The sequence below is a fragment of the Watersipora subatra genome, chromosome 3, assembly GCF_963576615.1.
Source record: "Watersipora subatra chromosome 3, tzWatSuba1.1, whole genome shotgun sequence".
NCBI classification, from domain to species: domain Eukaryota; kingdom Metazoa; phylum Bryozoa; class Gymnolaemata; order Cheilostomatida; family Watersiporidae; genus Watersipora; species Watersipora subatra.
Window position 1 is genome coordinate 35316040 of NC_088710.1, and position 236631 is coordinate 35552670.

General features: G+C 36.8%; 10 protein-coding genes across 14 annotated transcripts; 4 read left to right on the plus strand and 6 right to left on the minus strand.

Moving 5' to 3' along the window:
* Positions 1-5581: 5581 nt before the first annotated feature.
* LOC137390099 (filamin-A-like) lies at positions 5582-77046 on the minus strand. 2 transcript variants are annotated; one of them, XM_068076350.1, is made up of 44 exons: positions 76680-77046; positions 69815-70075; positions 68558-68655; positions 66439-66586; positions 64930-65048; positions 63749-63826; positions 58848-59010; positions 57948-57959; positions 54162-54362; positions 53586-53726; positions 53215-53268; positions 52108-52241; positions 50410-50545; positions 49754-49932; positions 48214-48351; positions 47613-47870; positions 45457-45659; positions 44808-44950; positions 34614-34787; positions 33790-33990; positions 33573-33695; positions 32822-32986; positions 32115-32247; positions 31517-31670; positions 31093-31282; positions 30661-30837; positions 30447-30511; positions 30312-30341; positions 29125-29239; positions 27327-27467; positions 26861-26989; positions 26121-26294; positions 19730-19891; positions 18876-19079; positions 14866-15018; positions 13018-13146; positions 12242-12478; positions 11375-11542; positions 9966-10096; positions 8935-9058; positions 7909-8079; positions 7533-7751; positions 6826-7017; positions 5582-6387 (listed from the first exon to the last, which is right to left on the minus strand). In XM_068076350.1, exons 1-44 carry the CDS (start codon positions 77032-77034, stop codon positions 6194-6196), a joined length of 6876 nt encoding a protein of 2291 aa, XP_067932451.1. In that variant the 5' UTR covers positions 77035-77046; the 3' UTR covers positions 5582-6193. The 2 variants fall into 2 exon arrangements, with proteins under 2 accessions (XP_067932451.1, XP_067932450.1); XM_068076349.1 differs by lacking the exon at positions 26121-26294 and adding an exon at positions 26419-26607.
* On the minus strand, positions 36777-44651 carry LOC137392160 (filamin-B-like). Its single transcript, XM_068078790.1, has one exon. It carries the CDS (start codon positions 44649-44651, stop codon positions 36777-36779), a length of 7875 nt encoding a protein of 2624 aa, XP_067934891.1.
* Positions 77047-103741: 26695 nt separating the features above from the next.
* Positions 103742-122008, plus strand: LOC137392239 (nucleotide sugar transporter SLC35B4-like). 2 transcript variants are annotated; one of them, XR_010978219.1, is made up of 12 exons: positions 103742-103844; positions 107033-107139; positions 107509-107622; positions 109923-110025; positions 111749-111798; positions 112625-112703; positions 113006-113057; positions 116887-116996; positions 119172-119247; positions 120065-120140; positions 120757-121129; positions 121164-122008. XR_010978219.1 is itself a non-coding variant. In XM_068078905.1 (11 exons), the coding sequence occupies exons 2-11, from the start codon at positions 107045-107047 to the stop codon at positions 120992-120994; spliced, it is 993 nt and encodes a 330-aa protein (XP_067935006.1). In that variant the 5' UTR covers positions 103742-103844; positions 107033-107044; the 3' UTR covers positions 120995-122008. The 2 variants fall into 2 exon arrangements, 1 of the variants encoding a protein (XP_067935006.1); XM_068078905.1 differs by having other exon boundaries at positions 120757-122008.
* Positions 122009-122113: 105 nt separating this feature from the next.
* LOC137392238 (intraflagellar transport protein 52 homolog) lies at positions 122114-135405 on the minus strand. The gene is made up of 11 exons (XM_068078904.1): positions 135394-135405; positions 133980-134107; positions 132740-132957; positions 130377-130515; positions 129200-129323; positions 127558-127647; positions 126715-126783; positions 126241-126395; positions 124323-124519; positions 123364-123509; positions 122114-122323 (listed from the first exon to the last, which is right to left on the minus strand). Exons 2-11 carry the CDS (start codon positions 134099-134101, stop codon positions 122300-122302), a joined length of 1284 nt encoding a protein of 427 aa, XP_067935005.1. The 5' UTR covers positions 134102-134107; positions 135394-135405; the 3' UTR covers positions 122114-122299.
* Positions 135406-135661: 256 nt separating this feature from the next.
* On the plus strand, positions 135662-152728 carry LOC137391876 (serine/threonine-protein kinase Sgk2-like). Its single transcript, XM_068078424.1, has 15 exons — positions 135662-135734; positions 137895-137979; positions 139315-139398; positions 139806-139951; positions 142520-142613; positions 143954-144000; positions 144227-144284; positions 144911-145126; positions 145921-146070; positions 148566-148652; positions 149803-149898; positions 150012-150119; positions 150701-150838; positions 151624-151681; positions 151841-152728. Exons 2-15 carry the CDS (start codon positions 137911-137913, stop codon positions 151942-151944), a joined length of 1455 nt encoding a protein of 484 aa, XP_067934525.1. The 5' UTR covers positions 135662-135734; positions 137895-137910; the 3' UTR covers positions 151945-152728.
* Positions 152729-153470: 742 nt separating this feature from the next.
* Positions 153471-155035, plus strand: LOC137391877 (ciliary microtubule-associated protein 2-like). The gene is made up of 2 exons (XM_068078425.1): positions 153471-153581; positions 153860-155035. Exons 1-2 carry the CDS (start codon positions 153471-153473, stop codon positions 155027-155029), a joined length of 1281 nt encoding a protein of 426 aa, XP_067934526.1. The 3' UTR covers positions 155030-155035.
* Positions 155036-155351: 316 nt separating this feature from the next.
* LOC137391597 (uncharacterized) lies at positions 155352-164165 on the minus strand. The gene is made up of 7 exons (XM_068078111.1): positions 164003-164165; positions 163732-163924; positions 160645-160761; positions 159248-159352; positions 157505-157580; positions 156018-156128; positions 155352-155620 (listed from the first exon to the last, which is right to left on the minus strand). The coding sequence occupies exons 1-7, from the start codon at positions 164099-164101 to the stop codon at positions 155539-155541; spliced, it is 783 nt and encodes a 260-aa protein (XP_067934212.1). The 5' UTR covers positions 164102-164165; the 3' UTR covers positions 155352-155538.
* A 946-nt stretch (positions 164166-165111) lies between these two features.
* On the minus strand, positions 165112-170617 carry LOC137389501 (large ribosomal subunit protein uL16-like). The gene is made up of 5 exons (XM_068075517.1): positions 170521-170617; positions 170322-170380; positions 169960-170206; positions 168166-168328; positions 165112-165322 (listed from the first exon to the last, which is right to left on the minus strand). The coding sequence occupies exons 1-5, from the start codon at positions 170541-170543 to the stop codon at positions 165170-165172; spliced, it is 645 nt and encodes a 214-aa protein (XP_067931618.1). The 5' UTR covers positions 170544-170617; the 3' UTR covers positions 165112-165169.
* Positions 170618-171060: 443 nt separating this feature from the next.
* On the plus strand, positions 171061-206141 carry LOC137389679 (sorting nexin-29-like). The gene is made up of 22 exons (XM_068075754.1): positions 171061-171143; positions 174620-174696; positions 174844-174908; positions 175228-175280; positions 178427-178507; positions 181466-181545; positions 184705-184879; positions 187000-187070; positions 187425-187631; positions 188289-188475; positions 188605-188754; positions 193024-193105; positions 193924-193985; positions 194110-194238; positions 195947-196029; positions 197835-197938; positions 199121-199237; positions 199693-199748; positions 200610-200691; positions 201379-201519; positions 202209-202348; positions 205705-206141. The coding sequence occupies exons 2-22, from the start codon at positions 174684-174686 to the stop codon at positions 205808-205810; spliced, it is 2184 nt and encodes a 727-aa protein (XP_067931855.1). The 5' UTR covers positions 171061-171143; positions 174620-174683; the 3' UTR covers positions 205811-206141.
* A 153-nt stretch (positions 206142-206294) lies between these two features.
* Positions 206295-229492, minus strand: LOC137389680 (josephin-2-like). Of its 3 annotated transcripts, none has more exons than XM_068075758.1 (4): positions 229400-229492; positions 209481-209719; positions 208526-208651; positions 206295-206845 (listed from the first exon to the last, which is right to left on the minus strand). In XM_068075758.1, exons 2-4 carry the CDS (start codon positions 209657-209659, stop codon positions 206551-206553), a joined length of 600 nt encoding a protein of 199 aa, XP_067931859.1. In that variant the 5' UTR covers positions 209660-209719; positions 229400-229492; the 3' UTR covers positions 206295-206550. The 3 variants fall into 3 exon arrangements, with proteins under 3 accessions (XP_067931859.1, XP_067931857.1, XP_067931858.1); XM_068075756.1 differs by lacking the exon at positions 229400-229492 and adding an exon at positions 210813-211056; XM_068075757.1 differs by lacking the exon at positions 229400-229492 and having other exon boundaries at positions 209481-209725.
* Between the last annotated feature and the right edge of the window lie 7139 nt (positions 229493-236631).

The following is a 236631-nucleotide window of genomic DNA, read 5'->3' on the forward strand; positions in this document are numbered from 1 at the left end:
GCACACAAACTCTGCATGAAAGCACTGTATGACCTAATTTTGGATGAATCCGCTGAAAGTCTTGAATCCTCTAGTGCCCTTGACTCCCTTACTTTAGACGTTAGTAGAGCTGTTTTCAATCACACTGAATGTAATCAATCTGAACTCACCCACATGATTCATGCATTCCAAGATTTTATACTCACCTCTTCAATAGGCAACTCCACATTTAGATTCTGGGTAGAGTATATTGAAATGGTGACACAGCTGCTAAGTTTTGTCCGAGCCACAAAGGAATCTGATTGGAACATCCATGTCAACTAACTACAACGACTCTTGCCATAGTTTTTTGCATACGACCACTTCAACTATGCAAGATATGGCACACTTTACTATATGGAGATGACGCAGCTGGCAAAGACTCACTCCCTAATTTACCAAGCAATGGCAGATCACCGTGGTTATTCTACCTTTTAATATAGCATCATCGCCCATTCTCCAGCGTTGCCTGTGATATGGCGATAGAACAGACCGTCAATTGTGATTCTAAATTACAGGGAGGTCTCATTGTATTCGCAAAAACCCAATCTGCCTCACAGAGAAGGACCATGGCTCAACCACAAAGGACATCTGTGCACACAAAAATAAAGAAGCTTCTAGAATTGGACTCTACTAGCTCAGACAAGCATGGCTTGTCAAAATCAGCATGGAAAGCTGATGAAGACATAATATGTCTCATCAAATAAATCATATCAGCTCGAATCAACCCATTCAGGCACAAAGGTAAAAACCTAGTCTCTATCATCAGTAGAGTGGAGGCTTCAACTGACATTGCCTATGATTTACAAAATGCGATACAGTAGAGGTGGAACGAGACACGAGACGTCTCGAGTATCGACCTGTCTCGTCTCGTATCGGTCTCGTCTCGAGTTAACTATTGCCAAACTCGAGACAGGAAGTAGAACTAAAGCGCCTGCGCACGGTTGTTAAAACATGGCTTCTTGCGATAGCAACGACTCCATATATTGTAATGGATTGCGGGCAACTGCCTTTAAAGTTATACTCGGTCCGTTACTACCTGTTGCTACTAATTATGTTGGCCACTGAGTCTAATCATGTAGTCCGGACAACGGCCCTGTTATTTTTTAGTTCGGTTCTGTGTCGTTAAAACAGATACCGGGTCGTATCTAATTACTCTTCGGATAATCCAATTTAATAAATAAGACTTTTGCGGGTAAAATGTCTGTATTTTATCGTATCGTGTCTAAACACCAACTGCCCTTCATAAAATTCGGGCCTCTTTTACGTATATACTACCAATCGCGGGTAAAACTTGCCCGGACACGGAGAAACGAACGAAAGGCTGTGTCGACCATAGCCCGTGCTCGGTTAACAATGACGTTTTGTTAGCTCAATGTAAGAATATACATGTATACAGTAATTAATATAATTTCATGAGTACAATTTAAATATAATTCACATACTACAGCTAATACACAAAGCAAACTTTAATGAAACGATAAGAATGAAAGTGTTATCGTGTGTTCTTTTAGCTGCGGTATTTCTTTGTAGAGTGACGGCTATCGGTTTCATTACACATTACATTAAAAAGTAAGAACTATTCAATAGATGGTAAAAATATACATGTACAAAGCAATATGTTTATAATAATTATGATCAATCAAGCTCAAAATTCTTAGAATATATAACTTCGGTATTTTAGAGCTGTTTGTGTCACTTTTGTTTACAAAAACTACATGCATATCACTATTAAAATGTTGTATTTAAATCGTTTACACCAGGTGAAAATTCAATTTAAAAAGAGTTTTATTAATTTTATATATACCAAGTAGCTAGTACTTGTGTAGTAAAATCATCACCAAATGCTCATTATTTTACTGTCTCGTGTTTCGAGTCTCGAATTTTTACAAGACAGTGTCTCGAGTCTCGTCTCGAGCTTAAAAAACCTGTCTCGTTCCACCTCTACAATACAGATCGAAAAAAAGCAGTTTCAAGATTTTGTCACCAAACGGATGAAAACTCAACAAGTAGAATTCAATGCACCAATAAAGGCAAACAAACTGAAAGGTTTTGCTTCGAGCCAAAGTGCTAAGAAAACTTCTAGTAAGAAAATTCTACAGTGTACAGGACAGATCTTTGATTGTCTTCTTGTAATCAGCCAGCAGGGGAACATCGATCTTAGAAAAGTACTTTCTTATTCCCTTGGCAATGTAAGCTGGAGCCTGGCAAATGCAGATGAATTGATGATGAAGACAGCTAAGTTTACCCTTATGACAGCATTGGAGAAAAAGCTAGAGCCACATCCAACATGTTACACAAAATTTGAAAACCTTCCAAAATTTGATACTGTGGTCATTGATGGAATGGCTGAGATTCAAGCTCTGAAGCCCTCAGCAACATTCGGAATGGTTGCTAGTGTTCTATTGAAAAGGCTAGCATCAATCGCTACATCATATGATTCTTCTCGGGTGGATTTTTTCTGTGATAGCTATCCTGAGGCGAGCATCAAATCAACTGAGTGAATGCATCATGGATTGAAAGGTAGTCAAAAGGTGACAATTTTTTGACCAAATCAAGTGGTACCAAAGTGGTCAGACTTCCTGGCAGAGAGTGCTAACAAAGAAGCTTTGGTGGCTTTCTTGAGTAAGGAGAGGAGCAGTGCACAGATCAAACAGGATCTTGATGTATACATAGCATTTGCTTCCAAGTGCAACAAGATCAGTTTTCAAATGGATGGAAAAGCTAGTAATAAAAACAGGGAGTCTAGCATCAGATCATGAGGAAGCTGACACAAGAATGATAGCACATATAAAGTCCATCATAGAAGACGAAGGATCGGACTGTACGGTGATGATAAAGTGTCAAGATACAGATGTGTTTATGATTTGTATATCTTTGGTACATGAGCTTCCATCAGATCAATTGCACTACTTCTGTAGGAAGAAAGAACGAATGCGATACATACACATTGGAAATGTATAAGGTATTCTAACACCGCCCTACTGCCAGGCACTTCTGGGTCTACATGCACTCAGCGGTTGGGATAGTATCAGCGCATTTCATTCAAAGGGAAAGAAATCCTTTCTGAATTTGCTCAAGCAGAACCCTGAGTTCATCAATGTATTAAGCTCTTTGGGCTTGGAGTTTGAGGTAGATGATGATACTCAGCACTCTATAGAAAACTTATATGCAGGCTTTATAATATTGACAACTGAAAAGATCAATGAAGCAAGATATTTGGTTTATTGCTCTCCCCATAGATATAGTAAACCTGGTAGGTTTACTATATCTATGGCTCTCCCTCAAGGTTTTCCCAAGCTAACCTTCCTCCAACCCAAAATGAACTGAGGCTGCATGTAATGAGAGTTGGTTACCAAGCAGCCATATGGCGTAGAGCTGCGCAGCCAACAGTTGATCTTCCCCTACCCACTAATCATGGCTGGACTTTGTCTAATGGCAATCTCAAAACCACATGAATGACACAGAACCCAGCGCCTTCTGATGTGATGAAAGACATGTTTTGTCGAGGTAAGACAGGATGTTCATCCAATAGATGCAAATGCCAGAAGGCTGGACTCAGATGTACAGATATGTGTCAGTGCAAGGACTGTGGAAACAAAACTGGTGCTGAAGAAGAGAATACAGATTCTGATGGGAATGCTGGTGAAGGTAGGTTATGATACATCAAGTATCAGGTTATGTCTTTAAAAGTTTGCAGAACATTTCCACTCATGATACCTTTTCCTGACACCAGACAGAAAAAAAAAGATTCTACATCTCGGTCAAATCTTTAAACAGCTGTGACAGTTTTTGATTCAATTTCCCTTTTTGTAGATGTGTAGGAGATAACACACAGTCATGGTGCTACATCAGACCGACAGACAGACAAATTATGTAATCCATTATAGTATATAATATCATGCATAAGTTCAAATCTATGCAACTTGGAAAGATATAAATATTAAATCTGAAATACACTACAAATTCTGATCTTGATTGATGTGTTGCAACCTCTTTCCTTTCCCCAAATGATAAACTAGCGAAGTTTAAAATTATATCATTAAATTTATGTATTATATTATATAATACATTATAAAAATGCTGGCCAGTTGAGAGAATTGTCAATTACATACTCAGAACAAGCACCAAAATCTGGTCCAAAAACAAACGGAATTGGGTGGTATTCACAATCATATTTAATACATACTTCAAGTTAAGCATATGACTTACCTAATGATATTATTATGTAATATAAATTCAAATCCATGCATTTTTGAAATCTCATAATATGATATTTGAAATCAGCTACAAATTTTGATCTAGTATGATGTATCACAGCCCCGCTCTGTCCTGGTCGAACTTGTAAATTATAAAAATTATATTAATAATTTATTGTATTACGTAATACATCATAATTAGTCTGGTGGCTAGTTTAGAGGTGTAAAAATTAGATATTCAGAATCAGTATAAAATTCTGGTCTAAAACATTGTTTCAGCACATTATCCATCCTAATATAAAGTAAATCACTTTTTTGAGCACTTTATGGTAGGCTGCTTCTTCGCTAACAGTGTTAATAGGTAGAAATATATATATATTAGCTAATCGTGGGTGAAGGGAAATTTATTATTTCTTTGGTCTACAATATATTATAGATGACATGATCATTCAAGCTAGAATCCTACATACTTATACGCTACTGTTATAAGATGAATTTGTGAATTTTCTGTTGTTGAATATAGAGGGAGGATAACTCATAAATGATTTACTTGATTTCTATTAGTGGATTAGTAATTGATTTTTATATTTCCTCAATGAAATGGTTTACTGTATATAATACATCATATACATGTTACATATTTACAAACAACTTAAAATACAAGTCCTTTACCAATAACTGTATTACTACAAACCACTTGGCTTATATGATATACACAATAATTTACATACATGTATAGATATGTACATGCATACATATACAAATATTGGTACACCATTGAAGTTATATGCATGTATATTACTAGCACTCTGGCCATACTGTACGTTGTGAGAGATCATGTGTAATATTTATCTGCAAAATTATTCCGCAGTGCAGCAATAGGTCTAGTGATGCAGTTGGTAGTGAGCCTGGTGCTAGGAAGCATGGCTGAGTTTGAGTCCTGCGCAACATACATTCTTTTTCTTGTTTCTAAGCATGGCTTCGAACAGAAACCTTATTATAGCATTATGCTTTTGTTATAGTAAAAATTAGAGAGCTCTGATGACTCGTTCTGTTGATATGAATAGCATATTGCTATTATAGACAGATTTTTGATGATTTACTGTATAATAGCCCTTTGCAGTTGGAGTTCTGCTGGCTCATTCACTGCTATATGAACAGGCCATGAATGCCAATCTTTGGAATTAAATTTAAAAATCACATTTGTTCTGGATTTACAGCAAGATTAAGGAAGGTTCTATTCAGTTTACCATATAGATAGGTAATTATAAATAGTATTGTACAAACATCGCATCAAGTGATACATGTATTTAAGCTTGTGAGAATGCTCCTCCTGCACGCTGAGCTTCAGGGAACCGGTAATGTAATTTTGAATGGTGTATTATATTATATTATAGTAGTACAAGAAAGCATCTACGAGACAACATTGACGAGCTATATAAAACACTTACAATAAAGGGAAGCTTAAAAATAGAATGAGAGTAGAAGTTATATATTTGTAGACATAGGCAACACAAAGCCATGAGGCATAAAGATCATTTAAACATAAGCTGACAGAAAAAAGTTTTTCTTAATAATATTCTAACCATCTAACTCCCCTCAATATTAGTAGTGTATTGTTAAATGGTGCTGTAATATATTATTATGTTTGTTTCCGAAATAACCCAAACCATGATAATAGCAGTTGATAGGATCTCAAAGTTTTAGAAAGTCCTATAAACCGCATGATGCGAAACAGGAAACGATGCAATAGATTATCAAAGAATTGATATACCGATAGTCTTTCACACACTTAATTACCTGTCCTAACGTCACACTCAGTGATTGAATGTTTCATCGGGAACGCAACATTTCAGGCAAAATCACTTGCCGCTACTTGTCTTCTAACTATTCAAAGTTTTATATTTATAATCACATAGCTCGCACATTTCATATGAAGCTACCCATCTAGATTAATTGTGGGAAGATTTCTGGGTTTAAACAACATCAATGTGGAAAGGACTGCCAGGGATGTGATCGTCTCCCCATTTAACGAGCAAGTGGTACTTTCCTTTCTGTTTGACAGTGTAAGACACATTGTATGTGTTCCTCTGTGCATGCTTGATGAGGATTTCATCAACAGGTGGTGAGTTTGCTGGCCCAATCATACCAACAAACAGCATGTTTACACCTAAAAATAAAGTTATATAATGACAAGGTTATTACAATTAGACAAAAGAAACATCTAGCACAAAGATCACCAAATTATTTAGGTGGGAAAACTACCTAAATCTACTTGAACCACTATATTTTTAGCACACGTACTTCTTAAAATCTTGACTAAGTTTTCAAAACAGCTTAAACTATCCCTTAAAAATGCTCTTTGGAGCCGGACAAAGTTACTAAACTATCAGAGAGTTTGTGCGAGAGCAATCAAATAGCACAGCATACACAGGAGTTCATGAGGGCTAAGGTGGAAAATACTGAGCTAATCTAGGGTAGACTCGAGGTCTACCCTAGATTAGCTGAGTCAAGTCTATAGATCTACCTTGGGTAAAGTGAGATGCACAGCAAGCACACAAATGACGGTCTCGCGGTTGAAAGCAATGAAAATACCTAAGTAACTTACCTGCTGTTGAAGAATCGACTGTAAACTGGGCCTTTTTATTAACGAAAGCTTTAGTAAGTCCAGGACCTTTAGATGTGACCTTTGATCCATCCGAGTTAAATTTGGGCAAGGCATCGACTAGATCTGCTTCTGTCTTCTTATTGGTTTCGATAACGCAGTGAGCAGATTGATTCTCTCCTGGTTGGCCAGCGCCTACAATATGAATAGACTGATGCAACCACCAAACATTTACCATTTACCTAGCATCAGATTTAGGAGTCGCTAATAACGGTGAGAGGATGAAAGGGATTAGTTATTCTAACTAGGAATGCTATGCAGTTTATGCTATGTAGGAAGTGAATAACAGACTGAATCCAAGGCTCCATAGAGTGATCATAAACTAGTACTAGAAGCGCAAGGATCGATAGAGCGATTTAACTAGATCAATGCATAAACTGTAGCAGCAATTTCAGGATTTTAGTAGTAAGTCCTATCATCAGCTACTACTCATGTGATATACCAGTATCTACTTGGTATGCTAAATTCAAACAAAATAGAAAAATATACGCAGGTAATCAGTTAAAGAAAGCATAGCGGGCATTTTAGGAAGTCTTATGAATGCGTTCTGCGGCTCCAGTCGTACCATCTATCTGTGTCTTCCAACTGATATTCTTCTCACGCAATTTCAAAACAATTGTATGCCTTGTGTACTTTTTACACTCCCTCACCTGTGCATTTGACTTTGAAAGGAGAGCCTGCTATATGATGGTTGCCACCATATTTGATAGTGATGAAATAGGTTCCAGGTGCACTCGGATTGTAGGTGAACTCGTATCCATCAGCTATTTCCTTAGCATCTAGCTTAGCCTTGGAGGGGCCATCAATAGTGACAACAAGAGATGAGGATCCGGCACCCACAGTGTGAACTGTGAATTTGTTGTTAGTGCCTGCCAGGTAAACAACATAAATTAGAGAGAAGTATTTTGGACATTGTTGCTACAGATTAGAAATAGTAGCAAACAATAATAATAATAATATCCTCAGGGCTAAAAAGCAAGCGCAACAACACGCTCCTCGACCTGATCAGAAGGTGTTCAGTTTTACCTGTCTCAGCTTTCTTTAGGCCAGGTCCACTAGCGGTCACTACTCCAGGATCTGGTTCTTGCTCGCCGACAATTACCTTAAATGGACTTCCTCTAATATGGTTGCGATCAAGAGTCACGTGAACAAAATGTACTCCATTCTCGCGTGGAATAAAGCGAACAGCATAGCGACCTGTAAACGACAAGGCTCAACAAAATAGATTTATTTAAAAACTTCAAGTTTATGCTGTCATGTTGTTTATGTTACCATCTTTGTTATTAGTAGCATAAACTAAGCAGAATATTTAGGGCTTTGGTAAAAGACTATGTATGTAAGTTCTGTACAACAAGGAAACACTATATATCATGAGCTCTGTACAACAAGAAAACCCATATATCATGAGCTCTGTACAACAAGAAAACCCATATATCATGAGCTCTGTACAACAAGAAAACCCATATATCATGAGCTCTGTACAACAAGAAAACCCATATATCATGAGCTCTGTACAACATAGAAAACCCATATATTATCAGCTTTGTACAAGTAAAACCCATATATTATCAGCTCTGTACAACAAGAAAAACCCATATATCACCAGCTCTGTACAACAGGAAAAAATTTAATATTTGACCTGTAATGACAACGCCTTTGCGACATATCTTCAGGGATTGCAACTAAAATATTTTTCATATGCATTAAATCATTTTAAATACAACACGATTGTATTTATATTTTAAAGTTGAGCGTTGCTACTTTGGTTAGTAATACCAAAATATATTGCAATAAAAACAGAAGTTTGCTTTAAAATAAATTATGAAAAAAATGTGTAAAACATTGTGTATCATTGGAGTCCATTGGCTGCTTCACAGATACTTTTATCTGTTTGTGACAAATACGTCTTTCAATGTGCATAGCCCTTATTAATTGTGAAATGAAACCTCAAGAGCACCATGAGCTGCACCAGGCCAATGCTGTATGTGTATATCTGGAGTTGATAACTCCACTACTACTACCGACAATACTAGCTATTTGAGTGCTACTCACTGTCCGAGTCATCCAGAGATTGACAAAGAGCCTCATCTTCTGCTCCGGATGGAGCTACGACCTTTGCAAAGAGTTCACCCTTGGCACCATTAAACTGGCAGGTAAATGAAGCTGGTTTGCCGATCTACAACACAGCAAGAGAAAAATTGAACGCTCTCTTATGACCATCAGTGATATAACCAGTGAGACAATAGTGATAGTGATAGAGAGGCAATAGAGGTATTAGTAACATATTGCGTGAATCAGGGGAACATTACCGCGAAAGAGTTTGGTGAATTCAAATGAAACACTTCGAATCAAATGGCTGAACAGAAAAAAACAAATTAGGGATTTGCGGCAATAAATTATGTTTGGGGAAAGTAAACAAGAAATGATAAGGCGTAAAGGCCAATAGAGGTATAGCAAGCCACAATAATTAAGGGTATTCAATAATCTAAAATAGATGAACAACTAATAAGGAATCATACTTGTGCGCTCGTGGAAAGCAACTTACATGCAAAGTCTACAATAATGACGAGAACATATGCAAGTTGTGCAGAAAGTTGGTGCAAGTGTAGCAGAAATCATGTTATACAGAGCTAACTGACATCTACAAGCTTGGAAAGTGATTGTTTTGTGTACAAAAACTTAGCTAGAGTGATTCTTATTTTACTAGCAGACTTAACTGCTTAGAATGAAAACTCAATTATACAGCTGCATTTGTATCAGAGTTCTGGTACCCCAAAGTCTTCATGGAAAGCAGTTAGCAAATGGTGGAAGAAAAGATCATGAGTCAAATAAATGTGTAAAATGCTATAGTAATAACATAAATTCTACTGTATTCAAGTAAATTATATTGGATTATGTTAGAATAACTATACTTTTGCTTCATATTATAGCCCAAATAGCATGACAAGGGCTGTAAGCATGAGCAAAGCTACGTAACAGATGAGTCCCAAGGGCATCTGGAACCGCCCGCAATACTAACACATTAACTAGTTGAAAAGTTAGAGAAATGTTTAGAAGGCCTGAAGAGAGACAAGTGAACAAACCTCGAGTCCCCTCTGTCTAAGGGCTTGGACAGTGACCTTCCTGGCATCACCGCTGTGGGGCAGAACAGGTACTCTAAATGGTGAGTCTGGGATATGTTCATCATTGAACTTCACTGACACTACATATTCACCTAAAGCAAACAGAACATCTTCACACCACATTATAGACTATCTCTATCATAGATTCACTCTTGTTCTATATTTGCGCAATATGTACATTTCATTAGAGGTTTTGTTATTGTACACAATATGTGGTAAAAAGTTCAACAAATGATCTGTTTTTGTTTCTATCACGGGTATAATCATAAAACTTTCCCTCTTTGGTTTTATATGAGTAATTTGTAAGTTTGCTGAAAACCAACTTTAAAATTGAGTAGTGATAAAATATGAAGGCCTTTGAAATATTGCAATAGCCTTATAAAATACTTATATGAAATATATGGCAAGATCATAGTATACAGTCAAACTACGACATACTATGTTAAACTTTTCCAATGCGGTATGCCTTCATTTATTAGAAGAATTAGTTTTATAATTATACATCGTATTAAATTCATCCATAGCTCAAAAAGTAAAGATGAAGATGTGGTTCAAATCAATACAAATAAAATTATATAAAAATACCAAAAAAATAAATGTAAAAACTAAATAAAGTAATAAGCAATTAAAAAATTGTTTGTTAATATATCTTCACGCTAAAGAAAAGCAGCCTGAGGTACAGCCTCGGTAATACAGGAAACAGAGGTAGGTAGGGTAGGTAGAAGTTGGGCTATGATAACTTGAGTCGACTAGCTATACATGTATGTTTTGTTTGTAGATTGCCTGTAATTGACAGTTTAACCCTATAACAGCCAGTTTCTTTACTTGGACTAGTTTCAGTCTTGTTTTTTTCAGATCTCTCTTCACTCTTTTCTCATGGTAACTACTGCAAGGTTTTAGAGATCTCTAAAGTATTGGTGTTTGCTCACGTTTCTCTATTAATTGTTGATTAAATTTTAAAAAGAAGCGTAATTGTCTTTCATTTTATATGATATGAAAACTCGCAATGAACTTTTAGGTATCCCTCCTGTAAAAACTAAAAGGGAAGGTATGAAACAACATTCAACATTACCTGAAGACCAGAGAACTGAACTATGCAATGAAGAACTACCTACATATGTATTGATTCACAAAACTCGGAGTTTCAAAACAAATTATCACTTAAATTTTACAGCTCATGTTAAAAAATCCGTTTGTTGAGGTGATTGCACGTTGAGATTTTACTGTATAGCCAATGGCGATGTTTTTCAACAAAATGATTTATTTGTTATTGATCTGCATTGTTACTAGCTAGCATGTATGGTCAATGATTAAAGATTTCTCCACAAAAATTAAAGTCAAGTTATCTTATTTAAAATGAAAAAACTCACCAACATCACTACATTGATATGATACAACGCTGGATCCATCATGTTTGTCTTCAAACTTGATATCTGCCTTGCTAGGTCCCTCAACACTGATGGCCAGGCCTCCTGAGCCTGCCTCTCGAGTGTAGATGTTGAACTCATTGCGCACATCTACCTCTCCTTTCTCCAGCCCTACATACAAATGCGAAAAGTGTGTTAGGTGAGAAATTAGACAGTTCTCCTAACAAGCTCAGTAGGACTGGTCAGGCATGAAGTAAGGATTCAAGACTACTACAATAGATAGGAATTATCAATGTAAACACACTCTTCGGCTGAGAAAGAAGTGAGAGTAAACCTAAACTTATCTGGTAGTTACTAGCAATATGATATTTTATAGCCTTGTAAGCCGTCCCTATAAGTCACTATAACCGCTTAGTGATGACAAGGAAAAAATAGCTTATGAGAATGGCAACTGTGAGCATGTATTATAGGGGGTGCTCCGGGAGCATGTACAGGGAGTGCTCTGTGAGCATGTATAAGGGGTGCTCTGAGAGCATGTATAGGGGGTGCTCCGGGAGCATGTATAGGGGGTGCTCTGAGAGCATGTATAGGGGTGCTCCGGGAGCATGTCTATGAGGTGCTCTGGGAGCATGCGCATTAAAAAACAATTGCATAAAATCATGAAATGAGAAGAAAAAAATCAGAATGTTGCACTAATGCATGCACTAGTTTTGGTAACAACAAACAATTTATTTTTATCAGTGTATTTTAAACATATTGGATTGCACAACAATTTCACACCAACCTGACGATGGCAACTGCCACCATCAGCACAAGTCAGTTTACATAAATCATCAAACTTGAACAGGTCTTTGCAAAAGAAAGACAAACCTGGTCCATTGGCGTGTACTCTGTGTGCACCCCCCTCAGTGATCGGTCCGACAGTGAACTGGAAAGGTGAGCCGGGGATGCTGAGACCCTTGTGTTTCACACTGACAATATGTGCACCCATCTCCTTAGGTACAAACTGTATGGTGTAGTGGTCCTCACTAGAGTCCATCACATCACACAACTCTGTGATTCCAGAGGGAGATGTGACTGAAGCTACCATCTCCATTGGGTCTGAGCCTATAAGACCATACAATAGTACATAGAAAACTCGCAACTTCTGCAACAGCTTTTTTATGTTTCATCAAAACATCTTCGAGTGAATTTAACAAGATGTTGTGTTTACTGATTTTGTTTAAAATATATTTTAATTTCTTTTTACTTTTTCCATTTTTATAACTGCAGGTATGACCAAAGCTAATCTCAAACATGCGAGCAAACTTCAGAAGAAAAAGGTAATGCTCATTGGGTGCTCTTTTCAGGACATTAATAGATGGTCATTATATTCTAGTACTGTAGCTAGTACAGGTAAAACAATACCCTGAACATTGCTCTAAAACCAAAGAAAACACCCCTGAATGATCAATGTTAATTATAATTAATGAAACTTGTTCACACTAATTACTAAAGGCGAATCAACTTGGAGTGAAACTGAACCAGTCCATACACAATAAACTGATGATTACATAGAGGAAAGCAGAAATGCTGTTGTTTGCACGGGACAGGATTAGGATGCAATGAGCTACGTGTATTCCACAAATTCATGAGAATACAAATACCTGGCACTTTGAGGCTGAGCTCGCACATGCTGCCAACATGGGTGATGTCTGCAGCTTTTTGTTGAGTAGTCAGCATGGACTCCTCATTGACTCCTGTCATACCACCAACCTTGCAGTTGAAGGGACTTCCTGCAAAGCACATGAGAGGTGTTGTACTACCATTAATATCCTAACTAATCGACATTAAAAAAACTTATACTGCTGCTCTTGAAACAACATCCAATGATAGAAATATTTGAAAAGTATTCAGTGCCAGTGCGGTGCTCAGTAAGATAAAAATACACAAAATTTATCCATGTAAAAGATATTTATAGACAATACAGACACACCTCAACTTACAATTCCTTCAACATATAAACTTGTTGTCTGTCACAAAACTAGAGCAAATACTTGACCGCACCTGAATGTTCAACATACAACATTTAAAGATTTCTAGTTTAAACTTTACCTAGTCTAAGTTATGTCTTGTAACTTGACAACTTCTGCCTCTCAAGCTCTTGTAAAGCCATTTACAAGAAACCTAGTCAAGTAGCAACCTATTTTTATTACTACTTTATTGCATCTAATTTTGTTTTTTTAGTTTTCATGTGGTTTTACATAATGAATTTTTTTAGTGTTAATGTTTAATTAATAATTATTATTTATTCAGGTGTTACTGAGAGTTTTTAAGGTGCTTATCAAATTACACAAACAACGTATTCGTATAGAGATATTTACTCAGAATGACATCGTTAACACATGAGGAGATATTGGAATGAATTAACTTTAGATGGGGAGGTTTGACTGTGTTGGATTTTGCAACTTGGAAAGTGTTTTCAGCATAAAAAGTTGATATTCATTTCTACCATGACTGCTCCCATAGAGTATAATGATAGACATCAGTGCTAGATACCTATCATAAAGATATTTATTAAAGGGAGTGATAATGCAGTAGTAGTGTAATCCTCTTTTCACCTCAGCTCTCATAGTTAGAAAAATACAAATTTTACCATTCGACTATGTAAGAAGACATGACACCAGATTTGTACAACTACCTAATAAAGACAAATAAGGAATTTTATCTTCATCTTATCATTTTTATTTTATCTTCCAAGTAATCAGGAAATTTTTTTAGCTGTGTATGAACAACATATAGTGCTCCAGATAGGAATGCATTTCAGATTAAATAAGTTTTTGGTCTCCACGTTGAATTTCAGCTCATAATTCAGTGTAATCTGATAGCAATGAATTCCTGTAACAGTTACTTTTAATGTTTTGTTCAAGCGTTTTCAAGTTACGAGTCCGCTGCAGCTAGGTATGAAATATAATAGGTGACTCCATATGGCACACTTGCTATGAAAGCTTATTTATTGAAAGTTATTCCTTGATAACACCAAGTAGTGGTACTTCACGCAAGATTCTACATCCAACATCCCTTCTGAGTCCTTCAAAAAATTCATCTACAAAAATTTCCTTTGTTCCTAATATATAAAAGTAACTCTATTTCCACTGCAACACTTTTGAGCATTGGGTGTTTTTTTCCATTATCGGTAACCATTTTACCTGCTGGTCTGACTTGAAAAGGTAGCTTTTGTCATTATAATTTAAATTTCCTTGATTTTACGCGTTAGTGAGTACTTCTACTTCCTTCGTACTCAGGATGTAAAAGGTCTTTAATAGACTTCACATCATAATGATCTATCTAATTTTACAAACAGGAATAATATCAGCACATTGAGATAAAATAGATCATTAGAGAATTTTGTTTTCTATCTTTGCCGGATGAAAAGACTACTGGTAACTTGAAAATGGTCTAACTCAAAAACACTACATGAAACGAAAGCTCAAATATGACTCATATAAACTCACCTGGAACATGTTCGTCAGCAAATTTGATGCTAATGCAGTAGTTTCCAGGCTGGGTCGGCTTATAGTTAACTGCGGTGGATCCATCAGGCCGGTCTTTGCAGTCTATATCAGCCTTACTAGGGCCTTCTATAGACAAGCTTAGTCCTCCGTAACCTGCAGGTAAAGGGACGACAGTCTGACGCCCGAACATATGACAAACTTGGTCTAGCCATAAGAGAAACATCTTAACTGACTAGTTAACAAAACTGAATTACTTCAAGGCTTTCTGGTTTTTCAGATATTTTTTACTCTTTTCCTCATGGTGACTACTGAATGGCTTCAGAGATCTTTCAAGAATTGATGTTCGCTAATGTTGTTTGAATTTTTTTTAATTATCATCTTTATTAACATTAGTGTCTTCCATTTTGTATGACACGAACACTCACAATGAACCTTTTGGTATCAATTATTTAAAACTAAAAGGCAAGGTATGAAGCACCATTTAATATTATTTGAACACCACAGAACTAAACTATGCAAAGAACTGCCTTACAAAATTTATGCATATCACAAATTTACAAAACTGCCCGACAACGTTATATTTAATCATTTTTATGACTCACATGAGAGTAATTATCATATATTCTACAGTTAGTAGCCTATTTTAGGTCAGTCTTGAACTAGGCCACATCCAATAATTCCATTAGAATAAAACGTATATATATTAACTACAATGCAAAAAGATCCAAACAGAAATAAAATTCGTAACAATTAATTTACTGCAATGCGCATCTCTGATAGCAGACAAAACAGTCTACACACTATTCCTTTATGCCGTCTCTCCACCCCCCTGCCATTAGCAGTAGCAGCTACAGTATAATCCAATTAGCAACCCTTTCATCCCTATAATTGCATCAATATTTATCATTTTATCTTCCTAGAAGATACCAAACAGTAAATACTTCAAACTCAACTCTATCGCTCCTTGAACTATAGTTTCACACATCATACGCCTCAATGATACTCACAACAAAGATTCGACATGCTGTACAATCCGATCTAAAGACGTCAGATTAGCACTGCTTGTTACAAATAACTGAACTACTTCTCTTTATCATACACGAACGAAGAGATAATTTGGCAAAAAGTAATTGGCTCTCATATATTACACCGAGGCCAAAACTTCAGGATTCGTTTCGTTGCAGTAAAGAAGGAAAAGTATCTATTAATTGTATTATTATCACATTATATACAAATTGATGTAATCAAATAGATATAAAATAGCAACAGCCCATCAAAATCTCTTCAAACCAATTAACATTAAGTAGCATCACACAAAATAGGACAATAGAAATACGATAGAAGCAAGACTTACAATATAACTCTGACATGTTGACTGCAAAAACGATTGATAATAAGACAACATGTACAAATGCATCTGATGCTCTCCCAACCACGAATGATCGCATATCGCGAGACGATGGAAGTTGAAGGGAATACAGAGCATGTTTGCAATTGAGTGCAGAACCGTGTGTATAAGAGAGAATGAGTATTTATAAAGCAATCAGGGATTATTTCCATCATATCTGCAAATAGCTGTGCGTATACAAGTCTGGTAGATTCCTGCTCTACTCTAAAAACAACTAGCTAATATGATCTCAAATTCCTAATGCTCAACTGATAGAGAGACACAAAAGTTGATGCTATCCATGAACGAATTGTGCGCACAAGCACAGACGACAGCCAAAAACTTGGAGCATTAAAATATCATGTAGTTGGCAATCGGATAGCTTATGATGAGTTGAATCACGATATTAAATATTGACGACTGACTCTTTTCAACTTTATTCTCAATTAAATTTAAATTTATTAATACCTAATCTTTTGTGCCTTCATCTTCCGTGATCCCTAATTATCAGATGTCGATTGTTCTCAGTGAGATTATTCCATTCTACTGAGAGTTTCGTCAACACATTCTCATCATATACTGTTCCGCGCATATGATGAGAATAATTAACCTAGTCCTCATCAATTTACTTCATACCCAAAAGAGCCTCCTATTCACCGCATTCCTCCTGTGTGACCATTAATTGCTGACACCACACTAGGTATATATATATGCTTGTTATTTTGTGGAGCACAAATTATCCTTGCCAAATCATACTAAAAAACTGTAGTTTACAAAGAATGGCTGACAAAGAAGTTCTGATCTACATTAGAAACATTTCTAACTAATAATGTTGCAGCAATGATAGAGGAGGTTCTTTGAGGCGCAATTTTATATCCAATTAGCTTAACCACTAAATACAGGAGCGCCAGACAGATTCTCATAGCAAAGGTACTGGTCTAATATACAGTAGCTTCAACAGCGCATAGATATCAATTGGTATACTTAGCTGGTACCCTTAGCACTCTAATACAGCAATCATTAGCGCTAACCAATGCTTGTTGCAAATAAGATAGAACACCGACAGCACCTAAAGCTAGAACTGCCTTAAAATAGCCATAGATGAATGAATATGATATTTAAATACTAATAAGCAGATTGTTTTTAAAGTGGTGACCCAGTGAAGAACGTCTCAGCAATAAACAGCGCTGCAGCTAGTCTAATAGAAGATCTGACCTCTTGTCCAGAAAGTAAACGGCAATAAAAAATTGAGCTCTGGTATATGAGTATTTCAGAGTTAAGTACTAGAAAACCCACGTAATACATGCTTCTTATGCCAAAAAGCACTTTAAATTCTGGAAGTCTATAATTGATAGCATATCCAACCAGTGAGTATAGTCGAAAGTCTATAATTGATAGCATACCCAACTGGTGTGCATAGTCGAAAGTCTATAATTGATTGTATACCCAAGCAGGGTAAATAGTCTAAAGTCTATAATTGATAGCATACCCAACCAGTGCGAATAGTCTAACGTTGTAGGTCCTCGAGCAACACATATATGCTTGTCCTTAACGTGTATTCTTTCATAACCAGCTCTGTCAGACATTTTCAAGAGAGATCCTTAGACTACCGTAGGTAAGGCGAGGCAAGAAAGCTATGAACGGTAGACAGCGGGAAGAGGTCGGCAAAAAAAGAAAATGGCCATTTACCGATCCATTGGCATTTATTAACCCGTGAAAGGAAATAACGAGTCTGCTAGAACGATCTTCACGACATTGAATATTACAGAGATGACTAAGGCTCCTTGACAGAATGCGTTATCTCCTCAATTACATTACAGAAATAGCCATTCCTCTGAATATAGGTCAGTCCCACGTCCTGATCATCCATATCTATTCAAAGTCCGTAATTAGCGAGAACAGCATAAATAGAGCTAGCAATGTATTTAGATTACTCTAGTCATTAAATACTTGAGGGAATGTCAGAATATATAGATACGGACTAGTGCTAATCTAGCACACAGATGTGCATATACCGGTATACCGGCTATACTAGGACCTGATAACATGCCAAATATGCTTTGCAACCAACCCTCTGTTGTAAGTTTTCTAACGAACGAACGCAATAATTTTCAATTGTTTCCAAAATTGAATGGGCTACGCAACCCTACAGATGATTCTAGAATGGCATCACATCTGCCAGCTGAAATGTTGAAAACCTGCTGAGCATCAGCTCTACGAATCATTAACTCACTCTATGATATACACACAAGTCTGCCTTCAAACTAAGTCTCCCTTATAAGACACCTCAAGTACACCTTATAAGACACTTCAAGTACACCTTATAAGACATTTCAAGTACACCTTATAAGACACTTCAAGTACACTTTATAAGACACTTCAAGTTCACCTTATAAGACACTTCAAGTATAACTTATATATTGAAGAAAAAGAGTTACCAGAAAGAAATCTTATTTTAATCAGGAGTAGGTAATTCCTAATAGAGTAGTCTATAATCATTTGTCATCCTTGCGCATTAGCAGTAGAGCAGGTAAATAATAAATTGTTGTTAAAGTACAGATCAGTAACGAATTGTTGTTATAGTACAGGTCAATAACAAATTGTATTCTATCCATAAGCCTACCTGCATCCTTGGTATCCACATAGAACTCATTGACTTCATTGGCTACGCCACTGGTCAGGCCATCTCCGTAAACCTTGACCTTGTCAGCGCTGCCCACCTCATTCCGTGTCACATTTATCTTAAATGGAGAGTTTTCGATGTGCTGTCCATCTTTATAAACATTCACCAAGTGTGTACCAGTCTCATGAGGTGTGAATGATATACCTGTAGAGATACAGATAACACTATGTTAAGTCAGCTAGCGGTGTGGTTAAATCTGCAAGATGGAAACAGCAAGAACCCGCATGTCAAGCGATTATGTTAATTGAAAATTTTTGTATCGAATGCTCATGCTTGTGAGAGAAGGAAATGGCGCTCGCAAATGACGCGCTCGCAAATGTCGCACAAGTTATTCCGTTTTAAACATTTTCCACACTTCTGTCGTTCTTATGTCAAGCTGCTAAGCAAGACAAGAGTGCACGGCTATGACCTCTGGCGTGGAATTCCTTATCTTTTTAACAAAGCATCCGCATTAATCTGCAGCATGCAAATGTCCATTAAAACAATTATCACATGGCGACTCAACAGAGCACAACTCCAAATCCGCTTCATCCCACAATGAAAACAGTGTAAACAGTTTATACAATGTATACAATGTAGCTCTGCAAACACTAATGTGCGCATAACAAAACCCGCTTGACATGCGGGTTTTAACTGCGACCATCTTGAGGATGGGACAAACTTGTGAATCAACCGGGTCATGGGAACATAATGATGGGCAGCATACTACAATAATATGATTGCATGAGAAAGCTTAACTAAACTGACTAGCTTTTTATGATTATTTATCTAAAGCAGAGAAACATGAGGGTTACCGAGATGGCCATTGGGCAGTTTTTTGAGGATGCATGGTTCTGATTTGCCAGTTGGTGTTGTGATGTCCGCCTCTAACTCATTAATGTCATACTCCTCGACTGAGAGTGAGAATTCACTCGCTTGTCCCATGGACAGTTGTGCCTTCTCTTTATTTGCTTCCCCTACAGCAGCGTACGCGTATGTCAATTCTGAAATACCTAAATATAGTGTCCTGTAGCTGGAAGGCAACGCAGTAGTAGAACTTATAACATAGGTGTCTAAACCCATTGAAAACATAACGTTCTCACACAGATATCACACTGGCCGAAGGCAGCATTAAGTATGGGAGCCGATGTACCTTTTACATCCTCTAAACCATTATTGAGCTCAAGCATAGCAAATAGACTATTGTAAAATATGAAACATTGAAAAATACTGCTTTTGCAAATTTATATTAGTTTCTGTGAGAAAAAAATGTGCTAGATAAGACAACTCTCTGGTGGCAGCTATGACTGCTGAATAGAAAAACATAAAGGATTCCAACAAGATTCCAGGCCATTAATGATACACACACGCACACACATACACCTCTAGTCACAAGTATGACATTATACAAAGCAGAGTTCAAAAAATCAATTTAAATAGGAAAATAACATTGGCAATTTGTCCTTTTTAACATAGGGGATTGACCAAATATAAATTCATTATTCGGAGCAGAAATTAATCGATATATAAGGCTGATTAAGGAACGTGCTTTGTCAGGCTTCAATTACACGTTTTCTAGTATTTAGCTAATATGCAGAGCTTTTCAACTTTATAAAATATGAAATCGTCTCCTATTATTAAGACATAAATGAGAAGAACAACCGATCCATCGGCACATATTTATCAATAGAAAGAAAAGGTAGAGAATTGATGGCCGAGTATGAAACTCAACCTAAACACACCCTAACTTGAGTTCAGATTGGCCATTGGCGCTATAACAGAAATATAAACAGCTAGAATTAACGTACTCGAGGCTGGTGATGTGTGAAAATAGTAATACTGGCACAAGCTTTTAACTGAGCTTCAGAGTTTTGATAGGCTGATGAATGAGCGGTCAAAATGGATAGTCAAAGTAAACCTAGTGCAGGCCAATCCATGTATAACACAACCCTTCCTTTTGTTCAATAGCGACAAGGCGAGTTAACATTTACAGGGCCATAGATAAGGCTTACAATCAGCCAATTATTTATTCATGGGTCCCTTTCCCTCATTACTCCATAGACTGTCACAACTATGACCGTTTCGACCTAGCTATTGTATTTACCCTTTAAGTTACTGTTCAGTTAACATAACGAAACAACACAGCAGTAGAACTTCTCATAACAGGAAAAACAATATAGAATACTGTATCAACAAGAGTTAGGGACCTACTAACCAGTATCATATGCCTGTATGCCTTTGCACACCTCTGTCTGAGACGTTTAACGCTAATCAACTCAAACTACTACTCAGCTATTATCACTACTAGCCTGTGAAACCTTGTGAAGGAATAAGGCAGCTTTTGTATGTCACTCACAAGAGAGGGCAAAATAAAATTCTCTATCAAAATGTTGTTTATAGCAAATGAGCACTAGCATTTTCATTTTGCTAAGAAATATTTTATACTTATCCCAATTGTTTGAAAATCTTCGACCAGGATGTTGAGAAATTTTAACCAACCATAAAGTGAAGTGCAACATGCAAACTGGTTCTTGTAGGTCAATTAGTTCTATCTTGAAGAGAGAAATGAAACTTACCCACCAGCGCAGACGACTGGCACTGTTCATTGCAGTTATAAAGATAAGGGAGAATAAGCCTATTGAATACGCGGCAATAAAATTACCTCAGTGATATCAAAAGGGATTGTCTCAACAAGGGACCATTTCAATCCAATCACACACTGACTTTTACTAAAGAGGTCACTTAATAGAGGTTACCAAGACCTCGCTAAGAAGTCACTTAATAACACTGCCCATCACATCCTTCTTTACAGACTTAAATGTAACAGCAGAAATTTGAGGTTGTTGAATGAGCATCCTAAAAATTTAGCTCATGTTATTATAAATCAGATAGAACTTAAACCATAACTGTCACGAACAACTTTTATTGTATTTACTAGGTATATCAGACACGCTGATTCCGATTTTGTACCCAAAATAAAGATTAGTCCACTAACCTTCAAAGTCATTTAGGCTTTTTTAAAGCGTTTCAATATCCGTTTCGAAAACAACACAATCGGCATTACAAGCTCCGCCCATAAATATGTGACGAAACCTAGCTTTTTCAGAAACGGAAGTTAGGAAAGTTTAGTCCGATTTAGAATAATAGAGATGGGTGTCTTAAAACCCATTATTATCTAAATCCAGCCTGTAAAATAATTTCAGTTTTTTATGAAAGGGATATAAACTATTCAAAATTGCTCGCAGCTTGTTACATGACGTTTAAATGGGCTGGACGCCGAGAAAAACGAGCTCAAAAAGCGCGGTTTTATCACGAGCTAGCGTTGTTATCGCGCTTTTTAAATATGCAATGCTAAATAGCTCATCTACCTTTCAGAAAAGACTGATATTATTTTTAAAGCTGGATTTAGATATTAATAGATTTTAAAACACCCACATCTATTATTCTAAATCGGTCTAAACATCTCTACGTAATTTATGTTCCTAAAAAGCTAGGTTACGTCAAGTATTTATGGGCGGAGCTTGTTATGCCGATCGTGTTGTTTTCGAGACCGATATTAAAACGCTATAAAAAATCCTTTATTACTCTGAAAGTTAGTGGCCTAATCTTTATTTTGATTACAAAATAGGAATCAGCATGTCTGATTTACCTAGTAAATACGATAAAAGTTGTTCGTGGCAGTTATGGTTTAACGTTCCACTTGTAGGTAGGTTGTTCATGATAGGAAACTTGTTTAATTGGGTATGACTTCTAGAGCAGCTAGCAAGCTCTACCTGATCAAGATTACATTTACTAGCTAGACAAGGTCTAGCCAGATACTTAGGTCAGACGAGTTTGTTTATCGAACAGACAAGTCTTAATGAGCATATTCTTCTGTAAACCGTGAATACAGTTAGCTGGTAAACACTGACAGAGGGCAGATAATAACAAAGGTCACAAAATCAAGGAAGAAATACAATACTGAACACACCAACCTGACAGCAACTAAAGTCTTTCGCACACAAAACTAGCCAATCGCTTACAAACTAACGATGGGATAACACTGCAGTCTGTTGTATAAAACTAACGATGGGATAACACTGCAGTCTGTTGTATAAAAATTCTAGCCTCTCCAAAGTCCACAAGATATCCCGAGAGACTAGAATTTTAATGACAGGTGAAAATGGTGAGAGAAACAAAAGCAAGCGAAAAGCATTAGAATCAACAAGCATCGGTGGCCAGCTTTGGAAGGCTGCTGCCCAATGAGCAATACGGTCGAGAGACATTGTGGCAGCAGTAAAGGTCTTGTAAGAAATACCTACAACTACTGCAGCACTCAGTAAAAGCTCATAAAATCGGCCCACATACCTGCAGAGTTTTCTATAGGTAACAGAAGCAATAGTAGATTTACAAACAATCCACTTTTCAGTGTTGTAAAAATTAATAATACACAGTCCATATATCTAGACATTGCCAATGGCTCCATGAGAAAGCAACTTCTAATATTTTGCAAGTACATGTACATGCATGTGCTAAAACTGCGACAGCAGGATTAAGTTGAACACTGTGCTATTTTACCATTGAAAATTGAATATCTTTTATAGAGCAAGCAGTGATGTTTCACCAATGCGTATACTGTAGCTATATACTGTAGCTATATACTGTAGCTATATACTGTAGTTATATACTGTAGTTATATACTGTAGCTATATACTGTAGTTATATACTGTAGTTATATATTGTAGTTATATACTGTAGCTATATACTGTAGCTATATACTGTAGTTATATACTGTAGCTATATACTGTAGCTATATACTGTAGCTATATATTGTAGTTATATACTGTAGCTATATACTGTAGTTATATACTGTAGCTATATACTGTAGCTATATACTGTAGCTATATATTGTAGTTATATACTGTAGTTATAGACTGTAGTTATATACTGTAGCTATATACTGTAGCTATATACTGTAGTTATATACTGTATTTATATACTGTAGTTATATACTGTAGCTATATATTGTAGCTATATACTGTAGCTATATACTGTAGCTATATACTGTAGCTATATACTGTAGTTATATACTATAGCTATATACTGTAGTTATATACTGTAGTTATATACTGTAGTTATATACTGTAGTTATATACTGTAGCTATATACTGTAGCTATATACTGTAGTTATATACTGTAGTTATATACTGTAGCTATATACTGTAGTTATATACTGTAGTTATATACTGTAGCTACATACTGTAGCTATATACTGTAGCTATATATTGTAGTTATATACTGTAGCTATATATTGTAGTTATATACTGTAGTTATATACTGTAGTTATATACTGTAGCTATATACTGTAGCTATATACTGTAGCTATATATTGTAGTTATATACTGTAGTTATATACTGTAGTTATATACTGTAGTTATATACTGTAGCTATATACTGTAGCTATATACTGTAGCTATATACTGTAGCTATATACTGTAGCTATATACTGTAGCTATATACTGTAGTTATATACTGTATTTATATACTGTAGTTATATACTGTAGCTATATATTTTAGCTATATATTGTAGCTATATACTGTAGCTATATACTGTAGCTATATACTGTAGCTATATACTGTAGCTATATACTGTAGTTATATACTATAGCTATATACTGTAGTTATATACTGTAGCTATATACTGTAGCTATATACTGTAGTTATATACTGTAGCTATATACTGTAGCTATATACTGTAGCTATAAACTGTAGCTATATACTGTAGTTATATACTGTAGTTATATACTATAGCTATATACTGTAGTTATATACTGTAGTTATATACTGTAGTTATATACTGTAGCTATATACTGTAGTTATATACTGTAGCTATATACTGTAGTTATATACTGTAGCTATATACTGTAGTTATATACTGTAGCTATATACTGTAGCTATATACTGTAGTCATAGACTGTAGCTATATACTGTAGTTATATACTGTAGCTATATACTGTAGCTATATACTGTAGTTATTTACTGTAGCTATATACTGTAGCTATATACTGTAGTTATTTACTGTAGCTATATATTGTAGTTATATACTGTAGTTATATACTGTAGTCATAGACTGTAGCTATATACTGTAGTTATATACTGTAGCTATATACTGTAGCTATATACTGTAGTTATTTACTGTAGCTATATACTGTAGCTATATACTGTAGTTATTTACTGTAGCTATATATTGTAGTTATATACTGTAGTTATTTACTGTAGTTATATACTGTAGTTATATACTGTAGCTATATACTGTAGCTATATACTGTAGCTATATACTGTAGCTATATACTGTAGTTATATACTGTAGTTATATACTGTAGCTATATACTGTAGCTATATACTGTAGTTATATACTGTAGTTATATACTGTAGCTATATACTGTAGTTATATACTGTAGTTATATACTGTAGTTATATACTGTAGCTATATACTGTAGCTATATACTGTAGTTATATACTGTAGCTATATATTGTAGTTATATACTGTAGTTATATACTGTAGTTATATACTGTAGTTATATACTGTAGCTATATACTGTAGCTATATACTGTAGCTATATACTGTAGCTATATACTGTAGTTATATACTGTAGTTATATACTATAGCTATATATTGTAGTTATATTCTGTAGTTATATACTGTAGTTATATACTGTAGCTATATACTGTAGCTACATACTGTAGTTATATACTGTAGCTATATACTGTAGCTATATACTGTAGCTATATACTGTAGCTATATACTGTAGTTATATACTGTAGTTATATACTATAGCTATATATTGTAGTTATATTCTGTAGTTATATACTGTAGTTATATACTGTAGCTATATACTGTAGCTACATACTGTAGTTATATACTGTAGCTATATACTGTAGTTATATACTGTAGCTATATACTGTAGTTATATACTGTAGCTATATACTGTAGTTATATACTGTAGTTATATACTGTAGCTATATACTGTAGCTATATACTGTAGTTATATACTGTAGCTATATACTGTAGTTATATACTGTAGTTATATACTGTAGCTATATACTGTAGCTATATACTGTAGTTATATACTGTAGCTCTCTCATCTAACAGACTGAATCAGCAACTAGAGGTTCTCTATCAACACTGTACTCTATGCACATGACTCCCATCTCCCCACCACTTACCGGCAATGTAGGCAGTAAATGGACTGCCCATTATGTGCTCATCGTCAAATTTAACAACAATGTTATATAGACCGGGTTCGGTGGGCAAGTAGGTAACTGTACAAGTGCCATCATCATTGTCTTGGCAAACAATTTCAGCTTTGCTAGGGCCTTCCACAGCTAGCGACAAACCTCCTGCAAGCACAAGACCTTTCCATGCCAACACAATTGCCATGCAAAAAAACATGCCGCACCCTCTTGGCCAAACTAACTCAGCAAGCCCGAGTTGGTAACATTCATTTGACCATGCCTGCCTAACCTGCAGCATTTTGCCCAAAGACTTTGCATATGAATGGTGAACCCCGAATGGGTTGTCCAGAGTGTGTCACGGACAGCTTGTAGGTGCCTGGCACCTCAGGTTTGAAGCTAACATTTAGGGTTTTGTCACCATTGTCACAAATGTTCACTGGAGTTTTCTTTGGGCCTTCCAAGGATACCCCGATCTCGCCTGCACCATAGTATATAACAAGCTGGACTAGTCACCACACTTACCATTAATAACCACTTTGCATTGTAATCTACACAAAATTTATCTCAAAATGTAAACCACTAATGGTCCCTTCTTACATAGAATGATAAAATTCTGTAGAACATTCTAGACAATTTCTGCACAGTTCAAACTGGTAGAAGTGCATCTGCTGCTACATCAGTCTTGGCTTTTAGTTTATAATGATGCACTAGATTACCACAAAAAGTCATACCTGCTCCAGAGTTTTTAGTGTCGATAGTAAATGAGCAAGGCTCAGAAGCTACACCATAACTGAGACCAGGGCCGTATGCCGCCACAACTGGACTGTTAACTTCATCCACATAGAACTGGTATGGGCTTCCTACAAGCAAGTAAATAGGTTTGTCAACTGTGAAATATATGCTAGCACACAATGACCATAGAACTATTAAGCGATATGATTTATCAAGTAAGTTGTGATGCAATGAGTTTAACAGAATTATTAACAAAGGCAAGGGAGGTTGTCATTGCTAGCCCGTATGTACATCGAAAGATTTTCACATGAACAACAATACAAAATAATACTCCAGCCAAAGATGGAGATGAACCTGTTCAAATTGTAGTCATTGTAGATAAAAAAGACAACTCCTAAAGTATATGTTTAACGGGAAGAATCAATAGCAGTTTACTATGCACACTCAGCTAACACCGGTACAAACCTTCCAATGGCTCATCGTTGTAGTAAACGTGTAGGTTGTGGAGCCCGACCTCTGAGGGCTGATAGTTGATTGTGACCGTGCCATCACCATTGTCTTTAATTTTTACAGGACTTCGCTTGCCAGATGGTGACTCCACTTCAGCTGAATGATATACATGTATTTTAGTTAGCACGAATGTATAATTGCGATTTACAAGTGAGTTTATCCTTTTGTAAAAATCTGATTAGGTTTGATTAGTCATGGTGACTACCATTCAGATATCTTACCACTTTGGCGGTGGCAACAACCAATATGTTCAGATTGGTGTAACATTTACATCATAACTACAACCAGAGGTGAACAGCCATTTAAAATCCAAATAACTTCTGCACTGTATGTTAATTAAAACACTTATAAAAATTTAAACACATTCTTAATAAAATTGTACATAAAATTAAAACATTTCTTTTTATAAGCACATGTCACCAGCATTTTGCAAATTAAAAATAAATGTTAATAAATTTAGGAAGTTAAATTCAGACAGCTTTTAGACAAATGCAGACATTGTAACCTTAATATTAATGATGAGATTCGGAGCGGTAATAGCCAGCCTATCAACAATTTCAACAATGATCACATCCTTAAGTTAGTGAAAGTTATACAGTTGTTTTTTGAATTACCTATTTTTATAAAAATACCAAATGGTCAGAATGGTGCCTTTAGATAGAGAGATGCTGAGCAATCTTTATTGGCTACAATTACTAGCGACAGCTCCTTATTGGCTACAATTACTAGCGACAACTTCTTATTGGCTACAATTACTAGCAACAGCTACTTATTGCTTGCAATTAATAGCGACAGCTGCTTATTGGCTACAATTATTAGTGACAGCTCCTTATTGGCTACAATTACTAGCGACAGTTGCTTATTGGCTACAATTACTAGCGACAGCTCCTTATTGGCTACAATTACTGACGACAACTTCTTATTGGCTACAATTACTAGCAACAGCTCCTTATTGACTACAATTACTAGCGACAGCTCCTTATTGGCTACAATTACTAGCGACAGCTGCTTATTGGCTACAATTACTAGCGACAGCTCCTTATTGGTTACAATTACTGACGACAACTCCTTATTGGCTACAATTATTAGCGACAGCTCCTTATTGGCTACAATTACTAGCTACAGCTCTTTATTGGCTACAATTACTAGCGACAGCTTCCTGAGCAACAACCACTGCTAATATAAACAAAATACCTTACACAAATTGTCGTGAAATTTTTTGGCATTTTCACACAGACTGTGGTCCAAACACACTATAAAGTGATGTGTTAGTGTGATGAATAGTTGCATTTGTTACTACCAAAAGACACTTTTGTTTGGTGTTGACTTATGTGATCAAGTCGAAGTAACAGAACGTCTCTCAGAAGCTAACGTTACAAATAGACAATTTTGAGAAACAACAAACAAAAACAAAGAATTTTTTGTCTGTGCAACATTAACTAAAGGGACTCGGAGGCATACGCAAAATGGATTCTACCTTCTTTGTACAACCTTTCCTAGCTTATTTTCCAAACTCACTATTTTTTTTCAAAAACGCCAAAGATAATTTGTGTGAATAAAAATGAGTAACAATACAATAGTAATATAATGATAATATAACGCTAATAAGTTTACATCAGACAACAGTTCACTCTATGAACTGACATATAACAGGTTAGTAACTTGTAAGCAAGGTTAGAAACAAAGTCCAGCAAAATGTGATCTACATTTTAACAAATAACAACATAAATGTAGGACATGCTCAGTAACTCACCAAGAACATATGCAAAGATGGGGCCAACAGGAATAACAAAGTCGACTGGATGGTAGGTGTTTGTCGAAGGAGCAGAACTATAGGAATTAGCCTTTTGAAGAGGTACGATATCAGCCTGCAAAATAAGCGATCAGAACATCAAGAATAGAATATACAAATACATTTATTAAAAATGAGCATACAAATATTGAGGTAACACGTTTAATTAAAGGCACATGTGAGCATAGCATATTTAATGCGCAAGTACTACACAGCATGTTAACATATATTTTTACAAGTAGTATAAGTAACATGTGTAACGTGTGTAACGTCCACATGTGTTACATGCGTGAAGAAATGTGTTCATGTAAGAAGTCTAAGCCACATTCACCTGCTGTATCATTAAATATGATAAATTGGTTAGCAGTGCAGAGTATTAAGTAGAGCTTTTAGCGAGTTAGGAAGGGAAGAGAACAACGAAAGAGGAGACAATACCACATAAGAAGAAAATGTTCGAATTATTTTAAAATTAGACCGAGTTACAAATTATTAGAAGTATGAAAAGAATGAGAGAAGGTATGAGCAGCACTACCACCATCTTCAAAGACTTGCCAAGAAAATGAACAATAGATCTTTGTAGCGTATCATAATACGAGTCGCTTACTACAGAGTCTGTTTGATATTGAAAGAGTTTGTTTGAAGATGCTAGGAGCAACAATGGCCATAATAACATCGATAATTCATGGTGAACCCCCGCCCAATATACAGGGGGTTCTACAGTTATTTTTCAAATTCCGGCAACAAATGTTTATCGCAGCTCTTTTTATTATTTAAAAAATTCTATAGACGCAACCAGTTACTACGGTTACCAGTTACTTTTCAATGTTATATTTTCTACAAATTGTCCGAGCTAAAAATAAACAAGAGATTGCGAGCGCAGTTAATAATCAAGTGTAATACTATGCTCCATCGACATCCAACCCATGACAAGTCACTGCAAGTTCAACAGGACGCTTGTCAAGAAATGAGAATATTTTTAGATAAAAAGCTGCAGCGAAATCTTAAGCTTTTTCCTGACGCTGCATTTCTTGAAGAAAATATTCTAGAACTGCAGTGATAAAAAGACGGAGATCTATTGTCCATATTCATCAGCAACACACACCGAATTTTAAAAAGAGAAAACTGTAGATATGACAGTACTATATTACCTCATCAATCATCATTTCTTCAGGGAATGCCTAGAACATATGCAACATGCCATCGCAAATTGCTCCACAATATGAAATGGGAACAACACCAAGCAGAAGGCTTTGAGCAAAAACCAAGAAAGAACAACTACTTACCTCAACTTCATAGTCACCCTCTGGTATCGGCACTCCACCAAACTTGATACTGATTCCATAGCTGCCTGCATATCAGAGAGAAAAGCATGGCATGAAATTGAGCCGGCATGTCTCTGAGACTGGCAGAACCAGAGCACCTCTCTCTTTTCGCTTACTTTTCCTTGAAAAACCAGCTATCAACAGAACAAAAAGTTAAACGAAAAGGTTACCTTACCTGGAGTGTGCGGTGTGTAGAAAATGCTGACTTTACCATCATTATTATCAACGATGTCAATGTCGGCATCGGTGTCCTTGGGAGTTCTGATTCTGCAGGTAATGTTACCCAAGCCAGCGTCTGCAGTGTTCACTGTTATTACACACTCTTCATCGACGACTACTCTCTTCTTACCTTCTACAACACAACCATCAAGGATAGTCAAACAATGTGAATACAAAACCATGAAGAGCTGGTATGCTTACTGTCTATAGCTGATAAATTCTATGCTCTATGAGGGTTGACTTTGTTTCTGCGAAAGCTGAAAGACTTATAACACCGAAAACATCAACGTTTCCCATTGCTTACCCTGCAACGCACACTAAATCTATAGAATTTTGTTTCAAGCTGAACAAGAGGAATCCACTTATAATAACGAGATTATTAACTAACCTGTTATCTGGCATTTGCTTGCATCCCCTGTAGGTCTGGTATTCACATCAAATGGTGATCCTGGGATAGGTTCTCCTCCGTATTTGACTTTAGCGTTATAAACACCTACATCCTCTGGTGTATAGTGTACCGTGACAGTAGCATCCTTATTGTCAGTAATGGTAGGCTTGAGGTAGCGACCATCGGGTGCCTAACAGACGAACACATACATACACACATGCATCATGGTCACTGGGTGTTTGTTGGTGAAACAATTGTAAAGCTACTAATAAATAAGTTAAAGTAAAAACCTAAAGTTTGCTACAGCAACATCCTAAGTGCAGACCTAAACTAGCTTAGACTACTCATTTCTTAGGGAGTCATGTGCCCCTTGGTATAAACAAAACAAAATATGTTATAAACTTCAAATCACTAAGGCTCACACCTGAATTGCAACATCGAGGTCAGCCAGACCAGCTTTGGATGTGTCAATAGAGAATTCAGTAGGCAGACTGGCAGGAACTCCGTCCTCGATTCCTGGCCCGCTCACTTTCACCTCGGATGCATCTGATGCGGGAAGTACTGTTTGTTCAAATGGACTGCAATGACCAAAAGACAATGTAATTTTTGACCAATCTAAACTTTCATATAAAAACTATTTATTAAATCTGAATCTAAAGCATTGTACATAATTATTTACTATGATGTGCTGTTCTTCCGCCAGCTATCGCTTCAAAATCAGTTTAGGAACAATAGTTATGGAGAGGTTAGAGAAGAGATATTCATAAAAAAGAAGGCAATACACCCATTTCACAGGAAATGCTCAAGTATAAAATTACTGAAACAGCCGAGCCTCCTCACAAATCCGCTGTTTCAGTCTTTCTGAAGGAATCTCTTGCATATGAATTAACAAAAGCTTCCAGAAACAACTTCTGCTATATCACCATGCAAGACTTTGCTGTGAACCATCCAATTAGCATGCCCTCAGTAAAACATGAACTGCAATATGCTACATAAACCATGCAAAGAATGTGGCTACCAACCTGCCAGGAACATGTGCATCATCATACATAACATCAAGTCTGCAGGGAGCACCCTTCTCCTTTGGTACATATGTACATTCAAACACTCCTTCGTCAACTTCGACCAGCTCTATCGGCTCAGGCACTCCACTTCCTAAAACAATAAAAATGAGTGATTGTTGATTTGTAGATGGGATGGCAACTTCCTGTGTTGATAGGTGATACATAGCCAGTGCTCTATGTGCAAGTGCTCATATACTACTGTATTAAGATTTATAGGCTAGCTGACCAGTGCAGTGAGCAGGCTTTCTAACCAGCATAGACAGGCTATGTCGCATGATGATGAATATTTAGAACATACAACATTATAAAACATGAAAATGTCTAGACTTTTACTATAATAAGAGTTGTGACCATCCATCTATCCAAAGAAGCCACGCAAAGAGCATGAAAAAAACTGTGTCACACTTGTGTTGAACTCAGTTATCCAGCTTCGCAGTCAAGCATGCTACCAACTGTGCGACTGGATCACCTTGCTGCACCATGGAATACTTGTGCACATACTGATTACACATGAAGACCTCTTATGGCACAGAGAACCACCAGCGTACTAGTGGATATAAAATAAAACCATTTGCGTATACTTATAGTGGATATGTAAATATCGGTTCGTTGGTTAACGAAGCACTAAAACAAAGCTGACGAGTGAGAATTGATGGAAACCTTACCATCATCCAGAGTAGCCTTGAGGGGAGCTTTACCAGCCTCCTTGCAGTCGATGGTAAATGGAGCTGGCAGGGTAGCTCGCACTCCTTCAGGGTTGAGTCCTGGTCCATACATACGCACCTTAGATGGGTCGATTGCATCCTCTATGGCTGCTTTGAACGGTGAGCCTAAAATGAAGGACTCGTTAAAGACGAACTCACACAAAGTTTTTTGTAGATTTTATCAGAAAGTATTGGAATCTTTCTTGATGTTCAATGTTGTCTGACAGCCAGGATGTTTCAAGATTAAAATTGACAAAACTTGATGGCGGTTAAAACGCTCAGGTTAGGTGAGAGTGCAATTTCGATGTCTATAAATGTATAGAGCCGGACAAAATAGAGACGCATAACGTTGCAACTTGACCGCAAGAGCCGATATCAACTATAGCGATGATAACAACAAACGGCGTCAATTTGCTTTTTTTCTGAGCATTTCTGCCGCAATCAAGTTTTGTCAACTTTAACCTTGAAACATACTGGCAGTCAGATAAATTCAAACATCAAAAATAATCACAAATAATAGAAAAATACAGATACTTTTTGATAAAATTTACTAAAATTTTGTGTAAATACATCTTTAAAGGAGCATACATGCAGCAAGCAACTCATCTATCAATGAAAGTTAAAGACATTTTAGTGGAGTACATAAATGGAAAAAGATATTGGAGGCAAGACCATAGTTTATTCATGTCTAAGGTAGACAAAGTTGACATACCTGGAATATTTTGTCCATCAAACTTGACGGTGATGTCATAATCACCAGGCTTGGTAGGTGTGTAATCCACAGAGCACGTCCCATCGTGGTTATCAACACAGTTTACCTGCGCTTTGCTTGGTCCTGCAAAAATAGTTAGTCATATGGGCTATATCATACTAAAATACAAGTACATTGCACAACTATGAGTTGCAGGAAAGGTGAGCCCAGCGCCTACCTTCTACAGCAAGAGCAAGACCACCTTGTCCAGCACCCTTAGTCTCGATGGTAAATTCTTGTGGTTCATGGGTAACACCTTTCTCCAAACCAGGTCCATAGGCTTTCACTCTGCTGGGGTCATTGCCAGGAACTACCTCAACCTGAAGTGGGGAGCCAGGAATCGGCAGACCTTCGTATGTTATATCGATCTCGTGAGGACCTGCGAACCAGCCCCGAGATATGATCATAAGCATACCACAAAAACCTTTCTATATGAGAATTTCTATTATGTTCTGTAATTCTTCGACAAAGCTAGATCTTGATTAAAAAATGTTTAATTCATATAGAATGACAGTGTAAGAAAGAGTACCTAGTTTATAGCTAGCTGCCTTCAGTGGCACCAAAATGCTTACAGAATGATGTCGGTGAACAGGTGGCATCATATTGTCAGATCGTTTTATACACTGGTTAATGGCGACTTCCACCAAAGTGAAGTACATTTCATTAGTGTGCTTTAATTATTGTTACATTATTATTATATTAATTACTAGTATATATTATTATATTAATTACTATTATATTATTGTACTAATTACTATTATATTAATTACTATATTATTATATTAGTTACTATTATATTAATTACTATATTATTATATTAATTACTATATTATTATATTAATTACTATTATATTATTATAGTAATTACTATTATATTATTATATTAATTACCATTATATTATTATACTAATTACTATTATATTGCCTGCATTGGTTTTGAATTGAGAGCTTTTATTTTTTTAACTAGCCAACTAAGCCTGACAATATGTGTAACAGATTTACCTTCTTGATAAGGAGCATATGCCACACGATAGGTACCATCTCCATTGTTAGTAACTTTCGTATCATTCTTTGCCCCAGATGGGCTAGTGACTACAGCTCTCACTTTGCCCTCACCATCAGGGGTTACAGAGCTAGCATCAATGAGGAAATCCGTGGATGAGTCAATAAATACATCTGAAAAAAAAGCAAATATAATTTTAGTAAAATATAAACCTGCCCTAAAGTAAACAAGTGTAACACAGAGATGCATCTAAACAGAATTAGGTTAGCATAAATAAGTAAAAGTCATTAGTCACCAAAGTTACCCAATCTTGTTAAAAAATGAGCCAAACTTTCTCTTGATTAAATTGCAAATTATGTTAGTTCAAAGAAGACATGACTAAATCTGAATATGAGCTTAGGCTTTCTACTCTAAAATGGGCAATGATAGTATTTTACACAATATTCTAACAGATATACTCTTCTGTAATTCTATAATTCTATCACTCAGCAACGTTTAATGAACAACTCTAGATTTAAACATGCTTTATATGCAGATCATGAGACATGCATCAACATATAAAACAGCACGGCAGAACGCATATAAAATATGAATCAATTCGCTAGTACACGAGACTTGCCAGAATGCCAACCCATTCCTAGATTAACATAAATGACAATATTTCTACAAACATGCAAAATGAGCAGTCACCAATACAATGAGGCGCCAAGTACATATCGTACAAAAATGCTTGATTTCAGGTGAAATAATTTTATATAGTTATATATACAGTGAAACATGGATAACTCGCCCTCGGATATAGCGAACACATGGTTAACTCGAATGGATTTGCTCAGTCCGTTCCCACGCAATGATAAATGGCTCTATATAACTCGAATTCAACACAGTTAATTCGAACTGTTTTTTGCCCAACGGCTACCGAAACGGTTGCTATCGCTTTAGAAAATCACTTTATTTCAAGCCATAGAGGTAAACCTCAACTTTTCGTAATTCATAAGCGTCATTATTACCTCCATCGGCAAAATATTTTGTCAACGACTTTTCTAAAGGTTTGGTGAAATTTGGTTTATACTGCTATACGATGAATAGCACGGGCTAACCGGGTCACGCGCGCAAGGATTTTCGCCACGAACAGACAAAACAAAAACAGCATGTTGTTTTTGTTTTGTATTTGCGTGGCGAAAATCCTTGAGTGCGTGACCCGGCTAGCCCGTGATGAATAGTTTTCCGACGTTGATTCCGTGTTGAATCAACGTCGGAATGTTGAATGTTTAAAACGTCTTAAAAATTGTTGTAATTAAACATATACGTTGTCTTAGCTAAAAAAAACTATTCATCGTTTGACCTAAACACGGAATACGTGTGTACATTCAATAAGTATCCATTCAAAAAGCGTGAGTGATATACAATGTACCGTAAAACCTCGTAAAACTTTTAATTGAACTGCCTCGGAGTGTTGCTCTTAACGAATCCCAGGTAAAGTAAGGTAATCTTTGCATAAACTTCAAGAAAAATCCGCAAAATTGATCGTGGGTAAAACGCTCAAAAGAAAAAGATGTCATTTCTTTTGAGCATTTCAGCAACGATCAAGTTTTGCCAATGTCAATCTAAAAAACGTCCTGGCAATAACATCACCTCAAACAACAAACCAATCTCAAGTGATAGAAAAATCTCTATACTTTTTGATAAAAACGTTTTAAACTTTACATTAGAAGCATTTAATTTGAAACAAGCCATTTGTGCTTTTGATTTATATTATAGTTTGTATATGTACATGTATCTACTAATAAATAAGTAAATACATGGACTTGTGACAGTGCTCTGATAACTTGAACGCTCTGATAATTCGAACACTTTTGCTCAGGCCCTTGGAGTTTGAGTTATCCGAGTTTCACTGTATCTTAATTAACAGCTTTTAATATCATGTGAAATGAATACCATTTTGGTTAACAATATTAACAGCAAATATAGTTTCGATATATCAGCTAAATTCAATAGCTGAATGTCTTGGCAACTTGACAAAGCAAAAAACATGCTATAAAATCGCATTATCAAATGCCATGCAACAACTGATTAGCAAATGAACAACTGATGGCAATATCTACAAGAAAATGAGTTGTAGGCTGAACGAGAAGGACACTAAATACCAATTTCCAAAAGTTTTATATTGTCTGAGCCAAACAAGTGTTAGCGCAGCACAGAGATGAAAAAGACAGCATGCGGAGGCTATTTATCATACCAGCAGGGCTTCTACATGGAAGGTTGATAGTGCTAACGTCCAAGTCTCTTCGAGATATTACATAGGTGATGAATGGTGATCCAGGAATGTGTTCACCATTATATGTGACATCAATTGCGTATCTGCCCATTTCCTTAGGCTCAAATGTTACAAGACATTGATTATCACCAACATCTTTTACCGACAGTTCAGGTTTGGTGGGGCCCTTCACACTAAAGTTTAGATTTCCAGGACCAGATTCTCTCATATCTACAGTGAATTCTTCACGTTCATGAATAACAGCTTTTTGCAAACATTCTCCTGAGATGCGCACCTTAGAAACTTTGTCAAGGACTGGTCCATCTACAGATGTCCTATTTATAACTGTGGCCTCGTGGTGAGCTACCTGACACTCATACTCTAATGGCTGAATATCAACTTTGTCGGTTTCTGTGAATAGAGTTGGAGAAGATGAAGATACTTCAAAAGTAGGACCTTTGTTGAAAGACTGTGATGTCAAATGTATATCCACTGAAGTCGAAGCCGACTGCTTGCTTGCATGCGATTCCTGAATTAAACTCTCAGAAGATATAGCAGCACTAGACTCTTTGTCAGCAAATTTGCCTTCATAGGTAGAATGAGCATCAGAGTTTGAAACATCTGACGCTTCAATAACAAAGTTTCCTTCACTAAATACGCTCGAAAATGGAGCAGCACTAGAATGGTGATCTGTTTCTTTATAAGAATCTTCGACAACAGTGTCGGCAGATATGGTAAAGCAAGATTCAACATCCTTGGTCGTTTTCGGCATGGGCTCAACATGTGGTAAGGGAACATCACTGAAACCATGTACCGATTCTTTCTTCGTAAACTCAATGCCTTCTTCTATGATATCACCATTGTTATTTATAGGCAAGCAAATTTCTACATCTTCAACTATGCCAGAAAGATCGGTGATTTCTATTGGTCTAGGTTGTCCTTGTGTCAAGCGGTTGCCAACACTTGGACTTTGTACAACCTCCTCTATTATTGGAGACTGTGAGCTGTAATCTACCTCCTTAAAGCTGACTTCTGATTGAGACGCTTCAATTTCCGGAGCGCATCGACCATCATCATTTGCTGTTGGAGATTTGACAATTGCAACTAACTCCTCTTCTTGGAAATGATTACCAGCTTTTAGATGCTCTGTTGTTGTTGCACTGGAAATAGCACTCACCGAATCTCTAACAGTGCGTTTGGAGAAGACATCCCCGCTTTGAACAGGTACATCTGATACTGCTGGGCTCAAATCAGATGGGCTCACATTTACCATCAATGGTTCACCAAATACCTGCTTATCCCCAAGAAATATGGTTATGGCATATTTTCCTGGTTTAGAAGGTGTGTATGACACTTCATATTCATTCGGTCCTAGTTGTTTTGTACACAACTCGTCAGAAGCAGGTCCATCAACTTTAAATGCCAATTCATTTCTATCGGCTTTCCTGGTGTTTACAATAAATGTAGACAAATGCCCACACTCTCCAGAACTGATTCCTTTACCAGCAATTACTACTCCAGTGTTTTCACAAATCTTTTGTGGAGGGTCCTTGGCAGAAACTTTCATTTGTAGAGGAGAAATTGATAGTGGCATATCATTGAACATTACATCTAGAATGTATTCCCCAGACACAGTTGGAAGGAAGCTAATTTCATATTTTCCATTGCCTATATCCACAGTTGAAAGTTCTGCTTTCCCTGGTCCATGAACAGCAAAACCCAATTTTCCTGGTCCAGACTCTGTTAAGTCAACTATAGCTTTGGCAGTGGTGTTGCATAGGACTGGTGTGGTACTGCAATCATTGATCTTCACTTTACTGTTAGAGCACTGGATGAAGGAAGTCTTAGTAATAGTGTCCTCGCCGATTTGTAGGATCTCATCTTGCGTATCATAGGGAATAACTTGAACTTCTATAGGACAAACTGACACGGGAACATCATTGTAGAAGACATTCAGTTTATATATTCCAGCTTGTGTCGGGATATAGGAAACTTCACATGTAGTGTTGTCTATGTACTTCGTTTCCACTTCTACCTTAGACGGCCCATCCATCTGAAAAGCAAGCTTTCCTGGGCCAGAAGAAGACATATCAACTAAGAAAGTTTGTGGTCGATTGCACTTTCCTTTCTGCATGTCATTACCGCATAAAGCCACCTTTGTCAAAGGGCACTCTATTCTGCTTGCACTTGAAATTCGCTCAATTTCAGCTGGCTTTCCATCTCTGGATGCAACTTTAGTACAAACTGGACCGTTACAAAGCCTTACATTGTTGTAGAATATATCGAGCACATATTCGCCGCAAACTGTGGGCACATATGAAACTTCACATATGTCTTGCTCAATCTCTTTTGTACAAAGTTCTGCTTTACAAGGTCCCGCTAAATCAAAGCTTAGTTTGCCGGGTTTTGCATTTCTGGTATCTACAAGAAAACTCACACGGGAGTTTTCAACAGCAGGAAGTTTGTCAACTTGGCTCAGCCTGACTCCAGTAACTGGGCAAACTGAATCCAATGCTTCGCTTGGTGCAGTGCTGAAGCTTGATGTTTTCTCAGCCAAAAGAGCTGGTTCCACAAAATGGGCAATGGTATGTCTTTTAGGTGCAACTTGGACTAAAAATGGCGACCCAGGAACATTCACATCGTCGAAAAGCACATCTAGCATGTATTCTCCAGCCTGTGATGGAACATAGGAGACTTCACAAAGTTCCGGGCTGATAGATTTAGCATTTAATGAGGTTTTGCTTGGACCTTTCAAGTCAAAATTTAGTTTTCCAGGTCCAGCCACACTGGTGTCAACTAGAAATTTACAGCATTTTTCCGCTTCTCCATCAGTTAGCCCATCTCCAAACACTCTCACCAATTTGCTATTATGAGGTTTGTCATTCTCCTCTAGACAAACATTCAAGGAGAAAGGAGAGTCAGCCACTGGCTGACCATCATATGTTATCTCAATGTTGTGTAGACCTTGCTCTGTGGGCATATAAGAAACTTCACATGTATTGTTTCCAACATCCTTCGATGTTATTACAGCCTTGGCAGGTCCATGAATATCAAAAGCAAGTTTCCCTGGTTTGACATTTGATGCATCCACAGTAAAACTAGAAAACACTCCAGGCTGTCCACTTTCAATACCTGCACCATATACCTTGACTTTGGATGCAAGCTGTTTCGCTGTTGCTTCGTGGCTATGTTCATGCTCCTTCTTTGGATGTATGTTGGCTTTAAAAGGACTACCTGGAATAGGCTTTTTATTAAAGTGAGCAGATAAGCTATACGAGCCAGCGGTATCTACTGAATAGGAAACTTCACATTTTCCAGGAACAATATTCTTGGTAGTGATGGTTGGTTTACAGGGACCTGCAATGTCAAAACTAAGCTCACCAGGACCCGCTGCAGAAGTGTCCACAATGAATTTGCTGATCTTGCCAACTTCTCCTTGAGCTATGCCATCGCCACTAACAGTGACTTTCTCTGCTGAGTTTGCATCATCTGGTCTATCCTGTTCTTTGGTAGCCTTCGTTATGACTGGTTTGAATGGAGTGCCGGGAACCAGCTTACCAGCATAAGATATATCTATTGAGTAAGTACCCGCTAGTGTAGGAACATAGGTCACTTCACATTTTCCTTCTCCTATGTCTTTGCTAGACACTTTAGGCTTACATGGGCCACTAACCTCAAAGCTTAGTTTACCATGGCCTGCTTCTTTTGTATCAATGACAAATGTGTTTGGCTGATTCAGGGTCCCGTTTGTGATTCCATTACCAGTCACTATAACTTTATCAGTTCGAGCATCAGATGCTGTTGCAATAGGACTAAGACTAACCTTGATGGGAGCATTTCGAATTGGCCTTCCATTGTACTTTAGCTCAATGAGATACACACCCATGACTGTCGGTGTGTATGTCACCTGAAATTTACCTAAACCAAGATCTTTTATGTTGAACTTAGGCTTTCTTAGCCCTTGTATGTCTACGTCGAGTTTACCAGAACCAACAGAAGTAGCATCCACAATGAATGCGTTGGGTGTGTTAATAAAACCATTAGTTATCCCATCACCATACACACTGATATTCTCTAAAATGTTTGAAGAGACAGGCCGCTTGATGGTTGGTCTGAATGGACTACCAGACACTTTTTTACCATCATAGGAAACATCTATGGTGCATGTACCAACTGCTGTAGGCATGTAGGATACCTCCAATTTGTTGAGCTCAACATTCCTGCTTGTCACTTTAGGCTTGCAGGGTCCTCTCACATCAAAGCTAACTTTACCAGAACCTGCATCTTGGGTATCAATCACAAATGTATTTGCCCTATCAATTTCTCCTTCAGCAACTCCATTGCCAGTCACTTTTACTTTTTCAGCAGGATGAATAAGTGTTGTAGCTGAGTCAGTAATGACAGATTTGAATGGAGTTCCTGGAACAGGCTTGCCATTGTACTTCAGTGCAATTTCATACACACCAGTGATGTTTGGTGTGTATGTCACCTCAAAATTACCTGAACCAAGATCTTTTGTTGTGAATCTTGGCTTTTTGGGTCCATTAATAGCAACATCAATTTTCCCAGGGCCAGCAGAGGAAGCATCCACAACAAATGTATTGGGCTTGTTTACAAGACCTTCAGTTATTCCATCACCCTGAATTCGGATGTTGTCGAGGGTATTAATAGAGGTAGGCCGTTTGATAACTGGTTTAAATGGAGCTCCAGGCACCTGTTTGCCAGCAAATGAAACTTCGACTGTATAAGTTCCAATCATCGTAGGTGTATATGATACTTCACATTTGCCCACCCCTATATTTTTGCTTGTTACCCTGGGTTTACTTGGACCTTTTACATCAAAACTGAGTTTACCAGGACCAGCCTCTTGGGTGTCAATAACAAATGTGCTTGGCTTATTGATTTCACCTTCAACTATGCCATTACCACTGATTGTAACCTTTTCTGCTGGAGAAAGAGACCTTGAAGCAGATTCGCTTACAGTAGCTTGGAAAGGGGCCCCCGAAACAGGTTTTTCATTGTACTTGACAACAACATGATACAGGCCGGCAAGAGTTGGTGTGTATGTCACTTCGACTTTACCTGAACCAAGATCTTTTGTAGTGAATCTTGGCTTTTTTGGGCCTTGAATGTCAATGTCAAGTTTTCCAGGGCCAGCAGAGGTAGTGTCCACGACAAACTTGCATGGTTGGTTTACAAAACCATGCGATATTCCATCACCTTGTACTTTGACATTATTAGCAGTGCTAACTATGGCAGGACGTTTAATGACTGGTTTGAATGGTGTGCCTGGCACTTGCACACCTCCAAACGAAACATCCACAGTATAGGTACCGGTTGAGGTAGGTACATAGGAAACTTCACATTTATCGGGTCCAACATTTCTGCTTGTAATTTTAGGCTTGCAAGGACCTTTCACCTCAAAACAAAGTTGTTCAAGACCAGCATCATGAGTGTCAATGGTGAAAGTGTTCGGTTGATTGACTTCTCCTTTTTTTATGCCATCACCTGACACGATCACATTTGCGGCAAGATTGGCAGGTCTAGTATTAGCTTGATCGCATACTGGCTTGAAAGGAGAGCCTACAACAGGCTTTGCATTATATTTTACATCAATGATATATAAGCCTGCTACAGTTGGGGTATATGAAACTTCACATTTTCCAAGCTCCAGTTCTTTGGAAGTTATTTTAGGTTTAACTGGTCCAGTGACATCAAATGACAGCTTTCCCGGACGAGCAGCTGTAGTATCTACTATGAACGTGTTCGGTTTGTTAAGCGTATATTTAGAAATTCCAGATCCATTCACCACAACTTTATCTGAAGCTCTATCAATCTTGCTTTCATGTTTGACTGCCACTCGAAATGGTGATCCAGGAACAGGCTTTTTGTCATATTTGACAGTGATGGTGTGTGAGCCACTCAGAGAAGGAGTATAGGCAACTTCCATCACCTTAGGACCAATACTTCGTGTTTTGATCATAGGTTTGAGTGGACCAGTAACTTCAAAGTCAACCTTCCCATCACCAGCTTCAGTTGTGTCAATTGTGAATATGTTGACCTGATTAAGTATACCCGCTACTAACCCATCCCCGCTAACCTTTACTTTTTCAGCATCTCCAGGTTCTGGTTCATGTGAAATCGTGGCGTGAAAAGGCGAGTCGGGAACTGCGGAACCTTTGTAAATGACATCAATTGTGTAGTCACCTTTTATTGTCGGTATGTATGTTACTTGACACTTTCCAGGTTCAAGATTTGAAGTAGTTACTTTTGGTTTGCTTGGACCACGGATATCAAAGCTAAGTTTTTCTGCACTAGACTCACCTGTGTCAACAACAAAGGTATTTGGTCTGCGCACTGTTCCTTTATGCAAACCTTCGCCATACACTTTTACTTTGGAGTTCACCTGACTAAAATCCTGAATTAATGGCTTGAATGGAGCCTCGTTGATGCGTTTACCATTATAGGTCACATCCACAGTGTAGGCACCAGCCAGCGTTGGTGTGTAACTTACTTTGCACTTTCCTGGCTCGAGATTCATTGTTGAGATTTTGGGTCTACTTGGCCCACGAATGTCAAAATTGAGCTTTCCTGGTCCAGCATCTGTTGTATCAACGATAAAAGATGACACCTTGTTAACCTCTCCAAATACTATTCCATCACCATACACATTCACAGCTTTATGCGGAGCATCAGATGTTGGCCTGTTTTTGATAGTCGGTTTAAAAGGGGCACCAGGTACTAATTCTTTGTTAAAAGTGGCCCCAATTGAATAAACACCTGGTGAACTTGGCGTGTAGGACACTTCACATTTGCCATTGCCCATATCCGTTGGGGTCAATGTTGCTTTTCCTGGTCCATGTATAGCAAAACCAAGTTCTCCAGGCCCTGCAGCACTGGTGTCAACCATAAACTTGCATTCTCTAGAGCAAATGCCAGTCGTAATGCCATCACCATAAACTCTGACTTTGGATGATTGTTTGTCTTTTTGATTTTTTTGCCAGGGTTTTAAGCCTCGCTTGCTCTCATCAACAACTTTTGCTGGTTCAACAGCTTGCTGCTTTGCTTCATCAGTTTTGTTTGCAGTTTGCCATGGTTTTAACTTGGGTTGCTCGGCAGCTTTTTTATCAGGTGAAGATTGCTCGACATTCACTTTACGAGGCTGCTGAACCTCCTCAACTGGCGGTGTGGAAGAGTTTTTTTTAAAGCCTTTCAAATGAGGATTCATCCACTCAGGGACTTCCTCTTTAGGTTTTTCATATCTCCCACGTTTTCCATCATGTTGGTCACCAGGTAATTTCTTGCTTTTTGATTTCTCTGTGTTTTCTCCGGAGCCGGTGACATTATCAGATGGTTTTCTTGACCAGGGTTTTCCTTTCTTTACATCTGGTTGTTTCACCTGATTTGCATTGGCGAATTTGATCTTTGGTGGCCCAGTCGGTTGCGTGGCTGCTGGTGATCCATCTGAGATAGCATTTACTTTGAATGGGCTCCCATTTATTGGTATTCCATTGGCATATACTTCGATGACATATTCTCCAACTTTTCGTGGAGTAAAGGAAACATTTTTTCCATCACTGACCTTGCTGGTCATAGGATTTAGCACTTTACCACCAGGACCAAGAATAACCACACTAGCAAACAGCTTTCTCACCTTAGAACCATCTCTGACCTGAAACCTGGTCAGTTTGTTGATGACTAAGCCTGGGGGTAAAATGAAACAAACAGCTAAATACTCGGTGGTTACGGTGACCAAGAAACGAACAAATAAACAATTCATTTTGAACAAAATTACACCAAATAGCCTCTCTATATTTGGTGACTACAACTGTATACTATGAACAGCAGCTATAATTTATAGTTTTGATGCACAAAATTTTCACAGTGAGTGAAGCATCCTAACATTTTGCCAACTACTTGCATTACTGAAGCTTACCTTTCTCAAGGCCAACCACTTTGACACCACTGACATCAATACTAGGCTCAATTTTAACGGTATAAGGACTTGTGGGAATTTCTTGGTCAGCGAAAAGTACATTAACAGTGTAGGTCCCATAGGTCTCGGGCACATACTCGATCCTACAAGGTACATTAAGAATAAGTATCTAGTACATACACAATCCTACAAGGTACATTAACAATATGTATCTGATACATACACAATCCTACAAGGTACATTAACAATATGTACCAGGTACATCCACAATTTTACAAGGTACATTAAGAATATGTATCTGGTACATACACAATCCTGCAAGGTACATTAACAATATGTCACTGGTACATACACAATTTTACAAGGTACATTAGGAATATGTATCTGGTACATACACAACCCTACAAGGTACATTAACAATATGTATGTGATACATACAGAATCTTACAAGGTACATTAACAATATGTCTCTGGTACATACACAACCCTACAAGAGATATTAACAGTATGCGCCTAGTACATAACACAATTCTACAGTGCACATTAATAGTATAAGTTCTCTAAGTCTCTGGTGTATACCTAAACAATTTTATATACAAACAATACCCAAACAGAGACCTGGAGAGATGCATAAACTGACGATGCCCACCTAAAGAGACCTTCCCCGTTGTCATCAGCATCAACTGGTACATCCATACCCTTGTCATCAGTAAGAGAGATGGCAATGTCTCCAGGCCCTGCCTCAGTGCAATCAACGAAGAAGTGTGTGCCCTCATTGCAGGTCACACCTGGCTCAATGCCAGGCCCGAAGACTTTCACCTTATCAGGCTTAGAAGGTTCTTCTACGTAAACCTGTTCAAAAAATTGTTAGTTCATCACATAACCATGAAATTAAGGAACTAAGAAAGCTCAACTAAAGCAGTTTCATGCCAATGCTTGTACATAGATCGACATAATTCTCGCCAAAAGAGTAGTCTTTGCGATGAAAAAGTCCATTTTTATGTTTGAAATGTTATATTAACACTAGATGAATGCCCGCACCTGTTGCGCAGGTAATAAAAAAGTTTTGGCATGGAAAAATTTATTTTTAATCAACATTTAGTCTTCTAACTTTTAAGTAAAAATATTTGATTATTTCTGTGTGCTGGCTAATGCATAATTCAAATATTCCAAAGCTTGAGGCATAGCTAGAGCAGATTATTGAAAAAAAATTTCTAACTTATTATCCTACACACTCATTCAAAAGATTTAAAACAGTGTATAAATAGTGACAGGTAATGAAGTTGCCATTTGCTAAGTTTCTTGACCCAATGAATTTGAGTAACTTAAGCTAGTAACTTAAGCTAGTAACTTAAGCTATTAACTTAAGCTAATATTTCAATATTTACTATAATAAGAGCCGTGTCAGTCCAAAGCCAGCTAAGAGCGTTAGGAAAAATGATTGCCCCTCACAGAGATCAAACCCGTACATTCAGATGCACAGACGTGAAACTTAGCGCACTGCTCCTAAACCATGCGGCCACCTTGCCACGCTTCAGATTAATTGTTCATATAATCATTACACATCATGATCTTTCACAGCGAACTGGAACTGCCAGCGTGCATATTTTAACTAATCACTATTAACTGAACATACAATAAACACTTCAATTTATATATATATATATATATATATATATATATATATATATATATATGTAGATTAGAACCAGTTACTCACCTAGCCAAACCAAATGATTAAAAAACAAATATGCTCAAAGTTCTGCGATGAGACCATAGATATATAAACTTTATATATCTATGGATGAGACTTACCAGCGGATAAAAATGACAATTATATAGAATGCCAGTAACCAACCTAATCCTTATAATGGTAATAAAAAAGCACAATTTTGCAAAATTAAATTACTGCTGACGCGCTGACATAACCTGCAACAAGCTGGATTTTAATTCCGAAAATGCTAGAAAGTAAATGGAAGCAATGATGAAGTAATAACAGTTGCTACAGCATGTAGTGTCTCAACAACCACATAACCAAAGTACGATTTGCTGACTATAGCCTAATAACTTCATAGATTTTTAGATTAATAAGGTGGTGCGACCAGTGGCGTCTCACAGGCGGTAACAACACTAGCTAATTATCAGCTTAGTTTTAAGTCCTACAAATATATTATACTATGGAAAATGAGAACCAGCAATATTTAGCTTTTATCATTTGTTCATCGTGGGTAACAGTCAAGTATCCTAGCTCGTGTTCATAAGTTGTAGCGTGTGTGTATATTTGTTTATTGTGGGTAACAGTCAAGTATCCTAGCTCGTGTTCATATGCGGTAGCGTGTGTGTATGTTTGTTTATTGTGGGTAACAGTCAAGTATCCTAGCTCGTGTTCACATGTGGTAGCGTGTGTGTATGTTTGTTTATTGTGGGTAACAATCAAGTATCCTAGCTCGTGTTCATATGTGGTAGCGTGTGTGTATGTTTGTTTATTGTGGGTAACAATCAAGTATCCTAGCTCGTGTTCATATGTGGTAGCGTGTGTGTATGTTTGTTTATTGTGGGTAACAATCAAGTATCCTAGCTCGTGTTCATATGTGGTAGCGTGTGTGTATGTTGGTTTATTGTGGGTAATGGTTAAGTAACGGCTACAGTTTAAGATAAAGGAGTGTTATAAACTAGATTCAAACTCGAGCAACATCTGTCTTTATGTATCTGTGCTATACAAAAGCGTCGTTCGAATACCTTGTAATCGATGAATATTATAGTGAGTATACTAAATAAAAAGTAAATACAGGAATGTCGGCTTACCCTAAAAGGACTATTGGGAACATTAACTCCTCCGTAGGTAACAAAGATGGTGTGTTTGATCGGCTCCTTTGGATGGTATGAGCAGTTGTATCTACCATCGCCGTCATTCTTGACTTGCACGTTTATCGGCTTTCCGTTCACATCCTGTCCATAAACCTTGAGTGGTGCATCACCAGCTTTGCTAGTGTCAACAGTAAAAAGGGCAGGCGTACCCTCGACCACTCCATTCTTCTCCAGACCAGGCCCACTGGTTACAACCTGTTTAAGACGACGAACTCTCAAGCATCGACACAATTTCGAATTGATGATCGTGTCCATATATGCAGCAGTCATAGACTTAGTGTGTGACTCATTGTTATGGTTGATACAGCAAACTAGCGAATGAATCACTTACATAGGTCCATCAGCTCACGAACAAACAGTTAGAAACAATGTAGCTATTGTTTCAGACAACCTACACAAAGTCTGCTCTATTGTTTTCACACTTCATATCGATACAAACAAGTATAAAGAATCAAATATATAATCATATATAATCGATAGTCTGCTAGCGTGAAGAGAAGAACTCGTCAACCTCAACAACGTTTCGCAGTTGTCTCACCTCCGTTGGATTAAAATCACTGCCATAGCGTCCATTGGGTAGCATAGAATGCGCCTTTAAAGCAGCATCAGGGCTAATAGGTGATTCGTAAACACCATTAGGTGCCGACTCAGCAGTCATAGCTTGCTCAGGGACAATCTAGATTGCAGAGGGCGGTTCAAATAAAGTAAGACAAGCCACACTACAAGCCTCAGCAACAAAGAGCACGCAGTGAAGAATATGCTGGTATGACAAACAAAAACTTCCTCTAATGTATTTTTACAAGTTGTTAATTTAATGAGGTGTGAAACCAGTGATACAAGCGCACGGGGCCATATCAATCCAATGAAAGATTATTTCAAAGTAAAGAGTTAAGAAGTGGCCAACATGTATAGTAAATTCATGTAAGAGTTATCAGCACTTGGAAAAAAATAACAAGCTTTCGCATGATCAGTGACGCGCCACGAATTTCATAGATTTTCCATAATATCTGACGCCTATAAGAAGCAAGTTGGTTACATTAATAAGCCTGTTTTAGCATACCAAAATGTTGAGAATAAATAGGAGAGTCATAGCTTGTCATACCATCTGATAAGAAGTTTTTTAAAAGACTTCAGGGCTTTCAACCGCAATCAAGTGACTATATGAAATATAGTGCATAACTGTAAAACATGATTTTATTGCAAAATTGGAGAGTTTAAAATACAGCTGCAGCTAGCATTAGGTGAACAATTACAAATTACAAATTAAATTCTAAACATAAAATGGTTTTACTTGTTCAACTTTCAAGGACTCCTTAGTAACAGATTGAAAGCCCCAAGTATTATATAGCGTAGTAAAACACACACTAACAAATGTGTAATAGCGTGAAGCAAATAATATCACTCATGTTGAGAAGCTTCAGTTAGCCATGTTTGCCAGTTCAACACAGGGAACTACCTTCGGCAAATATCTGCTCTCTACTAGAATGTTTCAAATTTGTGCACAACTTTTTGCTTTTACATTTAAATAAATTGATGTAACAAAAACAAAAGTTGACAAAAATAGCATCAGCATTATTATAGAATAGAATCTGTTCAAGTGTTTGCAAAAATAGAGATTAAAAAACATAGGAAATATAACACTACGCCAACATATTCAGTCATGCATACCATTACCATACGAAATTATCACATTCTGTTAACCACATAGACAATTTTACAGAGCAGAGTTTGGGAGAGCATTGAGCCATTATAAATTTAGTACGCCTTCCACAGGATTTCTGATGGTATGTAGAGAGCAGATAATTCCAATGACATGACTAAGTTCAAGCCATAGTGAAGGATTTTTGCTATTGTATGCTGATTCAAGCAGCACTCAAACAATTGTCAATGTGTTTTGAAAGTACAACACGTCATATTGGTGTATTCTGTTCCAAACTAGCATGCAAAACATATTATTATCGGGGTCAAGAAGCAAACAATAAATCAGGCATGGCTATCAAACACACCGACAGGAAGCACTAAACTATAATAGGTCACACCATGAATTCTAGCTTATTCTATGTTATTACAGCACTCACCATGTCACTATCACCCTGGGGTAAGCCTGGAGCAACCATAGCCATGAAAGGAGAATTTGGAATATCTTCATTGTCACAGAGCACGTGGACAGCGTACTCTCCAGGAGCTGTTGGCTGATAAGTAACATCTGCAGAACCATCACCATTGTCACTGCATTGTATCTTGGCTTGTGACGGACCTAAAATATTCAAGTAGAAATAAGTATAACTGCGCAGGTATTTCATTGAAGTCACAATAATCAGAATGGTCGGCGAATGCTCCACAGAAGCAGTGGCGAGAAACAAAATATAACAGTTACTTATCAGATTTTCTCAGTTTCGCAAAAGGCACATCGTTACATTAAAAATTAAGAAAAAGTAAGTAGGTAATCTTTATTTTTAATGCTAGACGTATGTTAGATATATCTACTACTAACATATTGTAAATGCCTGATCCAGCTTGCAAAGTGCAGTAAAGCACGTTGACAAGAGTAGAATTTGCAAAATTTGTGTCATGCCATGCATGATCTCTATCAATGTTCAAAGTATATTTACTATCAGGTAAATCAAATAGTTGGATGAGCGCATAACAAGTTTTCCATATTTGGTGACAACTGCATCACTAGGTACACGCTCGCCATTGTAAACCACCACTCTAAGACCTAACTGTAACATACCTTCAATAGCAAACCCAAGAGCACCTGTTTCCCCGTTGGTCTCGACAATAAAATCGGCAGGTTTGCCGACAATGCCGCCTTCCAGGCCAGGTCCATAAGCACGAATCTTGCTTTCCTTGTGAGGCCCAACCGCTACCTACAGAAAACATAAGATTATATTATAGAAAGACTAAAAACCAACCAAAAGAAAATTCAATTAACATGTTCAGAAACAAATTTAAAAACTAATTACAAGTATCTGTAATGCAATCTGATCGACGATTGGTTAATATCCTCTGGCTGGTGGATTTTACCAATTTTTATGTACACAATATAGTCTTTAGCTGCTAAGCTATTTCCAAAATTCTTATGCATCAGTCGAAAACTTTAAAATTACTCTTGCTGTAAATGGCTTGCTATTGCATAAACAGAATGTTTACTATATTATATTGAAAAAATTATATTAGCAGTAGTCCGACTAAAATATTTTTTTCTATATATGTTTCCAAAGCAGAACGCAATAATATAGTAACACCATGACAATATAATTCATGATTTATTAATAATTTCAACTAGTATAAAACATTCCGATTTATTATAATGTTATGTTTTTATTACAATAGAATACTAATTTAAAAACAAAAATAAATGAAGTTAAATAATAATTTATTATTTGGTTGCTTATAGCAACCATGAAAATAGAATCATTGAAAAGATTCACTTCAACCAAATCGCATCAAATATATGTTTCCAACACACACAAATAGACACTGAAAATGTCACTCATCTCTATTAATACACTGATGATCGTATCATAATAACCTACCTACTACTAACTACTATCATAATAACCTACCTACTACTAACTACTATCATAATAACCTACCTACTACTAACTACTATCATAATAACCTACCTACTATTAACTACTATCATAATAACCTACCTACTACTAACTACTATCATAATAACCTACCTACTACTAACTACTATCATAATAACCTACCTACTACTAACTACTATCATAATAACCATTATAACCTACCTACTACTAACTACTATCATAATAACCTACCTACTACTAACTACTATCATAATAACCTATCTACTACTAACTACTATCATAATAACCTACCTACTACTAACTACTATCATAATAACCTACCTACTACTAACTACTATCACAAAAAAACAAAGGGTTTTCAAGTTTTGTGATGGATCACAACTTTTCCATACGTTGAGAAAAATTCATCTTCACCACCATAAACAAACTCATCAATTATTGTATATCACCTTCTAACTCATGTCAAGACAATCACTAAGTTCAATTAGACTAAAGTTTACAGATTTAAAAAAGCTTCTGATTTATGGGTATATCTCAGCTTATAAATCCTGCTTATCAACAAAACTTGAACCAAGAATAGAAGCTGATGCTTTACTCTATTGCAAAGGATTCAAGTCAATTAATTTTGCTCACATTATCTAAGACGGGTGTACCTATCGACAGCTACCGAGATGGACAACTCCAGATGAATGTACTCATCAGATCACAAAAAAGCGAAATTTGTTTTAAAGTTGAATGTATTTCATTTTAAAAGTTACACACAGCATTTGAGGAGAAAAGAAGGCATTATTTTCCACTAAGTATCACCCAAAGCAGTGTAAATGACAAGTGTGTTAACACTAATTAACTTAAATATAGTTATTAGAAATGCAGACCTTGAATGGGCTCTTAGCGATGTGTCCAGTGCCATACAGCAAATGAACAGTATAATTGCCAGGCTTGGTTGGCTTGTAGGAAGTCTCATATGTGTGCTCATCAATCCTCTTGAAGCGTAGCGGCTCCTCAACACCTGTATCACCATAACACTCGCATACATCTCCACCTGTACACGCTTTTCACTCTCAGCATATTGCCTATGCTGTATACCGTGGCCCATCCATTCCAGACTCACTACTTAACATTTGTTATAAAACCAATTGAATGAAGAATATTTTTCTTGTAGAGGTCACTGGTTTCCTAGTGAAAGTATAAGCTAAGGAAAGCTTTGCGTATAGAAGAGAAGATGCCAATTAGTAAACGATTAGCTTTGTGAGAAGAATCAAATTTCAGATAGAGGTAATAAGATGGTAATTTGGAGATTAAATACCACAAGTAAAATGGAATGTAATATTTGAGAGTGATACATTGGTTGATTTTAAAGTAGACAGAGTGCAGACTCGTAGCACTAATTCAACAATATCACAAGCTTCACTGATTATATTCAAGAAGATATCAAAGCTAAAGCGTGAAAGAAGCAGCCAGCACAGTACCTTCCGGAATCAAATCCTCCCTGGAGCTATCTGAGGAGTCACTACCTACGTACACATACTGTACACGTAATAGACATATAAAACAGGAGAACACAACTACTTATACGCAATGTTTTTCTCTCAAGATGATCTTGCTTTCAAGCAAGCCCAGACTACCTCTGCAAGCGGCTATTGTGTGTCATGTGTAAAATACCATTGTTACCCCGAACAACTATGAGCTGCTAGTATCATTTTTGGGCCACAATTGGCATAAATAACAGAATGAGCCTTGAATAAGCAAAGGAAACCTCATTAGTAACAACCAGATGAATTAACAAGTAGGATGAAAAATAGCATTGAGAAAGGAAATTTACTACAGGGTACATCCGGTTCAGAGACCCCCACAAAGGCACAACAAATGCCTTGAAGGAATTAATCTGCAGTAAAGCTTTAAGATAAGTAAAGATCCCTAAAATCCGGTGAATAATAACCAAAGAGCCCAGCACCAGAATGAGAACCATAACCAAGCAATACCTTTCTCGCTTTCGTCAGAACTGCTCTCTGATGAGCTATCTCTTCTGCCGCTGCCTACGCATGCAAACACTCCAATTACCACGGTTAGCTAATAATAATTGCCTCAAGATATTATTGGCATTAAATGACTCTATTTTGATTACTTCAAAATGCCAAAAGCATATCCAGAAGAATACATTTTGATGAGCTCAAAATGCCAAGAACATTTCCAGAAGAATATAAAACCGTATTCAGAAAGAAGTTGTGTGGTAATTATATAGAACAAGAAAAGCCAGGGTTCATAAAATGATTTACATCTTTGTGATGACCGTCTCATTAGCAGCATCATACCATAAGCTAGGGCAGCAGTAAAACTCCTACAGTCAGCATACCTGTCGGTCCAATCAGCTTGCCACTGACTTCAGCTGAGCCAGCTCCTGCGGTGTGAACCATGATGTCTGCCACATCCTGTATTCTGACTCCCTTCCCTTGCACACCCCTGCCTGTAGCATAGGCCTTCTTTGGCTCCACGGCTGCCAGATAAAAAAACATGGCATATTGAAAGTACTGAGTGTTCTCAGAGTTTTACATGCTCTACATGTCTCACAATATTATTAATGTTGTTTGGGGTAGAGTTGGCACAAATAAATTCTTGCTGAAAAACTCTGTACGGTGTTTCACATAAATACATGTATCTAACGTTACACTGGAACAACCACCAGAATAAGTACAAATAAAAACCACAGCCAGCGCAATCCATTTTTGACTAGTTAAATTTTTTTATATTTAACTCTAACGGTTTGGTAACATTTGCACGAACAAGGTTAAACGCTGTTTAACAAATGGAGATAAACCAACTCGATAGCTAATAGAAGTGGTCAGTGTAGGTTGGCTCACAGCTCCCACATCAGCAAGTATAAGATTATAATGTATTTCAAATAAATAAGTTAACTCGAGCTGGCACTTACGAGCTCCGATGTTGACTGTGTACGGGCTGTACGGAATCTCCTTGCCAGCGAAGTATATGTGGACCGAGTAGCGGCCGACTTCCTTAGCCACATATTCTACATAGTAGGTCGTCTCTGACGATTTGCTAACTCTGGCTTTGCATGTATCCTTATGGCCACGTGAGTCGACTATGATCACCTCAACATTGCCAACCCCTGCACCTAAACACGCAAACATTCAAGAGTCCGAGCTGTACAACCAACCTTACTTGGAGTAGCATAATCCAAAGTTAATAAAGTTAAAAGTTAAACAAGTGATAATCAGGGTTGTTTACAGCGCGCAATGGTGAAAGACATATACGTATGAAACACACCAATATAAGTATTAAACATGTGATAGATGTGAACATGTGATAGATGTGAACATGTGATAGATGTGAACATGTGATAGATGTGAACATGTGATAGATGTGAACATGTGATAGATGTGAACATGTGATAGATGTGAACATGTGATAGATGTGAACATGTGATAGATGTGAACATGTGATAGATGTGAACATGTGATAGATGTGAACATGTGATAGATGTGAACATGTGATAGATGTGAACATGTGAACATGTGATAGATGTGAACATGTGAAGATTTCCAACATTTTAGTTCTTCATTATCTTCTCTTACCTTACTTTGTTTTTTCTTTTTTTACTTTATTATTTTATGGTTCTTAATTTAGCAAAAACCTGTCTAATGTTCTTTTTAAAAATATTCAATAATTTTTAACGTTCATAACAACAAACAAATTGTGTAACTTATAAAACAGTTCAACTTTATCATCACAGCTGTGGCTATATCTATCACTTGTATGCACTCATACTCTATCCCTTGGCTGCTGCCAGTCTGGTAATCTGATAGATCATTAAAAATCTATCAGCATTTGAATTTGAAATTAATGACTTATTACATAATACATAGAATTTTGCTACAGCTCTGTTATAATCGTTAAAGATGGTAGTAAGTCTATTGCAAGTCTATTGTAAGTCTATTGTAGAAAATTGGCAATCAGTTTAGAACAAGTCTAACACAGTTTGATAAAATAAAATTTGCTTCTATGGCATTTAAAATGATGAAAAATAGTTTTTTTTGTCGTTATGGGTATGATGCAGCTTTGTATAGCAGTCATTTCAATGTTTCTGCCAATTACCAAGTGCACTGTTCAATCGGATCAATCATGTATTATCAGCTTCTTATGAATGTAAATAAGTAGATATAGATTAGAAACATGACATGCAGATATATACAGATACACACACTAAGATGCTACAACATGATTTATGGCCTTAACAATGCCTGTAACGTATAAACTAATCAGCCATACTATCCTTAACAACTTTAACACTAAAATACGCCAAACTTTAACATTAAAGTACGCCAAACCTTAACACTAAAGTACGCCAAAGTAAATCCATGTGCAGTCTGTGCGTGAAACTATTTTTACATCTCCATCCTTTTTATTATTATGATCTTTAAAAATCATATGTTCTAAATGAAAAATACCATCACGCTACTCATATTTGACCAAAGATATTATTACAGCAACAATGAAAACACTTCAGCTAGCCAACATGGAATAATAATGCACATATCTGCTCTTGAGACAGAGATAAGAAGAGTAAATATGAGAGAGTGGGAGTTGGAGCTGTGATTACTAGAAGACTGGAACAAGCAATATGATTAACTATAATTAATCATACTTGTGGAGTAAGGTTGGAACACTCAAACTAGTTATAAAAGATATGAGGGAGCATGCTAAGAGTGTGTCAGAGCACGAGAATAGAAGAGGGCTGCTCATTCAGACAAAAGGCCCAAGACTCGATGAGAGCAAAGTTCTAGTAATGTATCAATAATCACGGGTAGCTGGTCATAAAACAAACTTTATCAGGTGTCTGCTAGTAGAGGAATCTGAATAGTTAACAAGCTGACATATTACATAAAGTACATAAGTAGGATACACTGGGTGTTCTTAGTATAGTACTAGTATGATAAGAGGTTAAACACATCATGAAATGCCATTAAGTGGGTCGACAGCTGCATAGAAATCTGCATAGAAATCACTCAGGTCTTCTAATTGATAAAAACCAATAATATTTTGCATTTATTTAGCATTCACTTTTTTTAAATAATAAACTTTTTCATTGAACAAAGAAAATGAGTGCTATGAGGATCTCTATGCATGGAATTGCTAAATACAAATTAATAAAATGTCAATTTTGGTCAATTATTGTTTAAAACCAAAATTGCGTAGAATTAATTAGGAGTAAACAAATGCCCAATTCATTGAGAATTTGAATACAAAACATAGTGTAAATTATTCTCTACTTTTAGCTTAAAATTTTAACTTGTTTCATGTGTAGCATGTATAACTGTATAAATTACTGTGAATCATCAGTAGGCAGCGGTAAAAATACAAAACAGCAATGTATAAACGTATTCACACAAAATGCATGACAAGAGGGGGCAAATCTAAATTTGGTTGCAGCATAAACCAAAATATAGAAAAGCTCTCTTATATATGTTCATTTCTAAACCCTGGCATTACATCTCGTTCAAAGTGTAATCTATTATCTTTTTATGTTATTATCTAATTATAATTAATTTATATTCTACCATATAAAATTAAAATAAATTCCTCGAATAGTGCGAAATAAACCTGTAAGTAATAGCGAGTAAACGCAAACTCAGACACGCCTACATACAACAGCTGAAGTAGCCATAAGCGTCTTAATTTACAAACTTTATATAATTTATAAATATTTATGTTCTACATTTTAATATATGTTAGAGCTACACACCTCCCTCAGCCTTTTCATCACCCGCTCATTACCCGTGATGTGTACACATGCTGTCAATGCATTTTATTGCTTCCTACGCAATATTTCAGATAAGTGTATATAGGTATAAGATTTAATAAATGGGTCATTTCCTAGTACAAACAAAGGTTGTACCTGTACTGTTTCTCGATTGAAGGTTAAGATAAAAGAAATCAAATTTAACTTGAGCTAGCTCAGTCATAACAACAATGGTTTGTAGTTTTTATTCACCCGCATTACTCTTATTATTATAAATTATTTCATATACATATTATTAACGAATAAAATAAAGTTGTCCACCTCAAAATCGTTGTAAAGAAAGTTGTAGATTTGACCTCTATCACACCTTTAATATCTCTAACTATGAACTGATCCAGTGGGGAGGAATTTGATGGCGACTAGCTGTTTGCATCAATTCTACGACAGGTTGTTTATAGCAGCTTATTATTACACTTAAATTATTATATGTATGTTATATATTATTACATGTAGGCCTATATTATATGTATGTTATATATTATTATATGTAGGCCTATATTATATGTATGTTATATATATTATATGTATATTATATGTATGTTATATACATTACTATATGTATGTTATATGTATGCTACATGTATATTATTATATGTATATTATATGTATCTTATATGTATGTTATATGTATGTTATATGTATATGTAGACCTATATTATATGTATATTATCACATGTATATTATTGTTATATTTATAAGAACTCCACACGCAATACGCAAGACAATGGAAATGGTAGAGGCATCAAAAACAGATAGCTTTTGGGGAAGACTTTGCCTCAGAGAGAGTTATAGGGTAAAGTCGTAACCCTCCCATAGACATAACAAGAAAGGGTAAAGTCGTTACCCTCCCATAGACATAACAAGAAAGGGTAAAGCGAATGAATGAGTATAAATGAATACCTTGAATAGCCCCTGTTCAGAAAGGAAAGATAATCATGTACAGAGAATGGCTGAAACGTGTAAGCATGAATGCAAGGTAATTGTTAATATTAGGTATATGCAAACAGATCACTACAGACTCTATGGACTATATAGCAATTGAAGCATAGCTTGCTAATCGATAGTCTCCTTACACAGGTCTCATCTTATCAATGCTAACTAGAATTTCCCTCCAGTACATATCCCACACAGACCTTACCTACTGACCTACAGTATATATCACACACAGACCCTACCTACTTACCTCCAGTACATATCGCGCACAGACCCTACCTGCTTACCTCCAGTACATATCGCGCACAGATCCTACCTGCTGACCTCCAATTAGAGGTCTTGTTAGCAATACAGACCAATAAAAGCAACCTAACCTGATACACAGATCGTACAAGTGTCTACAAGGCTACTTCAGCTAAAATACATTCAGAAAAGGGAGCAAGAGCTCCTAATATGTCCACAATTTTCTCTTGGGGAAGTGCAGTCATGAAATTTAAATTTACCGTTTGATATTGAAGGCGCTGAGAACTATTAGCTGCCTTTGATTAACTACCAAATAAACAATCCACCCATGCTACTTTGCCCCAAAACTCCTTTGGTTAGTCGAAATCGATGCTGAGCTTGTATGATGGACCTGCCAATAGCTGAAGAGTTATAACAAACATTTTCTACCAAAGGCACTCGTAGCTGCCCGAGAAGGAGCATGCACGGATGCGTTCAAAATACCTACATATACTCAGCTACTTGTAATATCGTTGAAGTGAATGTTCTTCAGCCAACTGTCCTCTAAGCACTAGAGTCTAGTTCTCTAATAAATAAATGGTTTAACGCAACCTGTACAAGCAACCTGTACAAGCAGTCAAGTACCTTCCGTGAAGACCTCAAAGTAAGTCTTCTTTCCTGCTTGAACTCCGCCGGCCTGTAGACCTGGGCCTTCCGCAGTCACCTTCTCAGGGTCTCCAGCCGCGCCCTCCACTGTCACCTTGTATGGACTCTTGGGTATCTCTTTACCAGCAAAGCTGATACTGACCTATATAGAAGGTGGTAAATAAATGCCTGCGCCAAGGACAAAATACCACAATAACGCGATGCGGTCTCAAGCATGGCCCTGTCGCGTTGTATATAGATAAAGTGCAAACTAGAAGGCCTCGCAATTTTGAAAATAGCAGACATAAATAATGCTATGAATCCGGTCTTGAAATAGCTTTTATTTAGCTAGTACAGAGTTATGGCGAAACAAACCACAGAACCTACCCGACCACAATGGCTATGGTTGGCTGCACAGTTGAATCACAGCTTAATCATCCACCCCAGATTTGACGCAACGGCATGAGTGATCTGCCAGACCCCTAGCATGTTACATTCTACGCACCGTCATAAAAATGTCTCTCTCGTTAGTTTCTATAAACCATCTCTGCCCTCATGTAGCACTTTTACTTACAGAGCTAGCTAATGCTACTCATCGACAATAGATCTTTTTTATGGATGATAGTTATTATTATTCACAACATTATTATTATTATTAGCAATGAAAGCAGCTAAAAAAACTCCATCTGATATTGCCTTGCTCTAATAGTTGCACCAAGTTTGGCAAATATAAACACGAGTTTATCAGTAATTTTATTAGACCATGGATCCGTCATCAACTGATTGATCCAATACACTAGAACTATAAATATCTAACCCATCAATGCATGAAACGACTACAAATATATTACGCCGGCATTGTATGAAGTTATGATCTTCCATATTTGGAGTTGTTTGTGATGAATCGAAGCATATACGCCTATATATACTTGCTGTTGTTGAATACTGGAAGACTATTTTATTCTCTTATCCAGGCTATCCGCCCACAATACAATGATCAAAATACAACAAATTTAAACAGTTTTGAAAATGTCAAAAGTTTGAGATGACTGTCTAGAGGATAACTACCCTACAGGATGAATTCATTCGCGGAGTTATATTTTGCGAAAATTGTCTTTTCATGCATATTCGCGGATGAATTTATTCGCGGCAGAAAATTGCCACTCTCTGGGAAAAGTTAACTCTATTGCAGCTAGTAATAGATATTCCTACGCATGCGCACACCGCGTGTTTCGGTTTATATTTAGCTTACAACTGCTAAGCGATCATGCTATTCTACGGTAAACAATTTTTGCTGCGTCCAGAGGTTTTCACGAATATTTATCGCTTTGGAGGCCTTTGATAAGCCAACAACTTGTGGTAAGTAATGAGCTTTTTACATGTACTAAATTAGTTGAATTTTACTTTGGCTCTTCGGTAAAACGCAATACTAATTTTTTCCATCCTTACTGCTTCATTATTTGTTTTAGTGTGAGAGAGATTTTTCATCATACACCGATGAACAATGATTGCAAGGGTGGTAGATGTCATTCTTAGAAGATCACCAATCATTCAGGGAGGTCTGGAAATTGAGGTTGAAGTGACCGCAGCTACTTACGAGAAGAATATATCTGTTTTTAAAAAATGAACAAAAACGCCTTTACGAGCACAAATCTTTGGCCAACCGGCAGAACTTTGCAATAGTAAGCCACGAGGAGAGTTCTGGTGATAACTTCCTTATCAGCCATGTAGTAGCGAGAGAATCTCCTTCAACACCTACCCAATACGGTGACAGCGACAAAGCTGCTATTACCAAAATAACTAGTCAGAAAGCATCATTACACGCTAGTATTCACATATCAAGAGTACCAGTTTAATTTTATTGCTAGACAACCGCCATATGGACTAAACTGTTTATATTTATTCCATTCATCGTTTTTAAAATTTTATTTGTATTTGAAACATTTTATTTGTACACTCAAGTTTGTAATAAATTATAATACATCTATACATGAAATAAAATATATAATTTGATCATGTTTGCTACAGCGATATCAAGGAGTTGTCAATGAAGGGGTCTAGGTTGACTGGTTGCCTCTGCCAATATTCCTGCCTTGATGAATATTACTACTTGTCTCTAGTTTTCGTAATCGGAGCCCAGGGCTGATACTCCCCCTCAAAAGGCCCATTAGGTTCGGCCCAAAATCACGTTTTAGGGGGGTTTTCAGACCATGGGGCACTGTCAGTGAATTTGCTACTTTAGGGGGGTTTCCACAACCAAGCCAGTAAAAGGGCCCATGCTCATTAAGGTTTTATTCAGCCAAAGTAATACCAATAAATTGCACCAAAATTCCACAGTCTTCATTTTAATGCAGATTGCATTAAAATTTGCATGCTTGCTGACGGAAAAGGAAGGGAAAAGAGACAGTCGACACTGCATCATCTTAGCAACTCTTTAGCAATATACTCAGAATGAATGATATGATATTTCTTTTATTGGTATTATTATGTTTTCTTTTGTAAATGAAATGATGATCTGATGGTTCGTGTTTGGAATAAGTTTTATTAACCCTTTTGCAGGCATAGCAACATTTTTGTCGTTTTGCGATACGGGTGCTAGTAAACAGAGCGACTATTATGTCACCACACGAACAGTTTTTATAAATTGATTTATGGTTATCTAATTGTCTTTTTTTTGTTTAATTTTTTTACCAATAGTAAACTACAATATATTGGTCTATGTTAGCAACAAAAAATAAGCCGTTTTCAGAAGAAAAACGATCGTTTTTGCAATACTAAACCAACAAAAAATCCGAAATAAAAATGTAATTAAATAAAATTGGGAATTTTGTTTGTAGCTTGTTTCTGCTTTATTAATACATGAATCATATTAGATGTTTAGCGCAGCCTGGAACCTGGGCGCCCTCTAGGGAACTCCCAGTGTTTAGGGGGTGTATTTCAAATTGACCAACCAGGTGATTGGGGGTACATTATCCAAATTCCAATTGACCAACCAGGTGATTGGGGGTACAATATCCAAGTCTGGGCCTATCCAGGTGGGTGTTTCTTTCAGAGTATCAGCCCTGGGAATCGGAGTAGGTTGTTTTATTTTCAATCTGCAGTAACCACAAAAAGAAAAAATAATAACGAGTGTTGAGGAAGTACAAAAACAATAGCTGAAGTATTTGATGAAAGCGATCAGTTTTTAAACAAAAGAATTAACTAATGCAGTTGATTATGGAAAAACGTATCTGCACTGCAAATCAAATACATACCATAATGTCCAGAACAGAATCATGATCCTCCTTGGCTTCGGTATTAGAAATCGATGGAGTTGATTCTAATGTAAAAAGACTAGGAGAGCTTTTTTTCTATGCTGAAGCCATGCCGAATAACTTGTAAAAACTTTGAATAATTTTGTATAAAGTTTGACGCAATGGCAATAAAGCTCGAAGCCTGGCGATGATTTTAATCAAGTTTTGGAACTCGGCTACGTTTAGTACTTCTGCCTCGCGGCTATTTTCGCGATGACGCCATTCGGCTTATCTTGTGACAACCTTGAATAATTTTGTAAATAAATGTGATGCATTGCCAATGGTGTTAGCTCAAAGCTCAGGCAATGATTTTAAAAATGTTTTGGAACCCAATTACGTTTAGTATTTACATTAAAAACTAGGCTAGCGACTAGTTTTCAGTTTTATGCAGTAGTTATTCTCTCTTGTGATTAAAAATAGAACTAATTATTCACTGAATTTAATAATTCGCGGGATTGACTGTTCGCGAAATCGCGAATTTTTATGACCAACGAATATTTTCATCCTGTAGGGTATTTATATTTACAATTAGAACATGTGCTTGCTAATCGTGATAGCTAGAAAATGTGCTTGCTATTCGTGACAACTAGAACATGTGCTTGCTATTCGTGACAACTAGAACGCGTGCTTGCTATTTGTGACAACTAAAACATGTGCTCACTATTTATCACAACTAAACCATGTGCTTGCTATTTGTGACAACTAAAACATGTGCTCGCTATTTGTCACAACTAGAACATGTGCTTGCTATTCGTGACAACTAGAACATATGCTTGCTATTCGTAACAACTAGAACATATGCTTGCTATTCGTGACAACTAGAACATATGCTTGCTATTCGTAACAACTAGAACGCGTGCTTGCTATTTGTGACAACTAAAACATGTACTTGCTATTCGTGACAACTAGAACATGTGTTTGTTATTTGTGACAACTAAAATGCGTGCTTGCTATTCGTGACAACTAGAACGCGTGCTTGCTATTTGTGACAACTAAAACATGTGCTCACTATTTATCACAACTAAGCCATGTGCTTGCTATTTTTGACAACTAAAACATGTACTTGCTATTTATCACAACTAGAGCATGTGCTTGCTATTCGTAACAACTAAAATGCGTGCTTGCTATTCATGACAACTAAACCATGTGCTTGCTATTTGTGACAACTAAAACATGTGCTCACTATTTATCACAACTAGAACATTTCCTTTCTATTCGCGACAACTAGAATATGTGCTTGCTATTCGTGACACCTAGAGCATGTGCTTGCTATTCACAATAGCTGGAACATGTAATTGTTAATTGTGACAAGCTTGCACACTCGGCTTAATCGACAAAATTACAGTGAGCGACGTGACACATCCATCACAAACATCTATTGACAAGAGTTGTCTGCTCAATAACAGATCCAACATTGAATTTGAATACTTTTTGACATAAAACAATGAGAAAGAGAAAAAATCTGATTCTATCGGGTGATACAAAACATGGCGGTCAATGAACGGTTCTAACAAACATTGAATCCAAATTCCTATGCATTAATGCAGGCTGGCGGCCTGTAGCGATCTGCATGCAGTGTAGATGAGGCATACTTAAACAAACACTTACCGTGTACACTCCTTCCATCGAGGGTGTATAACTGCAGGAGTAAGTGAGGTTCCTGTCATTGTTAAAGACAACCTCACACTACAAAAACAGAGAGTACGTTAGGCTAGCAGTAAACATCAGAATGCAGGATTTTGGTCAAGTGACATGTTAGGCCAACAAGAGACAGAAAAGAGATAACTGTTGCGGTGTGTACACAACTTCTCTTATGTGTATATGATGTATGTACAGTAGACACTCTTACAGCGTAAACAATCTGTTCCAAGAACGTTTACATTATAGGGAATTTACGTTATATGAACAATAAAATACATGTAAATTGCCTAACATGTTCCAAGATCTTTTCAAATTCACCCCTTTGGGCATACAAAAGAAAAAAACTAGACTTTAATTTGTTTGCTTTATCGCAACTGTAATATTATTAGTGTTCATCAACAACTTTTCTCCTTTTTTGATCAATTTCATTGTTTTTTTTTTTTAGAATATTATTGCGGTAATTTTGCAATAAGTTGATGGGGGAATGCACACATTCGATTTCCATTTACAACGATTTGTTTATTTTTTCTAGACAGCTAAGTCTATTCTGCACAGTGAAACTAATAAAAAATATTTTACACGTCTAAAATAAAGCAAAACAAAAATATATTTTTACTATAAAAAAGAGCGGTGTCCACTCATTCGTCGTCGATGATACTCCTAACTCATGATATTCAGATTGGTATACTGACACTGTAACGCCTGCACCAATCGATCGCCTTCAAGTATTTAACAATTGCGCTGCTACCTATTCTCCGTTTTGTCAACACATCTGGCAATCTATCGCGACGAACTAAAATGTCATGGAAGTTGGATATACGTACGTTATTTTTTCTCACAAGCGCAGCGAAATATGTTACCATTCAAATCGAGTTTGAGATGTTGCCACTACTTGACATTATATGGAATTTTTCAAGTAGTACGAAGCAAAAACTGCATAAACTTTTTACGTTATCTGAAATTTATGTCACAGGAGGCATACGCTATAGGAGCGTCTACGCCTATAAGTGGGTGGAGAATGGATGGAGAATGGATAAACTGCAAAATAATGCATCAATGCACAGATAAGCAGGTTTATATCATGTCACGCAGAATAAGCAGACGAGATGGGTATTATCAATCATTGATGTCATGCGTGAAACATTTACCTCTTCAGCATGTCCTTCGGCATTTAGTACTGTCACAGTGATCTCACCTCTGCCAGCACTGAATGTCTCGACTGTGAAACGAGCCGGCGTGAGAGCACACACACCCTCTGGTTCAAGCCCTGAGCAATCACAGCAAATAACTCTCCGTCATGCAACATGCAACAAAGAAACCAATGCTGGCACACTGTTGATCAAATAGAGAAAAGAGAAAAAATTACAAGCGACTGTCATGGCTATACCAGAAGGCTTGCCAGAGCTGTTGTTGCGCATGCGCACATTTTCCAGCATTCATTTCAAAAAATTGCATTCTACAACCTAATCCTTAATAACGAGTTTTATGCAGTGCAAAGAAAATATACAAGTCGAGCAAAGATATCACCTTCATATCTCCTTTTGTGAATTTATACTAATCTGTACATGTACGATTTGAACCTCGTTCCATCGCTTTATACTAATCTGCATGAGTACGATTTGAGCCTGCTTTCATGAATTCATATGATTCTGTACATGTACGAATTGTGTGTCATTGCACGAACTTATACTAATCCACATGGGTAACTATAAACTATATGGGAAAAGATCTAAGAGCGTCAAAAACTGTGAAAAACATCCGTATGCTTTAATCTAAAAGATTGCTAAGTCCTGTGATAAAAGCACTTGAGAGTTTAGGTGACAAAACCAGGCGATGATAAGATATCGAGTCCAAATTATGCGTGCAGACCTGCAGATCAGATGGCCAGGGTCCCACAAGCATTGCAGGCCAACAAACCATACCAATCATTCATCTCCATGCTAGAAAATATAGACGACGGGACAAAACACCAACTTTTACTGGTCACTTCACTTACTCTTTCTTGTTTACCATTTGGATTGGTCACGGCAACTGAAGGCTGGCCTTTACCGCCAGCAAACGTGTCAATTGTAAAATTGGCCGGCCTACCCTTGCAGTTGCCAGTTTGCCCGAGCCCTGCATATCAATGAAACCCGAGCGAATCAGTCATGAGCTACACCTAATAGATAAACCAAAGAAAACTAGTCTCTCCATCAGAACATGCATAACACAAGTTTCTAAGTTTACAGCCCACACTAAATGGCTGTACTAGTTTTTATGACATCCATGCCCTGTCATGTTCTATTCAAGTCATACATGCCGATGCTCCAGTTACCCCATTATTATACACAGTTTCATTGTTGTAAGAGCAGCCAAACTTTCCTATTGAGGTCATACAATAGCATACCTCCCCAGGTTATGATTCATGGCTGAAAGTAACTGTCTGCTCTCCTGCTCAACTCACATGCCTCCCACGTCCACATCCCCCACACTAACTAATAGTGCTTATGATGGCAGGCCGAGGTCAGCCATCGACCAATGTTCAGCGTCCATACTAGCCAACGATATTATACTCTAATAAACATGCCAGCGCATTTCGCAACTACATGTACTATAAACAACACTCAATAATCACTGCAGCCATTGAAGTCCGTAATACCTTCTCCGCCCTCAATTACCTGGTCCGTAGGCTCTCACTCTAGCGGCATTTGTTCTTGGCCTTAGTGGTGCTCCGGCCTTGAGCTTGGCATTGGGGAATTGCGATAGATAGGTCATCATGCTGAGCTCATCAATCTTGGGGTTTACCATCTCATCTGGTTTGATAAGCTACAAACAATGTTGCATTTCTAGAATAATTGCAGATAAATCCCAGACTGTGTGAAAACACTTTGAGCTGTATGCTAGGTTTTGAGGATAAATTTGAGGAATGAGCAGCTAGTATTAAGATGCAAGATAATTTGTTTTCTAAAGGCAACCCCCCCCCCCCCCCCCGGTGAAGCTCTACTTTTCTTTTGTACTTCAAGTTTCTTCCCTCTTTGCTATAATCACTATGTTTCCATGGTGCGCAGTACTGCGAAGCAGCCCCCTCCGAAGTCGAGGGGATTGTACGTTTCCATGCTGCGCAGTGGTTTTCAGCAAATACGGCAAATTAGCCAGAGAAGAGAAATTGTATAAATCGAATCGCCTGATGGAGAAATAGAATCGATCACGGATACCGAACGTCGTAAACGGTCTTTTTATGATTCTGTCGTCATTATACTTTTATTTACAATACACATTCACAAGGTTTTACAAACCTCAACACACTTTTCACATAGTTATATATTTTTAATAAGTATTTTTAAGTAATATATTATTTAAACGTTAATTTAGGACTTGCCACCTATTTTTCGAAAAGTGTTGGCATCGATAACAAAGTCCAGGAAAGTAATCACCTCATCATCCTCGTGAATGCAGACCATAATTAAATTTAGGTAAAAGAAGATAGGAAGAATAGTAAAAAAACAAGATTAGCAGGACAACTTTTGTACTAGTTTATGGCCCTCGAAGAATCCGTCTCCACGGCATGAGAGCTATGCGCAGCCACTGCGCAGTCGCTGTTTCCTTGCTGCGAATTTGCACTGGCTTCGCACTGATCAGTGCGCAGTGATTTCAGTGCGAAGACGCCGTTTCCATGATTCGGAGATAGCGCAACTCCGAAGCACTGCGCATCATGGAAACATAGTGAATAAGAGCCGTGTCTGTCCGTCCAAGGCCACTCAGAGAGCTACCAATTGCACTACTCCATGACCTTGATGCACCACAGAATAATTTTAGTATAGTTAAAGCATATATTTATGGCATATGATGATCTCAAACTACTGCTAGAGTAGGAGTATAATAAATGAATACTACAACACTGGCAATAAAATCGAAAGTGGATAAACACACTAAAATTTGTTTTCCATATGAGACTTGTGCGTTTGTAAGTAGAGAGGGGGGGTCTGAGTCATCAAGCGTCAACTGCAGAATCAAACATGGCTTCAAGAGTGTCAAATTTTGATACAGACAAAGGTACAAGCCGCCCACTAGATACCTTTAGCATATGTCATAGGATGACAGTTTTACATCATTTCCTGCTTTCCTGTGAAATAGGTTGGTATGCTTTTGTCTTGGAGAAGGTTATTGACAATCACAAATATGAGATAAGACTGATTTTGGTGAATCATAAAAAGAAGATAAAGGAAATGTGAAACTCAGTTTGTTTTCCAAATAACTTCAGCTCCACTTAAGTAGTAATCCCTACAGCGGATATTCACGTCAGCAACATATAATAAAATCCAACTTGACATAACCTTAGTTTAATCAAAGGTGCATGCAAATAGTCAAAAGAAAAATTCTGACTGTAAATACTTGAAGCAAATGTCAGTCTACGAGTGTAAATAACTGACTAGGTTTTACAACAGTTGGATATATGCCTCGCAATTATTTAGCCTGTGAACTTAAGGTATGTTTGCTACAGAAAGCATCTCCGTGTAAAAAACTCTCATTTATATAGAACCTTCTGATTGTATGGAAAAGTTCATGAGATTACTTTTTCAAAGGAATAACAACTCCAAGGTAGAATATCTCCACAGCAGGGATCTATACTGAACTATGTGGACTAACATAGGACTGCATAAAACTAATTTTCTCAGCTGGCGACAATTCTGACCGGACAGCGAATTGTTCGTGAGAAGGGAATCAACAAAAGGGCTAAGCGAGCCTCACCTGTCGTAACAATAACCAAATATTATAGCAAAGGTTATGGGTACACACCTGTGGCACCTCCAACCACTGTTCAGCAAGGTCCATGGCCTCCGTAGCATTCCTCTTGCCACTTTTAGGATCCCAGTCTTCCCAGTCGGGGCAGAGACCTGCAACCAACCATAACATCAATAAATAGGGTAATGGCCAGGACGATGCAAGAAGGCAACATCAGACATCTCAATTATCACTCCAATCAGCTGGGAAAAGGTGCCAGAATAGTCTGCAACTATCCTACTATGCAGGTGTTTGGCAGGTGATTTCAACACATGGAAGCTCTTATGAAGGAGATAGAACTCATGACCGGGCAAGCTGCACACACCACTTCACCAAGTTTATCGTGAGAGTGAGAAAGTTTCTCAATGGTCATTATACATGATATATTCGATACTACTTCCCTTTTTATGAATTTACAAAATTTGAGTGCCTGCCAGTTAGACAACATACCACTGTACGATGCCTGCCAGTTTGACAACATACCACTGTACGATGCAGTGTAACCAGCATAATGGAGACAACTTACTCCTCCTAACTACTACTCACTCATCTTCAAATCTATGTTTTTTAAAGGTTTGCCAGCGCTGCGCTGCGTGGTTGGCATGCAGTCACTCCATTGAATAAGGAGTATGTGATATGCCCCAGTTGCAGCGGCTACTACCACTCGGCTTGTTTCTATCTTCAGAGATAAACTATTGCTTAGTCGAAATTCAAACAAGGAATTCCGAATGAATGGGGCGAGACTAATTACACAATAGTTGCCATTGTTTGATAGTTTGAACAGCGACTGCTGATTTCAAATACAAGCTTGTTTTCTCTGGAGACAAACTAGTTAGTCGGAGCAAAAACTGACTGACTCTCTCCCTGTTTTTGCTATTAGTGTCTCATCAAAGACCTCTGTTCTTGTGACAAACAGATATATCACATTACACCAACTTAACCCACTCTTTAGAGCCTTTGCATGTAGCTCATCTAATTACTTGTACGGGCCATTGCTTTTCAACATGAGCTCAGTATCTCCGTGTACCTAGGTGCGCAGGCTATGTATCTTACCTATCTCAAAAACGTCAATGAAAAGAGCTCGTCTGTCGGTTTATACAATTACTGGTTTATACAATTACCATACCATGAACAACTGCTACAGATGTATCATCAAACGTGTGCTCAAGCAATACTGATGCAGAACAAGTCTTGTGCGACACTACTTCGTACTGGCACACACATGTTACATCCCTCTTTAGTAGGAATATCTTATTGCTTGATCATGCCTACCTGGTCCAACTGCATCTACCAATGCTCCAATGGCTTTGCCATCATTCCAATCTGTAGTAAAGTTTTTGACAGGTACCTCAGGTAGCCTGTTCTGTACCCAAACGAGCAGACGCTGTTTTGGAGTAGGGCCTTCTTTGGAGCCGGAGCCGGGTACATCCTCCTCTCCCTCCCACATCGGCATCGAAATGGAGTAGTGAAGAATCAGGGTCCATATTAGGCCGAGGATGAGTTTAAGCTTGCTGTCCACAATATCTGTACTGTCTGGAAACATACATACATGCATGGTACACACCCACTTTTCCTATATTACTATGAATATGTCTATTGCGCGTTATTCGATAGTCAGATTTCAACATAATATACATAAACGAGGAGAATTACAGCCCAATATCTACTCAGACAGTACTGTGTGACATTGTTAACATCCATGAGTTACACCACATTAACAATAACAACCCTGTTTGTTATACATATGCGTTTGTGATAGTCGTATCAGGCTCTACACATCATATGATGCGTAGAGGACTGAAGATGGAAAAAGATTAAGCTGTTCACGCCTACTGGCACAAAAAGCAAAATTATTCAGGAAACGTAAGAAGAATGTTTACATTTGTTTGAGGTATTTCGCTGTAGAGTTTCCTGAGAAAATTGAAATTCCAGCTAAAATGCTGACTGACTTATTAACACCGGAAAATTTTAATGGGTCAATCACTAGTAGAATCCATTATGGAACAGCAACGGTAGTTCGTATTACAACAGCTTTTAAAACAACAAGAATAAAATATACAAAATATTGATGAATGATATAGTCACACGGTAACAGAGACAAATAAGAATGTGTAACTGGCAGAAGAAACATTCGCTATCTGCTATTAGTCAATGTCAATATCGGCTGCTAGCAATGACCACTAGTGCAATCTACTCGACACTGCTCAACTTAATGTATGTTTACACATGCGATTTTGGTCATAACTAATACATAACTACAATCACCTAGTATGATGAAGTACCTTTCTCTAGTGTGTGTAACAATAGATACAATGACTATCACAAACATCGAAGGTTTTTTAGCAAATAATATTTAAAAAGTCCGTATAGTGATTGGTCATTAAAACAAGAGTAATAATTAGCAGACATACAAAATTCAATGAATAAATGTAGGAACAATGTAGTTAGAGTAATATTAGACATCTATAACAGGTAAGCGCTACTCGCACCTTTACGCATCACTGCATTATAAATTACCTATAACTAGCACAATAGCGTAAGCTCCTCAAAACTAATTTCACGTATTATTAAATACCTATCTATTAGATATTACACATTACCTAAACTCATCAACGCAGTGAGGTTTGCTATCTAAAGTGCTAGGATCAACCCTGAACCCAGGATGAACCAATTTAGGAGAAGCATCAAGGAACCACGCATTTACTGCTGCTCTTCTCTTTAAAAGTACTTGAAAGCATTTTCTATTTTCACAAACTATTATAAACCAACACAATTTACCTTCAAATATGCAAAAGTAAATATTTATACATGCAAGGTATAGCCTTCGACATAAAAATGACTTCCAGACAATGACGAAGCAAAAGTTTAACCTAACTGATTGCAACTAGAGAGACTCTCTACATAGTCAATTCTCACTAAATCAAGATGATTTAAATAAAATATCTACAGTCTGCGGTATTGAAAAGAAAACACACAAAAATGCTTTCCGGTAGCATATAGCAATATATACTAGCTTATAAAAGATCTGTCTTAAATTACTTTTAAAAGATGCTGCAAACAGTTTCTTTAGGCTGCACAGACTAAGCATAATCTATCCAAAGATAACAAGTTGAACAAGTACAGTAGTCTGTGATAACAAGTAGAAAGAAGAACGAGTAACTTAAATTTTCTGTTGTTTCATCTATTATCTGATACATCTATTATCTGATACATCTATTATCTGATACATCTATTATCTGATACATCTATTATCTGATACATCTATTATCAAGCAAAGTTTGACAACATGAATTTAGTTTAAGCTTCGCTAATTTAATAGATATGAATACGTTTAGATTTCAATACTTAATGTTAGTGACACACAGGCAAGTCTGAGCTAGGCATTAAACCTTTAGTATAATGACATTCAGTAGACTCGAGTATCAATTCTCTTGCAACTATTATACTCATTCAATAATACTTTCAGATGCTATATGTTTATATATAATACATGTATATTATAAAAATTATATATATAATATGTTACCGGACATTTATCCGTTTTAAACAACTCAAGTTATACTTTTACAAACATTGAGGTGATGTTTGTTGGAGGTAGAAGTAAAGTTCTAACAATATGTGATTTGTAGTGCTAACCATATGACGATGAAGTTGGGCAAAAGTAGTAAATTCTATTACCTTGGGGTTGGCTACGTACTCTTTCGATAATTTCATTGAACTAGTCAAAGAAATTTTTATCAAACTTATTATCACTAGAAAGATTTTCTGTTTTTTGACTGAATGAAAACTTATATAATGAAGTCACAATAATTTTTGTTATTTATAACAAGAGCGCAGTAAAATGTCTGACTGCTAAAAATAGTGACTGATAAAATTGTACTAAGTATTTCACAATTAGTGGTAGTACTGCTAACTATGTTAGGAATTCTAACTTGTTTGCTACTGGGAATAAATAGTAGCGTTCACAAATGTATGTTCCACTATTATATTGCGCAACAGCAATATACAAAAAATTCAAAATACTTATGATCAGAGCAAATAACAATCACCTTCACTCCAAAGGGTTAGGACTGAGTTTCCCAACTTGTTGCTGGGAATACGTAAGGGACTTAAAGGACAGCAAAATGGAGCCAACTTTTTACTAAAATCTTTCAGTTATCCAGTCAGTGCAACCATGGCAACAAATCTAAGTCTGAATAAAGGCGCGGTAATTTCTTCAATGTTTCACTTTTATTGAAAGAAAATGTTACGAAGAGTGCATCAGGCCTTCTAAACACAACAGTTATCCATCATCTGAGCAGGCGCAGCAATAACAAAATACATCTACCTCATATCTTCCGCCTCACTGACTATTGCCCTACGTATGCATAGCTCGACTGCTGCTAAGCTATAGTACATTCCACTGCATTGGATGGATCACATGCAAAAGTGAGTGACTGAAGACTGTTTAGTCCAAATTGCTGTCTGTCAGCATTTTATATACCCTATATGCAGCTGGTCTCCAAGCAACCTATTTATCATAAAGTCTAGTGACATAACAGATGGTCAACAACTTTTCTATCTCTATCATTGGCTACTAAGCAAACTAATCTCAACAAATCTGGAGCGGGAATAGGGATGAAAGACCTCTCCAAATTACAATAGCCTTCAGCTGGTGTGCGCATCCCGCCTCCCCATGCCACTGCAGACCGACTGTCAACCACCAACCTCAGCACGGTCACATATACCGCTATATATCGTAGTTTTCAGCTAGCTGTCGTTGGAGACTGGTTGGCCAGGAGTATGTCATTGCTGGTCAGCCATAATTAGTAGCCGCCAGACCAATAATTCTTATCGGTTATGGCTTGTTACGGCAGGGCGGATGGTATCCGTGATACCCTCTACTAGCTCATGAAATAATAATTGATACAGAAAGTAAGCAGTCAATTATGAATAAAAAAATTTAATACATTTTCCCAGAATTGAGTCCAATATTCTATGTTGGACTCAATTCAAAGGTGCAAATGCCTGAGCATCACTCAATCATTACTTCAAACATTCATATTTCCTAGAGCCACTTATTTAAAAAGGTGAATGCTTGCTTTGTATGAAAAAAATCAGTGACCCAAATCCGGGTTGTGAAAGAATAGGTGGAGCGGAGTGTGAACAGTAGTCAATGTTTAAAAGGTCAGCTGTCACTCTCAAATCACAACACGACACAAACAATTCTCTTTCTCGGCCTCAGGAATGTGGCATCTGTCTGAATGAAGGAGGTCGCACATCCATCACATCCATCGTGGCTCCTTGCTAGCAGAGTCAGCCATGAGTCAGTTATTATACAAATGCTAGCAAAAAATGTGAAACCGGCACAACAATAGCTCCATGGGGTAACGATAGCTCCATGGGGTAACGTTTTCCTACATTGACGATAGATACTAAAAATGTACTCGGAGGCCAAGTATGGCTCAAGGTAGTTGTGGAGGGAAAAATATTGAATTGAAGTCTCTCTAGTTGCAGCAATGCTTTAATAAGGAAGAACTTGATTAGCGATGAATTCAGAACTAGTGTTTAATTGTTTAGTCACAACATGCATCTTATATGACTGGTGTGACAGGCTTTTCACATCAAGTTAATACTGAATCAGCACGGGCCTCCAGCACACTCTTGGCTCAACTAACACAATTTGGCAGAAACTTTATGCTGTATACCCATCCAAGTGCTAATAGTGAAGGATTTTTCCGATTGACCGTAAATAACCAGGTTAGAAAATGTAATGTTGGGTCTTGCAAAAGCCATAATTCAACTATTACATATTTGAAAAATAGAATGCATCGCAGAACGGATTTGCAGATCTGACATTGAAATTTGACATTTGTCTGAGCCAGCATTCCAGACAAATTCGCTAATTTAAGGGTTGATACACAACATTTATTTGGGTATCTTTATACTAGGCCCTTCATAAGCCATCAAAATACCCTCTCGTCTTCATTCAGGCGCATGCATACCACAGCTAGCTGAAAAGGCCAATTTAAAATAAATCAAAGCGTTACGTTACCGGATTACATTACACAGCTTCTGGTGACATCGTTATCAATCACTTCACCCACCCACTTCATCAAATAGGTCACTCCAAAATCAACAGGCTGAGTAAGGCCTTGTGCAACAATTTACAAAGCATATAGATAACATCGATAAAGACTGCACATTTTTAAACAACACATCATTACCGGATACTCATATTCTTAAGAACATGTATGTAAAGGATACCATGTTTTAGTTACTTGACTTAAACAGAATCGTTCCGCGGAGCGAGGACTTACATTGTTGCCCGGCATGCAATAAGTATGAATGATTTTTTAAGAGAGACTATTTAAGATATTATATCACACTTATTATTAATATACATGTATCATGAGGTATCAGCATGGCATAGCAAGATTTAATAACGAACAAGTTTTAGCTGACAAGTTAAAATTCTATTTAGATTTGCTTCAAATGGTCAGCAAGAGATGAGGTTCTACATTTAAGTTAGTTAAAAGAAACTATTCATATTTTTTCCATTAATGTAAAAACTTGAAAAACTTTGCTCGTATTGTTGTATGTTGTTTCATAAAGACAATCTCTGGTGTAATACTCTTGCATAGCCTCGGCAAATTACTAGGTTATCCATTTATGCATGCCAAACAGACAGACATTGGCTTTAAAGCGCTGAAGTCTACCAGGTAGGCCTTGTCCCAGAGTTTCTCCACACCTTTTGATTTATTCTCAACTGCGACAAGAGGACTCGTTGCAGCCCAATCTTTACTAGAATAGGAGCTGTGTTCGTCAGTCTGAAGCCACAGTAACAGAAAACAGCCGCCTAACACAGGATTTGAACTCAGACTCACCATTTTGCAGACACTCACGCTAACCGCTATTATACTACTCAGCCACCTGGCTACATCACAGGATAATTATTAGCATACTGATGACTCATGACAATCTCTCATGGTGCATGGGGACTGCCAAGGGTACTAGTGCTAATATGATTTGCTGCTAACTCCTATTCATTGTTTATACATCTAGATTTGATTGATCTGGACTCCTAAATAGAAAAAATCCACATAGCTTTCATACCCGTGTTGAAATCTGCATGGCAGTTTAATAACAGTGTTTTTCATGAAAGATGCTGAAGGTGTGAAAAGTGCTAGATAACACTTTACTAAAGTATCAAAATTTGCAGTCCGTATAGGAATGAGGGAATGAATTGCAATGTAATTGTTAGTAAGCTTAAACTTATGCAGGTGATTGCTCAGTTTATTGTTAAGCCTAATCTCATAAATTAATAGATAATATGATAGATGACTTATCTTGCCTTGTCATGCCATCTAGGCTAACTTCAGCCTATTAACATGTCGCCATCATGTCATATTTATAACACTACTAGCATTCTAGGCTTACGGAAAGTAAATATTTATACTGTTTGCAGAAGCGAAATTATGGGTTAAAAAGATCCGACTGTAGATGCATAGAAAGTAACTGAAAAGTCTCGGTAGAGCGATGAAGATTCTGCATTTTTTAGTTATGCACAAAATCATTTGAATATCTTAGCGGCTAGATCAGGCAAACTGCAATAGAGATAACAATGGAAATAAGTTATTATTTCAGGCTTAGTTTTACGAAGCGACCGATGCAAAGTGTTGCAAAGCGATGAACGCGAGTTTTGCAGACAACATGAATCGTAACTGTTATTCAATGTTTTAATTTTTATTTGGCAAACACATATATGTGGCTAATAGTTGATTTTTTAGTAAAATATTCGTTACAACTATAATTTGTTTTAATCCAGCTATCTTACTTTCCTTCCTTACGATTACTAATAATATTTAGATGAATGAAACTTCAACGAACGGTGACTACAAGTTAAATTACAACCAGCACTGCTACGAGTGTTACTGCACATGTTAATACTATCAAAAACTAAACTCCTGAATGTTTTTTGAAATGCTCTTTTATTTGTGAATAACTGTGCTCTTTGATTTGAAATTATTACTTTGATACTACATAATACCAATGATATACAGCCCCCCATGGGAGGCTGTATATCATTGATAATACTTATCTTTGAATTTCGACCCCTATAATAATAGTTGTTATTAATTAAAATTAAACTACTTACCTATGTTGACGATCTTTATTCCTTCAACTTCTTCCAACAACTTCAACGCGGTAGTTACATTTTCCAGTTTCTGCGATCGAAAGTTCGGTCGTTTGTTTATTCTTTTGAACTTCTTCCCCGACAAAACCTCAATAAGGGCACATAGTCTTAAACCGTCTGAGAGGTCATATTCTAAAGACGCTATACTTTTGTTAGCCTGTTTAAGGTGTTCATTAGTCCATCTGGTGAATGTGTTTTTTTGAATAACTTTCCATTGAGCATCTTCTGCCAGTTCACGCTCCGTAGCCGGCATCTCGTCTTCTTCGCACTCGGCTGAGTAATAATCGCCTTTGACATCGTAGCCGTCGGTATACATGATTTGACCTTTTAGTTGACCTGAAAAAGTAAACTAGCACCCATGACAACATTACGACCAATCGAATATCGTTATATTTTAACGTGTGAAATTGTTTAAATAACTAAGCCGGCAAAACTTAAAGCCTACGCAGTTCCGTATTAATGTACGATACATGTGCGTGAGTACTTTGTTGGTATTTTTGTTTTTGGGTATATCTGTTCTGTGTTTTAGCTTCATATTACTTTTTTTCTGATTAGATGTTGTTTTTTCTCAGAGCATCATTCATTAACAAGGATCTTATACACTTTCAATTAGTAGTTATACATCATTCATCAGCGTGTCACCAAAAATGAAGAAATGTGTATAACATCAATAATTATTGGACAAATTATGTTATTAATTTTGAAATAGATTGATTAACTATGACTTTTTTGTTTTAGTGCTCAGTCTAGTGTATCAATAAAGATGTTATCAAACAGCAATCTATGTATGATTAAACTTCATGTTCGCCTACATGGGCTTAGTTAAATTTGTATGTGCTAGAATGCTTCATTAAGCAAGTAGATAGATTCGCTCAGCCATACATATCTGTTCATAAACTTATAAAACTGGCGACATCATACGAATAGCGGTCTCCTAATCATGTCAAACACTGACCACAATTAACCTCCGCCTCTGAACGGAACATCTTCAGAGAATTTCTTTAGAATGGATTTACCTTTCAAATAGAAGCATGTCATTTGTGTTCCAATAATATTAGGTGAAAGGTTAGTTATAATAGCTAGTATGGAAATCAATACATCTATTTCATATGATTTAGTTTACGTTGTTATTATTCACCGCTGTCTTATCATGACTGAGGTCAAGGATGGCTACTTCCTTTGCTTTACTCATTTGGGTGGATCTGATATCTAGCACAGTCAGTGTTGTGTTTCACCAACCCCAAGAGATAAAATCAGTTAAAGTTTGATTTCAGCTAATCATTGATCTGTTTAAGCTTTTGCCAAAGTGAGATCTTTTTGGACGAGTTTAAAAACTCCATGACAGATTAAACATGGTGCTTATACTTGCACAGCTGCTGACTGCTTATGTTTCCACTAGATGTCACAGGAACACTTGAAACTTTAATAAAACCACTCCATTAAGGCACAAACACACTAGGCGATTTTAGCGCGTGCATCATGAGAAGAGACGGAGATATTGCTGGCATGGGCCTTAACACACTTGGGCTATTTACCAGCAAGGGATAATGCAGGCACACTGGCAAACAGCCAATAAAATTCCTTGTCACCAGTTTCCTCGGAGTTGTTAATAAATTTGAGTAAATATGGCACCTTCTAGACAACGACATAAACGACTCCTGCTTTTGTTATATGGCCTATCTCTCTTTCACAATTTGCACACTACAAGAAGACATAAGAAAAAAAAAGATTCTTATATTTTTAACGATGATATTTAATGACTTATATATAACCTATTTTATAGTAGTTTTCAACTTTTCATACAATAAATGTTTACCATTTTTAAGATGGTCAACCTGCGCAGCGATTAACTCCCAAATGTTTTCAACTGGAAATTTTTGTAATTCGTAATTTGTAAATTTTTGTAAATCTTTGTATTCCTGTGCGTTATGTCGTACAGGACTGGGACGCTTATTAAATTTATGAATAGTTCAGTGTTTATTTTGATGATGGTTCAATCATAGCGAAATAATAAAATGTTGTTGTTGTACATTGGTATTCATTGACACAGAAAAATAGCAGCCAGAGCATTGCATTCTGGGAAAAACAACCAATCGAAATGCACCTCAAATGCAATAAAGTTGTGATTGAGCAAGTCTATTGTTATCGCTCAGCATCAACTCGCTGGGCGAGTTCTAGCGAAGGTTGGCGCCATGCGGCGTGATATCCGCTACATATCGCCTAGTGTGTCTGCACCTTTACAGGCTCTAACTACAGCTAAAACCTTAATAAAACCACTTCATTACAAGTCCTAGCTACAGTTAAAACCTTAATAAAACCACTTCATTACAAGTGCTCGGTACCCTGAGAGTGAAACCCCTAATTGTAATACGCTGATATTATAAGTCACAACTACAGCTGCTGACCCTTTAGTGTTCCATCTCAAGGCAAGAATGCCAGGCATCTGCCGGGTTCAAGGAGCAAGGCAGGTTGCCAATACAGTAGAAATGTGGAACAGAGAAATAGGCGGCTAGTCAAACTTCTCAGTTGTGTTCAGCAATGCAATAAAAGCATTTAGAAGCTTCCGTTTGGCTCAAAAGTTTGTTAAGAAGCCATATAAACCAGCAATAGCCGCAGTATGCATCTTCCTATAGACGATCAGTGTGTAGATATCATTATTCACATTTCGGTTATTCAGATATAAGCTAGAAGTTTTATAAAACATGAATGCTCCATATTAACAATAATATAAATAGCAATTAGTGCGGGATAAAACAACAGTTAAATAGATATTATCCAGATAAGTTGCTTATTATCTGGGCAAAAAGCTAGCTCTATAAAAGTAGGTGATACGAATGTATTTATTTCATGAATATTTATTTATGAATATATTATATTCATTTTATTCATGAGTTTTCTTATAACTTGGCTTGATCTTTATAAAATTATATATATATATATATTATATATATCCCACCGCATATGTTGCAGAATTTAGTAAGTTTCTATACAGCGATAGTGTAGCTACACCTGGGTATGCCAGTGCCCTACGCTGGACTGATAAGTAGATTTTTCCATAGAGCACTATAATAGTAGAGCGATGGTTGTGTGACGCCTTATGTCAAGGCATAGGTCTGCATACGAAGCGACGTAAAAGTAAGACCTATACGCGCATACAAGTGCGACACCATCAGTCACTAAGACCGTTCCCATGGTACAAAGAACGGGGGTGTCGCTTCCAAGCAGCTACACCAAACATGACAGAAGACTTTCCATGATGGCATTGCTGCACCATATGGGGGTGTATCCCTACGCTATTCCTCTATGGAAACTAACTACTTGTGTCACTAGATAACTTCTTTAGGTTTAGGATTCCATCCCTTTACTTGCATGTACATCTTTAGAATTATGGCAATACTCCGAGGGGTCATTACGAAAGGTGTCTACTACAACCCCAGTGAGGCACCTCTGTAGCTCTAGGTGACACACAGAATAATGTCTTTCCACTTCACTGACAATCAGCCATGCAATACAAACATCCTTAGACATTGCTTCCAAAGAAAATTGCTTGGTTAGACTTCCCTCATTACAATAGCGGATAGTCATGGCTGGTTTCATAAAATGAGCAAGGCTTTAAAGACGGTATCTAGGAGGATATAATGGTTGCTTTGAAGGGTGCCGAACTATTCAACAATGATTATCACAGCGAAGAAGGATGTGAAGAGTTGCCTGGTCTCACGGTATTCCAACTAACCAAAGTTTGCAAAATCCGCTTCACATGTGAGCGGTTGCAACAATCAGAATCGGCGCAAAATTTGCATAAGTTTGTACAAAGACCGAAAATCCTTCCCTAAGATGCAAAAAAATGAAGAAAACAGGCAGAAAGACCGCGTATAAGGAAGTCCGGGGGGGTGGGGGGTGGGGGTGGGAAACGTAAATAATATACCGAGTGTGAAAAGTATCATAAATCATTACAATAAAATGTAATTTATTACTTCAACAATTGTGTCCTCCAAGGCTGAAAGTTGAACTAATACACTGATGTGAGCTATCGGCTGTTGTAAACCAATGTCCTAGAAATTGACCTTGCCAAATAATTTTTCGGTTGTATAGATAAGCTGATTTATAAGTCTCTACGTGCCATTTTCCATTTACAGATTAGTTTTAAACTGGATGCCTCTCATTTAGTCACTAGTTGTTATACAATTATCTGCTGTATGAGTCAGACAGATACATAGCTTTAGCTGTTGTCTAGGAAGTAAGATGACTACACAGAGGCGTGCCAAATATTACAATCACTGTGTTATTACTAGCCAATACTTAACATTGCTAAAATTCCTCGCTGCTGACGCTGTGGCAGGGGTAATGTAATACGATAGCAATTTGCATCTTACTTGCCATAATATACCTGTCTGCATATGACCTGTTGGTAATCTGTTGACTCTTGTATTCATATGAGTCATTTGTTTGATTCTTTTCATAGCACCCGTAGGTGGAGTGAGCTTAGCTCTTTCCAACTCAAACAACATTAGCAACCGGCAACCCAATACTGATCAATATTAGAAGGATGACGAGACATTTCATCTCGCTGACTTTGGCAAGTATGCATGAGAAACTGAAGTTTTGAGAGGGTGTATTACACGACATTCTTGAAATATTTGCTAGAAGGTAAAAAACCATAGATATATATACCTATGTATATATATCTATACATATAAACCATAGGTATATATATCTATGTAAAAAACTCATGGTACTCATGGTTTTATAAGAAGCTGATAAGAGAGCAAAGTACGCGTACCTATGTTTTAAGACATATGCACAGAATGGCATCAATAACAAAAGATTATTGTAGTCTTTTTACCTTATTTGGCTATACCTCAAACTTTTATATTTTAGTCAAAGTTGCAGCATGCATTTCAATGCTGTCATAACATGGCAAGAGCGAAATGAGAAACTCGATATTTCAAATATTTGTAACCAAAGTTTTTTATTGGTCTTTACAAACAGACCTCAGGCTACTGGTTAGCTAAATCTTACATTACATTTGTTAGGAAATGCTCTCAGGGGTGGGAGGGGCGGTGTCGGTAAGGGGTATGTCAACTGATGGATTTCTGGTCATGGCTCTAATTGAGACAACCTTACAAGGTTGGAGCCATTATTAAATTTTAAGTAGGCCATGTGAAAGACTGGGCTACATTTATTGGTAATGCGAGGCAATGCAAGTGTATATGCAGTAGGTGCTCTTATAACATAAAGTCTATATAACATATAGCCTATATAACATAAAGTGTGATGTCAGTGTAAGTTCTCAAATTCAATTTGAAAAACGAGTCTCATAGTTACCAATAAAAATATTGTTTTCTTTTTTGTCTCGCTGGGGCGACAAACTGGCGTATAGAGATATGTATCTCTATTATATATATACTAGTACCCTGGCTGTCTAGCACGCTGTGAGAGATCATCAGGTGAACTAATATAGCACAGAGAATAAGTATGTTCACACTTATTCAGAAATACTTGAAGGTTTACTTGCAACAAAATTCACATTACAGTTATTTGGTATCAAAAGGTTCACCACGCCTTACTCTACTGTGTTGTAGGTGCAAAATATGTGGAAATGTGATTATAAGCTCTTAAAAGCTCAAAAACGAACAGTTAATCGCAGCCATCACAAAAACGGCGTAGTTTGAAATCTCTTTATTTGGCTGAAGTACTCCAACAGTTTGGTTATTGTCTTGACACATGACGTTACCATGAGAAATTAAAGGCCAATAAAAGGCTCAATCTAAAACTTCTCGTAGCACTAGTTTATGACAAATACTTCGGGTTTTACCGGAAAGCCCGTATCAAACATAAATGCTCGCAATTTCACAGTATCGTTTCAGCCTGGTCTAATCATCTAGTCGTAATCTGATCATGTGACCCATACTTATTACTTTCTGCCAAATCGGGCGAACAGTTTCTGTAGCATTTTGCGATTATCGCAGGTGACCACCAGGCTTCTCATGTTTATCAGAGGATGATATGTACTCCTTCGAGCTAAGGTTAAAAAATTAAACGATTTTTTACGATAGATTTTGAGATATCTATGCTCAAAGTGACAGCATTACAATGATGATGAAATAGATGCGTGAGGACAATAGACATGGTTTTACTGAATTCGTGAAGTATATTTGTGAAAATATTTCGACGAATGAGGTTGTATGAAAGTGTAAATTACGAAAGTGTAAATACGTCCCATTTGAGCCGTTTTGGAAATGGATTCCAATCTACGACGTTTTCGTGATGGCTTCAATGAACTGTTCGTTTTTGAGCTTTTAAGAGCTTGTAATCACATTTCCACATATTTTGCACCTACAACACAACAGAGTAAGACATGATGAATCTTTTGATATCGAATAACTGTAATGTGAATTTTGTTGCAAGTAAACTTTCAAAGGCGGTCGATTGGTGCAGCAGGTGTTAGTGTGCCGGTCTATCAAAATGAATGTCACGAGTTGGAAACTCAACGAAATCAATCTTTTATCCTAACATCTAGTCCTGACTTCGGAAGGACAGACAAACACAGCTCTTACTATAGTAAATACAGTCATACCTCTACATACGAGAAACTCGAAATACGAGCTATTTCTAGCAATTTCTAGCTAGCTTCTTTCTTGAGATACGAGTAATCTTTGAGATGTGAGCATTCGAGCCGCTTCTCGATGGTCACTACACCAAGTATGCGAGAGGCCGTTTCCAAGAACAGTATTGATCGATCTTTCTCCTCGAATCAGTTTAAAAAAATTTTTTAAAAGATTGGCTAAAAGTTATAGTGAATGCGAGGCGAAAACCGCTAAAAAATACAACAATAAAATTAAAGTAAGATGAGTAAAAAATGTGTTTGTATGTGTTTAATCTAGTTTGTGTGAATAAACTAAGTTTATTGAAGTTAAATTCTAAGTTTTTGTTACGTAAGGTCACAAAAGTTTAGTGTGCCGAACTCGGCTCTCTCAAGTCTTTCTCAGACAGCCGTTATCAACAATGTCTGTGTCGAAAGTAAAAACTTACAGTAGTGTACATTGTGATGTTACATTTTATTGCAGGTCATGGCAACTAAACCAGTATTGTAGGTGCTGAATTACAACAATTAAAAACACGTTCTTCTATCGTAACATCTTGTTTAGATGGTGTTTTCATAGTAGGGTAATGGATTAGTTTGTACTTGGTGATTTTAAACGGGAAATAGCGCCTTGAGATATGAGTAAGTTGACTTACAAGCTCTGTCCTGGAGCGCATTAAGCTCGTATGTCGAGGTATAACTGTATATATTGTTGTTTTGCTTAAGATTCGACATATACAATTTTTGTACTTTCATTTTCCACTAAACCTTCCTGTCAAAAAAATTGATTTAAATAAACATTGAAGACGTGCTCTTTCTTAACTTAATGTAAAATTATTACAATTATGAACCCTAAACAGAGTGAAAAGTGATAAGAAAAAAGAGAAAAGTTGTCGACACAAACCAATAATACCACAGTTTCTATACAGATATTAAATAAAAAGTTGCTTAGTTTTTTTATCGATGAGCTAAAGCGGTGAATTTTGGATGATCTTAGAACAGATTAGGCAGTCTACGTCATGTATTTTACTGCTTGCATAGCGTAACATTCCTATAACGTTAGCATTCTCGGAAAAAGTTATTCACGTTGTATGAGCATCTACAGTACTTTAGCTTTCTCTCTATTCTAATAACATAACATCATTATTTATATAATTCTTTTCAGATAATATGAAACTGGTTTTTCATATGTGGTTATGAACAAAACAGCAAAACTGCATGAGAAAGTAAAAAGGTAGCAGAGCAGCACTTTCTGTTTCTTGTATGGAGCAGCCAGCTTGCCACCAACTTACTTTGATTCGTGTTAGATAGCCGCACATTTCTCAGGGATGACAAAAATGTGACCGATAAAATGTCAAGACATCAGAACATCAATAATAATATGGCTACAGAGCGATATCCCACCAGCAAATATTGACAGAAATTAGATCAACACAATAGAATTGGTAGAATTTAATAGATCAATCCTGTCGAGAGAAAACAATTTAATGTTGATCATGGAAGGAAGTTGGTCTTGGTAAACCGATGTGGTTGTGTAAAAAGTAACCAAGACACACAGAAGAAAGAAGCAAACATACAAGGATGAGTCATCTACACTGTTACAGACCATAACACAGAATATGCGTGACTCCTACAGTTTCTACTTCGATGTACACCAATTCATAGAATCAAACATCATGGACTGGATTAAAAAATATCGACCTCAAAGACTTCATGGACCGATTGAAAATTATCGCAACTTTACATTTTACTAAAATCGATCTTTCAGAAAATCAATCAATTACTGGTCATGGACAGTGACTAACTGTTACAACAGTAATTGCATATCGGCATGAAGGCCTGGCTACACACACCGACAAAAGGCGCCTTTGCGTAGCCCACATAATGGCAATGCATCGGTAACGCATTGTCGATGTGTCATTTCAAAACGAACATGTTCGTTTTGAAACGACACAGTTGATAGAGATAAAGCAAACGTAGTCTGGGCATGGCTCTCTGGGGGGGTGGGGGGGGGAGAAAGAGAGCCTGGGACACATAACGAAAAAAGGTGCGATCTTTTGCAAAACGAGCGTCATATGTTACATATGACGCTCAGACTGATACTAATGGAAGCGTGTCGATAGATTCAGATCTCACGATGTATTAGATGTGGCGCGTTTAAAAGCCTATTGTCACGGTCACGTGACTTGATCTAGTAAAAGGCCCTATGTTTTTGATAGGCTGGCTGCTTACGTAATACCCCATTTGATAACAAAACGATAAGAACCATGGGTTACTATTCTCTTGCGTTTTCATGTTTGCAGTTTCATTTCATATACTGATAAAAAAAATGGGGCGATTCAAAAATCATTTATTAAAGCTAGACATAGTCACTCTGAGACCAGAACAGTCTCAAGCTTTACAACATATTATCGCAGGTTTTGACCAATTTATAGTTCTTCCTACTGGCTTCGGAAAGATTATTTGCTTTCAGATAGCACCGTTTTGCAATGGTATGCTTGAGTTGTTCATAATAACTGTCGCGAGTAATCATAATACTCGCGAGTAAAATAAAACTGAGATTACTTTTTACTAGATAAACTTTTATTTACTAGCGGCGTGCGATTTATTTTTGTTGTTCTATTGCTATTCGTTTGCTATGTTTGTATTGTTATTGTGAAAATTTTTTATTTAATTTTTTATTGTAATTAAATCAAAACATGATTAAACATATGAAATAATATAACACCCCTGATTGATTTATTATGCAACCAACATTTCATACTTACCAACCAGCGTTTGTTTGCTGCCAATTCAGATTAAAAATAATACATAATACTCGCGTAGATCCTAAATAGGACCGTCCCATGATACTCCTTCGGAAATAACAATTGTGATATTAGTGACTGCAGAAGTCGACTTTTAGAGTTGTCTTCCCCGAGTGTTGCTATGTGTCCCAGGCTCTCTTTCTCCCCCCACCCCAAGAGAGCCATGCCCAGGCTAAAGCAAACGTGTCTGTGATTGGCTAAAATAGTTTATTATGGTGATTTCAATTCAATTTTATTCATTTCCAATGTATGCTAGTTGCAAACACCATACATGATTGGCTTTTGAATAAAGATGACAACAGGGCTTCACACAAACAGCTATTCATATATGAACAACGATATTCTCACTTATAACACATACGAAAGCTACAACTATACCTTGAATTGTTTATATAACATTTAAAATCTGTCTTTTTATACTATGGTTTATTTTATGTCACGAGTTTAAAGTATTTTGGTACTTGGTTTGTCTTTCTCATTGATGTGCATAACTTTTCTTTGAGTAAAATATTGCAACGCAAATAGCTGTACAAAGACTGTCGCTATCACAAATCGGTGATGATACAAATCACAACACAAATATCCTGATAACACTGCAATCATTTTGCTGTAAAATCCAGCAGAGATGACATCGCCTTCATTGAATTGACACCAATTCCCATTGGTCAATATATTTTTTACCGTGACGGATCATTTAGTATTGTCGGAATGTGTGCAGCCACAGTGAGTATGTACACTACGCTTTGGCAATGTATCTCACTGGTGTAGGTAGCCAGACCTCAAGCGGTGCACAATTCTGCCAAATCTAATCATTAGCTAATCCACTCATTAGTAATAACACACAGGGTGAGAGCCACTTTTAAATTTTAAAGATATGGCACAAAAGATTTAACAAATGTACACAGTTTTAACGTTCTCAGGCTTGGATATATGTCAAAACCAATTTTAGATTTATCTCCCTTGGTTTACCCTTGGCGTGATATTGTGTTGAAATACTGACAGCTATTTTGTTTGCTGACTACTCATAAGCTTAATGGGCTAGAATGCTTGCCCTGTAAACAGGAGGTCGGAGTTCAATTCGCAAATAAGGCCACCGGTGGTGCCAAAGAAGGCATTCAACCTTGAACTCTAACCCTCCACCTTCCTCCTCAACCCTCCCTCCCCGCAACTAGTCTTTAATTGTTGACATTTCCATGCCACTGGGCTTAGATACATCTAGCCAAGATCGCAGAGCCAAAGTTTGTCCAACAATGCTCTTTAATAAAACATGCATAGTCTCCTCTGGCAGCAAGTAGGCCTATAGCAGATATACTCATTCTTTGAAAAGTTGTCCACCCCATTTTAAAAATTAGAACTTTTAGTTACTTTTACACTCTCAATGCAGCTAAAAATAAAGACTGCATGGGATTTTAGGTAAAATTAGCACTCTGGTAGTCTAGTGTGCTGTGGGAGATCATCAGGAGTGCCAATAAAGCACAAAGAATAACTATCTGCGCAACTATTCTGACAATTGAGGAAGTGATCATTTGGTGCAGGTGTTGAACAGTCTGTCTACCGATCTGACTTGTGAGTTAAAATGTTGTATGATCAAACCTTTTTCCCTCTAGCCATTGCTTCAGATGGATACAGCTTTTATCATTGTAAATACAGTTTAATAAACAAAACAAAAAGTAAAGTAATATTCAACCTAGCTGACTATTAATCTATTGCAACAGCGATATAAAATTATATAATATAATTAGTCTCATCACTAGACTACAGAAATTATGAGCACTTTGTCATTTCACCTAATTCTTTGGAATATTCTTTAAGGAATATATGTCTATGGAGTGGTGGTGTCTATGCATATCCGCAATCTTTACTATAATAAGAGCTGTGTCTGTCTGACTCCATGCTAAGAACGTTAGAAAAAAAGATTGTATCTCCACAGGAATCAAACCAGGATATTCAGATTTCCAGCTAAGGGAGCTGACCACTCGATCACCTTTCCACATCTAAGAAAAATTGTGCAGATAGTCATTACACCTGACGATCTCTCACAGCGCATAGGACTGACAGTGTACTAGTCTATACTATAATTAGGGACTGACAGTGTACTAGTCTATACTATAATTAGGGACTGACAGTATACTAGTCTATACTATAATTAGGGACTGACAGTGTACTAGTCTATACTATAATTAGGGACTGACAGTGTACTAGTCTATACTATAATTAGGGACTGACAGTGTACTAGTCTATACTATAATTAGGGACTGACAGTATACTAGTCTATACTATAATTAGGGACTGACAGTGTACTAGTCTATACTATAATTAGGGACTGACAGTGTACTAGTCTATACTATAATTAGGGACTGACAGTGTACTAGTCTATACTATAATTAGGGACTGACAGTGTACTAGTCTATACTATAATTAAAGCTGTGCAGGCCCATCCAAAGCCACGGTTTTAAGTTGAGAAAAAAGATCTTACTGTACAAGATTTGAACTCCTAACAATGGGTTTCACATCCTAGCATGCTATCACCTGCGTCGATCATTCACCATCAACCTTTTTATTTAGAATAATTGTGTACATACTTATTCTCTGTGCTTTATTGGCACACCTAATGATCTCTCACAGCACACCAGACTGCCATTGCACTAATGGTGATAAACAGAGGCCTTCGTAATCTTCAAATAATAATTCCTCTTTTACTGACAGAGTCTCTATTAGACAATTACAGGTAAAAAGCCTGTAAGTTGACCAGTGAGCCTCATCTCAAGAAACTTTTTGTAAACAGTAAAATGTTTTTCACCCGCATACCACATAAGTATAAATATAACCTAATGAATCTATGTAGTTACTAGTGAGTCTAAGATCATGGGCTCAACTTACTCAAAATTTAGAAGAGATTATTTCTATGCCCCAAATGGGTATTTTATTTAGTAATTATTTCCTTTTGTTTTAAAAGAAGACAACTTCAAGGTTCACACAAACTCGCACCTTTCATCATTATTTTAAGTGGTGATAAAATATGGTTATCTTTGATGCTCTATTTTTTCCCAATAGTTTTCGTTTGTATTTCAAGCCTGATAAAGCTTTCTCTATTAGCAAGTGGTAAAAACCATGGATACTAATCCGCATAAAGAGTTGTCTTCTTCACGGTGGTACAACCTTTTTAAAGTTGTCTTTCCATTACCTTTTTGAAGCATAGATCATAATCGTCAAATTTCACAAAGAATCGATTATCTTGAGTTAATTTCAAAGCTCGCTATGTTTTTAAGTATTGTTTTTTGTGTAAATTACAAGAGAGCAATGGCAACTAAAATATACCTAAAAACTAGAAAATTTTCATACTGTTGTTCATTAACACAATATAATCAAACTGCACGCTATGAAAGTACAATCAAATTACCATTTTTTGTTTACATTTTTTTTCACAAATTTGAATTATCTGTTTTATAAATAAGTTAGTTTGAGTACAATTATATCAAGCAAAATAGTGATAAAACAATTTTCACAAAAAAATTTATGCTACTAAAATAACTTGTGCTAATAAAATGATCTAAACTAATAAAATAATTGATACAAATGAAATATGCAAATAAAATGTACCACCAATTTTTCATCAATTATTTATCATTTAATTTTTGATTAGACACAGACAGTACTCAATATGACAATTGCACGAGTACGTAGGTATAATAACCATTGGTTAAAATACATTTAGGAATTCTATATACGGTATCAGAAATAGCTATTCGAACTGCAATATATTCCAAGACTGCTCACAAACATTTTAGTAATGTAGAAGCTTTAGCTAAGGGTCACTGGTCTGTTTTCAATAGGAGAGAGCATATGCCAGCAGCAACCATAGGCTATTAAGTACATGTTGTGTAAACAGTGCTGCGCGTAGAAATAGCCTCATATCCTAAAGCCTTGCTATTCTCAAGTTGAAGGGCATACTAATCTGTTAACCCCAGTACTTAGCAGTGTAGCACATGAGAGACTAAGGCTACAAAATCTTTTCTCTATAGGCTAATATTCCATTTAAGATCCCAAATTAATTATAATACATTTAGATGGAGCTTTGTGTTAGACTGCAGTTCTACATATTGTTGCGGGTTTGAGGCACCTGTGTATGCTTAATGAAAAACACAACACCAGAAAGACTAATGCTATAAAATGTCTTGTTCATTTGCTCATATTCTTTTTAAGATCTGAAACTAATTTATTGTTATATGTTGGTGCAAAAACAATGGCCTGTTAATCTAAGTATCATTTTGAGTATCACCTGTAATATATGAAAAACTATGGCTACCAAAAGTTCAACTTGCTAATATTTCTTTAAGATATAAAGCTAACATTTTCATGCTAGATGCAAAAGTGGAGGCTTTTAGCTAATCTACAGTTTCAAGTGTTGTTCTGGAGTTTAGGGTATCTGCATGTGACAAAACAGAATAGTCTTGTTTTGTTGGTATTAAAATGATTTTACGCCTAAAGTCTGTAATTCTTTGTCAATAAGTTATTAGCAACATGATGCAATGAAAATTTTTTTATCTTAAATAACAGGAATAAGTATTTATAGAAGATACGCTGACTCTGTTTGAAGCTCCAACGTGTTAACTCTACTAGTAGATGAACTTGCATTAAATTTTAATAAATTTTATAAAAATGAATCAGTATCACTCTATCATGTGCGATTGGTTTTGATGTCTGAAGTGATCTGCCTGCCAGGATGTTTCAAGATTAAAATCGACTGAACTTGATCACGTTTAAAACGCTTAGAAGTAAAATATGCGTAAAATGATGTAACTAGTTGCTGTCGTTGCTATAGTTGATATCAGCTATTGATAAATCATTCGAGTTGCAGCATTACTCATCTTTACTCTGTCAATCTCTTTGCAAATATAGACGTCATAACTAGGCTCCTTCACTATTTCATTAGAGAAATGATGGTGGGCGGTTTTAAATACAATAAGAAAAGATCACAACTAACCAAAGTTCATAGAATTTAGCCATCGCTGGGTTCCTCAAGCTAACAATGAGCTGAGCTTGTTTTACTCGGTTGTTAGTTTGTTCGCGATGTTTATAACCATCAATTTACAATCACTAATTCATGTTGGAGGTTATTTATTTATAAAATTCAAGCAATAATCAGTTTTTTGTTTTGAATTGAAACTATTTAAAATTCATTTTTATAGCAAACTGATATGTTTACAGTAAAAGCTATGACTCTCTAATACTAAACACTGGATATTATTCGGAATTGTTGAGCTCATGAAATATTATAGTATCTACTCGTTAAAGGGTTCTTTATATTACCCGGTCTCAGGTGAATCACATAGTAGAAACAGCTTCTAAAGAGTCAATCTCATTGTTTAATGCATTCCAATACGTAGAAGGGTGCAAGGAACAAGCAATCTTCGAAGCAAGCAAACGCAAGATTTTATTCCGTGTGACGATTGAGTAACATTATATCTGCGGATCAATGAGAGACGAGACTGTTAAGTACTCAAGCATGCGTGACCGTTTGAAATTTAAATGTATTGTTCTGATTGCTGTGACTAACTGATTGGCATGATATCAATTGATGAAAGACAAATTTAAACTTTAGCAAAATGGTCAGGCTGTGGAACAGTAGTGAGCTAGGAGTTGAACTAGGTCATTTAAAAATGATACTAGCTTGATGTTCGACAGCGACACGTGGAATAAATGACAGCGACACGTGCATGCTTGAAGAATGCTTCTAAAAACACTTTTTCTTTCTGAGAAATTTTATATTATTTGAAAAAATATAATTTATTGGCATGAGAAGCTGCCGGAAATATAAATAATATTTTTGCTACTTCTATAAACACTGTTTTTAAAGAAGTTTGCTAAATTCGCAACAAATTATTTTTTAAAAGTTATTGATATAGGTATATAATTCTGTACCCCATAATACTCGCTGTGCTATTAGTGACAGCGCTGTCAGATCTATGTATTCAGAAGTAAGCAGTTTACAACCTCTCAGGTATGTAACCAAGTTTTCATAATTTTTGGTTGTTGATTAATAAGCAAGTATTTATTGAACAAGTTTAGTAATTTTTAAACTTTTGCGTTTGTGAAATGCTACAAGATCTTATACCTTCCAGCAAAAAGTTGTAATAAAACAATACACAGTATTCAGCAGTTACTAATACTTCTCTGTTCTCTTTTGGTTCAAATATTTCCTATTGTTGATATTTGAACATATTACACTTCTTAAATTTCTTTTTATAAAAAGGCTGCATTAGTTTCTTCTAAAGTTAAATAAGATGATCACGCCCGCTTTCTGACAAAAATACACTCAGGAACATATCCTAAATGCAGACACCACAACAGTTGAACATAAGTTTTCCATGATAGCCTAAATTCCCACACTATAGTTGTTCAACATAGCTCGCGCCCTTAATAGCCTAAATTCCAACACTAAAGCTGCTCAACATAGTTTACACATAATAGCCTAAATTCCAACTCTATAACTGCTAAAAATAGCTCGCCTTTTACATCCTAAAATCTGCGACTTAGCCTACATGTAGCTGAATTTAGGCATGAGATGATTTTCCTTCCAGTGAAGAATGCAAGGGTTGAAAGGGCATGCTTGCTTTCACTGGTTGATAGCCTAATTTAGTGTATATTTGTTAGCTCAACGATGCCAAAGAATGATATGACAGTTATGCGCCATATCCACCCAGCTGCCTTGTCAAAACAATGACATAATTGGCTGCCTTATCAGTAAGGTGACACATTTTTCTTCTAACAGAATTCTAACAGAGATTCTAACAGAATCCCTAGCAATAAAGGTGGAATACATTGAACTAAACGTTCCAAGCATCAGCATCTCAACAAGAACGACATAGAGAATACAGTGAAATACCAGTCTTACCAGCTTAAAGTAGTGATGAAACTCGTAGCGGCCTAGATTGAAGTATCTTTCTTCTTGTGACTTGAGGTCAGCGAGCAGCTGCCTCTGACAGCGACAAATTGAGCTATGTTAGGGAGCTGCCTCTTTGTTCACAGCAATTTAGGCTTAAGCGCGGAGCTCTAGACAATCAAGGCAGCACCCTGATCAGTAATTAAGGCTTCATCCAGCGCTGATCTTATCATCCAATTAGAACGCAGCTCTGACAAGTTTCTCATCTGATTAGGCAGCACTAGCCAGCGGATAGGAATGTGTAGAGATATAGCTTGTTGAGCAATTCCTCATTAAAATCAGAACTTGTAAATTATGATGGGGTTCATATGAAATGATCAAATGGATGATTTCTATTGGCTCTCTACACCTTATTCAGATAATAGTCGATGTTATTCGAGAAGTTTTTAGTTCAATTTTAGACAGAAATGAAAAAACCAACTGTTAATGAAGATCAAAGGCTACATTGCTTGACAGCTTGGTGACCAAGTCAATAACATTATACCAAATATTTCGGAGTAATCTATCTTGCACATAGTTATGCTGCAGTACAAGCGCTATATACTACCTAGTAGTGAGGAGTACGAATTCTGTACATTAGTCAATAGCTAGGAGTACAAGCTCTGTACACTAGTCAGTAGTTAGGAGTACAAGCTCCGTACAATAGTCAGTAGTTAGGAGTACAAGCTCTGTACACTAGTCAGTAGTTAGGAGTACAAGCTCTGTACACTAGTCAGTAGTTAGGAGTACAAACTCTGTACACTAGTCAGTAGTTAAGAGTACAAGCTCTGTACACTAGTCAGTAGTTAAGAGTACAAGCTCTGTACACTAGTCAGTAGTTAAGAGTACAAGCTGTGTACACTAGTCAGTAGTTAGGAGTACAAGCTCTGTAAACTAGTCAGTAGTTAGGAGTACAAGCTCTGTACAATAGTCAGTAGTTAGGAGTACAAGCTCTGTACACTAGTCAGTAGTTAGGAGTACAAACTCTGTACACTAGTCAGTAGTTAGGAGTACAAACTCTGTACACTAGTCAGTAGTTAAGAGTACAAACTCTGTACACTAGTCAGTAGTTAAGAGTACAAGCTCTGTACACTAGTCAGTAATTAGGAGTACAAGCTCTGTACAATAGTCAGTAGTTAGGAGTACAAGCTGTGTACACTAGTCAGTAGTTAGGAGTACAAGCTCTGTACAATAGTCAGTAGTTAAGAGTACAAGCTCTGTACACTAGTCAGTAATTAGGAGTACAAGCTCTGTACAATAGTCAGTAGTTAGGAGTACAAGCTGTGTACACTAGTCAGTAGTTAGGAGTACAAACTCTGTACACTAGTCAGTAGTTAAGAGTACAAGCTCTGTACACTAGTCAGTAGTTAGGAGTACAAACTCTGTACACTAGTCAGTAGTTAGGAGTACAAGCTCTGTACACTAGTCAGTAGTTAGGAGTACAAGCTCTGTACAATAGTCAGTAGTTAAGGAAACAAGCTCTGTACCTTGGACAGCCACCAGAGGGGCAAGTAAGTTGTATTGATAAATGCTTGTGCGGTCTGTAAAATGGCATGTCATTCAAACTGAAGTTCAAAATATACTTACTGATGTCTAGCTGAAATATTTTATTCAAATTATATTCTCTGTTGTCTAAACTAAAGTAAAAGAAGCCTCCATTTTTAGAGGATGCATTGTTGGCAACAAACGACGTTCAACTGCCAGTGAATGCACTGCATTTGGGCATGGCATAGGCAGTATATAGGCATCATTTCTCGCTGGTATGCCATGACGAGGTACTATCAGAAATAACTGATATATTCTAGTCACACCCTATTGTTCTATGCTTGTAGCCTTAGAGGTGAAGTATATAAAATTGCTGTCTATGCGAAGAGAATGGAGATGCCCATCTCGAAGTTAACATATTTTTAGTATGTAACTTTTTAATATTTAGTTACAAGAACTCCTTTAAGTGAAGCCTGCCCTGATTAAAGTTTAACAGGGTATTTAAATTATGTATGCTTTGACAAACATTATTAATAGGTCGTGTTTTCTGTCAAACAGCCTGGATGCGCAGAATACTGGAGCTCATGATCTTGTCATGTAATCTATCAGAGAAAGAGAAATGGAAATTAATGACATAGCGAGTGGGCCTGTTGATCAAAGCCTCAACCCTTATGGTTGATAGGGGAGTGCCAACATCACTAATTGAATACCTGGTTTAAAGGCTAGATCTGGCCTAATTAATGTAGAGCTCTAAAATGGCCGTACTTTTATGACTCCTCTAGATGCCATATTAGCTGATATGCTGTGGCTGTGCATGTTAGACACAGCCACTGATGCCAGACCATTGCAATGGTCTACATAGACATCTGGTTTCTTCAATGAAGTCAATGTTCTCTCAAGCAGCGGGTTATAGATCTATTCATAGAATGTGAACATTTACTAAGTTTTAACTTTGACCTTTCCTAGCTGCCTACAGGTCACTGTTCAAGATTAAAGTTTTCATTTATAAAAAACAATTTAATATTTTAACAACAAAGTATTAAATGATTTGGAATGCTAAAATTATAGAGATAAAACAACTGACTGATGTTTATAAAAATGCTACCAAACAAATGGTTGATACTCGGATTCTGTTAAGCTTTGATTTTAATTAGAAAGGTAGACAGGGCTCAGAAAACTAGTTAAACTATTAGTATGTTTAATAGGATATAATGAGACCATAAACTACAGTTTTATTATCTTTTAACAAGCTAGTTAGAGAAAAAAATTCCACATTTTATCTCATATTTGACACATGCCGCCGGAATGCAGAGGCATAAAATGTGCATGTACCATCTATTTCTGTGCATAGTTGTGGTCATATTCGTCTTTTAGACTGAAGCTTTCATGGTTGTGCTAAAATCTAAATAAAGAAAACGCTTTCCGATGTACACATATGAATGCGCTACAGGAAAAAAAAATCTTGCCACTCTTAATATTACTGTTTAAGTATAGCACAGCGACAAACTTGAAAAATATATAATCAGCGCTACATTTTTTTTAGGCCGGAAAAATGTAAAACTGGTCAGGCCTATGCGCGCTGTATTGTAGTCTAGGAGAATGTGTGACAATACAGGCTGTTCAATGTACAACACAGTAGGCTACACAATTTTTGAATAGCTGGACTTTTTCAATGCCTGAACAGACCCTAGTTTAAATTAATCTGAACCAGCAGGGGTTGTCTGTATGAATTTCATTTCAATAATTTTGAAGAAAAGAACAAGGTTGCCTATAAAAAAATTCTGTCTATGCATTTAGCATTTTACCTAGCTTTTATGATGGGTGTTCTGTGATTTTTGATACTAAAAACTTTTGCATAAAAATTCTTTGAGATTCAAACATGAATAAATTGTAATAGCGGTGACAACTCGCTTTGTGGTATCAGTCACCACCTGTCATTGCTTGCCATATTTTGTCGGCAGCTGCTTAATATGCGCCCCAAAGTACTTGCTAGATATACAGCTCAGCCTGTGCAGTAGTTGCAACTAAATACTGCTTCAATCATGATTTAGTATTTGGTTTCGCTGGCATACGCTTTGATAGCTGACAGCTAAAAGATTGTTGTCAGGCTATCCACGAGAACAATTGAGCAAACATACTAGTCATGAAGGCCGTTGCTGGCCTGTTTGAAGGGTACATGCATGTACCCTTCAAACAGGGTACATGCATGTACCTTTCCGACCAAGCTATTCGCATAAATACACGTACATGTATATCTATGTATACATGTACGTATACAATTATGTAAATAACATGTAAATGTATATGTACATGTAGGCCTATGTGTTATTTATATAACTATACACGTACATGTATATGCGCATATACACATACATGTACATATATTTATGTAAATAACTTGAAGCCGAAAATGTCTACACTCAAAGAGTATTACCATAATTATTCGGCTTAATGAATGGAACAAAACCTTTTCATAAAAACAAAATTGATTTTGCGCTGAACCAAAAATTCAGCATTAATAATAAAAAGAATATATATTCAAATTTAAAGAATTCACTTCACATGCCAATCAAAATCTTTATTAGTGGGTAGAGTGTAATACTACGAGTGTCTCTTTGTTGTAGATTTTTAATTGTTTCATATACTTTATTTTGTTAAGTTTCTATTCTTTGTAAATAAGGCGGAACTGATGCTTAAGAAATTCATTTATATCAACATTTTGATGATATTAAATGGTATCAGGAGGAACGCCAAACATCAAAAGTGCTACCGATGCTCAATTTCATATTCAAACCATGAGGCAACTAAATACCCTCTCTGAGCATTTCTTCAGAGATTTGCCAGTTTAGTATAAACTGCAGAGAATATTATTAATACAGACTTATAAACGGTGTTTAAATGCCTTGTTTATTTGACATATGCTGAGCAGGTGTTTGCAGGTGTCTAGAATTTTTATTCGGAGTAAAAGTAACTAAACTGTAACAAGTTTACTCGAAAAATAAATTTTTCTCAGAATTCAATCGAGTAACTCAACTCTTAACCATCAATAAAATACGAAATGGAATGTTTGTCAACTCTGTAGACTCCAATATCTATACTAAAATGTTCGCTGTCACAATACTTAGTGAAAGGTATTGAAGGTAATATTACAACTTTTAGATATATAATAATGCTCAGATATATTCTTATTTTCTTATTCTTGTTGTATATAAAAAGTTGATCATACAATTTTAACTTACTGAATATACTGTGTGTTCAAAGCACAGAGTTGCTCATCTAATCCTGTCACCTCTAACTGCTATATACCTATGATCAGCTCTGATAGACACTGACTGTCACCTGTGTCAGTTGTCAGAGTGCTGAAATGGTATGTGAAGCAATCTCTAATATCTTTACAAGGTGCACTATGACTATATGAGCCGTTTACACTAGCCTTAGATCTGTGTATGTCAGCTTTTGTTTTCATCAGATTACAATCTATTACTATATAGTATTCTGTAGCAGAGGGTATTTTGTAGTCTCTTTTGTAAACAGAGTGGTAGAGGCATATAACCTAAACAGTGTAAGGAAAGGCTTAGCTATATCATTCAACAATCAGATTTGTTTACTCTCAAACCTCTCAAGATGCAATATTAACCCTTACCTGCTAGTCTTAACCTGCGCGTTCCTGTTAGTCTTGACTCACTTTTACCTGCTATTAGCTATCAGAGATCACTGCAAGCTGATTTCCATCAGCTGTTGCGTTTGATTTGAACCTTGTAGCATCAGTGCCTGAAGGCACTCCTAAATTGGCGTGGGTGTTAGTAATGGGAGGATACACTTGAATGATTCTTGCTATTTGCCAAAAAATTTTAAGCTGACAATATTTGCTGGTAATACTAAATATGCCATATTATTATTATAAGGATATTCATTGTATGTGTATGACCTTCATTAATTTCTACATGTTCACTAAAAATTTAGAAAAGTTCACAAAACTTCATTCTATCAAAGTTCAACGTGATTTATGAAACTTAATGTTTCATTTTTCTCTCTTCTCCCTCTCTCTCTCTTTCTCTCCCCACCCTCTCTCTCTCTCTTTCTCCCCCTCTCTCTCTCTTTTTTTCTCTCTTTCTACCTCCTTTCTCTCTCTCTCTCTCTCTCTCTCTCTCTCTCTCTCTCTCTCTCTCTCTCTCTCTCTCTTTCTCCCTCCTTCTCCCTCCTTCTCCCTCCTTCTCCCTCCCTCTCTCCCTCTCTCCCTCTTCCTCCCTCTCCCTCCCTCTCCCTCCCTCTGACTCTCTCTCTCTTTTTCTCCCCACCCTCTCTCTCTCTTTCTCTCCCCACCCTCTCTCTCTCTCTCTTTCTCCCTCCTTTCTCTCTCTCTCTCTCCCTCTCTCCCTCTCTCCTTCTCCCTCCCTCTCCCTCCCTCTCCCTCCCTCTCCCTCCATCTCCCTCCATCTCCCTCCATCTCCCTCCCTCTCTCTCCCTCTCTCTCCCTCTCCCTCCCTCTCTCTCCCCCTCTCTCTCCCTCTCCCTCCCTCTCTCTCCCCCTCTCTCTCCCCCTCTCTCTCTCCCTCTCTCTCCCTCTCTTTCTCCCTCTCTCCCCCTCTCTCTCACCCTCTCTCTCCTCCCTCTCTTGCCCCTCTCTCTCCTCCCTCTCTTGCCCCTCTTTCCTCTCTCCCCCAACTCTTCTCCCACTTTCTCCCTCCTACTTTCTCTCTCTCCTACTCTCTCTATCCCCTCTCTTTTCCCACTTTTTCTTCCCGCTCTTTCCTCCTCTTTCTCTCTCTCTATCTCTCCTCTCTCTTTCTTTTTGCGATTTCTTTTCCATTTGTTTTCACTATTTTGTTGTTTGTTTTGCCTACTTCACTTTTTTATCTTTTCAGCCACATCTGTATGAACATATTCTGCACCGTTACAAGGCCAATATTCTAACTTCAAATTCTATTGATTGATAAGTGCTTAAGGAATGCAAGAAGAGGTAAGTACCGTATATACGTACCAGTCAGTGTTCATGTATGAAACACTACTTTTGTAAGCACTCTATTAATAAAGGATTTTTCTCAACTCAATATTGAGTTGAAAGTTTTTAGTTTTACACACGTATACTTGGTTAATGCAGTATGTGAGTAGCCCATATAATGACTCTTTCATAGATTCACACGTTCAAGAAAGGTTTTAAAAAGGTATTGATGCAACCTGGTACAGTTTTCCTTCAGCTGTTCAGAAACTTATTGCTAATAACAAAATATAATGTAATAAATATCAGCTACTTCTGATCATCCACTTGTCTGCTAAAAAAGAAATCATACAAGCAAACTGATGCCGGTTCACCTGCTGCTTTTTAAACTGCTAGTGATTTTTTTGGTCAGCCAGTGTTGGTGTTCTGTCGTTAGACAAAAGGTTCACGCATTACAGCCTTGAGATTCATTTTTAATACTTGAAGGGAGGCCTACTTTCCTAAACTGAACGGGCTGGAGGAGGATGTTTTTAAATTGAGATCATCACTAGTGATGATATAGATGGTATACATGAGAAGGAACTGAATCCTGAGGCTCACTATGTTTTCTTAACGCGGGTGATGCAGATTTGGAGTTGTGCACACATTTAATTACTGTGTGTGATAATAAGTTTGTTTCAATTAAAAAAAAATTCATTTGTTGTGGATTTATGCAGGCACTTTGTTAAAAAAGATAAGAAATTCTATATGACAGGTCAATTATAGCGCGCACTTCTGGCTAGCTTAGAAGCACACTTTCTTGATACACAATGGAACCTGCTAAATATTTCTCTTTTCGCATGGTTATTCTGACGTTGTTTTGGAGCTAATATCGTGATCAGGAACAACATACTTGGTTAATTAACCTTTTCTTTTGTTGGCTTGTTCATATTTCCATTTCTTTGTTATGTCTACTAATTTTATTCATTTATACTTAAGCTCATTCCATCTTTAAATCGTTTTTCTGTTTGTTTAGTTGGTTCTGAGTAAATGTTTTTGTTAGCGTTCCTTGGGCTCATCTTGTATCTTTATAAAACAATTCTCTACCAGCTCATGTAACCTCTATGTTATTAACTTAATTATAGTTCACATACAACTTTACCATTGCCTGCAGGCATCATGACAACACGCGTATACATTACCTCTATGTTACGTACAATCGCAGCTATTTTGGGATTGCGTTAAACTCTATACGTGTAGAGAAAATGAATAGCAAATATCTTATAGCAACATCTTCTCTAACAAACTATTGTACTAGAGAACAAACAGAAGGAAGCCGAATATTTTACTTGTAGTTGAAAAAAGTATTAGGCAGCTGCTTCTTCTCTAGTTAGTTTTTGACTAGCGCAACCAAATCATTTCCAACTTCTGTTGCTTAGGTAATTTCTTAACCCTATTTTTCATTAATACAACTAAAGATACGGCACAGCTAAACTAAATCAACATGGGAGGCTTGTTACCTTGTAATAAAGCATCAAGCCTTAGCTTACACTAGGCTAACTATTTATGTCTGTGTTTTAGTAGCCGTCTGCTTCTTTTAATTTGAAGGTATTGATCCAGTGTGAGGCCTTCAAAATCAATTACTAGCTAGGATAAGTAGAAATAGAATTCTGTTTGAAGTTAACCTTTTGCCCTCTGTCGATAGGCTCAAACACATGAGAGGGCAACTCTAAAATTGCCAGCATGTATTTACGTAATACAAGACTGCTTTGTGATTGCAGTTCAAATAAAAATTTTAGGCAGCACATACTGCAGATTGTCCTGGACTTGCTGCATGTGGCAACTGGCTATCTCTAGTGCTATCTTTCAATTAGTATTATCAATACTCAAAAGACATTTTCCTTGGGAGTTGAGCTAGGAGCAATATTTAACTTATATAGGGATGACGACCTATAAGTTTCGCTTTTAGGTCATCATGTCAACCTTCTAGCTAAACGCTTTGCATACTATAGAACAAGCAGCTGAAAAAACTTCCAAATCAAGCTTGCCGAGTTTAAAACTGAATATCAGATGTTATTGAAATCAATTAATCTTTTCTGGATGCCGTTTTATAAAAACAGACTTTGCTATGTAAGTTTCTGTCACAGGTGCAAATACAGATTCATTAGTATAACAAGCAAATAGAAGATTTACTAGGAAGACGGCTATTATTTCCTATATAAGCTTAGTACCACGACTTGCTTACCCACTGGCTAAATAGACAATGCTATTATGTTGATCATAGAGGAACTCAGTCTGAAATATAATAAAGCACTTTAGAACTTTATATTAGTAAATACATTATTCTCCTTTTAGTATATAATACGCTGATGCAATACTATGATGCTACTTTCTTATCAATTATAATAAGATAACTCTAAAAGCTACTAATTCTCTGTACAGTAGTATGTATAGGGGTGTCAGGGTGACCTAGTGGTAGCATCTTTAACCGTCAACCATGGGATTGGTGGTTCGAGTCCTGCTTAATGCCAATCTGACACAAAACTTAGCAAGCTTTCAACTCTAAGTTGCTGGGTCTTTTGGATCTAGACCATAACTTGGAGGCCCTGTGTACCACACTGACAATGAGGGCACATTAAAGATCCTTCTCTGTCCTTCACACACCGAGCAAGTTAAATAGTTACCTGGCACTGTCAGACTGAACGTGTGGCACTGGCATCCCTTCAGGTTAATCTAACAGTTCCAGAAGCGGTAAATACTGAGAACCGGGTCACCTCTACTCTACCATACTACTTGACCCAAGAATGCATCGCTAAGATGAAAGTCATTGTCAATTTCGACGGACAGCCATACTACTATTATAGAGTATGGAGACATGTAGAAAGATAGATACATGTAGCTTTTGCAATACATGATATTTTGTTTTTTGTATTTTTTTACGTTTGAAGTTCTTAAAATTGAATTTTCATTGTCTTAATTGTTCCTGTACCGTCATTCGTTTCAGGTTTTTTATTTTCACATCACTTTTATTATGACTTTTAAATGGTTTTGCAGATTTTTAAAAGTTCATGCAAAATTGTTTACATGCGTTTTTAACAATTGACGGTTTAATTGTAAAAAATCATTTCTTACAATTTTTATTACTTTATTGGAAATATTTTATTTTGAACAGAAATGTTTTCCATATTATGCCAGACAAAAATCATAAAATGAGCCCCAGTCAATCAATCAAATCAGATAAACGGGTTGGCATACATCATTTAAAATATCTTTCTCTTTAAGACAGATATTATGTGGAACATTGTTAAAAGAGCTAGCGATAACATTTTCAAAAGAATTATTAGTTGTATGCAATTTGTTCATATCACGTAAGCTGAAATACCTGCATACCTGTAATTGTCATGTAAAAAACAAAAACACAAATTCCTTGCAAGAAATTGTACAAAATGATTTTTGCTTACTATTTCTTTTCAAATCTTTGGTTTTTCTGTTTTTTTTACTACATGTACAATCTCAAGACAAGCAATCACACAAGTCTTCTAGAGAGAGATTTCCTCCATATAACACTGTCTGGCTCACTCATTATCTGACAGAGATCTTATTCAGGTTTGTTATTTTGCATAAAGGTTTATATAAACTGTTTCATTACCAACATGTAAAATATTCTTATAAACTAAATACTTTTTAAATTTCAGTGATTGTCAACCTGTGTTCTTTTCTATAACATTCAATTTTTCACTCTACGACCACAAATATAGCCAAGTAGTTAGCGTTATTGAGCTAGTTGGAGTTCACCTTTTTCTAATCACACTGATATCAATAACAGCAAGTTTCAAACTGTAGAATAAATAGTGGATGTATATTATATTTATTGCGATGTTGCTATGCCTACCAATAATAAACACCTGTCTGAAATTAACCAAGCATTAAAAAATACGGGAAAGACTTATATAAACGCGAAACATTTAAACTGTCATTAGTTTAAGAGAGTATTAGCTCGAGAAAATAACACACAACATAAAATACACTCGTGTACTTGATTTTACTTTTTGAAATGTTATACACTGGCTACACTAGCGCAAAATCTAATATAGGAGTTGTCCCTTCATAGAGAAAAAATTAGGGAGTTGCCCAAGTTTGATTCGCCATTAAATTAAATTGTCGACTTGTATATGATTATCGACCAATTGTACTACCAACGATTAATTCGTTTACATTCCTAACCTACGGGCCAGATTTACTACAGCGTTTACACAGTCGCCGCATCGCAACGGTTTGTACGTAGCCTCATGAGTGTTTCCGTTTTTACGTGGGAGTTGTCACGATGTCAGTTGTTTGAAGCTGTACCAGTTAGATCCTAGCGAGCTAACGCACAACGTGAAAATTGGAGCTTAAAAACAGTGCTAAAAAGGTAAGAATGTTATTGTGGTACAATATGATCCACACAGTGTTATATTTTAAGATATTTATTACCGACAATCTTTACAACTTGATCCTCCGGAGAGACCGTTAGTTAGTTTAAGATATTGAGATGGTGCAGAACAAAGCCATAAGATATATTGCCAACATCAAGAGAAGAGAAAGCATTACTGCTACTCGAAAAAAGCTTAAGATTGAAACACTTGCAGATAGACGTATGAAAATAAGACATACTCTCTTATACCGCATTTTGTCTAATGAAGAAAACCATAATGCTTTGTCAAGCTTATATGATGAACTCATACAAGACCACTCTACTGAAATGGTGACAACTAGGGCTGCGGCAAGGGGAGAGCCTCCTACAATATTCGCCAACAAATCAGTGTACCATAACAGCTTCCTACCCCGAACTGTCTGAGAACTGAAATCAAAGATTGCTTGCTAACCGCTCTCGTAACATGCCGATGCTTCTAACATGCTGCTCTATAACATGTAGTCGTGACATATTAAGACACTACTGATAAATGCTGGCTAATGATTTTAATTTATGAGGCGCACCACTTGTTCCTGCTCTAGTGTGTCCGAAAGAAGAAGAGAAGACCGTCTAGATATTTGGAAGACTAAACCAATACCTTCCAATAGATCCCAAAAACTCATTTTCAGTATATTTTTGTAATTTATAAGGATGTCAACATTTTAGTTAGGTTATTTTAAAATTTTCAAATGAAACATGCATAACTGAAATATTGTTGTCGAAGTCAGTGCTGACTGACCACTTGCAAGTGGGTTCTGCGTTTATGTTGTCTTCGTCTGAATAAGTTTTAGCTTTCGTGCACAAATGGAATTGTTGCAAGCAATGTCACTGGTTGGTCTGTACGGTTCTTTATATTTCCACCATCTATGGTATGAAAAAGCAGAGTACATTGAAGTACAGTTCAATGCAATCAAGTGTATTGCCGAAATGAGCTTACAATAATAAGTACCCCAACAGTTACGTTGTAAATGCAAGAATTCTAAAGATGTATACCCGATGTATATATGCAGAGAGCTGTGCAGAGGCTAAAATCAATGTTATTGCCCTGTCGCTCTTGACGGTGGTGTAGTTCTTTAATTTGTGGTTTGCAGGTTTTTTGGTCTCACTAAGAGTCCTTCCTTTCAAACACTGGATTTTAGGTGCATATATAGTGAGTTGTGTAATCACCGGTGTCCTTTAGCGGGGATATTGCCGAAGCCGAGACCGGGTCGTAGTCTACACACACAAAAAAACAACAAAGATCCACGTAGTTATGAGCAAAAACAAAAGTATCCACCCAAATATCTCACCAATCCGACGAGCAGCACACACAAAAACTAAACCAATCGACTGAGCCACCCATCATGTCAAAATATTCCAAGTTTCAAGTCATGTCTTGCACAACTCACCTTATGGTTTGTCAAAACTTGTCCCAAAGTCCCTATTAATTTGAGACTGTCCGTCCAATATCTGTTTTAGAAATGGTAGCCGCTAGCCTAGCCTAACGTCCTGATTCAACATCTTAGTAACTATCAGGGCATTGCTGAGTGCTCCCGATCTTTTTGAGTCTTTCTTAAGCATGCAAGAACCAATCAAAATCGGGTTAACACTATTGTAAACAAAACTTTAGAAGGACTCAAAAGGATCGGGAGCACTCAGCAATGCCCCGATAGTTACTAAGATGTTGAATCAGGGCGTTAGGCTAGGCTAGCGGCGACCATTTCTAAAACAGATATTGGGCAGTCGCAAATTAATAGGGACTTTGGGACAGGTTTTGACACACCATAAGGTGAGTTGTGCAAGACATGACTTGAAACTTGGAATATTTTGACATGATGGGTGGCTCAGTCGATGGTTAAGTTTTTTGTGTGCTGCTCATCGGATTGGTGAGATCTTTGGGTGGATACTTTTGTTTTTGCTCATAACTACGTGGACCTTTGTTGTTTTTTTGTGTGTGTAGACTACGACCCGGTCTTGGCTTCAGCAATATCCCCGCTAAAGGACACCTGTGTGTGTAATAGTCCATTAGCTTTCCATGAAAGTTGACTTGCTAATTGCTAATCCTAGGATAGCTGAATCAATGATATACAGCCCCCCCCCCCCCACCCCCCCCCCCCCGTGTGGGGGGCTGTGTATTATTGGCTGAATGCATATGGCTATTAAGAAAGCTGGGCTTGGCAAATCTATCACCCATCTATCGCAATATTTTTATGTGTAAAATTGCATACATCTATACGATATTGCAATCGCATTACATTCATTGCATACGATATAGCTTATCGTGTATACTTTTTGTGATCCTCCAACAAATATTTGCCTGTGAGAAAGAATCATTTGTTTGGTAAATTGAAATCTGAACATTGTTCTTAAATTAAGTTTTGCTTCAATTGGTTGAAGATATGAAGTATGTGAACTCTTGGCTAGCAAACATATGTTTTAGCGATACTGATACATTCTCAGGAAATAATTTGCAAGGTTTTTTACGAATGCTTTTTAAATGAGTTTTCCTGCAGTTTTTGTTGATGTATTTTGCAGTTATTTTTTCATATAGATCCATGCATAATTATATTCAACATCCTTATCTGCTAAATGTTTTTTGCCAGGTAATAGCAAGCTTGCCATTTTAAAAGCTAATGCAAAGGCTTTATTCAAGTTCTCAGTGACTTGTCATAAGCAAAAGTTTACAATAGCAAGTTATTTTAATAATGTTTAAGTTCAATAAAACGACAAATTGTTCAAAATAAAATAGCTTTTTTCTTGGAGCAGCTCACTAACTGCAATTTACCAAAGTTGAGCAAATGTAGATATTAAATAACTTTTAATATCATTGCAGTGCAAACCTTATAATCTTTGTGTTTTTTACGCAAATTGTCAGTGAATGTATTAATGTGTGATTTTCATCAAGCTTTACCGGTAAATGCCTCCTACTTGTTATCAGTATGTTCTTTAAAAGTTGAGGGAATTGTAGGCTTGAACAGATGGGAGGTTGAAGAAAGAGGGTTTTTCCCACTCACATAATGTTGATTCGAAATGAATTTCATTGACAAGTAATGGAACGATTTAAACGCTAGCCGCTGTTTTGTTAAATAGAAGAGATTTACCAAACGATATCAAGTATGATTTTACTAGTTTGGTCATTTTTCATGGTTGTTGTCTCATTATTACAGGTATTAGTAAGGATGGGGTCTTTCGCTCAATGGAGAATTCCATTCTTTATTGCTCTTGCGCTGGCTTCTTGTATCATCAATGTGATGTTTCTAGAGAAATTAATCAAGTGAGTATTTTAGATTCCACATATATCTCTTTGACCTCACATCTTCCTGTGATGTAGTCTTCACTGGTCAAATATCTTTATGCAATATTTTGTTTGCTCAATTTTTTTTTATAGAGAATTTTAGGCATTTTTTACCACAGCTTTGTGACTTGCAGCATAACATTGGTATATTATTGTAAATTAACATGCATGAAAAACTATGAAAACGTCTTAAAACTTTTTATCTTACGGTAGTTGTGATTTTTCCTATTTGCAAGAAACATAATTTTTATTATTTTACAGATTGGTGGATTAATGTTAAAGGATTAAGTGGATTAAGTGGATTAATGTTAAAGGTATGTTGCATCAATGGAATAATTTATTTTACAGATCTGACAAGGAGTGCTCAAATCTTATTACTTTCGCATGTTTTGCCCTCCTCTCAGTAGATGGCTTCCTGTTCACAAGTAAATGCTTCACCAAGAAGCGAGTCATACCGTTAAGGTAGGCATTAGCAGAGTGTCTTTCCGTTTTTTGTATACTCGCAATGCCCAGAATGCTGGTAGTCAGTTCGCTCTGGCTGTTCTTACAATTTATCGATCATTGTACAAATATTTTAATGTTTTCCTCTGCATCACTATTTTCGCTCAACAACTTAGAATTATTGTGGTTACTTACTGATTTCAGACGCTTGTCTTAAAATAATATAAAAAAATGTCTATGATATTGTTCAGACACTGTGTTATGACTAAAATAAAATTTCACAAATAATTATTAGTCTAAAAAAGGATATGCAAGAGAACATAGCGGTAAGTTGTTAGTGTATAAAAACATACAAATGAAAAATTTTACATTTATATTTGCTAATCAGAAATTCCCGAAGTTGCAAAATAATAGCATTTCGCTTCATATTACCAATTAAAAACTACAGCGACAAATTTTAATTACATCAACAGACTTCCCTTCCAGGTGTTTACATGTGTATTGTTAACTTCATAGGATTCCATCTCAGCTTATCTAATGAATGCTCCTTAGGTGCTGTCCAGAATGTCAATGCTGGACAGCACCAATTGGCAGACTAATGGAGGTAGTTTATGCTTTTTTATAGTTAACCAGACGAGAGGTATGTTTTTTAATTAAATAAATGGTTACTTATGTGGGATAAATGTGTTTTGTACATCAGATATTACGAAGAATATTTAAAAGTTGTATCACAATAATACAAAAAATTGCTAAAATGTTTCCTAAGCTTGCTAATAGTACGAGATGATTTCTTCTCTTGTTAATTAATCAAGTCCGATAGCCTGGCATCTACGGTAATAGCTAAACATGAGCCTCCTCGAAGAGGTGGTCACTAGCTACTACCTTGCATGTCGTGCTACCTTTCTTTATTTTAGAAAGGTATCTGTCCTAATTATTGTTGTGTTAAACAAGAGAACTTGCTGAACATGTCAATCTCGTGTAGAGATCTGTTTTACCTCATACTTATGCACTTTTTTGGCATTTAGATATATATATATACATGTATATATAAATATACATGTATATGATATATATATACATGTATATATATATACATGTATATATATACATGTATATATAAATATTCATGTATATGATATATATATATACATGTATATATATATACATGTATATATATACATGTATATATAAATATTCATGTATATGATATATATATACATGTATATATATACATGTATATATATACATGTATATATAAATATTCATGTATATGATATATATATACATGTATATATATACATGTATATATATACATGTATATATAAATATACATGAATATGATATATATATACATGTATATATATATACATGTATATATATACATGTATATATAAATATTCATGTATATGATATATATATATACATGTATATATATATACATGTATATATACATGTATATATAAATATTCATGTATATGATATATATATACATGTATATATATATACATGTATATATATACATGTATATATAAATATTCATGTATATGATATATATATACATGTATATATATATACATGTATATATATACATGTATATATAAATATACATGTATATGATATATATATACATGTATATATATATACATGTATATATATACATGTATATGATATATATATAAACATGTATATGATATATATATATACTTGTGTATGATATGTATATATACATGTATATATATATGATATATATATACATGTATATATATATCATATACATATAGTCACTAGAAATGCTAGAGTCATAAAGAAGGAGAACTCAAGGTGCAGAGTGAATAACATAAAATATAACGAGTACTTAGCTGTTAGTCAGTCACTAGAAATTGCACATCTGAGTTCCAAGGATCTCATTAAAACTATTTTATCTCTAGGCTGGGTCTGAAGAGACAAAAATATACATAAAATGGAAGCTTGATATCTCAGCTTTACATTGTATATTGATATTTTTTCATTTGCAACACTTCAATAGTGTAAGTTCACCTTTGAAGAGTTTTATGCCAAGTCATATGCCAGTATATATGGACTTTTAGCAACCAATCATTAGGCATATATTGCAGCGTCTCATCGTAAGGCTGGTCATTGCATATGTTTGGTCTACGGGTATTGTTAATTTTTAATAGCATGCCAAACATCTTACCACATTACCTAAATAGACACGCTGCGTACAGTACTTGTGTTTGTCTTTGGATCAGCCCACCCATATTAACATATTATGTACAGTACTTGCTCCTGTATATGTTAGAGCTCATCTGTGTCTTTTGCAGGTATAATGCCCTCTTGGTCACTATATTCTTTTTCTCCAATGTTGCTAACAATCTCGTCTTCAGATTCCACGTGCCGATGACTCTACACATGATATTCAAATCAGTAAGTTTACCTCTATTGTTTACCTCTATTGATTCCATAAACACAAGCAAATACGGCAGTCTGGTTGCTAATGCTCCTTGCAGTAACAGAGTGTGTCACGAGTGAGAGGCGAGTGCGTCACGAGCGAGAGGCGAGTGCGTCACGAGCGAGAGGCGAGTGCGTCACGAGCGAGAGGCGAGTGCGTCACGAGCGAGAGGCGAGTGCGTCACGAGCGAGAGGCGAGTGCGTCACGAGCGAGAGGCGAGTGCGTCACGAGCGAGAGGCGAGTGCGTCACGAGCGAGAGGCGAGTGCGTCACGAGCGAGAGGCGAGTGCGTCACGAGCGAGAGGCGAGTGCGTCACGAGCGAGAGGCGAGTGCGTCACGAGCGAGAGGCGAGTGCGTCACGAGCGAGAGGCGAGTGCGTCACGAGCGAGAGGCGAGTGCGTCACGAGCGAGAGGCGAGTGCGTCACGAGCGAGAGGCGAGTGCGTCACGAGCGAGAGGCGAGTGCGTCACGAGCGAGAGGCGAGTGCGTCACGAGCGAGAGGCGAGTGCGTCACGAGCGAGAAGTGGAGGATTTATCTGATAATTGAACAACTCTGCTTTATAAATTCTACTATAGAAGCCCCTGTAGAAATAGGGCGTTGGAGTTCACAAACTAATTTTGTAGCGGTATGTTAACAGTAGTATATAGAGCTGCACATTTAGATTTTATGACATTCATAGTTCTGCCTGGCTTTTCTGATGTGTACATATGTACATGCTGCCCTGATGAGTACCCTTGTACATGCTGCTCTGATGTGTACACTTGTACATGCTGCCCTAATGAGTACACATATACATGCTGCCCGGATGTGTACACATGTACATGCTTTGAAGAATTGTAAGATTCATTGTTAACTGTAAACAAACTTTGTGATATACGTATCTTCAAGTGTGCTTTTAAATTCAGGCATATGTTTAGCTAAGTTTTTAGTTCCAGGATCTCTTGACAAGCATAACTTTGAATAGCATAGGTGAGAATTTTCTTGGTGTAATGATGCATTTATTCATGAAAAGTGTAACACTTGCCAAGGATCTCCGGAAGTCAATTAGGAGATTTGTGGCGTCAAAGCCAGCAATTACTTTTACAGAAGTGAGAATCAGAAGACGTAACACTTGGAAAAAGAATTGTTGGTTTTTAGTGTCTGCTGAAAGACTTGTAAAATAATGCCAAATAATAGTTGCCAAAGAAAAGACAACTATCAAAGTCACTGCGATAGAAAAAAAACGGTAGTAATGATCGCCTTGTATATGCTGCTGCCTTAATCAGTAGCATACTGAACAGCTGCCGGTGCTGTGGTAGCTATCAACACATGGCCAACAAAACATTAAAACCAGTAACAACCCTGAAGACCTTGGAGAGCCACTATTCCATTGCAAAGGGTTTATTCAGTCATCTTTATATAATAGAGGGTGACATCAAACGGTTGCTATGATGCTAAGAGTTGAAGCAGTAAAACTGTTTTTACATCACACTATGACTAATTATGTGTCCGGGAAGTGTGCTAAGATTCTGCAGTTTACTGAGCATTTTACAGTTGTATAAATTGTACGATTTAGTTAAGTATGAGTCTCAAGTCAAGCATGAAAGATGTTTTTTACAATGTGGACAAGTCTTTAGAGTTGCTAATGTATAAAGCACTATCTGAATTAAAATGGTTTATGAATGCTTGTGAATGTCTATATATGACTTTGGTTGTAGGGCTCCTTGTTAACTAGTCTAATTCTGGGAGCGCTTCTCTTGAAAAGAAGGTAAGACTTAACACTGTTAGTGTAAGTGCCATTGCTTGGAGTCGTAATATTTTCAAGTGTAAACCTCTCCATTGGTTTGAATGACTTACATCAAAGCTTAGCAGTTTCACAGTGACGTTGATATTAATCGTTGGATAACTTGTTACTTCAAAACTGTCAAATATTACCTTGTAATTGATATATCCAGATCTACTGATCTAATGGATATATTCACATCAGAGATATACTCACTCATCTCTCACTCATCTATTAGGTTACTGCACTTGTTATTTATATATTAGGTTACTATACTTGTTACTTATCTATTAGGTTACTATACTTGTTACTTATATATTAGGTTACTATACTTGTTACTTATCTATTAGGTTACTATACTTGTTACTTATATATTAGGTTACTATACTTGCTACTTATCTATTAGGTTACTATACTTGCTACTTATCTATTAGGTTACTATACTTGTTACTTATCTATTAGGTTACTATACTTGTTACTAATCTACTAGGTTACTGTACTTGTTACTTATATATTAGGTTACTATACTTGTTACTAATCTACTAGCTTACTGTACTTGTTACTTATCTATTAGGTTACTATACTTGTTACTTATCTACTAGGTTACTGTACTTGTTACTTATCTATTAGGTTACTATACTTGTTACTTATATATTAGGTTGCTGTGCTTACGTTTGCCAGCCCGCAGCCAGTTTTTTTATAGATTGAGTATATATATGAACCTGCTTATTAAAATAATGATATCAAATTTGATTGTCTTTATAAATAAACTCGATAAACAGCGCTATAGTCAATTGACCATTTTTTACAGCTATAGCACGAGCAGGTACATCGCAGTGGCAATGATTACTGTTGGAATAATATTCTGTACGTACGCATCCAGCAAACCAGTAAGTTGTTTTTCCATAATTGTAAGGCATTATTTGAATATTCATATGTACAATATGGTTTGCTCTCTTTTTCTTGATATAAATATTAGTTGATGTTGTGCTTTGTGCCACTTTGTTTCATTGTGCATCTACTTCAGTCTGCTATTGATCGTCTGCATGATGAAGAAACCGTGTAAATAGTTTTGCGAACTAAACTCTTGTATATGAATTTTTTTAGCAGTTTTTATTTAGTTCCATAGTTTATTTTGATACCATGACATAAGTTTGTTATGTTTATATTGATACCCTTATCATCTTCGCAGGAGCAGACAAGCTCGACAGCTGAATCTTTTCATTACGGGGAATTTCTTATAGGTAAGATCTGCGTGTATTTATTAGAGGTTACTCAAGTGTGTATATTTAGAAACTATGAATTGTATACATTGAAACCTCTGCATACTACAGTTAAACCTCTGCCAACTACATTCAAACCTCTGCATACTACACTCAAACCTCTGCATACTACAGTCAAACCTCTGAATACTACAGTCAAACCTCTGCATACTACAGTCAAACCTCTGCATACTACAGTCAAACCTCTGCATACTACAGTCAAACCTCTGCATACTACAGTCAAGCCTCTGCATACTACAGTCAAACCTCTGCATACTACAGTCAAACCTCTGCATACTACAGTCAAACCTCTGCATACTACACTCAAACCTCTGCATACTACACTCAAACCTCTGCATGCTACACTCAAACCTCTGCATGCTACACTCAAACCTCTGCATACTACAGTTAAACATCTGCATACTACAGTTAAACCTCTGCATACTACAGTTAAACCTTTATATACTACAGTTAAACCTTTATATACTAAAGTTAGGCCCCTCCCTACTATTGTCAAACCTTTACATACAAAGTTGATTTGTTTTAGAACCTGTATCATCTTCTTCATTTTTTCTAGCAAATATTTCCCTAAATATACATAATAATTTGTTTGATTAATTCCACAACTAACATGCCTATAATATTTCCATAATAAACACTGCAGGTAATTACACATAGTGTTAGAACAATTGTATTATATAACACTTTATAAATTTAACTTGTCAAAAGCTAGCTTAATAAAGTAATAATACATGTATTTAAAACGATGTTTTTATTGCTACCGTAGAAGCATGCTGATTAAGGTGGAGTCTGAGCGATGCATAGGTTTGCAGGTAAAAGTAGTGATACAGGTACACAGTGTAGTTTACTATAATTTAGACTACATGTAGGTGAAGTTTCAACTAATTTAGCTTACATACCTTTTAATATCCAATGTTTAGAAAAACTTTGAATAACTAATGTTAAATATTATTTTGAGTATAGAATCAAACGTTTGTTCAAAGTTATGACTGTTATATTCTGTGTGGTGTTGTTATTAGTCATTGAATGTGATAAACCTGGTATTTGTACATATCCCTTGTATTTGTACATATCCCTGGTATTTGTACATATCCCTTGTATTTGTACATATTCCTGGTATTTGTACATATCCCTAGTATTTGTACATATCCTAGTATTTGTACATATTTCTGGTATTTGTACATATTCCTGATATTTGTACATATTCCTGGTATTTGTACATATTCCTGGTATTTGTACATATTCCTGGTATTTGTACATATCCCTAGTATTTGTAGATATCCCTTGTATTTGTACATATCCCTAGTATTTGTACATATCGTTAGTATGTGTACATATCCCTTGTATTTGTACATATTCCTGGTATTTGTACGTATTCCTGGTATTTGTACATATTCCTGGTATTTGTACATATTCCTGGTATTTGTACATATTCCTGGTATTTGTACATATTCCTGGTATTTGTACATATTCCTGGTATTTGTACATATTCCTGGTATTTTTACATATCCCTAGTATTTGTAGATATCCCTTGTATTTGTACATATTCCTGGTATTTATACATATTCCTGGTATTTGTACATATCCCTAGTATTTGTAGATATCCCTTGTATTTGCACATATTTCTGGTATTTGTACATATCTCTTGTATTTGCACATATTTCTGGTATTTGTACATATCCCTGGTATTTGTACATATTCCTGGTATTTGTACATATCCCTAATATTTGTAGATATTCCTGGTATTTGTACATATCCCTAGTATTTGTAGATATCCCTAGTATTTGTACATATTCTTAGTATTTGTACATATCCCTGGTATTTGTACATATTCCTGGTATTTGTACATATTCCTGGTATTTGTACATATCCTACGCTGTCAGTTTCACTCCCTTTGTGTCACTTTCCTGATGATGAACACTTAATTCAGTTGAACTTACCGAGCTCAATCTTGACTGGGTAAAAGTTAGATAGTTAATGTCACAAGTTTTATAGTAAAACTATATAGCATATTTTACTGGAATCACAGATTCATTAACTCCAAGCTATAAATACGTCTTTAGTATCTTATCATGGAAAATGGTCAATTTATTCTTCATGGGAAGGTTTTTAGTTGAACACTTACCATAGCGGTTTGTATTACACTTCTTCTGGACACTGAGCAGTTTGACACATAAATTCCCTATATTCATAATATAGACACTGTAAAACCTCTAATTGAATGCCATGGTGCTCAAGAGGTGGCATTCAAATAGAGGTGGCATTCAAATAGAAGTGGCGTTCAAATAAAGGTGGCATTCAAATAGAGGTGGTGTCCACTTAGAGGTGGCGTCCGATTAGAGGTTTTACGGTATGTAAGTTTTAAAGCTCCTTTAATGCATGTGAGTTTTGCACATCAGCAATCATAGCAGAAGTGTTTTGGTTCCGACAGAGTTGTCATGAATTGTTTTTATTGAGCTTTGAATTTAAATGCTCTCTGTTGGTCTTGCCAACTGCATCTCTTGCTTAGCTAGAAATGGCAGACTTGATCAGACGTGCAGCTGTGGTATATTCTTCTGTGATGAATGTATGAATGTGGTAGAGGTGAATATAGAGGGTGTTGAAACCGCTACAGCATCTAATCACTCCTTATTTCTCATCCTTATTACTTACCTGCATGTAAAAGGATATCAATAAAAATGATTCATTGATATCCGTTTGTCATCCTTTTGTCACACAGTGTAACTAAGCTCTGTCGGATATAAATCTTTAAAAATTGAATTTTGTTCCACAAACAAAGCTATTATTTGTTTGCGATTTAACAATGTGTCAGTCATAGCTGAATCGTAATGATATGACATCATACTAATTTAAATGGTTAAATATAAATATTTTAATTGTGTTTACTTAATTTTGTTTCTGCCAATAATAATTGATTGGATGAGATTGGAGGAGACTTCTCTAATGGCTCAGTTGAATAGCAAATGTGTTTTACCACCCAACAAGGCATTTGACTTTGTGTCTCTTGTAAAATATACCAGCTAGTCCGCTATAGCTTTGGATAGTTTCCGTGTTTCAACTTTTTTGCTTGTTTTATAAATCTATGAATGCTCATGTTATGCTTACGGTGATGCCCTTATATAATCTTATATTGATTACTTGAAATGTCAATCAAGTACGGTATAGTAGAAATATACCCAAAATTTGTTACTGTTGTTACTGCTGAAGGTCATTAGAAGGTCACTATTTTACCTTATAGATTCGCATGCTATCTTAAGACTCGCGTGTTGGTTTATCAGTCAGTTTTGTGACTTAGTCTATTGCTGTCACGCTGTAGTGCTATGCTAAGTTGTACAGTCTCGTAACATTCTTTATATTGTCATGTATGTTTACCCGATAAAGGATTAGTGTAGAGGAAGTGTCATATCTCAGATTAGCCATTGCTGTACAGTTCGCTGTCATTTTCAATTATTTCTTAAAGCTTTTAATGATTGTTGTTTCATGCCTAACTAACAGATACGGCTGCGTGTCCGTGGCACTATCAGTCAAATGACTGTCTGGTCTCCTATCAAATGACAATCCAGAATGGGTATCTAACTACAATCAACAATTCGCTTGTCATCACAAGTTCCTGTTTTTATGGCTGTTCATTCTCACAGAATTTTATTTTTGTGGTAACCGTTTTATACATGTCAGATTTCTATAGCTTGGGTATCTCTATGACTATCTCTATCGCTAGCATGGTAATAGACAATACTTTACAAAGATCATCTCAAGCAAGCTTCCATACACATTATTGTGCTACTTGTAGGTTTGGCGTTGCTGACAGGCACGTTAATAAGCGCCTCTTACTTAGGAGTGCTGCAGGAAAGAATCACTGAACAGTTTGGCAGCCATCCAAGGGAGAACCTTTTCTATAATGTAAGACTCTTACTCTGGTACCTTACAATTCCAGCCTTACATGCAGCACAGAAACAACTGTATTATGTGTGCTTCTAATACACACTCTAAATATATTGTAAAATACACATCACAACTAGAAATGCTAGGCTGCAATTTATGTTGAAATTTAAATTTGTAAAGGATGTTTCTATGGCTATCTTAGTAACAATAGTCACAATTGGAGTATCGTTTATTAACAATATTCGTGATTGGAGCATTAATCTGCGCATATGTTGACTTGCTGAATACAAATCTTGGTCCATCTTTTGCTAATGGAATTATGGGTAAGTCTTGCGGTCTTGTGAGTGTTTAAAGCTAATAAAGAACTCGTAGTAATTTTTTTATTTTCCTGCTCAAAAGATGAGGCTGAAATAAATTTGACCTTGACCTTAAAGAGAAGTATAATAACCAACAATTTTCTCATACCCAACATAGAAAAATTTTCTTTTTCGACGTACACTGAGATTCATCACACAATGATATGTATAGATAGACAAATATTAACTTTATCTACACCGGCCGATGCTGTTAAAGCAAATTAGACCACGAGACAAAAATTATATGCTGAGAATATATGGATGCTGATCAAATATTTTATCTACTGTTTATGCACAGCTTATGAATTTTCTATGAGGATTTTTGAAATAGTCAAATGGTATAGTGTATACGGGTATAGCGTATACGGGTATAGCGTATACGGGTATAGCGTATACGGGTATAGCGTGTACGGGTATAGCGTATACGGGTATAGCGTATACGGGTATAGCGTATACGGGTATAGCGTATACGGGTATAGCGTATACGGGTATAGCGTATACGGGTATAGCGTATACGGGTATAGCTTATACGGGTATAGCGTATACGGGTATAGCGTATACGGGTATAGCGTATACGGGTATAGCGTATACGGGTATAGCGTATACGGGTATAGCGTATACGGGTATAGCGTATACGGGTATAGCGTATACGGGTATAGCGTATACGGGTATAGCGTATACGGGTATAGCGTATACGGGTATAGCGTATACGGGTATAGCGTATAACTTGAAGATGTTTACCTAAAACAATAATAAAAAACAAATCACTTATAGGTTTTACTACTTTTAAATTCATCCAAATATTACTATACCAGGTATTAATATACTAAATATTACTATACCAGATATTAAAATACCAAATATTACTATACCGTTACCCATGTACAGAGGTTATAATAAACCCAAGTCTGGCTTTGTAGCTGAGCTCGCTATTTTGGTCAGTATTGAAACTGCTAGTGAACTAGTGTTTAAACTAAATGATGTCATCAAGTACAAAGAATGACTCAACTGTAAAGAGATGCATACTGGAATTCCTGAAACACCTTTTGTTACAGAACTTCTCAACTCCATGATTGTTGAAAAGGATGCCGCATTTTTTTTTTACGAGTTTTTGTTTTACACTGGTCAATTAAAAACATTTATGAAATTCTCTTTTCCAGTTTTCATCGATAAATATAGTATTACCATTGTGTCATCTGTTAAGCATTGTTTATACCATAGATATAATAAACTCATAGTAACATAGACATAATAGGGTTTATTATATCTAGGGTTTACATATACATTATATGAGATTTTTCAACGTGTACAAATAAATACCTAGTACCTAGTGACTAATGCTAAAGTAAAATGAAGAACATAAAATTGACAACAGAAATATATTGGTTGTCTCTACAATGGACCAATTGAATACTAGTCTTCGCTGCAATAGACCAATCAAATGCTTCACTAGAATAAACCAATTAAATGGTATTTACTACGATAGACCAATTTGATACTGATCTGCGATATGATAAACTAATTGAACTTTTGTAGTGGCACACAGGAAGTTAGCAATCTTTTGTTGGGCTCATGTTGTACGTAATAAAGCGCTAAACAAGCTACACTTGATTACAGCATAGTGTTCACCTCCAACTTAATTTACAGATGCATGGAACCTGTAGCTGTTATATTTTTAAATCTTACAAATTTTTTGCTTCAAGTAATTTTGTCTACAAGTCAAATACGACGCATCATGGTACTCGTGGGAATAAACACATGAGCTGTATTCTGTTCGCTAATATAAAACTTTCAATACTGTTCATTCCCAAATCTGAAGGTTTCTGTTGTTTTGTAGCACTTGCTCCCACTGCCATTTTTCCTCCTTCTCTACAAAGATCTTGCCAAGCAGATTGATTCTTTCAACAGATCTGGCAAGTTATACATTTTTCCTCTCTCTGCTTTTCATAAATGTCCTTTGCTTTCTTTTATTTTTATTCTCTACTTGATCTCTTCTCTTTCCCTCTCACATCTATTGTAATTATCTTCTCTTTCCCCCTCACATCTATTGTAATTATCTTCTCTTTCCCTCTCACATCTATTGTAATTATCTTCTCTTTCCCTCTCACATCTATTGCAATTATCTTCTCTCTGTCTTTTTTACCCTCATTCTCTTTTTCATTCCATTTTCTTCTCTTTCAACTGTCTTCTCTCCTAATAAATGGTTTATACATACTTTGATAGCTACCTTCTGTAACTACCAACATTGTTAGTACATACTTTGTTAGCTACCTTCTATAACTACCAACATTGTTAGTACATACTTTGTTAGCTACCTTCTATAACTACCAGCATTGTTAGTACATACTTTGTTCGCTACCTTCTATAACTACCAACATTGTTAGTGCAGACTTTGTTAGCTATCTTCTATAACTACCAACATTAATAGGACCTACTTTAGCTACCCTCTATGACTACCAACTTTGTTAAGACAAACTTTGTTAGCTACCTTCTATAACAACCAACATTGTTAAGACAAACTTTGTTAGCTACCTTCTATAACAACCAGCATTGTTAAAACAAACTTTGCTAGCTACCTTCTATAACAACCAACATTGTTTGGAGAAACTTTTATTAGTTACCTTCTATAACTACCAATATTGTTTGAAGACATACTTAGTTAGTATTCCTCTAAATTAGGGTGTGAATAATGGCTACAATTGAACCATTGAATGTTGTATCTCATTGTAGAGCTCTACGTTATACCGTTCACCGGAGTTGCGATTCCTTATATGTGGGGTCTGCTTATCTGCAACACATTCTTTCAGTATCCTTTTTTAACACTAACCTAATGTCATCACTGAAAAGCTGTGGGCTTCCGATTTATTACTAAAACGCTTTGAGGGTTTAACTTTCTTCTTATACACACAAAATTCTTACCCCAAGCTTTGGAGGTTCATCATATCGTCTAACATTTCTGACTGCTGCCCTTAACTTCTGAAGCAAGGTCATTTTTGCATCTATTTTTAGATCTATGACTCTGAGTATAGCCCTTGTCTGTTCTGTTGTCTTGTAGGTTGTGCTCTCTTGGCCTATTTTAAAATTAGATGTTCAGCTATCATTATCTCTCCAACTTTATATTCAAATGCCTTGCATCTCAACAAATTAGTTTCGACTTTATGTGAGTTCTGGCCAGCATCACTCTATGTGTCAGCTGATAGTACATTGAGATGCCACAATCTTGGATTTTGATTTGATTTAAAATACTGAAGCTTCCAAGCTTCTACAAATAACTAGGCCAACCTTTGGTGTACTTCCCAGTGCAATTATGTGGTCAAAGCAGGTGCTTTATTTACCAGCCACTCTACCGATATTTTATCTCTATTTACGAGCGCGAAACATTCTATTTGAAACTGGTTAATACTTTCCTTAACCTGCTCCAGATATATTTGTATAAACTCAGTCTTTCAGCTGACCTCTACCTGCACCTCTCTAACTGTAACACTTGTCGTGACAATCAGGAAATTTCTCTCACTGCTGATTTCCATTTTTTACTTTGGTAATGAATTCACCTTCCTTCACTGGGTGGGGGCAACTCTTGTCTTTGGAGGTTCAGCTGTGTTTGCTGGACTTCATCGTCTGGTCATCAAAGAAGCACCGTCCAATAAGAAGGATCAGTGAGCAGTGCTCCAGTCTTGAGTGCAACTCTGATTCATTGGATATATAGCAATATCTCAGTAGCTAGTCTTAGCAGATAGTCTTGATTGATTGTTTTGCAATAGGTGTAGCAGCCCAATAGGTGTACCTGCTCGCTAGGTGTAGCCGCCCAATAGGTGTACCTGCTAGTTAGGAACTTACTAGCTAATTATTTATCTGGATCTCTTTTGTAATATGCAGTCTGGTTTATGTGTATTTTATATGCTTCATTTGCCATCTATGTACATACTTTTGTTCTGATTGTGCTCAAAATTGTTTCATTCAGTACTTCAGTTGTTAGTAACTGACTTACCATTGAGTCATCTCACTCTATTTGGAACCTATGAAGATATTTGCTGTTTGTACGTATCAAGTGACCTTAAATTCAGATCAGCAGCGGGAAATATGGATAGAAGCGTGTATATCAATTAAAAGTACGATCGAACAGCGGCTCTGTAAAAAGGATCCAATCGAGTAGCAGTTTTGTCAGAACAATTCAGATAAACTTACTACATTGAATGGTAGCTGCGGTCTCCTGGTTTCCTTCAAATTAAAGGGATTCCATACCATTTTGAGCCTATCATTAGAATTCTGTATCACTTGACAAGGTGGTTCATGTATACACCAAAGAACAACTTATGTTGTTAATACATTTTTAGCAAGGTTTATAGCTTCTGGGTGATACTAATTGATGTTATAGCTACTGATCTACCAAAGCCATAACACTCTTACAAGCAGTAGACTATCGGTTGAACAGACAATCTGTAACTAGTATCTGGTTATTTAGAATAATGATTATATGTGAGTCAGCTTAAGGTTCCCTTATTATACAGCTAGACTTGTAAGTTGTTGATGATGCCAATCACATTGTTCTTTATATCATAAATGATGTTTCTATTTATTAGTTTTGGTATACCATTCAGATATATGAAGAGAACTTGCTTTAAATTATTCTGTGACATGAAACCAGTTTTTTAACAATAAACCTTGGCAATAACATCCATGTGACTTGTCATGTGATAGGGACGGTATAGTTATTTAAAATATGGAGGGTGTCGAAGAATCTAGAGACTAGCGGAGTAGACACCTGCTTGCTGATGTAAAATGTATAAATCTTCAAAATATCTCTAGGATACTTGCAGGCGTTGCAGCATATACCAAGTCATGTATAGCCATTTCAGTTACCAAGACTCCTATTGCATGTTAAAAATGTTGATAGGCAATGCTGTTGATAAGTGTTAGCCATATGACCTTGCATAACTGTCAGGACGAGTTTGTCTGTTCGATGCATCAGTCCATTAAATGATCGTGTTCCTATAAAATACAGAATTCTTTTAAAACTGCAGACAATTGCCTTGAGATTCAGAAAAAGGTGCTTGCAGTTAAGAAAGGAGGTGAGGTAACACATAGCGATGGTAGGAGTGCTGTGTGCTAATGCAATGAAAAGTTTACTTTCATTTACTTTCATAGTTTACTTTCAGGATTGTACAAGACAACAAAAGGATCAGCGGTGATTACCTCAGTATGTTCCAGCTCACTAAAATAGGATACACAATGATGGTTGAGAGGATAACTCCTTACTAACATTACTAACAACAATATAAACTAACAACACAAATATTTAAGCACGCATAAACTCTACCTGCCCTTTCCTTCTCGCTATGTGAAAGGTAAAACAGGGAATCAGTATAGGTACAGTATAGGTACAGTATAGATGGTACAGTAAATAATGTGTAACCCATTTTTTACCATCTTCTGGCAAAATAACTCGGAACACTTTTAAAAAAATGACACGCTCAAAAATCACTAAAAGGCATACATGAATGTTTGAAGGTAGTAGATGTTGAAACCAAAAATCAGATGTGGCCAGAGATATATATATAGGCACAAACTTCATTACTTTCCCAATGGACTGAACAGGAGTGGTTGATTACAAGATGTAGATCACTGTTTCTTTCTCAAGTAAGAATACCAATGGAAGGTCTTTCGGAAGAAGACCTATGTGCAGGCTTGAAATGGTTTTCCCCCAGAAGACCATTTCAACCCTGCACATTGGTTTACTAAACTCATTTCTACTAACGACTTATAGTGAGTTTCAACAGAGAGAAGCCATTCCCAGACTACAATCTATTAGACAGATTGCACATACCTTTTAATAAACTTTCTATTAATAGGTATCAGCTTTCAATATAATTCAACATTCTTGCCCTTCAACGTTGCACAATGCTGCTTGTGCTACACATGACACATAATTTGTTGTTTTCTAATCTCAGCTTGTACTCTTTAACATGCCTTTAATAATGTTAAAATAGATTTCCTTTTATAACGTTATCAACTTGGAACATGAAATGTACCTGATTAAGTTTTTTGAACTCAACAACTTGAGCCATGATGTATTCGAGAATATGCTTGGCATCTCGACTGTCGGCAGCCAGGTTTTTGGTGACCCCGAGGATGTCACCGCACTCTCGGACATAGTATTCCAGATCACTGTCACTGCCTGCAAGTGAAACCATACCAAATTCTTTTAACGGTATGCATAAAGTTACTACATGTATTATCAGACCTCCCTATGGTCTACAGAACTATGATTGTAAAAGCGTGACTATACAAGTATACGTTTCAGGTGATGGCTGTATTCTGTCCAACAAACTATCACAATGACGGCCATTTCCAATGACCATGTTATATTTAATCACAAAAAGGATTATCATAATGGTGGGTTCATTGTTTTTGGTAACTTTTAATAGTTCAAAAAGTGGGTTTGATGACAACGCAATTAATCAATGACATGAATCTAAATGTTGTCCTAATTTTGCTGGTCGTCAACAACCATTCATCTGTTTCATAAAATTCTATTTTCGTCAGTTTTAACCCGTTATGCAGACGCTTTCAACGTTTTCCTTTTGATCTATTTTGCCAAACAGTGTGGTTTGCATTACCTATGCAGGTAGTGTGCTGCGAGCAACACAAATGCAAACAACACAAAAGCATTCTGAATCAACACGAACATGCTGGCGCCAGTCTCATCAATGTATCAGAGGGGATCATTGGTGCTAAATATTAGCCTGTGTACCAACATCCTTGAACCTGCTAAAAAGCTAATAATAAAAATTAATGATTATTTCAGTCCATCAAATAAAATAAACTAGCTATTCCCCTATGATAGAACTTTTTGAACAAGCATGCTGTATTTTGTCACATATTTTTTTATAAAAAAAACTCCCCATTCAATTTCTTTAAATTGATTTGGAAAAATGACTTGTCCAACGGAAATGTTTGCATTTTCTTAGAAATACATAAAATGTCTTACACTTGTTAGTTATTTGCGCGAGGCGCACTTTCTCTGTTGAGAATTGCTCATCTAGATCAAAGAGATCCAATTCTGGTGCAGGTAGCTCTCTGAATTGCGGTGGTATAACAGCCGGTTGGAGGGGTGGCAGAGGCGTCTCAAATTCTGGGGTAATAACTCCCAATGGCTCGTGTGGCGTGTTTAATAAAGTGTATGCTCTGGAAACGTACAGATTTTACACAATTTGAATAACTTCAATACACAAAATATAAAGGTGTGATTACCATCTTCTCGATGCTGATTTTAAATATATCTAAAAATTACCAACATAGGCGTTACAATTGTTATTTAACTTTGCTGTGGCTGTTTTAGAGAATATTTAACATACAATTTAAACAATATGCGGTGAGCTCCATTAATGAGTCAGTTGACAGGCACATTTGCAACTTTAAACTCTTTGGATTGCTCATATTTTGGACAACAAACAGAATAACTGCTAGACCCTTAAAGACTGACATGTTTATTGAGTCTTCCAAAGAAAATTTTAAATTGGAGTTACACTCCCTTATTTGTGTATTATGGAATAGAGTAAAGATAAGAAAAAGGAGGCAACTCTTAGAATGAATCTAGGGCCTTGCGAAGGGTGAGTGATGGCAACCCTATTCTTCATCTCCAAGCATTAGTTAGTCGTTGTACCGAGTAGATGTAATTGTGACCATGATGGTGCTATTATCTTTTTCAACAGTAGCTAATCAAATAGTCAAACATTGACATACCAAGTTAATCTATTTCAACAATGCATTGTATGTCAAAACGTCACACGTTAAAACAATTGTTCTCATATGATTACATTGTACTTTGTTTAATCCATTCCAAAACCCAAAAACAATAATGAATACTTCAAATAATAAAATTAAAGCAAATGCATTATGTATAACTCTGTGAAACCCAACTATAAAAACCTATATTATACGTGAAAACTAAATTATTGAAGTGATAACGAATGAAAACAAGTTCATACTATTAGTTCACCTGAGAGACACACAAAGGCAAATCTAGGCTTTGCAATGCATAGCTTCAGGGGTAGAGTGTGTCATAGATATGCACGGCATAGAGTGACTCTTAGAAATGCATGGCATAAAGTGACTCATAAAAATACATGTCATAGAGTGTGTGTGATCGAAATACATGGTGTAGCTTCGACAACACTAAAATTATTACAAATATATTTGATGTAACATTTGAATCATTTTATCATTTTTAATTAATACCACTCTTTTGCTTTTATTTACACAGCTGAGATGTTATTAGAAAATTCAGACGTGGTACAAGTATGTTGGAAATTGCTTTGTATGTTCAGACAATTACATGCTCTGACTTTGTGTCATAAGTCACTAAATTAGTATATAGAGGTAACTGTACTAATCAGTATATGGAGGCGACTGTACTAATCAGTATATAGAGGTGACTGTACTAATCAGTATATAGAGGTGACTGTACTAATCAGTATATAGAGGTGACTGTACTAATCAGTATATAGAGGTGACTGTACTAATCAGTATATAGAGGTGACTGTACTAATCAGTATATAGAGGTGACTGTACTAATCAGTATATAGAGGTGACTGTACTAATCAGTATATAGAGGTAACTGTACTAATCAGTATATAAAGGTGACTGTACTAATCAGTATATAGCGGTAACTGTACTAATCAGTATATAAAGGTGACTGTACTAATCAGTATATAGAGGTGACTGTACTAATCAGTATATAGAGGTGACTGTACAAATCAGTATATAGGGGTGACTGTACTAATCAGCTGTCCAATCAAAGAGCTGCAACTAATAAATCAGTGATTCACAAACGAGTGAGCTCCATTGATTCATGATTTCATGATTGCAGAACTATACCTAATATGACTAGTGGATAAAAGACTAACTTCAAGGCGGGAGTGACCAATGATGTGTCCAGAGAGAAGAGTTTTGTATCAAACAGTCTAGTGAAATCGCGAGGAATGTCATCACTTTCCTGGAGGCAAGACTTGACAGAGTCTGCAAGCATGGCAACTTCTGGCAGCTCATTGTAGTCGGATATCTATAAAATTAGCTACGAATTAAGAAACCGGTGAATGCTAGGATATTCAGAGTTGTCTGTTCATTGAAATTATTACAAACGACACCTCTAAACATGTCTGGTACTCAATCATTCTAAGCTTATATAAAGTTTTTCATGCTACTAAAGTGGAAAATGATAACTGATAGCTTGCCAGTCGTATAAACCTTAAAGTTGTTTTGGTCTCTCAATCTAATGTCACTGGAAATTTCGCTCGATTAACAGTGAGTTCTTTGTATCCGCTGTGCAATGGAGCTCGGTTAACGAAAATGGCCATAAACAGTTACCCAAACAAACTTACCTCTGGATCATCTGCATCTATAGCATTTAATTTGAGGTCATCCGTAGTTAGAAACTGCATGATAACATCCTGTTAAACATAAAGAATTGCATATTATTGTCATACAATACAAGGTAACACGCTGTTAACCTATTTGAACTCTCCACAATTCAACACACTAAATTTATGTGAATTGAGTTACGGTATGCTGAAGACTTACGTGAAAGATGGAGAAAAATTAATAGAATATGATGTGAGATGTGAGCATGCACTCAACAACAAGCCTTCCTACTGATATGTTCTGAGCTATGATATGAGATGTGAGCATGCACTCAACAACAAGCCTTCCTACTGATATGTTTTGAGCTATGATGTGAGATGCGAGCATGCACTCCACAACAAGCCTTCCTACTGATATGTTCTGAGCTATGATGTGAGATGTGAGCATGCACTCAACAACGAGCCTTCCTACCGATATGTTCTGTGCTATGATGTGAGATGTGAGCATGCACTCAACAACAAGCCTTCCTACCGATATGTTCTGAGCAATGATGTGAGATGTGAGCATGCACTCAACAACAAGACTTCCTACTGATATGTTCTGAGCTATGATGTGAGATGTGAACATGCACTCAACAACAAGCCTTCCTACCGATATGTTCTGAGCTATTATGTGAGATGTGAGCACGCACTCAACAACAAGACTTCTTAGCGATATATTCTGAGCTATGATGTGAGATGTGAGCATGCACTCAACAACAAGCCTTCCTACCGATATGTTCTGAGCTATGATGTGAGATGCGAGCATGCACTTAGTAGGGTGCCAGTAGTGCACATATGCAGCAGGTAAATATAAATACTTACAAATATCTTGCTGTTCTCCTCCTTATCCATGTACTGATCAGAGAACATATGTGCTGAGCCACAGATAGCCATCTTGCCCTTGCTCTTTGGCTGTTAATAAGAAAAATAGAGCTCACAATCAGTCTAGTATACTATATATATATACCAATATATCTCTAATATAAGACGCCGATTATGGTATATATATATATACATATATATATACCATATTTGGCGTCTTATATTAGAGATGAACTGATTCAAAATGTAACAGTCAGTTCAGATACGGATCCGATCTCCCAATTCTTATTGAGAACTAATTTGATTTAGATATTTTGTGTTTACATAAACACACGTTTATTTTATTACAGAAATTCAGCAGAATGGCTAACATGCTATACGGAGGCAACCCATATAGCTAACATGCTATACATAGGTGATCCATATGACTAACATGCTATACATAAGTGACCCATATAGTTAGCATGATATATATATATATATATATAGGTGACCTACATACCTAGTATGCTATATGTAAGTGACCCATATAGCTAGCATGCTATACATAGGTGACTCATATAGCTAACATGCTATACATAGATGACCCATATAGCTAGCATGCTATACATAGGTGAACCATATAGTTAACATGCTATGCATAGATGGCGCTTATAGCTAACAGGCAAAACAAAGGTAGCCCACATAGCTGGCATGCTATACATACATGTATTTGACTCATATAGCTAGCATGTTATACATATGTGACTCGTATAGCTAGTATGCAATACATATGTGACCCACATAGCTAGCATGTTATATGTAGGTGACCCACATAGCTAGGGTGCTATACATAGGTGACCCATATAAGCTAGCATGTTATTCATAGGAGACCAACAGGCTTATAGCACATTTTAATTAGAAAAATATTAGGGCACGGATAACTTCAGCAACACTGTATAGAGATTATGTTGTAAATCCACTATTAATAGGTAAGTGTGAAAAATGAGAGGAAATGTAAATTCTCACAATGATCACTTATAATACGGCTTAACTCTGAGCTGTCTTATGACATAATATTGTTATGTTATTTACGACTGAGGCTCAATGGTCCATGATTTGATAAATCTGGCATACAATAGCCACTGGTTCGAGCATACGTATAAGAGACTATTCTGCTAAACAAAGTTACGCAATAAAACTCTAGAAAGTATGAAGTGATTAGTATAATATTTGACCATTTTTTAAATTAAAAATGTCACATGAGCAGATCACGCTGTAGAAAAAGTTGAACATTTGTTAAGTGCATCAGAAGAACCAGCAACAGTCTCCAAGGTTGACCAGGTTATAAATAAAAAAACAGCCATGTTGAAATTCCTATTAATTATGGACACAATATAAAATCCACGCTTGCATCACTGTGTTTAATAACCTTTTTGCGAAACAAAATATCATCTAATCACATTTTACAGTTCCCTGTTATAGGTTATAGGCAACAAAAAACTAAAAGATGGAAGAGGATACAAGCTGACTACAATCAACAACACTGAGTTAAGAAGGTACTTACACAATCAACACCGAGTTAAGAAGGTACTTACACAATCAACACTGAGTTAAGAAGGTACTTACACAGTCAACAACACTGAATTAAAAAGGTACTTACAGAGGTGTAGAAAGCGCAGACTGGTCTGTTTAAAGGAAATGAGACACTGCCGGACGAGAGAACTGCCGTAGAAGGTTTGGCTACATTGAGTGTGGCACCATATGGGTAAACAAACGACAACGCTCTGTAATTACAAGTGTATAAATCACCATTTGCTGGGCTAAGGATTTCATAACAAGAAGGTGGGTATGAAGGAGCCCATAACTAAAGAGTTTATCTGTTTTTGAGGCGGTAAAATATTAAACAATATCTAATAATTTATACTATAAGTGAGATTTAAACTGGATAAAAAACTAATATACAAAATAATTTTTTCTATAGTTTTTTGCAATGTCAATGATATGGAGAGAATAAATGAGAAACGCACCTAATTGAATCACAACTGTTTTTTATTCTCTCCAAAAAACCTCAAGAAAATCCCAGCGAATACCTCTAATAATTATAGTTGCATAATTTCTGACCACATAGGCTTCTGCTATAAATCACTACAATTCACTTAACAAATGACTAGCTCTTTGAGAAGAACAACATGAAAACTCTTAATCTCAGTCTGACAGGAAAGTGTAACAAAGAATTTGTGGTGCAAGAAAATGAAAAATCTCATGCAAACAGGATGCGAGGGCTTGAGACACAATTATGAGAAAAGAATGACTCACTGGCGTGAGATTTTGAGTCAATGAAAACCTACAAATTTGTGCAACAATAATAGAAACTCCAAGTTACAAGCTTTTAAATCGCCATCATACTTCAGATGTTAAGGCAGCAGATGAAGAAAAGACAGCAGAGAAAATTACAAGTTACTCTGCCCACAGAGATTTTGGCTAACTTGAAACATAAAAAACTTTTAAAAACATTTAATTACTTTTAAACCCCAGCATATTCTCTTTGTTTATTAATTTGTTTGGGTCAAAACAGGCTAATTCAAAAAGAGAATGAGAAAAAACGTCAAAGGACTCGCTAGTATTAAAGATAGTTGAACTGTAATTATGGAAATGCTACTATCAGACATACAAGAGTATAACTAGCACTATATTAACTAAATGTATACATAAGGTATTAGTTAGATCTTGATTAAATGGTACCCCGGACCAGGGTTTAGTGTACCAAATTTAATACACACAGCATAACGAGTACTGCTAGAAGACAATCACTAACTAGGAAGGAAGTGAAAACCTACTGTAGATTATTGCCATCTTCAGAACCAGTAGGAAATGACTTTCCAGCAGCAGACGCCACGGCTCTATTCAAGACACCGTTAGCGACAAGAGCTTCCTTTGGATGGTAATACTTATAGTAGCTAGTGCGAACAACAGCATCTAACAATAGAATGGTGTGCTGTCTTAAATATTATATGAGTAAAAACAGCATAATTACACATCTGAGCATTTTTTGGCTGTGAGTTTCACTCACAGAAACTACAATTGACAAACAAAAGAGAACATTCAAGATCAAGGGTGGCCAAACACTACTGTTGATGATCTATTGTAAAATTATTTGAAAGCCACAGTACCAGCAAGTCAGATGACATAACTAGCATCAATTTACAACCAACAGAATTGTAAAAAAAATCGTTAGGAACAAAAAACAACTAGAGATTAAAGCTAAAAGGAGAAAATAATGCTGAACTTATAGTTTAAAAATTTTAATACAATTTTTACTGTAATAAGAGCCGTGTCCGTTCAACGCCACGCTTAGAGCATTATAAAAAAGATTGCTTTCAATGGGATTTGAACTCACGATCCTAAGCTTTGTGGACTGACCGCAGACCACCTGTTCTGCGGTCAGTCCACCTGTTCCAATTTATCACCTGTTCCAATTGACTGCCTTGCCTCCCTTCGGCGTAATTGTTGAGTTATTCGTTACAGCTGATAAAAGACTACCAGCTGCACTGAATGCAAAATGGCTAATGCGTTGGGGATACCAAATATATCAACGAGTGAGTTGTCCAGTTACCTATTTTTACAAATAAAAAAATATGATCAGTAGACAGAAACTTGCAATGTGCTTTCTCTGAGTATAGGTTTGTAAAATTTTTTTTGCTATAAATAGAGATTCATATAAAAACAATTTTAGCGAGTCTAACAGCATTTGCATACCTTCTCATCGCTAAATATAGTCTCCAAAACAACAGATACCGTAATAAAACTTCATATTCTTTTAGACTATGTAACTCCACATTTGCTCGGTGTATCGGATAAATACATATAGCTAGCATGTTAACACTACTAAGCAATCGACGAGAGGTGGAGTATATACGGGAAATATTGCACACAATTCTTGCAACCCATTCAATATTCACTTGGTTTTTAGTATTAAAATGTCATTATAACCTGGTACTTGGAGAATCAATATCAAATACGACTGGTGGAGCATATCTGGTTAATGAAAACCTCATACCGGCCCACAGTTCGGTAATAGAGTTAATCTGGCCTATAACTGTAATAGAGTTAACCTTGCCTATAATTGTAATAGAGTTAACCTTGCCTATAACTGTAATAGAGTTAACCTTGCCTATAACTGCAATAGAGTTAACCTGGCCTATAACTGAAGGGTCAAATTTTTTAGGTGAATAAAAAGTCAGTAAAAAAAGCTAGCTTAGACAAACTGGAGACTGGAGGAGAGAAGTGTTGTGATATTGTCCATTAAAACAGGTGCAACTTCTTTCAACAGATGGTTCGACACATAATTGTTCATCTTTTATTCCCTCACATTATCGCGTGTTATCTGAGCTGGGAGTAATTGATGAATATGCTTTTTAAACTGTTGAACAAGTTAACCTTTTGTTTGTTGTGTTTGCGTCATACAAACATCACGGAAACCCAGTCTACAGCGGGTTTTTAAACTTTTTTATGAAATAGAAAAAAAAATTATTAAGAAAGACCTACAATAAAACCGAATGAATTTCAGCAATACAATTTGGCAAACTTCAAAGATTCACAGAAAAAAGAATAGCAATTTTTTTCTGTGTATCTTTTTTGAAGAGATACACAGAAAAAAAGATCTAGAGTCTTCACGTACAAAATTGGTTTGTTTCTGTTTAGCTGAGTCCTTTATGTAGTCATATAACCTAAACACAAATTAGAAATCATTAAATTTATTTATATGTTTAGACTAACCTTTTTTGAGAAATTTTTTTAATAATGTTCATAATTAAAACTCTATCTACCAGTCAAGTAGATAATTTATCAGCTTTCTGAAGTTAATATGGAGAACATAGCAGTAAAATCTGTGGAGGAAAGACAACGCATTCCATTACCTCTTCAACCACTATATACACAGTAGATATGCACACTTTTTTTGTAACAAACTAGCTTCATGATGGTAAAACTAAAAAAATTGTAATCTTTGTTATCTCATCTATTTATTTCTCAGCTATATTTTAATTGTTTTTAATATGCATGTTACATAAGTGACACAATGGGAGTTACATTTGTACATATCTATGCCTATGTATAAATATGTATATTACAGGCTGATTGAATATATTTCATGATTAGGAATTGAATGCACTGTTTGATGAAATATTGAAAGAGACCTCACCATTGTTAACCATGACTCCAAATTGCTCTAGTAAATAATTGATGTTTGTGTCGTATTTAGCCTCCCCTCCTTCACCCATCATGACAAGCAGACTACCTCCTCGTTCTAAATATTGTTTGAATGTTTCAAACTCCGCGGCAGTAAACTTTTCCCGTGGTCCACAAATAACATACACTCTGGCCAATGCCAGCTTGTCTAAAGTTATCTCCTCCTTGTTGCTGCAATAAGCAGACATCATAAAAAAGAAGACAAGTCCAACATAATAATACAGTAATCCCGCGCTACGTCGCGGTTCACTCTTCATGGAGTAAAAAATTCTATTCATAAAAAACACAAATTAACGGAAATCAATAAAAAATTAAAAAAGATGAAATTCTCTGATACTCTGGCCCAGTTAGTTTTCTCTGCCAACATTATTAGGCTAGCAGCCATCGCAGTTCGCTATTTTCATATTAAGTTTTGTGAAATGTAAAATTGCAATGAGCTTGTGATATCCTTCATCGTGTATCTTAAACAACCACGACTCACAAAATTGTCTATTGAGCCAAGAAGAAAGAGGAAAATTAGATATTCATGAGATATGAGTTTATTAGTTTCTGTGTCAGTTATTGCAGCGGGCACCAGTCATAATTAAAGATGAATTGCACCAATTGTTTTGTAGATTTTATCAGAAAGTATCAGCGTCTTTCTATCATTTGCAATTGTTGTTTATGTTTGAGGTGACCCAATCGCCAGAATGTTTCAAGATTAAAACCTTAAAACTTGATCATGATTAAAATGCTCAAATGAAAGTGCGATCATGACATCTATAGTTGCAAAGAGACCTACAGAATAGAGACGTGTAACACTTCAACTTAAACGCAATAACTGGTATTAACTATCGCAACGCTAACAACTAGTGACGTCATTTCACACATATCTTGCTTCTGATTGTTTTAACCTCAATGAAGTTTTAACGATTTTAATCTAGAAACATCCAGGCAATTACATCACCTCAAACATAAAAAACAGTCCCAAATGATAGAAAGATGCTTTCCGATTAAATCTACAAAAAAATTGTGTAAATTCATAAAGCATGGGAAGCTCCGCACAGCAGACAAACAGACAGACAAACAAATATTCACCAGATACTGTAGAATAAAAAATAAGAAATAACCTTTGCATCTAAATTCAACTGCCTAAGAAGTAACCTTTGCATGTTACACAATAAGTTTACAAACTTAGAATTGAAATTAATTACCTGACAACCTTCCATGCAGACCTCAATTTTTTGTTCATAGATTTAAGTCCATTACTAATGTTGAATATTTCTCGTTTAGAAGCGTCGAATACGATCAGCTTGCTTGATAACGTCTCATTCATGATTTGCTAAAAGCATTCGAGGTAAGAATGTAAAAACACGTTTGTATGTAAGACCTAAGAATCACCATTTTATCACAAGAATCACAATTTCAGATTGTTTTATAACAAAAGAAAACAGTCAGCAATAGCCATCTGATATAAACTATTGTCATCTCATATTCATGCAATAAGTCGAAACAATAAAAACTGCAACACAAAAAACATGCTAAAGTAGAAAACAGGTAGGCTTTTAGCTTCAGATGGTTCGTTCATGGTAAAACTGCCATGTTTTTAACTAACAAATGCTTTTTTGTTCAATGGTTGCACTTAACTTTTTATTTATTGACACAAATAAAGAGCAAATATAGTTTATCAAACTTTTAATGATTAATCTTTATCCTATTATTTATTTTTAATAATATATAAGCCAGAGCACCTTAGTGATCCTCTTTGAGCCTTTAAATTGGCCTAGTAAATTTGTATTTGACAAAATAAAGATAAATATTAGATTAATCTTAGATTAGTCTTAGATTAATTTTAGAGTCGTGAATAGTTTTGGTGTACTTAAACTGAACTACTTCCTGAAGCAAATTGAATGAAAACTCAATGAATTGCTGTAAGTTTCATCTACAACCACTTTTTAGTCTAGTGAGTTTAATCTTAGTACTCTGATTCGTAGCACGTTGAACTAGCTCATAAAACTCGGTTGTCCTTGTTTGATTAAAACAAAATATATCTTCAAATTGAACAGCTTACTTTTGTATTTGAAACGCAGTCTGCTACACTGATATCAAAAAGCTGCAGAGACCCTTGGTATTCAAGCTATAAAATAATGTGTGCCTAAAAGGTATAACACTTTGAAACAGTAGACCAGCAATTCCGACGAAAAAGTAGGTGCCGCTAACAGATATAGATTAAGCAGTGTTACGTTAAAGCTGTTACAGGAGCATTGAAGCATACTGTAGAATTGACTGTTTTCCGGAAAGTGAATGATAGATGAAGTAGTATACAGCAGTTATGATTAACAAGTGCCAGTCGTAACAACAGCGTGATACTAAAAGTTTTCATATATACACACATGCATAACAGGTCACTAGTAAGTCTCAGGTTCGACACGATTAGATTTTTTGTTCATTGAATTTTCCTTTTTCAGTCATGTTTTATAAAAATAACACCAAAAAAAGCGTAAGATTAATTGAGCACAGGGTATATCGCGGATCAAAACCTATATTACACGTTATTAGTATGAGAGTTCTGTCACCGCTTCTAATAGGGCAACAACTTCACTATATTTTGTTTCGAAGCATTTTCACCTCAGCAACGGGCGCCATAGTGGAATGCTAGTCATGCATCCTGGGATATGTGAACCATAGTTCCACACAAACGTAATAACGGTAACAAAAAACATAACAACTAATGTTAAGATACTAGAACGCAAGCTATAATTAATATATCGAATCATAGAATTATGTTTTACATGATAACCAATCACGTTTAAGGTCTACCAAAGGTTGAGTATAGTGCTGGGCGTGACAAATTTCGAAGAGTTCCGGGACCGATGTTCCCAAGAATTCATTCGGCAATTGTGCTCGCGCCCAGTAAGACTGAACTTCAGGCGCCAGACCATTGTTAATTAAAGTTTGGGAAAACTCTGGTAAGTAGTAATAGGTGTAATATATATTAACACTTGATTGCTGAAATATTTTTTGCGCGTTTTTGTGCTAATTTCGCTGTCTATCCGACCACCATCTGTTTATGCCTCAGCTCTACTTTAACAGATTTCTTCTGAAATACATAAAAAAAACGTGGATGCTTGATCTAACCAACTTTTCAAGCATGAAGTCAATTGCACAGTCATACACAATCGTTGATGCTTTAAAAACTTCTGACGAATGTAAGATAGTTTTTCACCAAGGTTTGTTCCAGTCTCTTTGCAGAAAAATTAAGTAATAACAACTATTTTACTAAGATCAGACATAAGGTTGACTTGTTCAGGAAGCAGAGAGATTTTGGCATAGGAGTGCTTTTGTTTTAATCTGGCAAATGAAGTAAGTTAAAACAAGATCGTATTTAAAAGCTTTTCAACCTAGATCAATTGATTTATCATAACAATCAAAATGCAAAAGTTTGACAACAATAACAAAAACAATGTTTTAATATAGCGCCATGTCTAATGTAAAATGAATGTATTATGAAACTACGTTTAAATAGTGGTCTCACTATCTGCTCCATAGAGCTGGTGGCCTTACAGTCCAGCAAAATTGTTCTTTCAAGTCAAGTTGATTCTTACCATTAAGGTAAATGCTTTAGTATAAAGTTAAATTCAAAATGTTTAGAATATCATTGTTATAAAGGAATTTTTTATAAGTAAAACTATTCTACCTTAATGCCTGGTGTATCATTCCTTGTCAGAACGCTTTTACTTGCTCTTACTAGTCTGTTCATTGCATTCAAGTAAAACAGCTAAAGGGTTCCTACATTCACCTTAAAATGGAATTTGAATCAAAACATGGGGTTAGTTCAGCAGAATGTTGTATAAGAAATTATCTGATGCAAAAAACAGAAATATCTCATCAATTTTGGAAATCAAGTTTTAAACACGTTACTAAAAACCTCAAAAATCAAAAAATCCAATTTGTTCTCTGTTTTTTGTGACCCCAGAGGTGTAACAGCTGCTATACTTGATGCATTCAACATGAATAATAATAGTAATAAGAATGATTAATTCTAGAAAGACTGATTAATAGTAACAGTGATTAATATCTCAATGTACTCGATGTATCTTTGCACAGGTGTGTGTACCATTCTTCGTACCAACATTGACAATGTGTAGATAACGTATTTGGTGTTAGCAAAAAACTTGCACGATTTATTAGCTGTTTCTTAACGTGACTTTGGCTATTAGAGTGAATCCTACTCTCTAGTCCAATGCACAGAATGTATCAATGAAGTGCAAAGAGAACACCATAATTTGTCAGTATTTTCACAATTTTCAATTGTTAGCACATGTGTCAGAAATATACTTTTGTCAGCTTTGAAAATACGTCAATTTATGAATAACATTTTGTTTACACTGAATGTGGTGTCTTATTCTGTAAACACAGAGTGCCTCTATGTGTGGATTTGTAATCAAGTTAGGCTTAATCATTAAGCATAACAAGGAAAGGCAGTCTATTCATAGCTTCAACATCGAACACTGTGGTGTGACAACTGGCAGCGTGATTGGTTAAAATAAACCCTGTTGTATTTGGTAATTTCCTGTTCCATTTATTTACCCTGAAACATCATATGTCGACCTTGAAGCTTGAGATATGCTATGCCTACAGCTAGATAAAGTGAGAGGTACAGGAGACAGTATCTCGCTGCTCTTATTAACAAAAGGAACATAGACCGAATACTACTTTATGGTTCAAATTTAAGTTTGTGAACACGATTGTCTTTGACTAGTTAATTTTTGAGTTACTACTGGACTGATCGCCACTGGGTCTTTTGTTCGCTAAAATAGTTTGTTTAACGATTTAAACTTTTGTTCATTAAATTATACAAGCTCACTATATTCACCAGTGACAAGAGACTACAAATCTCATTGTCTATTGGACAAGCAGGATTGGTCACCTGTGTATGTGTGATTAGGGTTTTGTTTCAGATGGCGCAATCGACACTTCATTCCAATTAGCTGTTAGTCTTGCCTACTTCCTGCTTGCCTCAGCCAGGGTTTATAATCTTGATGGATGTGTTGCGAGTGCTAGCTCGCCAACAACATTTGTAGTAAACAAAGTTGTAGCGTTTGTTCTACTCTAGTATGTCTTGGCAGGATCAGCTGATACAAGATGAGTCATAGCACTGCCGTCGTCAGTATTTCAGACAGCGAAACTTGGGAGAAAAACAAGAAGTTTACGGTAAGTAGAGAGATAGGATTATGAACTGGTAAACATGAGTATTGATTGAGATTAGAAAGTGTGACAGTTAAGTGATATGTGGCAACTCAATGTTGAAATAGCTGAGCTTGTTGTTGTTGTTGATTTTTCATTCATATTTCTGTATAAAGTTTGAATTGGTTGTTTTAGGTCTGGAAAATATCTACATGTAAATGTTTTCCTAATTTTGCTGGTCGTCAGCTGTCATTCATCTGTTTCACCAAATTCTATTTTCGTCAGTTTCAACCCGTTATGTAGACGCTTTCAACGTTTTCCTTTCGATCCATTTTGCCAAACTATGCGGATTGCATTACCTATGCAGGTAGTACGATTGACCCGTGTCTTCACTTGCCAAAAATTTGGATGATTAAAAGTGTCACGCAAAAATTCTTTTGGCAAAACAGTGCTTAGATGCATTGCTGAACTTATCTGTTTACGAAATGCCCTGCTTGTGATGACCTGTTTTATCTTTTAACTATCACAATGAAACAGCTCGTCTGAAACTCTCTTTCACTGTCTATGAATGAGGTGAATCGACTTGTGGTCCATCATTGGCCAGTACATATTTTGATGATATACTACAGGAAATTTCCAAGATATTTGTTGTTATTGTAAGTTTCCCTGATATTGTCCCAAGTTCACGGTTGATTTAGTTGGCCTGTGCCATCCTCTCGTGTTATCAATCAAATGAGTGACCTTATCGTCAACTCCCGTGTTAGCCTGCCTGCTCACATGACCTCATTGATGTGCAAAATACAATTACTTCTGTTCAGCGCTTGAAAACAAACGCAGCTGGAGGTCACTTTCAGTACTATTTTAGTAAGAGTAATCCTTGATAAAGTCATTGTTGAGATCATTAAAACTGTGTCAAGTTCAAACTGTGTCAAGTTCATGCTGTGTCAAGGTGAACCCGTCTCAATATAAAACTGTGTCAAGCAAGTATGTCGTGAGATCGAACGTCTGTTTCGATTTCAAGTGAGATTTTCCTTGAATAAGTCGCTGATAACAAGTGCTGTAGTTACATAACACTCCTTAGGAAGCGCTTCTGAATGTGAGGAGAACATTTTGCTGGCTTATGCTTGATATGCACCAGCTATCTGGGTGACCCGATTAGTAGAATAAGTAAATTTTGAAACACACTTTTGCTCTTTAGGTTATAAGCTAGTTTGGTTGACGCCTTAATGATATATTCTCTTTATGATCGCAATTAAAAGTAGGAGTTTTTTGTTGGATAAAATAAACAGCAAAAAAGCCGATAATATTTTACTGTAATAGAGATTAGACTAATGCGTATTTATGATATATTTTTATTTGTAGGTCTACAAAGTTGTTGTGGTGTGCAAAGGTCGACAGTGGTTTATTTTCCGACGATACAGCGAATTTGAAAACCTGTGCACCAAGGTAACTGATTAGCTGCAGATAGATATGCTTTCTCATTGGTGTCAATTATAACCAATCGGATAGGCTCTCTCATTGATGTCTATGATAACCAATGGGATAGGCTCTTTCATTGGTGTCTGTGATAACCGATGGAATAGGCTTTTTATTGGTGTGTAACCAATGAAATAGGTGTCTATGTGTTTCAATACAGAATTCATCTATCATGTAACAGTAGTTTTAATGAAGTTTTTTAATGGTAGGCCTACAAACATTAGAAATTAAATATTCAATGCAAAATAATCAAAAAAGAAAATAGTTATCATGTATGTCTATGAAATGTGAAGGATTTTAGTTAAAAATGAACGCTGCAGAATTAACAGTTAGGCAAAAAAATGCCAATGCTTCAGTATTCCCTGATCATGTTTCAGCTAAAAAGACAGTTTCCAGATGTTGGGTTTAAACTGCCCGGCAAGAGGTTCTTTCGTAACCTGGACCCTGACTTTGTGCGACAACGACGAGAGGCATTACACGATTTAATACAGAAAATCATCGTCCATCCTGAGATCTCTGCTCTGTAAGTTGTTACTGTTGTTGTTGTCTGCGAGTTGTAGTTACAATTTATCTCGGCGTGTCAAGTTTGATTACGGCTATTAGTAGTCATCTTGCTTCCTCCGTTTCAACTCGGACTACTGTTACCTTGCCACGTCTGTTTTCTTATGGAAATTTGTGTGAAAAAATGATTTCCTGCAATTTTTAGCTCAACAATAATCCAATCGGATGTCTATACTAGTTGATGGACAGTGAAAACTTAGAAAGTGCTATGGCACTGGGGTCTGTTCAATGATTTATGGAGCTAATCCAGTCTTCTATACACCTCACTAGTTTGTTTATGCCCCATTATACGGGTGGATCTGAAGCGTTGGTTTATTGGACACTCAGAACCAGCCAACAGACCGCATCTAAAGCTTAAAATATATTGACAAACCGTCACCTGTGTTATCTGTCATAGTCCCTTCCGCAAAAATTCTTTAAATTCCTGAGATTGCATGGTGCCGGGCTCGTATGAGATAGGAGAAATTTTCGTCAAAGGAATTCACAACATGTTGACAAGAGATTTTGTCGCGATTGCTGTAGCTGTGACAAATACCAGGCTGCTAGTGTTTTCGTTGCCTCCGTCAGTATATCCCATTATTTATCTATTGGTACTTCGTACTTAGCTGAATAACAACTCACGATTTGCATTGACAGCAAACCTCCCTCTCTGTCGTCACTCTCCCCCTTTTAATTGCTTACGTAATTAACACAGCATTCTCTAAAGGCTGGTTCACACTATATCGCCCTATCTCTGTGATCGTTGATGATAACAATGTTCACAGTATCACAAATCCATCCACGTTTAGATCGGCAAATATTCCGTGACACAGTGTTCTCAATGTTCTTTTTAAATGTTCACGAAGAAATATCTTTGTTATCATAGCAACTATCATAAACTAAAATAAATAAATCACCGCCATCCGCGACCGCAAATTACTATCGGCGAAATGATTCACATTGTAAAGGCGGTCGTCGATGCTCGGCAAAATATCGGTAAAGTTTGACAGCTGAAAACTTTCCCGATGTATCCGCGTTGCATCATCAATGCCATCGATTTACGATTCACATAATTGACGATGACCGCTGAAAGGAAAACCCTGACATATAGTATGAACCAGCCTTAAACACCTGATTAAAGGTGATCGTATGCATTATTTTTCCAAGCCTTAGAGATTTGCCAAGACACTCTATTCTTTCCTAGAATATGTCAGTTTTTTTTAGCAAACATTGGTCAAGGTTAATTGCATTTCGGTTTTACCACCGATTGACAGTACTCAACCTTCTGCTATTGTTGTGGTTTACTTTATTCTCAGCCCTCTTATCTGAATCACCATCTCTCCTCCCCAGTCTTCCTTTTCATCTCACTTCAGATTATCTCTCACCATCTTCCTACGTTCCTTTGATAAACCGATAAAACTGATATGAAGGATAATTCATATGATATACGATGAAGGTAATGTGTTTGTTGAGGAACAGAGACAGATCTTACATGGGGTTGAGTGTTATAGTCTCAATAATCTGTAATCGTAGTCAATGATTAGCATTCCTTTTATTATCTTTTGCTTATTCACCTCATCGCTATGCCTCAACTTCTCCCGTTACCGATGTCTTTACCGAGAATTGAGGTTTGACATATAGAGTTGTCATTTTATGTAATGGAATATCGTTACACCAGAATATTCAGGCATTCAAGATTTGGAGTTGTTTATAAATGTGGCGCTCTGGTCTCTGTAAAGTCTCTGTGTTTCTGTCTTCCCTTCTGTACAACTTGAAATGATTGTATGAAACCACACAATTTGACAAGTTTCAGCTGGTCGGCTCATCAAAATCAAACTGATGAACTGCCTTAAGAATTATAAATCTCTATTACTTGAGGTTTTTTAACTAAAACAGTTTGAAATAGGAGTTCTCCTTGTTGATGTTATTTACACTGGCACTCTGGCAGTATGGTACACCGTGAGTGATCGGCAGGTGGAATAATGAACTGCTTAATTATTCTGCATTGTAGCAAGATTGGCACAATTGGTAGAGTGTCAGTCTACCACTCTGAAAAGTGTGGGTTTGAATCCCAATGAAAGCAATCTTTTTTCTAACATTTTAAATGAAGCCACGGAGAGACATGGCTCTTATATTAAAGATTTAAACAATTAGCGATAATCAGTTTTTTACATTAAAAGTAAATTAAATTGAATGCTAGTGAACGGTTTTGGTCAAAGTTGGAACATGCAGTCTGAATGTAAACTAGCTCATGCTTGCTGAGTTGATATCTCTGAAAATTAAACATCGCAGGAAAGATTTCCTTAGGAAGGCTAAAATATTTGTAGCTCGTCGCTCTTTACTGCATGGAGGGGGCGTGACAAAGCTAAGTATTGTAACATTTTGAGGCTTGAACTGTTCTTTTCAAAGACATGACTTCGATCTGATGGTGTCAAAAGTGTTGAGCGTTGTTAAATGCTTGAAATACTTCAGTGTGTTAAAAACCTGTAACGTTCAATAGCTTTAGAGCTTGAGGCATAATTTGAGGTGTTATCACATTTATTTTCACTAGTCCTGATGTTAGACTGTTTCTAAACCTTGACAAGAACCTGCCTATCGAAGATGACCAAGATAGTCCTACAGATGAAAACTCAAACATTCCCCAGGTATGTGATATTGTATTACAAGGTCTGGCTGTTGTACATTCAGTTGGATCCAATCAAACATCAATAACTTTACTAGCCGTGTATTATATGATTGATCGTGTATCAAAAGGTCAACAGCTATCATAACGTCACGGTGCAAAGTCTATAGGTGAGGGTAAGGTAGTGTATGGTACACCGCTGATATAACTCGAGCTGCCGAGAGGATTGTCGAGATAAGGTAGAGCCACCAAAGCCTAGATTACTCGTTGCGTAATCAAAGATAAGTTTCTCAAATTTCTCGTTGTCGACCTCCGCCTCCCTAGTAGTACACAGTTAAGGCTTGGTCACACAAGCTAACAGTTCATTGTTCTACTAAACATCAATGCTAAAAGCAATGCTTCAGTCAACTCCACTGAACAAAAAGTCGTGTCGATGTTTTATATGAAATCCAAGTTTTCAATAAGACTGGCATTGGTTGTGTATTGGCTATATTATGTGCAGGTATCGTTCATCTTCTTTAATGGTTGTTTGCCATGAATAAAAAAAATTTTCTAGATGATTTTAGACAAGCTTAACTCTAATTGGTTCAACACCAACAAACTAGCCAATGAGATTCATTATAAGTGCCCTGCTTTTTAAAATAGTCAAAATGTTGATGAAGAGATAAAACTTATGTTCTGCCTGCCTCACTCTCTCTGGAATAATCAGGAGGTTTTTCTGAGACTATATTATACTAATATGCTGACGATCCCGTGCGGCGTGAGAAATCGTCATGTGTAATAATTATGTGTACAATTATTCATAGATGTGAAAAGGTGGTTGTGAGGGCAGTGGTAGAGAGCTTGGCCGCGAATCTGAATATCCGTGTTCGATCCATGTGTGGGGCAATTTTTTTCCCTAACACGCTTAGCGTGGTTTCGGACAGATGGACAGACACAGCTCATGTTGTAGCAAACATTAAAAATTTAGTATTTGGACATATGGACACGAGTCAAAACATTAAGAATTGTTTCCCCATGCGTTGTAGCTCGTCAGTGAGGCAAGTGAAACATTGTATCATGGTTTAAAACTCTCAACATTCTAGTGCTTCAACAAACTCTTACTGATTGAAGGAACAAAAATGACATCTCATGAAACATAAACACTGATGTACATCTTTGCTGATACCGAAAGCTTACATGTCTTCTGTGTCGTACAATGCTTGATTCAACAAAGCGTCGTCATAGACTGCTATATCAACCATTATTTGAATCTGAAGATCCATGATCTTCGTTGGCGCACCGTCGCATGACTGTTATAGGTCAGCAGTTAGCTTTCCTTGCTGGTTTCCACTCTTTTTATTATCAGCCTTTTATTTTCAGCTGAATGGAGACAACAAAGTAAACCTTGGACCATCAGAACGCACACAGTTAGTATTTATTTCTATTTTGATGTCAAACATAACACATTCTTTTGGTATCTCCCATTTCCTTCCATTTACAGTCACGCTGTCATATGTACATTAGTCTCTGATCATAAATTAATTTTTTGTGTAGGTAGGTTATTAGCGATATATTTGCTAGCGTATGTGGTCATTATTCTCTGTCTGTTTCAATGACATTTATGTAAGGATGAGCTATTTAAATTGCTTGCAGAGTTCGACCAGGAGACTTCGAGTTCCTCAAGGTTATCGGAAAAGGAAGTTTTGGAAAGGTTCGTTTCTGATTTGTCATTAATTTAGGCGTATACGACTAACCACACAGTGTTACACTTTCTACACAGGAGTTTAGCATTTCTCTACTGCTTTTCTAAACAGGTTATGTATAAATTTATTCTGGGTTCTTTACAGTTCACTCAAGTGCTGTGAGTGACAACCCTTGGTTAGTAGTTATGAAAGCTAGCTACTAGCTGTTTATTCTAAGGTCAGTAAGTAAGGATGGTTGTGTGAAATGTTTGTATTTCATTTGGCTACTAAACTACACGCCATTAATAATTTGAAAAATTTTCGAGGAATTTTCCATATGTCGTGAAAACGCATTTGTTCCATGATTGACATATTTGTTTCCTGTTATTTGTCTTAAATAGTAACACAGAGTGCATACTTTTAGTTTCTCAAGCAAAGCGTCTTCCTAAGCTCACGTGTGTAAAATAAGTGAGGGTGTAAGAATTACATAACCAGAAAAATATGTTATGATATAAACAGAGGAATCTGAGCAGGATGTGGCTCTGGAGAGACAATGTAATATTATGAATCATTGCGTGGGACTATTAAGGAACTCACCACCACTAGGCAGTAGTTGAATTCCAGGATTTATTAATGTTTTTCCTGTCCACGGCAGGTGCTACTTGCGAGGCAGAAGGCTGATAGTAAGATATACGCTGTCAAGGTGCTCCAAAAAGCCGCCATTCGCAAGAGGAATGAGGTGAAGCACATAATGGCTGAAAGAAGCGTTCTTCTAAAGAATGTCATTCATCCGTTCCTCGTGGGGCTCCACTATTCTTTTCAGACTGCGGACAAACTATATTTTGTTCTTGACTACGTCAATGGCGGAGAGGTGAGCAAGAGGGTGGGGCCAACGCGTTGAATTAAATGTTGATATTTGCATATGGGTTGTTAGAGATTGAGTTTGACTTGTGGTGAGCAGAAGCATTGCTGTGACACGCTGTGCCAACTGCTGTAAGGTGGTTTATACCGATGAATTATTGTTTCAGGGTATTCCTTTTGCTGCGAATCGCTAATCCTCTAGTCCTAGCTTAGAAATGTCACAGTGATATCTGTCAAACAAGGAATCTGTTGTAGGACTATCCGTCTCACACATGCAATGCCTTGCTATATACTTACAAATTACACCATGGCTTAAAAACAATTTATAGAATGCTGTATAATCCGACAACCAACAACTTTGCTGCCTTAGAAATTGCTTTTTTACTTTGGTGCTGTTCCAGCTTTTGCACTATTTGCAAAAAGTTCGTTATATAAAACCTACTTTGTGAAAACCTTGCAAGTAGCTGTCAAAAGATACACTGGGCGGCAGCACTAAATATCGTTAATGTACAACTGTATATGTATGCACGGGACACATATCGTTCAGCATAGTCGCTGTGGTTATTTCTCTGAAATCCTTTTCTACAATAAAAATTGTATCGAAAGCCAGGAACAGACTATTATAGCCCATCTGTTTTAACAAATGTAGATATCTTCTCTTAAACTCAGGTTTTCATCTTATTTCTTTCTTGTATGTTAGGTTATTCCCTCATGGCTGTGCATGGAATTTTTTGAAAACGACTCCACTACATTGCCTTTTACCGTGTGGATTAGAAGTTTGTAAAATATTTTTTATAATTTTAGCTGTTTTTCCATCTACAAAGAGAAAGAACGTTTACAGAACCCCGCGCTAAGTTTTACGCCGCTGAAATGGTCAGTGCCATAGGCTATCTGCATTCCCTCAACATAATCTACAGAGACCTCAAGCCTGAGAATATACTTTTAGACCATCAGGTGAGGGTGAGATTGTGTAGTTGTCAAGTGAAGCTTAGCTCAAATTTTACTCTTCAAAACTATTCGCACGCACAAATCTGACCATCTAGCGTGAGGCTGGGCAGCGGTAGAGGGTTCAATCGCTTTTTGTGTATCAGGATATGCTTGTATGCGGTCATGTCTTAGACATCATACTGTAAAAGAAGACAATGCGTTTCGGTATGAAAAACGTTTTAAAATGGAGTAGAAACAACTTCGCATGACTGGAACTATTTTAGCTGATCATGCAATACAAGGGGAACATTTCTTGTTATAATTAAACGCAGCAGCCGAGAAATGACATTTCAGACTAGTCCTATGACTTTGTCTCGAATTTGATTTAGTGCTTTTTATTGCTATCTCTAAGTATACTCGTACAGATGACTAACATGCGTGTAATATCTTATCACATTAGAAGCATCACCCCTTTGAGCACCATCTGTGCTGCTGATGAAGATGGATTTTATTAGCTCCAGGTTGCATGACGTTGTCAATGCCATATTCTAATTAGTTTCAACGCCTCATTTCTCATACACTTTAGTTGATGCATTGTGGTTTTACCAGCAAAAAACAGAATTCTCTTGCTTAAGTTAAAGTTCATTAGAGAGTCAGAGACAGGGAGAGAGAGAGGGAGGGAGTGAAGAGAGTGAGAGAGAGAGAAAGAGAAAAGGAAAGGGAAAGAGGGAGGGGAGAGAGAGAGGAGAGAGATGCAAATAACCTGCAAGCAATGTTAACTGTCATGCAGTCTAATAATTTTTTTTGCAATGCGACTTAGTTGGGTGTAATAAGCTTTTTTCTCCTTTAATCTTCTGTTATTGATGCAGCAGCTACTTATCTCTCAGTTTTATTATCCATTCCCGGTCAGTTGATGACGAAATAACGGCGGCAATATTGAATTCTTTACTATTGCGTAAACATCGGTGACATCTTGTCTGGTGACCTTTGGACTCAACATTTGATAAATGCATTTTTTCGGAGTTCTATTTGGAGAGGTTTAACCGCCTCAACATTATGAAAAAAACTAGCAAAGAAACGGCGCTTATCTATATCTACTAGCTTTTAGGTAATGGTGGCATTTGATAATTTGATTTGTTATGCAGTTTTATATTAACATAACAAAATTATGTTATGTTAACATAACAAATATATATAATTTGTATATAACAGATATAGATCTAGATCTATAACAGATATAGATAATTTTGTTATGTTAATATAACATAACAAAATATGTTATGTTATGTTAAACATAACATATTTTGTTATGTTATATTAACATAACAAAATTATCTATATCTACTAGCTTTTAGGTAATGGTGGCATTTGATAATTTGATTTGTTATGCAGTTTTATATTATAGCATTCATATTACCCCCCCCCCCCTTTAATTTCCTAGACTAGTTTTAAATGAATAAGAAATACTATATAAACACGGAGTTCTATTCGTATGACTCATACGTGGCTGTAGTGTGTGTGTAGATAAAAGCATCTAGCGCACTGCTAATTGGTGTATACTTTGTGGTGAATCATGTGGATAGAGAACATATTCATTAATTAGTTCCTACTTCTCAGCTATTAATCCGGATGTTTGTGATTGGCCATACTTCTGAAATTGTCCAAAGGTGATTCATGGACCCATGGTGCAGGAGCATGGGATTAATATGTCAAACGTCACACTTGCAAGCACCTGTCAAACATTGTTTCTTGGTTTTGCATGTTCTTTTAACGTTATAATTTTATGAGAACCGAGGCATATAGGAGCTCGTTAAAGTAGGGTAAAGTGGATACAGGGTGGGTTTTCATTAAATATCGATATAGTGCAACGGGGAAGAGTAAAACGTTCCCCAGATTTTTTATGCAACTAATCTTGGCTGAAAACCACAGTTATGTAAGTCGGCTTTTCTTTGACCATGACTGGCGTATGTGGTTTTCTAGAGGTTTGTTTACAGGCTGTCACAGCTTGAAGTGACACTAATTTTTTCTGCTCTGTTAATTCTGAGCATTCCTTCAACCTTAAGTTAAAACAATCGGCGCAACGCTTAGTACAGGTTTAACTAGGAAAATCGAACAACACACAGCTTTAATCGGGACGTCTTTGGTTTACAAACCTTGCTTTTTGGTAACGGAGTAACAACAGCGCATGTCAATTATCTTTTGTAAGTAGTTTAGTCATTGTATGTTTAAAAAAAGGAAAGTTTTTACCTTTTTACCATTAACTCAGTTAAAATGGCATGTTGTATTTAAATTCAATGAGTATTTCAATAACCTTAATTAAACGTGGAAAAAGAGACAATAGTAGACAAATTCCCCACCACAAATCTTTTTTCACCTATATTAGTGCATTATTTATGACCAAATTCTTCAGCACCAAATTTCTAAGAATGTTGGCACGATTTCAACAACATTTCAACAACAGCGTTACGATATGTGCGAGTTATGTTTGAACGTATTACTCATTAAAATATTTATCGTTCTAGGGCCACGTGAAGTTGACAGATTTTGGGCTATGCAAAGAGGGCATGGAGGCGTATGGCACCACTTCAACCTTTTGTGGTACTCCGGAGGTAAGACAGATATATCGTGTTCATCTGAACATGTGTTGGTCTTCTCATTGGCAACTTTCCAGTTGGTGTTTTTCTAATTCTACCACGCACTTTCACCTTTTACCTCATAAACAATTCAGACGCTGAAAAATTGCTTTCTCTTCTATGTACGTCAATCGAAATACTCTCCAGTCTCTCTTCAAATGTTGTTCATACCTCGAGTGTATATTCCACCATAACAACCAGCTAGTAGGTTTCGTCTCAAGACAGCAAATCCATCACATTGATTAATGTCATTCAAACGACTAGATTAAACTAGATGAAATTGGTTTATTTGAATAATTATTCATATAGCTAATAAATAAGCATATTCAATGGCTTCCCAATGAAACCTTTTACTGAGCATTTTCAAAAGCCACTATACAAATCCAAAACTTTGCTTAAAAAATGCAAAAAATATTTTAAGATGTTATACTGAGATTCGGTTTTGGCTGTTAAAAATATTGATACTGAAGCAAGGGAATAATGTAGATGATATTTCATTTATTTGTGATTAAACCATATAATGAATTGTTTTTATATCAGTTATTGTTACACAAATCATAAAAAAGGTTTTAACAGCAAAGATGAACTTGCACATGATTTTAACACATTCCAACAAAGTTCTTGTTGTGGTATGATAATTTCCACAATATCTTATGTTTGAAGAAAATGAATCTAGTTTGTGAAGTGAGGCTGAGCTACGCATGCGTCGACCAACGCTTAGTAGTTGCTTCTGTCATTTCCTTATGATTGGCTTAATAATTAGCAACGAGCATGTTGTGAAATGACACCTGGAACGCGCTGAAAGAACATACAGTGTACTTTGATTCGAAACAAAGAGTAAAGTTGCTTTAATATAAAGTATATAACTTTTGAAAAATGGAATTATTAAAACATGCCTTAAAAAGTGCTTCAGATTTCAAACAGGTTATAGAAACTGGTATGTAAGAAAAGACTTATTTTGTCATGGCTGTAGACTTGCGGTCAAGCCCAACTCAACCGTAATTCTTTCCATATATGTAAATAGACAATTCAAGAAAAATTATGTGTATATTTAAAGTACAAGTCCTATGTTGTTTTTAAATTTTAGTATAGCAACTTATAAAACATTTGTCTTGATATTTTGTAGTATTTGGCACCAGAAGTACTCAAAAAGCAACCATATGACAGGACAGTAGACTGGTGGTGTCTTGGAGCCGTACTCTACGAAATGCTCTATGGTTTGGTAAGTCTATTTACGAAATAAATTCGTTCAAGTCATTCCATGCTCATTAACACCCAACTTTCTTGAAACATTACTAAACAAGCCTGCACTGAAAAAAATTATTTACATTTTAGCCTCCATTCTACAGTCGAGATACTTCTGAGATGTATGACAATATTTTACATAAACCACTAAAGCTCAGGAACACAGTCTCCAATCAGGGAAGAGACATTCTTGCGGGGGTGAGTTAAGACGAGTGCAAGTAACCAGAATTGTGTAAATGGTTGTACAATGTACAGTTCTTTATTATCTTTGTAACGAGTTGCTAGCCTCTGTGTATGGATGCTGATGGCATGCAAATAGATGAGCTGATATGACTGCAATGTTTGTGATGTGATGATACAGTGATGATGTTATTAACTGTGGTGACGCAATAGCGTATAATATAGTCATACAATAAACTGTATTCCGATGTGTGATTGCCACTTCTTTATTAAAAGATGATTGGGTGAGCATGAGAGGAGAGTTCACACACTAGATAACTTAATATCTACAAAAAAATAATATTATTGCCTCAAGATCCAGTGTTGCGTTTTTTAATTTTATATTTCCTGCCAACTGTTGCAACAATTGTATCGACTCGGGTTCTATCAATCCGTGGATATATCGTTACTGACATTCTTATATATCAATATTTTGTGTGATCAAATTTGTGTGATGGTAGCTCTTTGAAATACAGTTAACCAGCCTGTAACCGGCATCCCTGGAATTTGCACCAACTGCGTGACGTCATGTGAGATTATAGCATTTTATCTCATTACAGCTACTACAAAAGGAAATGGGTAAAAGACTAGGAGTGACAGATGACTGCAGAGATATTAAATGTCATGCATTTTTTGCATCTATAGACTGGGTTGCCCTTGACAGGAAGGAGATCGCGCCTCCATACAACCCTAACACTGTGAGTAACCATCAGGCTATGTTGCTTCCGACTGTCAAAATTGTTGTTCTGTCGGCATGGATACTATCAAATACTATGGTATCAGTTGATAATATTTTGGTTCATGTTGATTCTAGCTATTAGCATAAGTAATAATATTGAAGATCTGCTACTCTCTGCATACCATGGTAGAAACTGACTGCCAGCACTGCTCGCAAGTTATGCGCTATTTCTGTTATTATGGGGAGTGTTTGGTAACATGCTGGCTAGCATCGCTGACTTGACCACCCATCAGGAAGCAAACCTGAATAATATGCAGCTGTTTTTATTATAAAGTCAGTTTGCTATAAACATACCATTCTGTATTGCTATAAAATACCTTCACAAGTTTCACATTTTTATGAATTAAAAATATCGTATGAGCGTTGACAAATCTGCCTTAGAACCTAAAGAACAGCGGCGCTTCTGGTTATGTGGTTCAATCAACCACTTGTGGTTCACCCGTGCTACGTAGTGCCAAATGGCTAGCTCACCCCAACAGCACTTCAAAAAATCTTTCTTATCACATGATATGCTGAGTGGCAGGCCACTAAGTGCTCCTTGTGGCACTGATATATGTGTACAATTAATAATCTGGTGTGGGTGGGAGATGCGGATGACTTGCAGTTTTTATCACTTTTCCAAGCGTTTGGAGATCATTTGGCAAAATAAAAAGTTTTGATAAAGCATATAAATGCATTCATATTATATTGTCAGTCTTTTTTACAGGATTTTGTGGGATTTACATTGGTCATGGTTTATTTTAGAATGATCCAATGGACCTGAAACATTTTGATCCCGAGTTCACTCGAGAGCCAGTACCAGGTAAGCCAGTGAAACGTCATTCAACGCAAGAACTTGTATTTCTTTATCGTTTTCATGCTTCAAATGAGTTTGGAGTGGAAGCAACTCCAAACCCGATGGAAGCATTGGAACACAGTTAACCACTGTATGTATCATCTTATACTCTCATTCTCTCTGTAGAGTCTGTCGGCAGATCTCATAATGGAGAGTTCATGGCGAGTGTGCAAGACTGCGACAATGCATTTGAGGGCTTCTCCTATGTGCCCGCTTCACAGTTTGACTGATGGACTCTCTAGTTGTATTTGTAGCATCGTCAGTCAACAACCAGAAAAAGTTGTTTTAACAGAAGTTGCTGTAGACAGTAATCATCTAGCAATGCATGTCTTCTTTTTCCATAAATTGTTCCCCGCCCGCATATTGTATCTTTCTCAAGCTCTAAGCATGATATTATAAGTTACTCTGCGACGGCAATTAGTAAATTAATGGTAGTTATTTTATTATTTATTCTCGACAGCAGGCAGCACATGTTTAGAAAAGAACTTTTCACTATTAATGTTTTTATATTACATTTCCTTTCCGATCATAACCAAATAATTTTTTTATTTTACTCAAGTCCAAAGATGTGGTTTGATTTGTTCTGATTTTTCTTTTGACGTTGCGGCAAATATTTGTCGCGAATTAAGTTAGATTAGATGCGTGAGCTCGTTGAGCTTCCTGTGCTGGTGCTATCAAACTGTGTATTTTCATATCTCTTAAAAGATGCAGTGGATTCATCCATTACTAGATGGTGCATGCGAATTCTATATAGTGCCAAGTTGTTTTGTACATAGTCTACATATATTATACTATCATAACAACTATACCGTCTTTACATATATTATGCTATGATAACAGTTATACACTAAAAACTTGCCATATTTTTGTATAAGTTGTTGATCATCTATGTGCGCATTTCTATTGTTTTTGAAATGATGTAATCACAAAAATTGTGTGTGCGTATTCTGTTTCTTTATTGGCGATTTGTCAAGTTGTCTACTCTCTAATTTAACAAAAGACAATTCCAATTTATTGAATGTCTTCTGTAACGTCCAGTGCTGTGTAGCCTGTTGACATCAAAGAGCAACATTTACTTGTATGAATGTTTGCAACAAAACAAACAACCTATTGGCTCTCAACAATAGCAATCGTGCTAAAGTCTGAAGCAAAATCGTAAATTCCTAGTTTTTTCAATAAGTAACCTGAAAGTGTTTGACTATCCCACAAGACCAATAAATCTAACTGATGCATACTCAAAACATGATAGAAAATATGCTGACACTATTGCAGGCAATGAGTGTTTTGTGATAACGACTAACATAAAATCTAGAAATTCAGGCTGGAACAAACACAGCGAAATATGTATGTTATAATATTATTAGCTGCTAAATACAACTGCACATTTCCATGTCTGACAGTGAACCTTACGCCGGTAATCAAATGCAGGAAATTGGCAGTTCTTGTGACGCTAACAAGCAGCCATTTCTAGAACAAGTATTTTTTATTGATAATAAAGTAATATTTGTTTTAAACAAGGCTAGCAACAGGCATTAGCCACTGGTCTGCACAAACACTTAATTTCCTTTCAATTTGCTGGCTGGATTATATAATGCAGAGCCTAACGATACAATAGCGGTGATTGTCTGAGGCTATTGATTGTTGCTAGGCGATGCTATTTCATTAGAACAGTGGAAGAGAGCGCAGTCGGTGCGTCTGATAAAATAATGGTAGAGTGCTAACTCACCTTGTCTGCTCCGCAAGCTGTACATTCAACATGGCTCAGCTGGAGAAAAAGTTCAATGGTGCACCTTTTGGCACCCAGACTCCTCGATTCGACATCGCAGGAGTGCATCCAGCAAATAAGATGCCAGCTTCATACACACAAGTAAGTTTCTTTGCAGAGCTTTGTTATTTTTTGTCAGAATTATTGAAAACGTAGTAACTATAGTCTAAGCTGCTGAAGTATTCACCTTGATTACCAGTTGCTACAAAGACATCGTGAAACTATGTTTTACCTCCAACTGAGGTGTAAAGCTGTATCTGGGCTGCAATAAATGCTCTTTTAACAGCGGTACAGAATGTTGTTAAAAAGGATGTTTTACATGTCTTAATCTTTGCACGACTGGAAATAACAGCCAGTTGTATTCTTGACATTTGTTTAAGGTAAATTACTGCCACAAGTCAATGGACAAAATTACGCGGAAGAGAGGACCAGGGCTCTATGATATAGAACAAGGAGGATTCAAGCCTGATGCTGTAGACACCCGCTCTGCAGGACCTGGGTGGGCCAGGGAGTCTGAGATGAAAAGACTCGCCGCTCTACCACATTTATTACATAAGGATCAGTGGGAGGCACGACGACTTTTAGCAAAAAAGCTTGGCCCAGGATCATATAACATAAAGGATTTTAAAGAAGTAAGCGATGAAATACCAAAAAGTAAGATAGGCATCTGTGGATATCTTGGCAAAAGAATGAAATCTGCATTCAAAGAGAAAACACCTGGTCCTGGAACATATGGCGAAGGAGGTGTTCCGCATTCCAGCATTGAAGAAAAGAGCAAAAAATCCACAAGTACAATCGGCATGCTAGATGCTGCTACAAGTGGAAAAAGAGATTTGCCAACAGTAGGCTGCCACCTGGGTCCTGGTAACTATAATTTCAAAAGTTCAGTAGACATTTTGAAGGAGCGTGAAGTCAGCAAACGGGGACCATATGAGCTGTTTAGTATCGATAGAAATAAGCCAATAAAAACTGGCCATTTGGCAAAATTCGGAAGCTCTACTCTAGGACCAGGTGAATACAACTTGAAATCGTTCACCGATGACATCGAAGCCTACAATAACACAAAGAAGGGCAAATTTGGAAAAACAGAGCAACACCCAGAGAAAGCAGAGCGCATTTACTATTCAACTTTGAGTCAAGTTCCAATCCCCGACTCTGCTGATCTACCTGGCCCGACTTCGTATGACCCTAAGATAAGTTATCCAAAACCGCAAAACCACGGGAAGGCAGGATTTTTGTCTGAGGCATTACGAAATGATAAAAGGTCAATGAGGTTTTTTACCGGAAATTTCAACTCCGTTGGAGCAGGTCGATACGAGGTGCAAAAATTCCATGAATCGGAACACCAAAATGGTCATGAAAGCGTTTTCAAATCTAAAGTGGGCCGACTCGCTCAGCATCAAGAATTTGCATTTCGTGAGCGAATAAGAGAGAAAGATGTGATGAAAGATGAGAGGATTCATTTGCTTGAGCCTCATAGACCGCCATACTATTACCCCCACAACCTGACTGACCATTATAGCCAAACCAAGTCTATCACCATGTCATAGGAGCAGCAGACGGCTACAATATTGAAGCATATCACTAGTTTCTGACTTTTACTACAACTTACTTTTTGGCTGACCTAAAATTTATAGACTATAATACTTTTGAAATTTGTCAACTAAAGAACAAGTGCTAGATTGTTGCTCAAGTCTAGGAGTATTGTAAAACTGCTCAAACTATTTTCTGTGTTATTTTATCACACTTTATAATATTTTTAAACTTTCAGAAAATGTATTCTTTGCTAGAAAGCTGAAAGCAAATTATTAATATTTTTATATTTATACATTTGAAAATAAAATATATAAATTATTTGTTAAAAATGATCAATACAAAAACCAGCAGTTCTAACTTCACCTCGAATTCCGGCGTGCAATGACATGAATTTGAATGACGGTGAGCAAATCGTAGAAAAAACTATATGTAAGGTCAACAAGATCTGGTGAGATCGCAAGGTTGAAAGCAGCAGCAGACAACTCCTGTATTCATAATGACTTCAATAAGATGTAGAGGTTCTTTAGTTGGGTTGTTTTATGAGTTTGATTTTATACTGATCCTTATGTGTCTCATGAACCAGCCTCGCCAAGTTCTCTTCCTGCCTGCAAAATAATATAACCGGTAAGCAACTCACTAATACAATACTATGGCTAGAGAAGTATAATCATATTAGCAAGTGATTATAGAACAGTTAAATGATATAAACTATCTGTCACCAAAAGGGTTAATCCCAGTTGATACATTATACTATACTAGATAATTATATATTAAAATATAAACTGCATAATTTATGAGCCGTGAATATTAGTGTACAATTCATAAGTGTATATAAAGAAAACTAACTATATGATCTTAAATGATGGAACTTGTATAAATATACTTGATAACAAAAAGAGTAGTAAACGGGCTATGTGAATGTTAATAGATATTTAAATTACAGTAAAGGTCATAGGTTCAAGGACAGATGACAAGTGTAGAATACTGGGCTGTCAATCTTACCTAATTTCATGATTCCTATAGAATATATGTATTTGAGAGGTAGGCTTCAATATATGCATGGAAACTTTTTCCTTTATATCATCTATTGATTCCTGGCTGTTCACCGTCAGCCTAAAAGCAAATGAATAGGACTGATTAGAGCGATAAAAGGAAAGACCGGTACAGAATAATTATTTATCGGACTGGGTGCTATTCAACTAAACTACCACTAACTAGTATCAGATGACAAAGTCAATAGTCTCCTCAGCGTCAAGTTACTGCAATGACCGATTGAACTCAAGAATAAAGCATGGGCACTAATGTAATGTTAGATTCATAGCCTGAACTTACGGTATATGCCATGCGCACACAACTGTGAACTACCTGACATCACCATCTACAAAGTTCTAATGTTGTGTTTTATATCTTCAGATTGTGCTGCTTGTTAGATAATTTCTAGTATGCTAGTCCCTGTAGTACATGCACCCTGTTGAGACAACTCCCTTTTTGGCGGCTACACACTGCTTTTTCTAGATACCAGAGAGAGGTTTCAACTAGGATATTTTGTATGCAAGGTGCACTCCGGGCCTGTAGAATGAGTTACCACCAGATACTATAGCCTGACTATCCACTCCGCAATTGCTAAATCCTTTCCAGATGCTACTGGCAGACAGTTCAGCGGTCGGTGGGCACATTTGAGCAGATAGCCACCAAATACTGGCCAGACAACGGGTTTAACAACTGCTAAATTGCCACCAGATGTTATGGCTAGACTATCTAGCAATATCAATCTAGCAATTGCACATTTGGCTGAGGTCTCACTTATCTGGTAGCAATATGTTTTACGCATATAATATTTATTACCGCTAAAAACGCTAGTTTCGTAAACAATGATAAAGAAAAAGCACTCAATACATTATATGCAGAGTGAATTATAGATATACATGTACATATATATGTATATCTACACATAGATATACGTATATACCTATACACACATACTTATATATATAAGTATATACATATATATACACGTGTACATATATATGTAGATATATACACACATATACATATATATATATATACATATATGTACTACGGTAAGTTGGTTTTGTATATATAAATATACGAAGCCAACTTTGTGATCAAATATCCATAATAAACACATGACTTTTGTATATGACACAAGTGAAACAGTATAGAAACTTCTTGAGCGTGGGGAGGAAAGTATTTTGAAATAAAAGAGTATAGCGAATTCTGATACCTTTCCTTCTTTGACTTTACGCCAAAAATAACAACTAGTTAGCTAAACATTATATTAGAATCATGGGTGTTCTATAAAAAGCCTTGGTGCTCCTTTTTTCTAAAACTATTATGCCTCTGTTTGAAGTTGCAACCATGCAGAAGTTGGTTTACTTTGCAAGCTCACACTTAATACAACACTGAAACTGAAATGGTCCATACTTAAAAACACAGAAAAAAAGGATAGCGTTTGCTTATAAACTTACAGAATGGGAGCAGCTGAGAGAGCATTATAAGTGACTTCCTCTATTACATCCGTGGAACCGGTTTCACTCGTGTCATCTGCGACAGAAACATTATCTGAAGACATTGATACGTACTTCTATCTACTATAAGTATAAGCATATATGTTAAGTAGGCCTTCTAACAGTTTCAAAGTGAGCTATTGACATATAGCTACTACTAGCACTAAACCCGGCAGCATTGCCCAGAATTTCTTTCGTTTTCAATTGGATAGCCGGCAGCACACAAACTGCTACACTGCATTCACGATAAAAACCTGCGAACATATATATTGAGGGAAATCGTCCTAATTGCATGCGAAGGCACATTTTAGAGGTTTTAATCAAATAAACTGGTGCATTTATATAGAAAACAACAGTTCTAAGAGACCAATTGATACTGGCACTGCTCGGAGTTGTCCTACCTTCTTACATGATATTAGCCATAGGTAACGCATAGAGTTCAGGCAGTCCGTTCTTATAACACTTCTCTCGCTCAACACCGACCTTATTATAGTAAAGATTATTCTACAAAGCTAAGAGGCAGTTGATTACTTGTAAAACTCTGATCACCTCGTAATCTTCCATGAAACCCTCACACTGAATTAAAGTGTTCCATAAAATATTGCTCTATACGGCACTCATGACATGCAGCTGAGTAGATCAACACTTTATGACCTGTACCAATCGACTGCCTTCCGTCTTACAGCCGAATTACCAGTAAGCCCGGACACACTCGAGATTTCTGTTAATTTCAAGCAGATAGACTGCAGGTAAGAGGCCGGTTCTCAAGAACCAGATTGAATTTTTAAGACCAAATCTTTCTAGCGGCCTGGTGGAAGGCCCGAGCAAATGCATGTGGCATTTAGATAAAATTGACCGTAAAATGTGGAAACGCATAACGTTTATGTGGACTGACAAACACCCCATACACCCCCCACCTACACACGCCCCTATAATAATAAAGTGGGATTTATTAGTCACAATGCAGAATGGCTCAAAGGTTGTTGGTCAAAAAATTGTACAGCCCAAAAAGCACCTGGCATATTCAAGAAAACTGGTTAGAAGTTTCCAGAGTGGTAATAACTCATATCCCATGAGAGGTTAATAAACCTCAGAGGGATTCAGCGAAGTCACACTGTAGGGAAATGGGCAACAACAAACAGACACTGAGAAGGCAACTCTCACAGCTTGATTGGTTCAATTGATAATGATGATTAAGAATTATAGAAACCGAAACTAAGAGTAAATTTTTTTAGGCAGTCTAAAAGAAAATATAGACTGCTTAATTTTGCAAGCGCACGGCATGTGCACTGATCGCAATGGTCATCCCTAGGATTAGTTTGAGCAACATCATCTGACTAGCATTAAACTCTCATACCCTACATGCATGTGAATCATTCAAAAATCAAAGAGTGTGCACAGGTTTCATAATTCGTAAGGCCCATTCGTAGGGCATGCTGGAATGTAGGTAGATAGTGCACTGCGTAGGTAGACGGCGCGCTGTGTAGGTAGATAGCGCACTGTGTAGGTAGATAGTGCACTGTGTGGGTAGATAGTGCGCTGTGTAGGGAGATAGTGCACTGTGTAGGTAGATAGTGCACTGTGTAGGTAGATAGTGCACTGTGTAGGTAGATAGTGCACTGTGTAGATAGATGCACTATCATAACTATGTCACAGATACAAGGTAAAAGCTGCAGTATTAATAAAATAAAATGTATGACTCACCAGCCAACAGTGGCTCAAGATCATAATAAACATGATTATTTTCCTTCCGAATCTTAGACAAAGTTGGAGTCATCAGTTCTGAGCCAGAGTACGATGCTGTATGGTCTACATGAGACATATAATGCAATGCTTTAGTAAACACAACAATAGAAAGGTTTATCATTTTCATACAAACTATTCTGATTAAAAAGTACTCAGCACAGAATCAGCCCAAAAGCTAGCTGCAAAACAATGCTATTTGCTTCGATGTGAAGATAGCGGGAGGAACATGGTTGCATGCATGACTATGACGAAAATCACAAAGTTGAAGTGACAATAACAAACATTTTAGAACATGTAGGCTTTAGCTCGGCGAACAAGTCACATATATGTATATGTTATGCTTGTAGGATTAACGACAATGCATAAAATTCAGAGTTATCTTTTTATTTTCTCTCATTCTGACCATGATTGAAAATAGAGCAGACAACTCACTGTTTAATATTTTATCGTAGATCATGAAACAGACGTGAACTAATGTCTTAATAAATATTTTAGTGATTGGTCGATCGAGTGTTTGTTGAAATGATTGTGAATTCATATTACCAAACCATTTTAGAAATGTACTAGTTGAATGTCCAGCTAGTATAAGCTAGTACTGGTACAGCTAGTACAAGCTAGTACTGGTACAGCTAGTACAAGCTAGTACTGGTACAGCTAGTACAAGCTAGTACTAGTACAGCTAGTACAAGTTAGTACTGGTACAGCTAGTACAAGCTAGTACTGGTACAGCTAGTACAAGCTAGTACTGGTACAGCTAGTACAAGCTAGTACTGGTACAGCTAGTACAAGCTAGTACTGGTACAGCTAGTACAAGCTGTGTAGGTAGATAGCGCGCTGTATAAGTAAACAGGGCGCTTTTTTGTCAACATATATATTTTTGTCTACAAAATGATTATTCCAACTTTCAAATAAAGGTGTTTTGTTTATTTCTGTGAGCTGTGTTTATTTCTGTGTAATTCATATTGTACCGCTTGCAGTGCCTACTACAGATCTATACTGATTGCAATAGTCTTGTTGACCTTGTGAGTCAGCATAATGCTGATTCTAGCATAATGCTAGTTGAAAAGTTTAGCATGAAGCCATCAAAGATTGAAAAGTGTATTGAATATGCGCACAATTTATTCCATGGTGCACCCAGTTGGACAGTGTAGTGTATTGGATAAATCCCTGTCTGCAGAATTGGGGGTTTAGGTCCAAATCCAGTGAACAGTGGATTTTTCATTCTTACAACTCTGTTGTTATACTTGGACAGACAGAACAACACAAGACAAATGTTGAGACTTATCATATTTATATATAAATTATTATTATAAATCAATACAAATTATTACACCATCCAAATATGACATGCTCACCTGAAACACTTATTCCTTTTCCAGTGACGTAGTACAGTTTTTTATTCTTTGAAATTAGTGGTCCTTTGTAAACATATTTGAACTTATGTCCCGCCTCTGGTTTGCTGTTGTTGGCTTCTACAGATACCAATGGTGCTAAATTATTAGGTTGTAAAGGGCGAGGAACACTCAGTCAAACAGGGTGTCACAACTCCAAAATACATGTATATATTTCTTGGTGCATGTACTTGCTTCTTGCAAGTACAAAGGTTTCGATCTGACTGTGAGCATGCATAAACATGGAGGCCAAATGATAGCCAGAAGTAACAGAACTGGTGGTCTCTGCGCATGGTCTTCAGGTTTTTGCTATATATGCTTGATTTATATTAAATATTTATGCGCATGATCTTAAACACATTCATCTCACAACTGGTAACCTTGAAGAATTCACTTACTTTAGTCAGTGCGCTCAGGAGACTACCCAAACTTGTTAGTGTACCTGATGAGCCAATGCTCAACCAAAAAATAACCTGCCTTAAGAGACAAAGTATTAAGCTTGTTATAAAGCTAGGTCACTATGTCAGCAGAGGTAACAATATAAGTCAGCGACAGAGGTCAGTAACATACGTAGGTCAGCGCAGGTTGACCGTTACTTTGATTACCTTCAATATTTATGTGCTACTTCGACTTTATATCCCATTTAAAGTTGAAGAATATAGCTGTCGAACCCACTGTTTGAGTCAAATAGGAGAGCAGTAGCTGCTAGCATCACTAATAAGTAGTAGATATCAATTGGCAAGTAGAAACAACCTAGATGAGACTCCTTATCACACTGATGGTAAGGAGTTAACCCTCCAGATGCTATGAGCTATTAGAGAAGTGTGTAGTTGTGTGTGCCTGTGCGGTAATGACAAACAGTACTGAGATCTTTACTATGACTGTTGGGCACCGGCTAGCCTCAATTCTACCATCTCATTTTATAGCCTGTTGTATCCGTAGACTGTCAAAGATATGGATTATAAAAATTCCTATATATATAGGAATTTATATATATAGAAAATATATAAATATGTATTTCATAAATGTATAAAATATACATTTTATATATATACGTATATATAAATTTGTAAAGAATTCAAAATAATACTTATCTCGGTCATGACTACTTATGCGCAGTCATCGAGCTGTAGATCTCAACTGCCTGATGACTGTAGCAAGAAACTGCCAAAAGCTAACCAAGATAAGTATTATTTTTAATTCTTTACTAATTTATACTGCTCCAGTCTATGTTGAGCACCATGGTTTTAGTTCTACTTATGATAAATTTCAATATATATGTATCTATAACAATGGACCAGTTTGAGTTATCAGGTGTAACAAGGCAGATCTGTCACTTCCCAACTTGGAGACTACTAAATATACAGGGGCAGTAGTGTGACGGGGCCATTAGGTCCTTGAATAAATCTAAAATGAGTTAACTCGAACTCATGTATCATGAAACTAGGCAAATAAAGTCCAAAATGTTCAACTTTTGCTTTCAGACTTGATGGATCTGTCAGACAACTAATATACGTATTTAGCTATGTATAGCATTAATCTAGTCATGTATATGAGTGAAGTGCTGAACTATCTCATTCTCAACATACAGCCTATAGCTGAGTCATAAATAAACAAAGCAACCTAGAAGTTTGTACATAGATGTATCATCTTCAACTATATGACACCCTTAGTTTCAAATTTACATTAAATTTGTGATAACAACATTTGAACAACTGAAAAATGAAAAGAGCATATTGTAAGCGTTTTATGACTTAACCTTTCATTCAGCAATTATAACTGACATAACCCAAACCCTAAACTATCTGTAATTTCGTATAAATCTTTCTATTTATAGCTGTGCAAATGCTTCCATAGCTGAGGCTCTGTCTTACACTCTAACAACTTTTAGGATCGTTAAAACTACCATTAAAATTTTTGATATTTTTACACTCACTTAGACTGCTTTTGTTACAATTATCAACATTGCTAAAAATTTGCCATGCTATAATTTTGTGCGTCAGACTCACAAGAATTCTCACAGTTTTACAATATTACACATTTCCCTCTAATGTTTGATTCTTTTAGTAAGTCAGATAGTATAGGCAATTGCTTAATGGTACACTGTAGGGTGTAAGGTACATACTGCTGATAAACCATAAGAGCTACGGCATGCGCGTAGATGATGTAAAACCAGATTTAACATGCGTTTAAAAGTGAATTAAATTTTAATGCAAACAAACAGTTTAATTACAGGGTACAATAAGAGTAAACACTGTACTAAAACTATTCAGCAACTACATTATGGCTGGCACTAAAAGGGGCCTACCATTTCATAATTATCAAAACTTATTATTCAAGTGACATGGAGCTCAACGTTTTAACAGCAATTGGTGTTAAGATATTTACATCTGTATCCTTGCTTAGTAAAATTCCATTCACATAAGCCACAGTGCGTTCAGGTTTGAGATGTGTACGCTATGACCACAGAGTGTGTACTGTTCTCAAATGAAACAAGACCGAGGTGTTTACATGACTCAAAAATGAAGCTATTTATCAATAAAGCTCTGGTATAAGTTAAATCTGATGCAAGCATAGAGTTATTACCAAAGCGAACAGGCCAAAACAAGTTTACATAAGCTAGCATGAGCATAAACGAGTCAAAAATAAGAGACTCTTTAGCACATCTATCATCTATTCGGCCAAATTTATAGACATACTGTAGCTCAGAATTACGTAAGTCACATCGTTTTGTTTACAACTTACAAAAACACTTCTTTCTGTAGATAATACATTTTACATTAATATTTCAGAATTGGTCACCAGCTTTCTATCAAAAGACTAGCAGTTACAGTAAGTATTCCAAAATGTTTTTGGCTAGGTTGCTGCAATACCGACCAAAACTAAACAACACTAAATTGACAAGCACCTCAAGCAAACCGTACAACACAGGTTTGGCCGCACGCAGAAATTACATATTGTGTAACGTTTTGAGATTGCCAAAACATGTTCAAACAAAAACATATTTGTATCAAGCAAAAACATATTTGTATTATACTATTATTGAAGTACCTGTACTGTAATCTGCCATCCTAGCATGAAAAAAGTACCCCTTCTTGTGCTCAAGATCCGTGCCCCCTGTGTGAGGACTTTCATGGAGCGATAAAGGAAAATTATTCTGGCCAGACTGCTGGTTTCCAACATATCTGTAACGTACTGTGCCATCAGGGAGATTCACCAGGGCAGGAGCATCAATCAGATGCGACTAAAATCACATTCCTGTATGTGTAAAAAGAACACGGCTACACGAAGTAGAATTACAGACATGTTACGAAGTATTTACCTTTCCTTCAGATTGAGCTTTTTTAGTTGCATATTGCACTCTAGGATTAAGTGCTACGCCAACTTCAGGTGCTGCGCTAGCTCCAGCACCCATTCTCATAGCAAGACAACTTAAAATAAACCTATGCGAATTTGTCCATTAACAAACGTGTTTATCCATAGCTAGGCTTATCTAAGATGGCTAACAAGCGTTTCCTGTAGTTGTAGCGATAACTCCTGATGAGGATGCTTGTTTGAGCGCAACATCGAAGTTTACACAATCGCGTAAACATCGTTTTATAAAAAAGCGTAACTTCAGTGACGGCGCTCAGAAAATTAACATACACTAGCATTGAACAAAATTTCTTTTTACATTCTTTGAAGCCAGCGCTAAAAAGAAAAATATTAACTTGAGGACTTTTATATCAGTCTGCATTCCATTGATAATTAAAATATAAATTATTATTCAAAAACGGATTTTACCAACGATCTGATATATAAAATTTTAGACTCGACTTATTAATCTAATTGATTTTATTTTCAATTTACTCTTAAGTTCTATTTAAGTTTACCGCAGATACTGGTATCTGAACAAACGTTTTTCATCTTTATTCTACATAAATGTTTGCGCGAAATGCGTTGATCGCCAATGAAGCGACTGGCATGGGTAACATCGCAGCCAAACTGCATAGACGGAAGAGAACAACTCCCCTTCAGTGCAGCGCATCTTGTGACAAGCTGATTTTTGCAGTGCATCGTGCAAAATTTTCTACGCCTAGATCCGGCGATTTGCTATAAGATACACTGGATTTTTGCTCAACTTGCCTCCGGCGGGATGGCTGACAGCAGATAACCCCAATGAAGGGTACAAATTGGTTCATGCTATCTACATTTACCGAACCAGCATTTCAATGATAGTATGTCATTTGACTAAAAAAAACGTCTTACCTTTTAATCTGTGTTATCTTCAACACCACTAATTTGTTGTAATTATTCACTGGTATTGATATTTAACATAAACCGATAACAATTTTAGGCTACTAGAAGACTTGTAACAGGAAAAATATGAATATTGGTGTTATGCAATGACTATTTATCATTTTATGACTTTCATCGATACAAATCATGCTATAAACTTTTCTAAATAGTTTATTGTGTATCTTGCAAGAAAGCAGGATTACAAGCAATGTTATGATCTTTCTCTTTTCCATAAAGAAAGAGGACCGTGCTCCCTCCTGTACTGCACACTGACTCCATCAGGTATGAGCCGACCATTTGCCCTCATCTCCTCAAACTCATCTTTCTCCCATTTGGTGAAACCCCACTTAGTTGAGATGAATATCTAAGTAAAACAACACATTACCATCACTATGAGAAACAAAATGAACCGAAGTTGAGTTTAGGGATGTTACTAAACAGTTGGTTTTCTCAGAAGCAAACAATCATCTTAGTTTCAAGAGATCGCGCAATGACCTCCCTGCATGATCAGAAGCACCAGGAGACTGCATTGAACTTGCATGAATAAAAGAAAACCTTTTACCCATGTTCATTACAAATACAGCCATAACATTAAAACAATGCCCGGATACTATCAGAAACATGCACACCTCGGAGAATGGATCAATCGAATCATCATCGAGAACCAACTTCAAGATTTGCAAAACTATTGTTTCAAGAGAGTCTTGGTAGTAAACACACTAAGTCAATAGCATCGTCTATATGGTTTATTCACAGCACCTATATAAAAAAAGATGTTAAAGTAGAGAACATAGTTGTATCAACATGCCGAGTAATATTCAGCATGCACCATCCAAAGTTTCTGAAACATTGCAAGTTTGTAAAGCAGTAGATAAGTACACATTGCCCTTTAAAAAAATTGATTCTAATGAGAATGAATAATGTTAGTGTTTTATACCTTCCTTTTCGTTTAGTGTTAACAGAAGTAGTGGTCAAAAAGGTAAAAAGTAATAACTTTATCCAAATTAAAGCAACAAGTAATAAAAGCTAAGCGAATATCGTTGGATCAGTTCTTTAAAAATCATGTTGGATCATCTTCAGACAAAACAATCTGTTTATACCATGTTGTAAACATATTTTGTCTTGTATGACCAACGTTCAAGTCACCAAGAATCAAGTTTTCTTGCAACTTATTAAAATTTTCTTACGTAAGTTACTAGATGCAATTCCAGGCAAATGGTGTATGGACTTTGTCCTCTTCTTAAAACTGTTATAGCAAAGTTCTATATTTTTGTAGTTGAATAGAGAAATGATTAATTAGGGACACTTTAAAGTATGTGCAATACACTTTAAAGTTTTAGTTCGTTGTTAGCAAATGGTATTGAAGGATTATCATTATATTACAGATTATGGCTAGACAACCTATGACCATTAAATTGCGGGAGTCTTAATTCGAGTAAAGTTCTTTCCAACCAACATTTGAAATGAGAATACTTAGCAAAATACAGTCTGATTGTAAAAATAAATCCAATCTTTTTTATGATCGATAGGATGAACTAAACTTCCAAGTACAGAATGAGCCGAGATATTTTGGCTATTCTATGTTGTGAAACGCTTTACTTGGTGGACGAAAACTGACAATAGTTCATTATCTGGTTCATTGTTTCCGGTTAAATTTCCTCAAAGGTTGATAAACAACACAAACCTATATTTTTCATGTAAAACTTTGAAATCTGTGATGCTTTTGTTATAAAAATACAATTTACCACATACCATTTTCCCCACGATATTTATTAATTTCCCCAACCATTCGGGATAAATTTAAAGGTGGACTGACTTGCAACAAAATTCACATTACAGTTATTTGGTATCAAAAGATTCACCTTGTCTTACTCTGTTGTAATGTAGGTGCCAAATACGTGGAAATGTGATTACAAGCTATTAAAAGCTCAAAAACGAAAAGCCGCCATAGATTGGAATCTCTATTTATTTGACATAATCATTGCAGTTTGGTTATTGTCTTGTCACGTGATGTCCTCACGTGAATTGAAAGGCCAATAAAAAGCTCAATATAAAGCTTATTGTAGCACTAGTTTATGAGAAACATTTCGGGTTTTACCGAAGACCCCGTATCAAATATAGATGCTCGCTACTTTACAGTTTTGTTTCGACTTGGACTAATCGTCAAGTCGTAATTTGATCATGTGACCCAATACTTCGAAAATAATTTTGCAGCACTTTTCGATTATCACAGGTAACCAACAGGCTCGTCATGATTATCAGACAATGATATGTACTCATTCGAGCTAAGGTTGAAAAGTTTAACGATTTTTTACGGTAGGTTATAAGATCTCAGTGCTAAAAGCGACAGCATTACAATGACGATAAAACAGACGCGTAAGAACAATAGACATGGTTTTATTGAATGCGTGAAGTATATTTGCGAAAATATTCTGACGAATGAGATTGCATGAAAGTGTAAACCGAAACCATCCTGTAACAAGTACGTCCCATTTGAGCCGTTTTGGAAAGCCAATCCAAACTACGGCGGTCTCGTGTGGCTGCGATTAACTGTTCATTTTTTAGCTTTTAAGAACTTGTAATCACATTCCCACATATTTGGCACCTACAACACAACAGAGTAAGACATGGTTAATCTTTTCATATCAAATAACTGTAATGTGAATTTTATTGCAAGTCAACCTTTAATAATTCTCAGGGAAAAATCCAACCCTGACCCAAGTCTATTAATAGTGGACCCATTTACCATAGTTGGGTCGGAACTTGCATGAGAAGTTGATATTGTTTACTACTCTGTACCCAACCATTGTATTTAGCATGGATATCATCTACATTTATGCATTAAGAATCTGCTAACCAATGCTATTCACTCAGAGATGCAATAATTATTCTAGCTTGAAGCTACCTGTTGAGACAGTTCCAAAAATCAGATGTACATCTACATTTTTCCTTGCTATTATAACAGTGGGCTTCACTTTTACAGTACCTAAATGCACAAAGAATTATTAATTTGAGATGTGCTACAATATAAAATGCCGTGTGTTTCTATCTGCTGTGTCAACATGTGTGTAATGCCTAAATTTGAAAAACCAAGGAATTGCTCATTATGTTACACAAAACAAATAATTTGGTTAGCAATCACACACTAGTGCTGATTTATAATGTAATATTTGGTAACTCGATTAGCCATTGAACTACTGTCCTAACCTTTTGTCTTCCAGGAAACTTGAACTTGGACCTACGCAGGGCTTCTACAGCAGCAGCTTGGTGCTGGTCCCTCACTCGAACTGACATTATGGGCTGTCCAATATTAACACGCGCACATGTTCCTAAAGGCTTGCCATAAGCACCCCTCATACCAGTCTGCAATCTGCCAAAAGTGACTAGAAATGAATTTTGCAATACATACAATGACTTGCATTTAATTACTCTTTATTCACAAATACAGAGTAATTAAATAAGATGAACAAATTAGGTTAAAAATGATAATTTAGCTTCTCTGTATGATTGGTGAAGCCAATCATAACAAGCAGCATAGTCACTGTGAATGCAAATACTCCCAAGACGATTTATTAGTCTCTGGTTAAGTAGAATTTTATGGCTACAAATGTAAAATTTCAATGTATTTTAAAAGCTCTCATAAGTACAAAAACATTTCAGATGTCTTAACCATTATTCTTGACCAGCTTACAAGCACAAGTCATGAAGCCATCAAGGTTGTTAGCCTTTCCGTTCTACACAAACTAAAATTGATGTTTGCAATATCGATTTAGAAGTCACATTGACTTGCCATTCCTTAGACCGAGTTGGTGTATTACATGCAACACAAAAACAAAGCTAGACTAAGCAGTAATGCTACAAGGAACTGAAGGTAGCGCCAAGATTATTAAATATGAACCACTCTTGCAAGCAAAACAAATATAGGCGACAGTAGTACTAACAAGTGTGAATGGTATATATGGATATACAAAATTATAAGTTGCTATAATAAACCAAGCGTCTGCCTGGTTTTCTCAGAAGCAAAATATCATCTTGGTTTCAGGAGATCGTACCACGATGTCCCTGCGTGTTCAGAAGCATCAGACAGACGTATTGAACTCACAAGAGTAGAAGAGAACCTTCTACTCCAGTTTATTACAAATACAGCCATGACATTAGAACAATGCCCCAAAGCTCTCTGAATCACACAAACCTCTGAGAATGGATTAAGCGTATCATCATTGAAAACCAGAGCGAGACGAATACTGCAATTCTTCCTTCTTCGCATGATTTTGATCCAAATCGATACATGATTGATCACACTGCATAGTTTACCCGCAATTAAAGCAACTTTTTTCTAGTAAAATGGATCCCGCTATACAATATCAATTATTTCTGGTGTTGCACCGCAAAAATGGCGTATAAAAAGCCACAAATCGTTGGGAGTTTTTGGCTTCGAGACAATCATAGAACATAAAATTTGAATTTAATTTAAAATGAATTTAGCTTACTAAATGCACAATTGAAGCTAAGTTTCAATATGTATTTCACTAGCCTTTAACCATGTCATCATCTGAAATTTTACCACCTATTTGTTTTTTATTTCGTTTGCACTACAACTTGCAACGAACAACGCTGAATTGAGAGAGTGAATATTGTATCTCTTTCAGGCGTTGTGAGAAGGATTTCAGCAAATAGCATCTCTGTTATTCCTAAGTATTTAGGACATCGACTGCCAAATTTGCATTTTGAGATTTATTTTTGTTGATGTATGGTAGGGATAAAAAACATTGTGTTCCGCATTGTAAACCCAGAGGGTGCAGTGTATAACCAGTTTTAATAATTTTCATGGCTTCCATTCAATCTTTAGAAACAGACCTACACCATATCTCAGTTTATATCTATGCAAATCAAGGCCACCAAAAAACCGCGACACAGTAACACCATTAAGTAGGAAGGATTTCTATAGAACTTTTTATCGATTATCAATGTTGAAAAAGCACATTTTAAAAGTAATCTTACCTGTCAGCTCCAGCACACGACAACATCTTGTTAATTCTAAGGACATGAAAAGGGTGAACTCTCACTCTTATATGGAAAGAGTCTTTGCCAATGTTCTTAACGAGATACTTGTTGCAGCAGATACGTCCAGCTTCTAATGCCTCAGAAGAGAGCTGCTCTAACTCATCAGATACCAAATGAATACACAAAGGAAAGTCATCTACTCTTGCCTTCTTACGACCCAAATCATAAATTCGGATCTTTGGATCTACAAACGAAGAGTTACTTAATCGAATAATTTGTTGGATAATTTGTTAACATTATATTATTATAACCAACCATGTCAGAATGGTTAGACCATTTTAAATAGGGAATAAACCTACCTGGTACACCACGGCAGAACCTTGATTTAGGATACGGTTTGTTCTTACAGTAGCGATAACTACAACAGACATGGACAGAGATTTCGAAAAGAAAAATTATCATTTCTACTCAAAAATTTAAAGCAATGGTCATTCACAAATGCAAAACGGTATTCAATCTACTACTTGTCATGCTTGGAGAGCGAATTCGGAGACTTACCATCTTGCTGGTCGACGACCCATCTTTACGACCTACAAACAGCAACACAGAATATCAGAACTTGGGATATATATTTGAAATTCAAAGTTATATGATTATAAAACAGTATTTGACTGATGTCAAATCATCGATGACCAATAAAAATATATACGTTTAGAGATTGCGTCAGATTTATGAAACTGACTAAGTAAGGTAAACTCACCAGTCGGAAAAGAACATTAACGGATATTGTGTGACTAGGCAACAATTTTAATAAATGTAACATTTTAAACTTTTATAAAAATATTACTTGTAACAAAAAATAACAATAAAAAATAACAATAAAAAATAACAATAAAAAAACTATAAAACTTTTAAATACAACTTTTTGTCGCACAACACCGATTTGTCAACGTGATTTGTTTAATCGATCTCTTAGTCCAGCTTCATTCCGAACCTTTTTAAATCGACCCAGTCGTACCTCCTAGAGCGACAAACGCGACTACGGAGCTTTGAGAATGCCAAAACAATTCATCAGGCCATGACCCCCCATCGGACCACCTGACCTGTACATTACCACTCGCGGATACTATTAATGCTCCTTTGCAAAGTTTAAACTATTGCGTTTTCGGATTTTTTTCTTGGTAAGACATAAATAGATCAGTTTTATAATAACCGTTATTTTCCAAATATTGTATCCAATGTTTCTATTGTATACTCGGACACACTGCTAGCGTTAGTACTGGATCAGTGGCAGTAGCACATTGAGTTAGCAGGACGAAAGTCTTTCTGCCTAGCATTATCATAATACAATATGCCAAGCAGAAATGTTTGGAACAATCTGTGGACATAACAAACATATTTCATATATACTAGGCTTTACGTAAAATAAAATTACTGTGCAACAGTGTGTCCTAGTGGGCTGTCGTTACCCGTTTTGCCGCATTATATAACCAGCCACTAGTCTACCATGACAAACTCTTTTAAAATTAAAGTTAAAAGTTATTACTAAACACTTGACATTAAGATGCAAGTTACTTTATCAGATGGTAGAAAAATCTTAGTTATCTCTGGCAAATTGCCAAATCCTATAAAAAACTTGCATTAAATCAGCCCTCATCACCATAGCTATCAAAAACTCAAAAAAAACCAGCAAATCTAAAACCATTCACACAGAACAGCAGCCCCCTTCACTTCTGCACAAGATAGGCTGAGCTTGTTTGTGCTGGTCTGAATAAACGCCAAATATGAATTTAGCTTTTGGAAACCTGACTTAGAATTGTTTATACTGCCATTTATTTGATGCATGTCTCTTACATCCCTAGGTGGTTTAACGTAAAAATATTTACCAGATAATATGATGAAACTCGTTCACAAGGGTAAATCCGCGATTGAATCTGGACAACGATTTTGTAGCAGTAAATGTGATTACTAGATTCACTATTTCAGTAAATAATCTGCAAGTTTCCTACGTCTAATAAGAACAGGGCTATTGAATCAGATTTTAAATAAATTAAAACTGTGCCTTGGTGGCTACTTAAACTTAATTTGTGTCTCAAATTTTCATGAAGTGGTTATTTTGCAGTTTTGTAATGCCATTCTTAGTTGTTCTCTTGATACGAACGTCCTTTGTTTTTTCCCTTTTTTTGAGAAAACTAAGCTACCGTCATACTTCTACACATGAATGCCCCTATGCACACTATGCGAGAAACTCGTGATATGAGCTAACTTTTTAGCCAGTTTTTTCTTTGAGATACGAGTAATTTTTGAGATACAAGCCGGTTCTCGATGGCCACTACATTATATGGCCAAGCGTGCAAATGGACATTTTCGAAAACGGCATCAATAAATCTCTTTTTTTAATCAATTTGAAAATTTCTTTTTGAAATGTTGGCTAAATGTTATAGTACACGCGAGGCAAAAAGCGTCAAACTCGAAACATAATAAAAATTTCAAGCGACAAAATCAAAATAGGTTTAGTAAAAAGTTAAAGCGAAAAGCAGCTTATCCAGAAACAGATAAAATAAGAAGATAAAACTAAAGTAAGTTTTGTAAAAGATAAAAATTTGCTTCAAGTGTGTATTTAGTGAGCTAAATTTATTAAAATTAAATTCAAAGTTTCTATTACGTAGATTCACGAAAGTTTAGTATATCAAACGCGTTGCTCTCAGGTCTCCCTCAGACTGCCGTTATCCGCAATGTCTGTCTCGAAGTTACAAAATCTTAATCAGTAGTGTACATAGTGATGTTACATTTTATTGCAGATTTTAGCAAATAAACATGTATTTGTTACTTCGTTAGCGTGGGTACTGAATTACAACAATTAAAAACCCACCATTAAAATTCTACCGTAATATCTTTTACAAGTAATATTTTCATAGTATGGTAATAGATTAATTTGTACTAATTTATTTTGTATAGGAAATATTGTCTTGAGACGCGAGTAACTTGACTTATATAAGCTCAGTCTCAGAACGCTCGTATGTCGAAGTATGACTGTGTATCGGTCTATATGTCCAAAACATATTTCTCTGTGCTATGATTGTGACTACTCAAGTCTTTTTACTTTCTTTATATACCTCCTTCTATTGTACCAGTAACTCAGAAATTCTTGTTCAACTGGCCCAACAAGTTTTTTCACAGTCGTAAAGGTCTTGTGATACCATTCCCATATTATAAAATGGACACCGCAATTACTTTTCATATTTTTAACTGTATCATTACAAATATGAAAGTATCCTTGAACAATACGCCGAATATTAAAATGTGTCAACATGGCTTCTCTGCCATTTGACATCATTGTTAACTATTTTGGTTTTTTTTTAATTGTTGCATAATTTGCTTTCCTCTTTTCAACTATAATCAAGCAGTTTGATGTAATCAGTTCAGTTACATCAATATGGTGTGTGAGTCAAAAAAACATACCACAAATCTGCTTGGGTTTGATGGAAACTAAGAAGCATTCAAAAATTTTACCACCACAGGGCCAAGTCCTGACATGAGACAGTTCCAAATGATCATCTCATAATGCATTTCACAACCTATTCCAAGTAGGTGTGACTGCACAACCCTACGTTCCGCACAACACATTTCAAGGCTGAAAATATACTTAACGCTACAATAATGCTGAATATCTAGTTCAACTTACTGTTCTGAGCTAGAGACAAACATTGTTACTCTTCTATTTTATTTACTTTTTTTAAGTTTGTGACATCTTTAAATGATGAGCATTCACTATGTTCTAGTTTATTCTGTTTTTTTTTGTTTGTTTGTAAAGCAAGATTAGACAATTGTATGACTATTAGCATGCTTTTCTATTTTACATCTCAAGGGGAGCCATGTGCTTAGCTATTCTAGAATTTGTTTACACTTTGCTCGTGCTAAGTTGCACTGAGCCTAGATCAGTCCGCAAAAAAAAATCTTTTTACTTTATAGATATTTAAGCGGTGCGTTTACTCCCACTTCATTGTGTCATATTTTTAATCATGAGTAGCTGATAACCTGCCAGTTGATGCCATTTTTAAAAAGTCTCAATGTGTTCACGCGGTTTTAAAAAATCAAACTAGCGAAGCCTTCGTTTGTGAAATATTATACCTCACAAGAGTCAGTATGGTAAAAGGTTACCATCTAAGAAATTGAGTTTTTTTTAAAACTTTTGTTTAAAGTCAATAAAGAAAAGCTTGGAAGGCAGCCATCTAATACATCATTTTATCTAAAACTTTTCAGCAAAATGCAAACAGGAATTCAAAACTCTGTTTTAGTTGCCGTAGGGAAAGCTATTGCTCGGAACTGTGCATGCGTCTAAAGCATAGTTCTTGACACCTTTCCCATTCCATTGTAATGACTACCACTTGTTGAAAGGGATGTTTTTATTTTGCAAAAAGTGCAGTATAGTTGGGCTATTTAACTAGACAATAATAAATTTTGTGTGCTTTTATAGAATGCTAATAAGAAACAGCCAGTGATTGAGGAACTGCAGACACCACTAATGTATACATGGAAACATTATTTTGAATGCTAGTAATAAAATAAAAGGGCTTTACACACCACATGGTCCTCTCGTGCAACGTTGAAGTTTGTTCAAATATTTTTAAATACTTCACCACATTGATTATTTTAGCTCCGCTGAGAAGGAACCAATATCTTTGATAGGCACAAACTAATGGAGTAGATAGTCCTAGGAGATGAGTGCTGCAGGTAGGAGTTACAGTGAGAGTATCTACTGACTCTTACATTGTAGTAGTCCAGTTGTTAGGTAACTAGTCCAATCGTGGTTCTAACTAGCTCTCAAGTCATTGGTTCCTTTATTTGGGAACCAATTTTGAAATGCATGTTTTTTTTCAGAAAGCAGCCAGCATGATTCAGAACGGCAGAATCTTTTATCGAGGTTATTAGACGCTACAAAAGAGGTTTGTAACACCATTATTTTTAACTTTTTCGTGGATGAGCTTATCTGCTTTTCACTTACAACTTTTCCAGGTATTTTGAAGTATGCCTACACCAACGTGTCGACTAGTCCAATAATGTACGTATTAGTGCATTGACCTAGCGAGTCTAGTTTGTGATAGAATCATTGCAATTACCCCTCTAGGATACAATATCAGCCTGTCAGATAGGATGCATAGATAGTGGATATTTCATGTGTTGATCTTTGCAATGGGTCTGACAGGGAAGATTCCATAAAGAAGTTGTGGGAAAGAGTTGATGAGTAATCATCATTTGTTTTAGTGTCAACTGAGATTTGGTGGAAAGGGAGAATTGGCCACAGAAAATGACAGCAGGTACTTCTGCTTACGTAATTCGGTTACCTTCTCTCCCAATCACTCTGCTCTCTTTAGTATTTGATGAATTGTTATCTTATCATGGGTTCAAAAGGTATCAGTTGAAATGAGTGTAGTGGCAGTGCTTAATGATACTGAAGCCTGAAGTTCGACTAGCTCTGTTCAGCCCTATTCATATCAGAGATTTCATCCCTTGTCATTCTTTGGATATTCGCTTCTGGAATTGTATAGTTTAAGTCGGGACTATGCTTACGTGAAAACAATCTGCTAACACCATGTTATACACCGGAGCCTTTTAAATAAAATTATTCAATTTTTGTTCATTTAAAGCATGAATCTTCCCGTGACTTGCTTAAATGTATACACATGTTTGGCCACAACTATCAACTAGTCATTTGATGATGAACATGTATGCACAAGCTTCCGCGTTATTTGGATTTTCGAAGCATTGCTCCAATTGATTGCCAATCAGAAATAATATTTTTGCAGAAGTGATTTAGCCGATTCCATTAGCTAATATTCCAACAATCCTATTTTCTCAAAATCTGCTTGTTGTAGTATATACCGTACAGGATGAATTTATTCGCGGAGTTATATTTCGCGAAAATTGTCTTTTCATGCATATTCGCGGATGAATTTATTCGCGGCTAAAAACTGCCACTCTCTAGGAAAAGTTAACTCTATTACGTCTATCAATAGAGTTAACCTTACGCATGCGCGGCTGCGCGCATTGCGCGTACCGTTTTCTATTTAGCTTACAACTACGGGTAGATCGTGCCAAGCTATAAATTCTTTGTTGCGTTCAGAAGTTTTCACGAATATTCACAGATTTGGAGGCCTTTGATGAACCAACAATTTGTGGTAAGTAATGAGTTTTTCACATTTACTAAATTAGTTGAATCTTACTTTGGTTCTTCGGTAAAACGCAATATTCATGTTTTCCATCCCTACCAATTCATTATTTGTTTTAGTGTGAGAGAGATTTTTCATCATACACGGAAGAACAATGATTGCAAGGGTGGTGTATGTCATTTTAGAAGATCACGAATCATTCAGGGAGGTCTGGAAATCCAGATAGAAGTGACCGCAGCTACTTACGAGGAGAATATAGCTGATTTAAAAAAAAAAGCAAAAACGCCTTTACGAGCACAAATCTTTGGCCAGCCGGCAGAACTTTGCAATAGTAAGCTACGAGGAGAGTTCTGATGATAACTTCCTTACCAGCCATGTAGTAGCAAGAAAATCGCCTTTAACATCTACCCAAGACAGTAATAGCCGTAGAGCTGCTATTACCAAAATAACTAGTCAGAGAGCGCCATTACACGCTAGTATTCACTTATCAAGAGTATCAGTTTAATTTTTTTGCCCTAGACAACCACAATATAGACTAAACTGTTTATATTTACTCCATTCATCGTTTGTAAAATTTTATTTGTACACTCAAGTTTGTAATAAATTATAATATATCTATACATGAAATAAAGTATATAATTTAATCATGTTTGCTGCAGCGATATCAAGGAGTTGTTGTCAATGAAGGGGTCTAGGTTGACTGGTTGCTTCTCTGCCAATATTCCTGCCTTGATGAATATCACTACTTGTCTCTAGTTTTCGTAATCGGAGTAGGTTGTTTTGTTCTCAATCTGCAGTAAACACAAAAAAGAAAAAAATCTTAACAAGTGTCAAAGAAGTACAAAAACAATAGCTGAAGTATTTAATGAAAGCGATCAGTTTTTAAACAAAAGAATTAACTAATGCAGGTAATAATGGAAAAACGTATCTGCACAGCACATCAAATACATACCATAATGTCCAGATCAGAATCATGATCGTCCTCGACTTCGGTATTCGAGATTGATGGAGTTGATTTCAATGTATAAAGACTAGGAGAGCTTTTTGCGATGATGAAGCCATGCCGAACTACTTGTAAAAACCTTGAATAATTTTGTAAAGTTTGCTGCAATGGCAATAAAACTCGGAACCCCGGCAATGGTTTTAAAGAAGTTTTGGAACTCGGCTACGTTTAGTACTTCTGCCTAGTGGCTATTTTCGCTATGACGCCATTCTGCCTATCTTATGACAACCTTGAATAATTTTGTAAATAAATGTGATGCATTGGCAATGGTGTTAGCTCAAAGCCTAGGCAATGATTTTAAAAATGTTTTGGAACTCACTTACGTTTAGTAGTTATATTAAAAACTAGCCTAGCGACTAGTTTTCAATTTGATGCAGTAGTTATTCTCCCTTGTGATAAAAAATAGAACTAATTATTCACGGAATTTAATAATTCGCGGAGTTGACTGCTCGCGAAATCGCGAATTTTTATATCCATCGGATATTTTCATCCTGTACGGTATGCACTTTCTGTCTTTAACTCTTAGTCCAAGCCTATGGGAAATTCTAGTTATTATCATTAAGAAAGGTACTGTATATGTACATGGACCACATACATACATAGACCACATATGTACATAGACCACATACGTACATAGACCACATACGTACATAGACCACATTCATACATAGACCACATACGTACATAGACCCCATACGTACATACATGTAGACCTTTGTCTTTGTTCTTTGTCTTCACTCTGTCTGATAGGAAACTCTGGCTTTAGGCAGCTGAACTGTATTTTCGTTACAAAAACTCTCAGTAATGTATCAATAATATAACAAAGTTACGCGCATCAAATATTGTTGCCTCTCATATCATGCTAATAAAAAGACTCCATGATACCCGCCTCAGTTACACCAGATGGAGAAGGTTTAATGGAATCTCTAGCTAACATAATACCACTCCATCACTCATTAGCTAGAACCTACAGTACTCTACTCATACACCAAACACTGTTGCACTCCATATACAGGTACATGCATATAATACATGTATATACTTACACGTATATGCATATAGTTACATATCCGTTATGCTTACAGCTGCCTTGGAGTGGGTACACAAACTAGACAATATTGATTCTTTATGTATTTAGTACATATATATATATTTCAGGATTTGGATATACATCTAACTATACTATAATAGTTATTATTTATATAATTATTTATATAAGTGCTACATAGTAATATGGATGTATATAATTGAAATATATATCAATATATACAGTTTTTTCTACTATATTCAGGGTTGCTGTGCTATGTGCAGCGTTGGAGAATTGCCTAAAGCATGGACTGAAGCCAATTAACCGAGCTTTAGCAGCTCTCAAGTTAGTATCTATTGTTGGTTTCCTAGTTCACTCTCTGGCAGTACTGTACTTGCCTTGCAATTATGTATAGCTATTCATATGAAAGCCCCATCAACTTTCTATTGTGTTTTCTATAAGCTATTATGAGCGTATAATACTGAGCGAGCATAGCTGGAATTTTCATTTGTTAGGCTTTGTGACAGACACAAACATGTCATGAGTCTTTTGAATTTGTTAAACAGAGTACAAGATACATAGTTTAAAGGTTAAAGAAGTTTGGGAAATAAATACACGTTCGAGGAAAAAGATGTTGCGATGAAAAGAAAGAATGAATCCAATGAAAATGTAAAAGTTCGTTATGTAATTAACGATAAAATGCATAGTGTTTAATATAAAACCATATTTTAAATTAGACTAGTTCCACATCTCTCTTGCCTCCACTTCACTCAGCGTCTGCTTCCTGTATCAATGGTGCGGTTCAATTTGCTGTCTTTAACGTAAATGCTAATTGAAAACAAAAATAGTTTTTCATTGATTATCGTTTCATTTATTCATTTTGTTTATAAATAAAATTTAGATTTTTTCATTTAATCTTTTACATAGTATGTACAGCAGTAAATTGACTTTACATAGTATGTACAGCAGTAAATTGACTTTAATGCTACATGTAATTATATGCAGAAGATCTTGATAAGTTGAGCTGCAGAGTGAAATGTTCGTCTGTACCTACATACATCTAATATATTATACAACTCTGATCTTGTAGTGGTAAAAGCGTCACACCGTCGCACTGAAGAACAAATATAGGCGGTAGCTAAAGCTTTTTAAATAGGAAGAATAATAATACTTTATAATAAGAGTTCCGTGACGTCAACAGAATCTCATGTGAGGGAAGAGTAGTAAGAGTAAACTCACTATGGCTTATTTACTGTGCAAAAGGAGGTCCACTACAAGCAATGCCAGGCTTAATTGGCAGTCTTAGAACTTTAGTTTTTTATATAAATGTGCCACAATCTATCTGATTAGAAACTCAAGATGGCATCTCGGCAGGCATTAACCTTCATTGTACTTATCGCATGCCGATGGATTTATCGTCATGAAACAATTTGCGTTAAAAATGGAAGAAATCCTAAACATTGCGGAGCTTAATCCGGTAGAGTTTTACTTAATACTAGGATTAAGCTAGCTAATCACGAATTAAGTTAATAAACTAAGAAAGACAGATTTAAGATTAAAGATGTTCTGGTTAGTTCATCACAACTACGAGTAACAGTTTACGGTCTTCTTTACATATAATGAAATGTTTCATCGAATGAAAGCAAATTGTCGTTAACAAAAATAAATAAAAATATATTAGCCAAAAACAGACATGACAGTGGCGAAATCGGTCAGCTAATTGAACTTATTAGCAGTATTATATGCATTTAGTAACTAGATACTGTAACCGATACAATGTACAAGCTCAGAGGTATGCATTTGAATGGCCTACAGTTTCATCAATAGCTAACTTATGTTTTGTAAAATATAGAACTTTGTTCTATATTTTGTTTGGGAGTGTGATAATCGTGTGATCTTCATTTTGGTTAAGATCACCGCATTTCTGTTAGTCATCTCATACCCTTTGATACTGATAATACTTATGTGTTCTACACATGATTTTGTCCAACAATAAATTGAAGAAAAAACTCGCAATGCCATGAATGTTTTTGAAGATATCTATTCTAGAACTATTACTGCCAGAAAAAAATAGCTTGAGTTAAAACTAATGCTGATTACGCCTTTGCTATTTCACAATAATGATTGGCTGCTGTTACATGATTTGACATCTGTTTTAGATAGAAACATGAATTTTTGTGCCGAATATAAGGCAAAAGTGATCTAAATTTTTTAGTATGTGTCTTTTACAAAAATTGTTGCAACCATTTTAGATTAATAGCTTTTGTACTTTTTACAAAATTTGGCTTACTTTTTGCTGCAAATTATGTTTTAGCAATAGAATTCTGAAAATTATCGCATAATTTTATAACAATGCAGCGTGACACTCGGCAGTTTAACTTAGATGTTCGTGGCGTTGTGTTTTGCTGTGTTCTAAATTACTTTGAATTAGGGTGCGTTTATACCAGTACGATGTATCGGAGTGTTTCCATGCCGACAAAGTCTGTTTGGTGTAAAAAGAATATTCGTACTAAGGAATATTTCTTTTGACAATACTTTGTTATTTTAAAATCAACTGCTTAGTTGGCTGAACAGAAATAACTTTGCTATGTGATATCTACATACACTGAACACAGTTCTACAAATTTATTAGACATCTGCCTTAAATAATAGAGGTAATTTATGCCTTAAATAATAGAGGTAATTTATGCCTTAAATAATAGAGGTAATTTATGTCTTAAATAATAGAGGTAATTTATGTCTTAAATAATAGAGGTAATTTATGCCTTAAATAATAGAGGTAATTTATGCCTTAAATAATAGAGGTAATTTATGCCTTAAATAATAGAGGTAATTTATGTCTTAAATAATAGAGGTAATTTATGCCTTAAATAATAGAGGTAATTTATGCCTTAAATAATAGAGGTAATTTATGTCTTAAATAATAGAGGTAATTTATGCCTTAAATAATAGAGGTAATTTATGCCTTAAATAATAGAGGTGATTTAGGCCTTAAATAATAGAGGTAATTTATGCCTTAAATAATAGATGTAATTTTTGCCTTAAATAATAAAGGTATTTTTTGACATAAATAATAGAGGTAATTTTTTCCTTAAATAATAGAGGTAATTTTTGCCTTAAATAATAGAGGTAATTTATGCCTTAAATAATAGATGTAATTTTTACCTTAAATAATAAAGGTATTTTTTGACATAAATAATAGAGGTAATTTTTTCCTTAAATAATAGAGGTAATTTTTGCCTTAAATAATAGAGGTAATTTCCAACTCACTAGTACTGTTAAAAATTTTATGTTATGTTACAGGCAGGTGTCGGACTTCACAGGTCTCTCTAAATTAAAAGCAGGAATATTTGGAGATACAAGCGAGATAGAATCCGAGCCAGGTTTGTTGTCATATTAACTACTTGTTGAGAGACATAGTTATACATAGTCTACGTATATGTGTTGCGCAGGGACACTGGTATAGCCTGGGTATAGCAATGAGAGTTGCCTGTGTCAGTTTTAAAGATGCTCTTTCACCGGGTGACTGGATGATTGCTAGTAAATGGGGCTGGTTTTGGCTGAACAGATTGTCAGTTAGTTTGGCATTTCACTCGTGTGTCAGTACTAATCACATGTGATCTACTTGGTAGATTCTCAGTAACTGTACCAGGTCTGTTAAAGTCACATAGACAGAACGGGCTGCCTGCATAAGTTCATGTAGCTCTGCTAGCTCATGTAGCATGTTGGAGACTGTTGTAGCTCTTTATAGTATTCTGATGACTGTCGCAGCTCTGTATAGCATTTTGACTACTGTCCCAGCTCTATATATCATTTTGACTACTGTCACAGCTCTATATAACGTTTTGACTACTGTTGCAGCTCTATATAGCGTTTTGACTATTGTCGCAGCTCTATATAGCATTTTGACTACTGTCACAGCTCTGTATAGCATTTTGACTATTGTCCCTGCTCTATATAGCATGTTGACGACTGTCTCAGCTCTATGTATGTAGTATGTTGACGACTGTCCCAGATCTGTATAGCATTTTGACTACTGTCGCAGCTCTATATATAGCATTTTGACGACTGTCGCAGCTCTGTATAGTATTTTGACTATTGTCGCACATCTACATAGCATTTTGACAACTATCGCAGCTCTATATAGCATGTTGACGACTGTCACAGCTCTATGTAGCATTGTGACGACTGTCGCAGCTCTATGTATCATTGTGATGTTGTATATGTTATTAATCCTCACTTTTTATCCATTTTTTACCATCGATAAAGTTAAAATCTGGCATGTGGGTTGTGGAAGTGTTCAGAACTGTAGGTGAAGCAGTTTGGAGTTGTCTACCTATGAGATTATCGTTTCTGGGGAGTGGTCATTGGATATCAGAATATTGTAGCATAGATAACCTGCTTTCGTGGTGAGATTCTTCTTCATTTGCATCAACACTTTGGTTTCCCATTAGATCGAGGTTATCATAGAAAGCTGGTTATACTCTCAAAGCGCTATTCTTTGACAACCTGTATTCATGGCTAGCAATACAAGGTCCGTTATCTGACATTACAGTTGCTGGTATCTCGTGTTTATTAAATAAAGATTTTGCTGAGTTGATTATGGCGATACTCATTATACTGGAGAGTTGGGAGGATCCTATATACATGTATATGGTGTAATAGTCTATTAGGAGAATGTAGTTTTGATTCTTACAGAGGAAGAGACCTGCACGGCAGTGTTGATTATTTAAAAGGCTCATGATGCCCTGGCTGGTGCAGCTTGTAGATTCTGCAGTTTTGAACCATTTCGGGCACTTTTTGCAATATCCCAGCTTTTTCTCTACATTGGTGTATTCCTAAATGGATAACTCATTTTAATTACATTTTAGAATTTCACTTCTTTCGCTGATCATTATAACAATTCGTTGATTGTACAATCATGTATTGTTCATCAATGTGAGTTCAGCTTTTTTTGACAGTTTGCTTTGAGATTTATTTAGGCAGGAAAGAGACATGTCTAGTTCATGCGAGGTGCAATCTTTAATGAGACCCAAGATAAAATGAAATGAGACCTACAATGTAAAATGAAATACCTAGCAGTTTTGTCAAGGTGGTCACACTTTACCCAAATATTTTTGGCCATTTCATTTGACTCACTGATTCAGCCAGTGATGGTGCAAATCTATATTGCGCACAAGTTTAAACACAATTACTTTCTTGAAAAATATTTACCGATGAAGCATAGGGAGACAACAAAAGCTGCATTTCTATCCGATCATATTAATCCCCTCCTAATGATTTCACAGAACTTATCATTGCTTTAATGCCACGAAACCTAAACAGATTGATCATTTTGATTGATCAACAGATTAACTCAACTCATTGTCATGGGTGGTCTTCGATTCGCCGCTGGATAGATTAACTCATTGTCATGGGTGGTCTATGGCACGTCTCTGAATAGTTTACCGTAATATCCTCAGCCTGTTCTCTGAAAAAAATGTACTGAAGTATCAAGATGTTCATTTAATTTATTAGCCTGTCTGCATCTCCGTCCACTTATCAGCGTCAGGACAGTGAAAGTTACCTGATGAATCAATACTTGATGGTAGTGCTCTGCGCTGAACTTGTACCGTCGTTTGCTTTTATCCCACATTTTTATAGAATGTCAAAGTCAATAATGTTACTAATAATACATGAATTACAGCCCTACGGCGCTGTCAATTTATAGAGCATTGTCTTTCCTTTATACACCTCCATATAATATGTACATGTAAATTAATTTGATCAAGTTTTAATGACCAGACGGTTCAATAGGTGTATGTCTCCACCACATGGTACAGGAGACATACAGGTACAGGAGACATACAGGTACAGGAGACATACAGGTACAGGAGACAATACCTGTTTATGCTGAGAAAACCTTCTATTCATCACCAAATGTATCATAGCCAATCAAAAGCTTTCGTGTGAAGCTACATAAGCCCAATTCCTATCATGCCGGCTTCTGCATAATTCCTAGAACATAAGATAACACCACGTTTCTATTCAATAAGAGATGATCACCTTTTGTGCATTTGTGGGCTTAATTTTAGTGATCACATTATTTGGTATAAAAACAGAAAACCTGCAAACTTTGTTGTCATGGGAAACTCTTTCAAAGGTGCTATGACCAAGAATTTTGAGAAGTATGTATGATCTTTATTTAGGAAGTTTTAAACACCAAAATAATGGCGTTAGGCAGATCATAGAAACCTTAAAATATGAAACCATTTTACTAGAGTGACTTTTCTATGATAAGGAATATCATGCTGAAGTTGAAAAAACTGGAGTCATTCATCTGCTATAAAAAACATGAATGACCAATCAGAAAAAACCTGATTCTGATAACAAATTTTGTTTGGTCAATTCTCCTATTTTCCTTTATAAACATTTGGTAAATCTTGTTCTGGCATCAACAGTTTACACATATAGTCCTTCATTTAATGTTTGAAATTCTCATGATATGTCATCATAATGAATTTTAAGCTTTCTGAGATGTCAGTTGATATGTTTATTGGCAGTGATATGGCATGTGATCCGGGAGATCCTGAGCAAACACGATGCTGAGAGGTATTTGCTACTCAAGCACATCACGAATGACACAGGGAGGGGACGAGCTTGGCTTCGGTCGTGTCTCAATGAAAAGTCTCTTGAGCGACAGATAAATAGCTTAAAGTCAAATACAAAAATAGTGAGGTAAGCAGCAAGTTCGTCTTTTTAGCCGCAACATAGTTGATAGTATCGCCTATTGTTGATGGTTGTATGAAACTGAGTATAGATGTCATTTGGTGAATTTAATAATTATTGAAGAAAAAACTCCTTTCTTACCAACTTTTAGTGGTACAGTTGACCCTCCTTTAAACAGGCTAATTAGGGTGGGTGGGTGGTCCCGTTTAGCGAGTTATTCTGTTTGACCGATATGCCTGTACATTGTATATAGGCCAATATATACAGCAACAATCGTATTAGGCATATGATATGTATGTAAATCATATTTACATATACATATGTAAATCATATGTATGGCACTATGTACTGTGCACTATACTGTACTTACCTTAAATGTATGTTCTTTAAAATATTTACCTTGTGAGATAAAACATTGAAGTTAAAATGCAAAGAAGTAAAGTAAATATTCATTTACCTCGTGTGGATGGATTTGTGGAGCCTTGGTAAAAAATAGAAGTCTGAATTGTCTAAACACAGAAATGTTCACACCGAATGCAGAGCGCAAACGTGTGAATATGTGATTGTACTACCTTGTGTAAACAGAAATTTCTGCAAAATTACTAACATTTCTGAAATTTGGAGTGAAGGTTAGACAACTCTTGTAATCTTGAATTGACTGTGGACAATTCCATTCACACAATGTATTATAACCATTTGGTTTTATTGAATATTAATTATGTTACTACTTCAAATTAATTCCAAATTATGTTGTGATTTTCTAACATATTTATAAATCATGTAAAATTATATTTTACCATCATAAAAATCAGACACAAACGATATGATTGAAAGATGTATTTCACTCTTGCGAGTGGGCTCCAATAGATAAGTGTTTCTTACATTTAATAACTTTCTAAACTTGAACTTAAAGTCATTATAATATCAATTATTTCAATGTGACTGCCTTTTGTCCATATTTGTCCATAATTGTCCATCTTATCCGATATCCGGATTAACGGAGTCCATTTTAACAAGGTTCGACTGTAGTAACATAGCCTCTCTAGAAGGTGTAGTTTTAGCCTTGATCGGATAGCATCACTTGAGGAATAGTGGGACAGTCAGATGACGGTCTCGCTGTCTACTTGTTTTGTCATCTTAGCCTTAACCTACTTGCTTGTTTATGACTATTTTGTCTTTTTTAATATGTCCTGACTTGACTGTATGGATTCTGTCTTATGTCCTGACTTGACTGTATGGATTCTGTCTTATGTCCTGACTTGACTGTATGGATTCTGTCTTATGTCCTGACTTGACTGTATGGATTCCGTCTTATGTCCTGACTTGACTGTATGGATTCTGTCTTATGTCCTGACTTGACTGTATGGATTCCGTCTTATGTCCTGACTTGACTGTATGGATTCTGTCTTATGTCCTGACTTGACTGTATGGATTCTGTTTTATGTCCTGACTTGACTGTATGGATTCTGTCTTATGTCCTGACTTGACTGTATGGATTCTGTTTTATGTCCTGACTTGACTGTATGGATTCTGTTTTATGTCCTGACTTGACTGTATGGATTCTGTCTTATGTCCTGACTTGACTGTATGGATTCTGTCTTATGTCCTGACTTGACTGTATGGATTCCGTCTTATGTCCTGACTTGACTGTATGGATTCTGTCTTATGTCCTGACTTGACTGTATGGATGCTGTCTTATGTCCTGACTTGACTGTATGGATGCTGTCTTATCATTACATATTTGAGTAAAGCTAGATTTAAAGCAGCTATCTGGCAACATATCACTGGCTTGAACAAAACATGGCAGAATGTGCACGCCGAATTCATAAATACTTGAAACGGATAGTAGTACAATACCGTTTAATAGTTGGTTATTTATCAACTGCTATAGTATTTCAATTTGTATATTAGTATGTTTTGAATGTGTATGAAATGAGCAAGATAGTATATAATTAATCGCCAGCTAGCTTAATTAAAAAATTATTAAAAAAATGATTTCAATACAAAACGTGGTAAAAGCTCAAAATGAGTGTTCTGTTTTATGTTATTATGGATTCTATAAGCGCTGCCAAGAGGCCTGATATTTGTGCTGTCTTTATCATGATAGTTTCTCTTGTTTACTTCGGCAGTCAGTTTTACGAGGAGTGGGCTTTAGTGAGAGACGAACAGAGGTTTACACTACTCATCAACACAGCATCAGGTAATTCAATTGCTGTCTCCTAAAGGCAAGAAACAAGCAAACTGCTTCCTAACGCTTTGAAACACATATTGGCATTACGGTATTTTTTCATGACAACACCATTGCGGTACTCATATCTATAAAAGCTTAGATCAGTATAGCGAGATACATGCATGAGTCTTAGCTCATCGCTAGTCTGCGCTGAAGGTGGATAGATTTCTCTACTCGATCTATATAAAGAGGAAGTAAGAAGCACTGGCTAATGTTCCTGTTATTACCCAGCAATTGTGATCATTCAGAGTTTATTGCTATAGTACTTCCTACATAGTAGCATTTGAATCTGGTGTATCGATCATTTCCTTCTCAAATCTGCAGGTCTTGCTTCAGTTCTCTTCGCCATAACCATTGATTGTGAGAGTATCAATAAAGTTTCCCCGCCACCGATAAATGGTTCCGCTATCAAGGTTACCTCCGTCAGCTCGTCGGGCCTCTCCAAGCTTCTCCCTAACTCTTTGCTTTCAACATTCCAACGCCCAGGAGATCATAGGCCTGTGACTATGGCTGGAAGCAGCAATGCTATCAGTAAGTACTGTGAGGCAGCAATGCTAGTAGCGAGTGCTGTTGATGGATGTGTGAGGCAGCAATGCTAGTAGCGAGTGCTGTTGATGGATGTTTGAGGCAGCAATGCTACCTGTTGTTTGCCGATTTTTTTTTGATCAGTTGCGAGTTTTCAAGACCCTAAACTAGCTCTATTAAATAAAACTAGCTCTATTAAAACTAGCTTTATTAACACTAGCTCTATTAACACTAGCTCTATTAAAATTAGCTCTATTTAAACTGGCTCTATTAAAACTAGCTCTTTTAAAACTAGCTCTATTAAAAAGCAAAGGACGGCAAAGCTAGGAGGAAGCTTGGGCTACGAATGGCAACATAATTGCTATTTGAAAAGACATCGAGTTTAAATGTTAAATCAAGTTACTTTGGTTGTGAGTAAATCTATTATATACGTCTATTTAAGATTAATTTACTGAATTAGGCAATGCATAAAATACATGCATATTGTTTGAGAAATGAACTGATGAATGATTTTCATTTAGACACTTGTGAGCCGCCCCTGAATGATAGAATGAGAAATCGCTGCATGTTTTATTTAAATAGAAGTTGGTAATTTACAAATGCATTGTGCTTGCTGCAAAGGTTTTGTATGGGAAGGTTGTGGATACTGCCATGTTTTACCAGCTATCCCTCCTGGTGCTAACAATACTCACAACAAGAAAACAGCAAAGTTGGTGTCTTTTGATGCGGATGATGATTCGGATGAGGATAAAAGTGAAGAGACAGCCAACGGAGGTCGACAGATGCCACTCAGAAGAAATGACAGCGCAGTGTCCCTAAGTAGCGATAACGTTTCATTGGTATCTGATGGGTCAGTATAATAGAGTTGTTTAAATCTGCCCTGTCTAGAGTTGTCTTGTCGAGCAGCTGCGCCTGTGCTCAGTGTTTCTGTATAATACTAATATATATATTATTGATAATGTACTTCTTTTGTTTCCAGAGGTTCAAATCTTATTCCACTCGCACCATCTGGACTCGCTGTTACTTTAGACGATGATTCCAAATCGATTGACTCTGACATTCCAAACATTTCATGTTCATGGAATGAAGACTCCGCAAATGCCCTTTCACTTGTGGCAAAGGCACGAAGGTAGCAATTTATTTTGTTTCTTTTTTGTCTCTCAATCTTTCATATAATTTCAGTGGTTCAGTTCATAGCTAGGACCTGCGGTTTCAAATAAAATGAACTGGTAATAGTGATATAACCTACAGTGGTGTGTGAACTGGTAATAGTGATATAAACTACAGTGGTGTGTGAACTAGTAATAGTGATATAAACTACAGTGGTGTGTGAACTGGTAAAAGTGATATAAACTACAGTGGTGTGTGAACTGGTAATAGTGATATAAACTACAGTGGTGTGTGAACTGGTAATAGTGATATAAACTACAGCGGTGTGTGAATTGGTAATAGTGATATAAACTACAGTGGTGTGTGAACTAGTAATAGTGATATAACCTACAGTGTTGTGTGAACTGGTAATAGTGATATAAACTACAGTGGTGTGTGAACTGGTAATAGTGATATAAACTACAGTGGTGTGTGAACTAGTAATAGTGATATAAACTACAGTGGTGTGTGAACTGGTAAAAGTGATATAAACTACAGTGGTGTGTGAACTGGTAATAGTGATATAAACTACAGTGGTGTGTGAACTGGTAATAGTGATATAAACTACAGTGGTGTGTGAATTGGTAATAGTGATATAAACTACAGTGGTGTGTGAACTAGTAATAGTGATATAACCTACAGTGTTGTGTGAACTGGTAATAGTGATATAAACTACAGTGGTGTGTGAACTGGTAATAGTGATATAAACTACAGTGGTGTGTGAACTGGTAATAGTGATATAAACTACAGTGGTGTGTGAACTGGTAATAGTGATATAAACTACAGTGGTGTGTGAACAGGTAATAGTGATATAAACTACAGTTGTGTGTGAACTGGTAATAGTGATATAAACTACAGTGGTGTGTGAACTGGTAATAGTGATATAACCTACAGTGGTGTGTGAAATGGTAATAGTGATATAAACTACAGCGGTGTGTGAACTGGTAATAGTGATATAACCTACAGTGGTGTGTGAACTGGTAATAGTGATATAACCTACAGTGGTGTGTGAACTGGTAATAGTGATATAAACTACAGTTGTGTGTGAACTGGTAATAGTGATATAAACTACAGCGGTGTGTGAATTGGTAATAGTGATATAAACTACAGTGGTGTGTGAACTAGTAATAGTGATATAACCTACAGTGTTGTGTGAACTGGTAATAGTGATATAAACTACAGTGGTGTGTGAACTGGTAATAGTGATATAAACTACAGTGGTGTGTGAACTGGTAATAGTGATATAAACTACAGTGGTGTGTGAACTGGTAATAGTGATATAAACTACAGTGGTGTGTGAACAGGTAATAGTGATATAAACTACAGTTGTGTGTGAACTGGTAATAGTGATATAAACTACAGTGGTGTGTGAACTGGTAATAGTGATATAACCTACAGTGGTGTGTGAACTAGTAATAGTGATATAACCTACAGTGTTGTGTGAACTGGTAATAGTGATATAAACTACAGTGGTGTGTGAACTGGTAATAGTAATATAACCTACAGTGGTGTGTGAAATGGTAATAGTGATATAAACTACAGCGGTGTGTGAACTGGTAATAGTGATATAAACTACAGTGGTGTGTGAAATGGTAATAGTGATATAAACTACAGCGGTGTGTGAACTGGTAATAGTGATATAACCTACAGTGGTGTGTGAACTGGTAATAGTGATATAACCTACAGTGGTGTGTGAACTGGTAATAGTGATATAAACTACAGTGGTGTGTGAACTAGTAATAGTGATATAAACTACAGTGGTGTGTGAACTGGTAAAAGTGATATAAACTACAGTGGTGTGTGAACTGGTAATAGTGATATAAACTACAGTGGTGTGTGAACTGGTAATAGTGATATAAACTACAGCGGTGTGTGAATTGGTAATAGTGATATAAACTACAGTGGTGTGTGAACTAGTAATAGTGATATAACCTACAGTGTTGTGTGAACTGGTAATAGTGATATAAACTACAGTGGTGTGTGAACTGGTAATAGTGATATAAACTACAGTGGTGTGTGAACAGGTAATAGTGATATAAACTACAGTTGTGTGTGAACTGGTAATAGTGATATAAACTACAGTGGTGTGTGAACTGGTAATAGTGATATAACCTACAGTGGTGTGTGAACTAGTAATAGTGATATAACCTACAGTGTTGTGTGAACTGGTAATAGTGATATAAACTACAGTGGTGTGTGAACTGGTAATAGTAATATAACCTACAGTGGTGTGTGAAATGGTAATAGTGATATAAACTACAGCGGTGTGTGAACTGGTAATAGTGATATAAACTACAGTGGTGTGTGAAATGGTAATAGTGATATAAACTACAGCGGTGTGTGAACTGGTAATAGTGATATAACCTACAGTGGTGTGTGAACTGGTAATAGTGATATAACCTACAGTGGTGTGTGAACTGGTAATAGTGATATAACCTACAGTGGTGTGTGAACTAGTAATAGTGATATAACCTACAGTGTTGTGTGAACTGGTAATAGTGATATAAACTACAGTGGTGTGTGAACAGGTAATAGTGATATAAACTACAGTTGTGTGTGAACTGGTAATAGTGATATAAACTACAGCGGCGTGTGAATTGGTAATAGTGATATAAACTACAGTGGTGTGTGAACTGGTAATAGTGATATAAACTACAGTGGTGTGTGAACTAGTAATAGTGATATAACCTACAGTGTTGTGTGAACTGGTAATAGTGATATAAACTACAGTGGTGTGTGAACTGGTAATAGTGATATAAACTACAGTGGTGTGTGAACTGGTAATAGTGATATAAACTACAGTGGTGTGTGAACTGGTAATAGTAATATAACCTACAGTGGTGTGTGAAATGGTAATAGTGATATAAACTACAGCGGTGTGTGAACTGGTAATAGTGATATAAACTACAGTGGTGTGTGAAATGGTAATAGTGATATAAACTACAGTGGTGTGTGAACTGGTAATAGTGATATAAACTACAGCAGTGTGTGAACTGGTAATAGTGATATAAACTACAGTGGTGTGTGAAATGGTAATAGTGATATAAACTACAGCGGTGTGTGAACTGGTAATAGTGATATAAACTACAGTGGTGTGTGAACTGGTAATAGTGATATAAACTAGAGTGGTGTGTGAACTGGTAATAGTGATATAAACTACAGTGGTGTGTGAACTGGTAATAGTGATATAACCTACAGTGGTGTGTGAAATGGTAATAGTGATATAAACTACAGCGGTGTGTGAACTGGTAATAGTGATATAAACTACAGCGGTGTGTGAACTGGTAATAGTGATATAAACTAGAATGGTGTGTGAACTGGTAATAGTGATGTAACCTACAGTGATGTGCGAAATTGAGTTGCAAACAATCATTTTAGTTTCCTTTTGTTAGAAAACTAAAATTCTCATTTACAACATTGTGACTAATTGTAAATTTAGCCATACATCATGTATTACATTAATACTCATTGTGTACTGATTTCACATATGTAAATCAAACAGTTGTAAAATTACGTTTTTAAATGATTGCGTAGGCTAAATATTAAACGTTTAATTTCTCAATAGTTGGAGATAGCAATCTGTACAAATATAATCACACCACATATATTTTTCTTTGCTTATATCAAGTCATATGAAGAAGTATTTTGAATATTAACTTCCTGTTGATCTACAAATCGGTGAGAGCTATTGTAGTCCTATGTGAATATAGACTAAGTTTCCAAGACCTGGTGGTTGGGGCGGAAATGAGGCGTTGTGTTGAGGAATGGTCAAACACTATCTTATTAGTTACTATGTCTTTTTATTTTAATAGTTCATCTCTTAAGTACATAAAAACTGGATTAATAGATTAATTATCTCTGCACTTCGTGTATAGAGTCATATCTCTCCAGCGTGTCAGCTAACTTGCGCCAATTTCATAGACATGAATGACATTCAATTGTATAATCTTTTCTCACGAAATAGACTGAGCTCTCTTACATTATAGTGAGCTCTATACAAATCTTTGACGCATAAGTTTTAACTCCATCAATCATTGATTATTCTTCGACCACGCATCAACTAATAAGTAGAAATGGAAATTTGTTGCATTAGTCGACACACCCTCGTCTGATCTATTCAATTCGATCTAAATTTTACCAAAAATATGATATAAAGGTCTATCTAATCTAACGTTAGCAGGTCATAGAATAGTCTCACCAAATCACTTCACTGTTTTTGAAGAGATTTTTATTATAATTTGTCTCTTAGTGCCTCTTTCATGCGAACACAAGGAGATGGGAGCTCACTTCCCGAGGAGCAGCCACGCACTGGTGAAACTATGTCTAATGGTGTGTATTTATCACTTACCCCTTATTCTGTTTAGACCCTGATCGTTGCTTATAGTAAATTGGTAGTCTGTAGTTATGATGAATGCCTAGAGAGGTTAGAGATAAGCACCTCCGAGATTAACACCTAACTCGGGGTTCCTCTCCGAGTCACTGGCTAGATCATCTAAGTGAGAACATTGAACTTCTCAGTCAACTGAGTAATGACCCCAAGTTCTGCTGAGTGACACGCAGTGAGGTCAACATAAGAACTTCTCTGACTTGAGTGAACTTGGCACCCGCATTACTTCTTCTTTTTTGAAGGACAACACTTAAGACTCTGTAGTTATATGCGTTTTACCTGTTCGTCTTCCCTGTTATACATGCTTTACCTGTTTGCTTTATTGTTACACATTTGTTTTACCTATTTACCTTGGTTGTTTTATATCTGTCTGGTTTCTTCTCTATTTAGAGACAGACATTCCATTGAGTAACTGACAGATTATGTAAATAGTGCAATTTTTGTCCTGGCTCATCAGCAGGCCTTATAATATCTATGGTCTGCTCGATTTTCAGTTAAAATTGATCTTGTTTGTCTTTTTAATGGAGCCATGGCATGACAGCAGTACTTAGTTTTGTAACTGCAATAATATACTCTATATTTCATTTCTTACCTCTGTTTTTATTTCAACCGTGATAGTGATTTGAAGATCATTTGAAACAAGATGACTCAACATATTTTTTCATCAGATTTGCTATAGCTAAAGAACATTATGAATCTATGTTGGTTTAAATGTCCAATAACTGAATTTAATTCTTATTGGGTTATTGATTAATTGCAGAGGAGTTGAGGCAAGCTACTGTCACAATGATGCTGAAGAAAGATGAGGTTGAGGAACAGTACAAGTTAGTGTTAGAATATGATTATAGTTAGTAGAAAGTATGTTATACATGTGCTTCTGTAGTTAGATGTAACGTATGACCAAAACCCTCGGCTGTTCACTTTAATATCTAAACTCTGTTCTTTCAGAGTTGTAAAATCTATGCTGGAGCAGGAGGAGGAGTACTCTAGAGGTCTCAGGGCTGAACTGGAGGAGCACAAACGTAACTACGAAGAACAGATGGCTAGAGATCATAACAAGCTTCAGTCACTTAGCAAGTAGGTAATACTGTCAATTACAGCGCCGGACAAGATAGTTGCTATGCAATTGTTTCATAGGCTAATTCATACCAAAGTTGTTATCACAACATATTTGTTGTCTCATCCAGATACTATGGATATTTATATATCAATAGAATGATTAAACTATAAGGAATCTAAAAGTAACTTACTTGAGAATTAATATCACCAAATTGTAAAACTAATTTCCTGAACATAGCGGCCAAGTTCAAGGTCACCATAATAGAAAGAGTTTATTAAACCTCTAGAAATAAGAATATTAGGGAGTTCTGATCAGAGAAGTTTCTTATTAAGAATGTGACAATTGGTGATATTTATAGATATGCTGCCTTAAATAGTGTCCAACTTTATTAAAAATGATAAAATTAAACTCATTAGAATATTAACAGTATAAGGAATCAGATTATGTGTAGTTTTGGGAATTTATCTGTAAAAACTTTAAATTTATTCAAGTCCAAAGCTGAAAAACCATGCATTGATGATTTCGTGTCCCAACTATTTTTTTCTGGCACTGTAGCGTTGCAGCTTGCAGACGTGTCAACTGACTGCAGCTTGCAGACATGTCAACCATTTGTCAGAGTGTGTCACCTAGACAGGTCAATTCAAATTTTACTGCAGTGTGAGCTTTTCATTTGCTTTACTACACACGTGATAGCTTCTCATGATATTGGAGTGTTTCAGTGCAGAACTTAAAATTTCAATTCTCCTATGCGAAGCAGTGATGTAGAGTACATTAAAAGGAAAGGCGGAGACAAGCTTGTTTTGGAAGTGCCGATCAGATCTACTCTGATGATAATCTTTGTATGCTTAAGATAGGCTCAACTTCAGTCATAATACATAGTTATAAATCAAAAGACATAAACATTAATATTCATATAATACCGGGATTTCTGTTCTAATTGAGCTCAAATATTATAACAACAAAAATGACATGCAAGAAAGGGAAATATCGGATTTGCCAATGCAAGACTGGCTCAACCGTATTTCTGTTTGTGTAGCGGGTAAAGGCCCGAAGCCGTAAAATCTGTAAGATATTTTGTTCTACAAATTAACAGTAGTAATAGTGAAGTCTTACTAATACACTGCCAGTCTCGTGTACTGTGAGAGATCATCGAGTGATCCGATCAGGCACAGAAAATAACTATGCGCACAATTATTCAGCAATGTCTTATGTGGTCGACTGGCCAAACGATGCGAGTTCGAATCCCGCTTGATGCGATCTTTTTTCCCAATCTCGATGTGACTTAGGATGTACAGACACAGACGGATGGACAAGCAGACGCGGATGGCTCATATTATAGTCAAGATTAAAACTACAATGTAAAATCTATTGTAGACTCTGAGGCTAACTAAAACAATTCTAATTAATGCATCAGTTTTCTCAGCTACATTTTATCATGTACAAAGTTATGAACACTTGATATGGTTAGAGATGTAAGACCAAAAACCAGCTTAGTAGCTCATTAGTATAAAATTGAACATAATTGAACATGAACCAAAATGTTTCTAGTTAGCGTGGGTTGGGGCATTTTGATACACTTACAAACTGACAGAGGAGCCTTTGAGAATAATACCCAATGGCCCCTCTCATGAACATCCATAGAAGCACCCATATTCCTATTGTTTCTTAGCATAGATTATCTGCGGTTTAAATACTACACATATAGCCTACCAACTATCATTTCAGAGACAATGAACTATTGAAGCATCAACTGAAAAACTACATATCAGCTGTACAGAAACTCAGAAGTGACGGTCCCAACGCTGAGAGTAAGTAGAGAAAGATTTATCCTAGTACATTCGTTGCGAGTGATCTAAACGAATGTACTAGGATGCAATAGGTTCTTTGTTTTTTGGAATAGATGCATAATTTGCTGAGTCTTTGGCTTTGCTTTTACTAAATATTTTAATTGAACCAAGATGATTTAGTTACGATAAACCAATATATTCTACTAAATATTTTAATTGAACCAAGATGATTTAGTTACGATAAACCAATATATTCTACTAAATATTTTAATTGAACCAAGATGATTTAGTTACAGTAAACCAATATATTCTACTAAATATTTTAATTGAACCAAGATGATTTAGTTACGGTAAACCAATATATTATACTAAATATTTTAATTGAACCAAGATGATTTAGTTACGATAAACCAATATATTCTACTAAATATTTTAATTGAACCAAGATGATTTAGTTACAGTAAACCAATATATTCTACTAAATATTTTAATTGAACCAAGATGATTTAGTTACGGTAAACCAATATATTCTACTAAATATTTTAATTGAACCAAGATGATTTAGTTACGGTAAACCAATATATTTTACTAAATATTTTAATTGAACCAAGATGATTTAGTTACGATAAACCAATATATTTTACTAAATATTTTAATTGAACCAAGATGATTTAGTTACGATAAACCAATATATTCTACTAAATATTTTAATTGAACCAAGATGATTTAGTTACAGTAAACCAATATATTCTACTAAATATTTTAATTGAACCAAGATGATTTAGTTACGGTAAACCAATATATTCTACTAAATATTTTAATTGAACCAAGATGATTTAGTTACGGTAAACCAATATATTTTACTAAATATTTTAATTGAACCAAGATGATTTAGTTACGATAAACCAATATATTTTACTAAATATTTTAATTGAACCAAGATGATTTAGTTACGATAAACCAATATATTCTACTAAATATTTTAATTGAACCAAGATGATTTAGTTACGATAAACCAATATATTCTACTAAATATTTTAATTGAACCAAGATGATTTAGTTACAGTAAACCAATATATTCTACTAAATATTTTAATTGAACCAAGATGATTTAGTTACGGTAAACCAATATATTCTACTAAACATTTTAATTGAACCAAGATGATTTAGTTACAGTAAACCAATATATTCTACTAAATATTTTAATTGAACCAAGATGATTTAGTTACGGTAAACCAATATATTCTACTAAATATTTTAATTGAACCAAGATGATTTAGTTACGGTAAACCAATATATTCTACTAAATATTTTAATTGAACCAAGATGATTTAGTTACGGTAAACCAATATATTATACTAAATATTTTAATTGAACCAAGATGATTTAGTTACGATAAACCAATATATTATACTAAATATTTTAATTGAACCAAGATGATTTAGTTACGGTAAACCAATATATTTTACTAAATATTTTAATTGAACCAAGATGATTTAGTTACGGTAAACCAATATATTCTACTAAACATTTTAATTGAACCAAGATGATTTAGTTACGATAAACCAATATATTCTACTAAATATTTGAATCAAGATGATTAAGTTACAGGAAACCAATATATTTAAATGCAAATATACATTGTAAGTTTAGTTTTTTTTACCGGATTATCTGCGAATTCTATGTATACTAGCATATTAATTTTAAGCGTGTAAACAAGCATTTTCATCTTAAATCAATAATAGTAAGCATTTATATGTCCGTATATGAAGCCGTCAGCCTAAAGATATTTTACATATTCATATTTACATTGTGTTGATCTTCAGATTTAGGCATACACCTTGACGCTCCTCAGCCAACTATCACTCCTTCTAAATTAGATGATGTCTCATCTCAGGAGGCTTCTGAGTACAAGAGGAAGCTGATAGACGTGAGTCTCAATTTTTCAGTACTCGGAAAATATAGAAATCTGTTTTAAAAGTTGACTTGTAACAAAGTTTACATTACAGTTATTTGGTATCAAAAGGTTCGTCATGTCTTACTCTGTTGTGTTGTAGGTGCCAAATTTGTGGAAATGTGATTACAAGCTCTTAAACGCTAAAAATGAAACAGTTAAACAAACGGCCATAGGTTGGAATCCCTTATTTTGATGACGTATTCAACTCGACGTGGTTATTGTTTTGACGCATGATGTTATCGCGTGAAATGAAAGGCCAATAAAAGGCTCAATATAAAACTTTTGGTAGCAATAGTTTATGACAAACACTTTGAGTTTCACCGGAAAGCCTTTATCAATATAATTGCTTGCAAATTTACGGTTTCGTTTCAGCTTAGTCTAATCGTTTAGTCATAATCTGATCATGTGACTCATATTTCCCGCCAATTGACGGGAACAATTTCTGCAGCATTTTTCGACCATCACAGGTGACTAACAGGCTCTTCATGTTTATCAGAGGATGATATGCACCCCCTCGAGCTAAGGTTAAAAAATTAAACTGATTTTAGGCTAAGTTTTGAGACATCAATGCTCAAAGTGACAGTATTACAATGATAATGAAATAGATGCGTAAGGACAATAGACATGATTGTATTGACTGTGTGAAGTATATTTGTGAAAATATTTTGACAAATGAAGTTGCATAAAAGTGTAAACAGAAGCACATCGTGTTCATCTACGTGCTATTTGAGCCGTTTTGAGAGGGATTCCAATGTACGGCTGTTTTCGTGGTGGCTGCGATTAACTGTTCGTTTTTTAGCTTTTAAGAGCTTGTAATCACATTTCCACATATTTTGCACCTACAACACAGCAGACTAAAACATGGTGAATGATACCAAATCATTGTAATGTGAATTTTGTTGTAAGTCAACCTTGAAGACAATTTTTAGTTTCAACTTCACCATATTCAAGACGAGAATAATATAATATATTGTATATATATAATAATAAATGTAGTATCAGTCTTCTGTGAAAGATGAGATATAAATTTGGATGCAATTTTTGAGGGCACCTTTTTTGATACATCCATTGTTTAGCCGTTGAAACATTAATAGTGTATTCCATTAATAGGGTACTTGTTAAACATCAATAAAAGTGTGTGATTGGCTGTCACAGGTAGCAGAGATGCACGGAGAACTAATGGAGTTTAATGAGCACCTACAGAAACAGCTTCTGCAGAAGGAGGCCTCGATAAGGAAGCTGACTGGGGAGCTGACGGAGTTGAGGGGACCAGTAAGTATTTATCAGTCGAAATTACATGTATATCTTGTTGGTTGCTGGGGAAATGTACAATTCAGCTTCCGTGTGCCACTTTAGAGGTCTGACCATGGCAAAGTTTATGCACAGACTTTTATGTACATGTATGTATAAAGACAGAGAGCGTTAAAATAGGTTAACATATACTTGTTTTGAGTTGTCATTTTGTGTCACAACAGGCCGGTTTTATGCGCTAGCACCGTAGCACTGGGAAAGGTGTTTTCACCAGCATCTGAAAATGCCATCATCTCAAAGAGAGCCTTATCTGAATTTTACTTTGATGTAAAACAAAATACGAAAAGATTATCAGTTTATCACTAAAAATGTATGAATGTGGTTTTTGGAAGAATCATTAGTTAGAAATTACAAGTCATTTTTAGCAGAAGATTTAGTATTTAAACCTGCATTGACTCACAAACATTGTATTTTAGCTTCCTTCTGACATCAATAATTTTCTACAGGACAGCTATGGTGTTACGAACAGCAGGTAAGATTGAGACTATCATCTGTTATACTTCTTTATTTAGTACCGTTAGATGGTGCAAGATACAAAAATCTGTCTGTTGGACTCAGCGTACTACTTGGTTATCTATAGAGTCATCTCATATACAGTATACTACTTAATATCTATGGAGTCATCTCATATACAGTATACTACTTAATATCTATAGAGTCATCTCATATACAGTATACTACTTAATATCTATAGAGTCATCTCATATACAGTATACTACTTAATATCTATAGAGTCATCTCATATACAGTATACTACTTAATATCTATGGAGTCATCTCATATACAGTATACTACTTAATATCTATAGAGTCATCTCATATACAATATACTACTTAATATCTATAGAGTCATCTCATATACAGTATACTACTTAATATCTATAGAGTCATCTCATATACAGTATACTACTTGATATCTATAGAGTCATCTCATATACAGTATACTACTTAATATCTATAGAGTCATCTCATATACAGTATACTACTTAATATCTATAGAGTCATCTCATATACAGTATACTACTTAATATCTATAGAGTCATCTCATATACAGTATACTACTTAATATCTATAGAGTCATCTCATATACAATATACTACTTAATATCTATAGAGTCATCTCATATACAGTATACTACTTAATATCTATAGAGTCATCTCATATACAGTATACTACTTGATATCTATAGTCTTTTATAATATATTATCTATAACACCTATTCCTATTAATAGTCATCATGTTTTGAGTTTTGGTTTTTAGAAGGATAAACAACTTTTTGGTCATAGAAATCATAGTATGAGAGTGTACTCAGTGTGTATAAATAACTGTTTCAGCGAGTGGAGGCCCTTGATAAATGTTTGGATACCTACTGTGTTTCTCAAAGGATCAAGCAGTACCGCTCATCATGTCTACCAGGTATCTATGGGTCGTATGCAGTAGTTATATGCCTGTTGTACATATGATATGTATATAAGTCATGTTTTTGATTAATATATTGTATATCTAATAGAGAAATAGTGCAACATACAAAGGTGGTATATCATCCACATATTAGTTATTTATCAATAATCATGTTTATTTATATATACAATGTACTGTAATTTTATATAGCAATACATTGTAGTTGCTATTCAGGTACATGCGGGTTTTGTACCTGGTGCAAACGACTTGTTGATCAATGATGTAGCAATTATATAACATGTGAAAACAGGCAAAAAAACGATTTTATGTCAGGTGAATATAAACACTAAACGGCTGTATAACATCTGAATACTGACAACCAACGGTGTTAGGACACACAAACACAAATTAGCAACAGTTGTATAACAGGTAAATATCAATGAAAAACAGTTATGTTACATGTGAATATAAACAAGATACATTTGTATAACGAGTGAACACAAATAAGAAACAGTTTTATAACAGGTTAACACAAATGGCACACAGTTATGTGATATGTGAGCACAGGCAAGAAACGGCTGTCTAACATGTGAATATACGAGATACAGTTGTATAAAATAGGAACATGGACAATTAAAAGTTGCATAACACCTAATAGCTTGTCTATGTGACTATTAATAGCAGTTAATATTCCATGTGTAGGTCTTTCTGAGAATTAAGGACGATGAGTGGAATGTCTACAGACGCTACTCAGAGCTGCACACATTTTACCGCAAAATAAAGAAGTCCTATCCACTTATCAGCACTTTCGAATTTCCCCGTAAAAAGTCCGTTGGAAATAAGGTATCATTTTCTTTTAGTTTAATTTACACTCACTGAACTTTGTCTGCTGCCTCCTCATAGAAATTGGCATTGTCCGCTTAGCTTACTGCGAGCTAAGGCTATGCGTTTTTTTAAGAGCCATTGTTGTGCAGATATTGCTCCTAAATATGGCTGGACATGTCTCTGAGTCTAGTGACACAGTAACCTCGATGACTGGAGCCTCGAGGAATAGAGACATGCCCAGTTGCACAGAGCAATTTAAGGTTGGATGTTATTCCTGTCACCATCGGTGGCCTTTCTATGGGAATTGACGTTGCGGGTCAGGCGATGTAGACCACTAGGCCACAGCCGTTATGACTCTATGCATTCAATTTTCTGATAACTTTTAAATATAAGCCACCAACTGGTCATCTCATATTCACTTCTCCAAATAAGTGTTCTATTTCTGCTGTTTCTAACAAGCTACCTGACTGTTTAAGTAGATGCTCACTGCAGTCTTTTAATCAGGTTATGACACTGTTTACGGGTGGCAGCTTGTCTTAGGCACCTGCTCCCTGTTTTTACATACATAAAAATGTATACATTGTTTATATTGCCACTTTCTGTCTTGAAGCCGTAAGATCATTTCTTTCATTCGCTAATATTTTTTAACTTTAAACTTGTGCAATTTTGTGTTTATTTGGCTTCTGATGATGCTGGTACTGTTGTAGGACGCTAACTTCGTGGATGAGCGACGTAAAAAGTTACAGTCATTTCTACGCAAAGCGTTTCAGCATATAGTATCTGTGGAAGAGACACTCGCTACAGATATTTCTAGAGCCAGATTAACCGTATTGTTTCCCATACTAGAGTGAGTTCCTTCGATACTAACCTATTTGTGTTTGTAATCTTTGATTATATCTACCCTGAATGATACATAGTATAACTTTAACACATTGAAGCCTGGTCCCAAGATTATTCAGGGAGTTGTTTCCTCACCTGATCATTACACTCGAATAAACTCGGATGAGTAGTTTCACTTTGTTTTTTCATACATGTACTTCTGGTTCTTGTAGAATTAGAAAATTTTGATCGCTTCATGGAGTATATGTTTTTAATATTAATCCGAAGTTTCAAGTCAATTGTACTGTTCTTGAGATATCGTGGAAATACCAAGGGCGCTTCTAACTGGCCAAAAAATGCAAACTGGCTGCCATTAGTTTTCAGTAACATGCTGATTGAAAGTGTTAGTAATGAAAGATCAAAAGTATGCAAAACTAGAAAGTTTCTCCTCAACAACAAGAGCTTTACACTAAAACTAATTGTTTTTCTATTCATAAGAAATATACACACTCGAGTAGACTGAGTGTACTGCAATCAATAGGTTTCCTCAGTTATATGTAAAACATCACTTCTTTGAAAGAGTGTTAAAAACTATATACTGTATTTGATTTCTGTTGTTTTATCATTGAGTTCAACAAACTTGAAGCTTCAACATAACATTCAGTTCAAAAGGAGTTGTGCTACCCTGAGTACTTTCACAGCGGATTGAAAGATGTTAATACAGTCTAGGATCAGGGGTCATAGGGGTCATATCATAGCTTGTATATACAAGACTAGGCTTCTAAGTGTTCATAATATTCACAAAGCGGTCTGAATTTTATCAATTTCATTGCAATTACAACCCTCAACGTTTGATGTTTTAAGGATATTTGCCATTTGTCTTACAAGCGATTGTAGAGTTCGTCTCTTTAATCATTATGATAGCCCACCGGTTTCTATGCTATGGTACTAGTACATTGAGAGAATGAGTTAGTACTGGTACAGTGAGAGTATGAGTTAGTACTGGTACAGTGAGAGTATGAGTTAGTACTGGTACAGTGAGAGTATGAGTTAGTACAGTGCACCCCCGAGATACGATGTTAATTCGTTCCAGGGTTGGCATCGTATGGTGAAAAATTCGTATATCGGGGTATATAGACCATTGTAATTAAACAATGCAAACACTCCCTGGTGAAAATCGTCAAATTTTTTTCATAAAAATGTGTACATATTGACAATTAGCAACAAAATAGTATGTTAACTTTAGTAATTATAGTTACCTACAGAAACTGTATTGTATTTAGTGTATTTTAATGGTTATGATCTGCAATAAAACGCAAAATTATAATGTGTGTACCAAATGCATAACGTACGGTAAGGAGTTCTTGCCTTCAAAAGGTACGCATAACATAAACTTTGAATTCACTTCAAGTAAGTTTAGCTTGCTAAACCTACACTTGAAACTAAGTTTTAGTATGTATCAACTTTTTATCACGAAATTTTATCCTTCAGCAGTTCATATCTTCACTTTCACTATAAACTTTAGCCTATCTGTTTGAAACCTTTTTCAACCTAAATCAATAAGGCCGAGCGATGCAGTTATAGAAAGCGGCCCCTCGCACACTTGACCATTTAATGGCTACCGAAAAGAAAAATAAAATTTTATTTTCTATACAGGACGTACATACCTTTGGAGTAACGTGGCTTTAGCTGGTACATGTAGCGAGTAAAGCAGAGATGAGGCAAAAGCGTATCAATGCTAATTATGGTGCTGTGCACTTGAAAATAAATTTAAAACGTAATGAATTGGAATTTTTTAGTAGGCTAAAAGAAGTTGTCCATTCCTGTCCAATTCTTCTACCTTTTCTACGAAAAAAATTGATGGTGCAATGCAGAAAATTTCTAGCTAGCGCTTGTAAAAGGATCCAGAGAATGTGGTACAGTAGTTTGTCTTGTATGAAATGTGCAAAAGAATCAATGTAACTATACATACAAAGTTTGTACGTATTTATACCCTAGGGGGGACAGGGCTTTAGCAAGTTTCAGAAAGTAATGTGGATGCTTCAACTATCCTGAGTAGCTAGTTATATGAGTTACATACATACATACGATGAATTGTATTCACGTAGAAGATAACAAGCCCATATGCAAAGACATGGTTAAACAAGAGAATAAAACATAAAACCAAAAGGAAACAAATAAAATGACTAAAATATGAAAAACATGCCACACAAGAGATAAATAATATATATTATACATGCATTGTTTTAATGTACCAGTCCACATCAGTAAATTAAACACTCAAAATATTTCTGCGAATGTGGGGTTTTCCGTATCTTCTACATCCTTGCCTTTACTAAATGGTTGCTCCTTTTGAATGCTGATCGCGTGCATGACCTAGCTCATTCAAATCTTCTGTCGGAAGCTCTTTCTTGTGCTTGCTTTAATGGAGTTCTTGTTTTAATAATAATTGCATAATAATTGCAAATGCTGATTGGTTGCGATCATATTCCTTGACAATGTCAATAATACGGGTCCCTTCTTATTTACGACATCCAACTTCGTTGACATAGAAATCAATTTTCCTTCGTTTTGTAACGTTTGGATCGGTCTCAGATTCCATAGATAACGAATTAAATGTAGATACTTGTAGTTATATACGTATGCTGACTTGAAAGTTTATAGCAAAAGCTATAATAACGCTACAAATGAATATTTGCTCTCGCTTGTGCATTTTACACGAAATTTTCCACGCGGATATGAGAGAAGTCGATCATCGTGTCTCTTCTAAACGTTCTAAGAATGTTTTCGGCAAACTATATTTCGGTGTCTTTTTTATTTCGACGTGTGTTATGAGCACACCGACGGCCAAATTTTAACTCGGGCGAAACTTTTCTCAAATTCGTATGGTGAAATAAAATTCGTATAGCGAGGTGAAGATATCACGATGTTTGACTTCGTAAGGTGAAAAAATCGTATATCAGGGTAATCGTATCTCGAGGGTGCACTGTACTGGTACGGTGAGAGTATGAGTTGGTACTGGTACAATGAGAGTATGAGTTAGTACTGGTACGGTTAGGGTATGAGTTAGTACATGAGTGCATCCTATTGTTTATCCTGTAAACACAAGCTACTCGATACCAGGTGTCCAGATGAGTTTATAGTGATTACTATCAAGGAAGTTTAGTCCTCAGCAGGCGTAACTCATATCGGAAGGGCCCAGAGATATGTATCTCTATCCTGATGAATATTGCAGAAAACTAATTTTCTGTAGAGCTGTACAATCCCACTGGATAACTGTAGCTCCAGTGGTTGTCAGATGTTTACAATGACATTCAAGGATTGCATCGAGCTCATACTGTTTATATGACTTGTAACGTATGAGCCCTATTGTCATATTTTTAGTGAACCAAAATCTGAAGCCAAGAAGACGAAATCCAAAGGCGGGTCAAGCCGATCTCCAGCAAGTGTTGCTAATGGTTCACACGCGCAGCAATACACAGGACTGTAGTCTGAATTGCGAATTGCTCATTCTGTCATATCAATATATAGCATGTCATTAGTTCACAAATTTTTAACAATCAAATATTTCTCTAGTCCTGCAAAGAGTAAAAGTAAAAGCGGCATGAGATGATTGTAATCTCTAATTTATATCTCGAAAATCAATGACCAGAAAATCGTGAAGGGTTGTCATTGTCTTTTTTGTCAATTCTTTTGCAATGTGTTTTAAATTTTAGTAAAATAATTCAGTACACGCATAATCAAATGTTTGCTTATAATAGTTTTATGTTGAATATTTTATTCGCTATTCTACATGTACTGTACATCGTTTCTTTGCTGAAAGAAAAGATAGCATACTTTTTATAGTTATTGTGCATAATTCTAGTGCTTAGATTTAATTTTCTAATAACCAGTCAATGAGAATTCTGTGTTCTATTTTTGGTGATTTACGTATGCTATCAGGGAGTGTTCATTCGAGTTATTGCCAGTTTACATTCACAAATATCCTAAAAATATATTTGAATGGTATCAAAAATATATTGCATGGTAAACACAAAATATGCAGTCTCCATGGTATGATAAGCCGACCTTGCGTAGGTATCCGTGTTAAATAAATGGCATACAAGACTGTACAAAAGATTTCCGAGATATCAAGCCGTCCTAAAAAGACACAATAAGAGACTTCAAAATATCACAATTACTATGTAGACTCGATTTATCATATGAAAGAAATTGAAGGTCAAGTTGATGTCAGCTGGTGATCGTTGTCTTCCACGAAGATGACTCTTGCACTTCTTTGGAGACAACTAAAAGCAGTTCTCTGTCCTTTTCATTTACCTGGTTCCCTAAGAAATTCAGTAATGAATCAAGTCTTTCAGGAGATCCAAGTTTGGAATCAAGGTTATAATAGACACCTCCGACTTCTCTCACAGATATCCAGTGTTTACGATTAAAATTGAATGGTATAAGACCCCCTAGCTTGTAATCTGAAGGGATGTTTAGTATAAAGCCATTTATATTTTCTAGCCTCAGTTCCTTCACATCCCTGTAATAAAACAAAGTTACGTTTAGCAGTTCGTAAAATACAGTGGAACCTCGGTTCTTGACCAAAGACTTTGAGATTTGTTCGTCTCGGATCTCAAACATAAATTCGGTTCTCGACCAAATGGGAGCATGCGCATTGAAATTAATTGTTCGGAACGACTCCAGAAACAGTGTGGAAATATTCGTTAACAAACAGAGAAGCGATTTACGCGTCATAAATTCTTTACAAAAAGGGAGGAACCAACTGGGACGACGTCTCTACCGAAGAGAGAGAGAGCCGCTAGAGAGACAACCCCTCCAGTCGAGTTAACCTAAATTGTTTTGGAGGAGGATTCTCCTTCAAAGATGTGAAGTAAATGTGCCATTGCTGTTTATATTTTCTTTATCCTACGATTTTTGATGTAATTGATCTGTTACATTTTTTTGCTGTTTCATTATCAATTTCTGCAATTTTTGGAATTGTATCTTAACTTTAATGCTTTTGATGTTTTAAGAGCAAAGCATACGAAATGTTTACTTTTGTTTTCTTTTTCCCTCATATATAGAAAACCTTTTATTTTAAAATTAAACATGATCTAAATCTACCTGTTTTTATTTATAGTATGCAGTATAAAGTACAGTTTATGGTGTTAAATGTTGAAAAAATGCTTTACAGAAGTTGTTTTCTTGTCTTGTAATGGATTAATATTTACATACATTTATTCTAATGGGAAAAATTGTTTCGGACCTCGAATAACTCGGTTTTCGAACAACTTTCTGCAACAGATTATGTTCGAGAACCGAGGTTTCACTATAGTGTGAAACATGGTGCCAATAAGACGTTCTCAGCATTTGGGCTAACATTAAGCAACAGTAAATACTTTTAACATTGTCAAAGGGTAGGGGGTTTCTGATTACCCGTGCGGAACATGCACAAGTAACACCCTGAGAGAGAGTGTACAAGGCAGTATATAGGTACTATCAATTACAAGTAACACCCTGAGAGAGTGTACAAGGCAGTATATAGGTACTATTAATCACAAGTAACACCCGGAGAGAGTGTACAAGGCAGTATATACATGTAAGTACTATAAATTACAAGTAACACCCTGAGAGTGTGTACAAGGCAGTATACAGGTACTATTAATTACAAGTAACACTCTGAGAGAGTGTACAAGGCAGTATACAGGTACTATTGATTACAAGTAACACTCTGAGAGTGTACAAGACAGTATACAGGTACTATTAATTACAAGTAACACTCTGAGAGAGTGTGCAAGGCAGTATATAGGTACTATCAATTACAAGTAACACTCTGAGAGAGTGTGCAAGGCAGTATACAGGTACTATTAATCACAAGTAACACCCGGAGAGTGTGTACAAGGCAGTATATAGGTAATATCAATTACAAGTAACACCCTGAGAGTGTGTACAAGGCAGTATACAGGTACTATTAATCACAAGTAACACCCAGAGAGAGTGTACAAGGCAGTATATAGGTACTATCAATTACAAGTAACACCCTGAGAGTGTGTACAAGGCACTATACAGGTACTATCAATTACAAGTAACACCCTGAGAGAGAGTGTAAAAAGCAGTATATAGGTACTATCAATTACAAGTAACACCCTGAGAGAGAGAGAGAGTGTACAAGGCAGTATATATGTAGGTACTATCAATTGCAAGTCAAATTATCGCTTACTTTCTTTTGTCAAACCAGATGAGATCTAGGCCCTGTGATTGAAGAGCAGCCATGATGACATTAATATCATAATTTCCTGTTCCTAAGATGCTTCGATGTGGGTTTAAGAAGGTGTTAGGAGAGAGCCTAAAGACAGAGGAACGTAAGTGCTAAAAATTGCATCATAAAGGTGTCATAATTGAGTTTGAAATATGAAATCAACATACAAATTATAATCGTTACTATAATAAGAGCCGTGTCTGCCCATCCATCTGTCCATCAATTAAAAAGAAAAGATTGCCTCACACGAGAAACACACCCAGAGCGCCGAATTCAAAGGCAAGCACGCTAGCGCTATACCGCACATTATTATCCATATACCAATTACTCATCACGATCTCTCACAGTGTACGGGACTGACAGGCGTACTAGTCTATGCGATATGGAATGTAGGTCGAAGGCAGTATGATCTCCTGACATCTAGACTGACTATCTTAGTAGTGTAATGGAACCATTATTTAGATTTTATCATAGCTTTAGAATAAGCAGAGCAACAGGTTCGGGTGTTGTGCGCATTCTGAGTTACCGTGTGATGTTTCATTAGACTTTCGTATGTTGTGCATTAACGCATACACTTTGTTAAAAAAGATGAGGAACTTTACCACAGAAGTCATAGCGGCGCAGTCCTGCCTCGCTTACCTTCACGCTTTCGCAATAGGAATGACTGAATTGTGGAAAATTCTTAAAATAGAATAGCTCGGGCAAAATTTTCTTACACATCATTTACATGTACAATTGTCGCTTCGCTTCCATCTTTCATTTTGTGGATGATGCAAACTTGCGAATTAATCGTGTCATAGAAACATAGAAAGTGATGATGAGATATGAATCGCAATGATGGTTTCAGCCACACAAGGAACATGTCATAACAGTTTGAGCAACTTAATATACTAAAGATGTTTAGTGATCAACTTACGCATCAGAGAGTTTATCAAAGTCTTTTTTCTCAAACACCTTCGCTTGAAGCAGATTGTTGATTGAGTGTATAGCGCAAAGCTCTTTGACTTGCTTCTCATGATAAACGCCAGAAGAGCCATCCATATCCACTTTACTACTCTTCTGGCCTCGAAAGCAAGAGATAGTCCGAGACCCCATTATTTGTTATTGAATTAGGATTAGACCTCGGCGTCATAGCCCAGCAAAAGGGTAGAATAGCTGTAACAGTAGGCAACTGGTGTCTTTGAAACATGTATTATCAATTGAATTAGATGGCTTAGCTCAAGAAAAATTTAACAGTAGAGGTTGCTTAAAAGTTGACTTGCAACAAAATTCACATTACAGTTATTTGGTATTAAAAGATTCACCATGTCTCACTCTACTGTGTTGTAGGTGCAAAATATGTGGGAATGTGATTACAAGCTCTTAGAAGTTCAAAAACGAAAAGCTGCCATAGATTGGAATCAGTTTATTTCTCTGACGTAGTCATTACATTTGGTTATCGTTTTGTCACATGATATTCTCACGTGAATTGAAAGGCCAATAAAAGGCGCAATATAAAACTTCTCATAGCACTAGTTTATGACAAACATTTTGGGTTTAGACCCCGTATCAAATATAGATGCTCGCTACTTTACAGTTTTGTTTCGGTTTAGTCTAATCGTCTAGTCGTAAGCTGATCATGAGACCCATATTTCGCAAATAATTTCTGCAGCACTTTTCGATTACCACAGGTGACCAACAGGCTCGTCATGTTTATTAGACAATGATATGTACTCCTTTGAGCTAAGGTTAAAATATTACACAAATTCTTACGGTAGGTTATAAGATATCAGTGCTGAAAGTGACAGCATTACGACGATAAAATAGACACGTAAGAACAATAGACACGATTTTATTGAATGCGTGAAGTACATTTGTCGAAATATTTCGACGAATGAGGTTGGGTGAAAGTGTAAACAGAAACCATCTTGTACAACTACGTCCCATTTGAGCCGTTTTGAAAAAAGATTCTAATCTACGACAGTCTCGTGATGGCAGCGATTAACTGTTCGTTTTTGAGCTTTTAAGAGCTTGTAATCACATTTCCACATATTTTGCACCTACAACACAGCAGAGTAAGACATGGTGAATCTTTTGATACCAAATAACTGTAATGTGAATTTTGTTGCAAGTCAACATTTAATAGTTCTTATGAAAGTCATTGGACACTAGAGGATTATTAGCACAAGTGCTTCTACGAAGAGCATGACTTGGCATTGACTTGAAAATTGGTGTTACAAATTATGTTACATCTTGGCTTGATGAGTACCTGAACTAACTTGTACACTGTCAACTTGCATCTTGTTAATAAGTCACACCTCGACTTATCATCTCCCTAACCTACAATTTTTTGATAAATTTGAGCAAATACTTGACTCGACATCAACCAAAACATATTTTTAGCATATGATGTTCGAAGTTACTTGAAACGTTACAGTTTTACAAACCAGTACACCTTAAGCAGCTCTCCTTCACACAGTTTGATTCTTGAGTGTTTGCATACAATTAGATGATGTTTTATACTTTCTTTGTTCAGTTTTACAATTGTGGACACTAGCGAGTCTAATGTGAGTGGGGGTTGCAATGAAAAGAGCGAACACTGCTTCGAGAGTTAAGCCAAAAAAGACCTGATCAAACATCTTCAGATTTATACCTTTTAAAAACCTATGATACTATCTAGTAATCATGGTGCAGAAAAAGCAGTTGATACAAAAGAAAAGAGACTGAAAAGAGTAGAAGTATGGAAGCAAGTAATAATGATGAAATGTAAAAATACGACTATAAAAACAACAAAGTAACTTCTTACGTTATTTTAGAACATATAACGCAAAACGTTATATGTTCTAAAATAACTCAAGTAAAACATATAGTCTCTAAAATCAGCAGGCTGACGTTGAGGTCTAACATGTCTGTAGGCTTCCTAACATAGCCAGTAAAACAGGGCTAACAAGGTGGGGAAGTTTTTTTTATGCTGTTTATTTCTTTTACTTGAAGGCTTCCAACAATATTATTTAAATTGTTTTCGTTGGTACATTCTGAGGGAAATTGAAGCTTAGTGTTGACTATTTCTAGTTGATAGGATCTAGGATAATTGCAGGATGCATAATTGTCACTGCTCGGAAGACGTTATTGGAGATGTATGTTCAAATGTGCCGGTATAAGCAGAATGTTTGTGGATAATATAAATTTTTTCAAGAATTGTATTCCTTTGGAGTTCACACAGTAATGAATAATTCATGCATACGAATTTTAGATTCCTGATAACTACTGATTGTTATGTGCTAAAGAATCAGAGGTTGATGGCTAATTATACACCATTCTAAAAAAAATAAGGCCGTGGCCTGCCTGTTAATTTCAGATCAAGTTAGTAGCCAAGCTCTGGATGTTTAAAAATCTTTTGGTTCTGTCATTGTGATATGACTGCGAATCATATCGTTAATCGAAAAACCCACGATAACAAGAATTGTGTTTGCTTCCAGTGTTTTTGTATGAAAGTATTAGCAAAAGCAGATAGCATAATGGAGAAATGCCTAAACCACCAGGGAGATATGTAATATTGCAATGAACAAGATGCCTGGTACAACAGATGACTATCAAGAAAAATAGTCATCATATACCCAACTACAAGCAAATTGAAAACTTCCCGTGGAAGTAACCCATGAGGAAAGAGACGTCAATTGGCCAGCCAAAAAACCACCAAAAGAAATTAAACCTCTACCAGACACTACTAAAATAAGTGGAGTTAGCATTTTCAATCAATAAACTCCCATGATGTACTTATAATAAGTCCACATATATACTAACCCTCTGCAACATAAAGAACAGAACCTGGGTGTCTAAACACCTTCTCACAGGCTAACAGAGACATCTATAAAAAACAGCTCTGATGACCCAGCCTTTTTTCCCCTCTGCCTGCTGAGCTTTCTTCCCTTCCAACTGTTGAGGCTCCTATCTCAACTGCTGAGCCTCCCTTCCTACGGACTGACATGGTCCTGATATGGATCGAGTAAGGGTGTAACTTTTATTAGCTATTTTACTCTTTTTGTCATTAATATTATTGTTTTAGAATTTCGTTAGTTATGTATTATAATTGTTGGAGTTATAGAATAAAGAAGTACATGTATTTGTTACTGGTAAATATCAGTATTGCTTACAATAGCTTAGCACCTTTCACTAGTGCCTGAACCAGTAATAATCAATTCAGTTTCCACAAGCTATGCAAAAGTGCACACACTGAACATAATCAACGTAGGATAAGATTACATGGCAAATTCAACACTGGTGTTGTGTGTGGATTTGGAATAACTATGTATAAAATATTTTCTCCCGAAACACTGTTATAGCTTCTTTTACTGCTTTTAATTACTGAGACAATGCTATAACAACACTATATCAAACTCAGCGTAGCTGTTTCAATCAATCAAGATTATTGATAAATGCAATCAATGTAATAATTCCAAATACCTGTTGTAGCGTTCTTGAGTTGATCTCGATCCCAGTGCGTCCACCAGGTTGGAAATCCGGACTCCAAAAGAATACCTTTTTGTCCTCCAGATCTCCCACCTCAGGTTGGTTAGTGACGCTCTGCCTGCGTGTACCAATCCTATTGGATCTTTCTTGAAACCTGGAAGTTCTAGCCTGAGACGAAACAGTAGATAAGATGATCAATAACACTGATGAAGTCGTTTGTAGAATATTGAGATTCTAGGCTGCCCTCCGCTTTCTAACTTTAGCTAGATTACACAGTTAAGATTGACGTTGTTGCTGACATAAATCACTGTTCGTGTCTGACTGCAATTGATACCTTTAAGGCACCATTGAGTACCAATATATCACTTATTCTGACGGTTCCTCTTCCTACGAATAGTGTGAGTCAGTATCAGCAACTACCCATTGTTCAATACATATATAGAATCCGTCTTACATTCAATTCCAGCTATAACAGTTCACCCGGAGTTAAGATTGTCAGTCCCTGACATTTAACTTAAACCAAGCCGGATATCATGTATTAGTACAACCGAATGTGTTCGAGGAAATCGTCGTAGGCCACCGTAGGGGAGGAGTTTTGCGATATCATTTGCTAATACCTGTCCGTATAATACCGTAATATTATTTCAACATGTCTAACGTATTCTTCTTCGTTGTACTTCTTGCTAGTGTAGTCGCGGTTCATGAGTATGTAAGTACTTAATTTTCCAAATCCATATACCGATGATATACATATATAAATAGTCTGCACTAGAAACCCATAAACCAAAAGTAAAATGAAATGGAAAAAGAAATATAACAGATAAATGAGTCATACGGGTTACTCTATAAAAGTATAAAACGTCTTATTCGAGTTTTAGCTCGTAAGACTTCTTATCCATTGAAATACATTATAAAGTTATGAATATGTTAAGAACTCGTGGTTGGAGCCCCATTAAGTAATTCTAATTCTATGGTTTACAATGAATATAGTCGAGATATAACAATTAGGAAACATTGCGTTAGTACAACACGTGCTAATCTCAGAAATAGGCATATATATATGTACCAGTGTACATCAGCCTATATATATATTTTTTTTTCTCATTAGTATGGTTTGGAACTTGTATTATTTTTTTTTTTTTTTTATATATATGCATGTAATCTGGTGATAAAATGGAGTTTAATAGTTAATAAGCTCAGCTAGAACGTGAGGTTAAATCATAATAAAAAACAAAAAGTTCTCAACTGCACCATAGAATCAGAATATTATGGGCTCGGACTAGAAAATAAGATTGGAGAAAGAATTTCCACGTTTTGAACTTCTCCAATCTAATTAGTCTGCCGTTTTTCTATCGTGAAATTTCATTAAAATTCATATATACTACTAAAAATTTACTAACACGATTCCAAACAGGGTTGCCCCCACAACTGCAAATGTTTCCACGAGGTGTGGGACTGTCGAACGTCGCCACCCACCACCTCAACTTCTCCACCTACCTCTATTTCGAATACTCACCATACCACTGCGGCATCCGACTATCACTCCACTACAACCGACCTACCTGTCTCCATTGGTGAGCCAAACCTGACCACCACTTCCATTTCTCCCATTAATGTTACGGGTGCTGTGGAAACACTGCAATACTTTACCAAAGAAAGAGTAAATATTGGTATGTCATAAATATTATGAAAGAAGTATCTTCTTTCAGTCTCGTACTATTCTCAAACACTTTTTATTTGTAGATTGGAATATACTAGGCCCCGTCATTGCGGTGGCTGGGATTTTGTTGGCTGTCGTATGTTGGTGCTGTTTTAGAAAATACTCCAATAGACGGCAATCATCAATAACTCTGAATCTGCACAGACAAAGCCCTGAAGAGGCTTGATTTGAATTTCTGGCTTATTAAGTGCCTTTTGTGTTTGATATATATATATTTGAATAAATAATCTATGGTTTGGGTACCCTTCTGTGATACTTGATTTCCTCAAGTGTTGATAGCAATAATTTTATTTTAGACCCGATCATTCTGGACATCCTCCTTATATGTGGGATGCTATTAAGTATTCCCGTGATATTCCTACTGATAACCTGCTACCACCGCGCAAGAGAGCAGTAGTATTGCAAAGCTTCAAATGCTATGCTGTGCCAAAATGCTTAATTGCCTGAATATATCTGTTTTTTAAACAAAATAGTTGCATGTTGCTTAACTATGATAATACTACTAGTGAACTCAAAGTATAATGCAAGATATATCCTATGAGCACATCGTAAACTAATTATGATCATGCCCCTGTAAAAAATGAATTTACTCCGTAAATTGCATAATAAGATTAAATAAAACAACTACTTAAACCCAATCTTGACTTTATTATGTACGTATATGTTTACATATATATAGGTATATCTTGACAGCTAAATATGATACATTGATCCTGATTCTTCTGATTAGCGAGGTGAGAGTCTATGAGCTCGTATACAGAAAATCTGCATCCCGCTTCCGCTTAACTCTCCGCCGTAGAGCGTATCTACCATCTGCATCTTTCCGCGTTCGTTGTTCTGGCTCGGGTGGTGGTTGTTTTCTGTTTATCTGACTGTTGTCATCCACAGGTACTTCAGAATCATTGCCTTGGGAAGATACTGAGTCTCCGGAAACGGTTAAATGTTCCGCACTGTTTCTCTTGTTGCCGTCTGAGACTACTGAAGTGTTACCTGCTGATTTGTCATTTTCAGGTCTTCTAGTGCCATCTGACGGGTAGCTAACCTCTGGTTTCCCACCACTACGAGAAGAATTACCTTCCCTATCACTGGTATCCGACTCAGCGCGGGCGTCATCATTGGTATCTGATTCGTCATCAGGTGAGTACCCTAAATCTATATCTAGCTCATGGCTACTGCCCCTCACTGCAGGCCCATGATACTGTTTTAGTGTATTTAGGTTCACTCTGAATGGTTTCTGGTCCGGTTCGTCAAATAATTGAATGTCCGCATAGTTTTCTGTCATCTTCTTGACGATGTAGATCCCCTGCCATCTCTTTATGAGTTTAGATGTTCGATTTCGGTAACCTCGGCGGTTATAGTAGAGGACCGCATCTCCCACTCGCAATGTCGATGGGGTTGCCTTTTTGTCGTAATACTTCTTCTGATTAATTTTTCCCTTTTCCATGGCTTGTCTAGCATGTTCCCAAACCGTGGCCATACGCTCATGCAGTTCTGCTGCATATGTACCTGGGCTTACTCGTTCAGGTAACTTTGGTTGTGTCATGTCATACGGCATCCTCATCTCCCTGCAGAACAACAGCATGCTTGGTGATGCGTTGATGACTGTATGACGAGCAGAGTTGTGAGCCATTTGCACGAAGGGCAGATACGTGTCCCAATCTTTGTGATTTTCAGCCACCAAGTGCGACAGCATCTGTCCAATAGTGCGGTTCGTAACTTCTGTGAGGCCATTGGTTTGAGGGCGGTAGGGAGTAGTTTTACGATGATCCACCCGTAGCAGAGAATTAATCTCAGTGACCACCTCGCTGAGGAAGTTTTTTGCTCTGTCACTGAGTAAAACTCTACTGCAACCGAACCTGCAGAAAATTCTTTCGATGTATGACCTGGCCACTGTCATGGCTGCCTGGTCTCTACATGCTTCCAACTCTGTGTACTTGGTAAAGTGATCTGTCCACACCAGAATGTGCTTCATGCCAGAGTCACTCTCCACGAAGGGTCCCTGAAAGTCCACTGACAACACATCGAATGGGCTGTCTGCCATTTGATATTTCATGGGTACTCTTATAGGGGTTTTAGGGTCCTTCTTCCTTTGGCATGACTCACACTGGCTAATGTGTCTTCTTACTTCTTTGTTCATATTGGGGAACCAGTATTTGCTCCTTAGCTTGAGCAAAGTTTTACTCACTCCTGGGTGAATTGACATAAGGGACTCGTGGGCTGCGAAGAGCAAGTCTTTTCTCTGGTTGGCTGGTATGGCCAGCAGACGTTGACCATCTCTTGCCTTGTATAGCACCCCATTCACCAGCTCAAATCCAGAGCTTTTTTCCATAATCACTGTACGCTCTCTTTTAGAAGCGTCTGGTGGAAATTTTTTCTTGCTCAGGTAGAGCATAATAGGAGAAAGGTAGTAGTCTCTGGACTGTGCTAATGACATGCCCTTGTCATTCTCATCTAAATCTTCATCGATCACATTCACCTCATCAGCTCGGGACAGTGCGTCAGCGACTAGATTCTCTTTTCCCGCTTTGTGCTCTATATCGAAAGAGTAATCAGCCAGTTGTACCGCCCATCTTGCCAACCTGGGTGTGAGATCACTCTTCTTTACAATATAGGTGCATGCTACATTGTCTGTTTGAACCTTGAAATGGGTGTTCATAAGAAACGCCCTATAATGCTTCACCGCACATAAGATAGCAAACAGCTCTTGCTCGCAAGCATCCCACTTGCGCTCGGGAGCTTTGAGTGCTCGGGAGTAAAACGACACAGGATGAGATTTGCCATCTTCTCCTACTTGTGAGAGTACTGCACCTACGGCCGTGGCACTCGCATCCGTCGTGAGAACGAAAGGCCTCGAGAAGTCTGGAAAAGATAATATTGGTGCTGAGGTGATTCTTTCTTTGAGCACTTCCATCGTGTGCTGGCACTCCTCGGTCCATACAAATGGTACATCTTTTGTTAGATGTATAAGAGGGGCCGCAATAGAAGAGAATCCTTTTATGTATGTTCTGTAGAAGGAGAATAGGCCTAGTAACCTTTTAACTCCCGTCTTATCCGTCGGTGCTTTGAATTTCGATATCTTTTCAGTGTTATGTGGGGCTACCGCTATTCCCTTAGCAGATATAACATGCCCCAAGTATGTGAGCTCTCTCTGACAAAAAGTACTCTTTGACAACCGGTATTTGAGTCCAGCGAACCGGAGTCTAGAAAATACTGTTCTGAGCAACTCCAAATGTTTGTCAAATGTTCTAGAGGTCATGAGCCAATCATCCAAGTAGACACAGCTACTGCCCTCAGTAATGAGATCTGCCATTATAGCCAGTGCCAACCTTTGGAAGGTACTAGGGGACCCAGATGCCCCCTGAGGCATCACATTCCAACGGTAGGTACCGAATGGTGTTATAAAGGAAGATTTTTCTTTCGAATCCTCATGAAGGGACACCTGATGGAATCCCGAACACAGGTCGATGCTACTGAAATATCTTTTACCATGCATGATCTCCATAGCATTGTCTATGTTCGTAAGGGCCATTGAATGCTTAACTGTAACTGCGTTCAATTTTCTGTAATCCACACAAAATCTCCACGTACCATCCTTCTTTTTCACCAAAACTATCGGTGAACTCCACGCTCCTGTGCTCATCGATATTAGTCCTTGTTCCATCATCTTGTCAATCTGATCTTTTACTTCGGCACGGAGGTGTACAGGTATATTGTATGGTCTACTACGTACCGGCGTAGCTCCCGGAACAGTTTCTATTACGTGTTCCACTATGGAAGTCCGACCAAGCTCTGTAATCCCTTCCGCTATCGTGTCCTGGAATTCGTTGATCAGGCCTCTCAGTTGTCGTATTTGGTTCTGGTTTAAATCCGTGTTCTCCATTTTCAACGAATCTCCTGGTCTACTATCAGATTGTACCACCGGTTTATCCCTAAGTAGATGTAGGTCCTCTTCAAGACTTTCTACACTTCCTACTATCGCGTTGACTGGCATGATCTGAAATGAGGAGCTTGTGTTCAGTATGGGGAAACGGATCATCCCTGTATTTACTCGATCTACTGATCTTCCAATCAACAGACTCCTTGAAGTCGCTAACTGATTGCCTTCAAAAAGGCACAGTCGACCTTCCTTGAAGTCGTGCTCGACGCGAATGTCTATCAAAGTCTGGGAGAAAGGAGGTAGTCGCATATGGTCTACCATCCTTACAGCATGTTTATTTCCCTTGTGTATGCAAATTTTGGCATCTCGTTGGATTACTGCTCTATCTCCCATCGGTACATCCGTGTTTCCAATTTTCAGCAAACATTTGTCAAAGTTATATGCAACCTCACCTAACTTGGCCAAGAAATCTGTGCCTAAAATCACTTCATGGGAAATCTGATCCGCTATATGGAGGCAATGAGTATAAACCTCTCCTCCTAATGTGATTTTAGCTGCTGTCCTGCCTATAATTTTCAGAGTGTCATTGGTCACTCCTGTAGCAGATATCTTGTGTTGGTGAATAGGTAATTTCAGTCGGGCGGCGATATCAGCTCTAATCAAGGTGATAGTGGCTCCTGCATCAGCTAAAGCCAAACAAGGTTTTCCCGAAATTAGAACTCGTACCACTGCATGTCGACATTTTTTCCCTTTCGATGTGATTCCATTCACTCTATCCTGGCTAGTTGGTGGGTTGCTTGATTGTCAATGTTGGGTTGCATATTGCTCTTGCGGGAAGTAAGTGGGGAATGGCAAGTTGGTGTCATTGACATTAGACACTATACCTATTCCCTGGGGCGTACAATGGAGGCGCATAAAGGGCCCCTGCGAAGGCGCTTCAGATGGTGCTGAGGGCTCCATATGCATTCTCCTGCAATCGCACTGAGTTGTGGCGTCTCCTCTGGTTGCGAGGATCTCATCATTTCCGTCTTTAAACATAGGGGTGTTTTCCGCAATGGCTTCGATATCTTCATCTGTGACTCCACCTTCAACATTTGCTACTAGGGCGCTCCGGTAGCGTTGAATTCGATCTGCGAGGCATTTCGTGTATAACTTATATGCCACTGCAAATGAGGCAAGTAATGTCACCCCCAAGTTGCACAGAAATGACCACATCTCAAATCCATTAGCAACATGTCCTCCCGTTAGAAACCGGAAATAAGCGTTCCCAAGCACGCCCTCATTGGACTCCCTTATATTGTCTTCCAACGTCCGGTGTCTGGTAGCCGATACACCCATGGCATTCAGTACTTGCTTCTGACGACTTAGCGTGGCCAGTAGATTGTTGAGACTGCTATGGTCGCTAAATTGCTGCCAGTTTAGTCTGTGAGCTCGACTGTAAATGGTCTCGTGAATCTTTGGTGGGTTAGCTCCCAAATGGATATTCGGAATAGATATATTGTGTAGTAATCCGGCTTTAGTGAGTGTTCCATCTCGATGGTAAGTGTAGACGGTTCCATTTAGTTTAATAAGCGACTCGTCCCTTAAACGGCAGTCGACCTGAATGGAATCCGTATGAACCACATTAGTTGTTGAGTCTACGAACCCAACATAGGTATCACCACCGAAAGTAATGTTGATGGGCAAATACTCTGTGCAGTTGTTCTCCTCCATGCCCAGGAACTTGTAAGAGTCTGGATTAAGTTCAGTGCAGGGGAACACTTGCACAAAGTCGGGTCCTTGTCTGGCTATAATGTCGGAATTATTCAACAGGAAGCGGGCACTAGTAGTGGGATGTTGAGTTAGGAGCAGGGCTATTATTTTCAAGGTCTCTGCAATATTGTTGCAGGTATACGCATAATTACTCCAAAATTGAGTTTTTTCTGTTTGTGCCATCTGGTAGGCTAATGGTTGTATCATTGCGTTCAGCATTGCGGTATCCTCTCCCACAGCTGTATTTTCCTTCTTTGTGTAATTGGCCAAGTCGACCATGGTGACATTATTGAGTAGGCGAACTACCAACCCTTGGTCCGTAACTGTCACGGGCCGATCGGAACAATCCTTCATGGTGTTTAAGCCATGTTTGTGGAATGTTAGCGCTAGGTTAAGGTCGGTGCTTACAAAATGACCATCAAAATATGTACCATTCACCTTGTAATCTTCCGTAAATTCGCACGTAGTATTAGCATTCTCATTCCAAATTAACACCGTGCCATCCGCTAGCAAACAACTCTTATCTTCATACTTGCAGCTCGACACATCTCCAGCTGTCGATTCAAAAACGTCTTGGCCATGTCTCTTGTAAACACTGGCTTCAATGACCGAACACTGTTCAGCCGTGAAGTCATGTTTTTTGCAGCAGTACTTGTACTCTGCATTGATGGTGTTTTTTGTAATGTAGACACCATTACCACCTTCCAGAGGTCCCGCTGAGCATCGTCTCGTGTTTACCATCGAGACACATTCTTCCCTTGTAACGGTTGTGCTCTTACTTGACGGAGTTTTCTGTTTGATATCCGATAACCAACTTATTTCGGTTGTTATTGTCTGCGTAAATTTACTGCACTGGTAGGCGATGCTGGACCATTGCACTAGGTTTTTTTGATATACCATAAGTTGCATGGCCTGTGGTTTCATGGTAGAGTTGTCAACAGACTGTTTATCACACACGTAGTTGGTATTTATCCCGTAGATGTGCGGCTTATCCGCAGGTGAAGATCCGCAAATCAGTGGTCCTGTGGGGTGTACTGCGGAAGAAGGGGTAGTAAGGACGGCTAGAACAGTGCACACCAGCATTGGTGCATATGCCATCGTTTTTGTGCCCTTTACCTTGGTACCTTTTCGATGGGTTCCTGGTTTTTCTCCCTCATCTTTCGGTTGAGTGAGCAAAGCATGTGCAAACTGTTCGTCATCCAATTTTTCAAAGTTCCTTTCGGCATTCCCCACCTGATTCACTTTATTGCCGGATCTATCACCGTAGTTGCCGTTGCGTCTGTTGCTGTAACAATTTTCTGTCCAATGGTTTTTCTTTCTGCAAATTTTACAAAACTTCATTGGCGGGATATTTCTTGTCGAGCTGTTGGGTGTCATGTCGTGGTTAAATTGCTTCTTCCCTTGTCCATAATTATCTCCTTGAGATGTCTGAACGCGACTTGGACGAAAGGGTTGTCTGTCTTTATTAATAGTTGGGTTTTGCGCTGTCTGGCCTTTAGAAGTTTGAGATTTCACAAGTTCGGTCAAGGCCTTGACCTGCTTGGCTAACCCCTCTACCCTTGACCCTTCTGGTCTTTCCTTCGGTTTTTGAGATCGAATTTCATTCACGTTGTGGGAGTTAGCTGCCACCAGTCTCTGTCCTTTTCCAACAGCGTCGTTATATTCTGTAGTCTTGGCTATTTCTAATGCTCGAGCCAACGTGCAATCCCCTGCAGCTATTATCTTATCTTGGTATTTTTCCTTCAGACCATTTATGAAGGCATCCCTGATGAATTGCTCCTTGTAGTATTCGGGGATTCCCGAATACGCGGCCTTGCTTGAGGTCACCAGTTCATCATAAAAATGCCCTACAGACTTCTTCCCTTGGGTCAAAGTGAACATGGCTCTTCCTTTCATTGTCTTATGTCGTAGAAAGGTTTTGTCCAATTCGCCTTTGAGGGCTAGGTAGCTTCTAACACAAGGGTTACCACCTTTTACCAGACTTATGTAGGCCTGATACGCCGATCCCTTAAGGGACTTCGGCAGGCATTGCGCAAGTTGCTCGTCGCTTTGACCGAAGGGGAGCATGTCTACTTCCCACCTCTCCGTAAATCCTTGCCAGCTTTCCTGTGGCTCATCAGCAAAGTTGATCATGGTTTCGAAGTTCGGAAGAACTACGGGAGCGGCAGCAGACCTCAGGGCCGTGCCTGATATAGGCGAGGCCGGATATACGGGCTCTTGGAGGCGGGCAACATTACCCGCTTGGGCCTGCATTTGATACCCCGGCGGGGGGGCAAATCCTCCCGGTGGGGGAACGACTCCTCCCGGCGGAATTTCATAGCCTGTCTGCAGCATTGGCTTTGGAACCTGTACCATCGGTTGCCCTGAAAATGGTTGTTGTGGAGACGGTATAACGGGTTGTGGTTGTAGATTGGTACGCTCGGCTGGTTGGCCACTAGCGAAGGGCTGTTGACCAAATGCTTGTGGTGGGCCAGTCACAGTTCGGGGTGTGCTAACTGCTGACGGCTTCCCAATTATGATTGGTTGTTGCAGAGGGGCCTGATTTGGTTGAGATGTGTTTGCATGCAATAACATCATCTGCAAATCAGTCGGTATTGATCTCCACACGGCTTCCGCTTGTCGTTCTCTACTCATGGCAGGTAATGTCCGCTGTGACTGAACCATTGGGGCAGCAAAGCGCATCATGCCCGGTTGAGTCGCTGTTTGGGGGGGCTGCAGTGACCTGAATGGTGGCTGATATGCGGTGGTAGGTTGAGGATTAGGTATTGGTGGGTAACCTATTGGTTGCTGCTCCCGTGTATCAATACCTAATCGCCTATCCGTGTTGGCCTGGTAATAACTCAGCGGTAGGTGGTTACCTAGCGAGAGTGGTTGCTTGAGGCTGGGTGGGTCCTCTAGACTCACTGACGTATCAGCGGCTGAACTCGCGAAAGATGTTCCGCCACTTGTGTTATTATCATCAGTTAAGGGTACCGTATTGATATCAGGGTATAGCCCTGCTTCAGCAGCTTGGGGCTGCCCATTGGAAGCAGTGCCTACCGATTGAGTCAAAGGTGTCATCTCCTCAGTGGAGACTGGTTGGTAGGGTCTATTGCTTCTCGTCCTGCCTCCAACCATGCCACGCAGCCAGGATCCTGCTTGTTCCATGCTTTAACGCAAATATTTCCCTTTGTATTTGTCACTCTGTGTTGTAACAACAACAGTTTCTCCTGCGCTATGTATAAATTACTGTGCTTCAGAATTAATGCAGCTTACAGAGAATACTTAGATTGGCTATTGTTGCTATGGTTATGATTACACAAGTTTGACAATAACTCGGTTCAATCAACAATGAATTAAATGAACACTCAGTAAGGTATAATTGATTAAAGTATAAGCGTCTGTAATTCTTTTTAAAATTCAATTGGGTTAATTATCTGCTAATTAATTTCCAAAATTAATTAAACAAAAGGTTTTCCCTGTCGCTTATATTGCAGAATTGTCACTATTGTAGTGTATTTTCAATTGCTTGAAAGCTATGTAAGCTTACAATCAGTTTTCCTAAGGTAGCTACTCTACTAGTTATATGCAGGTGCTTGAAAACTGTAAAAATGAATCAAGATATTTTAGTTTCCCTATCTTTGGCTGCCTTACACTATTCTTACCCTGTTCTTCGGTAAATTTGTAAGCACCTGAAAACTAAGACGGTTAGTATATCAGTTTCCCTATTGTTAGCTGCACTACACTAATTCTTTACCCTATGCTTTGGTAAATCTGTAGGCGCTTGAAAACTGATTTATCTGCTTGCTCTGACAGAGGGGTGATTTCAATTTGTTTCTTGTGAAATTCAAGTTCCCTAAGCAGTTACGCTAATTTGTTATGGATAGTGCACTTATCCGTTTAACAGTAGCAGATTGGAATGTGTCTCAAATATGTGTGCGACGGCTAAAACTATTAATCACTTATGCAGTTACTTAAGCTCACCCGTCGTAAAAACACACTGTCCACAGTGGATTAACAACTGCAGATATACACAATACAAAATTGCAAGCAAAAACTAAGAGGGGGCGATCCACCAGGACGTCCAATTGCTTGGCAGCGGGGCCGGAAAAACCTAGCCTCCACCACAATGTTATAGCTTCTTTTACTGCTTTTAATTACTGAGACAATGCTATAACAACACTATATCAAACTCAGCGTAGCTGTTTCAATCAATCAAGATTATTGATAAATGCAATCAATGTAATAATTCCAAATACCTGTTGTAGCGTTCTTGAGTTGATCTCGATCCCAGTGCGTCCACCAGGTTGGAAATCCGGACTCCAAAAGAATACCTTTTTGTCCTCCAGATCTCCCACCTCAGGTTGGTTAGTGACGCTCTGCCTGCGTGTACCAATCCTATTGGATCTTTCTTGAAACCTGGAAGTTCTAGCCTGAGACGAAACAGTAGATAAGATGATCAATAACACTGATGAAGTCGTTTGTAGAATATTGAGATTCTAGGCTGCCCTCCGCTTTCTAACTTTAGCTAGATTACACAGTTAAGATTGACGTTGTTGCTGACATAAATCACTGTTCGTGTCTGACTGCAATTGATACCTTTAAGGCACCATTGAGTACCAATATATCACTTATTCTGACGGTTCCTCTTCCTACGAATAGTGTGAGTCAGTATCAGCAACTACCCATTGTTCAATACATATATAGAATCCGTCTTACATTCAATTCCAGCTATAACAACACACAACAGTTTATACTGATATATAATTCTCTGAAAATAATTGGTGTATATCAAGCGTTCATTAGACAGAACATGTATTTAATTAATTAATTGAGAAACGCTATTGATAAAAACTCGTTGAGTACTGGAAATGTCTGTACTTGACGAGTGCTCGGAAACTGACTAATTAATAATGGATCTAAAAACCTAACAAAATGGTTAAGAAAAATAGACGACAGTAAACAACATTATGTTACTAAGAAAAATAACCAAATTTTAGACCGATCCAATCGAAAAGACGTAAGTTATGTAACATTTGCTCTGTTAATAAATTCTCCGCTAGCCATAAGAGACTTCGTTAACAAAAATGTTTACATTGTATTTGGGACGTCGACACTAGGATGAAGAATTCTACTGATGAGGCGAATGTTTACAGGACAAATTAGATGGCAACTGAACCTTTGGGCGACAGTCAATAGGGCGACAGAAACTTAGGCGACACTTTCGATTCGAAAGGCGACAACTTCAAACGGAAAGACGACACGGCAGACAAACCGGCGACAACTCCAGACTGAAAGGCGACAAATTGGTTTGCTTGAAGGGCTATGTAATGTAACTGACAAATTACGGTATGAGATTCTGCCGTCGTGTGCAATGCTAGCCTGTCTGGACAAGCTGTTGTTTTTGCGTAGTTGTCCCCCGTCGAGCGGCGAGCAACAACAGCTTGTCACAAGACGTACTGCACCCGATGCATCAGCTGCACTTATAGGGAGTTGTTCTCTTCCGTCTACGCGGCTTGTCGGTTATGTCACGTTATGTTATGTCGGTCGCTCCATTGGTAATCATAACGGATTTCACGCAAAAATTTATGTAGAAAAAAAAACAAGATTACAACGTTTAACCAAAGACCAGTTTTTGTGATAAATTTTAGTAGAACTTAAGAATAAAATAAACTTAGAATAAAATCCATAAGAACAAATAAAACTGACTGATACAAAAATAGAAATAAAACTGACTGAGCGCACAAATAACGACATGTTTAGTCGCTGTTGTTGCCTAAGTTCTCAAGTTCTAATAAAGTTTACTGCAGAGAGGGGTCGCCAGTTAAACGTTCTTATCTTAATTTTTCTACATAAATTTTTGCGTGAAATCCGTTATGATTACCAACGGAGCGACCGGATTAACATCGCAGCCAAGCCGCGTAGACGGAAGAGAACAACTCCTTATAAGTGCAGCTGATGCATCAGGTGCAGTACGTCTTGTGATAAGCTGTCGTTGCTCGCCGCTCGACGGGGGGACAACTACGCAAAAACAACAGCTTGTCAAGACAGGCTAGTGCAATGCTTACGTATATTTTTTGAAACGTAACCTTGACAGTGTTATTGTTTTATTTTTACAGACTTTTTTATAAATCGAAATAGTAACATGTATTTTTAAACGCCATTGGTGGGATTTCTCTGATCATGCTAGTTCAGACATTTAACAAAATATTAAGGCTATTTTTATAAAAATGCATCTAGCTTATTCAATTAAAACACCAAATCCTGTTTTTGTATCAGCATGTTTGTTCAAAACGGTTCGAAAAGTCACGTTCTCGGCTGAATTGTCGACAATCTTGTCTCTAATTGTTGAAACTTTGGAGTTTATTTCACCTCGAAAATAAATAGTTTTATGGTTTCGATCGTCGAAATCCATAGTAGCCTGGGAGAGAAGTTTGGTCTTTGTGCGAGATGAAAAGACAATTCCCTATTATTGTGATTTCTCATTTACTTGTGGAAAGAATGATTTTTATCCTTGTTTCTTTACAATTATGATAATAATCCAATGTCATTATAATGCAGACTCAATAGGCTAAATTACGATTCACACTGATCTATGTTTGCTGAGATTTTATTTGAGTATGAAAAATGAAAGCTTTTTCTGACATAGGTGTCTTAAGATATATCCATATTTTGCTAACTTCTGCAGCTTGTTGCAAGAAAACTAAACAGCATCACAGAAAGCTTATGAAAAAAAATCCATTCCAAAGCATAGAAATCAACCGGTCCTGATGCCATGTTACCATTAGAGTCACTTGAGATATTTGACCGAATCACCCTTGTCACATATCCCGATGGCACACAACTTGTAGTTTGAGACAATGAGGAGTGATCAACACCTCGAAGACCTTTGTGATATATACTCAGCTGCAGGTTAATGCTGCCATGTGCCACATCATATACTATATTTTGCATTTTAACACGCACTATGAATCTTTTTTATACACAACTATTTTAATAAAGGACAGACTTCAGAAAAGATTAGAAGATATTACATAGACGGCCATCGGTTTGAACTTTAATGACAACTTTATTAAAGAGTGGTGTAGGGAATTTCCAGCTATTATTTTTGTTTATGATTGAAAATGCAAGTGCATTCGAGTACATGCGAGTCACTGCGTATAATTATATTCCTGCAGTTCAAATTATCTTTTCATGTAAGTTTTAGAATTAGAAGAAAGTAATATTAAGTTGCCAATTTATAACCGTGAACCTGATCTCGTCATTCTAGATAGGAAAGAGAAGTTCTATCGCTAGATGGGTTTATCTACATAGTATCAATCAGAATAAAGTCATTGTAAAAAAAACATTAATGCTGCAAACTATTGACATACATACTTTTGAAAGTTATATATGATAAAAATGAGCTTTATTATTTGTATAAATATACCAAAAAGCAAATTTATTAAAATGTATCAAGCTAAACACAGATGTATGTATTTATTTTCATACTGCAATTAGAACAAGAATATACATTAGTTAGAGAGTTACTACTGAGGGTCCTAATACATGAGCCAGCAATAGTATAATGATTCATCAACAGCGGTATGCTATTGACTCAAGAATGCATCGCTTCAAAGGGATTAAAAAAGTTGGTACCTCTATGCTGTCATATATTAGGCGGTAAGAAATCTCAGACTCTTGCCACACTGATAGGCATCTTGCCAGTTTTCCCAAGCATTCAAAGGAAAGAAGTGGAAAAAAAGTAGTGACTGTCTAAATGACTTTTGAGCGTGTAGAGTTGACAAACTCTAGAGTTCAATTTGTGGAATTTAGATGAACAGAAAAATAGTTGGGCGATTAAAGACAGATTAATCTCAGCAGTTTCTTTTTAATAATAACCATCTCAATTAAATGAACATTTGGTATATTCATTAATACAATATGAATTCCTATTGTGTGTAAAAGAATAATGTAATCAGATTAATGAGGATATAAGCAGGTGATAGATGCCAAGGAAATAAGGTGGAGCAATGCGTGAAAAATGTACTAATGGAATATTTCCGATCTGGGCATCAATAAAGTTGGCCTCTTGTAAGTGTTCACTACTAATATTCACAACAACAACATTTGAATTAATGCTGTCCTCAGAATTGTCGCCCCAAAGTCCGGAATTGTCGCCCAAAAGTCCGGAATTGTCGCCTGTTAGTCCCCTGTGTCGCCCTTCCGTCTGAAGTTGTCGCCTTTCGAACCGAAAGTGTCGCCTAAGTGTCTGTCGTCCTATTGACTGTCGCCTAACCGTTCATAATTCAAAATAGATACATAGTAACATAGCATAATTGCCATATACCGTACTTTTTGGACTATAAACCGCACACCTATATAAGCCGCATCTGCTTTATTTTCCAAAAAACGATAATAAAACAATACATAGGCCGCACCTTTGTATAGGCCGCAGAACTCAGGACGGTGCTTTTTAACGCGGCTGCAACTTTGCTGTTTAAAACGGAACAGTGCCTAACGGCACTGTTTCGTATTAACCAACGCTTTTTAACTTAGTACCTAACGGAACAGTACCGTTAGGCATTGTTTCGTATTTTCTTTCACCACTAGAAGCGCACTAATCGGAGATTCTGGTTAATGCACCCTAGCGGTGAAAGAAAAAGCCACAGAATAGCCGCACTCTTATATAAGCCGCATGGCTCAAATCATCAGAAAAAAGTAGCGGCTAATAGTCCGAAAAGTATGGTAGGCACATACAGTACATGTTTTTCATGTATTTATGTGCCAAATACATTGGCTGATTCCGCTAGGTAGAAAGCTGGTCTTACTACCTTAGAGCGAGGACACGGTAAACGAATTAGTGATCCAATCATATTGAAATGGAAGTCGTCCTGCTTATGGGCAAACAATTCCCACTTCGTAATTGGGGTCCTTTTCCCAGTGATTATTTAATCTTGTTGTCTTACGAGCCCATGTTAAAGATTCAGTAGCAATAACCAAAGAACAACATCAAGATCAAGACAAGTTGAATTATTATTGAGCACCATATAGATATATCATATAAACGTTAGCTTACCAGGGTTACCGTTAATACAAAATATCGTAAAGGAAAGTCGTTAAAGCAAATAAATCACCGAAACGCAGTATATAGTAAAAGAGTGAATAAATATACGTCCTGTCACAAAAAAGAAACGCTTCCTAGCCCTGCCGATTCAAAAGTGTCTCTACATCCTAAACACAACAAATCGGTCTTAGCTTTTGCGAGACTTTCTTAAGAAAGCTAGCCTTAGTGCAAAAGCAGACTACTGTAGGGACAGGGCAACTAACCAGTAGTTGTGGGTTTACGGTCAGCAAGCCACAAAATCGGATCTCACTGACTCGCTAACTCCGGGAATCCATAACATTCTCCGTCCCTAGATGTTGCATAGCGAAACAAAATGAAACATCGAAAAAACAAGGATCGCGGATGCCAGTCTAAATGAGACTCGATTATGGCCCTAGCCGTGGACACACTACCCTGAGACCGCTCCAGGTCGGACAGATGTTGATGCACTTTGAGCAATGTCTCTTTAAGCCAGGCATATTTGGCTTCCAGATGAACACATTTCAAATGAATAGCAGTGTCCCTGAAGGTAGTAGGTGCCAAAATACTGTCCCCGATACTAATTTTTTTTCTAAGTCTTTGACCTTTCGTGCGCCAATACATAATTATTGTCATAAGGGTCATCATCCTCAATACTTTCATTCCCAAAGTCATCGTCATTGTATTCGCTGGTGCTTTCGGAATCTTCCGAGTCGTATGCATCTTTGGTTTCGGTATTTGACAGCTCAGCAGGCCTTGCATCCACTCTTTCATACGACATCTTGAAAATAATTACTAGATTTGCATCATCTTGGATGAATGTAAGTTCGACACCATTTATGAGGCAGTCGTCGAGCTATTGTCTCCCTCGCACTCAGCTTTGCATGACTGACAGACTGATGAGTACTGGTTGCCATGCTTAGTTCAATAACAGTTTGATTGTCCAACTCATCTAGAAGCAGCTCGATCTTTTCAGCTATGTCCTTGTTCATTATGATAGCCTGACTTAAATAAATCTATCACACAAAAAAAAACAACGTACAATATACAAACAAAAATTTCACTTGCACCCTTAGCTAAATTGTGATGCATATCATAGTGATAGTTTGTAAGACTATCTATGATATCCACCGAGGTACAGGAAGCTACCTGCAGTAAGTCTTAAACTGATGATATTCCTCAAATCCCTTTACATTTAACAATGTTAAGGATAAGGTTAATATTCATCTAATAGTTTAAAATAAGACAGTTGTGAAGCCTCGCAGGCCTTGTGCGACCACGCCCCATCCTACCACTGGGTAATGGAGACGTGCTTGGTTGCCGACTTCGGTTCGACGAGGCGCCAGTAGATGAGATACCATCATCAGACCAAAAATCCGCACCAGGAAAACTTAGATCATATGGTCTCGTTCTGTCTACTGCAGCCTCTTGAGAAGGTAAGGTAGGCTGACCTGCTAAGGCGGAACACGGACTAAACAGTTTCAAGCAAGAGGCATTAACTGTTTCGCGTCGATTCACCCTGCATGTCCCATTCCAAAATACCTCCTGGACTGAGAAGGGTCCTTCAAATTTTGGTTGGAGTTTAGGATTTAACCCCTTCCTCCTGCGTTTACTTTGTATCAATAAAGGTCACTAGGCTTGAACCTAGACGCTTCCCGACAACCCGCAGATCTCATGGGCAGCTGCTGGTGCTGCCGTAAAAGACTGTGGACTGACTCAAGGCGAGTTTTTAGCTCTAAAGCATATTCAGACCTTGTTGATAGCTGTTAAGAATGGGTCTCATAAAGCAGTTGGTCTAGCAATCTTCATTCCCGGACGAGCATCATGAAATTCGCAGTCTCCTCAGTGCTTGTCTGAGGAGTTGCACGGAATACTCTCATGACCTGAGGAAGCAGGATATTCCAACTACTTTTGTCATACGCATGGCTCAACAACATGGTTCTTAGGGCATCACCCAAGGTACGATTACCACGCTCAACTACTCCATTAGACTGCGGGTGATAAGGGGTTGTGCGTGTTTTAGCGACATGCCACAACTCGCACAGTTCCGTCATTAGGTGACCCTCGAATTGAGATCCACGTTCACTGTGAATCTCTTCTGATAACCCAAAATAACAAAGCACCCTGCTATCAAGAACTTCCGCTACCATAGAGGCAGTTGCATCTGGTATGGGTAACGCATCTTGTCATCGCGTAAAGTGATCGGTGAGTACCAGAATCCATTTATTTTCTCTTGCAGTTAAAGGTAATGGTCCAACGAGGTCGACGGCCACTTTCTGCCAAGGGCGTCCTACCCAAAGAGGTCCATTGCTTGAAGAAGGATTGAGCCCACCTGTCTTTGCGATTTTACAAACTTCACAACTCTTCACTACTCGTCTTACATCAGCGGTAATCCCTGGACAGTAGCAGGTCAATCGTAACCGATGCAATGTTCTCCAAACTCCTGTATGAGCAAGAGTGTGAATAGACCACATAACCTGCTGTCTCATGTCCTTTGGACAAACTATTGTTATCCGTGGTCTATTACGATGAAAGAGTCGAATTACTAATACACCGTCCTCCCTTATTCTCATTAGCGAAAGCATCGTGCTCAGTTTCCTCAACTCAGGACTACCGAAATTAACAATCGATTGATCAAGCTCTTGCTGATTGAGAGCAGCATCATAGATTATTGCTACATCCTCCGACAACTTCTGTTTTTCCATCAGTGTGGACGCATGGTCATCATCTCTGGCAGAGTCCTGATGGTGACGACCATGGTTTCCTGGTTGGTTAGATAGTCCCTGGTCAACAGGAGGCATCGGGTCAACGGGTAAAGTTGATGGTACCTCATCGCGACGATCCTTAACAGAACTGCTGGGAGATAATATGCAGTCAGAATTGCCAGTCGACTCCATATTAAAAGCGTACAGCTGTTCACCAGAAATTTTCAAAGTTACCGGTTCCCCACAACACTGTTGCTGTTTGATCTCATTACATAACTTATCCATGCTAGGCCCTCCATTCAAGTGCGTGATTCTGTCGCACTGTTTGCAGTTGTGACAGGTTTGCCTAGACAGTCCATCAGCATTTCCGTGTTTACTTCCAGCCAGATACTTTATGATAAAATTGAATTCACTTAGGATTTCCAGCCATCTGGCAATTTGGGTAGAAGGAGTGGTCCTCCTACAAAGCCAAAGCAATGAAGCATGGTCAGTCCTAATTCTGAATTCTTTACCATTTAGGTAAGGCTGAAAGTGTGTCACAGCTTTCACAATGGCCAATAACTCACGTCTTGTTACACAATAGTTTTGTTCAGGTACAGACAAACTTCGACTATAATAGCTTATGACCCTCTCTTGACCATTCTGCACCTGAAACAGAACCGCACCTATGCCATCGAAAGATGTGTCAGTGTCGAGAGTGTATGAAAGGGAAGGGTCCAGGTATCCTAACACAGGTGAAACCATAAGCGAATGCTTCAGGGATTGGAAAGCATCTTGACACTCCGTAGTCCATTTAAATTGCACGTGTTTTGAGGTGAGTACATTCAAGGGTCGGGCTTTACTGGAGAAACTTGGTATGTATTGGCAATAGTAGCCAACAGTCCCAAGAAAAGCTCAGAGCTCTGACAAATCCCGGGGGACAGGCCAGTTAGCTACTGCAGCAGTTTTATCAGGATTTGTCGCCACACCATCACAGCTCACAACGTGACCCAAATACGCAATTTCGGTTTGGAAAAGATAGCATTTGGACGGTTTCAGCTTCAGCCCAGCTGCTCGAAGTCGACTTAGTACTTCCTTCAGGTTTTGATAATGATTATTAAAGCTTTTCCTATGACGATAATGTCTTCTAGGTAAAGGAGTAATGACTTTCAGTGTAACCCATGTAGTACTCGCTCCATCAATCATTGAAAAATGGCAGGTGCCGCCGTCAACCCGAAAGGCAGGACCTTCCACCTCCACAAGCCATTATGAGTGCAAAATGCAGCCTTATCCCTAGCATCTTCCTCTAATGGTACCTACCAGTTCCCGCTCATCAAATCTAATGTATTGAAGTACTGGCTACCTGCAAGTGCTTCCAGGCTTTCGTTAATCCTCGGGAGCAGATGTGCATCATGTAAAGTGACAGCATTCAAGCGGTGGTAGTCGATGCAGAACCTCCAGCTGCCATTTTTCTCCTTGACTAAGACCACAGGTGAGTTCCAAGCTCCCTGCCCTGGTTCTATCAAGTCCTGATACTGCAGCTTCTGGATCTGCCTATCAACTTCCGCCTCCTTCTCCGTCCCTAAATGATGTGGTGCCTGTTTAATAGGTTTCGTGCCACTTTTATCTGGTATTGAAGGAGATATCAATTTCGTCAATCCCATATCATTATCCCCCGTAGAAAAAACATCGATGTAGGAGATCAAAAACTTCCGGATGTCCTGCTTTTGGTGAGGCTGAGAACATGCGACAGTGGCCTCTTGATACAAAGATTCTGTGTGCTCCGGCAGTAAGCTCGCACAACCATCCAGATGAGGTAGCACGCCTGCAACACATCCGCGGACTTGAACAACTTGACCGTCTTCCACTAATTACGCTCCCGTCACACTATCACAGCGACCAATGAGAGAACCCGATCGCAGTGAGATGTGCCAACCACGAGGGTTTACACACCTAGCCAGAATTTTTCCTCCACGATCTATTGAATAAATGCTTGCAGCCAATGATATTTCTAAAGACGCAGCAGCGCTGCAGCTTTCCACCATTCCAATGTCAGAACTAATAGGGTTCAACAATTTGCATGGAACCAGTTCTGTGTAAGGGGGAATGTTAACATTACGAATTACCTGCACCTTGCTAGCCAACTCGATTCCACGCCGGTCTGTACACGGCAACTGGCGTTCATTGATGGATAGGATAGAGTCTGCAAATCGAAAATGGCAGTCTTGGCTTTGCAGAAAAGGCATTCCTAATATGGCGTCTGAATCAATATCTGCTATGACAAAAAAGATCTCAACAAACTCAGACCGTAAACAACCAGTCAGGTTAAGTTGGCCGAAAAATTGCAAATTTGACCCATCAGCCAGCTGTCCAACCTGATGTTGGAATGGCTTGAGCCTGTGCTTACAATCGGGCAACAACCTTTCAAACACCCTACTAGCCAGCAAATTAAGCGCACAACCGCTATCTATGAGAAATAAAACAGACAGGCGCTCCACTTTGCCTGGCCAGTACAGGGATGACATGGAAGAAGCTACATTGATTTGAATTGTGTCATCAGTAGCATTGCAACGCGGTGGAGCTTCAGACTTCAGGACTTTAAATCATGACCATCCCCCATTCCCGTAGACCAGGAAATGGACGTCTCTAGTTTCCCTGCATTTTCTTTGTAGTAGCGGATCCATCAGCCTTTCCTGATACACCAGAATCTGCCTTCAGGAGTGGACAATTATGCTTAAAATGACCTGGCTCTTGGCAGTAGAAACAGTTTCTCCCACTCCTCTGTTTATGCATAGCAAGACCTTCTAATGCTTTAAGACGACGAGATATAGAATCTAATTGTGTGCTTAAACGACCTAACTCCTTTTCTGTGTCACTAGGCCAATTGCAATGCTGAGGAATTCTATCCTGTTCTTTTATAACTACTGCTGGTGCTACTCTTGGCTTATTTAGTATCATCATAAGAGAAGGCCCAACTCGATCATACTTTTCAGCAGCTTGTATAGCATCTTTTAATTTTTCCGGCTTGACTGCAAGTAGGTGCAGCCTGAGAGTTGGGTCAGCTATAGCACGGTCAAAATGTTCAAGAGCCGGCTGCTTCTCCACTTCAGGATTAAGACCGCCATACGCCAACTGACTTAACTAGTCAATACAATCACCAAAAGGGCGATAGCTTTCACTGGGTTTGCGCTCGAAACTATGGAGCTTCTCTCGAGCCTGCAAAGGGTCAAACCAAACATCGCCAATAACCTACTAAACACCTCTTTCAGAAAATATCCTCTGGCAAAATCCATAGCTTTTCTTTCTAGGCTACTCCGCAACTGCACCAGGGCAACATGGTCATCCCATCCACACAGCTTAGCGACTTCTACAAACTGCTTTATAAACAGGCGTACGTCACCCTGTCCATCGAATCAGAGTGGCAGTAGCTTAACCTTAGAGGTCATAGAGCTAGCATTCCGTGATTCTTGGACAGCTGTAGTGAATTGGTCCACCAGTTCTTTTAACAGTTGCTTAGAGCTTACCTCTTCGGTATTCCAAAGGGGAGCCTGAGAAGCTGGAGTGTTGGCATTGAGGTGAAGAGATTTCGTATTTGAAGGGCTGAAATCGATGGATGAAACGGGTGACATCATTAATCAAAGTTCTAGGAATAGCAGTAGAGTGAGAAGGCCGAACCCTAGGAGGAACTGGAGGAGGCACTGACTTACTAAGAGACCTACCTTGAACACAGTACTTACAGTAAGCTTTATAAATTAATACCTTTGCATTATTACTACTCTGCCTTACATGTTCACCATCATTCCGATCATTATTCATCACACCACTAGTGTTAACAAATGGCTCAGTCGAATGAGTGATAAAGGGATTAGTACAAACTTCCTGTGGTATGGGATACTCAACAAAAGGGTTAGTGAATGAATTTGGCAGGTGATACAAATCAGCAAAAGGATTATTCGCATAAACATTGGATTGGGTTGGACTAACAAAAGGATTAGTTGAATGGGGCGAGAATTGTTCAGCCATTAAAAGATTATTACTGTTATAACCTAACGACTTAGTATAGACAATTATTATAACACTGAGAAATAAGGAATACCACTGCTACCACCAATGAAATGGAATTCGCCCTGGTTAGGGGCAAACAATTCCCACTTCGGTAATTGGGGTCCTTTTCCCAGTGATTATTTAATTTTGTTGTCTTACGAGCCCACGTTACAGCTTCAGTAGCAATAACCAAAGAACAACACCACGATCAAAATTAAGACAAGTCGAATTATTATTGAGCACCATATAGATATATCATATAAACGTTAGCTTACCAGGGTTACCGTTAATACAAAATATCGTAAAGGAAAGTCGTTAAAGCAAATAAATTACCGAAACACAGTATATAGTAAAAGAGCGAATAAATATACGTTCTGTCATAAAAAAAGAAACGTTTCCCAGCCCTGCCGATTCAAGAGTGTCTCTAAATCCCAAACACAGCAAATCGGTCCTAGCTTTGGCGAGACATTCTCAAAAAAGCTAGCCTTAGTGCAAAAG

Bases quoted from the DNA above. Each gene is read 5' to 3' on its own strand.
- LOC137391877 (XM_068078425.1), top strand. From the start codon at position 153,471: ATGGCTCAGCTGGAGAAAAAGTTCAATGGTGCACCTTTTGGCACCCAG. The intron at 153,582-153,859 runs GTAAGTTTCTTT...CATTTGTTTAAG, and splicing joins TGCCAGCTTCATACACACAA to GTAAATTACTGCCACAAGTC.
- LOC137392160 (XM_068078790.1), bottom strand. From the start codon at position 44,651: ATGAATTGTTTATTTGTTCGTTTCTTGGTCACCGTAACCACCGAGTAT.
- LOC137389679 (XM_068075754.1), top strand. The intron at 188,755-193,023 runs GTAGCAATTTAT...TTTGTCTCTTAG, and splicing joins CTTGTGGCAAAGGCACGAAG to TGCCTCTTTCATGCGAACAC. The intron at 196,030-197,834 runs GTAAGTAGAGAA...GTTGATCTTCAG, and splicing joins TGACGGTCCCAACGCTGAGA to ATTTAGGCATACACCTTGAC.
- LOC137391876 (XM_068078424.1), top strand. From the start codon at position 137,911: ATGAGTCATAGCACTGCCGTCGTCAGTATTTCAGACAGCGAAACTTGG. The intron at 139,399-139,805 runs GTAACTGATTAG...ATCATGTTTCAG, and splicing joins TTGAAAACCTGTGCACCAAG to CTAAAAAGACAGTTTCCAGA. The intron at 146,071-148,565 runs GTGAGGGTGAGA...TTATCGTTCTAG, and splicing joins ATATACTTTTAGACCATCAG to GGCCACGTGAAGTTGACAGA.
- LOC137391597 (XM_068078111.1), bottom strand. From the start codon at position 164,101: ATGAGAATGGGTGCTGGAGCTAGCGCAGCACCTGAAGTTGGCGTAGCA. The intron at 160,762-163,731 runs GTACTTCAATAA...TGGTATCTGTAG, and splicing joins GATGGCAGATTACAGTACAG to AAGCCAACAACAGCAAACCA. The intron at 155,621-156,017 runs GTAAGATTGACA...ATTATTTTGCAG, and splicing joins TATAGGAATCATGAAATTAG to GCAGGAAGAGAACTTGGCGA.
- LOC137389680 (XM_068075758.1), bottom strand. From the start codon at position 209,659: ATGGGGTCTCGGACTATCTCTTGCTTTCGAGGCCAGAAGAGTAGTAAA. The intron at 208,652-209,480 runs GTAAGTTGATCA...CTCTGTCTTTAG, and splicing joins TTTGATAAACTCTCTGATGC to GCTCTCTCCTAACACCTTCT. The intron at 206,846-208,525 runs GTAAGCGATAAT...GTTTTATTACAG, and splicing joins ATCTGGTTTGACAAAAGAAA to GGATGTGAAGGAACTGAGGC.
- LOC137392238 (XM_068078904.1), bottom strand. From the start codon at position 134,101: ATGAATGAGACGTTATCAAGCAAGCTGATCGTATTCGACGCTTCTAAA. The intron at 130,516-132,739 runs GTGAGGTCTCTT...TTCTATTGTTAG, and splicing joins TGGAGTCATGGTTAACAATG to ATGCTGTTGTTCGCACTAGC. The intron at 129,324-130,376 runs GTAGGTTTTCAC...TTGTAATTACAG, and splicing joins GAAGATGGCAATAATCTACA to AGCGTTGTCGTTTGTTTACC.
- LOC137392239 (XM_068078905.1), top strand. From the start codon at position 107,045: ATGGGGTCTTTCGCTCAATGGAGAATTCCATTCTTTATTGCTCTTGCG. The intron at 107,140-107,508 runs GTGAGTATTTTA...TTTATTTTACAG, and splicing joins TTTCTAGAGAAATTAATCAA to ATCTGACAAGGAGTGCTCAA. The intron at 107,623-109,922 runs GTAGGCATTAGC...TGTCTTTTGCAG, and splicing joins AAGCGAGTCATACCGTTAAG to GTATAATGCCCTCTTGGTCA.
- LOC137389501 (XM_068075517.1), bottom strand. From the start codon at position 170,543: ATGGGTCGTCGACCAGCAAGATG. The intron at 170,207-170,321 runs GTAGGTTTATTC...CTTCGTTTGTAG, and splicing joins GTTCTGCCGTGGTGTACCAG to ATCCAAAGATCCGAATTTAT. The intron at 165,323-168,165 runs GTTAGGACAGTA...TGTTTTACTTAG, and splicing joins AGTTTCCTGGAAGACAAAAG to ATATTCATCTCAACTAAGTG.
- LOC137390099 (XM_068076349.1), bottom strand. From the start codon at position 77,034: ATGTATACCGACGGCTACGATGTCAAAGGCGATTATTACTCAGCCGAG. The intron at 47,871-48,213 runs GTGAGACAACTG...CGTCTTAAACAG, and splicing joins GTGATTTTAATCCAACGGAG to GTTGTAACCAGTGGGCCTGG. The intron at 15,019-18,875 runs GTAGGCTTATGG...CTTTACCTGCAG, and splicing joins TGTGGATACCAAGGATGCAG to GTTACGGAGGACTAAGCTTG.